The sequence below is a fragment of the Chelmon rostratus genome, chromosome 1 (genome assembly GCF_017976325.1).
Source record: "Chelmon rostratus isolate fCheRos1 chromosome 1, fCheRos1.pri, whole genome shotgun sequence".
NCBI classification, from domain to species: domain Eukaryota; kingdom Metazoa; phylum Chordata; class Actinopteri; order Chaetodontiformes; family Chaetodontidae; genus Chelmon; species Chelmon rostratus.
In genome coordinates this window covers 28323232-28550097 of record NC_055658.1, presented here as the reverse complement: position 1 = coordinate 28550097, position 226866 = coordinate 28323232, and the positions used below count along the sequence as shown (strand labels likewise).

Sequence of the window (226866 nt, the reverse complement as noted above, 5' to 3'; positions counted from 1 at the left end):
GTTAGTACTGTCATTGTGAATTTGTTAGCATATAAAAAAAGCTTCGCAGAGCAGCTAGCATGGCTGTAGGTTGTTTTTCTCGTCAGATATGAACCCAAAAATGTGATGATCATCAAATTTAATCAGGGAGATGGAAATGATATGATGTTCACTGAGGGGTTTCTGCATTCCTATGAGCAGAAATGTTCTTAAAGGTAGACTTCCATTGTTCTCCATTCTTTTTAATATGCTGTTTGTCTGTAAGTCTTCTAATATTCCTCTATTAGAAAAACAAGCAAGCCGCAGGTGCTAATTTTTTTCCTACAAAGCATTGTGTGAAGCTGACTGCGAGAGGACGATGATATGTGGAGCTTTATATTCAGTGTGAAGTATTGTGGGCTGATTATATACAGCTCACCCAGGAAGTTTATATTAGTTGTTAGAGGCTGTTTTTGTTGGTTTGTTTTTGTCCCCCCTCCCCCCTTAGTGGAATTACCTGACAAGGACAAGAAACCAAAGCAACTGGACTGTTTTTTAAATGAGATGATATGTTTCCAAATCAAAGTAGAAAGCTCTGAACAGGATATTTGATTGTCAATAGATTGAAATGAGCTGGAGAAGGTTATTTTATTTTGCATTGTTCATCTGTGACATTATACTGTGATTTAGATGAACTGTATGTCTATATGTTGATCTAAAACAAGAAACGTATACGGATAACACTATTAATTTTAATAAACTCTGTAATATAATTTCAAGTGATAACAGGTGTGGAGGGTAATGGGACTGATAACAGATTGAAATGTAAAGGAAATGTGGCTTCACAGCTCATTTCACCACTCAGCATGCATACAGCATGCAAATCCAGTCGTTCCCTTTGTGCAGAGTAATATTCTGCACTGTCACTGTTGAGAGGAAGATGTACTGCTATCAAAAGTACAGACCAAAGAATTTAAATTTGGGATTAAATAGAGCCAATTCAAAGCAGATAATTTTACCATTTCGTTTCTCCTACTGGAGAAATGCATAACAAGAAAGTCGCTGCTGGTGAAGACTCAACAAGGGTTCTTCAAGCGACAGAGAATATTTCAGAAGTTAATCACATTTCTGTCTGACAGTAGCAGCCGTCTCCATCAAACCCCACTCGCTGAGAAATAACTGAGGAATTTCATGGAAATTAACAGGCTCTTTTTTTAATATATAAAAAAATCCATTCAAACACTGATTAAACACATCACAGCTAAAGAGATTTATGGGTGTTTTTTGTGGCTCAAACTCTCAAAGTCTATACTTACCTCCAAGTTCAAAATGTGGACTCACTGAAGCTATTTAAAAAGAACTTCAAACAGAGGTCCCACTTTTAATACCTGTCAGAAATCATTCCAGAGGAACAGCAGCAGAAAACAGGGATTAGCAGACTTAATGCTCTGTCTTAAAAAAAATCAAATTCCCTCCTCAAAAATGCCGCACAAACTGGAGTCGGATGAACTTTTCTCGAAAACGTCCAACAACGGAGGACTGGCCAAATGCAGCATGAGTGGAAAATACAGATTCTTTGAAAAAGCTATCAAAATATAGTAAAATATTGAATGCAGTATCAGTGTGCATATGTCCTTGTTCCCCCTGTAGCCAGAGGGAGGATCTCTGAGGCCATGGTCCTCTCTCTGGGTCTTTGTAGTAGGCGCCAACTCCAATCTGACTGACCAACTGAGATAAGGCGCTCCGAATCCCTACCATTCATTTGATCTGTGGCTATTGGTATTCCAAGTCCATTTCTCATTTTAACTTTTGGAAAAGGAGAGCAGGTGTGCCACTCTAATGTGCTGCTCTCTGTATCTGACATCAACCTCAGGCACAAGAAAGAGAAATGAACTGACTGACAGCGCTATCTGGGCAGAGATAGAGGGAGCGGGGGGTGGTCTCACTGTGGAGGGAGACATTCAAAATAATCTTCTCTCTTATACCAAACTATTTAGTTTCTGAAGCCTCGGAATGCCGCTCAGTGATTTGTGTGCTTAATATTGAGGATATGTATGCAGCATCGCATTTTGCACCAGACTGCGCTTTGCTGAGTGTGATATAATTGCACTAATGAAGAGCGGTTTCACTGGCTCATAAAACCCACAAAAACCCACAGAGACCATTCACATTGATAATACTTCGTTAGTTATTTTGCTAATTTCCATTCTTAGTCCTTGAGAACAATAAAGTTGTGTTGCTAATGGAAGAAGAAGGAGAGCAAAGGGAAATAATCAAATGTTAATTTTCACACAAGGCACCCTGGGACATGACTGATACAGGCCTGGATGCAGTTGTCTTTAGAAATTAATTCCCTGCAAGCTGTCTCGTTTTATAATGTTTCTAAGTGATTCACTGAAATGGATTTATCAACAGTAAGTGAGAAAGTTGGACCGAGGGAGTTAGTTACTGTCGGAAAAGTGTGTGTGACAGTCGAGTGAGTCTTCTGTCACAAGTTCAACAAATAAAATCTGCCACAAAAAAGTTCGCTTCCTAAGACGCAGCTCAAGTTTTATATGCATTCATCTCTCAAGAAAAGCTCAGCATGAAAGATGTTTTACTCAAACGTGTAGCCCTTAAACCATCGTATACCAAGAGAGAGCAGTAAACTGAACTGTTCTACAGCTAATGCTAATGCTACCTGATGCTACAGTTGTGTACGCAGAAATCATTGACTTTCGGTCTTGTTCTGCTCCACCTGAGGTGATCCAGAACAGGCCGTCCTTACTTGAGCATCGCTAATCCAGGGGTGTTCATGTAACATGAAATCAAAACAAAAACCCTCACCCCCATTCTGATGAAGCGCTTTCAGAAACTGGTTCTATAGGCTCCAAGTTTGCATTCAGAACCACCAGATACACAGAGGATCTGCCCTCACACACCTTGAAAGTACCAACACCTGCGTCAGACTGCTGTTCGCTGATTTCAGCTCAGCATTCGACACGATTTCCCTCATGGACCTGATGATGGGCTTGAGGACCACATTCTGCTAACAGATACTGGACTTCCTCACAAACAGACCACAGACAGTTTAGATTGACGGTCAAACCTCCCCCACCCTAGTGCTGAACATTGGAGCACCCCAGGGCTGTGTGCTTAGCCTCCTCCTGTTCACCCACAACTGCAATCCCCAACATGGAGAGATCTCCGTTGTGAGTTTTTTTGGATGACAGAACCATCATAGACCAGGTTTCAAACATATCTTAGGATATCAGCAGTCTTGCAGGGCGATGCACAGCGAACAAGCTAACATGTTAAAAAGACACCTGTCTACATCGGTGGAGCTAAGGTGGAGCAGGTGAACACTTTTTGGTTCCTGAGAATCAGCTTCACAGAGAACCTGTCACAGACATCACACACCTCCGCCCTGCCAAAGAGAGCTACCCCACTCCAACCACAGCCTGTTCACTGTGCTGCCGTACCACCCGACCACAGAGCAGCTTCTTTCCTCATCCTCTGCACTCCACCATAAATAATGGTTTTGGTTTTTTGTTCTGTGTGTAACAAAAAGGGGCTACAGCTTGCATGTTGTTGTATAACCCTATGCTGGAGAATGATTAACAAATAATAATAATAATAATAATAATAACAATAAACTTTCTATACAATAAAGTTCATACAGGTTTCAGAAATTCCATGCACCAAGTGCTTCACATAAAAAAGAAAGACATGGAGAGAACATAAAAACAGGGACGGAAAATTAATGAAAAATAAGATGGAGAATAAATAAACCCACTTGATAATAATAGTAATAATAACAATGACGATGATAATTAGATAAAACTAAAGACTTTCATTCTCAGTTTTCAATTGAACCTTGAAAATGTCCCAGCTGAAGATCTTTACATATAAATGATTTCCAGACATATTAACAAGCCTGTTCTGAAGTCAAACTACGTCATGTTTATTTCTGACTTTTTGTCTACCTTCTATGTTTAAATGTCATTTGTGTTGACATTATGCTAGCTGATGGATCTGGGAATCAACACTTAATTTACACAACATCAGCAAGCAACGCTCCATGCAAGGAAGGGCCTGTTACATATAACGGTATCTCTACTCTTCTGCAAGTCAGCTAAAAGAGTTTATGATATTAGTGTGGCATTACTGGCCCTTTACCGCCGTGTAATGTAGCCGCAGCACTTAAGCACTCGATGCTCTCCTCAAAGGCACTGAGCCAGGCGCAGACGCTCAGATTAAGATTCACACAGAGATGAGTCCTCCTGCCTGACACTTGATTGATCTGAGCGTTCACTGCGAGCAGAGCCTCTTTTGTCTTTCACTTTATCGGCTCTCTCAAGGTCATAAAAGATTCATGCACCACGGCTTCCGGTGTTTTTTAATTTACTTTAAGTAGAGCATTGCAGAGAGACGCCGAGAGAGAACAACGGCGTGTTGATTTTCTGGTTGTTTTTTGTAGTTCAGTTTAACCAGTGAACAAAGTGAAAGATGGCTGATTAGTGAGGAAAACAAGCTCTTTTAAACCAAAGTATCCAAGGAGCCATCTGTTTTTTTTTCTATCTTTAAATGCAAATCTACTCCCACGCCTTCTGCTCTTCCTTTAAACTGATGCAAACAAGCTCACTAGTTGTGAAGTCGACCGCAGCGTCGCATCCACAGTGCAGATAAACATACTGCAGACTCAAAGAGTAGAGATTTAAACACACATTTACATCTGAAATTAAATGTGATGACACATCGTGCAACAATAAATATTGGTAAACTCGTATAGTAAGGAGAATATCAATAGAAAGCAGCTGACGGAGGGAATATTTTACCATACGTTTTTGTCTAAACACCATCACAATCACAGCTCAATATTAAGGCAAAATTCAACACTAATGTGACAAAGCTGTCAATCCAACTAACACGAATATGGCTTCTTGCTTTTGTTAAAATACTTAAAAAGCCCCCCCCCCCCCCCCAAAAAAAAGTCACTTGGTATTCATTACTGTAATACTTCTGCAGCAATTACCATAAAGCTGCTCCTTTTTAAAGAGGTTATGGAAGTGCTGAAGCAGGCAGCTCCTCCTGACAGCCGTATGAAAGCTCAGCTTTTTCACTTGCAATCCATCACTGAGCTAAAGCGTGCTTTGACAAATTTGAGTCTGTGCACTTTTTCAGGGGATGCATGTGTTTTATCATCCCCAGTTCCACCCAAAGGAAACCTGTTGTGAACGGGCTTTGAAGTCACCTGTTTTGTTTGGAGGCCGACCACTCCGCTCACCATGTGTCATCTTGCTTCAGCGCTAATATATATATATAATTACAATATATAATAAGCCGACAGAGAAGCGAGGAGGGGTTTTGCACATTAAAACAGTAATCTGAAGGCAGTTGGTTGGCGGGCGGATAACTGCAGCCCGTGGCTCGTTGTCACCAGGCCCCGCCCTCCCTCACAGACCAGTCGACACAGGCCAGCGACCTGGACGATGAAGTGCCAAACACGCAGAATAACTCATGTATATACGTAAAACTTTTTTCCTCCAGCGCTTCTTGTTTGCAGCAGCGGGGGAACGATAGTTGTTCATGGATGAGCTTTTGGTTCACTCCCAGTTTAAAGGAGAACTCCACCGATTATAAACAGCAAAGCCTGTTTGCAGGGCTTGAGGAGTGTTGCAGCATATGTGAAAAAGGCTGCATGAAGCCTTTTGTTGCTCCAGAGAGAGCTGCACAAAATCTGATAAATTGCATTAAGTGATCTCTGACAGAGCTGTTGGGGGTTGAGTTGCATCGTGGGTAATGTAGCCGCAGAAGGCGTGGGATAAAATATAAGATATCTGCTTCTGATGGATCAATTTTGATCTTTTTTTAAACTGTCCATTGTGAGTCTGACAACGTTGTAGCAGTGCAATGTTAAATCGGCAGAGTGCTCTTTTAATACATGCATGAAAGGAATATTAGCAGACCTTGGGTCAGCAAAATGAATAGTTCAACACTTATTTGCACTTATTTTATACTTATCATATCAGGCTTTTTCTCTTGCCCTGTTAAAGATGGAAATGTGGAGCATGTTGTTCTGCCTTCAAGGCGTCAAGGAAGGAAGTAACAGTCGAATTAACATCTGTGTAAAAAGGGTGAACTGCAGGACGGGACAGGGGATGATGCTTTGATGACGAGTTATGTGTGCAACCCACCACCGAGGGATCCAACACGCAGCTAGCAGCAGCTAGCAGCTAACCTACAGCAGCCGAGAATGTTGTTTGCTCAGATATGTTTGGAAAGCAAGACCCTAAAGCTGTTGTGTTACACGTGACGCCTCCTCTTCATCACTGCGTAAAAGGAGCTAAAGGCTACAGCCAGCAGCTGGCAAGCTTAGCTTAGCATAGAAACTGGAAGCAGGGGGAAACAGCTAGCCTGGTGTGTAAAAAAGTTGAGGTTTCCCAGTGGGTCATTATTTAGCTTTCAAGGTGCCAGGCCAGTTGTTTCCCCCTGCTTCTAGCCTCTATGCTAAGCTAAGATAATCCGCTGCCAGTTTTAGCATCACATTTAACTAACAAATACAAGAGTGGTATTGATTTTCTAATCAATTTCTCACAGTACCAAGAAAGCAAATACACTTTCCCAAAAATGTCAAACTATTCCTTTTAGACAGACTGACTCGATGTCTGCTAATTGTTCAAATTTGTTCAGGGCTCAAACAATAAGGACATTTGATGAATGCAAAAGAGGCTTTGTTTTCTGGCAGGAGGCACCATTTTTCCAGCAGTGAGAAACCCATCAGCGCTCACGTATTTCTTTACCTCCTGCAGGCGAGAAGTCAAAAGACAGAAAGACGTGTGGAGGAGTCGAAGCTCGCCGTGGAAGAATAGGAGAGTACAGCTGCACTGTGCAGGCAAGCCAGCGCTGCCATTGTTACGGCCATGCAGACGCTGAGTTTTAGATTAAATAGAAAAGGTTTCAGCTTTTCAGACAGCTGAAAATGTAATCTGCTGTTTCTATAGTCTGCCCATCATCAGCGTACTGTAGCTCTCCTGTGACTCAATACATTGCAATTGTTTACAGTTAAAGTCCTGGAAATGTGAGGGGTTTTTTTTTAGGACTACGATCCCCACAAAGATGGTTGTAAAAATTGCAGCAACAGCTTCGCTCTGTAAATCACGGGCTGTTAAATTTTGAACAAATGGATTTTCCCCCCTCATAAACAGTACAACTGCATCTTTCCTCGGAAACAATTTTCCTGCGAGAGGCGAGTAGGAAGCGATGAGTGCAGGAGGAAAAAAAGAGAGCCGCTTTATGAAGCTGGTACCACTTCATATGGGATAATGGGAATTATGCAAATGAGGACCGGCCTTTAAAACATTAACACAGGGAGAAGTCATGCAAATTACAAAAGTTCTTGATACCAGATAAATTATAATTTCATTTATCTCCACAGTTTCTCTCTTATGCTGTGATTTTTCGGAGTAGTTCACAGAATGTTTTTTATTCTCAGGAGACGGAGGACACAATGCTTCTTTCTGAGAGGAACAACAAGTTGCCTTCATGAATGTCAATCATGTTACTGAGGCTGCTGCATTGGCAAGACTGGGACAAAACATTTCCAGAAAGAAGAAAGAGTTAGTGAAGCTATTATAATGGAAGATAAAGATGTCTACAGCCATGCTGGTGTGCGAGGACATTTATTCTAGTGAAGAATAAATGCATAATTGAATTCATGGTAACTTTATAGCATATATGTATAGACACAGTATACATAAGGCATTCCATTACCTGAGTCTGCAGAATTTACTCGCCGTACGAAAGTATGCCTCATCTGAGCCTCTTTGCCTCATTCCAGCATACTGTACAGATTATCTGTGTCAAATGCACCTCCACCTCATAATAAACACGAGGGCACTGCTGCGGATTAGCACTCTGCAAATATGTAATTATGCATCATCCACCATACTGAAATGTGATTAGGCAGAGGCAGGGATGTTTTGCGTGAATGTGTGTGTGAGGCAGAGATAGACAGGGAGATGGATGTAGCGGCAGAGTGAACATTTTAGGTATTTACATGCAGGTTTAAAGAAGCAAATGTATGAAGGATGTTCTTTCCCTGATCAGTGCTCATAACTTCCTCATGTCTCAGCTACAGTAAACCAAAGAGAAGTCGATGTACAGTCTTCCCATGATGTGAACAAGATCTCACACTGATAATCCTCATCCCACGAGCACCATCTCTGCACATCAAGATCAGAGCAGCGATTCCTTTCAAAGACGCCTGAAAATTATTTTGCTTGGAAATTGCATGCGAGTGGAAAAAAAAAAGCCAGCAGGTGACGGGAAAGGAGAGGCTGAAGAGCAGCGAGTCTGCACAGTAACATCTGACTGCTCTAGTTGAGCAGAATGGAAAGGCCTCATTAAATTTTAATTGCGGCACGATGCTGAGTGCATTGCCATTTACATCAAGATGCATGTGACCTTCCTTTTTTTTCTCATTTCGCTTCCACCAAATGAGCGTCTCATCTGTTCCCTTGTCATCTTAGCAGCCTTGCGATTAAATAAAAGGATGTCGGCGAAAACAAGGACTCAGTTAATTTTTGCGCTTTAGATTTTTACAATAATAAACAGAAAAACACTGACAGCTGTTCAGTATCCCACAGGAGTAATCTGCATTTCATTTGACTCTATGTTTGTGGATATGGGCATCTTTTTGCAAGTGTTGCGCTTGTGTTAAGAATGAGAAATTCTGCTTGTAGCACTGCTAAGTTATGAAAATAAACACATATAGGACCAGTCTGCTTGTGATATGAAAACAAACTGCAACCAAATCTCCCATTAAAGACTGCTGTGTATACACAATTAGCACCATGATGCTCTGACAGAAGAAATCACACTCCAGCATCAAGAATAAAACCTGAGTCCCACGGCTCCTTGCTGTTCCAGGTTGACGTGAGAAGGAGTCACACAAGCAGGAAGCAGCGTGTTCAGTATTCATGCTGCAGGAGATTGCTGCGTGTTTATTGTCTTCCTGTCCTGCATGGGTGTTGCATTACAAGGTATTGTCTCCAAATTGCCAGAATCAATTAATATGAATAATGAATGCAACTGACGCTGTTGGTTGTGAGAGCTCATTTTGTTCCAGCTCTCGCACATGCAGGGTGGTTTAATTTTGCAGGAGGTACAAGAAGCTAATTCCTTTATAGATAAAAGCAAGGCCTGGGATATTCCTCATCAGGTAAAAGGCACCAAAAGGTCCTCAATAATCCTCACACCACAAACTCTGTGCTGTCCAGCACCACAATGGCTAAACATGGCTGTTAAAATGGATCAAATTCACAGGGAGAAGGAGGGCGATCTCATCTCATGCTTGCACTGACACCACACGGTTAAAGCGAGAGAAATCAATGGTATTACTAACCCCACGATCACCACACACACTCCAGCCACCACAGCTGGAAAGCTCACACATATTAGCCAGGTCAGCAGGCACTGAGCAGTGGTCACCGAGCACCAGCAGACATTTTACAGCTCTTTGCGGCTCAGCGTACAGTAAGAGCACACACAATGTGCTCATCCAATCCATTACTGACAGGGATCCAGTAAGTGATTAAAGTAAGTGAATGAAAGTAGTTTAATACGGCAAATGGAAAAATAACTGCGTCCAAGAATTTCAGAGCAAATTATTTTGTGTAATGATCTGAGGGACAAATCAAAGACTGAAGAGAAAAGAAGCATCAGATCAGGACTAAGAGAGACGACAGCCAGGCTCGTGGCTTTGTGTGGCTCCGCTGAGGCACAGCAGCGCTTTCAGCTAAATGCTAATATCAGAATGCTAACATGCTGAGCAAGCACTAAACACAAGTGAATGTCATCAGATTTGCAGGTATTTGGTCTCAAACTGCAGCATCACACACATTTTGACCTCACGGTGGCGCTAAATGAAAAGTCAAACCAACAACATGTTGTGCTAATTCATCTCATACATGTTGAGATGTTTCACTGGGTAAGTGAAAGCTTTGACCTGCCGGTGGCACTTAAGGAAAGGCCAAAGGATTACAAAAGCCCAGAGGCTTCATCCTCTGGGGGCCATGAGTGTCATGTCCATCCATCTTATCGTTGTAGAGACATTTCAGACCAAAGTGGTGGACTGCTGGACAAAACTTGGATGAGAGATCAGATGAGATCATGCTAAACCAGTATCCATCTTGCCAGGCTTTAAGCTACGTGCTTAAGGCTGAACCGTGGCTTGGACCAATCAGCATCCCCTGAGGAACTACTGGTGTACAGCTACAGGTGTGGTTTAGGTGTGTCAACAAGAGAGCTGGTGTCCGTTTGAAAACAAAAATGGCGGCTCCTTAACAGTAAGCGTACATGCTGCTTTAGCATCACTTAAATCAGAACTGGAGAGTATTTCATCTCTGAAGGAGGAGCAAAGAATGACACTGACTGCTTTCACTCTTCCCCTGACTGGCCCTGGCAAGAGTTTCACCCTCTGTTAAGTCATGTGGTTTGTTGATCTGATTGGTTGAAGTAGCCCGTGATAGACAGTGATAGACAGACGGTTCATCCAACCACCTGACTGTCAAGTATTATTTGACAGCGCCTGCTATTAACAAACAGTTTCCACGGACGACTCCTGGGATGGCTCTGTGTGACAAACCATGTGGTGCGTCAGGTTAGGACAGACCATCATTACTAAAGTCACGCCGCTGACATGGCGACAATAAAAAGTAGATGCTTCATGTTTCCTGTAAGCATCAGTCCCACCTGACACTGATCTCTCTGTCTGTGTTCGTATCAGCCGAGCTTCGCTTTACAAACAAAACAAGCCATCAAGCTTGGCTGACAACCTTCATGGAGGGTTGCTATGGCGATCGTCCCAGCACATCAGTGCATCAATTTTGCATGTGTTGTGCTCTCATGCACAGCAGCAGAAGAGGTTATAAAGAATTCATCTCAACTGATATTAATTTTCCAGTGTCATGTTATTGGTTATCACTCTGCCGTAAGTGATTGACATTATAAATAAAGTTAGAGGCCTGGTTTGATTTGAACAAAAGCTAAGCTAAGCTAACAGCTCCATCCAGTTTAGGGTTTTCATTGCTCTTTCACCTGCGTTTCTTAGCGATTATGATGCTGTTCAGTCATTTACATCAAACCTCACAGATTAAACTCTTTACTTAGATTACTGGTTTGTATTGAGCTGTCATACTGGATGCACAGATTGGTCATTGACTGAAAGGGCCGATATGCAATTTTACCAGCATTAGTCCACGTTTGTACCGGCAGTTATAGCAATATACTGCTTTGTGTTTGCAGCTCTGCAGGTTATAGCTCAATCGATCTATTAGCATTTACATTATCGACTTTTATGTCAATGAGCAATTAACAAGGGGGTGATTAATTGTGTCCAACAGCAGGCTAAACCGAGAGCTACGATTAGTATGAGGTGTATTAGGGTGAATTATAATCTTTTAGAACTGAGGTGCTCTCAGAATATTTATGCAGTATTTCAAGATGAGCCTGTGGCCAAATCCAAATCCAGAATCCCTAAAAACTCTCCTCTTATCTGATGAAAACATCTCAGTAAAAAGCTTATTAACGTAATAACTCACTGGTTCACGTTCAGAATGTAGATCTTTCTCACCCACAGATGTAGGCCATCATTTTTCACCCGTCATTTTACAACATCAGTTCATTATTTTCCCGTTTCTTCTGTTCTCACTCTGGAAAGATTTCTCGTGCTCGATGTAAGTCTTTAAAATGATGTCTAGACAGTACAGCTGCTGTTTTGCACAGTGTATTAGAACACCTGCCTGAATTCTGCATCTAAAAACCTGCTTACCGCCCAGGAAAGCTGCCAAATTATTCCAAACTCCAGCAGAGGAAAAACTTCCCTCTAATCAAGTCTGCTCAGGTTTATTTTGTTAAATTTGCGGCAAGCTGCTGGTGGGAGAGGAGTTAATTAGACCCGACAACTAAGTAACATTATGAGAAAGATTTAATACAAAAAACTGCAGTGTGGGAGCACTTAAGTCGGGGGTTAGCACAGGCATTAAGTGCTACCATGTGGAGAAAAGTGGAAGAGCTTGATTATTTCAGCAGCGACTGATTCCTTCCTGTCGTCCCCCAGAGAACAACTCGTTCACCTTTAACTTGATAAATCATATTTTGAATATGTATTTAACAGAAGGTGTTGAATTGCTCTCAACAGTGAAATCAAAATAGAACTTACGATTTGATTATTTATCTTCACACATGTGCTTTAGTTGTTAGAATGAGGCCTTTTGTCAGAAGTTTCTACTGTAGTTTTTTTATTTCAGTACACAATGTTAAACTTATTAAGACATGATTTTCAAAAAGTGCCCGGCAGGGACTGTTGATGGTCTCACTTCTTAACAAATAACGCCCTCTTGTGGTGCGTGAACTCCTTTACAAGCACACTTTCAACAAGCCTTCAGTGCTGTTTTTAAGGAGGAAGCTGGACGTGTCCTTGAAGGAAAGCTTCTTTACAATCATCCCTTATCTCTGCCACATACAGAAGCCCCGTTACACCTGTTGGCTTTATTATATTTTTGTGTGGAAAACCAAACACTTCTCATCAACATGCACAATAATTAAATTGAGTAAAACTATAGTGTATACATATATTATTTATACTGCATATTTATACTGCAGTATTATTATTATTATTATTATTATTATAGCAGTACTTGTTACTTGATGTGGAATATTGTACAACAGATGTAATTCTGTATAGAAGGCTGGAGAATTGTAGTATAATGTAAACATTTCTACATATTCTCAAAGATATTTCTTATTTCTTTCTTCTGTTTTATTACTGTTATCCAATCGGAGCAACTGAGCCAATTTCCCCTCTGGAATAATAAAGTATTCTGATCATGATTCTGATACCAATATGATGAACCATGGTGGATTCTCAGAGCCTGAAGATTGACTGAAAAGGATAAGTTATGCATGCATTCTGTAAACTCCCGGTAAGTCACATAACCTTTATTTAATCAGGTCATCTAACTGAGATCAGCGCAGCAGACAGAAATAAAAACACAAATAAACTGTAACGAGACAAAAGCGCACACACAAAGAGCATGGACATAATGAAAGCACGTACAGCTCGGAGACCATCACAGACATAATACATTCAAGTTATGACAACACGATAGCGCGTGCACGATACCAGGACCCTGCAGCCGCTGAAAGGAATCCAGCCATCACTGTTATTATTTACACCTGCGCCATCACAGGCCATCGCATGAAACATAACAACAAGAATAAAAAAAATCCTAACAGGTGCAGCAGGAGAGAGGTTGCAATCCAACATTCAATGCACACACGCTCAGGAAACACCTGTTGAGGTGCACCACCGCTGTGCAGGGCCTTTAAATGAAAGCTAAACACAGAGCACACATCCATACACTTTAATGACTGCAGGGCCTCATATTAAATTTGCGTATGTTGGGGCATAACGCTCTGGAGGCAGCTCTGCATCTGGTGCAAACCTTAATCGACAGCAGAGTGCACCTGTGAATTCAAGGCTCGTCTTGCAAACCGGAATTGAAAACACAATGAGCCGCGACAGTGAGAGTTTTAGCATGCTAACAGTCGCTAATTAGATCAAAGTCATTACGACTGATCGTCTGGAAACCACCAAAGGTTTGTGCTAATGCATCTAATACACCTTGAGATATTTCACGAGTGAAAACTTTGCAGTTTAACGCAGTTTAAACATCAACAAATATGTAAACACAGAACGACTTTCGAATGGATTCACTCACACACACACACACACTCTCACACTGACTGTTTAATACACACACACAGAAACAAATGCACACAGTCTGTTTCATCTGCTCTGTTGTTTCTGTGCTGAATCTGTTATATCCACTTATTTATTCAGTTGTTTTATCCCGAGCCAAGCCTGCTTTTTAAACCCTGTGCATATTACATCTGCTGTCTCTCTCTGCTCATCTGTACTGTCCCTGTTTAATGCTCGAACAAATAAAAATAAGCATTACCTAGAGCATCCACACAGGAGACACGTGCCCGACCTAAACAGATATATATATATATATATATATATATATATATATATATATATATATATATATATATATATATATATATATATATGCAGGCAAGTGTACAGTGTAAAACATCAATCCTTAGGGAATTGCAACTTATATTGTTCTAAATCAGTTATGTATTTCCAACATAAAAATAATAACAGGAGCAGCAGTGGCTGTTTGAAAAACACATGATTTGATGAAGTGGTTGCTGATGCTTCAGATTTGCTTCGAAAGATTCTTCAAAATTCGCCGCCCTGCCGACATTTCCTGAAAATAAAAGCCTCCGGATTCTGCCTTGAACGAGCTGTTGCGACAGATGAAGATCTCAATTCAAAGTCCGGCAGCAGAGAGTCTTCAAAGGAGGACGACTGCATAGAGAATCAGAAGATTTTTCTCAAACAGAATTACAGAAACGTGTCTGCATGAGGAGTGTGTGTGCAGGCGCTACTTCGAGCGACTGTGCTCTCCAGCAGCAGCGACTCCAGTTAAATACATTTGGGATTATTTGGGTTTGGATGAGCCACATATTTTGCCGACAGTCTAAACAAGAATTACTCCCCTGCGATGACGAACGGCCTCGGGCATCTGAAACCACTTTTAAGATGATTTCACAGATGCAGCTTCTGACATGATAAGACACCAGCGGTAGTGGTGAGGCAACTAATATTACAGACAAAGCAATCAGATGTCAGTGGGTTTCTGTGATGTGTCCACGAGTAATAAGGTTAAAGAAGCATTTCTAGTGTTCCAGTATTCGAGATAAGTTACTTAGTTTAAGCCAGAGCACTCTAATATGTGTCCTAACGTGATTCCTGGCAGAATGATGAGGCTGGCAGTCTGGCAAATACGCATAAAAGATATATCGTGTTTGTCTTTCTGGCAAGTTAACCAAGATTTATATGAACAATCCTGTGTTTGTCATCCAGGGAAGTGTGCAAACCGCAGCCAGAAAACTCTGCAGCTCTCTGCCAAGTGGGAACAAGCAACTGATCTCAAGCATCTGTCAGACAAGTTATTTAAACCGTCTCCTCAAAGAAAGACCAGCCGTCCCATCTCGCTGCACGTGCGTGTTTTCTTCCAGGTGCACACTAACACGCTGCAGACCTCCGCACACATCCTGTTTACATCACTGCATGACCCAAGATGGCCGCTGCAGTTTAAACGTACTGGATCAGTCAGTCTGTCTGACAGTGTGGTACACGCCGCATCAACACACGTCAGTGGACAACGAGTTCACGCGACGCTTTATTCTTTGTTTCTCACGCGAAGTGGTGGCCCGTCACCCTGACGTCCACACACAAACAACAACGACAAACAATTTCAAATCCCACAGAATCTGTAAATCAAGAAAAATGCAAAACAAGCCGCTTATAAAGATCAGAAATAAGAGAAATGATTGGAAAAAAAAAACTGTCACAAACACAAAGCGCCAAAACAACACAAACAAATCAAAAAGGCCCCAGAACAGCAACAACAGTGTAACGTGTGTGAGAGACTTTGTTAACTCTTAAACTGGTGTTCATGTGTTTAGACCTGCATGGACATGCATTCATTTGGAATCAGTACTGCAATACAAAATAATCCACGACAAGTAAAAGTTCTGCAATTAAAGTAAGTATTATTAAAAGTAAAAGTACTCACTATTCAGAAACAAAGGCCTCTGTATACTGTTGTATTTGTATCACTGGTCTGTGGAGCTAATTTGAACTCTTTTAGATCGTACTGGACAGTTATATATATAAGTGGAGACATGCAACAGTACCTAAAATTAAAGAACTTGACTTCATGCCAGACTTCAGAGGTGGAACATAACATTTAAAATAACACAGTAAAACATCTTTAATCTCGTGTGAGGGGAGATGAACCTGTTCCTCCTCCTGAGGGACCTCAGAGGGTTCACTGTTGTCTCAGATCTTCCTCTTTTAAATGACAACATGGAAAACATCAGTGGTGGAGTCAGACTATGCTCCAGTGGAGGCGGGCACGAGGACACGCTGCTGCCTAACGACGGCCGGTCGCCGTCAGAGGAGGATCTGGCAGCAAGTCAAAGGTTGCCAATCAATATATGTTGTTTCATCTTAATTCTTTAAAATGGAAAAGAATGTTGAAGACATCTTTTTACATTTTCAAATGACATTTACCAACTGATGTTAATTAAAGTAAATCAGATTTTAATGAAGCTCTAATTCAGTGACCGTTATTGGTTTCACTGTGTGAACCCTTTCAAAAGAAAAGCATTGATGTGCAGCGGATGGCACAATCAAAGAGAAGGATTACTCCAAAATAAAAGCTTTACCTGCACTTAACATTTCACAAGGAGGCTCCTCGGGAACTGAGTTACAGAAACACTAGATTTGAAAGTTTCTACACTGGTCTGTCAATGTGAGACACGATAAATAAAACAACACGATGCCTTCACTGTACAGCTTCACTCATGACGGTCAGGTAATCAACATGAAGCCCTCCCACGCCTGCCCTCCTCGTCTTGGTGGTTGTTCTGCAAAAATTGTGATGTTTTTCCGAATTTATCCATTGACATTGGTTTCTGAGAAAAAAATCTCGGGCTAAAAATGCATCCTGCAGCCGCACTGTACGGCTCAGTCTGCACGGACAGCACCTTCACTTTGAATAGTTATTTCTAGAGGCTCACAGTCATGCTGGGCTCAATCAATTCTCACTGGGTGTTTGCCACAGTGAGCTCACGTGGTGGAAACAGGACAGAGTCGCCCTCTGCTGGTCGAGGTCCCACCTCAACCTCTTCATCCCACTGCAAACTGATGCTCACTTGGCTGAAACCAACTGAGATTTACTTCAAATTCTTGCAAAGATCTCCAATAAGTCGGGCTTAATGTTGTGGAGGCGAATACAGAGTGCTGCACGAGACAACCACAAAATTTCAGTCTGATGGAACAGCGCAGCCATTAAAAAAGCATTGTGTCCTGGCGTGGAATATTTCACTCTGTGTTAATGAAGAGCTGATACACAATTTATAAACAGTGTCAGGAGGTTAAACAGAAATAGATCTATATCTGTCTGCATTCAGTGTTTAGCACTTGTACTGGATCTCCGAGTCAATCTTTAATTGTTCTGCTTTTATTGTAAAACACTTTGTAACTGTGTTCTGAAAGGTGCTGTATAAATAAAGCTGATTATTATTATTAATAGATTGTCTGGGTGAAGCAGACAAAGCCATATTTAGCAGCTACTCTGCACTGCGTTCATTATCAACAATGCTTCATAGCAGATTAATAATACATGCAGAAGTTAAATCGCTGGTGTTCCCCTTCGTTAAGATCAGCCTCATTAACCATGATGCATGTGTGCTGCCATCAAACTGCAGCTTGTTTGACACTAATGGAGTAAAGCTGGGAGTTAATGTGCAGTTTAGGCCGGTGAGTCAAACAGAAAGACGGCTGAGGGACGGATTGCTTCTGAGGACGGTGCAAAACAACAGCGTCGTTATTGGCAGTTACTCGGGTCCGCTTATCATGAACATGCACGTTATTTATCTCTTGATTAGAGTTACATGGACAGACGAGAGACACGGTGCTCCCTCTTGATATCCATTGGCATGCATTTCTATTTGGCAGTCACTCAACTCAATATTTTCTCTTCATATTAGGCCTTAAACACAACATGTGGCTGCATCGGGGCAGTTATGATCATCATAAAGTGGGCTGTGGTAGGAGTGTGGTTACAGACCCTCCCCATCAACCTTTATTTATATTTTTCTTAAAACTCGTACCAGGAGTTCAGCTGAAAACGGTCACTTCTACATCCTGCTATGGTCACTGGCTCCAGGCCAGAGGCTTTGCTTCCCCCTTGTGGATGAACCGTTCACAGCCTCAGACTGAGCTCTCCCGCCGGTCAATACTGGAGGGAGGAACACTCAGAGCTGCACCCAGTGGACGACAGACCGCCCACATGAACGATCAATGCTTCTCGTTTGTGTCTCGAGTCATGGCAAAAAGTTAGTTTACTGAGTGTCTGGACTGTTTGATTGTGACATCTTGAGAAGCCACACATCAAATATTCTAAATAATCAAAATGCAATAATATTTTATAAGCTTTACAAAATAATCACTTAAGTTTGAACATGAAACTGCTGTTTTATTCTCTAATTTCTTTTACTTTATTCCTGCCGGTCCTCCCAGTCATTAGCTGATCCTTCTGGTGGAGATCCCACCATGGATTACAAATCAATAACATTTAAATTCTGTTGTACATGTTTGTAACGTCCTCACATCTTAATGGTGTATTCTTTCATTTAAGTCTGCAATGAAGCTGAAGGTATTAAAGAAAAACTTCACGCTAAATTACCTCAGATATACAGACACTTTTTAAAAACATTATTTATAATAAAGCACAAATATAATTGCTTTTGATTCTATTCCAGTGTTAATGCTGCACGTTTTTCCAGAAAAAATAATAAATGTGCATGTTGTGTAGTGTTTGTTTCCTTTATTGCAGTTTATATTTAATTTAATTTTCTCTTCTTTGCATGTCCATGTGGGATTGAATTAGTGATTTTTTTCTGTTAGGGAACACTGGGACAAATTCATCATGTTGTTGTTTGGCAGAAGAATAAAATCAGGAGCTCTGCATGAACACCGCCTTTAAATAAAGCTTCGGCTAAGGTGGAGATGTGCTAGTGACAATCACACACTGGCAAACATGTGGCATCCTCGGAGTCGGCGTCAAACATTAAAGCGTTACATTAACCCATGTAAACTTAAGTTAACAAAACAACCAAACTTCGACAACAAAACCCCACCCAGTTGCAAGAGGGCGGCTTCATTGGCCCGCGTGTCTGTAAATCCGTTCCCTCTTTATTCGGCGCCTGCCATTGGTCGGCGGTGACGACAATCCCGAGGCGTGCTCCCGCCCACCGAGCGGATCAAGTTTGAATGAACAACAGCAGTCTGCTCCAGAGCTGCTAGTTGCATTTGCAGTAATTATTAAAAGTGTGTATCATATCGCGGGTGCGCTGATCCAGGATGGACATGAAGAAAAGAATTCACCTGGAGTTGCGGAACCGCACTCCGTCAGACGTAAGTTGGCCTCACGTCTCGCTCGGTTCATGTTTCTCACTCAGCTAATGGAGAGCCTTTCGTGTGATGGTCTTGGCGTGGAGACGCAAAGTTTCCTACAAGTTAAAAGATGATGGGGGCGTCGGGTCACATTGTTGCGAACACGCTCGCGGTTGGCAGGTGCCGCAGGTACGCTGCTTCAACTTTTGTGCGGCTCCAGCATCACGTTTTTCCTGTGCGGGTTGAGAATGCAGCACGGCTTTTTACGCCAGCGGTATAAACAAGGCAAGCGGTGCGAGGAGCCATATTTGTAACTTTTGATCTCGGAACGCAGCCCCTCTCGTTTAAAAGCCGAGTTATTGTTATTTACTCGCTGCTTGGTGCGCTATCTGCACGCGCTGGCCGGGAAATGCGTCCACCTGAACATTTTAAGCCGTGCGCTTGGCGCGTTCAGGATGCGGATACTCAAAGTCATGACATTATCAATGATGCATAAAGATCACAGCCTCGAATTGTCGCCTCGCGGTTGCATCCTGCGCCTCCGGCTGCTCCGACTGTCCGGTTTAAGTCGTTTATTTCTGCAGGACGTGCATTGAGACGCGGAGCAGCGCGCACCGGCGAGCCCGCAGCCCGTGCAGCCGACGACCGGAGCCTCGGTGCGCACAGATGGCCGAGAGAAAGCGGCGCTAGCATGGACCGTCACCAGGCAGCAGCCTGGGCGAACACACCGAGACACAGACACAAAAAAACCCGCCCGCATCGTTTACAACCGCTGGGCGTTCAATCAGCGGTCTCATCGAGGCTGGTTTTGGACGAGAGGGCGAGAAACACGATGAGACGCCGCGTTGTTGCTCCAGTTCTCCAGAACTAGGACAAGCCGCCATTTTACTGAGAAACAAAGGCAACTGGAAACACACCGAATATCCCGTCGATGCGACACAAATGACGAGCGGTTCATCATACCTTCGCGTTAACAGAAGTCTAAACGCGCCATCAATCCAATCGGCGACTGTTTAGCGCAAGCAACAATGAAACGTTTGCCTGGCAGCGATCTAATCTGCCTCAGCCGCCCCTCCTACTCACAAATGACCCTGTGCACGACTCGTAGGTCTGCTTCACTCCGACTTGTTTGGACTAGTGTGCCTCTGCGCCGCTCTCAGCCCTTCACACACACCTCTCACCGTTTTTAACTCGGTCACCGGCGGAGATAAACGCCCGCAAACCGCCGCGCTACGTCTGTTTCGACTGGAAAAGCTAATGTGATGTTAAGTAATGGATGCATCGCGATACTTACAGCGCTGAACTGTGCGCTGGACACGGATTATTGATGTACAGTGTTTTTTTATAGTTCCGGTCCTGAGTGCTGATTGGCTGAGTCACGTTCACGCCGCGCTAAAATATCCGATAACAGCGCACCTGTGACCGCATTTCAGACTATTTAAATATCAATGCGCCGACCCAAAATACGCTCATCGTACAGCAACGTGGCTAAAATATAAATCAATTTATTACCTATTCGATTCGGGTTACTTTTTTATAATTAAAAGTGGAGTTAAATCAGTTTTATGACTCTATAAAAACTGGTGGGAGAAGTATAGATCCTTTAGTTACGTAAAATAAGAAATACACGATAAAAAACTCCCTTACTTATTACAGAAGTATTATTGATTAAAAAACAAAACTACTCATGCAACATAATGTTTTATACACATTATTGGATTATTAATCCAATGCAAGCAGCATTTTAATGATATTTCTGGTCAACGTGGAGCCAAATTTAACTACTATATATACTGCCGGGCTGTATTTAATATATATATATATAGATTATGTTTTAAAAGCTGATTATTTATTTTGTATAGGTGGAGTAGAAGTACAAAGTACTTGAGTAAATGTACTGTAAGCCGCTTTGACTGCAGATAAGATTTCAAGGTTGAATTAGTGTGAATCATTTGTTACCTTGCTCCTTAAATTAACACTTAATTTGCATTAAATTATGAAGCCTAGTCAGGAAAAGTGCTTGAAGTGAGCAGTAGCTTCGCAAAAACAAATAAACCTATTTAATGTGACAAATATGGCATTTTTAGTCTGTTTACTTGGCAGACCGGTTTGTCCAAAGTGACTTGTAATAAGTCACATTCAGCCTCAGTCGGAATAAGAGCTAGACGTCATTTGAACTGGAAGAGCACCATCCTGAAATGAACATACTTTGTGTTCTGTGTATGTTGAGCTGTTTTTAAATGTGTCCGTTTGTTCTACAGGTCAAAGAACTTGTGCTAGACAACTGTCGCTCAAATGAAGGCAAGATCGAGGGTCTAACAGACGAATTTGAGGAGCTGGAGTTTCTAAGCACAATCAACGTTGGACTGACGACAGTTGCCCACTTGCCGAAGCTAAATAAACTCAAAAAGGTGAGTGTTTACCTACATAAAACCAGTCGTCGACTTTGAGGTTTTGCATATTTTGATTGTTTAATTGGTCAACAGCTTGAACTCAGCGATAACAGGATCTCAGGAGGGTTGGAAGTTCTGGCAGAGAAATGCCCCAACCTCACACATCTCAACCTCAGTGGCAACAAGATTAAAGACCTCAGCACAATAGAACCATTGGTGAGTGAAAATACTCGGGTAAAAAAAAGCACAGTGTACAAAGCAGCTGGCTGTATTATTCATCACGCTGGACTTTTCTTTTGACAGAAAGAATTGGGGACCCTGAAAAGTCTAGATCTGTTCAACTGTGAAGTGACAAACCTGAACGAATACAGAGACAACGTGTTCAAGCTACTACCCCAGCTCACGTACCTGGACGGGTACGACAAAGACGACAAAGAGGCACCAGATTCAGACGCCGAGGTTTACGCAGAGGGCCTGGATGATGATGAGGAAGATGAAGATGGTAAGTTTGAGGCGGTGGCCAGAGAGCTGTGTCCTTCCTAGCCTCTCTTAAAGGAGGCGTTTGGACATTTGGCTAATAAATAACCACCAACTGCTTTCACCCAGATGTAGATGAGGAGGAGTATGATGAAGACGCAGCACCAGGAGACGAGGAGGAGGAAGAGGGAGAGGAGGATGAAGAGGAGAATGAAGAAGAGGAAGAGGAGGACCTCAGTGGAGAGGTGGGAGGAGGATAAATACATTTTTCATTCAGTAATTGTAAAAAAATGTTCAGTCTGAAATATGCACACCAACTTTGTGTCGTCTTTTCAAAAAAGGAGGAAGAGGAGGAAGATTTGAATGACAGAGAGGTTGACGATGAGGACGATGAGGGTGAGTGGCTGACTTTAACTCAGGAGCTGTCTCCCAATTTCATACAACATGCTCCGTGTATGCAGGAATCAACATACGTAAAGGTGCCCTGTGGAGTTTCCTTGGAAACAAACTTGTGTTTTGCACATTACTTGTTAGTCATCATAACACACAGTGTGTGTTTTTGAGGCCTCACAAACACACTGAATGCAGAGTTTTTAAAATATTTTCAGTTGCATATTTCTTACATCCAAGTTTGTGAACTAACATGCTGCTTCTTTGCATGTCGCCACCAACCGCTGAGCATCATCAGCAGAACAGTCACATTAAACTCATTTGGAAGGATTTTCTCTTCCCAACTGAAGGGGGGGGGATTTGTTAGTGTTTTTCTACAAACAGGAAATAATTCGATAAAATGTGCCGTACAAAAGCTATCAAATAGAATGATGCTGCCAATTAAACGTAACAAAGAGACAGAAAAGTGGTTTTCCAAAATGACTTTTGTCTTCTGAAGCGTTCCTGAAGCGGCTTCACCACCGTCCACCGTTCGTATTAATATTTCCAGCTGCGGGAAGCTCCATCCATTTCATTTGTGCATTGTGGTAGAATAGTGTTATTGTTTTGTTTTTGTTTTTTAAGTGTTGAGATTACTTTTCCAGTATAAAAACACAACCCTGATTACACAGAAGTTGAAGATGGTGCGTAAAACATAAATAAAACAGAATGTGGCAATTTGCTAATCCTTATTGAGCTGATCTACTCAATTGAAAACAGCACAAAGACAAAATATTTAATGATTGACCTCATTAGCTTCATTGGTTTTTGTGAATATCTGATTATTCCGAATTTGATGCAGCAACACGTTTCAAACCAGTCTGGACAGGAGCAACTAAAGACTGGGAAAGATGTGGAACGCTCCAAAAACACCTGTTTGGAACATTCCACAGGTAAACGGGTTGATTGGTAACAGGTGAGAGAATCATGATTGGGTATGAAAGGAGCATCCTGGAAAGACTCAGTGGTTCACAGCGGGGATGGAGCGAGGTTCAACACTTTGAACACATGATTGGATAAAGAATGTTACTGCACGGGCTCAGGAACACTTATTGACTTTTTCCACCAACTTTTCTGGAATCGGGGTTGTAGCACATAGTACAGATTTGGGACTCAGCTGATTCAGAAAATCTTTATTGTCCATCACAAAGCGATGCAAATTCGTCTTGTAACGTGAAACCCGCGAACAGTTTGAGCCAGCGTTGCTGCCGTCGTGACGCAAGAAACCTGAAAGAGAAGTTTTACACACTATTTGCTAGATTCTGGCGTTCGTGTCTCTAAATGTGACTCTTATTTTCTAGAAGAAGAGCGAGGTCAGAAGAGAAAAAGGGAACTGGATGAAGAGGGGGAGGAGGATGAAGATGATTGAGAGTCCTCTTGAAGCTAAGTTGTGAACTGTTTTAAACTTGTATCTCCCAGTCACTTCCCAACAGCCCCATGTACTTTTCCCCCAGTTTCATATTGCAGTAGGAGTGGTTTTTGTTATTGGCCAGTCAGGTAGACGGGGTTGTCTGGACAAATAAGTTAAATTTCTGTACCTTTGATGGTCCCGTGTTCCAGTCTACGGTCCACTTTTAACTGCTTTGTGGACACCGATTTTGTAATATCAGATAATAGCAAAGAAAAACCTTTTTAAGAAATGTTTTTGTTTTCTCACCGTTTGTGTAAGACCAGTTTCTGATGACTCATGTATTTTAAGACCCCCCCCCCCTTCAAAAGAAAAAACAAAATGAAACAAAAAAAGAGTGCATGTCTAATACATTTTAAAGTCAAATACTGGATTTCATGTATGGCTGTCCTCTCCTCGTCTTAAACTTATTTTTGCATTGTACTTTTGTTTGTTTTGTTTTTTTAAATGTAAGTTATGTATTTGTAGTGTCACCAGTATGCCAATACTCTCTGCTGTCCTGGTGTGAAACTTCTGTCTGAACATGCACAGTGTGACCCTCACAGGGCATATTTTTAAATCATAGCAAAAAAATGTCTGCCCTTGTCAAAGCCGCTCCTCCTCCTTAAACCCTCAGCTTTGATAGTTCGGAAATTACGTGTTCTTGTAAATAATGACCAAATCTATTTTTTTGTATTCTCTTTGATGACGGCAGACATTGAACAGACAACTGAGGTGAAACTATGAATTGTAATAAGATATTAAATATGTATGCTGCTTTATCTAAAATACGCAGTGTGAAATTTCTTGAATTTGAACATAACTTTGTATGCATAATCTTTCCATAAATAGAAACGTTCAACATCAGAGCTCATCATTGCTTTTTCCATGTTCTTTTCTGTGGCACACAGGTGGCAATGTTTGAATTTGTGGTGGTAGTGTAGAGAAGTACTTGATATAAATGGAGGTTACAACCGCAACTTATGTGCATTGAAAATTTATTGTTTCAAAGTGTGAACTCTGGAAAACGGTCAGTTATTTGGACTTTGTTTTCATTATTATACGTAATGGTCAAATTGGCCTACCTCAGTGATTTTTCACTCTATGTTAAATCCACTGTCATCAGCCAAATTTGTTTCTTTTTCCCTCCCATTCACTTCAATAAATCCCTTTTATATACGTTTTGAATTGTTGTGGTCCTTGTACAACATCAAGTCAAATGGAAAAGTGTGTACAGAATTCCGGTTTTGGGCCATCAGGTTGGGTGATTTTTTTTTTTCCCAGCACGTGGAAAACTGATCATTTTTCAGATGAGATACTGTCAACTCTATCTTGAAGACTTACAGTACTACCATAGACCAAACTAAGCTAATCTAAGATAAGATGGGGTTTACTCGTGTCCCAAAAAGAAAATCAAGTTTAGTGTACAAACAGAGTTTCAGTCAATTTAAAAGCATAAAAGTCCTGTTACTGTCCTGTTAAATGGTTGATTTTAGTCCTCGGCACACCTACTGTACACGAGAGGCCCTGACAGCATCACTCCAGCTGCAGCTTCACCTGTCTCTCCACTGTAGCTCATCCCTCTGAGGTGGATCCTTTCCCCACTGTCTACTTTCACTGTAGCCTTTTATTTTTCCTGCAAAAAGCATTAACCATTAATGTGACAGTGGTTCAAGTCTACATTAAACAGGTTCTGATGCTCTGGACCCTTTAAGTTCCCACTATGATGTGATCAGGGAAGACTTGTGACCTTCAGTCCTTAACTTACTTTTTACTTTCTGCGGGTACAAAATCCATCCTTGCTATGCATGCAGCCAATTCATCTTTTTCCTTTTCTTAGTCCACCGAGAGCAGGATCATTAATGAAACAAAGCTGGGTGTGATTTGGGCAGAATGAAAAGACACATGGCATGTTAAACAGGACCTTTTTGGTAACTGCTTGAACCTGGCTGGCATAAAGAACCAATCAAATATTATTCCAGTGCCCATTTCTCTTAGATTTCAGCCTGCAGGCAAGAAAACAGTTCAATGGTAAAACAGAGGCATCTGAACTCAGTCTGCTCATGGTTCAAGTGCAGAAGGAGAGGCAGATGACCTGGAGTCTCTGGAGCAGAACTACACATCTACAGGTAAACACAATTCAGTAATAGTGACATAGTTTAAATGTAAAAGGATGATTATTATTACAGTTTTCTGCACTGTTAGGAAGATGCAAGAATACATTTTTATACCTTATCTGAAGTTATGTTATTGGAGTCAAAGAACTAATACCGTTTCGGGTACAGGTTCACACAAATCTTGCACCATTTCAACCAGAAACATTCAGCAAAATCTATCAAGCATCACAATCATTACTTGCGCAGCCGCATCATACAAAAACAATGGGATTAACAAATATACCTGTTATTAGCTAAAAAGGTAAAATGTGACAAATAAATAGAAGCAAATATACATTAACCCCCATCCTCAAAATTAGCCCTAAAAACCAATAACAGCCAGCAAAGCTTCCCATGAGACTACACTCGAGTGGATACGCAAGTCCACCTCTTCTGGATCCACGTCTCCCCTGCTGCTTTCCCACTATTCAAATGAAAATACTGTGAGTGAGTGAACTATCCAGTTTCCTCGGGAAGAAAAAATGCATTTATGCAGCTATTGGTCAGTATTGTGAAGTAAATTTACAGCCAACAACATCTGCGGGTGAAAGAAGTTACGGGAAAGCAGCCCTGTGGAAAAACACGATCCACGTCTGCAACAGCGCGTCTCGTCTGTCGGGTGCAAAACCACTTCACGTCGGCCATTTTGAGAGGAGGCTGCAGCTCGCTGCAATCTGTGTGTGCAGCAGGGTCTAAGGCCTTGGGGAAGAAAAACAGGAGCCAGTGACAGTCTTTTGATCCTCTAGTTTTGCCTCAGCAAAAAATGAAAACTAGGCGATGGTTTGGTCAGTACAGGAGGATGAGTGTAGGGGCTCCTCTGCGTGGTGATCAATGTACCGCCATGAGCATGACGAGGAAGAGTGAGACAAACACACACAGGAAGTCTGGCAGCAAAAACTGATCACAACACCTGAGAGTGCGCTAGATCAAGAATATTAAGTTGTAAAAACATAGATAATACCTCAACTGATGGATCTCAACCCTTCCCTATTGATTTCACTTTAAGGTGGCAATCCATGAACACACTGCCTCGCCTCCATTGCTTATCACATTTTGCCATTATTACAATAAGTCCACTAATTGCACCAGTTACGACATTATCCAACAGTTATCATGTTATTGTGTGCGCTATGCAGGGCTGAAGGAATGATGTTATGATATAATGTGATATATCAAAAAAGAGGGGTGGGAGGGCTAAGAAGCTTATTGGAGGTCAGAACTGGGGGCAAAGGAAGCAGCTTTGCCAGTTCAGGAGGCTGAGAGGTCACACGTTGTTGGGGCTAACGTTCTTCAGGTTGTTGAGCTCCAGTTCCAGCTGGCGTATTCGCACGTCCTTGGTGGTCAGCTCCTCCTTCAGCCGCCGCAACTCGTCCTGCTGCCGGAAGAACATCCGCAGGAGCTACGTGCAGAAAAACAAAAACTCATGCATGGAACAAGCACACGTCAACTTACAGTTCAAAACATCAATATGTCGGAGTTTGTTGTGAATTTTGATTTCCTGGGTGGGATGCGACGGATGTGTGGTGGCAAGAGATGGACAGGATAGAAAAGGAAGGAAATTGGATATGCTGGAAAAGAGCTGGAAAAGTCAAGAAAGAAAGCCAGGACAGACTTTGTGATCCGTTCACTGTTTCCAGACCTGGTGGGCTGAGAAAGATCTGATTTTAAATCAACAAAATGCAGCCAAACCAGGCTCTCCATCACATTTATGCTACTGTGAAAAACACGGAAGGTGGAGCCAGTGGTTTACTTAATGCAATGAGAGGAGACATCCTTGCTCCTGGCCTTGCAGTTAAAATGCACCTGTCCAGAGTCAAACACACCTGTACCAGCAAAGAGGAGCGCTAACATGACTGAACACTACTTCAACAACCGCACACTTCATGTCACTATCCAGATGAACGTTAATAATCACCTTAATCCCTTAACATGCCTTCCACTGCGTCTGTGTTGCTCGGCAACCATTCTGCTGAATGTCGCTGAAGAACTACATTACTTTGTGGAATAAGGATTATTAGTTTTTTTGTTGCTCTGTGTGTATTTTATACCAAGAAATAAGCCACATGAGGCTCTGTGTGGTGCCTAACAACACTCCTTAGCTGTTCTATAATCACTGTAAACCACGGCCTCTTGGGGCTCATTGCTTTATTTTGTCACTGATGAATTATATTTAACAACATACTTACAAAAGCTCTAGAACAGCTACAGAAATTGACTTTGGGGTGAGATTCTTTCGTCACCTGCTGTTTCCAAGGGATTTAAGTCAATTAGTCTGTTAGTTTAGCAAAAGAATTCAGTAATTCAAAGTCACTGGCTGTTTACAGGGCTGCTTTTATCTTTTCACTTTTACTAAATCAATTTCTCCACCCAATCTGGACCAATCAGCTCAGCTCATGTGGAGTTTGGAAAAAGCAGAAAGCTGTAAGAGCCCCTCTTTGTTGGGTCCACAGGTGAAAACAGTCCGAGAAACAGGACATAATGTGGACAAAACAAATACTGTTCCTTACTGTCGATACCACGACCCCATCATTTATGCATTATTAGCTGTAATGCTCTGACTCCTGAAAAGCCTTTTCTCCAACTCGTTTTATTAGATCCTTCTATAATATTGGAAAAGCAGTGATTCCCAGCATCAGTTCCTCACGTACCTCGTTCTCTGTCCTGGGTGGTACATTCTCCAGAAGGTCGATGCCATTCACGACCACGCTCTTCTTCTCCTTCACCGGGGCTTTGAACACTAACTGGTTTGGCCGGTGGTAACCGTCCTTCAGGGACATCAGGACTGGGTCTGTTTGCACAAAGGAGCAAAAACACTCCTGAGCATGTGAAAACCAACATAAAGCACAAAGTGCCTTAAGTCCTTCACAGATCGCCACAGGGACTCTACTACTGCTCCACATGGTCTTCTACTTGGTGTGACCAACTACTAGAATTGTGACAGCCTTTCAGCATGTGGACATCCATATGAGCAAGTCTTTTCGTCATCTACAAACTGGTCCTCACACTAAAATCTGGAGTTTTTCTCATTAAATGCCTTCATGGGATTCTAAAGGTTGACAAGCATTAAATGATGTAACTTAACTGGAGAAGATAATGCTCACTTTTATGAGGAATACTGTTGTTAGGAGAAGACAGACCATGAAGAACGGAGGTTATGAAAAGACAAAAAATACACTTCCTACCTCCCACTTACCTTCCTCCTGGATTTAATGTTCAACTGGCTGATGTTGTAATTCAAAGAACCAGTAAAAATGCAAATCAGAGGCTGGTTCAAGTTGTGTGATCTTGATTAAAAGGAAATATCTGTGGGAGTTTGCACCATGGTGGTGACAATACAAACCATATGTTCAGTGTGAGAGAGTTGGCAACGAAGAACAAACTGAAATAAAGGCACAGCTTTACTGTAGCTAACATAGTCTGTGTCTACTGAGGTGTTTAAAAAGTGGCCTCTGTTACAGTGTTGTTTTGTAAACCACCAAAGGAGCATCATTACCTCTATTAATGCCGCTCAGCCACTCGCTGGCCGACAACGCGGGCTCTGTCCCTGCTGTCATGGGGTAGATGTCCTCCTGGTACGTGTCTGACTGCAAACCAGGAAACACCACATACATTCTCATTTTACTGATTAGATTTGGCAATGCAGATAGGGAGAAAAGGGGTCGTATTACAGAGACAAGATTTCTTTGTCTGAAAGCATAAAATGTAATCTCTCTGTGTGGGTTTGAAAAGATTCTTTACACACATCAATGAGAGAACCCAGCAGAACCAGTTAATTACGTTATTTCATTCCCTCACTCACCCTTCTTGGCACAATCATTGAAATGGGCTCAATCAAACCCTTCAGGGTGACGAGCTTGTAGAAGCGGTACACCTCACAAGCTCCCACATCCAGCCCGTGCTTTGGCATCACACCTGCAGACAAGAGCAGAGGCGTGTGGTGACACATGAAATGAAATGGCTTCCCAGAATTCATAGCTAATTGGAGTCACATCAATCTGCTACAATATACAAAAATAAGTAAAATTTGGTAAATCTGAGAATTAAAAGTCATACATGTAGTCATAATAACAATAATTTCCTTGCTGCGACCCAGTAAGGGTCAGCACTGATGACAAACTGGAGTCTCATCAACCGCTGCAATATGGCAGCACTGGACAAGTTTGTGAAGCTCATAAAACTACACAGAGGGAATATTTCAATCCATCTGCCTTTTTGTCTTAAATGAATTTGATCCTCTCAGCCATGCAGCACCACTTTTAGAGCAGAATTGAGGCCGAGCCCATCGCCACTGTGATCTATCCTATCGTCCCATCTCTAAAGACTGATAATGAAGTGGCTAGGATCTCTCCTTCTGCTCTCATATATCGCTGATCAACAAATGACTTACCCAGTCCTTTCTGTGGGGCCGGGGACCGGAACTCCATTAGATATTGTAAGTACGGCTTCTCTGTGGTAATCTCAAAGTAACGGATATTGCCGTCCCCCTGTCAGGGCACCAGAATGTGGACGTCACATTACAGTCGAACAATTCAACCATGTCTCATTTTAATGCTTGTTGGTTCTAAAATACTTTAACAATAACTTTCATAGCGTGAATGTCATTCTGCAGTCTGTTCTGATTTACAGAAACCATGAACATTGATACACTGTCGCGTTCTAGCATTCAGGCATCTGACGTGGACGTGACTCACGGCCAGTGAACGATAGCCTGGCGTCAAATATAAAGCATAAAATAATTATATATATATTTGACACTGATACATCAAACTTAGCTAAGCTAATCTATTTTTTTTCATTGTACATAGGATACCTTATTTTTTTATTTTTAAATTCTTTTTATTGTTACCTATTTGCACAATTATATTGTTCTTATTTGCACGTTCCACACTATTTGTAACCCCCCCCCCCCCCACCCCCCCCCCCCTTGTGTGTTCTAAAGAGCTTCTGTAATGGTGAATTTCTCCATTGTAAGATTAATAAATTCTTATCTATCTATCTAAATGTATCTCATACTGTTTTGACTCTGACCCATTTGTTTTATTTATTTATGAGGCACTTCCTGTTTCTCGATAATCAAATTAATGGCATGCAAATATTTAATTATGTTTTCAATCATTGTTCAGTTCTCTTGATTATTGATTTATTACTGCAAAATTGTGTCTGTTTGTAGAGAATATATGTCTGTACAGTATGCATGTATGTACTATATGTACAGTATGTGTGTATGCATGCAACCTCAAAGAGGGCATCACTGACCTTCGTAGCTCATTAATCTGTTAGATCTTTCTACGTACCTGTTACCATCAGTGTACAAACATCTTTTCATTACGCTACATAAAAATGAAAATCTCAATGTACTGTACATTTTTGTTCATTCTGTAGACTTCATAGGTGAAATATGTGCCTAAATGAGTTAAATTTGTATCTGAATTTAGTAACTCTGGGAATTATAAGTCATACATACAATCATAATAACAATAATTTGTGTTGTGACCCAGTAAAGGTCAGTGCTGACCTTGCCTGCCAGGTACAACATGTGTGTGTCAGCATCATAGAAGGGAAACAACAGTCCTGAGAGGCCGTCTATGTCCTCCTCCTTAATTGGCATGGACAAATCCTCCTAGCAAGAGCAACACACACAGGGAATTAAACACACACACTTGCTCCGCCCTCTCTGGCATTACAGGCAAGAGCCATATGGAGGTGTCGTCTAACCTGATCCCAGAGAGCGATCTGCCGGGTGTTCCAGCGAGAGACCCCTGTGGTGAGCAGTCGCTTCATGTTGCCCAGGAACACTACTCGGTTTACACGGTGATTCTTACAACTGGCTTGCTGGTGGACACAAACACAGAGCGAGGCTTTATTCTTGTGACTATTACATGGTTGTGACAATACAAAGAAAGGTTGTGACAACTCAAACTGAGCTACATTAGAACATTTTTAAGATTATTTAAAGCAGGGGACCACCCAGGTGGCATATCCTCTATAATGGAGATCCCTTCAATATATTCCAAAGGAAATTTGTATTTCAGGTGCAAAACATTTTAATGATTTTTCTCTTCCTGCCTACTCTCTTCATTCTGCTTCCTGGTCTTGATCACCTCCGCTTGGTGCAGCAGGGGTGCATCACATGGGTCTAATCAGAAACCATTTCATGGTGAAAAGGCAGTAAGATCATCACAGAGGTGTGAACCACATTCGGCATTATGCGGTTTTATTTAACAGCAATAAGTATATGTTTTAAATATTAAGTAAACTGCAGTCTGTGAATGCAAATGTATTCAATAAAAATGTTGGCTTTGAAAGTAGAATCCCATGGAGCTGTAATGGTCCCAACGGGCTCAAGACCTGCTGAAGAACTAAACAGAGACAGTACGACCAAAACACATTATGTGATTATTAAACATTTCATTTCAAAACCATGAACATTAATACGCTGCCACACACTTCTCCTCTGAAGTTTTTGGAAGCCAACTGCAGGATTTTCTCCCATTCAGCACAAAAGCATTACTGAGATCAAACATATTCGATATGGATATTGGGCGATAAGGCCTGGCTTGTTGGAGATCCAGCTCATCCCAAATGTGTGATGAGACTGAGGTCAGGGTTCTGTGCAGGCCTGTCAAGCTCTTCTGCACCAAAGTGGAAAAATAACTTCTGTATGGACCTCACTTTGTGCGGAGGGGCATTGTTGTGTTGAAATGGGATTCTGCCGTCGTCAGACTTTTCTCAAAAAGTTGGTAATTAAAATATCAGTATGTGCAGTGCCATTAAGATTTCCTAAATTTGAACTAAGGAGCCTAGCCCAAACCATTAAGAACAGCTGCAGACCAAAGTGTCCACATACTTCTGGCCATACAATGGACTTGTCAGACACTAATATGTGGATACTAGAAATTTTAATTCATGGAGTAAATGAGAGGCTCAGCAGAGGTGAATCATATCATTATCATGATTATTATTATTAGCATTCAGATCTGAAATAGTGTACGGCCAAAAAGTGCAACTTCCTCAGTTGCTCCCTCAAAGCACCCGCCTCCACCCTCTCACCTGAAGGACTACCCCGGAGCGTGGCTCGATGACACGCAGCTTCTTGTCTTTGCAGCTGGTGGCCAGCAGGCTGCCGTCTGTGTTGAAGGACATGCTGAGGATGACGTCAGTGTGGCAGTCGATCATTTTCACTGGCTCGCCGATCTCCAGGTTCCAGATCAGGATCTGACACAGTAAGGAAGGATTGTTAGGGTGGGGTTGTTAGATGGCGGCAGTGCGTGAATGGATGATGTGATTATATTGGGAGCATGTGAATGGAAATTGAAACACCACCTAACCAAATTGTGTGCAGTAGATCACTTGATGGATTAGCATCTCAAAAAAGTACTTTAACCATCTAACAGTACACCTAAATGACACAAATCAACAAAATCTAAATCTAAGAGGGACTATTTTTCTTTAACCTGCATTTAATAGTAGTTAAATCATTAGTGCTCATCATGCTGACACTAAACACTGTGTTGATTCCATCTTGTTGTGTTTGGAGGTACTGATGTGGCACCTTGTAGTCGTAGCCAGCGCTGAAGAGGATGCCGCTGCTGGTGGGGTGCCACTCGATCAGACCCACCCGTCTGCTGTGGCCGTACAGCTCCAGCACTGCCTCCGTCATGTTGCGCCTCAGACCGTCCTCTGGGATCTCCCATACTCGCACCTGCCGCGTTCACACACACAGAAAATACAAGTGAACAGACAATCAAGGCTGCAGACGGTCAGAGCCCACTTCATGTTCTTCATCATTCGTTGAAGCCATACTCTGCAGGATTTTCCTAAAAAAAACAATGTACAGACTCATACAACAGTAATCCTTCTCTCGTCATGTATGACCCACTAGAAGTGAGTGGTGGTGTACGTATCTGTGGTCTGCCATCTGCCTGTATTTTCTTCTTATTTTGCTGTGATCAGGGTGTTTCTGGGCTGCAACCTTTGGCCAGTGGGTGTGAAGCCCCAGTGGATAAGAGCAGCTGAGGTCAGCACTATATAAACAGGTAGTGACCAGGTGCCAGACTATTAGCGGCATGTTAGCAGCACGCTCCCAAGAGGAAGCTGTGAAAATGCCTAGCACTGTGCAGATAAAATGCAAATCCAGCGAGGTGAAGTGCCAAACGGACAAAGCTCATCCCAAAACGAAAGCGAAACCTGGGGCTGGCTTTCACCCACTGGCGAACACTGACGGGAGAGGATGGGGATGAAGACTGATGCAGAGCTGGCCTATTTTTTGTTGGACAGGTAGGTGCCGCCAGTTAGTTTTGTTAGCTTGCTAAAGTATCAGCTTTTCTATGATAGCGCATGCAACGTTCCTACAATGGTAGCTTACAGTGTACGTACAAGCAGTGTGCTCCTGGTGGCACTGTGGCAGGGAGGAGGGCCCAAGTGTGAATATTGTGTTTACTAACACTAACTGACATTTCCTGCATGGTATACCTTTAATATGAGCTGCAAACCGCAGTCAGTATGAGACAGTTTGAGATCCCTCTGATCAAAAATAGCACATGGTATCAATGTAGCCCATCGCATTAGGATTATACTGGATTACAGCTATGGTTTGAGGCTCTGTGCTGGACCAGAGGAGATTATCCTTCAACAAGTGAAAGTACTATACAGGACACAGCGCTACCATGGCTTTACTACACACAGTAGAGTACTGTAACAGGTGCATTTAATGGAAAAAATGGCCCACAGGGTTTTAGTGCATGTCAGGCAACATTTGAGATTAAGAGTAATAGTGATTGAGATTTGATAATGTTTATTCAGTCAGTTGCTGAACTGCTAGCAGATTTGTACCTTGCTCAAAGGCATTTCACATCTGTCAGTGGCTGTTTTCAGGTCCACAACAACAGCTACCAGAGCAGCAACAAACCAAAATCCAATCCCAGGCTTGTGTCCAGTACGAACTCTCTGAATCAGTCACCCTCTGGCCATAATGAATCGGTAAGATCTTTACCTTCTGGACCAGTGGCCGTCAACCTCAGCATCTAACAAACTCATGATTTCAGGGATACCCTATGTTTTTCAACCATTATCTTCTATAATTATCCAGCACCATATAAACCAAACAAGCATTAAAAAGAAACGTGGGTCACTTACCGAGGTGTCCTCAGAGCAGGATGCTATGATGTTTTCAAAGAAGGGATTCCACTTGATATCCAGCACATTGCCTTGGTGGCCACACACTTTTGGGTAATGAGAGTCCAGACGGCCAGACTGCGAGGGAATGAGAGAAGTAGATTGTTTTACATTTACTTTTTCTGTTTTAGGATAGCCAGCATGCAGGTGAAAGGAATGAAAATATCAGCATATATTAAGATCTATTGTGCTGTGTGCTGTAAGTAAGAGTTCATTAAATAATGCTGGTAGGAGATACATTTTGTATCTTGCACACATGGATGCATAAGAGAACAAAAGAATAGAATATAATTTGTCCATGACCTAATAAGCAGTGATAAAAATGATAAGAGAAACTAATGTGTTCAATTATATTTGCTGCTGGATGCAAGTGATGTATTCATCTGTGAAGAACATTACTGAACTATTCTTAGCTTTTACTGACGTGAACATGAAAGACTAATATAACATAATAAAAGTTCAATCACATCAGTGAGCTGATTCGATAAATCCTGAGCAGAACAACACAGACCTGGATATTGTAAAGGGACATCTGAGGCAGCATTATTGTTATTGCAATAACCCACAGAGTCCACAGGGGGGCAGTGGCTCATAACAACAGATGAGAGAAACCTCCTAATGTCAGTCATGATGTCATGAATGTTTGATGTCACTTCAATCCACTGACCTCTTTTTTATTTCCTCAGAGATTTGTTTAAGAGCGTCAGGTCATGCCTCACTGAAATCCTGTGTGTGTGTGTGTGTGTGTTTACATGCACTGTCCTCACTGAACCCTGAGGATTCACTCCAGATGCCTTATCAAGCCACAGCAAACTCTACTTTGGAATGATAAAGTGCATACTACTGTCAGTGAGGTCTTGACAATGTATTAGCGGCATCTCTGCACCTTAACCCTCAAAGACAGAATGACATAATGGATATTTAACTGTCTTCTGCCACACTGCAGGAGGCAAAACAGTGAAATACAATCACACAGCCCCAGTAAGGCTCGGAGTTTAAAGAATTCTGTGAATGCATATGAGTGTTAAATTCAGTTATCAGATAGTGTTTATCCATATTGACCAATATTAGTTGGTTACTGACACCTAGCTGACAGATAAGACAACCAGCACTAAGGGGAAACACAGTTGGTTTCAAAATGTGAACCACAATTCATATCGATATAATCCAAGAGACAAGCATACAACATAGCAGAAAAATGACAGTATATATACAAATATAATTATAAAAAGAAAGCACATCAATAAATACTTTACTTGCAGTTAAACAACTAAGAAAGCAGCAAGCAGGAAGTCTGTTTAAGTTTCAAGTTAACACATTGATAAAAACACTGAAGGCCTGAAGGGACAAATTCCAAAACCACTTGAAACCAGTGTCTGCCAAGACTTGACAACAGTGAAGTGGGACATCAATTCAGTCAATACGAAAGGAAAGTGTGTAACTAAGCAAGAGACAGAATGATTCATAAGCATAATCCACTCAGACACATTGTACGAGTTAGCATTAAAGGCTCTTTGACAACTTTTCAAATAACTTTGGACCACGATGGGGTCTCACTGCACTCACACAGAATCTCAGACCTGCTCGTACATGTATGGATGTAAAGCTCGAGAAAGTAAGAAAAAAAAAAAAACCACCCTCTTCAATGTCAGATGTAAAAAAATCATAATTTTGATGACACGTTTGGTTTCTCTATAATTGTTACAGTGACAAGGAGGTTTCAACATGGCCTCAAAACATTAATGACACAGGATCTAAGGGACTCTTTATTTAGGTGGAACTAATTACCTGCACAGATAAAATGTCTGCTGGGAGCCGCAGGGTTCAGGGGTTCCATGGGGTATTACGAGGAAATCACAAGTGCTGCATTTAGAGCTTAAATTTCAAACGTTTTGGCTTCACAGCTATCTCTCTACCACAATCAAAAGAAAAAGAAAAGGATGTAAGTAGCGCTGCCGTTTATCTGGACGACTGGCAGGAAAGAGGCACAGACCTACGTTTGGCCTCATTTCCTGAAGCTGTGGCTCAGATGAGCACTCATGGTGATGCACATTTGCAGGATAGGTACCAACAGCTCCAATACGCCAGAGGCACCACAGTCTGATTGCTACCAACTCCTTATTGATCTGTAATTCCCAATAAATCCTCATTAACGAGGCCTTACCGCTGCTGTTCTGTGGTTACAGTATTAATGCGGTACATCCTTGTCTCACAGCAGCCTTTCAGGAGATTAATGTTATGAAAATACAATATGACTCCTCTGGCAATAAAATGCAATAATGTGAATGAATTACAGAACAGGAGGAAATGAACAACTAATGTGGATTACACATTACAAGAGCAATATTTGCAACTGTCTTCCCTCTCCTGCTGTCTTCGTCCATTTCTTCTCTAAACAGTTCAGTGTTGTTGCAGCTCAGTGTGGCCGCACGCTGATTCAAAAGACTATAAATCTTAGCAGAGGAAGTTATAAATATTCTGCGGCACATCGTCCCATATGGCCGGCCACTCGTTAACCTAAAAAGAATATGCCGAGTCATGCCTATTAAGTTTAACTGATATTCTGCTGCTGCGAATCATCACATGGTAGTGGTGCTTTCACACGTAAGCACCGGCAGCGGGGTCTACAGTGGTCTGGTCACTGTCATTGGCTCACTGGTGCCATGTGTTTCACTCTGCAGTAGAGCCTTGTTTATAATGAGCTCACAGTAAAAGTTTAATTTAGTGGTCATTATATACTGTAGCAAAAGAACATCCTTATTCATGAATATGAGCATTGTGCACAATATATTGTGCCTAATACAATGTACACTGTAAATTGCTTTCAGTTTGGATCTATGCATGTATCACACATAACATATTACATTAAGTACTGCTGGTGAACCAAAAACTAAGCAAAACCAGCGATTATATAATAAACTGCAGTGGGTTTATTTAAGGTAGGAGATGCTAGCTGGCAGCAGAATTGGGCTGCAACTACAAATTACTGTCATTTTTGATTAATCTGCTGATTATCTTCTCCAATAAAGGTCTATAAAATATCAGAAAACAGTGAAAAATGGCCATCACAATATCATAGAGCCCAAGATGACATGTACAATCTGGAACAGAAGATTTTACTTGAAAATGACTTTAATGGCTATCAATTATCAAAATTGCTGCGGATAAATAATCTGTTGATCGACTAATTGACTAAATTGTACACAGTAATAGTGGTAACAGTATAGTATAGAGGTGGCAGTAGTACTACTAGTAGCAGTAGTGGTAGAGACCATACCACACCACGCCCACTGCACTCTCTTTGTTTGTCTGAGGTGATGAGGAGGTGCTTGTGACCTGAAGTGTCAGTTTCCGGGCCGGTCTGTGTGCCAGGTGGTGCCAGCGGTAGTCCCTCCACTTGCTAGCGGCGCTGTCTTGGGAAAACCATATGGCCGTCTCGCCGGCTGTCATTGTAATACGTCTGCCATGTTCACACCTCGCCATTCGCCAAAGCCACCACAGATTAGAATGTATTTTTAATTGGGCAGGAGAAGCTCAATGAGGAAGTTCAAAAGTGTAAGGTTTGCCTTCTTTAAAGATGGGATAACTGCAAGGAGATGATTTCCTTGATGTCCTTCAGTGCTCTTATCAGTCCAAAGTTTATACTGCCTTTTTGTCATTTTTCTACCTGTTCTGAGTGATCCCATGCAAACGACACTCCATAGACTGCTTCTGATGATGACATCCACTAAACAGCCATTGATTTTGGTTAAAGAGTGACTGGTGACATCACTCTGCATACCACCATTCCTTCTAACTAAGACTGAACCCCATTCATTGATTTGCCAGTTCAACTTACTTACAAATACTTGCAATTGTAGCCTAAAGGTCACACATTCTTCCTTTAGCTGAATGTGCATTGTATAATTTACTGTAACTGTAATACCTCGCTATAAATGTGTTTGAAGCTGATTCTTCGAAGCCTCCTACGGTTCACCTAATAAAATAAAACACAACCAAAAACTTATACAAGGGTTGGCTTCAGTCTGCTGATTGTTGTTTTGACCAGAGCATGAAACAGCAGCCACCGTCCCACAGAAAGTGTCATCTGTGCTGCTGCTGAATATGATAAATGCCATTTCTGCACTTGTCAACTCAGCAGAAACCAGAGGAAATGCTTGAGGTGCAATACTCTGACAAGGAGGAAATCAATCCAGTGATGGGCATGGGTACAGTCATTACACAGCATGAAAAGCAAAATATGAACTTCAGTTCAAGAGCTATTAGTTACTGTAGATGATAATGTGCAATAGGTTGAGAATATGGTATTACACATGAGTGAACTTTCTGACTCATAAGACTTTCCTCATAATGCCTGGACTGACTGAAAAAAACTCATCTCATTTCCTCACTACAATTTTAATTGACACATATCTATCAATTTCTTCCTCAGTGAATCTTCTAGTATCAAATTATACTATACTATCATACACGATTTATTACTGGAGTTACAAGTGAGCCACCTTGTAGCCACATGTGACACCAGCCAACACCATACCAACCAATTCCTAAAGGCACAGTGAAGCAGTGTAGGTAGACAGAATGAAAAACATCTTTTCTTAAATGAACTTATAAAAGACTGTATGAAGTGACGTCGTGAGCCCACATTTTGTACTTTGTTGACGTAAAATGATAAAAGGTCGCAACTGTGGACTGATATTGGCTGATATGACAGTGAGAAGCACTGTTAGAGCTAAAGGGAATATAGTTATATTAACTATAACCGAAAAGGCAGAGGCTGCACACACACACACACACACACACACACACACGCAGCCAGTCTTTTTCCATGAACACCATTGGTCATGATGATGTGAAGTAAAATGTAGCAGAGGTCTCCCTGCTTCGGACAGCAGAACTGCTCAGCTGACTGAATGCATCTTCTGCCCGATAACAGCTTGACTCCACTCTGCTTGGCAGCCAAGAGCTTTTCAAGCACATTGGCAGAGTCTCTCTTAAAGAGGCAAAACACTTGATTGGTTTCACAGACCTACACTGTCATCTACAGAGTGAGGTGAGATGCAGACTACACTACAGCCTTATAGGAAGATAACACTCATATCTGTACTGCTTAGAAGACAGTGATGCACAAAAAACACACAATCAACATGACGTAGGAAACGCTTGTGTTGCTGAATACACCAGCAGCCAAATTCATTGTCACACTGTCAGTTAAATGCAGTTCTTGGAAAAATGACTCTCTACATTAGTTGATTGGCCACTTTACAATATGTACAATGTCTCTAAAAGGTGCAACTTTAAAGATGATCTTCCATATTAAAATCTGCAACAGTGTTGTGAATAATCCAGCAACACATTGCCTTTTCCTATAATAACTAAAAGAATTTCACACTTTCCAATGCAACAGTGCCCTTTTGTCTTGTTTATGGGCAATACCAGCATGCCTTTATGTGGTCCTATTGGCAGTTGCACCCTGTTACAACTCTGGCTTTAAATTCTGGCTTGAGGCTTTGAGGCTGGAATGCTCTGCAGTAGCGGGCAGGGTCTGTGCTGAATTTGTGCAAAGACAGTTTTCAAACTTCAGATCTTACTGTGCTGTGAAGGAGCTGAAACCACAATAATCTGGTGTAAACCCTAAACAAATGTACAGTATAATTCATGTCTACATCCTAAATGCTTTGACTCACAGTGAGTCACTCTAGCTATGACTGTTAACATAAAGTAAATTTTGAGTAATGTACCAATTCCCAAATTACTCTCTGACAAACTTGATGTATTATTTTGAGAACCAACATCAACTGAGCATTTTAAGACACAATAAGAAAACATAATTTATCTCCTCTGACAATGAAGTGTTCATTAAAGTGGAAAAATAACCTTCAGCGAATCGTTGTTTCTCACATTGTTTGCCATAACAACAACAGCAAATCAAGTGTAACAGCGCCAGTTACCTGGGATACAGGTATAACAATGAACGAGCCCCCGCCGGCACTCTCGGTGACCACTGCGATGAACTTGGAGTTGACGGCACAGAAGTGGTTGTCGTGGACGTTCTTGGTGATGGGGACGCCGTCGAAGCAGTGCTCCCGGTTGGCCACTTTTCCGTAGACATTTCGAAACTTGGAGCTTCGGTAGGTCGGGCGCCATGACATCTAAAGGAAAATAAGCAAATAAGTTTGAGAGATTATTATCAGTGAATGTGAATGTAAAAAAATATCTTTTGAGATAATGCCCATCACAATTTCCCCCAGGCGAGGCGGGTGTATTGCTTGTTTTGTCCGACCAGCAGCCCCAAAACCAAAGTCATTCCTTTACAATCTACTCCTTTAAAACATAAACAGCATATAGTATTACTTTGCAAAATCAATAAAGGATAACCAGAAAAAAATATCTGCACATTCAATTTATTGTGGTTAAATTATATGCTTTAGACGACAACCTCGCTTTTGTTCCATCTGGTGTGTCCACTGTAGCAAACTGCGTTTTGAAGAGCCATGCTGTGATGAAACAGCCTAGGTAGCACTGTAATATCATTAAACAATTACATTACACTGATTATACAGGAAGAATCAGCGAAGCATAATCGAATTCTCATCTACCAAACCCACAGTTGCAGGGTGGGCTGTCCCATCTGTGCAGACATGATAACAGTCACACATGCAGTTGTAGGAAATGGTCCAAATTGGTCATGGGTGTGAGACTTTCGAAGGGTGAAAGCTGGGTGAAAATGGTTTTGACACTATTTCACGTTGCCTTAGAGCCAGTGATTAATGTGTCAAGAAGGAAAAGACATTTCCTTCAAACAACTTCATCACTAACACCACAGCTGTAAAAACCAAAATGATCCATCTCTGTCGTACACGACCGATTACAGCGTGTCCTGTTGTTTGTCACCGTATTTTGGTTCACATGGATCTTATAGAACAGAGAAGCAGCCTTTGTTTGCAGCCACTACACACAACAAAAGAGAAGCGGTTACATTCAACTCAAGACACTTCTTTTGTTTGTCTCTCCATCACAAGAACGCACTGACGGAGCTCTTGAATTTTTGGCATGAGGACTCAAAAGCTGACCCAGACTCAGGAAGTGGATGTCAAATGACCTTTGTCCCATAACGAGAGAGGTTTCTTGTCAACGAATATAGCTACATTTTGAGAAATTCTTTGAAACCGGATCTGTTTATGACTATAAATTTCAGTGTCGCTATTGATGGATCATATCAGTTCACAACAGGAACTGAGGGGGGAGGATTTATGACTGTTCTCAGAACAGTAGCAGCAATGCCGGATGACATCAGGCAATCCTCTATTCAGCATTGTTCTTGGGATGTGGAGGGGAACTGGTGGGAGTGGTGCACACATGCAAACAGAAACATCCTCAGACCATGCTGCTGCCATTGTCTCTCGCTGTCCCTTTCCGTCTCAAACCAGACTGGAGAAATGGAATCCAGTAGGCCGCAATAATGTGGGTGATCACTTTGCCCTCACTTCAGGCGTAGTGACCCTGCAGCAGTATTACAGCACCACTGCTATTAAACTGCATTGAGCATAGTGTCATAGCACTTACAAGAAGTTACAATCAGGTCCATCTCGACAGCAACCGAACGCTGCTTACATGCTGATGCATCAGTTATCATAAAATGATTATATAACATAAATAAGATAACACTCTGAAAATAACCATTCTCTGTAACAATTTCTTCAAATTTTGATACTTTAAGTATTTTTTTTCCCGTAATAAAGTATTTTTAGGTGAGGTATTGCTACTTTTTCTTAAGTAAATGATCAGAGTACTTCCTCCACCACTGCTTCTCTCTGTTTCATATCATTTTTAAACTGAATAACTTTAGATTTTAGCCTTCTGGTCAGACAAAGAAGAAATATGAAAACGTCACTCCAGGCTATGAGTTGATGAAAATAACTATTTTTGCGGCCCTGCAGACATGATTCTGCTGTGAGCTGGTTATATGCAGCATACAAATGTCTCGCCCTCACGCCACTCAAACCCAGATCGACTGCCCTGATCTCATGTCTGCATGAGCAGCATAATGGCAGCTTGTTAAAGAATTAATGCAGAACAGAAGAGCAGCAGAGAGCGGCCTGAGGGACGATTAGAGGAGACTCGCCTGCTTTGAGCTCTCTTCACAAGGATGCTCATTCATTGGTCACTGGGGTTTGGCACAGAGAGGATGTTTGTGTGTGTTTGTGTCTTTCTTATCTCACGAGGGTTAGCAGCATGAGAACACATGCACACACACACACACACACACACACACACACACACATAGAGAACATGAGCAGTGGCGTGCACGTACACAAAAAGACGAGAAAAGAAATGACTTTGTATCCATCAACAGATCACAAGACTTGTGTGTTGTGAGGATTCCCTCCGGGGTCAAACAGCGTGAGGCCTCCTTAACTTTGCAGATTTCTTTTCTTTTCTTTTCTTTTCTTTTTTTTTTGCATATTTTCACCACAAAATTGTTTTATGCCAAGTTGGATTCAAGAAAAATTCCCCTTCATATTTAACAGAATTACTTATCTGGATACCACACTAATCACCTTATTCAAAATGCCACCTTACCTTACCAGTGTCCTTACAGCAGCACTATAGTCACAGTGTTGCTGCACCTCCTCAGACCGCAAACATCCACCCTCCTTTCTAAGCGAGCCGCCAGGATCCCCTGTCTTCCTTCCTTCCCCTTCAAATCCAGGCAGGCAGCCTGTGTCTGTTATGCCTCCTTCTCTCTCATGTTTTTCTCCCCCGTCCCCTTTAAACTCACACTTCTCCTCCTACTGGTACTGATAGCTGGAGGGCTGGCACTCCCCCTTCCTCCTCTTACCGTCTTCTCTCCCATCCTGCCACTCAGGCAGCCCTCAGTCTCGACCACAGTTAATTCTCCGGCCCAGGCAGAGCAGCAGCGTGAGAGTAGTGGCCATTCATCCTCTTTCCTCTCCCACACACTGATTGTTTCACAAGGCCATTCTGGCTGATTCCCAGCACCACCACAGCTCTTCCCTCCCTCCATCCTCCCCTCTTTTACTCTAATCCATCACTCCACAGGTATGAAACCTACCTAAATTCTGACCCCAGAAAGCCAAAGAAAAATAAAATAACTATACATATACTGTATATATGACATTATATCTCTTCTTAGTGCCAGTTTTCATTTTTGGTGTCAAGTCATGAGAAGATAAAAACTGTTCATGGAAAAAACGAATTATGCCATCCTTTGAACAACCATAACGGCATGAAAGCAGGAAGGTAAAAAGTTTTTCCTTACATTAAATGGTTCAAGTTTTGCTGCGAATCAACTGAAACCATCATAAAATGTTAGTACTCATGCATTTATAGGGGAGGTAAAGCTTTCACATTTTGTAGTTTGTTTTCACATTTTTCACTTTTTGCAGATAGTTTAATCTGCAAAAAGTGAATAATCTACTTACCAATAAAACATTACCAGCAATGCATGAACATGTTATTGTTGTAGTTAGTGTAACACTCTAACTAGATGACTTCACTAGATTTAACTAGATGCCTCCATCAGGAGCAATAAAAATGTATAAACATAAACACTGACTGAGCCATTTTTTCAATTCACAAAATAATATTAGGGAACCTGCAAATCCTAAAAATGTCTTTTGCATCCTATTCTAATGCAAATCTTAGGATTTAATTGAACTGGAGATGCTTGTGTGATTGATTCCGGCTCCTGAATCATGGCCTGTGCCTCGCTGAGGAACCCTGAAGTCTCTTTCACTATAAACAGTCTGTGAAACGACCCCCGGTCAGTTCAATAGACTGACGCAGGTGTTATAGTGAAAATTGCATCCCCTGATGATTGCCTGTGTGTTTGAAATGTGGGTGGAGCCCTGCAGGTTTCACTGTGAAGGAGGTCTGCCTTGGCCTCTTGGCTTAATGTGTGTGTGTGTTTGTGTGTAGTTTACTGTACTTCTGTCTTTATTAGGTTTCCATGCCTACGTCCATATCTGACCATGTGTTGTCTGTTTGCACCGGTATACATTTACTGTAGTGTTCATAGCTGTAAGGCAGAGCACTCCAGAGAGCAGAGTGTGTTTATTGATTTTTTTTTAACGTCTTGCTTCAAGGCACTGCTGCTGCTCTGTGCACACTCAGCCTTTCTCTGTCCTCCTCTCTCTTTGAGTTCTTAACCCCCTTTCCGATATCCCAAAAGCAGCAAATCTTTGTTTTTCAGTTAAAAACCATCCCCAAAATCTAAAACTAGTTGTCAAACTGCCTGAAAATCCACGTTTAAATAGTTATTACTAACATTACTCGGCTATACTCGTCCATCATCCCTGCTGCAGCCAAAACGCCCACGCTGTTCTTGAACTATACACAGTCAATGGCAGCATAGACTCATTATGAGCCACAAAGGGCCATTCAAACACCAGCAAATCAAATCAATGGGTTAAACTATTCCAATCAAGATTTCCTCAATGTTGGTGCCAAGTAAGGAAGTAGGGCCATCTGAGCTCACATTCAGTAGATATAAAAAGGAAATCCACAGGGCGACTGCATGTCTTGTCACTCAGACATAGTGAAGCCCTGTCAAGCCTTCTGTCATGTTCCGTCTCCTCCTCCTGACACAAGGGAGGCAGTGACACTGTACAGCCATTTATGATGACTTCCCATCTCTGCGAGGAGTAAATATCACAAAAAGAGCTTTTTTTTTGGCCAACTTTCCACTCAGCGTGAAGTGGGATCTCTATTTCTCATTCGCACAGGAAGTGAGAAGCTTGGCAGAAAGTGCTGGAATAGTTTTCCACACAGCTATGGCAATGCCTGATGGGACAGTTGTGGTTATAAAAGGCCGTTGTCTACTGCGAAGTTGGGGATTATTAGAGCAAAGTATTTGCATTTTACAAGCTATTAGCTGTCAGTCTGCATCACTGGTTGGTGTCAATCCTCTTCAGAGCTGCGTTGTTGAACATAACCTCACTACATAGAGATAAATCAAATTTTCTTACACGTTTACAATTGAAGTTTATTTCATTATCAAATGTTCTCTTCTGATTGTAGTATTCCAGTGTATTTATATATACATCACCAAACATCACCAAAAGAGTGGATTCCACAGGCCAGTCGAGTGGTCATGGTTAGCTCTAACGTGTCTGTAATAACAGCAGGATGATGATGATTGACAGGATGAGAGATGTGGTCCCATGGTGTAATGGTTAGCACTCTGGACTTTGAATCCAGCGATCCGAGTTCAAATCTCGGTGGGACCTCACCCTCCTGAATGGGGATTAATAAGGTCTTATCTTATCTTCAAAGTTACAAAGACATAACCTGTGTTGCAGTACTTGGATATTTTCGTGGGAGTGCGCTCACAAGGTCATTGTCAACTTTGTTGGAATCATAGCGGTTTTTAATAGGATCTGCTGCAGTGGATTCTGATCTGTCTTAGAATACAAACAGCAAACCCCAAGAGCATGCTTTATTCAGAAAGACCAATGGAAGAAATGAGTTGAGAAACTGAGTTATAACTTCAGCCATAACTTCAGCTCTCTATAAGCAAAGCATTAAGAAAATCAAGTTAAAGCCTACAGTTGGCACCAATGAATGGCAGCTGTTCGAAAGTCATAACAAAAATATGAGCAGTCAATAAAGGAGAAGCTGGCACCTCATTGCAAGGTCCACTTACACGTTTCCATTAGACGGTAGACTTTAAGAATACTTACATACCAAGTCTTACTTCAGATAAAATAAGCTGAAACTGCCGCAGAGTTGTGAAACAATGAGCTCCTCCTCACCAGAAAAGTAGGCGACTCATATTTTTGATTTTTGTAGGCGGCGACCTCTAGTGGCTGTAGTAATTATGACATGAGCAACAGAGGAAGTCAGGTGACATAAGAGCAGGAATGTGCACATGTGGAAGAGGGTGGGGTGGATCGACGGGTCAAACAAACAGGTATTTTACCCAGGAGGCTGCTGTCAACACTGACCCATTTTAAGTTACATTACATCACATACATAACAGTAATGCAGTAATTTTAACCCATGATTTTTTCCTAAACTTAACCTAGTAGTTCTGATGCCTAAACCTAAGCGAAGTGCAACCATTTCACAACGTTAACAACATGTTGCTGGTGCTCTCCAACAGTGACATATGTCGTTTTGAGAGTCATTGGCAATCGAGCTATTCAGTCATTTAGAAAAGACGATGTGTTGGAAGCAACAGGATGCAATGTTTACTGACAGAAACAAACAAACAAACCCAAAAGTAAAAAGTAAGGCACAGCCAACACTGCAGGTGATAGCAACTGTGAGCAAGTGGCCAAAAGGAATAAAATAAAACAGAGCAGAATAGATTTAACACACCTGCTCCAGCAGCCCAAAGCGAATCAGCCCATCTGGATTTTCATGGGATTTTCCAGATGGCCAGTTCAGGAATGTTGGAAAGGTAATCTTTTATTTGAGCCTGCATTAATTTCAATCAGTTGAAAAGAGAGGTCACAGGAGCTTATAGAACTCACTCAGTCCTCATTATCTGGCCCGTTAATGTCTATTACAGTATTTCTGGAGTTTCTCAAACAATTAAAAATACACAGAAACAAGACTTAAAGTGAGGGCGGGTGGTGGAGGTGCTGCGTGATCTCCACGTCTGCACAGCTATAGGATACCCCTGCAGTGCAAGTGTTTAAACTGGACATATACATCACAGCGGGGTACTGCAGGTGCAACTGTTTTACTGTGTGCTGCATAGGACATTATGCAGGTTAGAGGTTTCAGTGAATGAAGCACCATATTACTGGTTCCATTGAAACGACTGACGGCACAGAGAATGGCTGCAGAGGTTTGTTTTATTATTGACAGCATGAATGGAGAGGCAGACATGTTAAGGTGCTTCATTTAGTGACTGAAATAATAAAAAATGCATGTATTTGCTGTATTGACGAAAGGTGCTTTTGGCTCGTTTTGTGACCCCTGCACTCCTAATGTTATGATGGTGAGTCTGTCACTCAGACATTCATGGTCCCCAGAGGATGAATCCCATGGACTTTGGTGACCCTCTTCCTTTGACATTTGTGGATCAGAGTGAATTTTTTGACGATAGGATGGGTTGGCAGGACACTTGCAACAGACAATCAAGGTTTCTAGAGGATGAATTTTAATGACTTTGACAAGGTCACAGTTTATTCAGTGAAATATCTCAACATTTATGAACACTGGCACCAAATTGCGTGCAGCAGCCAGTTTTGCAGTGTGTGTTCATGATGATGCGTATTACTTGGCGATAATGACAGGAGATGCACAAGCTCAGCTAATGGCAGCTCTTGGGCCTTAAGCGAGCCCCATTAAGCAGCGGTAATGGTGCAAAGAGCGCACTAGCCAAGGACAGGAAACCCGGAAACCCAGCTGAAGGGTACTTATCAGAGCACAAGTACATGGATGAGTGGGTGTCCCGGAATCCATCCATCCCCTCGTAGGGTAAAAGGAGTTTGTTGACAGCAGTGCTACCATCCAGGTATTATACTTGCTGTGCATATATAATGTAGTATACTTTGTCATTTCCTGGACATTCTGATATGCTCAAAAATAATAGTTTTGAGTCTTTTTCTCCATACTCCACTCCAACACATCCAGCAATATTTTATATTCAAAGACAAATCAGACGCATTTTTCTCAATTCCACTTAAAAAGTCAGTCATTGGAAACCAAAAGAAACATCTAAATTAATCATCTCCCCTGCCCTTGCCTTTCCTTTTCCCCCAGGAGTTGCTGCCACATGCTTTTTGGAGCATAATGATGCGAGCTGGGCCTCACACCCCGGATGACAGAGGGGGGTTGCAGACTCAAGGTGGAGGAAACGTCCAGAGGAAAGGCAGAGAAACAAAAGAGGACATGTGAATAAAGACAAACAGGGGTAAAGGGAGGCAGACACTGACTAAAAGAGAGAATAAAGCAGTCAAGGTGAAAGAGGAAAAGAAAGGAGAGGAAGAAAAGACAGGGGCGGACCAACAAAGAATGATGAAATATTTAAAGAAACGAAAACGCAGACAGAAAGGAGGAGCAGAGGAGGCTCTAACCAGACAGAGATTAACTCCCCCTGTCAGACCACCTGCCTGCTCGGCAGCACACACACGCAGGCACACACACGCGCAGGCACACATGCGCATGCGCATTCGCACACACACACACACACACACACACACACACACACGCAGGCACACACACACGCACACCCGTGCATACACACGCAGGTGCAGGCGCAGGCACACACACACACACGCACACCCGCGCACACCCACGCGTGTGCACACACACACACACAGGCACACACATGCACACGCATGCACACACACACACACACACACGTGCAGCCATGTATTGCTCATGTTGTGAGGACATAAATCTGTTTACACAGTCACATTGTGGGGACTCTCCTTACCCCATCAAATAAATCATTAAAGTTTAGGATGACGACTTGGGTTAAGGTTCGGGTAAGGTTAGGTTTAGGTTAAGGTGTTATGGTTAGGCTAGTAGTGGTTATGGTTAGGGTAAGTCTCCAGGAAATGAATGTAAGTCACACACACACACACACACACACACACACAGCCAATATTGATATTTTCAGCATCTAAAAACTCACAACTGTAGCATCAAAATGATTAAAAACGTTCAAGAAGCAGTCAATTTATGAACAATATCCAGACAAATGGCCTTGGATGACACATTTCTTTGATGCCAGTGAACTGTCACACACTGCATCCTTACACCTGTAGATAAAAAATTCTCAACACAAAGGGAGAAAACTTTTTTATTTTTGTAAAATAGTTTAAGTTTAAGACAGTAGCAAAAGCCGATGTAATCACTTGATGTTGTCGCAGTTTGAAGAGACAACTTGAATACACAGTTTGCATTCTTTATGTGGTGGAGGAAAGATAATACATAATTGATAGTGTGTTTTAGGAGAAAGCTTACAATTTTTCTTTATACGCAACACTAAAGAAAGTTTATTTATGTAATAGTGCGTCAATCTCATCCGGGTTAAAAATGAAATCCCTGTGGCAGTGGTACAAAGCGAGGGGGCCAAATGACACTGAGCCGAAAATGCAGGAACAGAAGATGAAGGAGCACTCTCCTCAGATTATTGAGATCCATCACTGAAGAAACGAGCTCTATGGAATGATTAATGATTAGTGAGTTATGATTTCAGATCTGTTAAGATATTGCGTTTCAAAGCTTCAAGGTGATTGCTGATGGAGCTTGTAAATCCAGCGCCCAGAAACTGCTCGGAGACTGGCTTCAAAATCACCTTGTGTGAGTCAAGTCCAGACAGTAGCTCTGCCTGATGTGCATAATAACACGTTAGCCTAAGGAATATTAACAAATTGCAGGTGGCTGAGCTGATGCACACAGATCTACAGTGTCTTCTAAAGACACAAAGAGATGCTCTTGGTGCTTTCCCTCTCATCAGTTATAGTTTAATTAAGAGCGACAAAAGTTAACCAATGCAAAAACAGTGAAGTATCCTGGTGCATTATCAGTCTTTGTTTTGACATTTTGACATGTGACAGTGCAAAAAGCACAGGTGTAAATAATAAAAATGAATGATGGCTGAATTCCATTCAGCTGCTTCAGTTAGAGGATCCTGGTATTGTGCATCCTGGCTCACCATCATGCTGTCTTGGCTCGCTGGGACACTTGGACACAACAGGACCATGATTAATATTGTTTGTGACACCTGTGCTTTTTTTACCAAGACAAATCAAAATGTCTGCTGTGAAAGAGGCCAAACCTGATTGATAATTACATCCTAATTGCATCCTAACAGTGTTATAGCAAACAAAACGCTAAACTAAAAAGAAACGCTAACAACAGGCTACGACACAGAAAGACAGAAAAGACTGACCAGCGACCAGTTTCTCTTCTACATAAAACCACCAGTCAAACCATTTACTGGTTCAAACACTGAGTCATCACTATCTCATTCTCACACAAAGGGTACAGTATATTTATTGCTCAGTTTAGAAGCTACTTGTTCATCCAAACTGGATGAGACACAGAGCTTTGAACTTCAGAACCGCAGAGACTCAATATGCCAGGAAATCCTGCTCGACTGTGTCATCGACCAGATGAACACCCTATTGGTGTCTCTACCTCCTCAATCTACGACTGTCTGTCTTGCTCTCTCCTTTCTCTTTCTCACTATCTCTCACTCACACTCTGTCTCTCTTCGCAGGATTAGATGGATGGAGAGCGTGAAAAAGCGAACCTAGACAGAGAACGTGGCCAAACCTTGATGCCAGACCATCTGCCTGGCCAAGGACTTCTCCATTCCAGACAGTGACCATCTGAACCTTGGCAACAAGGATTTGTGCTGCTTGAATACTGATCTTCCATCATTTAAGTGATACTGCTTGGACAGACATAGAAGAATATAATAATTAATCCAAAAAGGAGCCGCAGCAGAAAGATCTAATCTTCTTCAACCCAATTTACTGTAGTCATCTTGGCGCCAAAAACAATACTATATTTTCATTTTCACACAATATTCCAATAGGGCTGGGCGATAAATTGATTTTATCGATTAATTCGAATTTGATCTCAGATCTCACCCCGAAGAAAGGAAAGATAACTTTTATGATTTGGAATTGGTTCGGCTTTGTGGCGTCAGACACTGAACAAACAGCACCTCGCTGCAAAGTCTGTTTAAAGGCTGTCGCTACAAAAGGTAGCAGTACGACCACTTTACTGCAGCACCACAAACAGAAGCATGCTGCCGAGTGGGAGAGGTGTTGCTCCATACGAATGGATCAAGACCGCGGCAGCCCAAGCACCGTCACCAAAATAACAAACTACCGTATTGGAAACATTGACAAACTGTATCCCGTATGATAAGAAAGGAGCCCGGTGGAAAGCTGTCACGGATGCAGTCGCGATGTATATTACGAGAGATATGGTGCCCATATACACCGTGGAAAAGCCGCGATTTATTCACCTGCTGAAAGTTTTGGACCCCAGGTACGTGCTACCAGGACGCAAACATTTTTCTGAAGTTGCCTTGCCTCAGCTGTATAACAGTACACGCCAAAGGATCGCTACGGAGCTGGAAGAAGTTCCGTTCTACTCCGCGACAACCGATCTGCAGTCCAGCAGAGTGATGCAGTTTAACGGTGCACTTCATAAGCTGAGAGTTTTGTTTGCACTTTATTTTATGTTTTATTTTTTCAAGTTGGTTTTAGAGTGCATTGTGTCATTTTGAAACTAGATAAAGCTCACTGAAAAGTTACATTGTCACTGTTTACGATGGTAGGAGGGCTTGCCATCTCTTTATTGTGGCTTGTTTATGTAACTTAAACCATAGAAGGGAGACTTTAAACAAAACTAGAAAATTCCCCCTGGGAAATTTTGAAAGGGACACGGGGTGTGTTCGAGCCGAAAAAATTATCTACGTTTTAAAGTTTGAATGAAGTCTCTAGGACAAAGTATGGCCGAGCAGCGGACAATTGAAAAAGGCTGAAATTTGAGGAAATTTCCCCATTCATTTCTTATGGGAAATTTATCGCAGTTGTTCGCGTCTTACGTCGGCCTTCGATGGTCATAGCTCGAAAACCGTAAGAGATATCAAAATGTGCCGAGGGTCATTTGGAGCCGACAAAATTATCTACGTTTTAAAGTTTGAATGAAGTCTCTAGGAGAAACTATGGCGAAGCAGCGGACAATTGAAAAAGGCTGCAATGTGAGAAAACGGCAGATATCAGAGGCAGTCAGTCCCTGATTAATGAATTGCTCTCAGCTGTGTTTCTGTGGCTTTCTCCTTGTCTGTCTCTGTTGATCACCTCAGCTGTCTGTGTCTGCTTCTCTCCTCTGCTTCATGTCTCTGTTAACATGAATTAATGAACTGAATCAATAAACATGAATGGAGCTAATGCTAACGGAGCTAACAGAGCTAACACTAATGGAGCGAACAGCTAACGGTGCGAATAGAGCTAACGGCGCTAACGCAACCAGAGCTAACTGTGCTAACAGAGCTAATAGAGCTAGCGGCGTTAACAAGGGGGCGGGGGGATGGGGTTTTCATTATGCATTTGTCTGTGTGTGTGTGTTTATGTATCTGTCGTTGTGTGTGACTGCGTATGTGTGTGTCTTCGTCTGTTTCTGTGGCTTTCTCCTTGTCTGTCTCTGTTGATCACCTCAGCTGTCTGTGTCTGCTTCTCTCCTCTGCTTCATGTCTCTGTTAACATGAATTAATGAACTGAATCAATAAGCATGAATGGAGTTAATGCTAACAGAGCTAACAGAGCTAACACTAACGGAGCTAACACTAACGGAGCTAACAGCTAACGGCGCGAATAGAGCTAACGGCGCTAACGCTAACAGAGCTAACTGTGCTAACAGAGCTAATAGAGCTAACGGTGTTAACAAGGGGGCGGGGGGATGGGGTTTTCATTATGCATTTGTCTGTGTATGTGTGTTTATGTATCTGTCATTGTGTGTGACTGCGTATGTGTGTGTCTTCGTCTGTTTGTGTGTGTGTGTGTCTGCTTGAACTACACAAGCAGCCCAACCAGCTCCTACATGGAGATGTGTATGGTATATATGTGTCTGAATGTGTGTGTGTGTGTGCGTGTGTGCCTGTGTAACTTCTGCCCCACCTGCTGATAATTACCTCTCTACCTCTCCCACTTTTTACCTGTTCCTGTTCAGCTTTGACGTGCTGTTTTTAATCACTTTTTAGCTGTTGGTTAGCCCTTTTTGTGTGTGCATTTGTGTGACTACTGTCTCAACCTCTTTGGCAAAGAGCTTTCTGAAGCTGAGTTTAACTGTTTGTTGCACGGAGATTGTTTTCAAACAATGCCCTTGTTTTGACTGAGCTCGTTAAGATAATCATCTCAGGCTTGTTGTCCTGCAGATGTGTGTGCGTGGGTTATTGACCGGTGTGTGTGTAAATGACAGTTGCACCTGTTAAACTCTTCCCTTGAAAAGCGGCTTTTTCGCTGTCGGTTTCTTCCGAACAACTTGCGATTGTGTCAAAACCGTAGCTGCTATCAAAAAACCGATTACACTGTGAGATGCGGACAAGTCTGGGCCAGATGTACGTGTGTTTTATGTCCAGATATTCTTTAGAAAAATGACAAAATGGTCGACTTAAAAAGACTCTGCGACTCAGAGAACAGGAGTTTGTATTGTATGCAGTGAGATTTGGGTTCGGCGAACCTCCCGAACTAAATCCTCTGGTGAGAGAACCGTACCTCGTATCAGAGTGTACTATAGATCATCGGACTCCCGAGAACTTCCTGAGTCCGACCATCTCCTCGTTTTATTCCTGACACAACAACTTTTCGTTTTATGGCGATCTAAAGACAGGAGGCATTTCTGCTTTGCTCACAAAACAGCTCTGAATTTTAACATGTGACTTAATGGGAGAGCAGGAGGGAGCTGGCTGCACAAAAAGTCTCACTATTTAAATTCAGTAAGTCTCTCAGCTTTTTCGAAGACCTCACATGAAAGAGGACAAGTTTGTCTACAAAATGAGCCCAAATTTATGCGTGTAGAGTGTAATTTGTGGCCGTAGCGACGAGAAAAAGGAGATTTTCGGATCATTTTTAGACTCTGTGCCACTCTGTCCCCCACTCTAGCACGAACATTCCGCGCAATACACACCCATTATAATCTCAAAATTTCCCTCCAAATGATCACTGTCATTGAACAGTGACTGAACAAAAACTATACGACCCGAGTCACTGGCTCCTGCAGCTATGAAATAGCTGTAGGAGCCAGTGACTCGGGACGTTGCCCCGTGTCCCTAATAAAATTGAAACTTGTTTTGAACTATTTCTTTGTCATCTGCAAATTGATTTTAGGTAGGGGGTGAAAAAAAAATAGATTTAAATCGTGAATCGGGATTTTTTGTGAAAAAATCGGAGATTTTTTTTTTAGGCCATATCGCCCAGCCCTATATTCCAATTTTTAATAGATAAACGCCTGTATACAATGTAGGTCGAAAAAACAGAATCATTTTTAAGCCCAGAAAGTTTGTACATATAATGAATTTGAAATAGTAACTTACAATCACAGGTTATATAAAATATGAAAGAAACTACTTGACATCACACAAAAACAAAGGAGCATAATAATGCAAGAATAAGTCTAAAGTCTCGCTAGTGGTCTCTAGTGGCTGAAAAGTTCCTTACATCCTACAATATGAAAATGTTGGAGCAACTATACATTTTCTGTCAATTTTCTATTGTTAGGTCCTTACCAATGAGATTCAAACAACTCCAATAACAGATAAAGTTATACATATATTTATCAGATATTCTATCTATTTCAGTATCCAGCATTGAAAGGATTTATCCTCTTGGGAGCATGAATGAAACTGGAGGAATCATTGTAGGGTGACCTTGAATTTTCACAGCAAATTTCTTGCCAGTCTGTCCAGTGGTTGTTGAGATGTTTTGCTCAGGACCGAAGTATTGGAGAAACTGACAAGCAGTAGCTGTAGATGCTGGATACCAGTAGTGAAAAGCTATTATAGAGCTATTAGTCTGATACGCTTACCCAGGGCAATGAGATAATTAATGTCTTTGTACATGAACCTCACATACTTTAATATCATATTAGTCCACCAGGTCAGTTTTCTATAATCTCTTTATGGTTATTCACAGTTTAATGGAGTGGTTGATTAATATTGTTTGCGGGTTCAAAGAATGACCACTGGTTCTATGAAATGATATGTTCAGTCAATGAAAATAAGTGACATATTAAGTACACTCCATATCATAAAGTGATTAATAACTTTGAAAAGGGAAGTTGTGTGATGTTGATGCTGAAGGAGAAATCACACCAGTGGTGAGCAGAGGAAGCACAGGAGCAAAATGAAATAAAATTAAACATAGCATACAAAGATTGAGCTCCTTTATGAGGCTACTAAGAGGGCTAATTAGGCCAGAATGTTTTTCTCCCATTGGTGGTTCTTCAACAGAAATGATAGATAGGCTTGTCAGAGCCTATTAACATGGGCAGGATACAAAGAAGGTCCAATCTGTGAGAGACAAACTGAAAGCAGCAATTTTGGCACCTTTGTCAGCTTTAAGCTGGGGGCAGGGAAACTCCAGATGTTCCTATTTATTCTGAGCAGCGGCCGTGTGGAAAGACTTCTAATTGGTTTTTCTACCAAAGTAAGCAGGTCAAACCACAACTGTAGTAATGGCCCTTGGTTGTTTCTACAGGCAATAAAGGGTAGGTTAGATATCAAGGTGGTGTGAGTGGAGATATGCACAGCTACATGCACTCCTACACATTTGGGATAACTTCTCATTTGTCTCTTCAATATTATCTTTTAGCGCTTTCTGTTTCAATTAAGAAAAAAGCAACCCATGAAACTATCTTCTTATCACACACACACATCTGAAACAGACAACAATAAATGCTTTTGCATCCATGTGTGAGCTTGTTAAGCAACATTTGAAATGACAGTTTTCCCATATGTGGGTGAAGGTTAATGTGTTGTGAATTTGACCTATTTCAGCGGAGCCACTCTGTTGATGACATCACCCAGAGACAACTAACAACAGGAGCACAATACTAACGCTGTCGTCATTCTTCATTCATGTGCTTCCATTTATTTATTCTAATTTTTCCATTTTAGGAGAGGTTTATTATTTTAAGTTCATACACGAGCACGCCACTCATATGGTAGGACAGCGTTTGGCCTGCTAGCAATATGCGGGATATCTATTATATGGTCACTCATGCACATCTTTCCAGTCTGTTGCACTGATCACTTTATAGCCAGCCTGTCAATTGGACCTCTACAGTATAGTAGACCTATGTGTCCCAGTTTAAAAGCCAGTTGTAAAACACAGACCTCATTTCGCTATCCTCTGTGGGGACAAATATTTAATTTTGGCTGCTTTCCATAGGGGATTCTTTATTGGCACCATCTACTCCCTACTGGATCTGCTCATTTCCAGAGTCATCCTTTAGCTCATTGTATGATCTGCTCTAGTCTTATTTCTGTGTGTACCATTTTTGTGGATTACAGTATTTTAGATGGATTGGGCATTAATCTTGTCAGACAGATCAATAGTCTTATAAAAGCACAGCACATGTGGCTAATAGCATTAGCAGTTGTGGAAAATTGCTAACTCTCTTGGTTAGTTCATTTGGATGACCCTGCTATCTCCCTGTGGTTTCATTGGTGAGAAGCCACAGTTTGACATTTTCCAGTCCAGACCATTTACAGTTTTACAGTGACATAAGGTGACTAATAAAGGGATACCAACTCCATCTAGTAAATTCACTGCTGGTGCAGCAGAAAAATAAGGGTGGTGTTGTACGGGGGGGTTGTAAATTTTTATCTTAAAACTTAACATAAAGATTAGCATTACAGTTTCTCTTTTATCGCTCCATGGCACAAGGACCTGGTTAATTTTTGCATGCCTTTCTTTGCTGACAAAATCAGCACGTTTCCACTCCAAACCGCAACAGCTTTTTTCCTCTTACGTTATGGAATAATGTCGTTTAGCCTTTATTACCCTCAGCTCAGGAATTCACAGCTTCCATTCTTCATTGTCAGCAGCACTGCCAGGCGACGGTCCTTACCTTGTGTGCCCGAGACGAGGAATACAGATAATCTTACGGAAAGTGACTAAAAGACCTTGCTAACAGTTTGTTAAATGAGTCTACATGATTCTGGCGGAGCACTGGTCCACGTAACTGATTATTTTTTAGGTAAACTGTATTAAATTGATGTAAGTGGAAGATATTCCAAGTTCATTTTAGGTTATCTTTGGTCTTCTAATAGTTGAGAGCCTGGTCTCTTGAAATGTTGGGAATTAAGTGTTATTTCCTAAATGGTACATGCATCACCTGTGCACAGAAAAAACGAGGCATGACTATAATGGCAAACAGCATGGTGGGAAGTATGGGTGTAGGGTGGTGGATAGGTGGTCATGATTGCCTGCAACACTGGTTTTAATCCCTAAAATCAGACTAAACACATTTCTACTGCACAAAAAATTAACAAAAAACTAGGTTTGCAATTAAGTACTTCTTCTTGTTATAAGGATGATGTTTTTGCAAACAAATGCACACTCACACATCCAGCAGAAACAGAACAACAGGGGCATCCCTTTGGAATCTACTTTCTCATTAGCTGTCAAATGATGTGTCATCCCTGATTCAGTCAGACAGTCTGTGATTTTCTTCACCAGCCACTCGTCAAGGCAAAACAACAAGTTAAAAGCTGCAAAGAGCCCAGGATGGGGTGTTAAATTTCTGTGGGATAGGCAGTACTAATAACCCCTTTACTCGACAGGGAATCGTTCCATTCTACTTTAATGACAAAAATACTGTATAATGGTGCTTTATTTTATTTCTTATTATTTTTTTTAAGTTCTTCTTATTTAACCATGACCATAGTATTTCCTGAACTTTAGCTTTCTTTTAGTTGCATAATCGCACAAGTTTTTCATGTGTGAATTTAAGGAAATGGAGCTTCCAAATGTTGCTGTTGTCACATTATTCATCTCGTTGTGGAGGAATGCAAGAAAACACCTCAGAAGACACAATTTTATAAGCAATGCTTTGATCTGAGCTGTATTTTAATCAGATCTCTGCATGTTTTCCTCACCCCGTCTTTGCCGCTGTGTTATACGGCATCCTCCTCTCTACTTCATCTCTTTCCACAAACCATTTACAGAAATAAATGACCTGGCACATCACCATAGACCCAGCAAACCCTCTCAGCTGCTGTCAGCACCCACGGTGAAGACGCAAGGGGCTGGAATGCAGAGACAGATGGCTCTCAGCTGGTGAATCCGTCCAGTAAACAATAACACAGAGAAAATGCATACAGTAGGTCTATACACAGCAATGTGGCGTCCACAGGATTTCCCTGAGCAACTGACTTTGTCGTCTAATCCAAAGTGTATTCAGCTTGCTATCACTAAATCAACACAGCATTATTAGGGTTAGGGTAAAAGTCCACTTTGAGTATTTTTTTTGTTTTAAGAGGACGCTTCATCAAACTGGAGAAAGGAATGTACAGGACACTGTCCTTGGAAAGTTCAAGCCCAAAGCATGTTTCTGGTTTAGAATTCTGCATGAATGGGCAATTTTTAGTGTTCAATATATTTTATTAATGTCAAAAAACAATGTATTAAAAGTAGCAGAGAATACAGTTTGTGTTTGACATGACTGGAGGAGCATGAATTCTAATGTCCAATAATTTCTAAAGGCTCTTTGTTTTCACGCCTCTCTTGTTAGACTGTTGTTTTTTAGACAGACAGGCATACCCACTGTGTTTCCATAGAGACAGCAATGGAAATCCAGACAGCTGAAAGTACTGTACGAACAAATTCTCCAAAAATAAAGACCGATAGACATTTGTACTGATGTTTCTCTGTCGTAATGAAGAATATCTGAAGGAAGAATCAGACAATAGTTCTGTGAAATTAATTCCAGTTTAAATCTAACCTAGTGATGCAGTGTCATGTTGCTGCCTACACACACACACACACACACACACACACACACACACACACACACACACATATAAACTTCAAATTATACAGAATGGGTTTTTAAAATTACTACATCATCTAAAATTAGTTTCTTATCTTGTCCTTTTTTTTCTTTCTTAACCTCTCGCTGTTGGTCTGAGGAGGGTGAAGATAGCCAAATGATTCCTGTGATCAACCAGGTGTTTCTTTTCACCTGTAAGCTCACCACAGCTGTTCTACGTGCGCTACCTGCTCCAGATCCCGTTCTTTCCGCAGGACACCCTGACAACCACTAGGAGTCACTAGTGCAGCAAGAACACTCTCTTCTACCAACTACTACCAACTTCCCACCTATGAACACAAACAAAAACAGTAAGAGCCAGCTCTGAAGGACCTCTGAACTGAACCCAGTTTTCTGCAGCACCAATAGCTCTCTGTGCCACCTGCTGCCTGATCTCTCTTACAGTCAATTCACGTCAAACAAGCCTCGCTTTGGCCAAACTCATCTAACAAACTGCTGACATACCAGGCTTTATCTGTGGCTCAGAGCTGACACTTTCACCATATACTGTAGCCTTTATAAGAGGATTACGTGCTTATGGTTCATGTGATCTCCTCACGAGCTCTTCAGTTTGTTCATAACAGATAACCACCATGACCAACTACCCTCAAAATATCGTTTTTAATAGTTTTTGTGCATCTCATTCGAAGCAGTTGAAGAGATTATAGCATATATGGTAGCAAGGTTACCAAAAATATATTCAATATAGAGGATAGTAGACATGTGCAGTAAGACAGAAGGCATATGAGGGATGGAAATGAAAAACATGAAGTGTTTTGTGCTGCAGAGAGAGTATTATCTATATTTACACTGCTATCAGTGCCCATAGGCGAAAAACAGAGCTGAATATGACCCTAATGAACTCCAACGTGGATGTCTGTGTGTGCTTGTGTGTGTGTGAGAGAGAGAGAGTGTGGGTGGTGGTATCATCCACCATGGATGTGCTCTCACTCGTTGCCCCACTCCCCGCTCATTGCTCTCTTATGTTCACTCAACTCTTCAGCACTGTCAGTGTAGCACACAGTTCTACAGTATCCTACAGTATAATGCACACAAAGGTGCATTCATGATCTGTATGTTCATATGTTCACATTTATCACCGGCACAAGACATCACAGCACATTGTACCTGACCCCCCACGCCACGTGAAACACACAAATCACAGGGCGTCTGCACCGATGACAGAACGTGCCTCAAATGTGAGTTGACGTTGCTTAAGCATGCAAGAAATGAACTGATGAACTGAAATGCACTGCCACTGTCAGCCTCATGACTGGGCGTGTGATGTGGGATAAAATTATGTAAGTAGATTCCATGACACTTCATCAGGCCTCCCAACCAGGCAGCTATTGTTCAGTGAAAATACGGACCACCCGGACTCTCACTGCAGTGGCATTGCGACGGGCTGCATTTTTGACCGCCACAGTGTCACCAGTGCAGCTGTAGTGATACTCAAACAGTGCATTCCTTTCTCAGTGCCTCTGTTCACTAAACAGAACAGTTCTAGCTAGGAAAGCTCTGTAAATTGAGTCATTTCACATCCACTGTGACTGTTAAAGCGACAGATTGCTTCCTGGGGATGATTCCACCTTGATGCATTGTGGGTCATATGGCCATTACTCTTAGCGATTATGATCAATTTGTACTCAAGAAATTTCTGCAACAAGGCCTGACATCTTCTGGTCAGGTGGTTGATAAGTTGATCGATATGCTCTTATCCAACCAAATTCTCACTGGTTGGACAATCACTGGTGTTATATCCATCAGGAGAAAGTGCTTCTTAATCCTTCAGCTTTGCTCCTGGCAGAGCAAAGTCCGTTTAATGTCTGGTCCAGCTGATTCAGACACTGTCTCACATACAGCTCTTCTGGGTAATGTCTACACAAGTTCAGGGTTGCAGTGTATGTGTGAATGAGAGAGAGATTTTCCCCCATCAACCAATCGACCGATTGAAGAGTAGGCAGAATTTCAGTCAATAATTTCTTTGGTTGACTACAGCCCTCCCACAGCAACATGACCACACCAGTTGGATGGAAAAAGAAATGAGCAGTCGGACAATGAAACAAAGAAGCGGAGATTTTTGTAATGATTACCGACATCTTGTGCGATCCTGGATAATCAATGATTGCACGAGAAAACAATGAGTGTACCAAAGGACAGCAAGTACAGTTGGCACCCGTAAAAGTGTAATAATCACCTCTGGGACTAAAGACTGATGAAAGTATTATAATATTCAATGGCCATTACTTTTTTCTATTGAGTTTTATGATACATAAATACCACCCGTACAGCTGCTGCAAGCTATTCAATTTGTTTTAATGTGCCAAAGCCAGATACTGTCTGAAAAGAGAGCCTCTTGTGTCACTATAACTCTGCTGTAATGGCCACAGAGGCCACAGAGTTTTAGGACCCTCTTAACGAGTCAGAGACTTAGAGAAAGAAAAAAAGAAAGACAGAGACAAAGACAGCTAAATATAAAAAGAAAGCAGGTAGCTGCAGCTTTAACGTACAAAACAGACTGAAGGCCTAAAGGACATTTACAAGAGGAGACAAGAGACAGGATCAAATTGGAGATTTTGTAGTGATATGTAAAACATTAGTGGAGTGAAGGGAAAAAAAGAAAGGTTGAATACGTGAAAGGAGGATTGCTCGGAGGAGGAGGGCTGACACAGGGTTTGAATCCACCTAGGAGAATGAGTAACCGCAAAAAATCTAAATCTAAAACTAGTATTGAGCCTTACTACCACTTTCTTCATACATGGGCTGTAAAAAATGTATGAACACTGTGAGATAAACACATTTTCTTGAATGCAAACAAATTTTCTACAAAATTCTTCTTTGGAATTAAGTAACTATCTCACCTTGCTCACACTTCAGTGTTGGATACCAGACTATGGGAATTTTACAGTGCACAAAATACTTTTCACCCTCCGTCCACCCCTTGCACACCATCACACACACTTGCGCACACAAAGTAAAACCCCCATCTGTTTCAATGCACTTATTGCCTTGACCCCAGCCCCACAAACAGGAAGCACATCCTATGTCCTGATTGTACAGACTGCACACATGCACAGAGACGCACACACAGATTCCATGGGATGTGCACCTAATCTCGGCCGGAGGGGAAAGGGGGTGGCGTTAATGGTCACTCTCTCCTGTGTCTTTATTTCCTCTGGAGAACGTTCACAAATAATTTCACATGATTCCATCCTCTTCTATTCCAGCGACCTCCCAAAGGGGAACCCAAAAATGAACACTTTCATCCAACAAAAGCCGCAACAAAGCTTTCCTCTGTGCAGTTTCGCAATGAATTCAAGTCATACTTTGGAGAGAAAGTCACCTACTATGTGAGCGTCTGGGTTGTGTGAATGCATTTGCAGCGGAGGAATGATTCATGCAGCGACACGAGGAAAGAAGGGCTTCCCAACGCTTTTGGAAATACACTACAGGCTTTTCGCACAGATTTGAAAAGTACAGTTTTTACAGACAGACACACACACACACACACACACACACACACACACACACACACACACACACACACACACACACACACACACAAAGACAGACAGACACATTGAGCAGGGTAAGGAAGCTTTCTGACAGGCAATGAGCTCATGAGATCTGAATGTCTTCCTGCGGTGAATGCTTTTCTGTGGCTTTCTCACAACTATTTCCCTTTTTTTCTCACACTTTTTGTCTGTCCCCCTTTTCACACGCACACACACACAACTTGCTCTCCCCTTGTTAATTCTTTCATTGGCTCCATTTAGAGTGAATATGAGAAACAAAAAGATTAATTCTGGATTTAGTATTCTTAATCTGCTAACATGTGTAGATTTTCTACTGCAGGAATAGCAAGTTTTGGGTTGCTAGGGTGGCGATTTAGCCCTCAGTTTAATGTGTCTGCCTGTGTGCCTGAGTGTGAGAGAGAGTGTGCGGGTAAACATTAAGCTTGACAAATGGCCGGTGGTCTAAATCAGACTCAATTAAGATTTATGGTGGGCGAGGTGCCCTGAGTAAAGAATTTAGACTGTTAAAGTGTGGATGTGCTTGGATTTGTGTGTGTAAATGTGTGCAGCAGTAAATGTTTATTTTCTATTTTGATCAGACATATAGAAGTGAAACAAAATAGTCACTACGATTTGTCAGAGCATTCATATCTTAAAACATATCTTGAATCGTTTAATACTATGAGAGTCTTGACAGCCTTACAGTTAACAGCAGAAGCTGCACCATAAACACTGAAAATGGCTTTCAGACGTCTTTCCAACCACACATGTGCGCCTTACATCAGAGCAGCGTGGGCCTCCTTCATAATTGGGGTGTTTGCAGATATATAATTGAAAACACACTTAACACAGCTGGAAGGCTACTTTGAATTATATAGTATTCACGTCAGTATGGTTAAATATAAAGCTTCTGCTAGAGAGACGCAAGCATGTACATGCGTGTGTGTTCTTGTAGTTTTATCTTCACGAGGGCGGACGTTGAGACCGGCAGAACCAAGACGTTTTGGCAAAGTGAGTGCATTTGCAGTGCTGCTCATCAAATCTTCGAAATCTTCAAATTTGCATAAGAACAAATTTTAGGCACTCATGTTTTGAGTAGCAGAATGTTTTTAGCTAGATGGTTTGTTCTTGAAACAACTGAAATAAACCAACCAGTTTTGATCTTAGCAGGTCTTCATCAGGGTTCAAATTAAAAAAAACAATGCCTGAGTCTGACTTTTTTTATGCATTCATTCTGGAGTGTGTTCTGGTTGGGCAAAAGCAATTGCAAAACCTTATTTGAGGGCTTGGCTTTTAGTTTAAGGGTTAAAATTGAAATAGGATTAGAGTGAGGTTAAGGGTGCAGCGCAGATGCTTACGGTTAGAGTTATGAGACAGATAAGGAAGGAAGCCATAACGGGTCCTCTCATGTATAGTAATACATGCATAAATATGTGTGTGTGTGTGTGTGTGTATGTGTGTGTCCGCCCTCTGGGAATAGACAATCATTTATCACCACCCGGACTCCCTTTAGTGTTAGCTGGGGAGCATTTTTGCTGGTGTCTAAAGGAACAAAAAGGGGTACTCCGAAGGCCAGTCCTCCCCCTCCTCATCTTAGTCACTCTTCTCCTCCCTCAGTGTCCCTCTGTCCGTCTCCCCAGCCCCCTTCCCAGCCCTGGCACACTGCTCTTTCTGTGGTATCCAACCAAAAACAACTGGACCATTTTAAGGGGTTGCCGTGCAAATCACAGCTTTCTAATCAAAGGGGTATTCTAAAGAACAGTCCAAGTGCTCTGAACAACTCTTCCCATGCCAGCAGCTTGCTGTTATACTTTATGGGACAGCTGAATAGTTTGTTAAATGGTTGAAAATTGCTTTGAATATGAAACAGAATTCAGTCCTTCCGTGCTTTTATTTCCCAACGACTCTGGCTGGAGGTCATTTGGCAGACGGAGGGCTGGTTGACCTCAGCCTCCTGGAGAGGTCAGTCTCTTGCACAGAGAAATCCCACTGTGGCCATTATGCCTCTCCCTTGAGCCGTGTGGAGTGAAAGCAAAACTAAAACTGACAGGAAGGTAGCTCAGGGCAACGATCAATGCTAGAGCTAGCCTCTGTTGCCCCCTGTGTTGTTGGAGGACACTGAAGCGGTCTTTTATTGAACAAACCAAAAACTGAGCAGTTTTACTGTATGGGTTTGTTCTTCCTTCTTATATCTTATGGAAGGGAGCAGCTGTGAGCTGCAGGGTTTCATGAGCCTTCTTTGAGATTAAGTCAAGCAGTCTTGAGGATGTAAGACACACATTCAGATGAGCTGAGTTTTAGGTCAAAAGACAGCAGCCAAACAGTTCTGCTCTTTTGCCGATATCGCAAGACCTCTAACACTCTGTACAGATTTAGTAGTAGTGATGGAAGTTATCCACCCACCTACACATACTAATAATGTGTCTGCCAACTCACATTTGTGCCCTCCCACCCACGTCTGCACACTCATACACACACAGACATACATGCAATCACAAAGCAAATGAGAACAGAGTGTCCAGATATAGAATAATAATAATGATCCTCATGTGTTAGCTGTGATGGCAGTTTTCTTCTACACCAGTAGAGGTGTAAAGTAAGTACAACATATTCTTTTCATTATAATTTTCATATTTAGTTCATCATAATAATTTACCCATTTTCACATCACAAGAGTGGATTATGAACATTGTGCACATAAGTCACAGTAAAGCTCAAACGCATTTGAAAAGGCATTTCCACACAATGATGATAGGTTACCTGACAGACTCAGACGCTTCAGGTACTGCATCCGCCCAGACTATTTGCAAAGGAAATTAATGGAAGCAAATGTTGACAATACACATACTGTCAAAATCAAAAAGCAATTTGCAAACAATGTAATTTTTAGCGGTAAAACCTGCATAAAACACCAGCCTGATCTATTTTAGATATTTCTAAAACATAATTTGTATTTTGCAGTATTTTGTATTGAGATTCATGAAAACTCCAGTGAGCGGTGCCATCTCCTTAGCAACTCCTCAGCAGTGTTAAAACTGGTTGCAGCATTTGGCATGGTTATACATATAACCCTGCAGTATAATAACATCATCCAGCAATTTAAGGAATGCATTACCCAAAAGTATTTTACAAATCATATTATGATGCTCAATTTGAGGTATTATGATATTTGGTAGCAATACGGGATAAACCTCCAGGTTCAAAGAAATTACTGCCAGTAGACTAAACTGTCGGCGTTAAAAAGCTAAAGAGCTTATGGTTCCATCTCACAGACGACTCGGTCCAGTAAGGCCATGTTTGAAAGCAAACGCCATGGATTTAAACATGCAATGACCTATTTTCAATGAGGAGTGAATGGTAGCTTCTCTCTCTGTCACAGTGAGAGACATACATAGATTTGACATTTTCACATTTTCATTGCTTTCTGGTCAGCAGGATTCCTTTATGTTATACAGTAGACAAACGCATGCACGCACGCACGCACGCACGCACGCACGCACGCACGCACGCACGCACGCACACACACACACACACACACACACACACACACACACACACACACACACACACACACACACACACACACACACACACACACACACACACACACACACACACACACACACACGGGGTTGGGGGGGTCACTGAACCTTTGCATATATGAATGCAGATACTTATGGGTTTTAACAATTTTAGTTTTGTATTATATTATATTATTTGATTATACAAATGATTCAGGCCTATTCCAACAGGTGCTATGCAGATTTATAGATAAATAAACAATAAATAAAATGAAATATGCAAAAATAATAATTGACATTGGAATTGGAATTTCTTTTATTTCATCTGAGTTTAGCTTTACTTTAAGGCGGTCGAGGACAAACAAACAAAACAAAACCAAAGAGGATTGCAAGCATTTTAATGGGCATGTGAGCCTGCTGGTGATGTGGGGAGACAGCTCAAACCACAGGTCTGACTCCACTTGGCAGCCTGTTTCTTGTCCTGTTTTCATGAGTACCAGATATAAGAGAACCAGATTGCTCATGTGTGATGTTGGCAATGTCCTGTTGGGCAGCGTTGGATATCCGTCTTCCACAAGCAGTCAAACCCTCTACGTTAGCCGAATAGTGTTAAGCCTGATTTTAGCGTTGTTAGTCAGCTCAGATTCAGTCCTGTCAGACTGTGTTGAGGGCTGAGATGTATCAGCATTTCTTTGAGCTTTGGTCACTGTGTCAAATATTTCCAAATCTTGCGGTGGTGGTCCCTAGTTTTCTGACTGGTGACTTCCTGAAAACTCCCATGCCGGAAAGGGTGAAAACGCAGTTAATGTACATGTCACAGATTTTTTTTAAGTTTTGAAAAGTCATTAAACAAGCACAATAAGACAACAATGATAGGCTTAATCTTGCTGAACCCCTGGCCAATCATTAAGGCACCCCAGGGTGCCATGGCACCCACTATCCCACCCAATTTCTGAGATAACCAGTACTGGCTACTGCAATCTGCATATGCTCATCAGGTTTACATTTAGCTAGCTAGTTATATTTTAATCAGTACTTCTGCTTTAGGAAAACCCTGCTGGATGTACTTGTTTAGGGATGAACAATAACCATTACACGTTGCCTAGCTGCAGTATCCTGATACATGTATAAATACGCAATACACATTTATCATGTTAGAAGGTAGAGAAAGAAAACGTGTGATAATAAAGAAAAAGTGTGTTAATACTTTGATTTTAAGAAACCTTCTAGTGTAAAAATGCAGATTCTGGTTCTAAGTGTTTTAAAGGAGTAACATGCAAAGTCAGGAATACAACAGAATCAACAAACATACCCAAGACCACCACTAATGTGAACTCTTATCATCATTATCATTATTAGATTATTTTGGCATGAAAATGTCACATAAGCACACGGCTATACGTGCCTAAATCTTGTTGAATCTCTCGAAAAAATTTAAACGAGTGACCTGATATTTAAAATCTGTTGATGCATCAATATTCTATTTGTACTTTTGTCCCACTTAAAGGGTTGTTGATGCTAAATGTTTAACAGCAAAAAAACAGCTTGTAACTTAATAAATACGGGCACAGAAACTTCACTTAAAGCCTTATCTGAGCTTTTAAATTAGTTTTTGATTAATCAGGTATGCAGGCGTGCTAATGAGTGTAAGCAGATAATCCAAGTGACAATACCAACGTGCTAACGAGCCAACATAATATAAACAGTACATAAACACAATGGCTAATTTAAAAAAGATGATATTGCTGTCATGCTTATGCTACATGTGTAAATGTCCCCATTGCAAATCATTGTAAATCTTTACTGTAATGTCAAGAGGTCAGGCCAAACCATGCAAATATTGGTCTGATACTAAGCAGGCATTTCAGGAACTGTCTCTCCAGAATACTGTCAGTCCATATCTGTGTGCTGTGGGGTAGAAGGCTGTTCAGCCCCGTCAGCATAGAAGCTCTTGTCCTGTATCCCTCCCAAGGTGACTTCTCTGCTGTTGGCAGGCATAGCCATGAAAACAGCTCCCTAGACTCTCTCTGCTTCTCCCACACACTCATCATCTTTTAGATACCACTGGGTAATGTGCTTTCATACCTTTTGCACAGAGATGTAGAAGCATGTTTCAGTCTTTCCTTTTGTTTTCCGTCACTCCTTCCTCCTCAGCTCATTCTCACAATTGCAGGTAGGAATCAAAATGAAAGCAAAGACAAAAACAATCATGGGTGTATTCATTAAAATTTGCTTCGATGCCTTTGCCCTTGTCTACAGTCAGATTTAGGATTTGGCTCAGTGCCAACACATGAGCGCCTGACCTTTTTTCTCTTTCAGTTTTCATTGTGGAGAGCATCCACCTACGTAGCAGCACACACACCTCCCACACAATCTCTCTCACACACAGGAGGAAAAAAATGTACTTTGAGAGCAGTCGTCTGTGAATTTGCGTGGTTTTGTGTTAAGAGACTGCAGGGCAGAGTACAATAACTACACCATTCTGTATTAACACAAGTTTTGTGTGGAAATTGTAGGTATGTGACAATAAGTGTGAGTAAATAGGCCATTGTCCTGTGTCTACAGTAGGTCATCTATTTTGGTCCAGGTTAATTCTCTACATGGGAGTAGGCGTGCTAATTTCCTCTCTGTGTGTGTCTCCTCCTGTTTCTCTCCCTCTGTCTCTCTGTTAATTGATTAAGAGGATTCAACCGACTGCTGCAGACTACGACCACCAATATGCACTTGGGTGCACATAAACAGTCAACTGGGCTAAGACTACAACTTTAGGATCATCTTGAGACTGATAAAACACATACACACACACACAAACCCATGTTTGTAGTTTTATCGTTGTGACAACACCAATGGACCTAATGCATTTCCTAGCCCCTTAGACTAACCTTAACCATCACAATTAAATGCTTAACCCCAACCCTGAACCTAATTCTAGTCTAACCCTTAAAACCAAGTCTGAACCCTCTAACAGCCCTTTAAAGGTCTGTCCGAAAGAGAGGAACAGCCAAAATGCCCTCACTGTCCAAAAAAGTCCTCACTCCAAACATCTAAAAATCAAATTGGAAGATAGCTGTAGAAGTACACACACACACACACACACACACATACATATTTGTTGCTGTAACTTGAGAGGACACTGCATTGTCTTATATCCATTCCCAGAAGAATTACAGTACCATTATCTTAACCATCTTGTACTATCTGAACCCTAACATTAACCAAAAACCATATCTTAACCCTAAAATTTAGTGGTTTGCCTTGTGGGAACCAGCTGCTCATCCCTTGATTGGGGCTGAGTTCCCATCATGTGACAGTTTTTTTATTCAGTTTATTTACACACACACACACACATATACATATATATATATATATATATATATATATATATACACACACTAATCTTGAGGTGCTTTGCTGTGTCAGTATTGTGTCAGTCAATATTACCAAGTGGTTTATGTTAAAGGAATACACACACACACACACACACACACACACACACACACACACAAATATATATTTGTGTGTGTGTGTGTGTGTTATATATACATAACGCATATGTCTAAAGTAACAAATGAGGTACAAGCCATCTGAAGTACATTATGTCTAAAATATACTGATGCTTCCAAAATAAAAAATACTCTCATGTTTTCATGTAAGGTGTTCACAAATCTGCTGTAAACCAGAATTTGCATATTGTAATGGCAATCTTTCTGTTAATTAGTATTATAAATCACTATTTGGCAAAGCCACAGTGGGGCTGTAGGGGATGCGCTTTATTCCCCCGAAGCTGCTAGCAAACAAAACACCAAATCAATGGGGACCTGCTTACCAGTTCTCATATTCTTAATGATACAAATGAACAAAACCTTTAACAACCAAACCTGCCAAACACTATCACTAACACTACATATCTGTCCTGTACAAGCAGTATGAGTTTGAAAGGTAATCATATATAAAATTACATCACCTAAAAGAGACAGTTAAGTCTTCAAATGCCAGGCCTGACATTCAATTTCTGCTCTGAGTCTCATCTAAATAAAGTTTATATCTCCTACACAGATAAAAACAATGACTTTCTCATACCCAGAATGAATTGTTGCCTGTAATACGCTGCAGATTACAGAATGCAATCACAGAATTTGATTTTGGTCTTATCATAACCGGACTGCATTTCTAATGGGAGCACAGTCATACACATTAACACATATCCTCAGGCAGCAGCGGCATCCTGATAACCTTGCGCTTCCCGGCAACTCCAACACTACTCAAAAACTCATCTTCACTCCTCCGCAGACAAACACACACAAACACACGAGAATAACAATTGAAATAACCCTCACATTCCAATCTAACCCCAAGCCCAGAACACTGGTGACATGCTGAAAGTTGTTCCCCATCCAAAGCAGTCTTACCTTTGTGACAGTCATGCAGAATCAGTGGGTGAGGAGCAGGCCAGTGTCCCCTTCAAGCAGAGAGCAACGCCGCAGGAGTGGCAGAGTGATGAGAAGGAGAGGAGGGCAGCTCTGCTGAATATGCAGAGAGAGGGAGAAAGGAGGAGGGACAGACAGGTTAGTGTGTCTGGTTCACTAAGTACGGAGGGGCTGATTGCTGCTGCAGTGAAGTAATGGCTGGCAGTCGGCGTGTGGTTGGTTACTACAACAGGGAAAAGCTCCTCGCTAGGATACACCCCTCCCTCCTCCCTCGCCAACTGCACACACGCAAACACACACACTGATGATGCACACAAAGTCTGGCTGCCCTACTCTCTCACTCTCTGTCGCTCGCAATATGATTAGTGATGGGCTAATACAGCTTATTGATGAGCAGTCAGGCAGGGCTGCAGGGGGAGGCGGGAGCAATGCTGCCTGGGACAGGAGAGGAGAGGACTGCAGAAACAGGGAGAGGAAGGGAGGGAGGGAGCTGGACGCTGTGTCGCAGTCTGCTACTCGGGCATGGAGCTAGCTGCACGTCATCTGGTGTGGATAAGTGTGTGTGTGTGTGTGTGTGTGGGAGTGAGTGACATAGGCATTGATGGGAGGAGACAAGAACATCTTTGATTTTTGCACCAAGTCAAATCCAAAAAACACTGAATCTCGTTATTTCTAAACAATATAGAGGCAGAGGCACGTGCACATGGACACACACAAGATTACACGTATACACAAGCTAAAAGTTGTAAAGCTGTACTTATGAGGACACTCTTTGACTATGTTTATCTCCTTGTCCTTCACCCAATCCCTACACGCATCCTTTAACCTGACCCTAACTTTCTGTGGAATCAAACTGTGATGATATTATCATATTGTGTTATTACTTTGCCAAAATCTGTTGTATAAATCAATGAAATTGGACACAAATACCAGCAAAATCAGTTATTAGAGCTTTTGTTTTACACGCATGATAAGTTTTGTCTGAGTGGAACACAATTAATGATAATGATCAATTTTACTTCACTTTGGATATATTTGTTATATTGTGACATATATCATTGTCAAAAATTATTCTTTTTAGTGTCATGATATGGATGCTAATGCAAACTGTAATTTAAATCCAGATTGATTTCTCGAAGAAATCAGAATCTGTATGTTATCTTCATATCTCCATATTTGAGTACTTTCTTTGTCAAGTATAGGAGCACAAAGGAACCCATACTCACAGAGCAACACATCTTTGTCATACTAATTGTGTCAGCACATGCTGGAGTAAAGGCCACTAAGACATACAAAGACAGCAGTCCACCCCAAGTGACATGATAGAAATCATCCATCGCAAGCAGGTCACTTTGGTTTTCTGATTTAACTGTGGTTTAGACTCACCCATATTGTCATTCAGTGGTCAATTTGCTCCTCAATCTCAGTCTTTGGGAGTATCATCCGAGGCCCAGCTTTCAGCATTTCCTGTCTGGAACAATAGTATTTCCTGTGTCTGTGTGCATGTTGGGATGGGAGGAGGGGTCAGGGGTGGTCTTCAAAACTATATGAGAAAATATGTGATCTGTCACTTAAGATGGGCTACAATAGTACTTAGTTTTGCACAGTGAGCATGTATTATTGTAATATGACAGGTTGTACTTCCTTACAAGAAACACATTATAGTATTTCAGCCAATTTAATTCATCATTTCTAAAACCTGCATGAGTGTGAGCTAGTGTGAAAACCTACATGTGGTGCCACAGCACTGACCCATTGAAGTTTAATTCTTCAGGATGTTGAAAGTACGTATTCTTACCAAATTACATTATGAAAAAGGTGTGGGAGGAACAGACATCATCGACTGGGTGGAGGTGGCAAATACAGGAATCTGCAGACCAGGAAGAGCCACCATGTCTCACATGTTCCACCAGACATCTGCATGCTCCTATTAAAAGAAAATGGAGGAGGGAGGAGAAACTTAAAATCTTTCATAGCGAAAGTCAACATGTATGGATGTAAACAACATTCATTTTGATAAACATAATAGTTAACAATAGTGGCCATTGTCTGCCTTAGCAGCATGCTATAAATTCATCATTCCCTTCTGCTCCAGTGAATTATGGCAGGTCTGTTTTGTATTAGGAATTTCATTTCCTTGTTGTTTACTCTTCTGACTCTCTGACAGCTGTGTAACCTGGGGGAACACACCATATGTAACAGTTTGCTGCCATCTTGTGGTAAAATCATATTATTACCGCCAGGTCTTTTGGCTGAGATATTGCCAATGTATTTGAAATGTCCTCATTTTTCAACACTTCTGGAAGGTGCATTTTCAAGAAGACTTGTAAACTAAAGTGCTTCAAATGCATGAGTCATATAATTTTCAATGTTTGTGTTTTATTTTTAAGGGGAACATTTTTCAGTGGCAAAACTTGTTTCAGTGCCAATACCACTTTTTCCAATACAAGAGTTTCAATGACAATGTTTCCTTTTTCGATTGCCAAATTTTATTTTCGATGCCAAAATTTAAAGTCACTGTTCGAGCCCCATAAAATGTTCTCCTGTTTTGGAGTTTCATACTATTTATTTATTCATGAGTTGTACGTCTCTATTCCGCATGAAAAAGAGATCAAACAAAAACAAAACCATCATCATGGGCATTCCGATAAAGAAGCAATTCAAATGTGATTTGAATACAAATGTTAAAATTATGATATGAAATACTGATTTCATGAAAACCAAAACTGTGAGGACAGTCAATGAAAGATTTAAAGTTAATCAGACTTTTGAGGTTTTCTGAGATAATGGCTTCTGTGTACTTAAATTGTACCAGATTTGCTGACAGGAAAATAAGCTTTGTAACATGTTATGTGTATTGGGGGATGTGTCCTGAGGGATAAAGAATCATGAGCAGTAAAATGCACCATTAACGTTCTTTTGGATATACATTTTTGCTTAGGTCCACTAATTTACAATACACAAATTATGTAGTCATTTAATAAGAATCATACTTAATGATCAGCAGGAATGTAACATGTAAGTTACAAGCTATTTTAGCTAGTATTATTATTTTATTGTAGCCACATTTTTAAAGACAAAAACGTACACTGGAGAGATGAAACTATTTAAGGATCTTGTTGTGAAAGATCAGCACAAGCACAATGTACCTTAGAAATCCCTATCTGTTTTACAGACATCTCATAGCTTGGCGTGTCTCAGGTGAGTTTTATGATGCTCTGGCAGTCATTTCAACCTAGTGATAAATCCGCGTAATGTTAACTGTTAATTCGATGTAAGCCCTGCAGTTAGCTACATGTGGCAGTGTTCATTTTTTGCTCGGTATTAAGGTGAATTTACAATGTTGTCATTAGATAGTAACGTAACGTAAAAGTAAAGCATAGCGTGGTATAGATAGTTACTCCGCCACAAGCACCTTATCTATCAATGCAGCCATTGTTAAGATGGCTAACTAGCAAATGCTTATTATTAGGACTGGCAGCTGCTGGGGCTGATTATGACATGCTTTAGCTTTAGCTGTGACACGCCACGACTACTACTGTTATCATGGCTGTTTTTTTAACGTGTATCACTAACTAACCTGTGACATGGCTGTCTGAGTGCCCTGGTGAAGACAATCCTGAACTGCTGGTGGAAGTTTCTGGCTTTCCAACTATGTTGACCGATGTGCGGTGTAACCAACGTTAGCTAGCCAGTCAAGTCTCGCGCACAGTCGAAGCAGCACTCTCCTAGCAACCAGTGGTCAGCATCTATAAAGAAAGATGGCGACCGGAAATGACATTTTCCTGGCTATACATCCGTGGAAAGAAAATAGTTTTAAGTTGAAAATTATTCTATTGACCAACCAGAATACACTATATATTTGTTCCAGTTGGATAGAAGAGTCTTAAAAAAATCGAGAAAAGTGTTGCCTTCCTGAGTCTTGTTTATTTGTTTATCCTAGCTTAGTGCTGACTTGATCATTAATGTTAACCATCAAAAAGTCTCAAACATTTAAAAAATAATAATTACAAGAGAAGCATAAACTAGGGCTAAGTGGCGAAATATAATGTTTTTCCCTCTGCTATTGTGTAACATTTACTTAACTGGTGTTTTGCTTATTAAGCTAGCTAGCTAACAAGCTAAGCCACACAAGCTTCAGGATGACTAAATGATCAACCTAGTAAGCTTATATGAATTATTCTACATATTATGCCAAAACCAGTGTTACACTGAGATGGTGCCTCTTCAGATGTCACATCAATCAGAAATTAGCTGCTTATAGTCAATATATACATGCAACAGGATCTTATATATCAGGATACATACAGTATTTTTTTTATTAGAGCAAATTGGTTCCCCATATAAACTGTTTGTATATAATTGCACTGCATCTGGTTTCTTAAAGGCAAATGTTAGGCTACCAAACTCGCCAGAAGCTTTTCTGAAGCGGCTTTCAAATTAATAGTAATCTGGCCAATCAATATATAATATAATTGTCAGTGTATAGCTGTCAAAACATTGCTGATTTTGTTTACATGATGATTTAATGTTTTAACATAACTGTAAGATGTAAAAAATCACTTCACTTCACTTCATCGTTGACTGCATTTTCACATTTTTTTATGTTGTATAGCAAATGGAAGCCACTTCACATCCACCCCTCACAATGTGCTCGTACACATCTAGGGAAATTTCTACAAAAAGTAATTCAAATTAGATTGAATGAACTGGTCATGAGGCTTTGCAAGCTTTTAAAACTGATCGATCATGCTCTTTAAATGGTTGAGAAATTCTTCTTTTAATTCCTGTCCCACTAGTAGGTTGCAGGTTGTAGAAGGCCAGCATGTGAACTCTCCACAGGTGATAAATCTGATAATTGCAGCACTTCAGATAACAATTGGCAGTGGTGAGATGTGTAGTTAGTTTCCCAGAAACCTGAATCTCCGCCAGCAGGCCTCACATTTCCTTAAATATTTGTACATGGATTCCCTTCATTGTTTCATTAATCCTGTCGATGTACATCAATGCACAGTGGAATCCCTCATGATTCATTCTCACTCTTAAAAAAGTGTGAGATAGCATTATTTTGTAAGTTATTATTTAATCTGCACGCACAGCAGATGACTGTTACAAAAGAAATAGAGAAAGAAATGTTAAACTGATGGAGCCAACCACTGTGTCACTGTCTCAAACTGACAACCTCTGATAGAAAACTGGCAGGCCTGTGTAAACCACTAGAAAAATCTAAAAGTTCACCGAGGGACCCCTGTGCTTTGGCCCCTCAGCTGACTCACCATTTAGAAACCACATTATACTAACAGTCATTTGGATGACTAATCTTGCAGAAAAGGCTGCAAAGGCATCTTAAAAACTGCAATGTAAAAAACTATTTTATGCTTGAGGTAAAGCTGACATACCTTGTTTGAACATCCCATCCAGCATCTCAGGGACTTTCTATTTTTCTGTAAGCCTTAATGGCTACAAATGTCGTAATTTAAATACCATAAACCAACACAAAAAAAGCATTACTACATGTAGCTTCAGTTATAGCCATAATTTGACAGTTTCGGTTCGTAATGTCTTAAACAGAAGATTGGTATTTTTACATGTGGTGCTATATGTTCTTTTAATCTTTTAATCTCTTCAGCTGTTCTTAGAGCTGCCTTTATGGGTTGAGGTAAACCTTGAACAGCTATTTTACAACATTGCAATGGATTAAAGTTTGACACAACAAAATATGTCCTGGACTGAAGCCTGTCCACAGGTGGCGCTGTGTTTCTGTGTCCTGAGACACTCACACACATGCTGTACAATTTGCTCTGCAACTAATTTCTGCTATTTTTCTGCTTTGGTGGCCAGCTGACAGCAGAGGGAGGAAGAGAGAAAGATAACAGTGATGGAGGAGAAAGAACTCACATATACAACAAAGGTATGTGGTCAGATTTTAATCCCGATCTACAGTATATGGCATGCACCAAAACCAACTCAACCACCAGAATGGCCAAGTTCTTATTTAGAGACATGAACTGTTCCCCCCCGTTACTACACCCAGCTCCTCCTCTCTTTCTCTCTCTCTCTCCTTCCTACCCTGACTGAGCCCCCCCCCCCCCCCTCCTTTTCAGATCCTTTAACACTGGCCCACCGCATGATTTCCCCTCACAGAAATTGTTGCTCTAGTGGAACATTTAATGCACAGGGGCTCAAATTTCGGCTTCCCCAGTGCACAGCACAGTGTTCCAGCCAGCCACAGTCTGCACACAAACCACTTCCTCTATCTGAAGCAAAGTGAAGAAGATGAGGAAGAGGGGAGGGGGGGGGGGGGCAAGTAGTTCCCGTGAAGAAATGGATAGAGGCAGGCAAAGCAGCTGGTAGAGGTCAACAGAAATCGGAAGTACGAGAGCAAGTGGAAGTGAGTGATTGAGGTTCTAATCAATCAGTTGTGTGTATTTCATTTAAGCACACACTGCAGGGTCTTGATGACTGTGTGCCTCTCTGTCTAGGTGATGCATAGCTCAACCATGAGCAGACAATTCCACAGTTTTTTCACTCACAAATGTATCGCTGCCTCCTCTTTTCCACCGCTTTAAGTCCAAGTCATCCAAGTCTCCTCTCCAGCTACGTTTCCCCTCCCAGAGCCTCTCATTTGCTCTATTTTTTCACCTGCCGGTCATTGGGGCAGATTTACGGAGTCGTCTGATGGAAAAAAAGCCCCCATGCCTCTCAGCCCTCACCAGACCGTGATTCATGTCAGTGTCAAGATGCTTCTGAACTTAATGCTGCATAATCTAATTTTTAAAACATTGCATAACCTCCCTTGCTTCCCTGGTAACTCAGTTGTTGAGTTATAAATAGTTAGATTTATAAAGGTAATACCGGTAGATACTGCAATTAAAGAAGGAGATATACTCCATCGATCATTCTGGGTTTAGTGTTGCTCCCATTTGCAAAAAGCACCAAGCTTAGCAACCAGACACACATATAGCTTCTTTCATTACTTCTCTCTCTCTTTGTGACTGTGTATCTGTCTGTTTTCTTTGCTCTCATACACATTCACCACACACAGAGCCTGGAAAACAACACGCTCACATTAAGTCAATGACAGCAGTACAAAGACTTAACATGTGGTAACAGTTAAGCAGACCTTTGCAATTCAATAGAACCTAAAATAAAGAAGAAATTACCGGAAACATAGCAAGCAGCTTCTCATCAAATACATATAGGACAGGAGAAAGACACAAATATTGCCCCATATGCTTCATCAAGGTCTGATAAAAATGTTCTTCCATTTTATAGCATTAGTAGAGACAGAACTGCTACCCTGCTCTATTTCACTTATTTTCTCTTTACACAAGCCCAACACTATATAATTGGCTCTTATAAAAGTCAGTAAGTAAGGGAAAAACACATTCAAAACTTATAATTCCCAGGGGATCAGTCATTGAACTGACTGAGTGAGTCAGTTTGGCAGACACAGTACATTTAATATTCCTTTGGTCAGCTCTGTCCCCACCAATGAATATGAAGGGCCTTTCATGTTCATTTGGTTTCCATTTGGGGCCAAGTTGAAGGGTACTGCACTGGCACATGACACATTTCCGACTTGTTTCTTTCATGGGTCTGCTGTGCCATAAAGGTGCTGAGGCAGGTACTATGTACTCAGTTTTACAGATGATTCAGATATTAAACAAATCCTATGGTAAAGACATAGAACACAGACACAAATATTTATCTTTTAATAATCACCCATGATTAGTGAGTCAGTGACAATGTCAATCATCCCTTCCCAGGCTTGAAAATACCCTTAGGGATTCAATTATTACCAAGCTTTTTGTCACAGTCACATATAAATCAACCCTTTCAGACCCAGTCAGTACAGTAAAATGAACTCCTTGATGCCTGAATTTATTTAGAATTATATTTAAAAAAATAATTCTTTGTGTTTTTGCTTTCAAATTGATCCTAAATTAAGAGGAGTTTGTTTTCTGTAGCAAATAAACAGAATATGTCCACTTTTTTCAATGCTTAAATGCAGTAAAAACATATTTTTGTGTATTCAAAATTCATTTATTTCATCAAAACAGCAACAAAATTGAATTAAAACCATTACATTGTAACCACAACACAATGGATGTGGTTTTCACGTCCGACGAGAAACCAGTGCTTGCAAAAGGTTCCTAGGTGTGTGTTGAATATGCACAAACCGGCATTAGAGGAATGCATGCGCGATTGGGCTGCAATGTGGATTAAAGCGGTGTGATGCGAATTCGCGACAATCTGCGTTAAGGAGCATTTTTTTGGTCTTTTTCTTTGTTTCATTTGGCTAAAGTCATCTTGGTAAGGTGCTTCAATCCTCTGTTAAGATGATATTGTAAGAAAAACAAGTGGTGTGGATGTAGTTGTGTGGTCTCCCTATCTCAAACGTGGCAAGGGCAGACAGGCTAGGTCTTAGTCCAGCGCTAAGTCCAATGCTCTTTCTTCAATTAGTGAAGCTCCCGACATTGCTTACACAGCTCTTTGGCCAGCCTGAAGTTTTCACTCGCAGGCTTAGCACTAACAGGCTACAGCTTATCATAAAAGCAGTGGAATGCTCTTGAACCCTCTGCAGAAGTCTGCATCCCCTCCAGTGCACTGCCAAAAGTGAAAACAAAGAATCACGTTGGCCTACACTTGAGGGTCAGAAAGTCTGGTCAGTTACTTGAAAAGCTCAGAAATGTCCAAAGAAAATGTATTATCTTCTAATATCTGACAGAGTAAGCTCTGGGTGGTTCAGGAATCAGAGATCTCATGAGGGATTGGTTACAATTTTGTAAATTCGTGTCTCTTATGCTCTTTGACTCCTGTATTCTGGTCTGTTATTGTATTGTTTATATCTGACAAATGGCTTGAATCCGAACTTGATTGCGTTCCAACTTTCCTCTTGATTGTGTTTGATTGAGCTGGAAATCAAACTTGGAATGCGTGCTAAGTCTGATTAGTGCCAGCCGCCTGAAACCGGTGGCATATTTCTACCACATGGAACAAGTGACAGAGTGTTGTTCAATGCGGGCCTCAAAAGTAATTAGGTGCAATTTCCTACAAAAGAAGTATTTGATCATGTTGTGACTCTGGGGAAGACTCAAAGATATCAAAAAGATATTACACAATCAAAGTCTTGCTCCAGATAGAATCATCCTTAAATGCATTTTCACGTGTATTTTTGTTACATATTCCTTCTCACTTTATATTTTCAGGAGAACATGGGCATGCTTTCAAAATTCTGTGAGTTGATGACTAAAATAAACATTTAAAATAGTTGAAACTTGCTTGCTCCTCGCTCTGGACTGACAAATGAGAAACTGCTGCTCAGTGGTTCGGAGAGTCTGTTGTTGTTCAATAACCATGAGGCATTTTTACAAAAAGATGAAAAGAGAGTGTTTTTTTATTGTGACTCAAACAGTCCATCTGCAGTCTGCTTTGCCTTACAGGGGTGTAGACATCCCTCTCTAATGCTTCATCATGTAGCAGCTAATAGCTCGTCTTCACAGACACATCTGTGAGGAAACAGCTGGTGTTGGGAACAAGTGTTTGAAGCTGCGAGAGAGAATATAACCACAATAACTGGGTGAGAGGCCGGCATTTCTTTCTGGTTTGAAGACCAAAAACAATACTTTAGCTGTCTAAATCTATGCATTCCTGGTGGCTTTGAAGCAGGCTGACTCATTCTGCATCCGAGTTCCGTTTCTCTAATCAGAAAAAAAGACGCTGATAAACTGTAAATGTTGAGAAAAGTGATGTTCATGTGACTAAAGACATGTAACCAGTGACATAAAGGCGCAGTTCATGAACACACGTTTGTAACTACTAGTCTTCAGGTGGAGAATTGCCTCTGTGCTCATTAAAGTTGTAATTGAATGAGGGGGAGTTCCATCTGTCGACATCCGCAGGAGGTATATTTACCTGCGCCTGGCGGGGGAAGGACGCTCAGCATGCAGGGACCCTGTGCAGCTCTGGACCCTGCTCCTGGCGGCGTGCCATCCTCTTACTGTAAATCACAGAGCAGTTGGGGTCGTTGAAAAAGTTTAAAAGTTTGAGTTGGTATTTCCAACTAAACATCTTATTCCTGGACGCCAGCTGTTTGGCAGAGTAGAAATGGGGCTCTGGTCAGCTATATATCTTGGTGGTTTTTGGTAAAGGTTGCTGTGCATATTTTTTTCCTTGGCTCCCTTTCAGACTTTGCTGTGGATGGTATGTGATATTCATTATATGTTTGATGTAGTGTGCCTGGCTATGGTGTGTGTGTATGTGTATGGAGCCCACTAAATGTTATGTAGTCCTAGTACTGCCCAGGACATCTTCTCTAATCATATAATGTAATCTAAGACTATTCACATGTTCAAATTATTACTTACAATACAGTCAGCTGTATTTGTAATACTACTACTACTACTGATAGATTGGAAAACAAAACCACTGAATAAAAAAATAAAATATAGACAAAAATAGTTTGCTGATTGTAAGTAAGCCTATTGTCTATTATTGTCCCATACATGTTAAGGTGCAGTAATAAATTTTATGTGACATTTGCAAGACATGCACAAGGACTTTGGAACCCCTCTGGAACATGCTCAAACATTAGCAGCTTGAAACCAAACCAAATCTGCCCAGTGTCATTTTAATTCAACACATAAGCCGTTGACCATAATTAACTACAGCCAAGACTGTGTGATTTGTTACACATCAGTATTTCCTCATCTGGGACAGCACGCAACAATACATTAAAGTCTGTAATCAATGTACAGTCATCACACTGTCATGTTTGTTTACATGTGATCTATCTTTTTTCTTTTTTTCTGTACAAAACTACTCTAACTTTCAACTGGTATGTAGCCTGCTTTTGATTCAATCAGGCCTTTGCGCACATGTAATAGTTTAATATAGTTGATAGTTTGAGTTTGTTCTCTAGAGCATGTGTTGACCAGAGACACCAATAATTTTATCGGACTTTTCTCTTATTGTGCTATTATGTATTCCAAAGAAACGCTTTTGTAAACACACAGCACAACTACAGCAGCTGAAGCTGCACTCAGTGGTAGTAATAAGGGAGGGGCAAACCCAGATTTACTGTGCCAGCCTCTAACCTTTAGGCCATTACTTCTCCCATTCAGACATTCATATTTACTTCTCAAATTTTACCCAGGGGCCTCTGACTATCGAGGCCTTGGCTGACGTAAGGGCAAGGCCCCTGGTGGTGAGAGGCCTCTTGAACCAGACCTATAGGCTCGGTCAGTTATCCACCCCCAATGACACATGACACAAATAGTAACCACACATTATATGTAACAAACTAATTGCACATGACGTGGTTTTTGTATCCATGATATACTGAAGCTGACCATGTTACCTGCTAACTTGGACAAATATATTTGTCCAGAAGATACACTGCCATGCATGGAGAACAGTTTAAATTGTGCTGAGGTAATCACATAATCACTCAGCCTAACTAGTGAAAACAGGTTGTGCTCCCTGAGAGGCCTCCACTGTAATCTTGGCAGATGCTTTTAAACACAATGTACAGCACAAACTATAGCTGGCTTAGAACCCATTTAGGGCAGACACCTTGTGCTTGCCAAATTCAATAGTTCTTTGAAAATACAAACATAGTTAGGGAAACTGAATCTGTCTTCTCCTGAGCAAATGAACTGCCAAGCCTGATCTGAAAATAAACAGAAGGTTTAAATTCTCATTGGAACAGTAGCTGCCAGGGTGCAGAACAACATAAAACACCATCACACATAGACTTTCCCTTTGGAAACATCACACCACAAGATGTGTTGCATTAACCGTTGATGTGTTGTCATAAGGATTGCATTTAGAAAAGTCTGTGCGAGGGACTTAACTTGGTGTTTGAGTGGTCAACCTGCAACAGACAACTGCATATAAGCTTTGTGAAACCTAATAATTACAAGCAGAAAATTGTAGACAGTTTGGTTTTCCACTGAGATCCAAGAGGAGGAAAAAAAGCCTAGTACAATTTTTCCATCTGTCTCACAATGAATGTAAATGCAAATGCAATGAAACAGGAGTGTGTGTTCTCCCATGATGAAGACATGACGGAGGCAGGCATTTATTTTAGACCACAGGACGGTATGACCGACAGTAAGTCTCTGTGTGATGACTTTTGAGTTGTGAGTGACTTGATTTGATATAGGCATGTGGTGAGTGACTTTAATTCATTTTTGACATTGTGTGTGTGTGTGTTTGGGTGTGTGTGTGTCGTCGAAAGTCACGCAGCTGCAAGAATGTGGCTTGTGTAAGAGCTGATTATATATGATATTTCTTTGACTGTCTCACATTCAATACCAGCATCGGAAATGGGGCAGTGGTGACCTAAAGCTTTGATCTTGATGGTCATCAGTTCAATCCCTCGAACTGGCAGAATAAATCTGGGTGGATAGAGTGAAAAATTAGCACTTGCCCCTCCCTCATTAATTCAATTTCAGTTCAATTTTATTTATATTGCGCCAAATCACAACCAAAGCTGTCTCAGGAAGCATTCTCTATAAAGGAGGTACAAACCAAACTCTTCATTACCACCGCTGAGTATCCCTTGAGCAAAGTCCTTAACCCCAACCGCTCCCGTGGAGCTGCTCAGTGGCTGTAAAACTGTGGTCGTACTGGGCAACTTCTAGGTGTGAATGTGTGTAACTGTGAGAAAGTGATCAAGATATTTCCTCTCTTTTATTCCCTGAATCAATATAGGTTAAAACAATTAATTACCATTAAATTAATTGAATTTCCACTTCACATTGCCTTCCCAGGCAATCCTGCACCTGCAGTGAATTTAGCTGCAAAAAAAAAAAAAAAGCTGCATTTGTTACAGAAGGGAGCAAATGAAATCCTGGACCGTCACCAGTGCCACCCCTGGCAAATAAGACGCCATTGAAAGTTGCCGCTTCTACAACTAAAAATGGCTTTGTTGTAAATCATGCAGAGCACACCCAACCAAACATAGCCTCGGAAGCTAAAAGCTAACTCAACCATGACGTTGTTAAAGGAAGCAAACATGTAAAAAAGCTTTCAGCTCAAACATGCAAGCATAATCAGTTTGCTTATGGTAAGAAACATTAAAGGGCTTTGGTCTGGTGCATTAGCTAACAGTGTTAGCAAGTTTGTAGTAAATGTTAGCTAGCGAACAATAATGTTACAGCCTACATGTAGTCTTGCAGACTGGTGGCTGAGTGCAATGATCCGTAGGGTGATCTGTGCCGTTAACTAATGTAACTGAGCTCAATGCGTCAAGTGAAGTAAGACGTAGAAGAAGTAAGTCTGCTAACCGATAATGCTGTGCTGGATAGTTGAGTCTATGCTGTTTTATCCCTGCTCAAAATGTCAGCAGGGCTAACTTGGGAGATGACATAAAGCATGGTAAAATTTCAAACTGCAGATATATCCAGATCTACATCAGCAAAGAAGGAATTTTACACTCTTTTTGGCTCTTTACACAGTACTTTTACCTACTAGTCTGTAATTTTGTGGAACACCTGAGGGTGTGGCATGCAGTGCTACTATGATGAAGTCATCAAAGTTAAACTGTTTCTGATTTGTAGGATATCTGACTATGACATCATCCCCCCACAACCACAACTTTTGGTAAAGCTGATTAGATCAAGCCCATTAAATATTGCCATGTTCTCATGACCGTTATATTATACTGCCATCTTATACTGAGTGTTCTTCCTTTATAAAATCTTAGTAGTTGAAAGGGCTCATTTCATATGAAAAACAGCAACTGTATGAACTAATTACTATTTTGTGCCCCCAAAATTTTGTAAAGGCCCCAATTTTTGAGACTCTTGAAAGTTGCCCCCCCCAAATTTATTTAATTTCCTACACTGTTCACCACTCTATCGTATCCAGTTGTAGGAACTTGACTGGAAAAAATCCCTGCTGACATATAGCACATTACTACACCCATCGAAGTAATTTCATACGGGCAGCGAGGCTTTGTGTTTAAGCTGGGTGTCGAGAGACATGGCTTTGCCCTGAATCTGGATGTGTGAGCTTTGCGGCGTTCCATTGTCGTCCATCTTGTGGCGTGTGGCTTTAGTTTCCACATTAGTCTATTTCCCACTATTGCTACTGGCACATCTCAACCTGCACAATGCTCTGCCAGAGATCTGGAAAAGTTAGAATGACTCACTCGAGCTCAGACAGAAACATTTACTTCTCTCATTCTCTGTGTGTGACTCTTTAATATGTTCATTTTTAATACACAGTATATTGAGATTTTCCATGGCATTAAGCTAGTAATGAGTGTATCAGTTGCTAAGTAATTGTTTTATTCTTTGGGAAATTCATGCAGTGGATGTGCGGTACACCAGAGACACCAGAGACCTGAATAGGAGGAGGCAAGTTAAGATGATTATTAGTGAAAAACCACTTCTCAGAATCTCTGGTTATCCTGTGATAATTGTGTGCAGTTTGATTACCTTTCATCAGTAGATGACTGAGGTCAAGTAACATGACAAATCTAAGAAATGCCGAGCACAGTGACACAGTGCTGTAGATACTTCAACCAAGGTCTTTGTTCTTCAGCTGGATGATGTTTGCGTTTCGGTCACCGATGGACTTTTAATGTCAAATTCAGAAGAAAAATTAAGTCCTATCCAACAGGTCCGGATTCATTTCTTTAAGTCCCTGAAGAGGACTGTGTAGTATGTCTACCACCATATAAAACTGATGTACAAAATATCAATTAGTGGAATTGAAACTAACTTATTCAATGTTTGACTATGTTACTAATAGCCCTCCAGTAACTTTTGCTGCTTACAGGGAGAGGAGAGGGCCTTTGTGTCATGACCCGTGCCATGCACGGCGGTTTAGTTTAGTTTTTCTCTTGTTGATCTTTCGCCTTGTTCCTTGTAAGTGTTCATTGTAGTGTCTTCTTTGTTCAGGTTCGTTTCTCTGTTCTACTGTGTATTCCTAATGTCCTCATAGTCATGCCATGTTTTATGTTAGAGTTCTGTATTGTCTTAGTCTGTACCCTTGCCCTGTCTTGTTCGTATTTTGTTAAGTTCCCCATTGTGTCTTGTCTTTGCCTGGTTTTGGTTACCTCCTGTTTTATTTTGAAGGTTCATGTTATGTGTCTTTTGTTACTTTACTTCCTGTGTTTCCCTCCCGTGTGATTGTCTGATCGTTCCCACCTGTGCGTCATTAGTGTTTGCCCCTAGTGTATTTAAGTCCGTGTCTTCCCTTTGTCCTTGTCGGGTCATTGTCTGTGTAACCTTGCTGCCACCCATCTTCACCATAGTCATAGTTCTACCCTAGTTCCTTAGTTCCAAGAGTGTTGTCTTGTTTCATGTAAGTGTTTCATGTTGCGTTTCCTTTGTTCCTGTCCGCGTTTCTGTTCAGGTTTGAGTTGTTCCTTGTTTCGACTTTGTCTTTACTTGCCACAGTTCTGGTTTGTTTATCGCCGTGTTCTTGTCTTTGTTCATGTCTTGTCGTATGTAGAGTCCGCGTCCTTATTGTTGTCTGCGTTTCCCTCGTTAGTTATCGTTCCCTGCCATGTTCTTTTCATAGTGTTATTTGTTTGTTACATTATAATCTAGTTTCTGTGTTCTTGTTAAGTTACTTAAGTTATAGTTTAGCCGATTTATTCTCCTCGTTTAAGAGCGATTTTCTGTTTATTTACTTTTGTTATTCAGATTCTTGTTCCTCAATTTGCTAGGAGTGCATTTTGAGTTGTTAGTTTCTCTTACCAAGTTCTTCAGTTGGTCAGTCCGTTTCATAGCCTTTTGTGTTTTCCTCCTTAAGGAGCGTTTTTGGTTTTCTAGTTTTGTAGCCATAGTGTTTTAGTTTTGTCATGCTCTATGTTACCTCCTGTTGCTAGTCTTGGTGTCTTTAGTAGTCTTGTTCTAAGTTAGTTAGTTCTTGTGCTGTCCCTGTTCCATCCATGCCCCGTTGCGTTTATTGAGTGTGTTAATTAGTTTCCTTAGTTGTAGGTTTTCGTTGTCTCAATAAATTTATTAATTACAATCTAGCCTGTCCCTTGGTTTGTCTGTGTTCATGTCCTGATTGAGTTTTCCTTTTATTGTATTATCCATAGTCTTGCCCTGTGTGTTAGTGAGTTCCTTGTGTTGTCCTAGTCTTGTCTCGTTGTGTTGCGTGTTGTTAATCCATGCTTCCCGTTGTGTCTGCACCTGGGTTCAACCCTTAAATTCACCCCTAGTTCCCCTCATAGTCTCCCTTAAGTCCCCACCTTCCTGACAGAATGACCCGACCAAGTATGAACCCAGCGGACATAAGTTTCTCGTCCGACTCGGAGATAGACTTAGATGACCTCCTGGATGTTCCATACTGGGGACCACCAGTGGTTTTCAAAAGATCCTCCTCGGGGGAGAACCGCCCGCCTCAGGTCTTGTACAGAGCCGATCCACTATACAGCTCTGATGAGGACTATATTCCGGGTGCCCGGTTCTGGGGATTTCTGCCGGTTCCCGATCCTCCTGCGAGGAGGAAGCGGAGATCCCGACGACGGAAGGTGTCGGCTAGCCAGCCTGCCATTCCCCCGTCGTCTCCAGTGTCCGAGTGGCCCTCACCCCCCGCAACTCAGCCAGCACCTTCAAGGAGGAAGCGGAGATCCCGACGACCGAAGGGGTCGGTTAGCCGTCAGTCTGCTAGCCCCCTGTCGTCTCCAGAGCCGCCGTCGCAGCTGTTGCCAGAGCTGCTGCTGTTCCCGCCGCCGCCAGTTCCAGAGCCGCCAGAGCCGTTGCTGCTGTCGCCGCCGTCTGAGCTGGTGCTGCCGCCGGAGCCGCTGCTGCCGCCAGAGCCGCCGTCGCGGCTGCTGCCAGAGCTGCTGCTGTTCCCGCCGCCGCCAGTTCCAGAGCCGCCAGAGCCGTTGCTGCTGTCGCCGCCGTCTGAGCTGGTGCTGCCGCCGGAGCCGCTGCTGCCGCCAGAGCCGCCGTCGCCGCTGCTGCCAGAGCTGCTGCTGTTGCCGCCGCCGCCAGTTCCAGAGCCGTTGCTGCCGCTGCCGTCTGAGCTGGTGCTGCCGCCAGAGCAGCTGCTGCCGCTGCTGTCGCCTCCTGGGTTGCCGCCGCCGCCGCCTCCTGGCCTCGAGCTGCCGCTGCCGCCGCCTCCTGACCTCGAGCTGCCGCTGCCGCCGCCTCCTGACCTCGAGCAGCTGATGCTGCCGTCTCCTGAACCTGAGCTGCCGCCCCCTGACCTCGAGCTGCTGGTGCTGCCGCTGCTTCCTGTCCTCAAGCTGCTGCTGCTGCTGTTGCCGCCGCCGCCCGAGCTGGTGCGGCCGCCGCCGCCGCTGCTGCTGCCGCCGCCACCTTCTGACCTCGAGTTGCTGCCGCCGCCGCAGCCTTCTGAACCGGAGCTGCAGCGACCACCTCGACCAGGATTACAGTCCTCCTTGCTGCCGGCCCCCTGTCTGGCTGCCATGTTGCCGGCCCTCTGTCCTGATTCCATGTTGCCGGCTCCCTGTCCTGATTCCATGTTGCCGGCTCCCTGTCCTGTTGCCATGTTGCCGGCTCCCTGTCCTGTTGCCATGTTGCCGGCTCCCTGTCCTGTTGCCATGTTGCCGGCCCTCTGTCCAGCCCCCTGTCCTGTTGCCATGTTGCCGGTCCTCTGTCCGGCTCCCTGTCCTGTAGCCATGTTGCCGGTCCTCTGTCCTGTTGCCACGTTGCCGGCACCCTGTCCTGTTGCCATGTTGCCGGTCCTCTGTCCGGCTCCCTGTCCTGTAGCCATGTTGCCGGTCCTCTGTCCTGCTGCCACGTTGCCGGCACCCTGTCCTGTTGCCACGTTGCCGGCACCCTGTCCTGTTGCCACGTCGCCGGCCCCCTGTCCGGCTGCCACGTCGCCGGCCTCCTGTCCGGCTGCCCCGCTGCCGGCCTCCTGTCCTGCGGCCTCATCACCAGCTTCCAACCTTGTTGGTCGTCGCCGGCCTCCAGAGGGGATCCGCCCTCGCCGCCGGCCTCCAGAGGGGTTCCGCCCTCGCAGCTGGACTCAATGGAGGTTCCGCCCTCGCCGCCGGCCTCCAGAGGGGTTCCGCCCTCGCCGCCGGCCTCCAGAGGAGTTCCGCCCTCGCAGCTGGACTCAATGGAGGTTCCGCCCTCGCAGCTGGACTCAATGGCGGTTCCGCCCTCGCCGCCGGCCTCCAGAGGGGTTCCGCCCTCGCCGCCGGCCTCCAGAGGAGTTCCGCCCTCGCAGCTGGACTCAATGGAGGTTCCGCCCTCGCCGCCGGCCTCCAGAGGGGTTCCGCCCTCGCTGCCGGCCTCCAGAGGGGTTCCGCCCTCACTGCTGGCCTCAACGGAGGTGTCGCCCTCGCCACTGGCCTCAATGGAGGTTCTGCCTTCGCCGCAGGCCTCCAGACAGATTATGCCTTGGTCTTTGGCCACTGGCCAGACCACCGGAGAAACTTTTGCCTCAGTGTGACTTTAAGTTCCCCCTCCAGATCCCCTCCACGCACCCTGTTGGATTTGGACTCTTGAACCTTTTGGACTTTGTGTTAACCTGAACTCTGAGTTCCCCTCCCCCCACCCTGTTGGACTTTTGAACTCTTTGGACTATGCCTTAGCCTGGACTTTGAGTCCCTCCTCCAGATCCCCCTCCACCCACCCTGCTTGACTTGAACTGTTGGACTCCTTTTGTTTCATGTAGGGACATCTGGGATCTGTCCCTTAAGGGGGGGGTTCTGTCATGACCCGTGCCATGCACGGCGGTTTAGTTTAGTTTTTCTCTTGTTGATCTTTCGCCTTGTTCCTTGTAAGTGTTCATTGTAGTGTCTTCTTTGTTCAGGTTCGTTTCTCTGTTCTACTGTGTATTCCTAATGTCCTCATAGTCATGCCATGTTTTATGTTAGAGTTCTGTATTGTCTTAGTCTGTACCCTTGCCCTGTCTTGTTCGTATTTTGTTAAGTTCCCCATTGTGTCTTGTCTTTGCCTGGTTTTGGTTACCTCCTGTTTTATTTTGAAGGTTCATGTTATGTGTCTTTTGTTACTTTACTTCCTGTGTTTTCCCTCCCGTGTGATTGTCTGATCGTTCCCACCTGTGCGTCATTAGTGTTTGCCCCTAGTGTATTTAAGTCCGTGTCTTCCCTTTGTCCTTGTCGGGTCATTGTCTGTGTAACCTTGCTGCCACCCATCTTCACCATAGTCATAGTTCTACCCTAGTTCCTTAGTTCCAAGAGTGTTGTCTTGTTTCATGTAAGTGTTTCATGTTGCGTTTCCTTTGTTCCTGTCCGCGTTTCTGTTCAGGTTTGAGTTGTTCCTTGTTTCGACTTTGTCTTTACTTGCCACAGTTCTGGTTTGTTTATCGCCGTGTTCTTGTCTTTGTTCATGTCTTGTCGTATGTAGAGTCCGCGTCCTTATTGTTGTCTGCGTTTCCCTCGTTAGTTATCGTTCCCTGCCATGTTCTTTTCATAGTGTTATTTGTTTGTTACATTATAATCTAGTTTCTGTGTTCTTGTTAAGTTACTTAAGTTATAGTTTAGCCGATTTATTCTCCTCGTTTAAGAGCGATTTTCTGTTTATTTACTTTTGTTATTCAGATTCTTGTTCCTCAATTTGCTAGGAGTGCATTTTGAGTTGTTAGTTTCTCTTACCAAGTTCTTCAGTTGGTCAGTCCGTTTCATAGCCTTTTGTGTTTTCCTCCTTAAGGAGCGTTTTTGGTTTTCTAGTTTTGTAGCCATAGTGTTTTAGTTTTGTCATGCTCTATGTTACCTCCTGTTGCTAGTCTTGGTGTCTTTAGTAGTCTTGTTCTAAGTTAGTTAGTTCTTGTGCTGTCCCTGTTCCATCCATGCCCCGTTGCGTTTATTGAGTGTGTTAATTAGTTTCCTTAGTTGTAGGTTTTCGTTGTCTCAATAAATTTATTAATTACAATCTAGCCTGCCCCTTGGTTTGTCTGTGTTCATGTCCTGATTGAGTTTTCCTTTTATTGTATTATCCATAGTCTTGCCCTGTGTGTTAGTGAGTTCCTTGTGTTGTCCTAGTCTTGTCTCGTTGTGTTGCGTGTTGTTAATCCATGCTTCCCGTTGTGTCTGCACCTGGGTTCAACCCTTAAATTCACCCCTAGTTCCCCTCATAGTCTCCCTTAAGTCCCCACCTTCCTGACACTTTGACTCATTCTGTAAATCTGTGTGTTGTAAAACAAGCAATAAAAGCCTTAAAAGAGGTTAAAAAACTGTGTAAAGCTGCAGATTTGGATGTTAATTTTTCATATATATTTTTTCCTCTTTCATATGTGGTGGCTAAGGCTCAGAAGGTAGAGTTGTTGTTTAACATGCAGGTTCTCTAATGGCTAATAATAATGGCCAATTGCTTGGAGACATTGCCCACAAATTGCAGTTTGCCTCAAGGAGCTTCACAGTCTGTACAGCAGAAAAAGCACAGGAAAAACTCCCCCCCAAAAAACCCTTTTTAAGGCAGATGGATTTTCCTAAAAAAAAAAACTATGTCTGGACTCACATAATAATATTTGTCAGTCGTCACTTATGTCCTCTGCTTATATTTTCTTATTTTGCAATGTTCGGGATGTTTCTGGGCGTCAACCTTTGCTCAGTGGGTATGTTGACCCCAGCCAATAACAGTGCAGAGGGCGTGCAAAATGCAGACCAGATCCCATCATGATCACGCTTCCAAGAGGAAGCAGCAATTTGGAGAGAAGGGGCCAAGTTTGAACGTCATGTGAACAAAGTGCAACCGGCAAATTGTGCTCATTCTGCCTTTAACAGGAAATAAATGAAGAAAACTCAGCAAGAGCAACAGAGAAGGGAATCTTCTCCCGGGATGGATGTGCAATAGATGTTGTGTGTACAGAATAGATTCACAACAGAAAACCATGGTATATACAGTTACGACAGCAAAATGTAGATTGGAAAATATAAGTGAAGACGATGCAATTGAGCAGCTTCAGGTGTCCTCTTCCCAGAGTATAATGTCCTCTTCCCAGAGTCCTGGGAAGAGGACAGGCCACACAGGAAGAGGACAAGATCATTTACACAAACAGGAGCAACAAACACACTAGTAGCCATGTGTCCCAGCTGTGTGTCTGTGCCAGGCCTGCTGGACTTGTTAATGGTAACTTCCTGCCTTCTGTCTAATGCATCTTGGGACAGTCTTCAGCTCTCATTGACCCTGAAAGGAATAATTAGGCAAAGCAAATGAATGATGGAAGTGCAGAATAGTTGGTCAGGTGTCTATTTTTCACCCAGTGCTGTATATTTACCCCCAAATTAACAGAAGCTCAGCATATAACTTTGCCTTTCCGATTTGCAGTTCCCAAAAGTACCACAGTGACCTGAACATAATGATACGTGGGATGTGTTACGTAGTTTTACTTCATCTTAGCTGTGGGTGGACAGTCTTTGAATCCTAAAACCATAGATCTCAGGTTGGGTTCACGTCTATGATAGACTGTTTACTCTAAATGCCATCTTTATAAAACATCTGCAAAGGAAACAAAGAACAACCGAAGCAAAGACTTTCAGTTTAACACACACACACACACACACACACACACACACACACACACACACACAGAAAAAGATCCTTGCTATGTTTATTTACTCATCACAGTATAATTTTGCTTATAGGTGGAATATACACATCACTTTCTTACAACAGAGGAATCCTAAACCACATGCATACTCACATCATACAGTACAACGGCAAGAAAGACTTCAAGACACACAGTAACCACAAAAAATAATGTAAAAAAGACGGTCCGCATTCTGTAGAGTTACAGGGTTTCTGCACGGCAGCCTAAAAACCACTGAATTCCTTCCGGCCTGCGTTCTGTCACTCAAGTTCTCCTCATGCAAATCCGCTCGCATTGCCTTAATTTTACTGCTTCTCCATTGGTTGACCATGCCTTCTCATTCCTGAAAGATGTTTTAATACATTTGGTGAAACAAAAGCCTTGGTTTTAAATCAAGAATACAGTCTGACACTGTGTATTTTTTTGTATTGTAAGACTGTATGTTTATGTGACAGCAGTGGAAATTAACAATGTAGATCTACTCAAAAATGTAATCTAAGTAAAAATTTGAATTACTGGAGTATCTCCTTTTTGTGCTACTTTATGTTTTTCCCGAACAACACTGTTGAAAACTGTTCACATCTGAAAACTGTCGGAACTCGTCTGCATACAAAAATATTATGTAAAAAAGTTGAATTGTTGATACTGACTGAATACTTAAACATGTGTGAAGTTGTTAAAAGTTCCTCCACTTGTGACATCTCCAACCTTAAAGTGGTGCTTGCTCATTAATGGATTAATAATTTACAGTAACACTCTGGAGGGTCTCCTTCAGTATATGGTTATTTGTAGTAAAAGGGTATTATTATTCTTTGTGATAGGACATTTTGTTGGTTTTGCTCAAATCGCAGATCTGGCTACCTCTTCCACTGCCGAACATTTGTCCAGTTAGCCTATTTTCAAACTGAAATGAGTGAAAATGTATGTGCATCAGATATACAGTTACACCAGAATGCAGAACTGCTAACCTGTGATTTTGAACTGACAATTGGATCGTTTTTTCTACATCGATAATAGATGCCATTTTGTTTGGTTCATGTATTCTGCAGCACATGATGCTTCCTGCAGATGACCTCCCAACACGTCCTCCAGGTTAATGCTTTATGCAGGGCTACTTGTTGGAACTGTGTAGTAATCGCTCCCTGCCGTCCTCACAGCAGATGATACAGGGCCAAAAAAACGAGCTGCTGGAACGGCAACGTGTTTCAAAAAGCTCCTTGGAGAACTTTGAGTGTGTGCTCTGTTGCTCTAAAAACCATTCATTGTTTCACGCTGCCCCTGCCTTACTTGGCTGTGATTTGTGGAAAGTAACATCTCCACGGGCAATAAGCTCCAACATGTACAGCTGAATGTTTGAAGAACAATTTCCAAGAAAAATCTTAGTCAGTAACAGAGACCTGGAGATGACTTCTGACAACAGGATTTGGGACTCTGGGCAAAAAACCCCCCCTGCATATTAAACTTCAAGCGAGGGCTTCACACCCAGATCTGAGCTTCTGAACCTGTCCTCCCAGTTGGTTCATCTTTTTGAGTCAAACGGCGAACGGAGAGATATATAGAGAGTTTTTTCAGTCCACAACATAACTGAAAAGCCTTTGTGCCGTCTTCCCTTTAATATCAAAATCCTGCTTTAGAACATTGACTATTGGCAGGTTTAGGGTTAGAAATGTTTCTTTAACTCTAAGTTGTGTTCATGGACGTTATTATACGTATTTGTATCTGTTCAAAAATAAAAACTTGAGGTTTTTATTTTTATTTTTTTAATTTTTTGCTTTGCCATGCGATTGCATTTGTGTTGTTGGCATTGTTTGGATAATAATACAAACTTACATTCACCAAGGGGCAGCGACTCCATTTAGATCACCTCTGGTCCCCCTAACCTGGCATGGCAGTTTTGGTCAGCAATAAAGCATTGGGGAGAAGTGTTTATTAGCTATGTCTTTGTCAGCTTGGTTTGATGATTTTCCAGCGCCCTATATGGTCATTAATCAATTCATGCTTTTCCAAGGAGCTTCTTAAAAATGTTTAGTGCTTGGTTTCAGTGAAAAATGTCATGTCCACAGCTGTCAAACTGCAAAGTCAGACGCCACTTATCATAAGTAAATCTGCAGAAACACCATATCAAATTGGAAAACGTTGGTGAAAACAGTCAGATTTAAATATAGCACTCAAAATTGGCCCTTAAAAAACCAGCACCGTTCAACTCTTACCTGAGCTAATGCTTAAGTATTGATGCCTCAGAAAGAAGCAATTCAGAAGCAGTTAAAGAAAAGCCCCAGAGACCAGGCTTGGAGGTCTTGGAGGAACTTGACAACATTATGATATGTGATAGATGCTCGGTCTCAACATGAGTCACGCACCCAGCCTGAACTCTGATGGGGGTTGGCTGTTTGCTTCTTTATGTCTGATCCCAGAGGACTTGTCTTGTGTCTGGCCAAAGTTCCCGTTGTAGCCTGAGGAGACAGCCGTATATCGCACACAAACAGATAATCCTGGGGTGATTGAGGTAATTGCTTGCAGTTGTGGTATGGTGTTAGAGAGGGCCCTCAAAAGGTGAGGTAAGTGCAGCTCCTGTTCAGCATTGATTTCTGGCTGCAACTCACAGTGGGACTCTCTATGGTTAAAATGGTCTGGAGGAGGGAAAAAGACTAGGATTTCAAAACCCAATTTTTCACACTCCGTTTCGATCTGGTCCCCCTAACCCCAGTCCCCCTTTACTGACAGTAAGCTAAATATCTACATGGCAATTTAGGTTAGCAGCCAAGCACTGGGGAGGATTGCCCACCACCTCCCTCTGGTCTTGAAAAGCTGACAAAAAGAGCCCAGCTCTAACTGCCATCATTCAGAGCACCAGACCTTAATCTTAATTGTAGGTTCCTCTCCGATCTACCATTTGTCTTACAGCTGACAGTGGGGGATTCTTGAGCTATGAGTTTGTACCCACAATACTGGATGAAACAATTATTGTTATGAAACTTTGCATGTTCATGGAGAACTTTTTTTTTATGTTGTAATGACTGCCAAACCCCTAGAACTTCTTGATTTCCCCTCCAATTTGGGAATGTTTTTTTTCCGATGGAGCTAGATGGGCTAGGAATGCTGCCTTTTAAAACGTTTCCTTGTCGTATTGTCTTGTTAGTCTGCCTGAGGAAATTACACTCGTGATGTGAAGTGGTATACCCTGTAGACTTGCTTTTGCTTTAAAACAATACAGTGTCCACAGGAAGCACAACATGTCAGAGTCATGTTGATGTTTTTATAGTTTAAGACAGAGGAAAAATCCCAACGTCAAAGGCAGATGTACTGCGTCCAACCGCGGAGTATCACTTACTTTCACTCCCTGAATGTAGTTACTCATTTCATGAACCCTGCCCATTGATATTTACATCTGCAGTGCTGTGAACACTTTCAGACACCAGCAGTATGCACAGGGTTTAATTTCCTGCCTTGATAGAAACAAGAGGGGCAGCAGTCTACTGAGGAGAAGTGATGAAGGAGGGAAAAAAAATCCAATGAGCTTTTAAGCACTTTTAATGAAAGCATGTCTTGATCCTTTCTTGTTTTTGAAGGCTCGGTTATCCTAAGTCATTTAAGCACAAACACCAGCTTGATTTGTGTGATCTGTGGTTGCTCTATGTTGAAAAGAAAAAGGGATTGTGATTGCGAACCAAGCGGAAGCGTCTGTTAGAGCCAGAGATGTATATTTGCCAGATTGACAGATTTTCACACAGACAGCTGCTCACAGGACGGATATCAGATCTGGATATGTGATAAACTCGTTATGGATAACCTCCATGATGGGTTTCACAGACACCTTGCAGTCTCACATGGGCTGTTTGACCGCCTGTCTGCTCAGGTACTCATGGAAAGATGTACAATACACTTTTTTTTAAAGGCTACTTACTCCAAAACTCTTCTTTCATCACTCCCTGAAAGTCTCACCTCTTGGCTCCTACTAAAATTTAGTATCCTGTCATTTGGACTTTTGAAAATCAAAGACAAAACACCAACACAATCTGTTATTTCAGCAGTCATTTACACTGTATCTAGCATAGTTCCACCCAGTTGAAATTCTGTTTAACTTGTATTTTATTCATATAGCACCTTAAAGCTGATTTTTTTTTTGGCCACTTGGGGGCAGCAGCACAAGCTGCGATCCTAACACTGGCATGTAATCACCTTTTGAGTTGATATGACAAAATTAGTTGCAAATATCTGCTTATTTACACATCCAGCAGTTACAAAGAGACACTATTATTCAAAAAAGCATGGCTTTGATAGATAGATAGATAGATAGATAGATAGATAGATAGATAGATAGATAGATACTTTATTCATCTCCAAAGAGAAATTTGCACCAGTGTCCTCAAATATGTCAGATTTTTACATACATTAGAAAACTGCATCAAATGTTGACATACCATTCACACATTTCTGTGCAAAACTACAATGTAAGTGGTCTCTTAAGCCAGAGTTTATTTGAACTTGGTCTCCGTCATTGTCAATGTGAAAATTATTTTCCAAGGAGTAGTGAAAAAGAGGCCTAAGCAAAGAAAAGATGTGCATTTATGTGACACACAGTGGTTAAGCAGTGAATTGGAGATCTACAGTACTAGGTGACCACAAATGGATTTCAGGAGAGCTTATGTACACAAACTATGTCTTATTACGTAAGTGGGATCATTATAAGTTATGTAGCTGGGACTAGATGGTTCAACTGCAAGGGTATGAGGTAACATACAAACCCCACATTTGCGTTCCACTGTTAATATACTGGTTAGTTTGTGGTTGTGCCATGATGATAGCATTTGTGGTGCATAGCTTGAGTCTGACAGAAGACGTTTTAGGCGTGTAATGAGAAAAGTTTTGGCGGGGGTACTGATCGACTCTATGTTACTTTAGATTCACTTGTTGAATTATCTTTGGAAATGTATGTGATCATGGTACGGTCGTGTGCCCCTCCATGACTCATTATCAAATGCCATTCTCTATGAAGAGACTCTTCCAAGCTTTAGTGAAGTGAATATCAGACTTTTCCATTAAATTAAATGAGCGTCCAACTTGGCTTTGATCCACCAATTTTTTATTTAATTTGTTCCACCTTAAGAACATCTTAAACTTTAGTGAAAAGATTAGCTTTTAATTCCTTTACACCAGAACAGCTCAATCTCATTCCCTTAAAATGCATGTCGTCATAAAAATCCACCACAGAAGCCTCCAGTACAAAATATTTTGCCTAATGATGAGCAATTTCAGAGTATCCATCCACTCAAACTGAGTTCAGTGAGTGTGTGAGCGACAGTGTTCCTGCCTGCTGTGTCAGAGTGAACCTCCTCCTTCTTCTGCAGTCCCCTCCTACTACCCCAAGATATAGGCAGCGCTTTAACTTAGACTTAGAGTCAATCCGAGTGGAACTTTAACTGTGCCTGCTGCCACTGGGTCTCTTTGCCCTGCCCCGCCACATACACACTCACAGCAGGCATCACCCACACACACACACACACATAAACAAACGCATGCACGCTTGCACCGGCAAACATATGGAGTACTACTGCTTCATCCTGCTCTGGATCTGCAGCCAGCAGTTAGGTGAGTGAAAGGTGTTTACATGTTTAAGTGTGTGTTTGTGTGTGTGCGTGTGTGTTGTATGCATCCTTGCATGCTTGTGCTGTGCTTATCTATGAATCTGACCATCTTTCTTCATGTAACTTTGTCGGTATAATAATGGCACTCTAATTGTTAGTTGTACTTCGACCCGTTCCAACAACAACTGGAAACTTTTAGACTGATGCTCTTAAAAGTTTTTTTTTAAAAGCTGCAACTTTTATGAGTATTTTAAGATTTAATTTCCAACCTGATTGTAAACCAAACGTGCACAAACATTCTGTATTTGAAGGAACAGTAATATCTGAGCATCTTAAGTGAATGAATGGCTGTCTGTGTGAATGACATCATAACCTGACATCTTGACCCACTATCATGGTAAGAGACAGGAAGGCTGAGCTCAGTGGCTTTACTGAAGGATATATTGTCTGTATGTATATGGTCTGTAGAGGTGCTGTGTCTCATTGGAAGCAGGCATTTTCTCACAAATGAAAGTTGATTCTATCTTTTCACAGTCAAGTTTCCAGCGAGGGGTTTTTGGCGCTTAGCCAGAACTGTGGTCAATTACCAGTGAAATCACTGTAGCGGTAACACATCTAGACAGGACGAAAGGGAGAGAAAGAGGGAAAAAAGGCACCAGAGGCATGTATGTGGTTGTTTTCTTTTTTCAAAGCCAAACATTTAACTTGAGTCACATAAATTAATATGCAATTGCCACAAAAGCAAGTAAAGCTAATCAAACTTACTGCACCCACTGAAGACAGTGCACAGCAGAGCTTTGTGCTCAGTAACCACATTGCTTAAACACACTGTGTGCCGGCCAATGTTTCCATAAAATACTGTGAATGTTGTCACTAAGGCTCGACAAGAATATTATGTTTTTGTTTGCAACAATGAATTCTCTCCTTTTCCGTTATGCTGCATCACATAAAGGTTAGTACTGACAAAGAAACTTTGTTGATGTTCAGGAGAAGAAATGAATAAATCTTTGATCTAACATGTTCTGTAAATAAGATAAAAGTAAGGAGTGTAGGAAAGGAAATCTCCATTCTAAATATTTGGTTTGATTTTGGAATTTGTTGGAAGCAAGTTTTGGCCTGATGCCACAGTGAGGGAGACGCTGACCTTGTAGCTGGAGTCTGCGGAGAAAGATTTGATGCTGGCTGTGGTGTGGGATGTTTTGGCAGACACACAAGAAGGAGGCAGCATTTTAATCTGCTGTTTGTGGAATCCTGGGACTTTGAGTAAGGCCATCTCATATAGAAGCCTAGTCTACGTGAAGTGGAAACAGTGGGTGCCATTTGCATCAAGAAACTACCATTTTACATAAATACACTTGAAAATCAAGCCAACATTAGTTTCAGCCCTAATAGAACATCATCCTTGCTGCACATCTATTGTGCATATCACATATGTCAACTCATGTGTGAAGATGTTAAATGTGGCCACTCCATGCAGGGGTGATCAAGCTGTCCCAAAGAAGTCCCACTATGAATTTTATTTGATGTAGAAAGTGAAAAGTGCACTGAAAGTTACAATTATAAATCAGTAACTGACAAACTCACAAAAAGAGCTATTCCTAAGGGTCCTCCATAAAACAAAATGTATGTTTCATTAAGGCAAAAGTTCCAGTCTCCCAGATTCTGACTACATGAATAATGTAGAGTAGTGTAAAGAGTAATGCCGTGTGAGGTGCACTGGTAATAATGAAGTAGAAACCAAGTCCATTATTTTCTTAATGAGTAAACCTCAAGGGCCTGGTAGCAATTGTATCATGACCACTTCCTAAAGGAAAGGAGGTTGTGTTTGCATCAACATTAACATTTTTTTCGTCAGCGTAGTATAATGTTTCGCTGTTTTATCACTGAATTAGCGACTTCTGTGGCAAGAAGTTTTACAGATTCTGCCACAGTATAGCTATCTGCCTTATAGTCACCTATCTGACATGTACCTGCACCTTAACATTACTTGAGTTAATGGTAATTAAAGCTGCATTTACAGTTTTTAGCCACTAGAGGCCAGAAGATCTCCAGTCCTTATGTAATGTCAAGTTATACAGTGGCTAACATGGGGCAGCATTGGCATTAAAGGAACTATTCTGCCCCCTGATGAATGTAAGTCCAATATTCACTTTCCTTTCAGGTCTGTCTTGGTTTCGACCAATTCCCGAGAAAAACACGTGGCTCTTAAGCTGCTTGTCTTCACCACCGTACATCCGCCTTCACCGTACATTTGTTTGTATGTCATTTCAGCGCAGTCTCGCAGCAGTTTGTGAAATAGTCAAAATCTTAATCTACAGAATGTGTGTACCGCACATAGACATGAGTTTCCCACGTTTTTCGTGACACACAGCTTGAGTTTTGACATGTTGATGCGTTGCATGCGTGCATGAGGCTCTAAGAAGAGCGGTACTCGATATCTTAAGTGTTTGAAGGGTGGTGTTTTTTTGTAGTGTTTCAAAAGCAAGTATGTGAGGAATTAATTAAACTTTGCCTTCGCCTCATCTAACTTAAGATGCAAGAGTTAGCATGTCTGGCTAACCAGTTAAAGGCAATGGGCATGTTATTAGCTGTCAGCATTATTTTGTGGGGTCACAGATTCCATTTAAAAAATACTTGTTCAGGACCAGCACGTGTGTTGTTTCACTAAGTAAAATGTTTACAAGTCACTTCTAAAAAATGAATCTGTTTTATGATGTAACAACACAAGGTTTGGTTGGGTTAAGGCACAGAAACTATTTGGTTAGGATTAGGGAAAGATCAGAGTTTGCGTTAAAGTAAGTGATTCGTTGAGATCACTAAGTCATCATTGGTTTGGGTTCTGTTGGTGATCGTGGTTACAAGAAACCAAAGTGCCAGTAGGAAACAGGAAACAGCAGTCTCTCAATTTAGAGACCAAAGTTTGCTAACACCTTGAACCCAACCTTTTGCCTATGCAGACTTTTTGGTGTAAATGTGAATGTGAATCTATGTTGTTTTGGTGAAACAACGGATGCTGTTGCCTTTCTTGGGAGGACAGTCTCTTTGCTGAAGAAGACTGTCTGCTGCTGCTAATACTGTGATGAGAGCAGTGAGACTGAACCAAGCTGTAAATTTGCATAAAATAAATCACTTGAGTTAAATGATCATTTTTGATACCTACCATAACTCATGCTACCCTAAGCATCTGTCTGTGTCCAGATCCTAAAATTAAAAGTGAGTCCTGTCTGTTGGCATTCATTGAGACTAAATATGTTGGTCGCAACATAAGACATCTTATCAAGTGATTAAAGAGATTTATAGTTTGAATTAATTACTTACAAAAGTACCCGTTCATAAATGAAGAGTGGTTTCAGTTCACAGCATTTATATTTATAAGATGCTGAAGATTTTGTATTGCAGTTAGTTAATGTGACACTGGCCAAAAACAATTAATGCTTTACCTCTGAATAAATCCTCATCACGTTTTTTCTTTTATAACAAACTTAACACTTGCTAACTACATGCAGATGTCTTGACTGTGTCATGTAGTTGTGTGTCGTAGCTGGTGGTACACATCCTTTATTACGCGGCCCATAGCCCTCCTTTGAATCCCTAGAAGACCTTTAGTTGGCTCAGAGGGTACGCAGCTTGTTAAGCAGTGCCCAGTTGGCTGTTGTGCATCAGGGACATCTGGTTTTAGATACCCTGTGCCTCCCAGAGTATTTTTTTTGGCGTGGGGTAATTGCGATATGGGGTGCCAAAATGTTTGAAAGTACAGTATATTGTAAAGCATGAAGTATCTTTCCAGAGAAAACCATTGTAATGGAAGCCCAGAATGAACCAATGGAAAAACACTACATTCTGTGGCGACTCTGTTCTCATATTTGTTAAATAGCTACTGACCCCATAACACCAGTGAGATGCAGTGATAAGGTAGTGTCTATGAACTCACATGCACCAAAACTTCTTGTCAATATAGACTTAATGCAGACAATGAAGCTAGGATGTTTCCATAAATCCTGAACCATATTACGCTGTATCATCTTATGAAAGAAGTGCATCATGCATGTCTGATATGAAGATGTCTCCACGCCAGGGGTTTGCACAACGCATGACTGCCCTATGTCAGTGGCTCTGTGGTGGAGCTCCTGCAGCTTGGTGTTGGGCCAACAGCAGCAGCGGACTGATGTGGGTCGCACCGGCAGCCACTGGCCTGAGGTTTATTTATCTGGGCATGGAAGCCGGTACACAGGAAACCCAGCAAGACTCCAAACTTGCACTAGAAGCTGCTGATATTACTGGGAATATTAAATTGCTCTGCCGCATTAGGAGCTTGAAATGGAAACTGGATCACCTCCATTCTCATGCTTTCACCCTGACACTTTTCCCTGTCCCAGTCTTAGCTTTTGCTCATTTCTTGGTCAGACTTCAGCCTATCCGTGATTACGTCTTGGGGAATTTATTTTCACTACTAAAAAGTAATCCTAGCGTTAAATCAGCTACCAGAACTGCTAACATGTACGTGCTCCAGTTGAACAATGATGGAGAGACGTCAAAGTGATGCAGCCCACTGCCCTTCATTTGTCAAATGATTTATGCTGCACCACACTGCCAAGAGTTACCTACTGATTTGTATTTATTTTTCATACACCTTTCTGTTCCCAACAATCTATTTTCAGTCACCCCTTTAATGTTTCTAGATAAACAGAAACTTTGGGAGGATGTTTGGGGTTAGGATCAAACACCAGCTGAACATGTGAACCATTCATTTGACAGGAAATGAGCAATGTGGAGAATGTGTCAATATTTACATGAAGAGTCTGCATGGCAGAGATCTCCATTTATTTTAATGGAGTTTTTCATGGAAAAGAACAAGTGGTCTATAGTTGTGCCAATCAAGGTGTGATAAACTCCTGGTCCCCCGACAGATGTGAAAAGTGAATGACTTATTCACTCTGGCTGTCACACCACTCACATAATGCCCTGTGGTAAAGTTGTAGTGGTGATGGTTTTGACGCTGCCTGCAGTCGTCAAACCCTCAGTTTCAATCGCAGGTTTACAGATACTTGCAGAGGACCAGTGGGAGTAGATATTTGGTTTTGTGTTTGTTTAAACAATCTATTAACACTCCCCAGATATTTAGTATCTAAGGAATGCAGACAACTTCACATATCTGTTAAAGGACCATTTTGTCTCAAGGAAAACAGCTGCTCAGAATGTAACCTCCCCTCTGCATTTCAAAGTACAAACAGCTGCACAGCCAAACAAATAAATCCTGTCTGCTGTATAACAAACAAAAAGATGAGTTGAGTAGCAGATGTGCTGTGTATTACGACAGGATTTTTTTATTCCAAACTTAGACTAAAAGGTGATCATTTTCTACAAGATAGAAAGAACTACTGATGGAATAATACAAGATTTAACCACTATTGTAGTGCCAAATTGCAACCTCAGTACTCAGTAGTGAAAAGTCCTTTCAGCCTATATTGTGTCATATTTCTGTAGTCACAAAAACTGTCCTTTATCTGGAGGTGGAGCACCTGATGCTTGATTTCCAAGGTAAAGTGCAGGTGAGGCCCATCAGGTCTAACATGCTATTGTAGTGATACAGTAAGTCCCACAACTCTCTCAGAAAACTGTGCAACATTAGTTATTTGTGTAATATTATCAACTGTGTGTTCAGACTCCACACGAAGCGAATAAGAGGCAGCACAATTACTTAACATGTCAGTATAAAGATTGGGATTAGAGGCAGCTTCACCTGGGTGGCACAAATTGATGCAAAGAACTGAGTTAAAAATGTTTCAGCTTAAAATATTAGCACTTATGCAAGTCATTATCAATCTGCCTCATAAAGGTACGGAGATGAGAGGAAAAAATAGAGAATACTGAAAAGGACCGGAATTTCTAGTGAGTTCTCTGCTCAGTCAGAGGTTAGACTAAGTAAATACACACAGGCACAAACTACACTACGCTACACTAGAAAAGAACTAGTCCGTAGGATGGGTTGATGTCCAGAACCCAAAATATTTATAGCTGTTCCAAACGGCCACAGTCGAAGGCAGGACGAAAAGCAGGGCATCACAGAGACGATGATGCAAAGATGGTTCAAAGATGGAGATATCGTTACAGTCAGACAGCCTCTCCTGGAAGAGATTCCTTGTGTTTTATTTGTTTGTACAGAATAGTTTTGTAATGAATTATAAAAGAGAGCATTCTTTAAGGGACCGCCAAGCAAAATCCCACTTGGGACCGTCTTTAGAACCAAACCACAAACTGCTCTACAACAACAAGCTTTTGTATGACACAGCTCCAAACCAACACATTGACATTGAAATAGCAATCAACTAAAAAGAAATATATGATTTCTTAAAGCATAACTTAGAATCACAAGTAAACTCTGACTTCACACATCCCTAACCTCATGAAAATACTGACAAACATTCCTCCTTTTTTTTTGCATACTTCATCTATAAAAATGTTGGTGTGGTGCAAAGATTTTGTCTCCATCTAGCTGACAGTGGCAAACTTTGAAAGTTATTGTTTTCCATGGGTGGCCAAGAAAAGTAAGCAGCTCCTGTGAGGCGTGTTTGAAAGACTCAGCTGTAGTTTTCCTAATAGCATACTGGTGCATATTGTTACGTCTGGGACGTTTTGGGACGCACAGTCCTTGACATCGACCAGACAGTTATGTAATGTGGGCAACTTGGACTTTTTGGTTGATGTTGGCATGCAGATGAGTATCATTGGGATAAAAGTGAAAACAGATGCTATAATCACAATTAATAGGGTTTCTGAATAACATAGCAACAGTATCAGGTCGACAGCAATAATATTAAGACACTCAAAATGTTTTCTCTGCATAACAGTTTGTAGTCAGGTGTAAATCTCAATATTCTGTTTATTGATAAATATTTTATGTAATATTCTAACGTGCACAATCACATAATTTTGTTCAGATATATACTAGTCAGTTTAATAACTGCCAGTTGAAAGCAATGAAAAGTCATAAAGCTTCACTTGTGCTTCACATCATTACAAGGGAACACTGTACAAATGTCTTGAATTTGTCCTCAGCTGTCATTCATTGTGGGTTAATTTGAATTTTACATGTTTTCCAGCTTTGTTGAGCATTCCTCCACCTTGCTGTTTACATTTAACCGAATTTCCTCTTGCAGGGACTCGTTTAACTTGACGTGACCCCACAGCCTCACAGATGGGGAGTGAGCTGTGAGTGGGGTCATTTAGCGTGAGGGCGAGGGATTGAATGAGCCCGAGAGTGTGTGAACAAGAGCCACAGGGATGTAAGAAGTGGGGAAAGCTGTGGTGGTGAAAAGCAGAGGCATTTGTGCCTCTCAGCTCAGCTGTGCAGCTCAAACTGTGAGAAAACACTTTATTTTTGAGCAATAATTTTCAGCTACAAAACAAACCTCTGCATCTCATTAAGCATAAAGTCTGCTTAACTTTCCTCCGACGTTCCTTACTTTATGCATTTTTGTGGCTCTGAAATGTAGTAGCATCCAATCTAAGTCGGTACATTTTGAAAGTCAGAGTATCAGTGAACTGTAAAGCTCACCATGATCCTTGACAGCACAGTGGCTGAAACGTCAGTGGAATAATACCAATCAACAGATACACCTGTGATTGGTCTGGCAACTGTTGAAACTGAGAGCAGGAGATTAAGTAGAAGATAGATGGGCGGAGAGATTGATCAAGAGGAAGTCAGAGTGGTAGACGGCTACATTTTTCCCCCCTCTCGTCTGGCAGAAGGAAAACCTCATCACCTCCATGTCCTCACACAGAGTCCTCCTCTTTTCATGGAAATTTAAAAGCCAAATGAGGCTGTCACCATTAATTAGCCATAATGGGTAACTTGGTGACATACAAAATCTGAGAAATACCTTCCCTGCCTGGTATTTTAATTGAAAACAGACATGCAGCGCTCTGTTGTACCACCTGGTAAGCTGTCTAAAGATGTGAGAGAAATTTAAGTACCCAGTTGAGAAAGCAGGTTTGCTTTGATCAAGTCCCACAGCAGCTTTTTCTTCTTACCTTTTTACTACTTGTCAGGTTATGCTTCACCAACTATTCACTGCAAAATCAAAACAAAACTCCTTCTTGAGTCTCTTTACCAGTCTTAGAATCGCAGTTGCAAGATATTAGATACTGCAGTTTTTTTGTAATTTTGTCATATGGAAGGAAATTTCTTCTCCCTCACCACTGAGACGTTAACCACGTATTTTACATATTTGACTCAGGCTTCTTATATGATGTAATGACGAATGCCGGATTGGTGCCTGTCAGAGAGTAAAACGCTGGTCATGTTGATGCTATTGTATGTTGCTTAACCAACACTCCTCTCGTCTGCAAATGTCTGATAGCGGGATGTCAGTCAAATGTGGCAGACATCACAGCTGCTTTGCAACACTAATACAATTTTGTTTCCTTAAGAGCGAAGTCTGTGTTTAGACTGATGCAAGGGAGAAGCAGACTTGAGACAGGGTAGGGATTACTTTAAGGATGCGTAAGGACAGTTTGCAACTGTTTGTGACACTTAGACCAGATGCTGAGATCTAGTCAATGCCAATGTTTCTTTCAGTGTAGGCGTCCATAAAACTGCTAACACGTGGGACTGAAAACAAGATGTTCTGTATAGGTTATCCTGTACTAAAGCTATAGTCCTCTCTGCCATTAATAAGCACTGACCTTCAGCTTATTAATGGCAGAAATTCAACGCTCTCCTCTAGCCGATGCTGATGAAAATTGTCTTTTATTTTTCAAGGATTCCACGACTGCTTCAATATCGACACAAAGAGACACAGGATCATCAAAGGCCCTAAACAAGCCCAGTTTGGATACACTGTTCAGCAACACGTGGCTGCTGGAGGAGAAAAGTGGTAAGGGACTTATATGATTTACACACTGCTGCTATCCAAATTTATTCTGGCTTGTTCGTGTTTCGCACCAGTAAAGTACTACAGTGATCTGATGTCACATTCTGCTGATCAGTGTCTGTATTAACATGGCAAACATTGTGTCCTTTTTAAATCAATGTTGTTGTTGAATCATTTTGAACATCAGTCATGGTCAGCAAGCTCACCACTCACTGTGGATCAAATAAGTAAAACGTTCATTTCTGTCTTATTTGCAAACTATCATGCACCTTCAAGTTCTAATTTCCAATACCACAATAACCACTTGAATAACAGTTTCACTTATTATACATATTTTATGGCATATAATATGAGTATCTCTTATTGTGATGTGTATTTTTAGGTTATGTAAAACTTCCAGAATTTACCTTATTGATCTGTGGGTAAGATGAATAGGTCTAGTACAACTGTAAAACACACAGCGCTGACAGACTGACTGACTTGGCAGTGAGACATTTTTTCCCCGGAAAGATAGTGATCTACTGTACCTCTCCTCTGGTGTGCAAAGTTTCCTCCCATTAATCTGTGCTTGCAAAACAAACTGTAGTTCTGAGCTGGATACCTCACATTCATCATATTACCTCATAGCCCAAACTGACTCCTGATGCACACTATTATTAGGCCAACTGGCACCGTGTGGTGGCCAAAATTAGTTTCTGGCATCCCCAAACCATGTGGTTGCAAGCACCATGCAGAGTTCTAGTTGTGCTTCTGTGCGCGTGTGTGCGTGTGTGTGTAAATCATTAGTTCTGTTTATTTCTATTCTAATTATATGTCTATTTTTTCTCTGACATCAATCACTTCCAGACCAGCCTCACCAGGAAAATGATAGCATTGGTCGTATGTTTAAATGCAACAACCTTTGTTTACAATTTCCTGATGAGCGACCTCTTGCAGCTGTCTTCATTTGATAAGGTAGATAGTTTGGTTTACGATGCACGTGACATCGACTCCTGGCCGTGCTTCACATCCCATCTCCTTCCAACAATCGACCTGTTTTATGCACGAAAGTTGCATTAAAATGCAGCCCCCTCATTAATTTCAATGGGACCACTGCACAGATGCTGTCTGGCAAAAAAGTCGAACCTGGATCAACTTTCACAACAACACAGTGCAGCATCATCAGGAAAAGTGCTGCATTGGCCATTCAAGCATACAGTGAATGCTGCTGGTGCTTTGTAACGTGAACAGTGTATTTTTACTGTTTGCCTCATGGAGAAATGTACTGTACGGACTCATCTATGCTAACTCTCCAGAGCACTAAAATGCTTCCTCACAATATCTCATAAACTGCATCACAAATACATGGACTGACTCTGATTGTGGAAGCACAAGTGTATAACATAAATGCTGTTAATTGTATGTAAGCTAATAATTTTTGCAACAACACTGTAGAACTGTACAACTAGTTTATTGCTAATTGAGAATTTATCGGTCACTATGTCCTTCAGAGAACAGCCCAATGGTATAATTTAAATTGTCCCACTAAGTGCTGCTCTGCAAACATAATGGGACCATTTAAATGCAGTAAATACCATATGGGCTTATTGTCCCATGCTGATTGTTTTTACAGTTCCTCTTGGCAAGTTATCCATCCTCTGTCACCCTTGGGCAGCCTTAGGCCTACGGTGCTATATGTGTCTGTGAAAAGAGAGCGAGTATTGTATAATATAAAGAAGCTTTAGAATATTGCACTTGGCAACGATATCACTATATTCTGCTGGCTGACAAAATCACGGATCAGTGTCTAGGCAAAAAAAGCTCAAATGCAATTTAGAGCCCTCCACTGCGTGTGTGTGATACCATTCAATCTGGTTCACACCACCTTATAGGGTTAAGACTTGGTTTTAGGGTTAAGGTTAGAATCAGGCACAGGTTCAGGTCAGGCTAAATATTAGGCTTGTGATGGTTACAGGATGCCTGGTGATTTTCTTTTTTTTTTTTCTTCTATTGTCAGTAAATCCCATGAAAAGAAAAACCAACAATGAATTAATCCCACTAATGGTGTTTGTGTAGCCAAAGTCTGACATGGCTTATTGCTCTGAGCCAAACACCTCCATAGTTGTCCAAAAGCGATTAAAAACACATCAGTGAGCCATGCGGTTTCATTGGGTGATATGTTCCTTCTTTATAATAAAAATGGGCACTGTAGTTAATGAGTGAGCCGATCCAAGATAAACAGTCCTGCGGCCATAAATATTCAACAACACACACCAAATATTAACAAAAAAAGTGTATGTTCATGACCTGTTTTTAAAGATTTAAGTCTTCAGTGGAAACCACACATGGGGTTGGGAAATCAGAAAGCTCATTGTTGGCTTTGGCTTTTTCAAGGGTTTATTTGACAATAATAATGTTGGCAAGCAAAAATCGAGAATATCCCCGGCCCTATCCTTTAAGGTTTTAGTTTAAAGGGAGTGCAAATGTGTGTTCTTAGTGAACACAAAGGGACAGTGACACACTTGGAGAGTGAAGTGACAAACTAGCGAAAGTTGCCAGCTCACAGAAGTCTTCCTTTGCCACAGGACGCACATGTCAGCAGCGCTGTCTATTTCCCTGTAAAATCTAACCTCTTTACCATTCTGAGCCACTGTGAGTCAGCCATGTCTACCAGAATGGAAAAGGTCTGATGAGGCTGATTTGTGTGGAATAAAGGTCACCAGAGACACCGCCTCGGCTGAGGTAAATGTCTGAGAACGAGGTGAAAACATTCTCAGTGGAAGAATAGTGCAGCACAGGCTGCAAACAGCGTCCAGCCAAATGGAGCTATTGGGATCAGGATTTTGGCGTCTTTATTTTGTGCTCATAGATCTTGTATAGAAGTGCTTTTATTCATAAGCAATGAAGTAGTCATAGTGTGGAAGAGGAGTAATGTTGTGGAAAGTCTTCTACTTGATGCAAAAAAGGAAAACATTTATTTAATGTCTCCTGTTTTTATATACTTCAACAATGTTATAAGCATGGTTTAAGTATTGTGGCTACTCAGTATACTGTTTATACTGTCCACAGTGCCGAGTATCACATTTGATTCACACCTCGGTTATGACTCGTCGGTCTCCCCGGCAGACAAGTTAGTCATCCAGTGGAGTTTAGTTTTAAAAAGACTGTTTAGTCAGTGCAGCAGTGTGCGTAGGTGTGGGTATGTGAACACAGCTGCATGCACAAGCAGGACTGTCTGTATATTTGTGTGTGTGTGTGTGTGTGTGTGTGTGTGTGTGTGTGTGTGTGTGTGTGTGTGTGTGATACACAGTCTGACAGTTCTCAGCTGGACTGAAGAATGCTGCTGAATCTGAGGGAGATGTGAAAACATGGTATTATTGAGTGTGAAAGGATCATTAAAATGATTAACAATAATGTTCTTCAGTCTTCAGTTGCGATAACACCTGAATTGTTTCATCCACATCCACCAAAGACAGTGCTGTCAGGATATTTGTGTTATTTTCACCGGTGGTATTGTAGCTTAGCTAAAGGATGTGAGAACCCCTTGATTTGGAAAAACACTCCATAACATAAAAATACTCCAATTAATTAACAGAGATTATTTAAACATGGTAACTATTATCATCACAATGCATTTAAGTATCAAAAGTACTGTTATGCAGAATGCACTTTTTACAGTGTGATTTAAAATGTGATGATGCATTGGATCTTATTGTGACTGCTTTATACTGTATACTGTTTGGTAGAGTGAGTTGTATGATTGTAATTCGTTCATATGTTATGGCTGACAAATACATTTGTGGAGTAAAAAGTACAGGAATTCACTTTGAAGTAGAAGTATAAAGTAGTACAACGGAAAAACTCAAAATTGTCCTAAACTGCAATATTTAAGTGCTTCATTTAGTTGTTTTCCATCACTGGTACCAGCTCAGTGGCTCTTTCTTGAGTCTTAAGAGCAATGAACACCACATGTCTTTAACTGTGTCAACTAAAAGGTTTCTCCTTAAACGGTTTGTTGATGAGCGAATGATCTCTGCAGATTAGGACAGAATCTGCTTTTTTTATTTCAAGCAACTGAAAAGGCATCTTGGAAGTTTCAGGCAGCAGTTCTGCAGCAGAGCACGTGCCCACCGAGTGTCAGCGCTTCAGGGGGTCATATCTGCTGATTCTGTGTTCATCGGATGGCCTGTGAGACCGTTTATATTCACTGTATTTACAAATGTGACTTCACACTTAGATTAGTCAGATAGAAATCTTTTTTGAGTGATACGCTCATACAATAAATTGCAGTGGACAGTCAATGCCGTCCCTGGCCGTTTATGCCTTTTAACATTCTAACATCCACTTTCCCCTCAAGTGGTTTCACCTCAACTTAGCATTCAGGAGACTTCAAATTGTTACAATTACTGATGTTGCATGTGAGCATCTGTATTAGACTGCAGCGCTGTCAACTTTTCCAGACTGTGATTCCTGAAAACCCTCAGCTCTGTGTTTGGATAGGAACAGGATCACAGCTGGAAAGTGACTCTGTAAGAAAAGCTTTTTATGACCCGAAGCTGAAGTAAGGCAGGCATGCAGCTAAATTCAGAAGGCTTTCTTTCAGCACCAAATTAAGAAAGTAGTGTTTGTTGATTCAAGGCTGCTTGGAAGTTATTCACAAGAGCTTTCATATATTGGACCTATTAACAGTATATGTAAAATAAGACTTATCTGAGAAAGTCTTTCATAAAATTTTTTTTCTGGGGCATGTTGTGCAAACAACAGTATTTTGGCAAAGAAAAACTGTAAGTGAGAAGGAAAAAAAAATACTATTTTCACCATTTTTGACTTCAGACACATCCAGATGTTGAGACATCTTTGTCAGGTCTGATGACAGCTTCTGTCCACGACTGCTGATGGAGCTCCTAAGTTGAGGAAAGGTCACCATGTCACGAATGTGTCACTTCCTCACGTGTCTACTGAGCATTATGTTGCTCTAAACACTCTTCCAGAGCACCCACCCTTTGGGGAGCATAGAAGAGGCCACATCACCTCCAATTTGCAGGGAGCTTGGGTCTTTAAACCGGATGGTATACGCTGCCTGCATACTTGAGCCATGCACCACAGAAGCCTCCCACTTTCTATTTCCACTGTTTATTTTTCTGCAGTTGTACCAGGTCTCCTCAATGGAGACCTGACCTTTACTCCTTAGCTCAGTTACGAGTTGCACACCACAAAGAACTACAGGGAGTCTGTGAAGTCTTTCACCACCGACCCTAAATAGTGTTCCCTTTATTTAGCCTGTTTGAAAAGCTGCAAAGAAAAGTGTTTTTATGCCTCCTGAGCTAGGCGGGAAAACAGAAATTGATCTATTCATTTTAGACACAACACTCACAGTCGTGTGATTGTAATGGCTGTTATCGGCTTAAAGTATTTTCCACAGTTTTACTCAGAAGTTAGATACCTTTTGTAGAGCTGAAAACACAAAATGCAAAATTAGACTCTGCAGAAGAGCTAGCAGGTCTGTGAAGTGGTATCACACACTGCAGTACTTTGAGTTAAAAGGTAATGTCTGCATGCTACCAAGCTCACAATGACAATGTCAACAGGCTGATTTTTAATCTGTAACGTTTACTGTGTTCAAATGTTTAGCATGATAGCATGCTAACACTAGCTATTTAATCATTAATCACCAGGTTCAACTGTGTCTAATGGGAATGCCTTTAGTTTTCCCAGGTATAAGTACAATGAGAGAAATGTTGACCTGATTAAGTTAAGGGATTACTAAAGTTATTGTCAGGCCGATACTGGAGTGAGGACTCAGATGCAGAGATTGCAAGTTCCACAGGTTTATTTCACACGGTTCAGAGATCTCTTCACAGAGTGAAATCAGAGAGGCTATGAAACTTATTCTAGAACTATATTAACAAGATATATCATAAAAGCAATAAAGTAACAAAAATCGCTCCACACGGAGGACAAGAAAATAAGGACGATGAAGTATGATATAAAGAATAAAAAACGCTCCCGAAGGAGGAAGAAACAAACAACTAAGACAGACCTATGAACTACACTAACAAAATAACAGAAACAAAAGATCACTCCTGAAAACACACAGAGGAAAACTAACACTATGCTAGATAACAAATGAAACAAAGGATACTACTACAAAAACAGAAAATCGGCTAGAACTATTGATAACAATATAACAAAACTAGACTATAGAAATTTCAACAAAAAACACTCACGAAGAGGATCAATAAACATGAAGGCAATGATACTGTGGCTGTGGCAATGCAAGGACAAGGTAAGCACGGGTGAATCGACCATAGGACAAAGACACACTGGCACAAGACAAGGGAGATGCCGACAATTAAACACGTGGAGGGTAATCAGGAACAGGTGGAGACAATAGGTGATAGGGGCGGACACACAGGTGACACATGAGGAAGGGCAAGTGCTCTGAAACGAGAGGAGAGTTAGACCTTCAAAATAAAACAGGAAACAACAGACAACCTCACCACGGTGTGACAGTTATGATGGTTCATCCTGAGAGTGGCACAAACGTTTGTACCGAATTTTGGGACGATGCATCTGATCGTTGTTGAGTGAAATGTCAACCCCATGGTGATGCTAGAAGAAAAGTCAGGAAGGGAAATCACCAAAGTCGTTATGATAAATCCTCTGGAAACCATAAATATCTGTACAAAAATGTATGGCAATCCATACATATGTTGAGATACGGGATATACATTTTTAAGGGTATGAGAAATACAAGGTCAAAAGGACGTTGCAGTTCATGGTCAGCATCTGAATCCCTAAGCTATGAGGGCATCCTGTACATGTTGTGATAAGTGAAACCTTTGATTTGCTGATGGCGATTGAGGAAAAGTCAGGGGATAATCAAAATCAGCAGGATTCACCCTGTTGAGACCACGAATGTCTGTATAAATTTCATCCAATACAGTCTAATAGTTGTTGAGATATTTCAGTCTGGGGCACCCAGTGCTGGACCAACCAACCAGCATTTCCTTTCCGAGAGCCACACCACTAGCATGGCTAAAATTGTATCTTGAATGAAATAAATACAGTTCAGCGTTCGAGCTGAAAAAGGCCTTTTCGGGACACTGAATTAAAGCAACTAGCATGTGCTTACAAGTTTCTCATAAGTCATCTGCTCACTCTGTCACAGTCTGGTCAATTCTCTCAAGTGAAGTAGACACGCTAAATGAATGCCTTTGGAAAATGATTATGTGACCATTACAATTCCTCCGATTTATGAGGCGGCATTAGCAAGAGAACACATATCCTGTTAATGCAGACAAATGGAATGTGATGAGCAAGCGTGACATTGGAGTAGCACACTCATGTTTGGGGCAGGGATGTGGTTTCACAGCGTATACATCTCTTCCTTCCAAATATGAAAAACATTACCACATTAATGACAGCCTGGGCTTGGGGATGGCGCTTCCTCAAACCCCAAAATCCTGTATTCCCTGGTAACCATGGTAGAAAATGTCCACGCATTCATTTTGGGTCAAGTTATTTCTTTCAGTGCTGTAACCATTCCTGCAGTGATGATGCACCGAGGCTAGCATTCGATCCTAATGAGCTCTGGAACATGATTGTTTGAACAGCTTCTGGTGAAATTCAGGAGGTCCCGAGGCAGGCGTCCAACTCAAAGGCAACAATGGTCCCTTTTCATCAAGGTAGCTGTAGCCTGACCTGAACGTGTGCTCCAGTGTCTCCTCTTGCCAAGGGATAGCAATAACTGAAGTAATAATCCTGTTATTAATAGCTATGAAAATATGAGCACTGTTGGAGCCACTGTGGTGAAAATGACTTACAGAGTCTGTGAGACGTTAAATGCTGGCTTCAGGAGCAACAACACTGAAGCTTACTTCCATATGAGTTGGTCTTTGATGTGCAGCGATGGACTGTTTGACCAACATTTCCCCTTGTCCTCAGCTGCTGCTGTTAAATGTCAAATCATAATTGGTGCTAAATTTTCTGTGCATGCGCCCATAATATACCACGAATCACACTTAGAGCTGCCCTAGAAGAAAGTCGCTAATAAAGAAGAAATGCCACATGACAACATAAAATATACTCAAGAAAACTGAAAAGGTCACTTGACCTTCGAAATAAACAAACAATCTCACCACAAGGTCCACTCCTGTTCTGAAGCTTTACTGTATCACACTGCAAGGCCACAGTCAGGCTGGTGGGGCATTATAAACAGCAGCTTTCCACAGGTTTAACAAATACAAGCACAATTGATACCAAAAAAAGGAAAAGGAAAGAAGCACATAAATTTCCATTTTGTGGAACACTTAAGGTACTTGTCTTTTTTATATTGTTTTTATATGTTTCATATACAGCAGTGGACTTAATGCATGAAATTCTTATGATACATTGGAAAGTGTCTGAAGTTAAGTTATATAAGTTAAATAATAAAAAAGGCAAAGGATGGAGCAATGACAAACCTTATACCCGCTGTGCTTCTCAGGCTTTGCTCATGAGACTTATGTGCAGAAAGAAACAAAACATTTTTTGTACCAGATGTGACTGGTCTGGAGAAAAAAAATGAGCCCTGCCTTCTGACTGTCAACCCTCATCTGTATTCGTATGCCCTAATAAATTAAATGGTGATTGTAAGTGTGGCGATGAATATAGGCTTTGTATTTAGCTTCAGATTTATAAATTCTATCAATTGCAAAATGCTACAGAAGTGTTGTTACAATCTCCAGGATACCTTTGATTTCCACTGAAATCATGGATATCATGTTATGTCAGGCAGTTATAAGGGAGTTTCCAAGTACACGCCTTTCCTACTAAAGGGGGTTTTGAAACTCTGGGGATCACGAGCCTGACCTAGAAATTCTTATGTTGAAGATCAGTCTTCTTTAATTGGTAGACTTTGACCCAGAAGTCCATGCGGGAGGTTGGCCATGGTCTGCTTCTGCTATAAAGTGGTGTCGAGTGTCTTTCCTCAGGGGCACCAGTGAACTGGGAGCTGCTCCTTTGCCCGCTGCTTTCCCCGTGATTTTCACTTGGACTGCACAGTTGTTTAAATTCCTAGTTGGTCTGCTGTATTTATTGAAGCTCTTCCAAGAATGTGATTGGTTTAGGATACAACTCGCCAATGAATGCTTGAATTAGGCGAGCTTTGGTAAAATTTGGAGAAAAAAAGTCAAAACAAAAACCAACAGGATTTTTAAAATGAAAACATACTGGAGAGACTGTTTCAATTTGGGATGCCATGCTTCAATTATGGATTTAGGATTCCTAGTGAACAAGTCCAATTAAAAAAAAGATTATGAAAGAATTATAAGGAAAAGTTTACTCTTGCTGATATTTCTTCAATTCACTATTTTAGGTCTTTAAGATTAAACAATACAGCTGCAGATAATCCACTGTTTTTTTGCTGCACTGTTGTTCTCTCTCTATCTTTTTTATTTGTTTATTTGTTTTTTTGACTGCTGATGATGCAACAATGCAGGTTTAATACTGTATATATAAAAGTTGCACTATTTGTACTGGAGATGAAAATTCACCATGGAGAGATGGAGCTGAGGACAGTCTGTCTTTGTCATATTATCTATTAAAACATGTCAAAACCTGAGTTGAACCTTGTGACATCACGTGATCAACAGAAACGGATCACAAGATTTATCATGAAATCCTGAGGAACTTTCATGAGCTTTATAAATGTTGACTAAAACAGCCGTTTTGTTTCCCTTTAAGAACACAAAGAGTTCTTATCTCTGACATACATTTGAATTATAGCTCCCCTTTAAGGCCTTTATGCCCTCCATCAGTCCTGAAGTAAACACACTAGACGATTTTATATTCTCCATCACATCAAGTCATCTAAAACCTTTTAGTGACATTTATGAGACCACACTGACCCCGGGCAGGAAGCCCACTGTGAAGTCAAGTGCAGGACTGACTCCTTACAAACACTACGTCATGTGAGCGGAATGTCCAGCACTCCGCACTTTGGGGAAATGGAAATCCCATGGTGCTCTGTGATGATAAAATCCATCTGATTTAATTTAATGAACCGGACAGCCCTCATGAAATTAAATAGTTATTTCCCAATGAGAGCATCATGTAGCCGTGATTGGTGGGACCTTCGAGTTTAGATAACTAATCCCAATCCTTCCACTACTACTGTAATGGTATGCTTCAGTGTGGTAGTAAATCCAGCTGTCCAGCAGTAAACACTTTGCACCAACAATTGACATTCACATACAACTATCCTACATTATCAGTGATTTACATTCATTGACCTGTGTCAGTACAGACTGAGTTACATTTATTCGCATTAGAGCAGTAAAGAGTAAGGATGTGGAAGTAGGGATAGTGAATGGGCGTATAAACATTTGCTTTCAACACTTTCTATCTCATACTTAATTATTAAGCGTCGACAAATTTGCAAATGCTTAATTATTTTCATGGGAATGTTCAGTTGAGATGTGGCTGTATTTTGAGGATATGACTCGCAGGAGATGGCTGGTGGTTGTACCATCCAGCCACTGGGTTTTACTGTGCGGAACTGTTTATGAAAGTGAAGTCCATGACATGATTAAACATGCTTAGCTAACCTCCCTGGACAAATAAAGGTTTAAAGTCTTCTAGGTGAATCCATGTGTTTTGTGTGGGTCACTGATGTTAACAGTCACACTCATATTGCCTCAAAGGATTAGACACCAGATAAAGACTGATGCCCAGTCCACACATACACAGGTATTTTACAAAACGCAGCTGTTTACATGCGTTTAGCCTTTTGTTCACACACAAATAAAGTTTCAGGACACTGAAAACAGAGCTTTTGGAAAACTCCTTCAGAAACCCTCTATAGTGTTGACAGTAGAGAGGGAAAAGTTTTTGGCTTGTGACAACACTGTGCACCATTATCTCCTTTGTTCTTTGTGTTGCTGGCAGCCTACCAATAGTAGCTGTTTTTTTCAGGTTTCTGATTGGCCAACATAGCTTTTTTTTAGACAGTGCTTCTGTGGATGGGATTTGAGAATGAAGGAGGAAATACTGTTTTAAAAAATGCCTGCCTACGTGTGGACTAAATAAATACAACAAAATTGTCCTCTGTCTTGCTCTACCATGACCAGCAAACTGTTCACAGACAATAAATAACAACAGAAACCTTGTGTAAAGCACACTTAAATACTGATGTACATTTTAAGTGATTTTAACTTTTGGATTTGTGGTTTTTGCAGGTTATTAGTTGGTGCCCCGTATGAAATGAATGGCCCTTACCAGACGGGGGATGTTTATAAGTGTTCACTAAGCAGACGAACCAATGGCAATGGTTGCTCCAAGCTCAACTTAGGTATAGTATCACAAAACACCACTCAATTTTTACCAGAGAATCACAAGATACACTACGCACAGCGACAGTGGCATGAATGTACAACATCTGGATGAATGTGTATGCATGTGTTGTATAGGTGTTTATATGTCTGCGTGCTTTCTGCATGTGTGTCAGTAAACATCATGGTGGCATGTGCGAGACAGGAGTGTGGGTACCATACCAATCATTCCACATTCTACTGTTTTTTCAAATGGTTTATATACATTTCCACATGTGTGTTATACCGCACATCACGCCGCATGCTCCTTCATACGGGTTGCACATGTGTTGTGCTGGTTAGGGAGGCACATGAGATTTTGTCAAGTGAACGTTTAAATCTGAGGATGTAGACGCTGTTTTGGCTGCCCAGACAGCAATAACAAACCAAAGTTCCAGATGGTGGAACTTCTGTTTGGTTTCTTGAAGGATAGTGCGCATATTTATGTATATATACTGTATGAGTCTGTGCATCCAAGATTCTCTGAGTGAGATTCATTTTCCCTCAAGGAAGGATATCTCTGACCAACGTATCAGAGCGAAAGGACAAGATGAGGCTGGGTATGACGCTCACATCTAACCCTAAAGACAACAGCTTTGTGGTGAGGATGAGTTTGAAATTCATTGGATTAATCTTCTTGAGATATCACATGCAGAAATGGTCTGTTGCAGCAGAACTTTTGGAGTAAGTAGGAACACATTTAATAAAAAAGCAATGGTCAAAATGGAAAAAAAGGACAATCCCACAAGATTGTCTTTTGATTACACGGTTGCCATACTGCAGCGCTCTCTGTGCAAGTCCTCTGAGAGCATGAATCAAACTTTTTGTAATATGCTGAGGTCGTTAATGTTGCTTGTATAAATGCTTTCTTTTATGTTTCAGGCCTGTGGGCCGCTATGGTCCTACGAGTGTGGCAGCTCTTACTACAGCACTGGCATATGCTCCAGAGTCAATGCGAGCTTCAAGTTCTCCAGAACAATTGCGCCTGCCTTTCAGAGTAAGCCCTCAAGACAAACATTCGTGGACAGTTCTTAGTCAGAGCAGGGGATTATTTCCTCATTTATGAACATCTGTTTTCTCCATGATTAGCTCTCATCTTTAAATGTTTTTCAGGATGTGAGACCTATATGGACATTGTGATCGTTCTGGATGGCTCAAACTCCATCTACCCCTGGTATGAAGTGCAGGCTTTTCTCATCAACATTCTTCAGAAGTTCTATATTGGACCAGGTCAAATACAGGTGTGTAAGAAAGGAAGGACTACCAAAAGAAGCTAAGAAATATTGTTGTTGTTGTTGTTTTTTTTTTACTCAGAAAATTATCTTTCTGCTTGATTGTACCTGTGATATGTTCATGAAGGTTTGGTTTTTGTATGCTACTATGCTGGGAGAATTTTACATTTAATTATTACTGTAGTTAACTGTAAAAAGATGGAACTTGCCTGATTTGTGGTGCATCATTGGCATTGTGTTTCTACAGGTTGGAGTGGTTCAGTATGGTGAGAAGGTGGTCCACGAATTCAAACTCAGCGACTACAAATCTGTTGAGGAAGTGGTGAAAAGAGCGCGCAGTATCAACCAGCGGGGTGGAGAGGAGACCAACACAGCTCTTGGCATCAACGTAGCACGGTACAGTATCTCCATTTGTACAAGTGAGCAGCACAAATGCATTATTTATTTTACCGGACATATCAAACATGTTCTCACAGCTCACAAGCTTTCAAACAAGGAGGTCGGCGCGGTGCCAAGAAGGTGATGATAGTGATAACTGATGGAGAGTCTCATGACAGCGCGGATCTCCAGCAAGCCATCGAGGACAGTGAGAAGGACGGCATCACCCGTTACGCCATTGCTGTGAGTCTGCTAGACCTGTTATTCGCCTGGGTTAGATGGCTTACACTTTATGAGTGTTAACTTTCTTTTTCTGATAAACCCATTTCCAGTGGAGCATGACAACACCATAAATATCAATAAGGTGACCCAGTAGAGTTGAGCCTCTCAGGAGCTGAGTTAAGAATGGAGTGAAGTCATTTGGAGCACTTTGAGAGCTCTAAACGGCTCAGTGGAAGTGCAGTTAAAAAGGTGTGAATGATCTCCTCCAAACAGCATGGTTCTTTGGTGTGTGCCGCTGTTGGTATAGTTAGTGGCATGCTTGATTACATGCAGTGGCTGAGATGATCATAGACATCTGAGCAAAAACTCTGAAGTCATTTGATTGAAGAGCAGCTGGAATGGGTGACAAATCCTCTCAAAGAGTGCTAATCTTCACCTGTTTAAGATTAATTAAATTGGTCGACACTCATGTAGTTCATTCATGCAGTAACAGATTGTTTGATCCTGTCTTCACAGGTCCTCGGCTACTACAATCGTCGAGGAATCAACCCTGAGGCCTTCCTCAATGAAATCAAGTACATCGCCAGCGACCCGGATGACAAACACTTCTTTAACGTGACAGATGAGTCAGCACTGAAGGACATTGTGGATGCACTTGGGGAACGCATCTTCAGTTTAGAAGGTTTTGCAAAGACTTCTTTTGAACTACTTTACGCTGCTTTCATTTGGCAGACACATCTGTCCAAAGCAATTCATGCATTCAAATGTTGAAAATCGTCCAACTTACATACACAAGACTTAGATAATCCCTTAGATAAAGTAAAAAATGTTTAGTTAGTTATTTATCCAGCTTTTCAAATGTGATTTTCTCTTTTTCTCTTTTTGCTATCATCTAAATTGAATAATTCCAGTTTTGCACTGTTAGTTGGATAAATTAAGCAATTTGAATATGTCATCTCAGCCTATTGGAAATTGTGACGGCAAAGTTTGAAGCAAAAATAATTCCCTGATATTTGATAGTAAATGATTAATAGGATTAAGAGTAATCAACCATAAAAGTAATCATCTATTGCAGCAGAAATACTCTAATACTGTTTAAATCAGTCCCTGAAATAACTTAAATCTCTTATATGCCAAACGTCCACATGGAAACTCCAGTACTATGACTCTTCGTACCTAGGTTTGATTGTGGCAGCTTTAATTTCTTTCCTGCTGCAGTGGTTCAAATCTGAAAAAGACTGACTTGTTTACGCAGGAACCAGTAAGAATGGGACAGCGTTTGGCCTCCAGATGTCTCAGGCTGGATTTTCCTCGCACAACGTCGAGGTGAGTCTGACTTCTGCTACCACGTCGACTCCTCTGTCAGCATGTACAACACACACTGTCTCAATTTCTGGCGCATCATAACTCCTCCCCACAGCCTGCCATTTATCACTTTCCAGTCCCCCCTGAGGTGCCGGCTGTGTGGCCCCAGAGGTTTAGGTCATCCTGATTTAGGAGCCCCTGACAAAAGAGACAGGGCTTTTTCCACTCCAACCATGCAGTGATGGGTAATAAGACACCATTTGCTCCCCAGGGAAACATTAGTGAGAAGCTGAGACAAGATTGAGACAGTTCTGCTGCACAATGGGTTGTTTTTCCTTTTCTTTCCTCAAAGTTTTTGATTGTATCTGAGAGCAGATAGTTGCAGGTGTGCTGGCTTTGATGGTGACACAGCTGGAAGTGGGAGATAAGATTCACGTTCTCTCTCTACTGTACCTGCTGGTCATACCGATTAATTGATTTTCATTCCTCTTTCTGGCTTTGTCCAGACGTTTGCTGATGCAACTGCTTTGATTTTCCAGTTCCCCTTCACAGTGTGATTTGTCATGGGGGAAATAAATATATCCCATTTATACTGAAAAATAAATATATAGCAGAATCTGCAGCTGGGTGGCAGCAATGGCTGGAAACTCTGTCCACAAGGCTGGATTCCAGAGATGCTCGACAACACCAACCTGAGTGTTGAGAGTAGGATAGCTTCTTGGAAAGAATGTCGGGGCTTTAAAGCAGAAAAACAGTCCTGATAGCCCAGATGGTTTTGCTGAATGTGGTATGTGCCATCCCTGAAGGCTGCTTATGTCATATTCTATACAGACGTTTCATGCATCTGTGTACAAAGCAATTTCTCCATCCGCAGTTTGTTTGGTCAACTGTCACGAAACGATGCTGAAAAATATTCTCAAGGCTCCCTATTTGTCAGCTTGTGCAGCTTATAGCTCACTTGCAAAATGGATTTCTGTTAACCATCATGCAGAATATATAGCACTTTTTTTGAGCTGGTATAAAGTGTATATATCCTCTATCCACTTTTGTACATTTATGTAAAACCACAATTCTGGCCTCCTCCGGGACAATATAGAGTCGACATCCTAACCAAAGCAAAGTTCATGTCCGTACATGCAACTGCAGTAGAAATAGGTCACTGCCTTGTAAGGTTGAACTGTTTTGGGGTTTCATTCCTTTACCATGGAGACCATTTTGACCAAAACAGATAACCACATTGGCATAACGCTGCTGTCAGGGAGTGACGTAGTGCAAGCGTGGTGAGCACACAATTCCATCTTTCAGGAAGGAATCGCAAGCCTTCCAGCATAGGCTCAAACGCTGGAAAATGTGTTGTCTGCATATTGCGTACGGCCAGAAAAAAAAACCTGAGCTCATTAAGCATAGGAAACCTATAATTACAGTGTCAGTGATACAAAGTATGGTGAACCATAGAAGATAGAAAGTCCTTCCTCTATCCCTCCTCGTGTCTAAAGCTAATTGCACTTTCTGGCTTGTTTCCTTTGTTGAATGGCAGGTTAAAGATACACACTAATCAGGATTCAGCAATGGTTCTTTCTTTGCACACTGTGATTTGCGATTGTGTTAAAATGTTCTTCTATAGCTTTGTGACTATTGATGAAGTAGCTCTTAATTTGTTAATTCAATCTTAAAGAGAAGAAGTCTTAAATACAGTTAAATATGGTTCCCATCCTCTCCGCTTTCATGTATTATTTGGTGGTTTTAATCATTATTAAGGCAAAAGAACATTAAACATTAGCATGAACATAATATAAACTTTGCATGCAGCTTGAACTTCATTCTGCGAGGAATATGAAATGAAAAGTTCACTGCCTGTGGTCTGTCTGCTGAGACCAGCATCATGACGGTGATATTTGACATTTCTTCTTTGTATAAACAAGCAAAATTAGTTAGAGCAAGTAATTTGGCGTTTTCACTCATTTTGTTAAGCTGAGATAGATTCAGAGGCTGCGGGTGCCAGCCCTCTGTAATAGCCAAGCACAGTTAAAATAGCAAGAAAGTCAATGATCGCTCAAAGTTAAAAAGCAAAACTGTCAAAAAGCTCTCAGTCACTTTTTCAGTTTGATTCTTCTGGAGATTACGGCCATCTTTCTTCAGTGCTGCTGTAAAATGGGAGCATTTCACCATACTGTTGAATGTGTTTATTAATTACAATCAGATTTCAGTGTGTTTAAGCAGCGCACACACACAGCTACAAACGTTTTAAGAAGGTAAACAGTAGGATTAAATATTTTCCAAAGATATTTTAATATGTTTAAATGCTTTCTCGTTATTATATTTGTGCCTTGGAATATGTTAATCAATATGGACAATCATAGAAAAGCCAAAAGAATAAACAACTAAATGGCCCCTGGATGAGGAACTTGTACAATATCTGTGTGGGTTTGAAGATCATTTTATAGGTTGGGGAAGACTGCTTGTTTGTTACATGGGGAAAAGAATTCACAATGTCATTTTTTGCACAGGTTAGTGCTGGTGCACTGCTTCCTCATACTGAAATGTGTTGGTACGCTAAAGAAGAAAGTCAGATCTGCTCAGTGTGTGACAGAAAATCAGTATCATTTTGTTTTATACTGCCCAATTTCATGATCTTTGTAAGATCATGATCAGGAGAATTCAGATCTTTTCTTTCACTCACCTGAAGATGGACCACTGAATTCTACATACCTCAGTGCGATCTTGTTGTTGCAAGATCCGAATGAAAGTGATCAGTTGTATTGTGGGAGAGCAAAAGAAGAATACATTTAATTCGATTTTCCTCGTATGCTTTTGAAGCAATCCAGTAAATGTAGTGAGAATGTTTCGTATTTATCACTGTTACCACGAGTACATTTCACCACAAGTGTTAAGCCATCATTAATCTGGCTGCAACTAACATGAGCCAAACACACAGACTCGGCTCCAAAACGGTGGTCACATTTTGTTACGTTCCATGAGTGTAACTATGCAGTAATTACCATGTTGTGTGCATGTGCAGCACAGGCAGTACAACCAGATCATTTTCTATTACTCTGCTGTTTAATGAGTAAGAACTAACTACGCTGCACCTCCCCTACAGGACGGCATTCTGGTGGGGGCTGTCGGGGCCTACGACTGGAACGGAGCGGTGCTGAAGGAAACACGACAGGGGAAGGTGGTCCCTCCCAAGTCTTCCTACACACAGGAGTTCCCAGAAGAGCTCAAAAACCATGGTGCCTACTTAGGTAAGTAACACCTGAAGAACTGGAGTACAGAAAAATCGGAACTAGACTGTGATAGACATGTTTATGATGGGAAAAGTAATGTAGAGAAACTACAATGATGTTATTTTAATAATGAAGGCTACGCTTGAACACAGTTTATTGCATTTGCTCCCATGGCCACCAGGCTTTAATTTGAGTTTACACCCTCTTGTCCTATTAGAAGTTCTGTGGTTTAACACCAGCTATCCTAGCTGCAACACATCTCTATAAACTGTACCCATTGCTCCAGTGCTTCCCATCACATCCAACCCAATCTCACTCCACCACCACAGACCTCTGCTTTTACCATCAGTGGTTTGTCTCTGAGCTTATCCACCAGGCTGCCAATGGAAGCCATGCTAGACTCAATAGTAATATGAGGTGGAAGCATAATTTTGGACAGGCAGGGAGAAAGTTAAAGCCGGGAAAAGAGGGTATGAAGATGAAGGTGGAAAAGTATACGAGGAGTAAGTGGAATTTTTAGTGGGGAAAAGTGAAATAGAAGAAATAGAAGTAGAAATTTGAGAAACCTGAGAAATCAGAACACCCAGTTCTGCGTAACTGAATGCAGCTCACTGGGTTTCTCACACCTCCTCAAATTGCAACTTCTACAATTTTCCCTTGAGTCATGCAGATCACTGCTGTGAATTTCAACCTAGAGGTCAAACAGTTGAACAAAACGAAGTGCCTGCGGTTGTTATTACGGTTTGATCACCAAGCAATAATTTACTTAATTTACAGATCCATAGACGAAGAAGAAGTATGAGTTGATGGCCAATCTCTAAATTTACTAGTTTCAGAGGGTTGTTGTCTGTGAGTACAAGCAGAATTCATGCATGTGTTTGTTTTACTAGGTTACACTGTGACGTCTGTGGTGTCAGCCAGAAACGGTCGTCTTCTCGTAGCAGGAGCTCCACGATTTAACCACACCGGCAAAGTCATCATCTTCACTCTGAAGAACTCGGGCAACCTCACTATCCTGCACGCCCTGAAAGGCCAGCAGGTACTGTAGTGTGCAGGACTTGAAAAGAAGTCCATCAGCTGTGGGCCAGTTACACATTGATGCAGTCCTCATATCTGCTTTGGCTGAACGCCGCAGTCCAAAAAGGAATGTCATTAAACATTGTTAGAAATCATTGCTTGTACAGCCAGTGATGAAGAGAAGCAAACTTATTAATGAGTCTTTAAAGCTCACTTGTGTAGATCTTTGTGTGATAATACAGTAACATCTTACAAATTCGTTTTCGTAGCAAAATTAGAAATGGTGGTGTAGTCTACAGCTCATTAGCAACACACATTGCTGTTTGCCACAGTGCTGTTTTTGATGCTACCACAGGGGGCACCAAAGTGCAGTGGCCTGAAATCGACAAGTAAATCCTGTAGCTCATTTACATTTGCTCAGCCACAGGTTTAACTTTTCTGAACTTTAACACATAAATTTGCATCATTGATTAAGAGCAGGCTGTCTTGTCACTACAGACCTTTCAGGAAAGAGAGACCTGAAGAATACAAAATAGAGGACGCTATTGTAGCTTTTTAGCTGTGTTACACCAACCACTTTTATTCAACCTCCTCTGTCTGTCAGAGAATAAACTGCTTCACAAAACGGGCGCAGTTTGTAGAAAATCCTGAAAACAAAACTTTGGAGGGAAGTGAACGCCCCAGTTCGAAGAAAATAGACAGAGGCTCGGAGAATAGCTATTGTGACCGTCACTAGCATCTTCCCAGCTGCGTGTTAGCAGTTAGCGTGACAGCTACAGTTGTTTTACCGACTAGCTTCTAGGACCACAAACACACAGACGAATTTGTGCCACTTCCTGCTGTGATCTTTATGCTAAAAATTGTTGGCTAGGTACTTAAGTTACATGTTGGACAGAAGAACATCCTCAAGGGGCATCTTTTTATGATAATGAAAAAAAAAACAGGATAACAACTGGTGGTGTCGGGCCCTACTTTGGCCAGATGTGGGGATAGAACTCCTCTTTCTCTCTGTTTTTGACATTTTGCTACCCAGTATATCCCATATATTTGAGTCTGGAAACCATTAGGATTATTCCAATTCAACATATAAAATAAGACAAAATGGGTGGAAAACTATTATGAAATGCAGTAAGGGCTTTCATTTTGAAATTTAATCTCAATAAAATGACTGCGCTCCACTACTGCAGTCCAGATGACATAAACATAACATACTGCGCTGATGGCGCAAGTTGACACAAGCACAAATTCACTATGCGAAGGCTTCTCATGTTTGATTTAGTGCTATAAATTCTTATTGTTTTTGTTGTAGGATTTTAATTGAGTGTACATCAGATCATCTGCTGGGGTTTAATCCCACTGTCTGAATCACATTAATTTAAAAATAGTCATCACTTTAAGGGGATGTGGCACTATGTGTTAATGACCACTACATTCATAACTGGCAACTCTTCACAGGCTGCAGGCCTGAAGTGATCCTGCAGCAGCTTACATTGTACCTTGTCAGCAACAGCTCATCCAGAACAGCAGATGTTTTTTTGCAGCAAACTTTCTTGATCTCACGATTCTTTTTTTTTTATAGGCAGATGTTTCTAATCTGAAAACCAATAGATGATGTTCCGTCCATTCCAGTGACTGATCCTTTCTCCCTAAAGCTCTCACAGTCTGTGCATTTACAACAGCGACTGTGACCACTTGCTTTGACACAACACAGGCCCCCATTTGCTTACAATATTCAAGTTTATTAGCCATTCCGGATCATCAGTAAATCAGCAAACCCAAACAACATGCAGTTCAACAAACAGTGGAGAAGAGGTCAAGAGCTTAAGGACATAAATGGATGTTTCTTTTAAGGGTTCAAACTGATGACAAAACTCTTATTTTTTATTGACATTCATATATGCATCTCTTTCAGATTGGCTCCTACTACGGTAGTGAGATTGCACCTGTGGATATTGATGGAGACGGTATTACTGACAACCTTTTGGTGGCAGCACCCATGTTCTTCAGTGGAGGCTTGGAGAAGGGAAAGGTCTACATCTACAGAGTGACAGAGCTGGTGGGTATAAACTCTAAAAACAAACAGAGAGGTAGGACACAAACAGGGATTAATCAGTTTTGGATCAAGCAACCCACGGCACAGAATTGGGTCAACACCTGTTCAAACTCCAGACATTCCCACTAATTTCTAACACGCCTCACCAGAAGTGTCCGGTGACACACGCCAAACCAGACTCGGTTACATTCCAGCTCTGACATGCTGCAGGCAGACGTTTGACACATAGCCTCGTCCAGATTGAATGTGGAGATCAAATGAGAGAATTTTGCCATGCCAGTGTGCAGACTTTATTAGATGTGTAGACTTAACTCAAGAGGAAAGTATTCTGCCCCCTTCTAAACCCATTTCCAGCAAACCATTTGGAGGCGAGAACTTTCTTTAATAGAAGGAAATTTACCAGAGTTCCAGGTCTGTCTTGCTCATTGGAATAATAAATGTCTTCAGCTGTTTTGAATCCATTGCACAGGCATAGAGGAGGTATTTAAATATCTGGTGTGGCCCAAACCACATCACAGGTGGAAGGCCAAGTTTAATAGTCAAAAAGAAAACACAAACAGAGAAAAATCACTCTTTAAAAGTGTCTGTCATCATCGGGACAGCACTGCCACATGTTCAGGGCAATTAATAATCATGATGTGGTTGATTCAGGTGTTACTGTAGATGCTTCACATTAATATTGTTCTGGAAAACTATTTAAGGTTGGACAACCTGGTTCAAAAATGTGTCACTGTGGTCACGGTAAGTATTCCACATCCACAGTATGATTCTGCAGACTTTACCCAAAAAAGGTGGACAAATGCATTTTCATTGGGGCTGCGCAGATATGGATTTTTAGCCATGCTGGCTTTAGCAGAGGCAATGCTGGTCAGTCGGTCCAGACTAAAATATCTCAGCAAAAAAAAAGGAGTGTTTTTTATGTCTGTGTGCGAGGCAGCACCTCACTAGAATAATGATCATTTTCTCTCTGCTTTTGTTTACTGAAGAATCTCTGCAGTTATTTTATGGATTGCCATAGGATTTTGTATGTTTTGCATGTAAAAGAAGCTATAATCAATCACTTTATATCAACGTGATTCTTGTATGTCAAACGTGTTGCTCATAATGACAAACCCACAGAGAATTTTCACCAAAGTCTGCAGTTCCCCTCAGCTCTATGGATCACATAGTGTCTTTTAGCTCACTGTTGCACAACTTAATTGTTTTGTTTGTCGCAGCAGCTGCTGTCTTCATTGAAAAGGTTCCAAAAACCCACTGAACACTACAGTACCTGCTCAGCACCAGCAGACATACACAGTTAGCATCTAGCTGGTGATTGCAATGCAAATTTCATTGACATGTCATGCTCAATGACAATAAAGAAATCTGAATCTTGAATACAGTGGAGCATTTATCAGCAAAACAGCCAAATGTCACCCTCTGCAGTTGGTAGAGAACAAAACAGAGCAAAAATGAGAGTGACTATTAGACTGCTGCTCTCTATCAGCTGTTTAACGGTAACTACTTCTTAACAAGTTCACCACATTAAATGATGTCAATGTCAAGATTCACATCTTGCTTCCTCTGCCCCCAAGTGGCCAAAAAATTTGATTGATTTGCTGCAGGTTTGCAAGTATGCTAACATTAGCATTTAGCTCAACGCACTGATGAGCCTACAGCCTCACACCAGCATGGCTGTAGACTCTTGACGTGTTTACTGTATCAACAATAGATATATTTCGTGTTTCTTATTCATTTTAACACTATATCAGAAAGATGTCTGGCCTTACCAGAGATGTATCGGTGATATAGCTGGATTGTGCTCAGAACAAATTCTGAAAATTATAATAAGAACAGGATAAGTATAGATAATCAATAACAAGCTGATACTGAGCTGCCTTTGCAACCAAAATCTCTGACTAAAGTTAGAGATTATAACTATGAGCCCAAAGTCTGGCAGCTTGTCAAATATATAATTCTAACACACAGAGAGGAGAGGTTGCACTTTTAACTCACTCCTGGGCCACTGCAGAGTGGCTGTGATCCTCTATGGCCTCCTTACAAACCATATGTTTCAGATTTAAACAGCCCTAAATATATTTTCCCCCATTTCTCCATCAATCTCCCCACTTTGTCACACATGCACACATCAGGTAGCCGAGGAGTAAAAGGTGTCTTCCTAAATCAACTCCCTTCGCATTTGTTCAACTGAAAAAACAAGTGATCTCATGTTCCGTCTGCCGACCCTAAATTATATTATGAGCTGGGATGCCAAGTGGAGCAATGATATGCATGACTAGTGATGGACTTAAGTATTTGGGTCCATTTTGCCATTATGCTTCTTTTGAAAAATTTTCCAGCCGGGTAGTGGCTTTCAAAGACATGGATATTTTCCAACTGGCTTTACACTCGCTAAGAATAGAACTTCAAATAAATATACTAAAGCTACAGAGCATTCTTTAGTTCTTTTATGACTGAGAGGTAAAATTCCCCACTTTTTTGTTGCCAGATGTTTAAGATACTTGAGTTCAAAAAAGAAGAATTAAAGGATTATGTGGAACACACAGAAGCCGATCCAAACTTTATCTTATGTTTGATTAGGGGAAATATGAAAGATCTTGTTTGTTTCTGCTCCCTGAAAAATAAATTGCATGATTAGTTGACTAAACAATAACAAACCCAGCTGGGTGGAGAGCAACAATCTCTTCCTTGGTCTTGTTATGAGATGTCTGAGTAAATGGATGACAGATCATTTGAAGGACAGATCAGCCCTTTGACTGGAAAACTGGAAGGCATGCGTTTGTTCACTGGACAGGACATCCAGTAGGCATATGCTTCTGTGTCCAATAAAGCTTTTTATCCTGCACTGCTTTCTGCTTTCATAGCATTCTGTCTCTGTAACATTAACCCCTTAATGGACAATTCAGTATTTTTGGCATAAGATGTTGTGAGTTATTTGCTGGCATTAGCATCAGGCACCATTGTCGATCTGGCAGAAGTAAATCTAAGATCTGGAACATGGGGGTCTTAACAGAATTTGGTATCTACGTCAACAAAAGTAAGTTCTTTGTTTGGGCTGCAAATTTCTGGAGTGATTAAATTTACAATGTGGTTGACTTTTGGCCAAAACAGTGGCCTATGCTTAAAATATAATATATATTATACAATAGATAAATATTAAATATTACGCTGTCAAGATAGCCGACACAAATACTACAACTATACGCTACAACAGAGACTAATGACACCAAAGAGATATGAGCCTCAGCCTAATCTGAGCCCTATTTGTGAGGGCCAAACAAAGGTGAACTTTACACGTTATGACCCAAATGCACCTGACTGGAGCGTGAAGTGATGAACTGAACAAAATGAGCAGTTTTGTCTAAATGTCTAAATACAACACAGGAACTGTTTTGGTGCTGAAGGTGCAGTTTTACTGATCATGTTTCCTATTTTTATGTATTTTTTATAGGTCTGTCTATTTGAGCACTGCTGTGAGTACAAAGCCATGATGACATATTGGTATATAACAATAAAACCCAGAAACTAAAATACTAACTTGTAGTTCTCATGATGCAACATTTAATCCCTGGCTGCATATACTTTTTTTTTTTATCCACAAATCTGCGAGGGGATCTTGAAGAAAGCCTGAAACGTTGTGTGCAACACTTCTTTTCTACTCTCAGGTTTGCTTCCTAGTGATCAGTACCTCAAACAACCCATGGTGTTCGTTACATCTCGGCTAAATGCAACATTTAGTCCAGTCGTACTTAGACGTAGTGATGTCTGGGAGGAGAATCGAGCTTTGGAAACACATGAAAGGTTTTGGTCATCTTGTGTTGTGGCTTGTTTTCTGTTCATATTTTTATAGCAGCAAGACTAAGATGCTTTATATAACTTGTATCAAGTATGTTTAATATATATGCCCCAAATGATAATAAATTATGAAAAAAAAATAAGACAACACAAACATTAGCATCATTATGTTTTCCTTCATCCCTCAGAATCGTTTCGTCCTTGAAGGGGCTTTGGAAATCCATAATGGTGGCCAGAACGCTCGCTTTGGCTCGTCGCTGGCTCCTGTCCCTGATCTCAACGGTGATGGCTTCAATGACTTGGTGGTGGGAGCTCCACTGGAGGATGACCACAAAGGAGCCGTTTATGTTTTCTTTAGCCAGCACAACAGAATACTACGCAAATACAAACAGGTAGGAGCTATGCTTCAAGCACGGTTAAAATATGGTGTCAGTTTGTATGTTTTTGCCTACCGAGTGTAATCAGAACAAAAAAGAAATCAAAACAAAATGTTTTTCATTTGATTTACCACCTTCCAGGTAGCTATTGGTTTATATCCTTATCAGTACATGAAAAAAAATCGTCTTGCAGAGACTTGAAATGTGCTAGTAAGTGTCATTCTACACTTGAAACAGTTCAGTACCCACATTTTTGAGGCGTTTATTTCTTCTTAACTACTTAATCAAGGTCAGTCTGTCAGCAAGGGCAAACAAAACCGGACAAGGAGTGAGAGGACAGCAAAAACAGGCCACAGATAGTCATGAGCAGACAGACAAGTGACCAGAACAAAGGACAGGCACACCAAGGCAAAGAGGCTGGCATATATACTGAATGACTAATGAGCGAATTAGGGGCAGGTGTGCAGATGATGAAACATACTGAGAAGCTACTGTCAGGCACGAGAAACTGACAGAATGTGCAGATTTAGTTCATCCGAGGTTGACTGGTGTGACAGTGCTGATTTAAACAGAAGCAGGTAGTTGCAGTGAACAATTGAAATCAATGGTATGCTTCAGAGAAAAGTACAGTAAATACAGTATTTGTAGTAAATGGGCTAAAACATGCAAAAACCAAAGACTACAGAAATCCTTGAAAAGGCACAAAACCTTTTGGTTGAAATAATGTCATATGTAGCACCTCAAAAATGATATTTTTGGCTCTTTGGCAATGATAAGTGAGATGAGCTCACAGTACCACAAAGAGAATAGCAGCATGACTTAAGAAATGCTATTTTCTAGTGATAAAAGAAACTTTTTTTTATTCTTGAGTAAACTCTTTCAAACGTACGGCTTCTACTTACTAGCATGGCTTTAGAGTCACATAAATTGCACATGACTGCTCTATTAATAACTTTAATCATTTAGTTGTAAGCTGCGGTTGCCGTCATTATGACTCAGATTTCTGTTTCTCAGAGGATAGCAGCAGCAGATTTGGCTCCTGGTCTGCAGTACTTTGGCCGCAGTATCCATGGCACAATGGACATGAACAATGATGGCTCAGTGGACTTGGCAGTGGGTTCTCTTGGTGCTGCTGTTCTCCTTTGGTTAGTATTTCGCCCACTAAATAATACTGTTGTCGAAAAATATAAAAGACAGTTATTTCCTTTGGCTTCATCTGGAACACCTTTGCGCCCTCACAGGTCGAGGAGCGTTGTCCGGATATATACGACCGTCAGGTTTGAGCCCAGTAAGATCAACATTTTTGTGAAGGACTGTCAGAGAGGTGGCAAAGACGTGACCTGTATGTCAGCCATTGTATGTTTCAACATCACTGCCAGGACAGCCATTCCTCCCACACAGGAAATTGGTAAGCCAGTAAAAATAATCCACTGCTGTGGAAGCATCTCAGTGAAGTTTCCTAGTTCCTCTCCTTGTCTTTGCCTGATGTATGGCATCTTCCCAAGGTTAATAAAACCCCATTTCATCAATTAGTAAAGTAAATCTTTCACTTATTAAACTTTCTATCAAATCTATAGATAACAGAAGGAAATAAAAAGTTTTTCTTAAAATAACACTAAATCATATTTGAAAGACAAAAAGGTGCGCATGCTGCCAGCTGTATTGTCAAACCCCTGGATATTCTCAAACCTTTAACAGATCATTTTTACTGATACGCTTGAGCAGAGGAATTTTTATTTTGGATCCGGAGTTGCAGTATAGTTCAGCTGTTTGGACTGCGGGACACGACAGGATGAAACACGGCCGATTTCAAGCGAGGAAAGGCATTCAGCCGTCTGAATGTATATCCTCTTTGTCCTGGCTCCAGTAGATTTTTCAGCATGCGGCCTCCCGTAAAAACTGTGATGGCTCCTTCCATTCAGAGTGGCGCCGAAGTAAAATGTTTCTTTACCAGCAGTAAGAGATTCTGATCTCACTGCTGTTTCTCAGCCAAAGCTAATGCTGGTACATCTGAACCAAACTATCAGATGTTCCTTTTAGTGTGTGAACGCTGGTCTTTGTTTTATTTGACTTAAAAAAGAGATTTTGTTTCAGTCTTTGGTGGACAGCTCATAGACAACTGCAGATGGGTGTTGTGTCACCAATTGCAGCCCACCTGCATATAAGCGCAGGGTTTTCTCTGCTCATAATTTGTTTTGAGAGACGTGATTGTGGGATCCAGTTTCACTGTGGATCGGGGGGAGGAAGCGGAGGTGCGGGGGAGCGTGTTCTGAGTTAACCTCTTCACCCTCCAACATCTTTATCAAATATATCAGATGTGCCAAAACAGAGAAGAGGAAGAGCAGAGGAGGGGCTTATCTTGTCTTCCGTGGTTGCATACAGTGGAACACGTTCGTTTAATTTCCCTCTCCTTGTCGTGTCTGGCTGGTAATGCCTCGCAGATGTGCTGGTGTTTGTGATCTCGCTGTGGTCTTTTGCAAGAAATGCAACTTTTTTCTTTGTGCTATCCCAGTCAAGTTAGTCTCATTTACGTAAATATCTATTTATAGTATTCGAGAAGCAAAGACTCAACTACTTTTTAGATGTACTTTGTAGGCGTTTGAGGTAATACACTATATAGGTGTCTGTAGATTTCAGTTTTGCTCATAAAAAGTGAAAAGCGGAGAAAAAGCTTCCAATTTAGTATCCATTATCTGCCCAGATCTATTTGCGTAAGGCATTGCAGATTTCTCCCGCTCTCTAATTCTCTCGTTGACCCCGAACACAACGCATGCACGAGTTCAGCCTTAGTAGATTTTTCCTCATGCCATGAAAACACAGAGCAATAAATGGAAAGCCTCTTAAACAATGTGGCTTGGAAATGACTCAGTACTGAAGACAGAGGGTTTGGATTCTTGTATATGTTGGTCACACATTCATCATATGTGCAGAGCTAATATTGGATTGCGCCACAGTGATGTCATTTACCATAGCCGGTTGCCACCATTTGCCAATAAGTCTGCACCAACCGAGTGGTCTGCACCAAGCACAATTTCACATCAAAGTATAATTTCTTAACTCTTCTTTTGACCCACCAGGAATTAAATATAACGTCTCCATTGCGGAGAGACGTTTCAATCCTCGGGCCATTATGGACAACCTGAACAAGCTGCAGCCTCAAAATCTGACGCTCCTTCCTGGAGAGGAGATCTGCGAACACATCTACTTCCACGTCATGGTGAGGTCCAGGATGAGGGTTGCGGTAGTCACATACAGGGGCAGTTACTTGCAGTGTTTCATTTATTTTGTTTGCTTGTTTGTTAATATTTGCCTTTAAATGAGTTATTCATCCCATCATTGAATCAATGAGATGGCTGAAAGATGTATTGAAAGCAGGACTCTGAAAACTTGAAGTATCACGTGGTGCTTAAAATGTTGTTTCAGCTGCTTTTCTGCTTTGGCAAGAATTTAATAATGATTTCATTATTTTTTTTGTTTAATAAAAAGAGCAGAGTTCTAACATTAACATAACACAATTTCAGCAAAACATACTCAGCTACCTCAATCTTAAAATACTCTATCATTATTGATTATCGGTCTCCCACATTGGTCAGAACCGACACACGCTGCACATTAAAATGAGATTCTAATCTTATATTTTGAGCGTTTCTGCAGCTTGTACGTTTGTGTAAACCTTTTTAAAGCAAAAAATATTTGGGTGCCATAGATAAAGTGCCATGATAGGGTGAATCCACATGCTAATTGTTGAACATAATGTCTTATATTAGGAGACCACAGACTATGCAAGGCCCATAGTGTTTGCTGTACAAGTGGGGCTACAGGATCCAGACCTCGGGCCAGTTCTGGATGACAGCTGGCCTACTGTTGTGAGGACAGAGGTGAGGTCCATAAGTGATCATCTGATTCCATCCACGTGCATGTGGAAAGGAAAGGACGTGTAGTTTCTTTGAGTTACAAAAGCTCGTCTCTTTGTCTAGCTGCCCTTTTGGAACGGCTGCGACGAGGATGACCGCTGCATACCCAACCTGGCACTGCAGAGTATGACTGACCTGATGACTCGAAAGTAAGTGCACACGTTCATCACAACACACACTGTAGCACATGCAGAAGCACACACAGACATGCTGCATCAACACACCGAAGTTTAAAATGAAGATGATCCTCTGCTGCTCTGTTATGTCCTTATGATTTCACTTTTCCTTCCCTCTCTGCCTCCCAGTCAGTTCTGTGCACAGCCTGTGCAGTCTCGTGGTGCTTTCTGCCGCCATCTAAGTGAAGGAGGGACAGTGGGATCTCTGCGGGTTATAGAGGGAAACAGGAGGAGGATGGTGGTGGATGTCCGATTGGAGAACAAAGGAGAGAACGCCTACAATGCTCGCCTAAACATCACCTACACTTCCAATCTACGCTTCTCTAGCCTCATCGTCAAGGTGCATTATCATCTCCCAAACTCATGTGGTTTGTGATGAGAACTGTATAAAATGATTCTTATATTTAACCAGAAGATGAGAGTCCTGCCGCATTTAAGCCATGGTACTCATAGCTTAAATCTAAACTGTTATTATTTTTGATCCAGGACAACTCTGATATCAAAATAGAATGTTACATGGAGGATAAACTGAGGAATGAGAAGATCTGCAATGTCAGCGCTCCGTTCATGAGGGCCAAAACTCAGGTGAGATATCACACGTGAATCAATTCAATTTTAAAACAAAACCTTTAAAAACACACTAACATACTTTAAAATGCCAAAAATGTGACCGTCACTGTGGAGTTGTGACTTTGTTGATTATTTGCCATTAGATAATCTACTAACAAAACATTTAAATTTAATTAAGTTTATGTTTCACTGTTGTATTCATTTGAAAACAATGAAATCAGAATGATGGATTGGCAGATTTGCGAGTTTTGCACTAATTCTGGTGCATTTTTCTATATTCAATCTGACTTTTTGTTCCTGGGTGTAGAAGCCCATATGTTCCAGGTCAATACAGATCATTTCTGTATTTATATGACTGAATGGAAAGCAGGTTTAAAAGTTGATCATTCCAACCATAAAAAAAAAAAAAAATCATATTGGAGTTTTTCATACTGATTCCCATATATGATAAAAATCAGTTTAGATGCTTGCACTTCTGACCGAAATAAAAATCTGGACACATGTGTGCAGACTGTCAGAGCAATCGCACAAGCCCACATCGTGCCGCAACTCCAGGGCTGAAAAACATTGACGTGGGCCATATTAGACCACAGGGGCCCAAAACACATGCAGCGGGCTTTAGACGACCATGACAGACCACACTGGTTATTGTAAGACCCACAAGGCAACCAGAGGAGCCCAGTTTAGTTCTGGTTTGTGAGATCCCTCTCCCTATAGCCTGACATCAAAGTCTACAGCGTCGACGCTAAAACGTGCCTGTATTTAACTTTCTAGCAAACATAAGTATGAAGCATCTGGAACGTAACATCTTTATCCTAATTTATATCCGTCAAGTTTTTAGCTGTGACTCAACATTATTTACAGTTCTATGCATAATGGATGGCCCCTACACAGCACATAATGATGGTGGTACACAACAACACAACACCTTAAAATGTAAATTACGTTCAGTCAAAGCTTTCATCAGCCACAGAAATGAAGAAGGCTGCACATTCACATTTTGCTAATCACTACACACACCTATTATGATTAATTAGAGATTGTATGCAATCAGTGATGAGCAATCAGGCACTATATGTGGTCTGGAAAGAGCTTCCAGATCGTGTACAGACTGTAAAAGACTGAGCTCTTGGTAAAGTGTCATGTTTTCTCCAGCGTGACACAGTTCAGTGCCTCCTTGATCCAACCTCCAAAATGTAGGGGTTGCAACGTGCTTCCATTTCAGTACAAAAACCAGCAAAGCAGTGGAAGCCAAGACCTTTAGCAGTGTGCCAGAGAGAGTAAACTGGTCGAGCGCTGGTATTTATGTCTGATGAGTTATTTGAATGACATTCTTCCACACTGGGAATGTGTTGTGTGCCGTTTTTTATTCTAGGTTTTTTCTCTGTGTAAAAGTCAAGGGTCACTTACTAGCTTTCAACCGTATCCTGCGGCCTTTTTTAGCGAATGAAACTTGCTCAGGTGTCGTCCCGTGACCAAACTTTGATCCCTTGATATTTGACCATAAAGTCTATATGATAACTAGTTAGAAAGTTCCTAAGTTACTTGGGTCACATCATATTTTATGTGTTCTCATGGTCAAGAAGCTCCACATTTTTCATATGTTTAACATTCTGTCACTGGCACAGAAACATATTGGTGTAACTGAAAACCTACAGTATGGAGTTTGCAGAATTTCTGGGACACAAGCCATAACATATGTGAGGCCTGTTGCCGTCACTCACACAGTTGTCTGAAAGTGACTTTGCATGTTTTGAAAGCAATTTTTTAAACGTTAAAGTCTCTTACTCAGACATAAAAATCAGTCAGGCAATGCCTTCTTCCCCTGTACACTATAAAACTTTAAATTATCATCCCATTTGCTTGTCATTACGTTATTATGAAGATACATCTTAGCAACAGGGTAAATAGAACAGAAGAACCCTCTTCCTCAGCCATTAGGAGCCTTTTCTCTTTGCTTCAGCCAGGTGAGACTGAGTGAAAGATGCTTTTTACTCATCTGTTGCTGATTCTCACATAGAATTCTGCTGTTTCCAAGCCTTTCCACTGGCTTGTAATGTCAGCGATATTTATGAGACTCTGAGCTCTCCAGTGTTTTTAACAGCAGGGCATCGGGTTTTATTTTTAAGAGGGTGATGTTTGAATTACCTTTGATAGGGATGACACTGGTGATACATCGCTCAGTGAAATTAAAAGCTGTTAAACAGCGGGCAGATTATACATAAGCCATCTTTTCCATTGATGTCGGAACAGTATTCTTTTATACGTTTCTCAACAGATACAAAGTCTGCTGACAAATACTGAAGGGATGAAGTAATGAAGGTGATTGTAAGAGTTTGTGAAATGCCCTGACCACGTCATTATCACAAACAGTAGTCATCTCCTGGGCAACGTAAAAATCACTGCCTTTCTCTGCAGCGCTGCCCAACAACTGAACCAAGAGGACTCCGGTCACCGTTTAAAATTCACTGAGTGATTCATACCCAGTCATTCAGCCTGAACAGCGTCCAGAGCCACAACGTTGATCTGCTCTGGTCGAGAGCCTTTTCAAAATGTGGCACAGAGTTAAACAAGGCTGATTGAACACTGGTGCTGCAGCCAAGCCTTCCCAAACCACTGTTTAGCCGAAGGAAAGTCGGAACCCAAGGGCAACCTTTTTAAAATAGCCTTTTTTGCCTTTTCCGGTTGCTTTTGACCTGTGTAAAACTAGCATGTAGTGCAAACTTTACTACTGCTGCAACAAAGTGAGGTCGAAAAATTATACCCTGTGTACACGCTGGTGGTGACAGATGTGTTTTTGTGTCTCATGGGTGTACGCAGGGACAAGGAGCATTTGTTATTGCAATCAATGCTTTGATAATTGACAGTGAATGTGCCCGATAGCATCGACCCAGAGGAGGAAGGGGACCTCCATGCTCTGTCTGAATTTCCATGTTCAGCTATGCTGGCACATGAAAGTCCTCTAGCCACGGACGGTCCTGTCTTCCAAACCCATACCACTTGTGTGCGTGTGTATGTGTGTGTCTGTGCATTCTTGTGTGTGTGTGTTTTCATTCAACGTTGTTTTAAATAACCGTCACATAGATTCGTCCAATTATCCTGAAAACGGGCTCGACAAAAAGGAACAAGGCTTTCTTTTCTAGGGCAGTCATAACGAAGGACAGGGGTCATTTTACATAAGTAGGGCAAGATGATATGAGGACGGGTAATCACGTTGTATGTATGTACTGTATCTGTGGTCTGTCAAGGATGAGTCAGTCTACATGGGAGAGGGAAGCTACAGTAAACCTTGTTATTCATTCCTCTCTGGTCAGATGGCATCAGTCAGGATTTCATTACAGCATAGAGGACTGTAAACAATGCTCGGCTCGGCTCAGTTTGATCTCTCCAATCAATCTTCCTCTCCTCTCCTCTTCTCTCCAGACTTGGGTTGTCCCTCTGTTTTTGTGTAGGACTCCTCTACAGTTTTCTAATTTCTCACACACCCGTTCTGTTCTGTTCCTCTGTCTCGTTCCTTCTCTTTTCTGCCACCGTGATTTTATTTTGCCTTGAATCTGACTCGAACGAGTAGTTTTGTGTGTGTGTGTGTGTGTGTGTGTGTGTGTGTGTGTGTGTGTCGTCATGTTGATTTTTATTTATGGTATTGTCGTCAACTGAGGGGAAATTCCCTGGCTCTCTTTAAGTAGTATCAACTGTGCAGCCTGCTGCCTGGGGTCAAAGCCTGGGACTTACAGCAGGTTATTGCAGGCTTCACTTCTTAATCCTTAATGCAGGGTCTTTACTCTTGGGCAGGATATATAAATACAGTAGCATATATATCTTTTGATACACTGGTAAAACACTGGAGGAACGCTGGTAAAAAAAAAAATGCCAGAAGATTATGCAATAAACGAGTGACTTATTCTTCTAAACTTTATTTTTCTCCTCTGTGTAGGTAACATTTCGTCTGGAGTTTGAGTTCAGTCGCACTGTCTTCCTGGAGCACGTCAGGGTTATTCTGGAGGCCAGGAGGTGTGAACATGAATTTAAGATTTACATTTTAAAATCTAAACACATCTAAAAATATTTCCTTTTTCCATTGAGAGATGTCTGTCCATAACTATCCTTTGTGTCGTAACTGATGCTAACATCCCAACAATAACAACCATGCATTACTTGTTCCAAACAAACCAGCTCAAGCTAAGACAGAAAGCTGCAGCTGCAACTAGCTACCTGGCGTGTCTCACTGTGCACTGACAGACGTTGAATGTTTTTGTCTCATTATCTCAACAGCGATGGCGAGGAAAAGAGCACTGCTGATAATTTCAATGATATCTACTACTCACTGAAATACGAAGCAGACCTTCTCTTCACAAGGTTTGTCAGTTTCTCAATGTCTTATCAATTACCAAACGACGCATGCTGCAGTGATTTTGGAAACAATTAACTTAGAAGTGCAAGTGACCAGAACAAAGTGATTTCATGGCATCTGGAAAATGCTGAATAATACCAGTGCGGGGAAAATAAGTTGCAGATACTGTTGTTCGGAATTTTGTTATCACATATTCAACATCACAACACATGCTTTAAAGCCCAGATCAATGGAAGATAATTGCCTCTCATGTACTGTTTGTTCATGTTTATTCTTTACTTCAAAAGGGATTCAAATCCCACTCGGTATGAGATCAAATCAGAGCTGTCTCTGGAGGAGCCTGGAGTCATCGGTCCTCCTTTCAACTTCACATTCCAGGTGAGAGCCCAGAGCATCATCATCATTACTTTTAATTTACCGTAAAGGAGAATGCTGGTCGGAAGTAATTTGCTAAATTTGCTCCTTGCCGTCTCTCAGATCCAGAACCTTGGCTACTTTCCAGTGAAGGATCTGCAGCTGAATATTGAAATCCCAGAAATGACAAAAAATGGGAACCAGCTCCTTCAGATATCTGACTTCTATATTGACCAGGTCAGTCTCTGTGTTTTAAAGTGAGAATATGTAACTTTTGAAAGAAGGATAGTACATTCAGAAAGGATATAAGACGCTCCCGCTCAGTTAAATACACTCAGGGTCTTTGCTGCTACAGCATGGTAACAGTAGCTCATGGTGGCTAATGGAAGCAGACTTGGAATATAATCCACATTAGAGTTACTTTACTTTTAATTGAGATTGTTTTGCAAACTGCCCAAAGGTCAAGAATGAACTGTTAAGCTTCACCGACCGTTAGCTAAACCCTGTGTCTCTGAGTTAGTACCAGAGGAGCTTTCTGTCCTTGTGCAGCGCATAATGTAGGTTAAAATGATAATGAAACAATGGCTTCCTGATTTCAGACAAAGGTAAACAGAAGCAGGCTTCTTTTTTCTAGCTGGTTGAGTTTGCTGGCTGAAATGACAAGTCTTACTAGCTCTTGTGAGCTAGCTAAAGTTAGCTACTTAAGCTAATGCTAGCTCAGTGAATTAGTAAATGTCTGGTCGACAAATGTTATCAGAGGTAGCTAGCTAACTAATAAGCTAATGTTTGTTCAGTGAATTAGAAAATGTCTGGTCAACAAATGTTATCAGAGGTAGCAGGCTAACTAATATGCTAATGTTAGCTCAGTGAATGAGAAAACGTCTGGTCGACAAATGTTGTCAGAAGTAGCTAGCTAACTAATAAGCTAATGATAGCTCAGTGAATTAGAAAACGTCTGGTCAACAAATGTTATCAGAGGTAGCTAGCTAACTAATAAGCTAATGTTAGCTCAGTGAATAAGAAAACATCTGTACAACAAATGTTATCAGAGGTAGCTAGCTAACTAATAAGCTAATGTTAGCTTCATGAGTCAATTGAAAAGGCACCTCCATCTGATTTTTTTATTTAATGTTTTCAGATGACTCATTTTCAAACAAGAACCCTAAAACGGGTCTTAAATATGCACTTGATGGCTGCATACAAAATATCATGCAAAAAGGCTAAAACTGCATGTCTCTGGCAAAGGTTTATCATCCAGAACACATGGAAATAAACACTCTGCATTGTTCCTGTATTGCAGTATAAAGCTAGTCTGAGTATTTTCATCAAGATTAGGAAATCCCTTTAGCGTTGACCATGACCTGGATGATTGAGTCTTCATTGACATCTATGATAAGGAAAATTTAAGCTTAAACTGTAACGTTGCTTGGCTGCTTGGCTTACCTGGGCAAACAAGACAGGAAAGACAGATGATTTATTGTTTGTATTTTCACATAGAGGGCTTGTATGTCTGTTAGCTGCAGACATGAGGTTGTACCATACTAACAAGTATTTAACGGGTATTTTTCCTTGACTATGTCGCTCCTCAGAGAGATGGTACGCGCTGTTTACCGCCTCAGCATGTGGCGCAGAGCAGGTCGTCACCTGAAGACCTTTCACGGTTTTTCCGCTTGGTAAAGTACAAACCAGCCAAATTCATTCCCAAATAGAGTTTTTATTTTCAACTTTGTCTTTGGTAACTCTTTTTCCTTAAGGCCGATGTCTGGTTTCTTCACACAGAATCAATCCAACACCCTGACTCTGCCAATCCAGTGCACTGTCAATGTGGCCTCCTACAGAGAAATTGCAGTTAGAATCACAGGAGCGCTACGGATAGATACCTTACACGCAGTGAGTATAAAACCCCAAACATGCAAGCATAAAGTTGGAGATCTCCAGCTTTATAATAGCGTCATTGTTCATCTCGCTGTTATTCCGCTTTGAGTCTGTAGCAATGACAGTTTTCTAGTCTTTCAGCTGTGTGGTGTGTTTGTGAAAACTGGCAGCGTGTTTTGATTTTCTCTCCAGCTGAAGTTTAAAATCTTGGAACTGGTCACCAGCGCATCAGTGGAGCTCCCCTCCTCCAGTCCCATGTTTTCACATGAAGAGAGGCCTGTCAGACATGTGAGTCAACAACAACTAGTGCTATAAACTGCCTCTGTCCTGGATTTGACCTCATTCACATCTGGGCTCATAACAGCATCCTCATTTGATCAGACCCAGCCTCCCTCTGATTTTTTTATCCTCTCCATGTGTGAATGTAGTGTTTTGTGCTTTAGGAGATCAGAACAGTGTTTAAAACTTATTTGAATGAGCTGTAAGAATTAAAATAATGTATTTCCGTACGGCTAAACAGGAGATATTTTACTGCAGTGACTGCTTTATAAAAAGATATCATTGGGCTCTGCTACAGTTAAGCAGTGTAGGAACCAGACAGTAAAGGTTGGTATCGGAGCACACGTGCTGTGTGGTGCTGAGGGACCGAAAGGACCCGTGGCACAACATGTACAAGTCTGGACTCATACACTAATCTTTGCTGCCATCTATTGGTCAGCACAAACAGGCGTGCAGTACCTCTTTATTAAGCTTTTATGAGCTTTTACTGATTTCTTTTCAATGATGTAGGCTCTAAGTGTATCATTGGTGTAAAAAGGATTTTGTGGTAATCATGAGTCTTTTTTAGAACATATATGTTAAGAAAGCATAAATACATAATCACTCACAATAAAATGATAATCTTTCTAAATATACCATGTTTGGCCTGTGAGTGTCCATGTGCTGAATATAACTGCAGTAGCAAATGTCTCGATTGATAATCCAGTATAATCATCACTATCTCTGTGCAGAGTGCATCATTGCTGCCTATGGGTGTCACAGCTGCTTCATCTTTTGTGTTTGCTGTCATTATTGACTGTCGTACATTTACATTAGCATACTGTACTGTATGTACATTATATTTTCATTTTTGCACAATGAGGACAAATAAACTATCTTTCTGTACAATAGATGACTGAGTTTAGTGTGCAGGTAAAAAGATTTTCTAATCTAATAATTCAAATATCTGATTTTGTCCACAGATAATATTGGAGATCAGGAAGGAGGGAGATTACAGAGTCCCTACCTGGATAATCATTGGAAGCACACTGGGAGGACTCTTATTGTTAGCCCTGCTCAGTCTTGCTCTATGGAAGGTAAGTCACAATTACTCAATAATCAAATAAAATATATTGAATTATTAGAGGTAATTACATTAAGACCTTCTGTATATCCTTGTTAAGACTGCCTAATTTTTTCTTATTTTCAATAATTGCATATTGTGCTATTACCTAACTTCACTCTCCTGAAGTTATTTGTCCTCATGGGACCAATTTTAGCCTCAATAGTCACAGCAGGACTCATGTGTGGAATTATGCTGCCACCCACTGGTAGAGAATAAAATAACATCCAATCAGACAGTCATATTATGAACTAGTAGTAGTAGTATAACTTTATTTTGATCACGTAAACAACAATAAAAATAAAATAAAAGCACACATGTATACATGCATACATACATAGCTATACATACATATTACCTATATAAATAATAATAATCATAAGGAATCATAAGGAAATAAGTGCACATTAAAAAATAAAAATAAAAAAAAACAACCCACGAAACAGTAACATCTCATAAGCAACGTAGTTTACATGAGCGAAAGGGAGTAGGAAGAAGTATAAACTTATCTAATCCTACCCCTATATGGTAGGATTAGGTACCCCTATCTGGCAGACTATCACAGCATGTCAGTATCATAAGGTATAATATGACACATTTTGTAAGTGTTAGTCAAAGTGGTTATTACATATGAATATATATTACATAGAAATAAAGCATATACTTGGTATTGCAGTTTTTTTTCTTTTCTTCTCCTCCCTTAACTTAATGTATGTGGTTTAACAGTATCATCACATTTATAGTTTTTTTCTGGTTTCTTTTCTGTGAGCTGTTTGTTTGATGGGTCTACACCTTGTTTGTACATGTAAACCCTGGTTTCGTTTTTACCCTGGTGAACTGTCTGCTCAGGTCACACAAAAACAAAAATGAAGTAAAAAATCTCTGCAGTACCTCTCGTCTGATTCCTCTCTGTGTCCCACCGCTCGCCCTCCCAGCTCGGCTTCTTCCGGAGGCAGAAGCGGAGAGACGAGGACGAGCAGGAGGCGAACGGGAAAGTGGCCGAAGAACGGTAACGCAGGCTGAGGGCCCCCAGCAGACACCTTTTCCACAGGGGACCCGACACTCAGGGACCAACCCACCTCCCCCTGCTCCCCAACACCACAGTGGCACCGCATAGACCGCTCCGCATGACCGCTGAAGCAAGGCTCGTTCAGTGCACTGGATCTGTCCCACGCCACCACCCCTGACCCCCAAGAGTTAGCACTGTCACACTCACTTAGCATTCCTGCACTGTTGCGACATTAGGGCCTTCTTTGTCTATGTATTCCGCTGCCCGCCGTGTCGCGAGTTCACAGATCTTTGAGCTCTCGTTTTCTCGGCTTCAGGCTGGAGCTCTGGTGCTTTTTCTGGCCATTTGAAAAGAAGAATAGAGCGGCCTCTGATCAATCTGTTCTAAGAATTTCAGGCCACAATTTGCCCTCGAGGCAAGCGTTAGCCAATCACTCTATTGTCTCTTCCTGATGTATATTTATTTAACTCTTATCGTAAATTTTGAAATACATGAAAAACCTCAAGGGTGACTTGCCACCCAAAAGCTACCGCAAATGTAAAGTTACTATACTGTATATTGAATTCGATGTTTAAAAGATTTTATCTGCAACATGTTCAGCTCACTCGCATAATAATTTATGAAGACACGAAACTGAACTAAAGTCGCCAGAGAACAAAGAAGATTCACGATGTTTCACTTACAGACTTTTCTTAATCTTTTACTACAGAGAAGAATCTTCTAAACCTTCATCCTCTTTTAAGAGTTCACTCCTTTTCCTCTTAATATTTTCATCCTGGAAAACATGCAGGATGATCTTTAAACATTTGATGCACTTTTACTTTGTACAAAATTAACTTGAATTTTGTAAATAGTCAAGTACCTTTTTATACCCTTTCAAGTATTCGAATGGTTTCCAGTATTTTCCACATGGTTTGTGGCATTACTTTGTAACTTAAGCAACAAGGCAAATGAAGCAAGTCGGCTTTGTGTTGCTGAACTTGTCATGAGACGTTGCATGCCTTTTAACATGCACTGCATCAGAGCAAAAGGATGTGCATAAAATACTGCGGGCAACATGGATTTCAGCAGAGTGATCCTCAAGAAGAACTGTATCTGAATGATCATCAGATGCCACAAAGAGTCCAGTAAATGCACACTGCTTACAGCAGGTCAGCACCCTCCTGGTGTTACCAACGAATGTCAGTTTGTCCTGTTTGAGGTGTGAAGAGCTGTTAATACGTCTACAAATAAAACATTGTATATGTCTATGAGTGTCTCTTTAATGAACACCTTCACTGAAGAACAAGAGTGTTGTTTGTTTAAACCTTATCAATTCCTTTAAAACAGAGGCAGAGATGAGGAGTGTTGGTACGGGTTTCTAGTCAGTACCGACTCTGTTTCCTTTCCAGGAAGCCAACGGGCTGCCATCTTTGTTTTGATTCGGAAACAGAGGTCCAATTTGAGAAAATGGTTTAAAAAACTGTTGGTGGTGGATTTGTTTTTTCATCCTGTTGGTTGGAGGAGTCTCGGGGGGCTCCTCCAACCAACAGGATGAAAAAGTGTTTTTTAAGTTGATTTTCAAGCATCGCTGGTTAATTATCTTCCAGAGAAACCAGTGGTTAATGTGATAAAACATGAGAGCCACACTGGGCATAGCTGGGAACCGTGAAATTAGTGTTAACTTTAATTAAACTCACCCTGTCGCTCCCCTAAGTCCTCACCTAACCTAGTGCCAAAAATACAACCTCTCTTAAATAAAATCTGGCTGCAAATGTTCGACTTTCTTCCCGGGATATCGGTCGATGCTGCTCTTTACCACATGTGGCATCGATTTTCTTATCTCTGCCACAAATTGAATAAGTGCACTATTTCACAAAGTGTCTAACTATTCTTTTAATAGTCTGTTTTGATGGGTACTCCAACATTTCTGTACATCACAAGAGATATTAACACTGCACTGGCATTGGAGCCTACATTTTCCATAACATCAGCAACCAGGTTGTGTCTCTGCTTGGTGTTTTCTCAGGTCTTTGAAGCTCCAGTTTGTAACGCAGGGCTGTTTTCTCAGAAAGTTCATCCAGAGCCACAGGAGATGTCCTGTTTTTCAGACTGATGCTGCTGCACAGGTTGATTAAACTGACCTTTATGAGTGAAATCTGTAGCGTGCCTCTTTAATAAGAGAACGTTCAAGAATATTACCCTCTGTACCCACAAGTTCATCTTATATCTCTGGAACTGCAGCACGGCAATAGAGAGCTCATCAAACTGTTTGATTAGACTAATTATCCACTCTTTAATTACTGTATATTCAAAGTGGATGACAAATGCGATTTTGAGGGCACACCATGGATTTACAGGTGCATGCATCCTGTCCTTATGTTCAGCATCACAAAGAACAATTTGCCTTCACACACAGACGTGACTGTGCAGCCACAATCTGGCTTTTTAAAACCGACAGGGTTTGTTTGGGCTGCAGTGCTGTCCAGTGACATCTGAAAATCCGAGCTGAAGGCAGACTCATTGTAAGGGGTTGCTGGTGTTCTCTGAGTGTTTGCTGTGCTTTAGGGAAGCTGTCATTTGCATGGAGGCAAACAGGTTTAATTCAGTCAGCTGACACATGCTAAGCATCCGCCACTGACAATGCTACAGTAAACACATACTGATCCTGGAGGGGGAAATAAATAGCCTACAACTGTTGCAGCTGCAAATGTAATAAGATTCAGCGAGGAAAAGATGAGCGACAAATCCAAGCATGCAAAACACAGTCAGAGAGGTTATGTTATATAACATCCTGGAGAACATGTTTTAGCAAATACACTCCAAGAATTTTAAAGAAGAAATGTTACTTATACAATCTGCATGATTACTAGCTGCACTAAAAGGTGGATCAGACATGCAGTATGTGCTGTCATCAAAGTTGTATGAATTTTAAACTGAAAATAATTGTTGTATCAAAGTCAAACCTGATTGCTGTCATAGAAAGCACACGTCTCATTTGTCTGCTCAGTGACGACTGCTGAACCAAATGAAGCTACTGGATTTAATCAAAGGAGCTGCTCAGGATCCAAGCCTGCTGTGCGCTGATTGATAAAGCTCGTCTGCATGATTACTCGCTCATTAGCGGGAACAATTTGTTGAAATGCAGCGACGAAAATGCAAAATTCTTGACAGCAAGCCTTTCTAAGCTGATTTCCGCGGGGGTTGGTTGTACAGTATGTGCATATATGACTGACGTCATATGTGAGAACACTCTCTAAAGCCTTCAACTGCTGAGACGACACCTGTAATCTGCCTGTTTAAACTGTCCTACATGTTAACACCTCACAGCTGAAGTCAGTATTTTCAAAAATACGGCACACCATTGAGTCTATGTGCAGGAGTGCATCAGACATGTTGTTAATTATAACATTTGATATCATTAGAGCAACTTAAAGGTGCAGCCAATGTTTTAAAACTGGCAGTATCCCTACATAACAACTAAATCTTTGATATTAAGCTGTGTAATTTGGTCAGACCTTCATTTACTCTGTGATTTTTATGAAAAATAAATGCATATGCATATTTGTGAATATATAACTCACTGTTGTGGTCAAAAAATGCAATTGGACCTTTAAGCCAGCAGAACACTGAATTTTAAATGGTGAACCATAATGATTTGTGCAGCCACTTGTATCTCAGTATGTGTTGAGTTGTCAAAGCAATTTATCTTTATTGAAATAATATGTACAAAGAAACATTTAATGTTGAGTATTTTCTAATTTCTATCCTAGAAGAAAACTAATTAATTTTGGGTTTTCTAAATAAAATTGACTTGACTGAAGAGACCAACGCAGGCCAACAGTACGAACTGATGATCGTTCACACAGATTCTCAGCACTTGTTGCTTCATTTCTGTTGTTTGGACACTTTGTGATCATCATCCCTGCAATAGGCCGCACAAACCAAAGAGGCCTCAGGGCACAAGGAGGAGAGAAGAGAGACAGAAACAAACACTCATTAACACACAAACCTGGCAGCAGCCAAAGCCGGTGGCAGGCAGCTGCCCAGACTCCCTCATCTTGGGGGTCTCGTGCATTGTGTTTGAGGGGGATCTGCACCGCTGCCGGATTCCAAGTGACAGCTGCAATCTCTGCGGCCATTATTAACCTTTCCCCTGGGCTACCTGAGACAGCCCGTCATTTGTTTGGCTGAATCTGAAATCAGCATCGAACATGAAGAAAACCAATCTGGAGCTGCAGTTTATGTCCAACGCTGCAACACAGAATTTATGATCTGAATCACCTCTGCGCTGCTCAGACTAAACAACGCATGCATGAAAGAGAAAGGGTTTATTTTTCGTGGTCGAAAGCCAAAAGAAAGAATCTGCCTTTAGAGTTGCACCTGCTCTATTTGACTGCATGAAAAATTGTCCACCTTTAATGATGTGAGCAGCCTTCAATGTAAAAACAGTGCACATGAGAAAATACAATAAATATTCTTATTTTTTAAAAAACAAAACAAAACACAGAACACCTTAGACCATTTATGGATGACATGTTTATGTACACCACTCAGAATACAGGCTGAACTTTACATTCCTCTACTAACAGAAGTAACCTCATAGTCAATATGTGACATCAGGGAATCATCAATAAATAAAAAATAAAATCAACCACTTACCATTTACAGATTTACAGACAGGCTGTACAGTGTGTACATAGTTAGAAAACATGGCAACCTTGAAATTATTTTCTTTTTTTATCTCCATCCCGATGATAAGTCCTTTTACATTATCCAGTCACACTGCCTGCTGGGAGTCCTCTCTCTTAAACGCCGCCCTGTCCCCTCAATGTCTCCATCTCACTGTCAAGTAAAGGCAAAAATATCCCAAAAGGAATCTCACGAAGAGACAGAGGAGGGAGAAGCGTCGGCTTGTTCATCGGTGGAATCAACAAGCGACCTCGTGGCAGTTTGGGGAATTAAATGAAAGTCACATACACTTGTCACACATTGTCGAAATCATGATGACACACACATGATAAAGTGCACCTTAACAGTATTTCGTTAAAAATGTTCAGACACGGGACTCTAGCAAAAGCATTACGCACGAGAAATACCATCCACAGGTGGACAACCAGAGCGACAAAAAGCAGCTGCATGGGACCTGTTCTTATGTCTCCCAATCTCAACCGGTGTATGGGCTCATTTTGGAGTTCGACGTGCCCTTCCGATCTATGATGGACAGCGTGCACTCTCCGTCGTCCATAATCCGGAGAGGCACGACGCCCTGGGTTTCTCCGTGCGTAAAAGAGCGCGTCGGACAGTCCCTCTTGGAGGACGGAGTGGAGACCTTCCAGAACAGAGCGCTGAGCATCTTCCTGATCTCCGGCCTCATCAGGCAGTAAAGCACCGGGTTCAAGCAGCTGTTCGCGTGCGCCAAGCACACGGTGACTGGGAACACGTACGTGTGCACCATGTAATAGGATTTATCCCAGTTGACGGCGTTAAATTTGACTAAGACGCCCCAGAAGGTGATGGCGTGATTTGGCATCCAGCAGCAGAAGAAAGACAAGACCACTATAGCGACAGATTTGGTGACTCGAGATCTTCGTTTCGGGATGCTGCTGTCCATGCTCTTCCGTCTTAAGAAGCGCAGCAGCATCAGATAGTTACCAGAGACTATGAGCATGGGGATGATGAAGGCTATCAGTATTTTCTGGATGTGGTAGAGGGCGAGCCAGTCGTGCCCTTCAGGAAACTTGAGGAGGCAGAGTTTTTCTCCCGCCACCACGGTCACGGTGGAGAAGACGGCTGTCGGCGCGGTGGCCACCGTCGCCGCCACCCACAGCACCGCGCACACCCACTTCACGCAGCACGACCTCCTGCAAGCTCTTTTCTTCAGGGCCGAGGCGACGGACAGGTAGCGGGTCACGCTCATGGCGGTGAGGAAGAACACGCTGGCGTACATGTTCATCACGGTGACCGACAGGACGATTTTGCACATAGCGTCTCCGAACGGCCAGCTGAAGTCCAGCGCGGTGTCCACGGCCCAGAAGGGCAGCGTGAGCACGAACTGGAAGTCCGTCACTGCCAGGTTAATGATGAAAAAATTGATGGTGGACTTCTTCCGACCTTGCCTTAACCTCATGAGGAAAAAGACCAGCAGGTTGCCCACCAAACCCACTGCGCAAACTACAGAGTACACCACGGAGATGAGTATCCTCAGGACCAGGGCGCCGTCCGCGCTGATGTCGATGTCTTCCACACTGAATTTATCATCGTCAGAGCAACTTCGATTCACTGCTCCGCTCTGGTTAAATATTTCATCCATCGTTGAAGTGAACGACCTGTAGGCGACTCACGCCAGGCTACTACTGCGCGCACAGACTACACGTAAACGCAACACAGACGCGCCATGCGAAAGTGTCCCCCTTTCTGCCTCCATACAGTGCATCGGAGTCAGCTTTTATACAGGTGTGACGCTCCTCTGCTGGGCCACGATTGGTCGAATGAGACGTGACAGAAGAGTGAAGCAGCCTCCACGAATTTGTGGAATCACCGGACCCGTGACAGATTGCGCCTCGCACACGGATCGTGCGTAAACGCGCGGAGTGTTTTCTGAAAACAACTTTTCATCGAGAAGATTTAAGCTAAGCACAGGAATTAAAACAGCGGAGTGAGAAAAAGTGAAAAGGCTCAGAATTAAAACGATTCAAAGTTGAATTATTTCAAAGATGTTTACAAGTTAAGACCAAGACAGAGACAGTAAGGCACGTTTCCAGGTTTTATTCAACAGTAAAATAAAATTAAACTCACCCTCCATCTCTGTAAACATCCTCACCAACATCCTTACCATTTAACAGGAGTAGTCAAGCTTATCAGAACTGATGCACAGCGTTTGAAACGCACGCTGTGTCCCCACATCAGTGGTCCTCAGACCGCACAGTCCCCCGTTCTTCCGCTAGAGGGGGCGCTAAGCTCAGGCAGTGATGTGACACCGCCTTTAGAATCAGATGTGGGTGAAGCCAGTTTGATGAAGAGAACAAAGAAAGATGTAGTTTTAATGAAAAGAAGAAGTAAAAAACCCACTCCTGATACACACCTGAAGCCTTTGCCTGCTTCACTGTATTTTCAATCTGTTTTCTTTTATCTCTATTTCATCATGTTCATTCAGTGGGTTTTATTTATCCTCTTATGCATTATCTTAACTCTATTTTCGTTCTTTTTAAATCTTATTTTTACTATTATTATCGAGTGGGTTTAATTCTCTGTCTTATTTTCCGTTCATTTTCCATCCCTGTTTCTCTGTTCAGTCTTTTGTATATGAAGTATGTGATTTCTGTGTTGTAAAGCACTTTGAGCTGCATTTCATTTATGAACAGTGCAACACAAATAAACTTTCTTGTTATTATAATGAAGACTGATCAAGTGAACCACTGATGTAGAGGTTAGTGACCATATGAATTAAACCCACATAGACTTTATTCAGCGCGTTTCAGTTTGATGGACAGAATGAAAACCTCTTCATGAGATGTTACCTAACAGCATCTTCTGTTTAATTATTGTGTTCACATGGCTGCATGCAGGTCCAGGGTTTCCAAAGGGTTTCCGGACCACCAGGCTCACTGAGCTGCTCGCAGCTACAGCTTCCTTCACCACTACATGGAGCTTCCTCTGATGCAGACTGGTCCGGTTCTTCTTTGCGCACACGGCCAGCTAAGATTGTACAGACTGCCCCCCGATCTGTAATCACTTCTCTGACTGCTAGTGAATGCAGCAATACCGAACCCGGTCCTCATGTGACCCACTGCAAACCGAAGGACCTCAGTTTCGGGAGCTGCTGCCAGTTGGACTGAGGCTCTGTATCCAATTTCTTGGAGTAGCATTCCCCTTTAAGCCTCCAGTCCCACTGCAAGATAGCCCATTGTCTTAAGTCCACCCATCTGTGGGGGTGGCTCTCCGAAAGTTTGCAGAAGAAATTTTTCAGCTGTCACTGACTGGCTGCGGGTCGGAGACTGATGGAGGACAGAGGGGACAGTTAGTCGTGACTTTGCACCGACTTACAGACAAGTGAAAAAGATCGAGAATGGAACAAAAACGCCCCGTGGAGGCAGACGATGTTCAGGCCTGAATTGGAGAAGTTTGCAGGGACTGTCACACTTTGAGTGCAGGGTCGCCACAAAGCGAAAGGCGCATTCAGCCCAGATGGAAATCAATTGAATTGACAAGCGACGCGGTGTTAAAAAGGCATTAAATGCTTCTCAAAAACCGGCTGCCGTCCTGACAAAATGACCCGTTTGGACTGCGGGCTTCACGCCTTCGGACGAGGAGTCTCAGCCAGTCACCTCCTCATCGCACTGCTGATGGTCCTGGAAAACTGCAAAGCGCTGGGATTGTCACATGGAGCAGGTTAGTGGACACTGAAGGCAGAAACATTCATGCATTCATGGCATGGCCACGTCATCCGGTATTGTGGCTGCTCTTGTTGTGCACATTTGTTTCAGAGCGCGTCTAATTCAGCGCAGTAACACGCAGAGTCAGGCCAGCAGTCCTCGCCGCGCAGCGGAGGCCAGCTGTGGCTTGTGTTTACAAAGTTCTGGCCTGACTGTAGCAATTAAGCCCAAGGCTTTGCAGCTGAGTGTGGTAGCTGGAGAGACCTTCTTTCCACTGAATCATCAGAGGTGGCACATCATACTTTGCAGCAGACCCTGACCTCTGACCTCACCGGTCAGGAACCAGAGCCTCTCTTTGGAAAGATACAGGATGCCTTGTCTTGTTTCTCATAAGCGAGCTGGTTTCCACTCAACTCTGCCGTGTTTGAGTGTAAAAAACTGTCAGGCCCGGTGGATATCATCACATCAGAGAATCAATCCTCTCTCGTCTTGTAGGGATCACCACGCTGCCTCCACCCGGAGCACCTCCATCCCCTCGGTCCTCCCTGTAGTTCATGGTTTGAGCGTTAAAATCAGAGCGGTCTCCTGCGATTCCAGATGCAATCAGAACGAGGAGTTTGGATGCACCCTGTCTCATCCTGTATAAATCAGCTGTGAGCCCTTGAGAGAAAACTAAGTGCTGTCAGGCAACACAGACCAGGATGTGTCACTGCGGGGGGACACCTCCCCGGCAGGAATGATTCAGGTGATAAATGTTGGCTCAGGAGTCCTGAACGTTTATCTGAGAACCCAAAATAGAACAGCACTGGGACGAGGCTTCCTCTTTTTCTTCTCACTTAGTACGGAAGTACATAATTGCATCCTAATGACAGTTTAATTAGGTTTGATTTAGGTTTGCATCAATAGGAAACTAATGAAACTGATAAAAGACCCCTGATGCTCATAGACCCCGCACTGAGAACTACCTCCCCAGCCTGGCTGCTAATGCAACTACACTTTCTTCACAGCGTCATATTGTTGCAAGCATGATGGTTTCTGGCCACCATGGATAGTTATAAACCATTTTAAATTGAGTTTCACATTCCTTTTCTTTCCCCATGGGGAATAATTGCTGGTAGACCTTCAGGAGAGGGCGCAGCTGCTTGATTAAAAGCGGTAATGAAGTCTCTTGACTTTAAAATGACTGTCCTCTGTGTGCTTTGTTAATTAAGATGATACATGGAATTATTACGCTTAGAGAAAATCCTTCATGTGTTCTGAAATACCTCCCACGAACAGAATCATTGCACATAGAACTAGAAAGCATTTATCAATGCTGCGTAGCCTACACACACAAAAGGTTTCAAACAACTAAAACTGATTGTGACCACTTGCTGATCCTTGCTGACATCTACTCGCTGAAAGCAGCACAAAGACAATGTATTTAATGTTTGACCTCATTAACTTCATTGATTTTTGTAAATGCAGCAACATGTTTCAAACAAGTTAGAATAGGAGTAACAAAAGACTGGGAAAGATGTGGAACGCTCCAAAAACACCTGTTTGGAACATTCCACAGGTAAACAGGTTGATTGGTAACAGGTGATGGAAAGGCTCAGTCGATCACAAGCGAGGATGGAGCGACGTTCACCACTTTGTGAACACATGATTGGATAAGGGATGTTACTACATAAGCTCTGGAACACTTGGTTAGAAAATGATTGCTTTTTCTGAAGTTTTTATTAACGTTTGACAAAGCATCCCAAATGTTTTGCAATCAGGGTCTTATTTACTTAATTCGTAAATGTTCAGAAAGCCTGAATCTGATTTTCATCAAAATACACATAATGAAAGACAGTTGTGCTGATTGATTGATGGCAGTGTTGGTTTCTGCAGTAAATCAAGTTGTTTCCAGGATTGTTCTGCTCAGTTGAAGGTTGAATTGTGCAAAACTGAATGTGATTCAGACTCACGACCGCGGACTTATTGGCATGTATTTAGTTCTCGCCGTGGCCTCAACTGTATGTGGAATCTGTTTTCCCTGAGCTGCAGCCGATATACTGAAAGCATTCAGGAACAAAAGTGAATACACGTTTCGCGGCCTTACAAGAGGTAAAAAAAAAAATCTAAAACGTGTGTTTTCCTGGCTCCTCGTTCAATGAGGCATTCCAAGCCGCCGCCTGCCAAACACTTCTTCCTCAGGTCTGACTGCACTGATGTATTCTTGGAAATATTTGTGCAGATAACGGTGTGCCGTGCTGAATAGACACAGACCTTGTCTTGCCTTTCCACGAAGCTGCATGAAATCACTTTCTCCATTCAGCTCATTTCTCTCAAAAGATATTTAGCTCACAGTGGAATTCTGAAGGTTTAGGTGGGCGGAATAACTTTGTGTCGTCTGCTTTTGCTGCTGTCTTGAAATCATGATGTGACTCATTCTTATCACATTAGAAGGTAAACTGATGATGTGACACCTCCCTCATGAAAACATCTGAAAATCCACATAGAAAACAGATGACAGAATGACAGATTCAACACGATGGAGATGTTTTCAAAATGCAAAAGTCTTCATGATAGATGGAGTGAAATCTCGCTGCCTCGGCTGTGACACCAGCCTTTCTTCTTTTCGGGCATTTGGGTTCATACGTAGCATCAGCGTGGTGCAGCTCCAGGATGTGGCTTGAATGCAGTTCTTGTTATCCTTTCAACACATCTGACATGTTTTAAATTCCAGTTTCGTACGTCGATTCTTTGCCACTTCATTTACAAGCCACACTTTTCCTGTTTGTGGATGTACTGAAAGTGCATACTAAACACAAACATTGATTATTCAGTGTGATGAAGTAGATTAAAAAGGAATGCAATGTTGACTTAATCTCCCCTGAGCAGCAAACTGGAGCTGTACAGATATTAATATTGATCCCATCAGCAGGCCGCAGCGAGGCTGCTTGTATAGAAAGAGGAGCAGACTGCTGCTAATCCCAATTCTTAAGGCACAGTTTCTCTCTCACACTTCCTCTCATGCTGCTGACTCAGCTGTTCCCAGTCGCAGGAAATAAAGGAGTAATTTTTTTCATCAGAGGAATGATGAATATCAAACCTGCTGCACACGAGAGTCAAAAAGTAAAAGGATGTAACTGGCGCTGCATACACTGCAGCTGTATCCAAACATAAAAATGACAAATTAGACGCCCAGATGTGTTCGTTTAGAGCATCTGCGGTTTTATTTACAGCTTTGCCGCCACATAATTATTTAATTACCCTCCCCTTTCCCATGATTTATTAACCCGCCTTCTCTCGCATCTTCTCTTCCCACCACGGCTCTGACAGAGAGATTTCTGCAGGATCTGCCTCAGTATGAAGTGGTTCGCCCCACAAGAGTGGATGCCAGAGGTCACTTCCTGTCCAACTTCCTGTCTCACCACGCTCGCCGCGTGCAGCGCCGGGAAGCCTCAGACGGACCAGCGGACTCCGATCGAGTCTTCTACCAGTTGCGGCACGGCGGCCACAGTTTGCACTTTAACCTCACCCTCAACCCACACCTGCTGGCTCCGGGCTTCCTGACGGAGAGACGGTACGGCGGCCTGGATGGGGCCCAGATCCATCCGCCTGGATCCTCCCAGTGCCATTTCTTGGGTGAGGTGTGGGCTGAGACCGCTGTTAAAGGAAGTGCAGCCATAAGCACCTGTGACGGACTGGTGAGTAACACTTAAAAGCTTCAAGCCCAGTTGAAGTCATGTTAAATGGGGTGTCCGCTGCAGCAGTGGGCTGTATTCAGAGATGAAGTGAGTCTAATATCAGAGCTGTGCAAATGGATGTTCACACCTCAGACTTATCTGACAGCTTAGGGGTCATTTAGACAGCGTGCTTTACTCCAGCCGGAGGAGCCACACAGTCACACAATTTGTTGAAACCGCAACATTTCCCCCCTAAACATCATGTTTGCAAGCAGTGGAGCATGTACTGTACATACACACACATGCAAAACCACCTTTAGGCTTGGCAGTAGACGTTTATCGCACTTCCATGTTTAGGCCTCGAATGCTCACTTGGACTCAAGGATGAGCTCATTATAATGGTGGTCAAAGGTCACTGTGACTTCACAGCGCCCGGTTTTGGCCATAACTCAAGATTTCATGCCAATTATGACAAAATTTCACACAAATGTCTGTAGAATGATGAAGTGATGACCTTTTATATCCAAAACGTGAAAGGTCAGCTTCACTGTGACGTCATAATGTTCTGTAAAAACACTTTTCTGGCCGTTATTCAACACCATAACTCAGGAACAGAAGGGGAGATTGTGACCATATTTCACATTTGGTCAGACGCTTACTTGGTGACACTAATCTTGGGCTTCCACCTTGAAATTGTGCTGATTGTAGAGATCTTCCGTGCTGCCGGGTTGAAGATGTGTGTGAAGCATCCACGCTCTTTGCAGCAACATCCATATTGGAGGCATTGTAGTCCACCACAGGCTGATTGGTTCTGCTGATATTGAGCTTCAGGTGATTGTTGTTGCACCATGTGATGAAGCTCTCTATTAGCCCTCTGTGCTGCTCTGTAGCAATAGTCTCTTATGTGGAGACAGCATGTTTCTCACTGGAAATGATTCCCTGAAATCATACATGTTCATATTATAACTTCCATTACACCAAAAAATACACTTAATGATTTTTTTTAATTCCACTAGAGTCTTCACTGTATATTTTATATAACTCCGGACAGACGTGGATGGTTGAGGCATACAACTGCAAGGTGTTATTTCTAGCTCTATAAATGTACTCACCGTTTTACCGTTGAGAACAAAGCAACACCCCCCTCGGTGCATTTGTAAGATCACAGCAGGTATATAACTGCACGCCACAGTCTGCTCAGTCGTATTCAAAGACTCAAAATGGAAAGAATCTTTAAACCGCTGAAGGATATGTTCCCATCATCAGAGATTTTCCAGGCTAGTATTGAATCTCTGACACAGTATCACAATGCTGCAGTAATATTGCACCACATTTTTATTTAATCTATCTATCTATTGAAGGCAAAATACCTAAAAATACTAAAAATAAAAGAGGGAGAGAAAGATGTTTGGCCACCTCGGAGATGGTGGTTGATGTTGAGTTGAGGAGCTCTATGGAGGAGCTCTCAACCTCTGCCACCTTGCGGTCGCCATCATTGTTATTCCTCCTCCTTGGATCCAGCGCACAGCTTGACAACTCCAGTCAACATTCATGGCGCTGATTAGCCAGTCGTTACTCCCCCACAGCGCTCAGTGAATCAACCCTTATCTGCACAGAAGTGAACAAGACCGATGTTATTAACTCACACTTAGAGTGCACCCGAGGATGCTCCTTTGTGGAACGGAAAAACATCGTCACGTATGCACAACCAGGATTGTTCCAGGTATAGTTCCAGTGAGACACCGGAAACAGGACTTTGGCTGATGCTGCCACAAGAACATTGTGAACTTCCCGCAGATTTTTAGCCTCAAATCCATCCAGCAAAAGATCAGAGTGGTCACTTTCATATTGAAGCGCCCATCTTAAAATGATGAAGGTGAATTGGATGGGTGTCTTGTTGATGATTCTCTGATGGAAACAGGTACAGGGATGCACCCGTTCAGCAGCACAGCACACCACCTTTGACACCATCCATGGATTTGTGTTGTTTAAGGCTTATGTTAATCCTTCACACTCCACATCATAAGAGGCCTGCCGACCCACGGCCAGGACAGTGGCAGTTATTTCCTCATTCTTCATCCATTTCAGCTTTGGCGATCCGTTGCCCACTGTCATGTTTTTCATCTAAGCTGACGGGAGTGACACCTGGCACAGTCTCCTGCCGCTGAATCCCTGATGCGTCACGGTTTTACATTTGCAACAGACTCGTGTTCCTCCTGGTAGCTCACGGGTGTCTGGCCTTGGTTTCTGAACTCCTCACAAATCATTTCCACCAACAGTCCCTGCTTCTGAGAGGCTGGAATGCCCACATCATGTGCAGATTTCGAGTCTTATCGATCACACGTCTTATCAGCTGTAATGTTTAGCTGAATAGTGAATGAATATCTTGACCCTTATGCTGCAGCTGCATGAATCAGTGGAGAAGCTGGCTGTTATCGGGAGCCTGTATGCTTAAAGGTGCCTTGTGGGGTTTTCTTGTAAACAAACAGTTCTGTTAAGATTCAGCATTATTCAAATAAACTCATAGTGTGTATCCTTGAGGTCTAATGATACATTTCCTTCCTCATAAAACACTCACAAAAGAGTTTTTTTTGGTAATTTAAACCCAGAACTGTTTATAGCCATGTGTACTTGCTCGCCGTCTTTTTTCCTGCCTTTTCTGCTGCATTCGGCACATTACTGCCACCTGTGGATCAATGGAATAGCATGAAACCACCGACAGAACAGTGTATCTTGTCACCTGTGTGCATGTGTGTCCTTGTGCATGAGACAAAGAAGTCATAAAGAAAGCAGCGCTAACAGAGGGAGAACCTTTTAATCAACAAAAATAAACTTTAAAGGCATTTCATTTAACAATTAGTCGCTAATCCTTTGCAGATATTCGCTTTCTGAATTCTACATCTCGCACGCACATCAGCAGACACATGGTATCCACATTGATGGTGCGCTGCCAGGCCTGCACAGCGGCCAGCTTCAGGCCTTGCTTGCTTTGGAGCTTTTTGCCTGAAGTCTGGTCTAGAGCGAGAAAAACACAAGATCAGCTGGACTGAGGTGACGTGGCCAGTTACGACCATCCGTCCTTCTGGCCCTACAAGACACACTATGGATGTTACTGAAACATTTTTAAAGTCCTTCTGACATTAAATTGCATGTTCTCTTTCTGTTACAGCATAAATGTTGAAAAACAATAAGAAACTAAAAGATTAAGAAATCAAATCATCCAACCCAGATTAATTTTCCTGCTAAAATCTCGTTTAATATAAAAACCTTCCTGTAGCTCGTCGAAACGAGCCACCAAACAAACATTCACCAGGGAAAACTGCACGAGTCAGTTTGTTGGCTCGATGGCGAGTTATCGCCATCGCAGGACGTCAAACAGCATCAAACGGCCTGTTTGTATTCTGGTGTTGTCCTCAGTCTTCAGTACCTTCAGCCTGCCAGCTGCTGTCAGTAAAACACACCTGACATCCTCCTCCCCCCTTTTCTGCGTTTTACTGATAAAAGCTTTAGAAAACAAATTTTAAAAGCGCTACTTGTGGCTGCAAGACGGGATGACTAAATACGTGTTCAGTTAAAAGCTGGAGAGCCTCCACTTTATCCTCGTCACTGTTCTTTCATTCACTTCATTGCTGCAGACCAGGGCCAAACTTATGAAAAATATGCTACTGTCAAAGTGCTCAGAGACTGCACTTTAGAACATTTGCCAGTATTCCTGAAGATTATGCAAATCTTTTTTGGCAAACCTGAGATGATGAATGTTTCTCTAGACTGTGATTAATCGCATTTTTACTACACTTGTGTCTTTGTGATGGAGGAGTAATGAATACCAACGACAGCTGAAGAGAGAGAGGCCTGCAGATTCTTCTCGTAGTGTTTGTGGTTTCTTGATGGATGATTTTATGTTCTGCTGTTGGAGGCATTTTTGAAAGAGTGACATGTCCCAGATTCGCTGTTTGAACAATATTTCTTTGACTGTCACTTCTGTCTGCGCCACTTATGTACGGAGCTGAGGAAATGCAGCTTTCTGTTCGGAGGAGCTGGCTGTTGAACGAGCAGGTGAGCCTCATATAGTGGCCAGTGTGTGTGCATTAATGTTCTAAAGCATGAGTGCTTCTTTTGATGTCATGAGTTTAAAAAAGTGTCACTGAGGCTCTTTGTTGTATTAGGACAAGATGTACATACGCTGTATATATGTATATGTAAGTGCGTGTTTCAGGCGTTAGACCTGCCCAGTATAACATGCAAATGAAATGTCCCACAAATATGATTATTGCATGTCGCGGGGCTGTGGCAGGATGTGAATAAACCATAGTGCACAGTGTGCTGCTGCAGGGCCAATCAATATTTTGTGGAAGCTATAATTGAAAAATGAATCAACCCCTCAGATGTTTTCATGGCCACACAAGAAATATATTTTTCATCTGGCATAGAATTTAATTTTTAAATAAAATAAGTAGTTGGTTGTTGTTAAAATCCTCCTTTTACGTTGTCTTGGATTGTCGGGTAAAACGTCTAGCTGGAATTTGTTCCATTGCTCTAATGTTAAATAATGTAGATTATTGTGTTTAATGGAATATATAGTTGTTATGAGTCAGACTGTTTCTACTATTTCTTTTCCAGGCCAAGAAATTGTTTGGCACATGAACGTTTGAACAAAATTGTTGCCGTTGATTGAACGCGAGCCGGACGCTGTCAGTGAGAAGTTTTACTCGGACAGCAGGATCCACAATATCTGACAACTGTGTCAACAGAGCAACTCCGTCCAGTGGCATTGTGCCACCGCAGACCAGAATCCAACAGACCAGAATCCAGTAGACCGATTTCAACGAGTCTCAGAGAGCAGACTAACTGCTTCAGATGTCCTGAATTCCTCAAAAGGCTCGGAGCAGCAGAGCTCGTGTCTGAAAAGGAATAAAAGCTCTGAGGTGGTGGAGGTAGTAACGATGCACATGTATGAACATGAAGTTGTTGCCTTTGGAACAAAAGACCAAAAGGAGAAAATCTCAGAGATAACAAGGCTCATCAGCCTTCCCAGGACCTGCAGCTGCAGTTATTTAAGGTCCGGTGTGTAATATTTCAGGGGATCTCTTGGTAGAATATGGCAGTAATGGAATGTGAAATTCATAGTTATGTTTTCATTAGTGCATAATCACCTGAAAATAAGAATTGTTCGTCTCGGTCAGGAAGTGATGAATGTGTCATAAATTCTGGGGAATATTGGAAGAAGAAAAAATGGAGGATTTGCCCGCTAACTAATCATGGAGTGACTCGTCACCTGCGCTGGAGTGGACGTTTTTGGACCCTGGAGCATCACTTCTCATCACACCAGAGGAGGTGTTGTGGAAATCACCGGGCGGTTTGTCAAATAGAGCTGTTCCCAGAGAGCAAAGAGAGTCCATTTCAGCCTCAGGCTTAATTAACGCTCCGAGGAGACGTTTCGCTCTTTGAAGTCCATCCTGGCCACTCAGGTGTGAGAGTGGGATGAATTTTTATCGGTGCAGGCAAGTAATTAGAGATCAAACCTGATAACTGTGAGGTCAAATGAAGGATGCCCTTGAACCATCAATCAACCATCCATGCTTTGAATGCAGAAAGTGGATGCAGCATCACCCCCTGAAGAGGACTTTGATCCTCGAGACCTTTACAAAAGACACTTTCTACAGCTGTAGCCTTGCACGTAATGTGCTGTGGAGGAACACAGTTAAGTCAGAGATGTTGTGTTGTTAAACGGCAACAAAGACGCAATAAGTGGCCCCTTGTTCTCATTGTGAGGAGCTTCCTAGCACAGGCGGCAAAGTGAGGAAGGTGGAGGTCAAAGTGATGAAACATTTATTGTTTAGAGAAGTTTGAATGCTCACCAGCACGCAGTATCATTTATTGTATATCTACTACAATCACCTGAAAATCACGAGGTCACAATCTCTGCAAGAGATGAAGTGAAAGAAAAACAAACACAACCATATATGAGGCGATAACAGAACAGCCACCTGCAAACGCAATATGCTCAGAACCACGAGTGACCAGGCAGTACACTGTTAATGACAGTACGCAACTACACTGACATTCAGTGGCGGCTGGTGGTGAAATATGGTGGGTGGGCTATCAAATGCGTAATACTGATAAAATAGTGAACATAGCTGCAAAAGCAACATCACCTATGATACACACAGTTCCATCAATTACAGGTACACTATACTTTTTATTGCTCTACATCAACTCTTTCACTTTCTCTCTCTCTCTCTCTCTCTCTCTCTCTCTCTCTCACACACACACACACACACACACACACACACACACACACACATATACGCACTACAAGACGTGTTTCAACTGCACCGACTGCCCACAGATAGTTTGCTGCAGCTGTTTTATTACAGCTGTTTGGTGACATGTAGAGTCAAACATGCCTTCAGTACAACAGATAACCTCAGCAAAAACAACGTGTCACAGTCCTTCAACAGGTCTACATGGGCCTACCTTATTTGAAAAGAAGCTCACATCGACGGGCTTTCTGGGACGCAAACAAGTTAATCACCATGTCTGGTAATTTTTGGATGAAGTCCCTCTCGACAGAGAGCATGGCAAGTGCATTCAATCTGTCCTGCCCCATCGTACTTCAGAGAAACGCTTTAATCCTCTGCAGCGTACTGAAACACCTCTCTGACTCTGCCGATGTCATCAGAGTTGTGATGGCTATTTCTGTTAATTTTTGAGTGCTCTAAAGGTTGTTCTCCGTCAGCATCCTCAAAAGTGACAAAGCCGACTTTAACCCCTGAGCTCCGCGTTACTGTACATCACAATCAGCTCACCTTTCAGTTTCTCTTCACATCGTTTGTGATCCCAGTCTCTTAACTTCCAGCTTTTCCTCCAAAGACATTGAGGAAAATGGACAAGAAAGCAAATAATCCACCTCGTTCATGCCAACGCCTGCCATAGCTGAACTTTTTCTCCCTCCTTCCCAACTCTGGCACAGAAAGCAGTAGCAATGCGTTAACTCGCCGCTATTGGTCAAAAGTCAGCGGCCTGCGGGCTGACTGAAGTTAGCCCAGATGATCAGTAAATCACGGGGGCGTGACATGACACCTGTCAATCACTTACAAGAACGAAAGGAATGAAAGCGGACTGTACCTGCTGGGGCTGTAAAAAATAAGCCCATTTAGAGATATTCTTTGTTTTTCTTTTGACTGATTGGTGCTGTTGCTACCTTTGGTTTCACCTGAACTCAAAACAATCTGTTCTAAATTATTTAAAAAAAATATTTTCTCATTTTCTGTGTGCTAACTTGGGAGGGCTTAGCCCTGTTAGCCCATTTATACCAGCCGTCCCTGCTGACATTATAAAGCAAAGCTGCCTCATTTTCACAAGTTACAGCATGTTCAAGCATCGACATCTAGTATTGTCTTTCCATTTCAAGTGTCCTCAGCAGTAAAGAAAAGTGTCATGTTATTATCATTGTACAGTACAAATCTGTGGTCATGCATCAGAGATTTAAAGTCTGAAATCCTCAAACAGGCACATGCACGCATATGTAATGGTGTATAAAAGCAGTCTTCATTTTATTCTTTATGGCATCAACGTGTCAACCAAAGCTTGTGCAGTTTGTACATCCAGAACACATGGGCAGTAAAATTGAAGTTACGTAACACTCAGTAAATCAGTGTGCCTCCCATTTTTACTGGAAGGATTGTTCGTATGTATAAAAATGCTTTTGTCTTGTGAGTTTTCTCCGAAACAAAGTTTTTGTGTAACACTAACACGATCATGCTAAAGTGTAATGTGACGAGCCGGATGAAAGAATGAGCGTCAGACTAAAGGTTTTATTGTGGTGTCGCGTTCCTGAAGTTTTTTTTTTTGTTGTTGAATCTTTTGTTTAGAAGCAAACCGGATTGTATTTACTCCTGCTTATAAATATGTGTATTTCCTCCTTGGGAGAGGTGGGATACCACACTCTTGCAAGGTTTGGGCCAGGCCAAAATTACAATGACAAAAGAACTCTGTGCAGAGTCGCTGGTGAAATAAACGCTGGAGAGGTTTGGGGTTTGGGTTGGTGTCTGTGACGCAGAGACAAGTTGACATTTACAGAGATTCAGAGCGCACACAAACAAACAGACTGCGAGGAAAAGATTTACAGAGCAGAGGGGCACATAATGGAAAGCAGTCTAAATACTTTAAACTCATTACAGCAGCCAGTATTCCCTGGTGCAGTGTTGTTATAACAGCGGTGAATGTCATGTTTGCATTTTCCCTGTGTATTCATGCTAAACGCTAATCTCTAATGAAAGCTGAGTAAGTGGACATCAGATATTGTTAAAGCGTGCACACTTACAGATACCATATGCACAAAGGAAATGGAATAGAAAGACTGGAGATGTTGCCGCTTTGAGCTGCTCTGCTGCATTATTACACAGAGGCTCAGTCCTCATGGGTCGGACCACGCCCGTCTCCTTCATGTTGATCTCAGCTGCACTCCTGTGATGTTTCACGACGGCGTCTTGCACAGTCGTGCCGCCGTCGTGTCCACAGGCAGACAGAGATTCATGTTCTTCTTCTGACACGTCCTTCATTAAGGTTTAGCCGTGCTGTGCGTTCCATGTGTCAAACGAGGGAGCGTCAGTACTAGCGTGGCCTAAAGGTTGACCAGGTGAGGATGGTTGGACATATTAAATGAATGTGGCACAGACTCACTTCTCTCATGTCATCCATCCTTCCTTAGCGCCGCACACAGCGATTTTGCATCGCGGCTGGTGTGATGCCGGTGAGCGCTGATGTTCACACAGTCATGGGGTCATTTTCTAAGACCCCAAATGAAAACTATTAAAAACATCAAATGATGGGAAAACATATGCTCGAGATGTCACAAGGGGATTGGAAGTCAACTTTGTAAAAAGAATTTGACTGGAAGGTCAAAACAAGATTCTTTAGGACACCCTTAAAAACTTTTGTCTCCAAAACCAATACCAGCAATAAATGCTGGAGGAACTGTGGTATGGTTGGTGACCACACTCATATATTTTGGGTCTGCCCAAAAATACAGACATTTTGGAAAAACATCAAAGAAGAACTGAAGAAGATTTTGAAAATGGACTTCCCCCTGGACCCACTTATATTTTTATTGGATGTATTTCCTTACCACCTTTTCACTATCAAACAATGTTACATAATGCATGTTTTGTTGATGATTGCAAGAAAAATGATTACTATCAATTGGATGAAAGCAAGCCCTCCCATGATTTCACAATGGCTACAAAAAGTAAGGCATGTCTCCATGATGGAGTCTACGACTGCTCAGTTACAGTTAAAAATGCCTACTTTTTTACGGTGATGGGCACCAGTCATTGACTATCTTGGTTAGGACACCTATACCAATATTTTTGTTTTTTGTCATTTATTTTATTTTTATTTTTTTGTACCATTTTTGTATTGAAATAACTAATTGTGTGCTCTTCTTGTATTGTTATTTTTATATGACAAATGAAGCCAAATCTCAAGATGAATTTTGTTTTCATGATGTTAATTGCCTGTTTTTTTGCATTGAGGCAATAAAGTTCAAAAAAAAAAAAAAAAAAAACATCAAATGAAATGGTTTGAGTCTGAACAATGTCAGTGTCCAGCCTGGTTTACATTTAAAGGCTCCATGGTTCAGCTGCACACTGTACGTCCGCAGAGGTCTGTCCTTCAACACACAGCCTGTCACGCGACGTGCAGCAGCTGACAACGAATGGTTGACGCCGCTCTTGCTTTGTGGCTGTTTCTGTACGAGATGGGAGTAAAACCCGTCTGCTTGACTTTCTCCATGTGGTACTGTTCATATTCTGTAGCCGTGGCCCTCCTGTCTGAGCCTCAGTGGGGCCCTGTGGCTCTGTGACAGCTGAGGGAGGTAATGGGAGCAGAAGGTGGACATGAATTAAATATAGGGCAAGGATAGTCTACAGAAAAAGGAGAGGGCTACTGGAATTTGGTTTTGGCCCTGGGCCAACATGGTTTCGAGTGCAGTAACTTATGTTACATCTGATCTTTCCTGTGTCTCAGTAGCGCCCTGGCTGTCTACAGCAAACTGAAAACTTCAGGCTGTTTCAACTATTTCTCTGGAAACTCACTGGGTTTTATTTTTTTGCTGAGGACAAGCAGAGCTGCACCGTGTTTGTTATTTACAAGCAGCTTCTGTAGACAAAATACATCTAAGACTATATATTGCATCAAAAATGTAAAGATGGAAAAATGTGTGCTTTTTATATTTTTTGTATTGAAATTATATATTTTACATTAATAAATGCTTCTCCAAGGACCACAGATTACGAACAGCAGGAGGCTAAGGCAGCTACAGAACAGTAAAGACCGCTGCCTGTCTTACTAACGTGTGATTAGCAATTAGTGATTACTAGATTAGCCTGCACTGCTATAATTAGAAAGAGTGTAAATCTACTTCACCAAAAACAGCCAAATATGGCCAAATACAACGTCCTACCTTCATACAAGCCGGAGCTTCACTACCCCCCACTAACAGGAACTCAACACAACCTGCAGCTGCTTCACAGTACAAAACACTTGAAGCACTGTGAGGCACCTGCAGGATGTGATGAGTTTGTATAACAGCGTGATCACATTAAACACTGTTAATATGAAACTCGTCAGCCAAAACCCAAAAATATGAGAGAAGCAGCAAATTCTCACATTTAACCCCTTGACGCCTGAATTTATTTAGAATTATATTAAAAAATTAATTCTTGTGTTTTTTGCTTTCAAATTGATGCTAAACTAAGAGGAGTTTGTTAATTTTTCTGTAGCACGTACAATAGATATACATTTAGGTATGATGCAAATTAGCAACAACAGGCGTTAATGCTTAAATGCATTAAGAATACTTTTTTTTCCCAAATTCATTAATGTGCATCCTCATTTATTTCATAAAAACAGCCACAAAATTGGCTTACAACCATTACATTGTAACAACAACACTTTGACCGGTCCGACGAGAAACCGGTGCTTGCAAAAGGTTTCCAGGTGTGTGTTGAATATGCACAAACCGGCATCAGAGGAATGCATGCGCGATTCGGCTGCAATGTGGATTAAAGCGGTATGATGTGAATTCCCAACAATCGGCATTAAGGGGTTAAGAATCTGGAGCCACTAAACGTTTGGTATGATTTTTAACAACCTATTAAGAATAGTTTAGTGGTTCATTATTTAGTGGTTGCTTCATTCAGCTATTTAATTAATCAGCTGTTTGTTGCAGCTTTACAGTAAAAGATATGTGACACCTAATGCACATCTATGGCGGCAGAAGATCAAATGCTCAAAGTACATTATTTTGCTTCAAAGTGCTTTTGAAATAGTTGGCGATAACTGACTGGCCACCCTTCTTTTCTTCAGACAGGACTGTTCAAGCTGTACGACGAAGAGTTTTTTATCCAACCCCTGGAGAAGACGAGCGATGAGACGTCAGCGCCGCAAGCTCACGCCATCTACAAACGCCACGTGTCCCCTCCCGCCTGGAGTCCGGTCGTACAGCCCGTCTCAGAGAAACAAGCTCTCAACGGCACCTGTGGAGTTAAGGGTAAATCACTGCTCACACACACACACACACACACACACATCACATGTAAAGCGGCACTTGAAAATCATGACTTAAAACTTCTTGTTATCAGTTCTTTGAAACTGTGTAATAAGATGCAGTCAGATAGCACGTGCGGATCATTCAGCATAAGTAGCCAACATCATGCCAAGTCTTATCCACTAATTACACATAAGACACTGAGCGCAGACTGGGGAGGATGACTGGTCAAATATTTTGTCTCTCTCATGAGCCTGTCTGCAGCTAATAATCTGCAGAGGTCGGAAGAATAAAAACTTTGAGGTGAAGAAGCTCATAAATTAGCTGCTTAAAATTCTGAGGGTGTTTAATTGACCCTGAAAGAAAATTGAACATCCTAGAAAGATCAAAAAAGATGGGCTTTGAGCTTGTGAATAAATTATCAGGAATTTGCACATAAAAAAAAAAAAAAGCTCTTCCTGACATCAGTGCAGTGGTGTGCCAGGACCAATCAGGCTCAGCCATGTGTGGGCTGCTGAGGAGAATGAAATGGATTTGATGCAGTAACACGTTTCAAACAAGTTGGGACAGGAGCAACTAAAGACTGGGAAAGTTGTGGAACGCTCTAAAAACACCTGTTTGGATCATTCCCCAGGTAAACAGGTTGATTGGTAACAGGTGATTGTATCATGATTGGGTATGAAAGGGGCATCCTGGAAAGGCTCAGTCGCTCACAAGCGAGGATGGAGGGAGGTTCACCACTTTGTGAACACATGATTGGATAAAGGAGATTAATACATGGACTCAGGAACAAAAAGAAATGGACAATCAACACTGTCTAGAAGAAAAACAGACAGTGTGCCCCAAATTGTATTTATTTTACAGGTTAGGGGTGGCCGAGCAGAAGAGTGCGTCATATAGATAAAATCACACATATGTAATTGTATATGGGAAGGTCAGTTCTATAAGATCTATGAGATAAACTGCAGTAAATGAGCAAATGGGACAAAAATACCCTGAAAAAATTTATCCAATTTCACCCTGAGATCAATTAAATATTTCTGGATCGGAAGTCTTATCATTTAATTAGGGAATATTGTACTGAAATCCATTATTGCCCACAGTGGTTGGTAAAATTGCTTGGACCGGCCTGATATAACCAGTCTCCCCCTCTTTCACAGCAAAGCACTTTACCCAATAACATGAAATCATCATTGTCGTTGTTAATAGAAAAGAATAACAGACAATTAAGAATGTATGGCATCAATTAGCGCATTCACCAGCAGGTAGACGGGGGCCATTAAAGCTACAGACGGGCGTTCGTGTTTTGATGTTTAGGTGAAAATGCAGATTATTCCATGAGGCAGTGACGAAGGCTGTCATTTCTGAGTGTGTTATTCCCTCAAAAAACAACACCGGTGATCCATTGTGTTACTCAAAGTGGGTAAACATCGAGGTTGCCTACCTTATCACTTAAATTCATTCCTATTTATCATTTGTTATTCAAGCACCTACTGTATCAGCCTGATATTTGATAAGGAGAGGAAGAAGAGGCTCCGTGCGGGTTGAGGCCTCGAGCCAAGAAAAACGGGTGTATACACTGGAGAGAGTGTGAAAAGTGAAAAGTCATCCCTCGTGTGCTTTGCTTGACACACTCTGCCTCGGTAAGAAAGTTTTAAACGTCTATTTCCATCTCCCGTCTCCAGATTCCCATCAAAGTTTTGCAGACATGGAGAGACAGCGGGAGCGATGGGAGCACCGCCAGCAGAGGAGACGGAGGAGGATTCATCAGCGCTCAGTCAGCAAAGAAAAGTGGGTGGAAACGCTGGTGGTGGCTGACCCGAAGATGGTGGAGTATCATGGGAGCAAAGCTGTGGAGAGCTACATCCTGGCTGTCATGAACATTGTAAGCATTTGACATTTACCGTAGCGTGAACAGAACATCTGAATCCACCGTGTTTGAACCACAGTTCAAACCATTTGTTGGATATTTTGACGCTTTGGAAGAAGAAAAAAAAACACTTTCTTGCTGAGTTGAATGAGAAGACTGATACAGCTCTCATGTCTGAATGCTACATATGAATGCTGAGCTTAGCTTAGCTTAGCATAAAGCCTGAGAGCAGGAGGAAGCAGCTACAGGAAGCCTGGCTCTGTCCACAGTTAAAGAAAAATGCCTCTAAAACTTCTGCACACAGACCAAAATGCAAAAACAAATGTTTCTCCTTGTTCTCCGTCTTTATGCTAAGCTAAGCTAACTCCTGGTTGTATCTTCATATTCAGCATGGTATCGACCTTCTGGTGTGGAATTCCGTTAAAGTTGCACCCCTGTAGTTTAGCGGATGAACAAAAGGCCTGTCTCTGTACGGTGGCCAAGAGAGCTCAATGCAAGTCACCAGCAAATGACGAAAACATCTTCATCACTTTGTCAATACGTATATAAAAAACTGCAAATAAATAAAACACAAGCCAAATTAGAAATGCATAAACACAGTGGAAATGAGATCAAATGCAACAGTTTTTGGGTGAACGCTAAAAACTGACGCACATGTCTGAATGCATGATTTGCTAAAGTGTGATAAAAATTAGCAAATGATGTTGCTTTTCATGTGATGAAACCTGAGCCGGCTCCAGTCACTGAAATTCATCGTGGATCGACTCTACGCTTCACTGATCATTCATGTTCAGCGTTCTCACTGTTGTCCATCTTATATAAAAATAATCCTGCAATAACCTGTAAAAATCTGCTATTAGAAGAGAAGCAGTATGTTTGAGCATCATCCCACATGTTTTGAAGGTTTCTGCTGCTTGAGACCAGATTCTATCTCACTTCTTCCATCCTGGCGTAAGGTAACACACGGATGAATTCAGCTTTTCTCCTCGATCTTTTCCCCCCTCGCCGTTCACAATTAATGTTCCCTCTACCTCCGAGTGAGGGGTTAAGTAAACTGACTCCCTGTCTGTTATTGACTAGCACATAAGAGCTTTTATTCCCAAAATACACTGATGGCTGCTCTGACCGCAGCTACTGAAAGTGCTACCAGAGGACAGAAAATCAGGAAAGGGAATTCACTGACAGAGAAGCCCGCGGATTAACCGACTTAACAGACAATAATACACAGAGGAAGCGGCCATTATTCCCCACATCCTCTCATGGTTCTTTTTTGGAGTCCTCTCCACTCCGGCTTTGAACTTTAAGGCCCCAAACGATTCAGTTTCGTGAAAACAATCTTGCACAGCATCACGGGAAACAACCTCTTACCCGTGTCCAAACAATAAGTAATGGCATCATCTTCCTCAGCCGCCAGCTGCTCCATTGTCTCATCACAGACGCTGTCTTGAAGTCTTCAGCCTCACGAGAGGTTCATGTTTTTACATTCTGCCGCACTGTTTGAACCCAGTGGTTTGATTCACGGCCAGGGAAGTGGAGTGGAGTGGAAGCTTTCTTTTACACGATGATCTTATGGCTAATTATTGTATTTTCTTTGGAATAGTTATTATAACTACATGTCAGCAGCAGACAAACAGATACATAAAGAAATACAGATACACACAGACAGAAAGAAAGATGCAGCAGAGATCTAAAAAGCGCCACTTACCCTGTAAATGAACAGCATGTGTGGGCATGAGAGGAAACTAAAATCAGCAGCACATTGTTGCGGGGAAAAAAACAAAATCTTTAAATAGCTGCAGCTTTATTTTTACTCGTTGAAGTTGAAACAGACAGACTGAGTGTCTACTGTTGCCGATAAGCTTTTAAAAACTGTTGCAAAGTTGGTTCAGCAGCAAGATGTGCGCCGCAAACATCTGAGAATGAGCCCGTGAGAGGCCGCAAACAGCGTTTCCGTGAATTCGGTCCTTTGTGTGTGTCGAAGCCGCTCAGCCTCGGTTACACAAGTCGTACAGAAGCTTTAGTGTGTCCACGTTTGGGCCGACAGCGGGGAAAATGAAACCCGTGTTACACGAGTGTTGCTTCTAAAACTCTAGTAACTGAACTGTCATCAGACTCGAGTGGTTATTTATCGGTGCAGTTATTCTTAGCGCAGAATCAGGTTCCCTCTCTCTGGCTCTTTGGCATCGATCTGCTGCAGCTACGGTGTGTTTGAGTTCATCAAGCTGTCGCTGATGAAGTCTTACAGCCTGTGTTGAAATGTCGATGGAGAGCTGGAGCCTCATGACCTGTGAAGCACCTGCAATGAATGAAGGGATTGCGTGAATTATAGTGTAGAATGGTGCTATTTAAAATAAATCTAGTGTTTTGCACACTCGTTGCCGGAGATGAGCCTGTCACATTGGAAAGTGTCTGACTCCGGCCCCTCAGTGACATCAGACAGGTGTGCAGGGTGGAGATTCAGATGGCGTCCAACAAGCTGACATGCGTTTTTTTTTTTTTTGAGGATCACTGACGCCTTTACGGTCTTCCCTTTTCAAGCATCTTTATGTTTGTAGTAGATGCATTTATGGTCATTTATCTGTGCAGTTTTTTGTTCCAGCTTCATCTATGTCTTTAATTTCAGCTTCCCTTTTCTTGACTTTGTTAAACACATCAGTTTTAGTCAAAGGTTTGTGTTTTCTCTGTCCATAAGATAGATAGATAGATACTTTATTCATCTCCAAAGAGAACTTTGCATAAAGCCTAAACTGTCAACAGCTGAAAAAAACAATTTCTGCCTTGTTTTTAGGAATAAAATGTTATATAAATTAGGCTGTGAATGATGTCAACAAAGCAAAACCTTTTAGAGCACACATGCGAATGAAAGCGTAACGGTGCCAGTGCTGCAGAAGTGGAGTACAAGAACAAACTCATCCATTATTTTAAAATTTCCTACATTTTTAGACAGACTGCACGATAGATATCACCGTTAAACTTCCCTGTTTGATTATTACATGAAGACAGTTATTTTGTAGTTTGATGTTTAAATATGCAAATGAGACGTTATCTGTTAAGTATGTGCTGATTTGCATAAATGTTCAGAAAATCAGAACTAAAATAAACAATTATATTTGTATTTTTGTCTCCCCGTTCATCTGAAAGGCGACATGTTATGGAAGCAAAATAGCCACAAAATTGACAATGATGCAGTTCCTCAAATGACCACTTGAGGCCGGCTCCCCATAGACCTCCATATTAAGAAGCCCAACTTCACAGCAGAAATTATATTAAGGCTTAAAGTTATGCATAATTCTGGGCATGGCTGCTTTAAGCCGCTTGGTTTCAGCAACCAGGCTTTAGCTCCACCGGCGCTCCACCTCCTCTGCCAAGATGGCGACAGCCAGCGTCGCTGTCACTGAGCTTCGCGGTGCCTCTTCAGAAACCCGTGGGTGACGTTGTGGAGACTTCCACCATGTTTCATACAGTCTTTGCTCCGGAGTCAAAGCCAATTATGTTTTTTCTAGGGTGACCGACATTCACGTGACAGAAATACAGTGTTTCATGTTATTATCTGTGGCAGTGGGTGATGAAGCTCACAGGCTCACAAGCTTTTCCCAGAGAATTTAATGAGACCTTTATTATAACAGATCAACAGTGCAGGTCCGGTGTTGCACCGTGTGGAAGCCTCTGCTGAGCCAGTTTCAGCTCACAGATCTTTTCACCTCTGACCTTTGTTTCACGGTTCTCGCTTCTCGTTTCGCCGTGCGCTGACCTTGATCCTTTGCTGCTCTCTGGTAATCGACCCCATAGTGCTTCCTGTCCGTCCTGTCCTTTATAAAGCAAAAAAGAAATATCCAAACAGAGAAGACGACACTCTGAAAGAAGAGATGAGAGAGAAGGAGAAAAGAAGAGTTTCTGTAAAGGAAACTGTTTCATTCTTTGTTTCTGTTCACATTTATGCATGCTGTTCGGCCTTGAAATGGAAATAAGTCCCAAAGTTAGACGGTGGAGCGATGGCGCTGACTTATCACTTACATTCACGTTCTTCTTTGTAGATGTATTTTTTGATCTGCGGCAGCGGTGGTTTCTCTTGCATCTCTGTCGTGGTTACACCATGTTAAAGTGCTGGTTATGTGGGGGGACGCTATATTTTGAAATACCAACATTTTCCCATTAGGATTATTTTTATCCACCCAGTGTCATCGTAGGTCGTAATCATGTGACGTCCAAACATCTAATGGATTTTTTTTCTTTTTCCAGGTGGCTGGTCTGTTCCGAGATGCCAGCATTGGAAACGCCATCAACATTGTGGTCGTTCGACTCATCCTACTGGAGCAGGATGAGGTAAAAACGTGTTTATGTTGATGAAATGTGTTTAGTTGGAGAACCTGTCCGGTAACTTTATATTAAAGTACACACATCCACCATTAACTAGTTTCTAATTTGCATGCATATTGGCTCTTTGTCAGTCTTTATAAAGCACTTATGAATGCCTTATTCTGGGTTTAGGGCATTAGGGGTCATGCAAAATGATAAATATATATTAAACATTATTCTTTTACACTAATATATATTATATATGTACGGTATTGCTGTGTAGCCCTTTATGATACCTGATCCACGAGCGGCTTATCCATTAGCGGAAATGGCAGTTCATTTATTTTGTGACACATACATGGTGAACTGAAACTATGCATTTGAAGAGTGACACCAACTTGTTTTAATCCAGTATTTCAGTATTTCATTATCAGTTTTTGTCACTTTCGATATTTAATAATCTAAACACAAGATAGGATAAGCAAAATCCAGTGAATTGTGTTCCCCACAGGGGTTAATTGGTGTCATTTTAGGGTTAATGGTGCTAATTAACACATCGTAAATACATTTATGCTTTGTACATAAAACAATTGCGAATGTGGAACTTCTTCTGAAAGTAAAACAAACCTGAATGTCACCATATTAGTGTGACAGGCAGGTATTTTAAGGCTGACAACCTTCACACATAGAGCTGCTGTTAATCCCATTCATAATGACTCAGATTCAGACTCAGGTTATTGCAGTTCAAGATCATTTCTGCTTCTGTGTTGTTGGCAGCAGTCAACACAGATTATTATTTATAAGTTATAAGAGGTGAACAGAGCAAGTCAGCTAAAACTAATATAAGTGTAACAAATGAGTAAACTGAGAATGTGACAAATCAGGATGAGGAAGGATAAGCTCATGTGCATGACTGGCTATTCTGGTGACCATGCGTACAAGCTGAAAAGCATATACAAAGAAATATGTCCTGGAACATGTCCAGCTGACAGGGCTGATGTGAGAGGGGCAGCGTGGCCAAAGGTTGACGCATGCAGCACAGTGACAAAGTGATTACCTCACTTTCGTCTGAATGACTGTTATTAGGACCCTCTAAAAGGCTGCGCCGAATGCAGCGAGCAGAGATGCCACAGTTTCGCCAATCCTAGAGCAGTCATCTTCTCTTCCCATCAAATACAACCTGTATTTTTCTTCAGTGACGTGCGTTAGCTGCTAATTTCGACTTGTTCCTTCTCTTCCCTCCGTCTCGATGTGGCGTGTGGAGAACAGGATGACTTAAAGATTACACACCACGCCGACAACAGCTTGAACAGCTTCTGCAAGTGGCAAAAGAAACTCAACATGAAAGGAGATGAACACCCGCTGCACCATGACGTGTCAGTTCTGCTCACCAGGTAAACAACAGCTCACCGTGTATTGATTAAGACTTCCAGGAGAGAAAGCTCACTTCGTTTTTATTGACTGACCCATTTGGATGGTTGCAGATGGACTAATCAACACTGCACTCACCTGTATCACAAATGTTCTTCGTGCTTTGAGATCTGACCGTCGAACACTATCCAGCAAGTTATTGCCCAGAATGCAAACCTTTCAGTGAAAATCTCCTGTTATTGCTGAAGTTGGAGCATATTTATGAAGTGAAAGGAAATATCTGATGGTCCAGTTGTGACTATTTTCACTTCCGAAGCTCCACGACCCCAAACTCAAACTGTGCAACCAGGAAGTGGACACAAACCTGGTTTAAGTCGGTTTAACATAATGGAGCAGATCTTTACAGTAATACTGAAACTTTATATGCACTCATGAATGAATTTGTTTGTTCTTTTATGTCTGTTTTTGTTTAGTTTAGCGTTTATTGAGGTAAACCCCCCTGAGGCTAACACATTATTCCCATTATTTGCATGAGAGAAAGTGGCTTCATTTTGTGAGTGAATGAGGAACAAACACATTTACAGGACGAGGTTGTTGGTACAGCAGAAACCTAAATCTTGGACTGAATGGAGATATTTTTGATGCTTTGGCTCTGTAAATGAGGGTTCGTGTGTTCACATCAAGTCAAACTGAAGTTATACAACTTCTTACCTGCAGGAAGACATCTTCTCTGTTTCACAAGAATAGAGTGGAGGTGGAAAAATGTTCCTTTCAGAGTGTTGTATGTCTCCATCACTTCACTGTTGTCCTTGATAGTCATCAGCCACAGATAGTATCTTCTACACGATGTCCGTACAGGAGGCAGTGCACCTGCAGTTGTAGTGCAGTTGGAAACAGGTTCACTCAAAGTGCAGCAGTGCAAAGTGAGTTGTTGGTATTTGTGACAATAGACAAGGCAAATTCAACACTTGGAGCAAACGCAAAGCAATGACAGAATAATGCTCAGAATATAAATGAACTATTTAATCACACAATCTCCAACGAGCGGATTAATTTAAATCGACATTAAAAAATAAATATTGCATTTGTTTGCAAATCTGCAATCTGGTCCTGACGGTATCTGTTATCCACCGCTGCTCTATGCCGTGTGAAAAGCTTTTCCTTCAGCTCATTAAATCTCTGCAGCCTTCTGAAGTCAGCAGGACAGATATGCTGATAAACCCGCAACCTCTGATTAGAGATGTGCTGCAGCAGAGCGCAGTGCCGTTCTGCACGTTTGCCCATTGTATTTACCTACATTATAGGCTGCTGCAGCACGCACGCATACATATACCTGTACATATACATGCATATTTATAAAATGCATATATGAAAGTACAATTCATTAAAATATGTCTTTAAGGTATAAGACAGCACATATGAAATGATAATTTTTTTATGTTTGTGAAAGATATGCTGGTATAACATTTACTGTACATATATGAAATTTTTCCCAGCGTCAGCAGGGTTGCTGCTCTGCAAGTTAATTACATTGCAAATGGAGTGTGACAGTTTGTTTTCCTAAAGCCTGAAAGTATGGACTCTATGCATTTTCAGAACTTTACTTCTCTGGAGCATGCAGTCGGTGGTTTGATTTAAATACAGAATACAGGAATTTAATACATGTATAAAAAGCGAACAATGGCTGAATGATCAGTGAGACAGTTTGTGGCAGATGTGATGTTTTTTGAAGCAGACCCCTTTTTCCTTTCCCGCCGCCTATTCTTTCACCTCCCACCGCTTTTATCTGTTCTTCATCACCTCATAATTCAGATGTGTAATTCCTTGTTGCCCTCCGTGTCAGCCGACATCTGACCGGCTCTCTTCCGTCACTTGTCACAGGAAGGACATCTGTGCAGCCATCAACATGCCTTGTGAGACTCTGGGTCTGTCGCACGTGGCGGGGATGTGTCAGCCGCATCGCAGTTGCAGCATCAATGAGGACACGGGCCTCCCATTGGCCTTCACTGTGGCTCATGAGCTGGGACACAAGTAAGGGATCACAACACACACACACACACACACACACGACTGTATAGCATTCTGAATTATGTTCACAAATAATCAGCAGAAAAAAAAAGCACTTGAACTTGAACACTTGAGTTTTCTGTCGTTATTTCAACATCACCATTGAACTCAGATTAATTAACCTAAATGCAGTTGACTGTCTCACACAGCACATACGAGGTTTACAATCCGTGCGTCTTTCAGGCTGACTTCAACGTCGCCAGCAGACTTCATCAACTTAACAAAGCTAGCTGATTACCCCGACACTCGGTTGCACATTATTTTATCATATTTCAGCTTCTTAATTACCTCTTTTGAAATGCGTGAGGATCTATTTTTCCTCAAGTGACCTCACAATAAACGTGGCAATAAAAGGAAATAAATGGCGATTAAACAAAGAAAACCACACAAGCTTTCTCAGAAAGAAACAAGCATGATGTTGACGCTTCATGAAAAGTTGACCAAGAGATCATTAAAGGTACATGAACATAATCTTAATGTCACGTTAACCTTCTTCGTGCTCAAATCCACCAGAGAGCGTATAGCGCTTTTTTTTCCAATAAAAAAATTAAAATCACACTTTCTGTGCAAACCCCCTTTTTTAAAAAAAATCACCAGAAAGACACATTTAAGAACTGAATTTATCAGTTGAAACTCTAATTTCTTCAAGTTTCTCTCTTTAAAAGTTAAATAAAGATGACAAAGAAGAGGAATTGTGGGTTTTTCATGTTCACTTATTTTCCACCGGCCATTAGTAGAAATGCTTCCACAAAGTCGGCTGCTGCATTCTCGCTGCCGTCGTTCTTGTTGCTGAGCTTCCTGCCTTGAAAAGACACGAGCATCCATTAAGCCGCCGCAGCCTTTTTAAGAGGCAGAGATGAGTCAGAACAAACGCAACATGCAGTTAACAGATGTACAAAAATGTCAAGGACAGCTTGTTTTACCTTTGTTTCCTTAATCACTGCTGCGCACACGTTGCTTTGTTGCACTGATTTTGTGGCTGCACCCACAGAAAAATGGCTGAAATGTTTAATGTTTAAGCATTTACCAGTGCAGCCACAGGCAGACACATGTATTTTTTGTTGCAAATTGTTGCTTTGCCTTGATGTATGCTTCCATTTTGTGCCCACTCACTTTAATTTGACTTGTGTGGGATGTGCTTTTATGTCACAGCTTTGGGATTCAGCATGATGGCAACGGTAATGACTGTGAACCCATTGGGAAACGACCTTTCGTCATGTCTCCACAGCTCCTGTACGGCACCTCCCTGCCCAGGTGGTCACGCTGCAGTCGCCAGTATATCACCCGCTTCCTCGAGTGAGTGCCAGAAATGACGTGTGACTGAGTGTGTGTGTGTTTTAAAGTCGGGGTGCTGTGAACAACAGTGAACATACTGTACCGTACCTCTGCTGCACTGCTGTGTTGCTCCTCTGCAGTGTTTTTGCCTACATTGATCTTTGTTGGACAGATGACAACACTTATTTTGTCCAAACTGGCCATTCAAAGAGCAGCAGATACAGTTTTTAATTCTTATGTTTTGGTGCAATGATAGCAAAGAACAACTGATTAAAGAAATTCCTAATTTTGGTAATAATTTTATTGAAGGTTTGTCCATTTAAAAGGAGCTTAAGGACTCTAAATGCCCGCTTTTTCTCAAGCTGACACTACAGCTAGATAAAAATACATGCTTGTACATTATACATGCTATATCTGTGTATAGTACAGTGTGTGTCAGTCAACCGTACAGTCAGCTGCTCCTGTCAAAGACTGGCGCTGGCTTCAACAGGACATGTGTTGAGTGTCTGAAATAGTTCACTATAGTTGCCCCAGTTTCTCCGCTCCAAGCATCTGGAATTCATTCAGTGGGTGTTCAGATTCTTGACAGCGCTGTAGCTTCTTGAGTCCTCTGTGGAACAAAAGGGCCGCGGGGTGATATTTACACTCGTGGGAGTTTGTTCCACAAAGGCTACTGCTTTGTGTGTTTGTGTCTGCGTGTCCGAGCCGTCGTAATTAAAACGAAGCCAGGCAGAGCAGCCCCAGTCCGTAAGAAAGCACCGCTTTTCCACGCATTTTTAGATGAAAGTTTAACAGTGGCCTGCCTGTGTTGTGTAAGACTGTGTGCTGGTGTTGAACTCCTGCAGGACAGTCAGTCAGCAGAAATGTCTAAACTACTGGATGCACTGCCGTGACATTTTGTACAGATGGTGGGGCCCAGAGGATGAACCATAATGACTTTCGTGATCCACTGATTTTCATCTAGAGCCACCAGCAGGTCAAAACTTTCACTTAATACAGTGCAGTATCTTAACATCTACTAGAATTGGAAGGGCAGGACATTTTAAACAGACATTAATGATCCCTGGATGATGAATTGTAAAGATTTTGGTCATTCTCTTGACTTCTACTCTAACCTGGATTTTCATATTTATGGTTTCAAGTGAAATGTGTCTACCACTATTGGATGAATTTCCATTAAATTGGGACAGTTACTGCTGTTCTCTGCGGATGATCCTCTGAGATTCATCCAGCGGCATGTCTGAATTGTACTTTTCTCCAGTACTTTATTTCCATACCTGCAAAACAGTCCCATCAGCCTCAGCTGCTGTTCGCTGCTAATTCGCAGATGTTGCATGCAAGCATTATGCATGCTAAGTATTAGCATGTTAGCATTTTCATTGTGAACATCCTCACAAAGCAGCTAGTGTGGCTGTAGACTCTCAGTCTTACTTCCTGAAGTAGGAGCAGTGTTGGGAAGCAAGTTTAAGTAAACTTCTCTGCAGCGTGATTGCGCCGTGGCTGTTTTCTGAAGCAGACAGCTTTTCAGCAGCTCAGGTCTTTTATTGATAAAGCAGCGCAGTAGCATCGACGCAAGCTGCATTTTCAAACGCAGCGGAGCCTCCTGCTGGTGTCTGAAATTAAACTGCTCTGCTCGTCAGGATGTGACGCGTGCACATGATCCAGAACAAATCATCCTGCATTACGATAAAGATGGATTCGGAAAGGTCTAAATGGAAACAGAAATTGACCGTTGAAAGGAAAAGAGATCAAGAAAACATGACGCCTTCCTCCCACCACCTCCCCGCTGGCGTGTCCCTGTTCACGTCTTATCTCTCACTGCCCTGTCTTTTGACCTCCACATCCAGCCGGCCAATCCAAAACCACTAAATCTGCATTGATCATTTTCTTCACACGAGACTTGACTATTGATATTTATCTTCTCATCTCCTTCTTCTAAATGCCAGCTGGTTTATCTCGTTCACTGGCTGCGGGACAAGGCTTCTATTGTAAACGGCTTCAGTTGTCCTCTTCGGCCTGTGCAGCTTCAGAGGTTTGCTCCGTAGGTGTTATTTTACGTGGAATGTGGAAGGTCACCCTGAGCTGAGTGGTTTAGATATTATCACAAAGACGGGCTGCTCAAAAACAGAGCCACCCTTTAATGTGATTTAAATTCCTGAAAGGCTATAGCAACAAAGTGGAGGATCCTCGGTAGTTGAAACAAACAGTTAAACCCCGGAGATATCTCACACACTGCATCGCATATATGATCCCAGCTCATGTATTGATTGGAAATTAATTTTGGGGTGAATGGATTCGGAAAGCAGTTCATTAATTGGCATAAACATTTCCAGGAAAGCCGGCTTCCACAAAGACTGCAGTCGAACCTAATTTACCCTCTGAGCTGCCTTTCAGTCCGGAAGCACTCATGGAGAACATTTTAATTACTGCTGTTCAATAGTCAGTGTGAGGTCATCTCAAATTAATGATTTTGTTGTGCTAAATAATCGGCCTTCGCATCTTTAAATGTGATGTGTTCATCTTTTTAATCTTTATGTTAATCATGGGGATAAAACAATGATGTGTGTCACTCAAAAAAAGTGAAAATGTAGTATTTTATGTAGCGGCTTGGACTCAGTTCAGCATTTGAAAACATATTAATCATACAGCGTTCGCTGGAGTCATATTTTTCGATTAACAATGGATGAAATGACTATGTAACGTGATGTAATGTGAAACAGTTCACTTGCAGTGACAAACCAACAGAAAATCATCATGCAGCACAGACGATGAGGGAAAACATCCTGTGCAGTTATTTACATCTCATCAGCAGCAGTTTGGACTGAACAAAGCAAATAAGATGCAGCTTGGACGTCGTCCCTCGCGAGTGTGCTCACACTTGGCTTTGACAGTGCAGCCTGATAGCAGTTTGGCCATTTAAGGTCACGAATGCAGTCTTATCACAAAGTTCCCATTTATTTAATGACCACACAGCTCATCATTATTAGCCCTCGTTATGGAGATTTGGGTGCAGGCTAATATTCCTGTGACAGCCCCAAAGAGTCAGATGATTCATGTTCACATCAAAGATGACAATGAACCCAGCTGGAAAAATATTCTAAATTATACTTTTTGAAGGATGTACTAAGTACACTTTGTGCTGTTTTTGTCACCTTCAGGTATGCTTGAATACCACTTGAGTGTTACCTGAGTATCGTGAATAGTACGATTAATTGGCACAGCTTTTTTTCTTGAAGTGTACTGAAGTACACCAGTGAAAATCAGGATTCATGAGCATTAGTGCAGTTGTATTATAGCATCACTGTGTTGGAAGTATACCTAAATAAACTTAAAATGAAGTACACTTTAATTAAAAGTGCTAATACTGTATAACGTTTATAAAGGTCTTAAACATGCGTATTCTATTCATAGGTGCACTTTACCATTAAAAGTTTATTTGTAATTCATATCACTTTTACACTAAAGTACTTTCAAATACCACCTTAAGTGATGCAGAATTAGTGTATTCGTGTTTAATACATGTAAGCAGAACTTGTACACTTTAAAAAGTTAAGCACAAAAATTATACGACTTTTCTGTACATCAGTTATATTTCTAATAAACTAAAGTGTACGACTTTTTTACGACCTGGGCAGTTATTCCACATTGTGAGGGATTTAATGCCTTTAGGTTCATGTTTTAAAGTGTAATTTGGTATTTATTGATTTATTGATTAACAGCTTGTAGATATGTATGTTTGAGGTTTGCGTGCTGTGAAGACCTGATTATCTTCCACCTTGTCATCTCTACTGTGACGAGGCTAGGGAGCAGGGCCCGAAATGCAGACAAACAGACGTGGGAAAGGTGGCTAGGTGAAAGTTTATTTAGGCAGCGGTAAGGGGGGAAGCGTAGGTTGAGGTGGTGTCTCCAGACACAGGGAAGGCAGGGGAGGCAAGCAAGCAGGCGGCGAGGAAGGTAGGCCGTGTGGCACAGCGGTGGCTCGAGCTGACTGGTACAGGTGCTGGGTGGCTTGAGGGTAACAAGTTGGATCCTGAATATAGAAAACACAGGTAAGTACAAGAAATCACTAGCAAGGCACTAGCATACAATCTACCACAAGCCGTGACAATCTGGCAGCGAGAACACCGGCGGGCCCGCCTTAAATTAGCTCCTGATGAAGATCAGACACAGGTGTGTGCAGCCAGCTCCTCCTCCACCCCGCAAGCCACACCGAGACTGTCAGAGAGTCTGTGGCACCTAACTTTGCGCTGCTTTCACAATTATTACAGCATTTAGTTAAATTGGCTGTGGTAATGAAAAGCTATAATGAGACAATTAACTTATAATTTAGCCGTGGCCTTTTCCATCCTCTGTAAGTTGCTCTCCAAAGCGAATGTCATGACCAGTTTCAGACTTCATCCGTCCTCGTTTCTCTCAGTGCAACTGTGCTCATCATGTCATCTAATACTAATATAAGTAATGACTGAGATGTAGAAAGTTAGTCAGTATGCAACTATAGGTGTGGACTAAATGTTCCTGTTTGTGCTGGTAATAGCTTAGAATCTAAAAATATATCCAAGGTGTGTTCATAAGTCACAGAGAACATTACAGCTACATATGTAGGGGATGGTTAAGCGATCAGTGACGGGTCAGAAATTAAACTTGCCATGTCAATTTACGTTTTAATTTTGTGAGCGCGTCCTTCCGCCTGACGTGTCCGTGCTGCTTTCTCTTGGGGAAGAAAATGAAATAGCTTTTAATCAAATTCCTTTTGAATGAGAGACTTCATTGAGCCTGCAGGTTTTAATTAGACGCATACTCTTAATGTTTTTTTGACTGAACTTGCTGAAGTTGTCAACGAACACTGGAGGAATGTCACTGCCATTTACATTACGGAGTGGAAAATTAATTACAGTGCATCCTAACAAAGCAGAATCAAAGCAGCGGGCTATAATGTTGAAGCAACCCTTTCACTTAGAAATTCATTTTACATACGGCTCATTTGCATTCACGATTACGCTGCGGTGGCTGCCTGGATGATGTTCGCAGTCAGTTTGTTTTTCTGCACCGTGCTGTGTCACAGGGAGGCGGTCGAGGTGGATGGCGGGTGCAGGACTGTGACACCGGAATCCAGAGTGTGGTCACGTTTAGGCAACATAAGCACTTTGGTTAAAGTTCGGTTAAGATCGTGATTGCTGCTGATTTTTTCTGTATTAAAACAGACCCTGATTTTTCCCGAACGTCAACCAAGTGCTGCCAGTGTCTAAGCATAAATATAGAACAGTTACATAACGCTGCCGTCGCTATAATTGGATAGCGCGTTGCAAGATTGCAGAGTACATTAGATAGAAAATATAATTCAGTCGGCATCACTTTTCCTTCAGAACGAATTTGCTGTTGCTGATTACTTGCATGTAAACATAAGTAAGAGGAGACGGAGCTCTCAGGAAGATATAAATCTCATCAGTAAAAAAAAAAGGTTTTTAGCCACGATAGCGGCTGAATATTTCTCCATAACTATTGAATGGGTTGGCGTTAAAGTTTTGAGCATATTCAGGATCCCCAGAGGATGAATCGTTGCAACTTTAGGGCCGCTTGAGCTTCACGTTGGCTGTTTTGTGGAATATCTCGACAAATATTTGACACGTTTTCCTTGAAATTTGGTTCAGACCTGATCAGACCCTTCAGGATGAATTGTAATAACTTGCCCAAATGTTCGCTGCCGGTTTCGTTGACTTTGCGACCACAACCTGTCTGTGTTCAGCTCATTTATATGTGACTATGCAGAGAAAATAAACCATAATGCAGTGAGCTTGATTACATAATATACACAATATACTCCACCTGAGAAAAAACTTACTATTCTCAAAGTAGTACTCATAAAATTGTGACATTATAATTTTTGCCCTGTATGTCACATATATAAATCTAATCAGTAAAACTGCAGCGTCCGTCAGTGACAAGGCCTCAAGACGTTACCCACACGGGCTCCCTTGAAGCTCATCACTTTTGCTGTATTGTTGTCTTTTCTCTTTTGATTTTTGCACATTTTGTGCTCATGATTAATTCTAGGGATGTCTGACAGAAGGATTACTGCACTAATCTGGATTCTTGACATTACTCTTGTTTATTTTGGCGTTAAGAGGTCATTGCTTGCGTGCTGGTCCGCTGCAGTTCCCAGAGATCATTTTGTAGTCAAGCAGTGAAGCAACATGGTCAGCGGTTCTCAGATTGTCTGTTGATTCCTGTTTATTTATTTTAAGTAAATTTTGCTGCCACCTACGAGTGCATTACATATGATATTTTCTGGGAAAGTCCTGCCCATCTGTAACTGTTTATGACTAACTGCAGAAACAGAGAAAAACATATTTATACTGATAAAAATCTACTCTTTTTTAACCATCCACCCCCTCCTCCATCCCCTCACAGTCGCGGTTGGGGCTGGTGCCTTGATGATGCCCCGGTGAAGGAGAAGCTGTCTCTGCAGTCGGTGCTCCCTGGGGTTTTGTACAGCGCTGCCCATCAGTGTCGGCTTCAGTACGGATCTGGGTCCCTGCTCTGTGACGACATGGATGTAAGACGCTCTGTAACAGCATACACATACCAATAAATCCGTACACAGCTGTGTGCGGTTGTAAAGAACGTGAGTCTCTTCTTTCCTCAACTGTCCTCAGCTCTCTTCTCCACGGTTCATTGGATTTGACCTGAATACTCCTTCTACTCCTGCCTCCTGTCACAACATGTTTCTTTGTTTCCCCACAACCTCCTCCACTGTTCCCTGATCCCATTGTGTCTTCTGTGCAGCGTGCAGGAGCAAACTTTTCCATTCAATTATCGCACCACATTGTCAGAAATAGAAAAGCTTCCTTTTAAGACTCTGCATTATTGATGCACGACACTTGCAATATTCACCGCATGCAGCCCGAGTAACCTTCACCACAGAAGTAGGGCAGCAGGGATGCAACCTTAGAGACAAAACTCAAGGCAGAAAAGCTCCCAAAGCACTCTCCTCCCTGCACCTCCTGCTGCTGCTTTTCAAGCTTATTGCTACGATCAAGCAGTAACAACTGAAAGTGACATTTTTATCAGCTCTAATCTTTGCTCTTCTGGACTGTGCTGGCAGTAAGACAAGCGATTTTACAGTAGAGATAAAAGGGTGCCCTCCTTCTTCTCCAGGGGAAATGACATCCTCACAAAAACCAGCATGTTGGTCACAATTCAGTCATTTCACATAATAAGAAAATTAAACCATTTTGATGAGCTGCAACAAGTGTTTGAAGATCCTGATCTGCAGCCTAGCCCCTACTGTTAACTGCAGCAAAGGTTAAATGTGTCTTTATAGATGGTTTCTTCAATCTGTGGTGTCCACAACATGCACCATATGGATTATTTAATTACGAGTACTTTGAGTTTAATTTTTTCTGATACACTAAATGATTAAGTGTTGACAGGAACTATTTTCTGCATAATGGTTTCTTTTTGTACTTAAAATTTAGCTGATAAGCATACTTTTACTCTAGTAATGCATACATACATACATATACATCTTCCACTCACTTTATTGTGCGGCGATTGTCCAAAAGGCTTTAAATCCAGACTGGGACCAGTCAATGTCATGGAGTTGACATTAGTGCACTCTGTGCTAATCTGCCATTAGCAATTCATAAGAATGTAAATTCATATCCCACTTTAACAGTCTGACCTTTCAAATGTTAAATCTTTGAGAGAAAGTCTGAGTAATGAGCTCATTGTAACTTATCCTATTTCTATTAACTCAGACAGACTGGATGTGGAGTAGAACCGTAACACTGTGTCTTAGACCACATCCAGACTGACAGCAGCATTGTGTTAAAAGACATGTTGCTTTGGATGCATGTATACAGTCACCTGTAAAATAAATGATTAAAATGCCATTGAAGAAGCCCAGTTTGAGCCGTATATCAATTAATTTAATGATTATTACAGGATAATGGTAAGTGCTAACATGGAGCCTTTGCTTGATAAATAATCAAAATAACAAGACATACGGCTTATTATAACACATTTTGTTCAGCAGAGGGATAATGCAGTTGATAGACAGTATCGTATTTGCTTTAGTCTGTTTTTCTGTCTTGTTTTTCCAACTCAGTTATAAAAAGCACCTCTCAGCCGCTACCTGTTGGATCTGTAACATTACTGAATAAAGATTACAGATTGCTTCATGACTTCAGAAAGTGAAATATGATGTTTTAGCAACACGGTCAGTAAATGAAGCAGAACTCTGCTTTTTCCAGTGATCCTGGTTGTGCTTGAAAAGGACGAGTCCTTACGACAATATGTTATAATGGCGGTGATAACAGGGCGCATTTTCTCCTGCAGAAGGACATTCATGTTGTTGTACTCGGCTGCATGAAGAGTGACATAAATTGTCTCGAAGAAGAAACCAAGAGAGATTTTGCCAAGATTTTGGCTGGGAGCAGATATACAGTCCATCAGACCACAGCGGCGAGAGTGGCAAAAGATTCGACAGGCGGAGACCACACACACGTTCATTTTCCAAGCATAGCGTCCCAGCATGCACAGGTTTTACGAGCAGCCCCCGGGATAGAAAAAAACAGTGGGATACTCACAGCACCTTCAGTCTGCGGCTTTAAAAATCCACAAAAACCAGTCAAGTCTCGTGGTGTCTTACGTTGAAAATGCTGGCTGGCTGTTAGTTTAAAGGTACCTTGTAGAGTTTTCATGTAAACGAACATGCAGTAGCTACGTTAGCGTGCTCACCAAACTGTGTGGTGCATCATGGTGGTTCGTCCTTGAGGCCTAATTGACATACTGAAAGCATTTTCTTCCTCATAAACGGCTGTTTGCTGCTTGATATCAGTGTTTCTCCTTAAAAGCGTGGTGGAAAAGTGGAAAGCCGCTCGAAGGCAAAAGAAATCAACTCTAAAAGCACGTTTCCTGCAGGAACTCTGCCTCGTTCTTTACTATTTCCAACTCTGAGTCCGCAGAAGAAGAAGAAGAAGCTTTGGCTACTATGATCTTTTGTGTAACCCCAGAAATAATACTTGAGCTGAAATGACTATAAACATGTGTCCCTTTAGTCAGGCAGCACACGCTTGTATACTGTTCAATGTCAATAACTCCAGTTGTGAACGACCTTCCATCCAAGTGCTGCTGTGACGCCAGCTCTCACAAAGGGCTTTAAGTGTGAAGTTACATAGACGAGAGCTTTGTACAGGCACAGCCGTCAGAATGAACTGCAGAGAGAGACTCAATGGCACATCCCATAGTTTTGTGTCCTTGGTTAGAGGGATTACGTAAACCGCTCAATGCTCTGTCGGTTTGGGGACTTGGGAAAGTTTCCCTATTGATTTGTGTGTTTTTGCGTGACACACAGCGTGAGGAGGATGTCGGGGAAAGTCCAGATGAGTCTCATGAGAGGGGTGGCTCAGACTGATGTTCAGAAGCAGCAGTCTCCTCTGTGCCGTGTGAACGGCCACCGAAGCCTTTCCGCTTCTTTCGCAAGTTTATCTCGACATTGAGAGTCAACACTGGACGTGTGTTTCCACGTGTTATCATATTATATGGAAAATAAGTTAAACATTGCTCACAGTTCGTTGCTGTCTGAAAGTTCAAACGCTGAAATTGTTTGCAATTCAAAAAATCATTCTAATCTACAGAATGGTGATTTTCGCAGAAATGCAGAATTTACCTCCATCACAAATGTCACAAACAAGATTGGGCCGAGACTGTCGGACCACTCAGCCAGGAAACTCCTTTACAAGCTCAACATTTGACCTTTATGTGTTATCAGTCGTTACCCCTGTGGGAAATAAACATCTCCTTATTGGTCTTTTGATTTGTTATTGCTGCAAATACAGCCAGACTGATGTCTGTAAAAGTTCCTTTTACTTCCTCAGTGAGATATAAAATGTTAATTAGTGAGCCGTAGAGGTTCTGGTAAGCTTTTTGTTTTCACTCTCTCGCAGAGCCAGGCCAGCTGTTTCCTCATGTTTCCACACCAAGATAATTGGCTTCTGGCTGGAGCTTCATATTTATTGTATAAATCGTATTAATCTTCACATTTAACTCTCAGCCAGAAAATGTTGAACTTCTGATTTTAAGTGCAGATCTTACAAGGAAATATCCGACAGCCAACACTGTTGTTCTATAGTGCACAGAAATAATGACTGCTGGATAGCAGTCCTCGCTCCATCCTCGCTTGTGAACGACTGAGCCTTTCCAGGACGCTCCTTTCATACCCAATCATGATGCTATCACCTGTTACCAACCAACCTGTTTACCTGTGGAATGATCCAAACAGGTGTTTTTGGAGCGTTCCACATCTTTCCCAGTCTTTTGCTGCTCCTGTCACAACATGTTTGAAACGTGTTGCTGCATCAAATTCAGAATAAGCAGATATTTACAACAATCAATGATGAGCTCAAACATTAAATATATCATCTTTGTGCTGTTTTCAGTTGATTGTAGCAAATTATCCCGTTGTGTGTTATTAATGTTTCACAAAGCGATTTATTTGGAATCTGGGTTGTGTAACATTCATGCAGTGATGGTTTTCTGGGAGGTGGGAATGTGAACAATGAATGTGAACAATCCTTGCTGCTGCCTGTAATTCTTATCTGATCTGCAGTATCTGATGAGGTGACGCGTCTTATCACGCAAACACTCGGCTTTGTGAGTGCTTCACCCATTAATATTAATGACATCCTTTTCTACTTGAACTCCAGCGTAACTGTTGAATTCAGGAAATAAACCCGTGGAGAAAAAGCCTGTTTTGACAGATTAGACAAATACAGCCTGTACGGAGTGGATCCATAAACTGTGTTTGCTGTAAGATAAGTGATAGAAGAGCACTAAACAGTGGTATTTTTATTTTTAAAGCAAAATGCAAAAACAAGCTCTGTATACCTGCTGTCAGTTTAATCTCAGGTGAAATGCAGAGCTTCAGCCTCTCTGCTGTCTATTCGAGTGGGAACACTTCTGCTTGTACACTTAGAAAACCTTGAGCCGTGAAAACAAATGCATGTTGTGGAAATAAGACATAAATCTTGCTCTGCTTTCCCAGAATGTATGCAGCACTCTGTGGTGCACCGTGGGAACAACCTGCCACTCAAAGCTGGACGGGGCCGTGGACGGGACCAGCTGTGGAGAGGACAAGGTGAGTTATATTACATGAGCATGACAGGTATGATTTAGTCCTTGAGTGTTTGATTGCAAAAGGGAAAGAGAGTCCTGGGAGTTTTTTCATTTAGCAGTATTGATCTTTGCAAGTCACCATATGGACAGACATACACGGACAGTATTTTTGGTTAAGAAGGTTCTAAACTGAGTTAAATGACCCAGAAGCATCTCAGCAGCAGCCATGAAAAGAGCTGGACGCATTCCCTAAATGCTAAGGAAAGGTGCTTCAGTGCTTCCTTTCTTATCTTTATCTAAGTGTAGCAGACACTGGAGCATCCTGTAAGATAAGATAAGATAAAATAAGATAAACTTTATTTATCCCCAGCCGGGGAAATTTGGGCATTACAGCAGCATGTGAAAGCAGTGGGAAGAAAGAAAGCAGCAGAGGTAGAGAACATACAAAAAAAACAAAACAAAACTATATATGTGTACATATTATACAAGCAAAATGAAATTTGACTATATAAAAGAAAAATAAAAAATAAAAAATAATTAAAAAAATATGTATATACGTAAAATGTGTGTATTGCACCAGTAGCTGTGGAAAAAAACACTGTAAGGTGCCTTAAATGAATAGCAATAAATAGTGTTACTACTATTGCACAGAAGAATAAAATATACAAAACAGTAAATGATATGTAGCATTGCACAAAATGTAACAGGAAATATGTAATATTGCACAAAATGTATGGATATGAGCGTAGTTTGTCAAACAGCATCAACACAGTGTTATGTTATGTGATGCTGAAGTTGAATAATCTGATGGAATGAAGGACCTGCAGTAGCGTTCCTTCTTAAGTCCTTGAGAATCCTCACTCACATCCTTCCTTGACCTCATGACATTTTCCATTCAGGTCCAGGAAAAGCGTTTACAGCAAGACATAAGACGTAATTGTTTTGAGTAATCGGCCGCACCCCGACACACTTTTATTACCCGCAGATGTGTTACTTTCAGGCTGATGTGTGACCATGCTGCTCAGTTCAAAAGAGTGAAGGAAGGAAATGGTTCAATCAACACCCTGTAATAGCGTAATCGGTAAAAGTGGTAATGATGGGAGCATTAGGATGGTGTACGGAAACCTACACCATCACACACGGGTGCAGGATTCATGCCACATTGCACCAGTTGCTTCTGTGCTACTGTAACACCTTAAACCACCAGCGTTTAAGCTAAAAGATATAATCTGCAGGAGCCCTCTGTTACTGTTCAGAAGCAAACAGCGCTGTCCACCGTTTTCATAGCTTCCTCTTTAATGCGTGCCACTTATGCTCTGACACCTGCTCGCCACCTGTTTATAAAGTCCAGACCTCACCTGTGTGCTGTTACTGGCTGGGGTCTGCATACAACTTCCCAAAGGTTGCAGCCCGGAAATGTCCCGACCACAGCAAAATAGGAAGAAAACATGCAGAGAGTCTGAATACAGCGGCACACACTTCCAGTAGCAAGTGATGATTGAAAGGGAGACGTTTGTATGAGTCTATACATGTTTTTTAGCACAAAGAACAAACACACATGCAGCGATAGTGAAGTGAATCAGAATCCACAGACTGCAAACTGTTCTGTTGGTATTTCACATAATATGCTACATGCAAACCTTTAAGTGGTTTTGAGCCACAAGAAAGAACAAGAAGACAAATCTTACAGTGCTCATTTATTCAATGATGTGAGCTTTGCTGTTTTTCCTCAGTGGTGCTTCAGAGGGGAGTGTGTGGCAGTTGGATATCAGCCCCAGAGCGTGAACGGCGGCTGGGCGTCGTGGAGCCAGTGGTCGGCCTGCTCGAGGACGTGTGGCGCCGGAGTCCAGAGTGCCCATAGAGAGTGTGACAACCCAGTGTGAGCTTTGCCTCTCAGCCGTACTTCAAAATGCTGACAAGTTGTCTTATTTCCAGCCAATTTTAATCCTTAATCTGGGAAGAATACGTCTTAATTATGAGCTGATAAAATGAGCCAAGTACACACAGAAGATCACTGACCCTGAATATGAAATTTACCATATCTGACCTTGTTAACAGTTATTAATTAAAATGTACGTAGACATATTTGAGTGAAAAAGACTTTGAGCTCAGCCTTGGCAACAAAATCTTTTCAAATGTTTCAGCTGGAGTATAATATGGAAAGCAATTGCATTTAGAGATTTTTACCACAGAAAGATTCAGTAGTGTTACAGTAGTTTGGGAATGATTAGCATATTAGATTAGATTAGATTATTAGATTAGATTATATTAGATTAGATTAGAAGATTTTATTGTCCCGGACAGATGGGAGGAATTCCGGTCAAATATTATCCATGTTTATGGACCTTATTTTCCCATGTTTTTGTGTCCAAGGGACTAATGGAGACAAAACTTTAGAAACTGGTCCAGCATTGAGCTGCCTTATCCCTCCGGGCCTTTGCGCACTAACAATGTATGTAAACTAAAAGTGTTTTGCTACCAACCGGCTCAGATTGTTGTTCTCAGAGTCTCACAACATTATGGAAATGATAACCACAGAGAAATTTTTGTTAAAGAGTAAAATCCTTCTTGTTTAACCAGAAACAGCTGTTACATCGCTGCCACCAAAGCACCAGACTCCATTTACAAAAACAGTCATTTTATCATCGAAAAACACTTCAAACTCAGTGAGAAACAAAAAAAAAACTCACCAAAAGCATCTCGGTTCGTCTTTCCGCTGTCCCAGCAATCATCATGAACAGACAAGTCAGTAAGTGGCCTTGACGTGACTTCTTCTATCCCACAGTCCTCAGTACAGAGGGAAGTATTGTCTGGGAGAGCGACGGAGGTACAAGACCTGTAACATCGCACCGTGTCCTCGTGACCTGCCCACCTTCAGAGACATGCAGTGCAGTCACTTCAACACCATGCCCTACAAAGGCACGTTCTACAGGTGGGAAGCTGTCATCAACAGAGGTGAGCAGGGTGCACTGATTCAGGCTGCATTCGTGCAGCTTAAAAAAGATCCTCCTTTGGTTTCACTGTTCATAACACAATGCGAATCTGCTCTCTGGGGGCTTCCTCTTTCAGTCAGCCCTTGCGAGCTGCACTGCCGTCCACTGAATGAACACTTTTCTGAAAAGATGCGGGATGCTGTCACCGACGGGACGGCGTGCTACCAAGGCAACAAAAGCAGAGATATGTGCATCAATGGCATCTGCAAGGTATCAGAACTTTTCTTACTTTTCCTCCCGTTTATAAATAATCGATATGTTTTGTCGTCTCCTCTTCAGTTCTTGCTTCCTCTTTCAAAACTGGATCGATTATTCCATCCGCGTGTTTCTGTTTCATTGCATTGCTGCTTTGTTAGTCATGCCGTGCGTTTCGCGCTACCTCACTTTGTTTTCTCTGCAGGTGAGTCTTGTACTGTTGACATTCTGCATGAAAATGAGCTTGTTGATAGAGCACCACGGTGGCTGTTATCTCTCTGCTCTTGCCTATCACCGGGGCCAAAATGCCAGTCACTGATACAGACGCTGTTCGGGTGCTGAGTGGACAGCAATCTCAGACTCTGCGCTCTGGTTTCATGACATTTTGTGACATTTTTGTCATTTTGCCCCTTCGAAGCCTCAGCTGGTGTTTTGAAGGGTCGCTTTAACATTAAAGGCCAAATCAGAACTGTTTGTTTTTCTTTCTTGTTTGACTCACATGTAATCGACTATAAACTTTTTCTGTTTCTCAGTTGATCTTAAAATGTAGGCAAGTCTTATTCCTAGCAATTATTTTGACAGATATTGGTGTGGAAAGTAACTTATTACATTTACTCAATTATTTAACTGTGCATTTTGAGTTACTTGTATTTTACTTAAGTATTCCTATTTTCGGCTACTTTCTACTTCTACTCCAGTCAGTTACTTTGTAGATTCATATTAATAATACAGAATATAATTACAAATAAACATGATATATTATTAAAGGTTAAGATAAGATAAAACTTTATTGATCCTCAGGGGCAAATTCACAAGCTACCCTGCAGTTTAACTGAAATTAGCCTCATCTATACACATAAATGCATCAATAATCCTAATCCAATAATATGAAATCAATTATTCTGCACAGTGAGTACTTTAACTTTTGGTTCATTAAGAATATTTTGATGCTCATTAACTGAAGTAAAACTTTGAATGCAGGACTTCTACTTCTAACACTGTTGTTACTTGACTTGAGTAAAAGATGTGAGTACTTCTTCCACCGCTGCCTTTTGTTGATTTGGATTACTTTAACTGCACCAGCTGGGAGCCGTGGTGCGGTTTTTTGGTGGAACAACAGCGATGAAGCAGCAGAGGAGAATATGAAGGTTTGCGGGGGTTTTCACTTGCATCACCTGCATTATCTGAATAAGTGAAAGACACCTGAGGCATGTTGTGGTGGAGTCGGGCTCTGTGCTGTGCACGTACTGTATGCATGAACAGATCCCGTTCAAAGGCTGATCGAGTCTTTATGTGGATGATCGGTTTGGCTTGAGGAAGGAAATGATAACCGCTGTGTCTTGTGGAATTTATTGTGTTGCGTGTGTGTTTCAGGCCGTAGGCTGTGATTATGTGATCGAGTCCGGCGCCGTGGAGGACCGCTGTGGGGTTTGTCAGGGGAACGGCTCCACCTGCACAACTGTGAGGAAAACGTTCGAGGAGAGTGAAGGACTTGGTATGTTTCTCATAAACATTGATGTGAATGTAAAATGTTTATCTGTATATCAGGATGCCTTGAGCTTCATTTCTAGAAAACCTAATGTCCCCCAGGCTACGTAGACATCGGACTGATCCCAGAGGGAGCCTGGGACATCCGTATTGAGGAGATGGCCGAAGCCGGGAATTTCTTGGCGCTGCGAAGTGACAACCCCAGCGAGTATTTCCTGAACGGCGGCTGGACGATCCAGTGGAACGGAGAGTACAAGGCAGCCGGGACGGTGTTCACCTATGAGAGGACAGGACACCTGGAGAACCTGACGTCTCCTGGGCCCACCACAGAACCACTGTGGATTCAGGTAGGATGAACAACTGAACGCATGAGCGTATATTGCCCCTTTTGTGATGGTAATCAATTCAGAAGCTGCCTGTAGACGCAAGTCAAGGTTAATTTCTCTCAACATATGACAGCGCATGCGGTGGCCACGCAGAGCGGAGAACGAAACCTTGGGCATTTTGATTGTAAAATGTGCTGCTCAATGGAGGAAATTACATGTATTCAAAATACAAATTGTGAGTGTTTCTTTTTTTGCATGCCTTGATTAATTAAGCACACAACAAGATCAGATGAACTTTTTCAGGAATGCAGGAACTTCATCAGGATGTTTATTTGCATTAGAGGGAGAAACAAAACTTTATTTCTTCGGAAAGCACATCATCACCACTTTGGAGACTCTGTGTTTCGACCTCTGCATGTTCCACCTTCACAACAACCTTTCAAGAATCACATCACCTTGTGTGTGTGTATAGGAACGTGCTGTTTCACATGAAGCCGTCCCTTCTTAACCCTTTCTTCATGGTTGTGGGAGGTGTGCAGTCGTACTCTGCCAGGAAGAGCAGGTAGTTTTCTGCATGTATTCCAGACTTTGTTAGACATTGTCTTGTGTGTTCCAGCTTCTCTTTCAGGAGACCAATCCAGGAGTGCGGTACGAGTACACAATCAGTCGAAACGTCTCAGAGGACAACGACGCCCCCGCGTCAGTTTTCTTTTGGAAATATGGCTCATGGACTGAGTGCAGCGTCACCTGTGGCACAGGTAAGAGAAACGACTTCAGGCTTTGCTATAGATGGGTCGCTACTAATGTGGACGACGAGAAGACGAAACGTGTGTTTGCTGTTTTGGTGGAAAGTGTTTGACATCGTGCTGACACTAAACATGTGAGGACGAGCTGTGGTCTCGGTGCCACATCCTGCCAGGAAGTGAAGTGTGGAAAAGAGATTTCATAATAATATAATAAGCTGTTAAATAAGCTGTTAAACTTTCTCCGACTAGAAAGGTCAAACCTCGACTGTTCTAAATCTAAATCAGTAGGATGACGCTTGAAAGGCAGAATTATTAAGCAGCATTTTTCTTTTTTTTTAATACATTTCTACAGTACAGACAAAAAGCAACTTTTATATTGAAGACGTTTTAAGAGAAGACGTGAATTACAGCTGACCTGAACAACAGCAGGTGGCTTTTTCACCTGTTTTTGTGTGATCAGCTTTATATGCAACTGCAGCATCGCACAAACCCACACATTCACGATTCATTCATATGTAGGTTTGAATAACGCGGAAAGAAAAAAGGAACACCTTCAGACATCCACTCACATTCAAGCCCTCTTGTCTGTTCTAAAAAATTCTCCTTCACGTTCGCCAGAATAAAACTTTTCAACATGAAGGAAAACGAATAGTTCTTCAGAGTGGTTTTTCAAATAAATGAGCAATAAAATGAGTGATCAGTATGAACATGATTTAAACAGCTGCACGTTTTATCAGGTGTCTACACAAAAGCCTGCCCTGTGCAGCACATGCAGCACAATGTTCAGCCCTCAGATGTTTGTGACCACAGGTTGTTATATACACAAAGAAGCAGAGGTTTTATAATGGAGCTGCTCATGCAAAGTACAGAACAAACAGTCCTGAGCAGAAAGAAGGATGCATCAGTAATTAAGAATTAGCTTCACAAGTCAACACTGGACAGACATTGTTTACACTATCCACAAATCGGCACTGAGCTATTTATCAAGTTGACAGTCCTCCAGGAGTCCCTCAGTGTGTGCTTTGTTCTCTCTCATTTGGATTATGGTCACTTTTGACCTGGGTGACGGACCTTGAAGATTAGTCAGCGGCTGCACAGCGCGCATGAAAGGAAAACACTGAAACTGTTGCTCTGTCCTTCGGGACCAGTGCAGGATTTGAAAGCACGTCCCACGTGGCCGAACATTTATTCCGTCTTCATTTAATCAGGTAAATCCCATTGAGATCAATATCTCATTTTCAAGAGAGAACAACAAGCTTGAAACAAACAATATAAGATGTAGAATATTAATTTGTGAATGATTAAAATCAAGACATATTTGGCCCCATTCCAAGTAAAAACTGCTCCACTCTGTCCTTCAAAATAGAAAATATCAAGACTGATGCCTCAGATTACTCCAAAAACATACTGAGAACATACTACAGTACATATAAACCACTTGTATAAAAACCATGATGTGGTTCTCAGGTAAGTTTAATTTTTTGTTGATCATGTTTTGTTGATCAGGCATGTGATGGTCACCGTGCAGGTCCTCCAGTTTACCGCTGAATAGGCAATGTTTCCACACCCTGAAATAGTTTGGAGTCTTGATTTCATCGGCCTCTTGGTATTTGGTTTCATTTGATTGTTCCTTTTCTTTCTTATTGTTGCCTAATTGTTTTCTGATACAGTCGCTGTGTGCTGTGTGCAGCTCTGTTTGCAGGGTTTATGGTCCTCGTCGTCCTCGCCTCTTCATCCTCCATCTTCAGCACGCTCTTCCTCCATTTCTTTGCTTCCACATTAGCACTGCAAACGGTTTTGTTCTGTCCTCCTCTGTGTTCACTCAGAAGTCAAAATGCAATTCTGTCTGACCACCAAGGCTCAAGCGTCTTGTGTATGTTGGTGGGAACTGCTGGGCTGTCTTGCCTTTGTGGACTTCAAAAACTTTAAAATGTGTTCTGAGCCTTGGAGCCTGCAGAGTTGGCTGCCGGTTCGGAGGTGAAGCGCATTACTTTAAATGCCCTGAGAGCAACATTTGTAGTTTTCACAGCAGGGTTGTTTGTCAAAAGGGAACAATGCAGCATTGGCAGCGTGAGAAGCCTCAAATAGACCTGCCTTTTTGTCCATACTGCTCTGAGTACTGCGTGTTTGAGGAGTTCTGCTCGAGCAAAATACATATTTTAACCTTTATTATGCATCTTTGCTGATACAAACTCATTCCATAAAGGGCCGTGTGGCTGCAGGTTTTTGTTCCAACCAAGGAGGAGCACACCAGGCCAACCAATCAACATCAAGGGATCACTTAGTTATCAGCTGAAGACTGAGATCAGCTGATTAATTGATCCAGCCAGGTGTGCTCCTCCTTGGTTGGAAAGAAAACCTATATGGAATGAGTTTGACATGCCTGCAATAGAGGAAATAGCTTGGCCCCGCTCCTCCTGAGGTGATGTGAGATTCTTATTTCCCTATAAGAGGAAAATACCAGAAACAGGATTTTACCCACATTCAAAATGCATTACATAAAAGATGTCTGCCAGTGTCTTTGTCTCCCTTGTTTCTTTTTTTTCATTGTCTCCGTCTGGCTTTCAATCTAACATATCTGGCTGGTCCTGTAAGAGCTGTCTTTGAAGGTGCAAATTATCTGCCAGAGAAGCACTGAGGCCCTCAGCAGGCCCTGAGCAGAGGGCACGGAGAGACAGGCGTCTCCTGCTCTGATCGGGTGGAAATAACCTCAGGAGGGCCAAAGTAATGATGGCGAGAGGTATCACAGGAGGAGATAAATCTGTCAGAGCCTTAGGGGACCAGCCCTTTTATGTACTGCTTTATGTAATGCTGCCTGAAAGCTGGATGTTTGACACTTCTCAATGGGGTTGATACAGAAATGTATTTCTGACCCGCTGGTCTCATTGTAATCGGGAGTTTTGACACTTTGCTGAGGCAGAAAGGAGGGAAATTGATTTGTGATGTTGTGCTTGTGTTGCATACGTAGTATGTTGAAATGGTTGTGTGTGATGGTGGATCCTGGTTTTATAGCACATAGATATGCTGTGCTGTATTTAGTAATGTTATAGTAGTGGTCTACCAGATGCCCTCCAGGCACAAGTCTGTTATTATTATTATTATTATTATTATTATTAAGATGCAGCTAGGAGCCATGTTTGTGTGTGTGTGTGTATGTGTGTGTGTGTGCTGAGTCACAACAGCTTGTCCCTCTCCTCTCGCTGGTATCCCAGGTGTTCAGAGGCAGATTGTTCACTGTGTGGAAAAGACAACTGGGATAGTGGAGGAGCACCTCTGCGACCCCGTAACCCGACCTGACGATAACCAAACCAGCTGTAACAAGGATCCGTGTCCAGCCATGTGAGTTAACCTCCCAGACATCATTCACGAAATGACAGCAGCAGCGTTCACAGACACACGCTCAGAGATAAAGACACGTTACAGCTGCTGGAGTCACAGGTTCAGTGTTGTTGGGCAGCAGAAAAATGCCTTTGATATGTGAAAAGAAGCTTTATTTCCAATAATCTTTGCAGTCTGCAAACTGAATAAGTGTCCATGTTATGGCTGTTTTTCTCTCCCAACTTGTACTTCACGTGAACAGTTTACAAATTCACCTGTCTGCAAATGTCAGATACATTATTCCACCTGTAAATGCAAAGCCAGGTGCCATTCTGCTCCTTTTATCATATCTCAAGACAGCCGACAGCCAATACGGTGCTAAAGTTACATTTTCAAAAGTGGTTTATCATTGAAGATGATGGTAATTTTACATCTGCACTTAAACTACTTAAAGAAGCATATCATTTCTAATATTATTCCTGCTGTCTGTAACAACTAAATTGCCCTGGCTTGGGATCAATGAAGTTTTATCTTATCTTATCTTACCTTATCTTATCATATCTTATCTTAAAGAGCTGCTGAAACATTGCTCTCAAAACTGTTTTCCGCCCTGAATCATGTCTTGCAGGTGCCATTTTCTCACCTGCTGTTGATTAAGCATTACTGGTAGCATTTTGTGTGGAACTCTAAGAAGGAGCTCTCGAGGACAAGTGGGGCATTTTGGAGAATAAAACTTGTTTTCTGCCCTAAAAATCCTCAGTTACACCATCACTCCTTGATTTTCAAAGTCTCCTACAAGTGAAGACAAAATTCTGGTTATTTTGAAAGCAACGCCTTGATATCAGACGTCGCATGAGACATCTGAAATGAAGACATCAGGTGAAAGGACAAGATTTGTGTTGCTTTGCATGATGTAGGGCATCAGTCTTGACCACTGCCAACAAAATGGTTTTAAGGACAACTTATCTTTATGTACACGGCTTCTCATTCCACTTATCTGTTCCTCTGTGACGCTTAAGAATTCAAAATATTGATCATTCTTATTTTCGTTGTTGCAGTTCAAGCTCTGGCTTCCTCCCACAGTAGAGTGCAGGTTAGGTTTAGCTGACTGAACTGCCCATTTATGTGAATGTGAGCGTGTATGGTTGGTTGTCTTTATGTGTCAGCCCTGTGATGAACTGCCGCCCTGTCCCGGCCTGTAGCCCACGGCTCAAGCCACTACGACCCTGCATAGGTTAAGCGGTTATAGATGATGGATGGATGGATGGATGGATTTTGCAGGACAGCACTCACAGGAACTCTGAGGAAACGCTGCATGGACACATTGCTTTGTGCATGTTGCAAGAGAACAGCAGCAGCAATGTGTTTCCATTGGAGGATCAAATGCATTCCTGCTGTTGGAAGGATATAAGGATATGATCCATCTCTGGGTGGCTTTTTTGAGCTTTGAAAAACAGAAACATCACAGTTTTAGTGCAACAAATCTTGAGACATTGTTACTGACCAGGAAGCTATTAAGACCCTGAAGAGACAATATAGATATTGTGTGCTGGGGGATGATAAAATCCTATTCTCTGAATCTTTGTAGTCATCATCTAAATATGTATGTTTGAGTCTGCACAGCAGTAAAATATTGTCATTTTCCATCTCAAGTGGAGCATTGAATTGGAAACATTTGCATCTTTTGTACCTGTGTGCAGATGGTGGGTCGGAGACTGGCAGAAATGCTCAGTGAGCTGCGGGAGCTCGGGCCAGATGAGAAGGACGGTGCTCTGCATCCAGGCAGTAAGTGTTGAGGAGCAGAAAGCCCTGCAGCCCGGCGAATGTGAACACATACCAAGACCTGAGTCGCTAACCTCCTGCAACACACACATCCCCTGCCCCGCTGACTGGACCACCGGCAGCTGGTCGAAGGTTAGTCTCCGCTGGAATGTGATGTGCAAATTGTTCTTCATGGCAGAAGAAATTCTTGCAACTACTGTCACATTTTCTGAAAAGAGCTCCCCGTGACAGATGGCGTAAAATAATGAAGCAATCATGCAGAAAGTCATTCATGCTCTTTCTTCTAGTTCTTATTTCTTCACTTTGGCAGCATGTGTCACAAGATTTTTTCACATCTCAAGTTTTTTCAGGAGACAAAGGCAGGAGATTGGCTTTTTTGAAGTGGGTTTGTAAGAGGTACTTGCCCACAGTCGGTGTATTACCTACAGTAGATGACGGTTGGCATGGCAGTTTAGAGAGGCAGACCGGGAGTGCCACCACAGAGGCTATCAATGTACTGCTGGGGGTGGGGACAGCAGCAAAATGTGTTCTAGCCACCCAAAATCAATATCAATTTAAGTGTACGATACTTAGTACGTTTTATATTCTATTTATATTTTGAGTATTGTCATGGCTGTCAGACAACCCTTTCTGATGGTGAACTGAAGCAGTTCTATCACTTTCTTCAAAGACACCAGACTCCTTTGATAAAAGCAGAAATTTTATCTCTTTTTGTGAGTTGCTGGTCGACCACGGCCTTGATCGCTTACTTTGTTAGTGCTGTTGTGTGAAACACTGTACCTGCTTACCATCAGCTCCTGAGCGCTTTCATGTTGCATGCTAGCGCGCTGATGTTTCTGTCCTGGTGCCTTTGGTTGTGACTCTGAGGAGACTCATGGCCCGGGCGACGATCAGGCTCTTTAATTCACAGCTGTTAGGCCTTAGATTGACATGCACAAGGCGCCTGGACAACCAGCCTGACGATTGCATTTTGCTAACTTTTTAATAATAATAGTTATACCCTCAGCGTTAAAGGAAATTCTTAAAGTATGTTTTACCTGCTCATGATCTGATGTCTGTTCTTCTATGCAGTGTTCTCTGACTTGTGGAAGTGGGGTACGTCGCCGTAACGTAACCTGTTCGAGAAACACAGGTGTTGACTGTGACCCCCAGAAGAAGCCCCTTGGTATCACTACCTGCTACATCCAGGACTGCCCACAAGTCGTGGATAACTTCGGCATCGACTGGTCTGGAAGTGGCTGGTCGAGCAAAGAAGTGCTCAATGAAATAAACTCCATACCTGAAGTCAAACCGCCTCCCAAGTACAGCACCACCAGGGCCCAGCCGAGAAATCACAATAACCTCAATAACGTCGTCGAGGGAGATTTCCACTACCACAATAACATCGAAGATATCGGTCGCCCTGCGGAAAACAGCGTTCAAGTCGATGATTTTTACTACGACTACAACTTCATCAACTTCCATGAAGACCTGTCGGATGATTTTGAGAGCGACGGACAAGATTCAGGGGACAGTCACAGATTCAGCGCTGCAGAGGAGGTGAAGCCGACCCACAGCGGGAGAGAAAACGCACACATGGAAACTACGACAGCTCCAGCAGCCATTTCTACGAATTCAAAGGTAACTGCCGACACAAATCTGGACAGCGTGGAGGAGAATGGAAATGCAGCAACGAACGACTCTAAGCAGACCAGTTCTGAAAATATGGATGACTTTCTCTCTGAGGATTATCTTCTGCCTGTGTCTACCACTCGCTCACCAAAGATGTCTACAACTCAGCACTCACAAACACCGAAAGAGACACATGACCATCTGTGGTGGCCTGAAACCATTAGCACAGTGCCTAGTCTGGCCTTCAGCACAAAGCAGCCTACACAGGATGTGAAACATGGGGAGGAGGCTGAAAATAGCTACGAGACTTTCACTGAGGAGGACAATCTCACTGAGAATGTCTCTGTGACTCCGAAACATCCTGATCCTGGATATCAAACCACTATTAATGCTGTTGTCGCGACAACAGCGAGTGCTCAGGAGACGCAGGAACATGGGGATTATGATTATAGTTACGATGGGAAAACAACAGTAGTTTTGGATATCTCTGCAAACAAAGAAGATGTAGAGAGTCCAGAACACACGCCAGAAACTATAATTCAGGTTCAGACTGAAGTCCAGCTGGACGAGAGTGCTTCAGAAATACCTCAAACGAACGATTCGTCACCGTTATTCCCACCTGCCTTCACATTGGAGGATTTGGATCAGACTGATTTTGATACAGTTTATGCCACTAGTCACTATTCATGGGATACTGACCTCGACCTCAGTACAACCTTACTTCCTGCCTCTGAGAAATCCACTACTCTTCCTGTTCCCTTCCTTCTAATCTCAGGTAACCAAGAGGCCTCTGATGACTCCGCATCATTAACTGGAACAGAAATCGTACCTCCTACGAACCCGGGAGGAGCCACGCAGCCTCCTCCCGCTACAGTGAAACAGATCCCGACAGAGCCCGCCTTCACTGAAAGAACTGGAACGGATTCCACATCCCGAGCTCCATCGTTCGACTCAGCTGAGTTTGACTACAATGAAATAGTCGTTCCCATGGCGAGGAGCAGCAGTAACAGCGATCCTGGCTCTTCGTACCAGCTTCCAGCGAAGACAGCAGCCACTCCTCATAGCACAACACCAGCGCAGCATGTGGAACCACCGACACCTGCTGCACCCACTTTGCCAACCCATCCACCCATTCTGTGGCCGCCTCCAGTACCAACATTTGTCCAAACATCAGCCTCCACACAAGCCACCACTGCTGCCTACTGGGTCACCGGCAACTGGAGCACTGTGAGTCTGCATCAGCCCACATATTCTGGTGTTGTTCCTCTATTGTCGGCCCAAGCACAAGTGTGTCTTATTATTTATGGTTTTGTCTGCTTGTACTGTCCAGCTTTGGTCCCTGCATGTATTTAACTGATTTCTTTGCCATTTGACCGAAAGAATGTCAACTTACGTACATAGAGCATTTTTATGGCACAGATTTAAGCAATTTGCATGACCAAAATGTTCACAAAATCTCAGACTTGCACATGATTCCTCATGCATGCTGAAGCTATTTGTGCATCCAGTCCTCAAATTACAAATTGTTAGTAGTGTTCTCATGTGATACTACATCTGTGGGCAGTGCTCCACCAGCTGTGGTCTGGGTGCCATCTGGAGGACTTTAGCTTGCAGCACCGGCACAGACTCTGACTGTGATCCGGCAAAGAGACCCGCGCCAGCCCAGCGATGTTACCTGCGGCCCTGCTCCACATGGAAGGTTGAGGAATGGAGCAAGGTGAGACTACCTGTTATATTATGCTACCATAATGAATTTAGGATATGGTCACTGACTTAATATTGAATTTAGATTTTTACCCTGTCAAAAAGTTGGATTTTGTGTGTATATACACTGCAAAAGGTATTTTTTTAAATCCTCTCATTATATGTTTTTTGTATTTATTTGCTAGCGATGCAGCTGTAGGGATGGTAGCGTCGGTCAGTCCACCGCTTTGGTCCAGACTGAAATATCTCAACACTTATGAAATGGATTGCTGTTAAATTTGGCACCGACATTCATCCACAGAGGATAAATACTCATGACTTTGTTGTTCCCCTGACTTTATCCAGCGCCACCATGAGGTTGATACATGCACTCCAGTGCAATGTCTTGACAACTATTGGATATATTGCCATTAAAATGTGGTTTCCCTCAGGATGAACTAACGTTGATGATCCTTTAACTTTTACTCTAGCGCCACCATGAGGTCAACATTTCACTTTAGACACTTTCGATCACATACCTGCAAAAATAATGACATCAGCCTCAACTCTACTCTATTTTTAAGATAAAACTTTATTGATCCCACACCAGGGAAATTAAGTTAGTGTTAATGAGTAATTTTCAGCATGTTATTTAGGTTAGGGTTAGGATGGGCCGCTGTGTTTACTGTACATACAGCCTTATAGAGGCTCTAGAGTAGCTGAAGACACTTGGTAAATATTCAAATAAACACTGGTGAGATATTTGTAAAAAGCTGAAAATTATGCCCCCCTAAATAAGATTAAGATACATTGTCCTGGATTAGTTAGGTGGTCAGGTAGATGAGCATGAAAGTTGTCCTGAAAGGATTTTCTTCTTAGAAATATTACTCCATGAAGGTTTTAGGTTATCCAGATGCAGTAGCTGAAAGTGCCGTTTGTTCTTGAAGACATTTCGCTAGATGAGTGATGAGGCCCATTAAAACCACACACAGCAAAACCAGTTGCCTTAGAATCACCACTACTGGTTAAAAATAGCAGCTCGTGCTGTTTGAATAACATTCATGCCGTGTCTTCTCCCAGTGCTCTAAGAATTGCGAAGGCGGCGTTAAATCACGAGAGGTCCAGTGTTTTGACATGCGGGATCAAAGGCCCCTGCGACCTTTCCACTGCCGGGCCATGTCCTCCAGGCCTCAGACCCAAACGCCCTGTAACCTTCAGTCATGTCTCGACTGGTACACCTCCTCCTGGGGTCAGGTGAGTAAAAAGCAAAGTAATGAGAGAGTTTAGAAAAAATGCACTGGTGTTTTCTCTGGGTTCTGAGTAGGACAGGGAGGAAATATGGCATTGAAGTGTGTACCTGGCTACATGCTGCACGCAAAAACCCCAATTTTTAGATCAATTTTCGCTGTTTGTTCATTTGTGTCTCTTCATGAACCAATGCAGTATCAAATTAAATGGTGGCAAGAGTGATGCATTTAAACACTGCACACATTTTTCAGAGCAAACCATCCCGTGTATTGTGTAATTTTAATAGACTTATATTTGCATTTATTCCTGTTTTCCTGGTAGTTATTGTTACTGTTCATTTCAGTGCAGAATGAAAATCAGAATGATTCCAGAAGAATGAAAGTAACTTGGTCTTTTTTTTTAATTAAATATTATTGTTTGGTTTTGTGTTGCTCTTCTGGATGTATTCCTCCAAGTAGGTGGGAGGTTATGGTACTGAATTGTGAGCAATTTATCAGCATTGCATTCACAACTGATTGTGCATTCCTTTGACTGGGTACAGAATAAATAACACCAGCATCTGAGTACGCAGGGTTTCCTCCACTGTACAACTGTCATAGATTTCATGTGTCTGTCATTGTGTGTGTGTGTGTGTGTGTGTGCCTTTCAGTGCTCAGAGGTTTGTGGAGGAGGTCAGCAGCAGCGTATGGTCACCTGTCCAGAGGAGGATCGATGCGACAGGGACCTTCAACCCAGCAACATCCAGTCGTGTAATACTCAGCCTTGTGCTCAGTGGCTTACTGGATCTTGGGGCGAGGTACACTGCATGTGTGCGCGCACACACACACACACACACACACACACACACAGACAGTTCAACAGTTGAAAACAACAGAGAACAATCCAGCATGATCTATTATTCAAAAAACAATTTCATGCAGACTGCAATTTTATTTAAACTTGATGTGGAATTATGAGCAGAGGAACAAACGATCCTTATTACATTTTATATAACGTGCACGCGAATGAATAAATAACTCTTAATATCCATCCCAATAGTCATTCTCTATATCTCCTCTTAATTTGTTCGGGGTGACAGCATTAATACGATCTATATGAAGAATCAATGCACTTAAATCTAAAACCTGAAAGAAAAATTGAAAAGAAATCCTGTAATGTGGTTCATGACACGCTGTACAGAATGTGCCATCAGTTTAACCAGGGGAGACCAGCATGATAATCAACTAATGAATTACTTTATTTTAGTAATTACTTTTCTCTAACACAGGGTAGTTTGGTGTAAACGCCAGTACTGGCTCAGAAACTTTACATTGTATGGTAGAGAGTGAAGGAGCAGGTGTGGTTGTGCAGGTGAGATAATGGCTGTGAAGATAAGCCGTGACCTCTCAGGTCCTGGTGACTGAATGTGGGTACGGAGCTAAAGGAGGAGGAGGAGCATCGCAGCAGGTGCACTGAAGGATAATGACACAGCATCATGATGAGCTTAATACTGCAGCTTATGTACTTTCCATTTGAATGGGGAAGCTGATGAAGAAGAGGGAGACGTACAGAGCCTGGTCAAAGGATGACTCTTAGGGAACGGGTATGTGTGACAGGCCATTCAGCCTCACATGTTGTGTCAGTGCGACACCTTCATTATTTGCCTTTTGTGTCTAGAATCAGCATTGACTTCTCTCATTGATTGGCCGAAGAATTAATCTGAGACACCGTTTTGACCTCTGTGACGTGGAGCGAGCGGCAGCAGTATTTTTAAAATGCACAATCGATAGCATGTTACTGAACTGCGGGCCTTTCGGTCTCCCTACATCCAAATGGTCACGCTTGATCCATGTGGTTCATACAGAGTCAAACAGCTGCAAACAGCAGCATAATAACCTGACCCACACTGAGGATTATGATTGTCATTTCCTCCTGTCGTCTCTTACACATGACTCCTGTCCACAAAGACGGATCTTAATAGAATCTTTTAATCCCTGAACCACATCAGCAGTGGCTTTCATCTGCACACAGTCAATCCAAAAAACATGTGCGCAGCATCATTTATATTATGATTATCACTGAACACGTGCAAACACAAGCACAGTGTAATGCTTACACAGGAGGTTGCTGTCAGACTGTCTTCTTGCTGCTTGAGATCTGTCAAAATATGTATGAATATTGAGAAAAATATCCAGTGCTGCCAGACGACACAACGTATCCCAGTCGGGAGTCTCGAATCTGTGGACAATTGTCAAAAAAGTCGTCCTATATTTAATTTCTATTAAGGAATTTAGCTCCTCAGATCCTCCTTATGTTCGCTGAGGTTCCCAAAACTTAAGTGCAACAGGTTCAGGCCTTCTGCCTCCTGCCTCAACAACTATTGGATGGATATATTGCCTCTTGCTTCCCCGCACAGCTTAATAAACTGACATGACATTTTGTTTTGGCCATCAGTTGTTGGTCACTGCATGATGTTCCCTGTCAGACTCAATCATAATAACTGGAGAAGAGAAGAGATAAGAAGGGTCCGACAACACATGATAAGAAAGCTCCAAAATAAATGATCACATGAGACACCACTGCATAAAAGGCGTTTTTGCAGCAAAAGGTCCCAGTTACCCATTAAAATGTTTTTTTCTGTGCAAAACAACAAAACATCTTTCAAACGTCTCCGCAGTGTTCGGCTTCCTGCGGCGGCGGAGTGCAGCGTCGCCTCATCAAATGCGTCAACACAAAGGCTGAGACAGATGAAGAAGTGGATCAAGCTCAATGTGACCACGAGCTGCAGCCGGAGAGCACCCAGAAGTGTAACTCACAGGAGTGCGAGAGCACCCCCTCTGGTGAGTAACTCAAAAACAAGCCATCACTATTGCTGGCGGGCAGTTTTCTTCAGTTTCACGTCATTTTGAGTGGATTGAACTGTTATGATTATATAGGATTACTCAGATAATCCTCCTTTCTTCTTTTAAGCATATAACTAATAGACTGAAGTAATAACTGTGCATTTTTTTATTAATGTGATTATCATGGCTGCAGAGAGCGCTTGAGGACAGTGTGCCTCTCGCTGTGGGTTCAGTTCAAAGCATTCCTGTTGTGGAGCTGCAGAGATCTGGATTTTGCAGCTGGCAGCATCAGCTCTCTTTGAGCTGGCTGGCCAACATGCACCGTCCACGCTGCCAGAAGAACAGTTTAACTTGACTCAAAACACATTCCAACATCACCTTGCAGTCACGTGTTCTGAAGTGCCAGTGGATTTACTGTGAGAAGCTTTGATTGCAGGGCAGAATCAACTTTTGGTTGACGTAAACGGCGACACAGTGGCTCCTTTGTTGGCACTGTTGCCTCGCAGGGAGAAAAAGTTTGTTCTCATAGTGTTTGCTCCAGTTTCATCCCAGAATCCTCAACCATGCAGGTCAGGTGAATTGCAGCCTCTGGACTGTTTGGAGGAGTGATCGACTTCAGCAGGTGTAGAAAATGGTTGAATGGACATATACGTTTGGTTAAATTGAAGGAAATATATGCTTGAGATTCAGTGTTGGCTCATAAATTGTGTCTGGTTTTGTCAAAAATGGTCAAAAATCAGATAAAATAGCACAAAAAAAGTCAGAGAATAATTAGCCTGCTGTGTACATAAATACAGAAATAACATGCATTACAGCAGTATTAGATAGAAATGTACATTTTCTATCTAAAACAGTTTTTAATAAAAAAAACATAATGATGGGAAAACGAAAACAGTTCTAAATGTTCAAATGAAAATAAGAAAACAAATTATAGCCTCTAACAAATTATTATCTGTTTTTACTTTCTGTTTATATTAAATAAACACGGTTCTTTGAGATACTGGAAATAAAGTGTGACTTTAATTAATTTCCTGACCTTTAAAAGCACATTTAGTCCTGATTGGATGCTTCAGCTATACATCTTTCACTTCAGCTTGGCTTCATTGGTCACTGCCTTAAGCAACTCAAGCATTTCCTCATTTCATTTGTAAACAGACCTTCAAATGGAAAATACAGCCCCAGAAAAACAGGCCCAAAGGTCATTTTAGAAGATTATGCACATACCTATACCTTAGATTTACCAGTCACCTTGGGGTTTTAAAGTGTGGGATTGAAAGCAGTCAACACGATAGTTTATGCTGATCAAGGTTTTGGTCCAGGTTGTGACCTGATTTTATTTCTCTACTGTGCTTTGAACAGCAGAGTAGAAATGTCTGCAGAAATCCCTCAACTGAACCTGTGCAACCCTTCTCATTCAATTTACAGTCATGAAGTGTTGACTTGGGGAATTGATGTCATACAGGCATGACCAGTGTCACGCATTACCGACAGACACACAGTAAATGGACCGTGGCACAACTCAAAGCTCTTAACAGCACAAGCCAGCATTCATACACTGCTGGCAGAGGCCGCCATGCAAGGCGCCGCCTGCTCATCGGGAGTGATAATCACTTACACACACAGCCGCCCCAAAGGGACAGTAAGGATATCAACAATATGAACTCAAGAAGGAGCCAATAAGTTGCTAAAGAACAATATATTTTGGATGGTCAACCAACATGCTTAAAGAATATTTGGAAAATGTTCTGTGTGCAATTAACAAGTGAACACATAACAAATAAATTTTGACCTACTAAGCCAAAAAGGCTGCACACTGTTATCCTGTTTGTTAGCATGCTAACAGTACAGTATATTCTCTATGCCTTCATACATGACATGCATCAGCTATCCTTAGGTGTCCTCACCCCTACATCCTGCAAAACCACATCCATCCTGGTGAAGCTTTTAGGGAATCCACATGGTAAACATTATACCTGCAATATTGGCATGTTATCACTGTCATTGTGAGCATGTTAGCATGCTGACGTTAGCATTGAGCTGTGTTTTTCACTTCAGCCTCACAGAGCTGCTAGCATGGCCGTAGCTTTGTTTGTGGACCGCTGTGGTATATTTTGACTCCACATGCAGGCGTCTGTTGTATAATGGGCCGGCTGTGTCGTCAACATGATGATGATGATGACATGTGGTGTCAAACCTCCTGCATGTGGATGCGTTTAAAAGGGGATAAACTGTGGGTGGTTCGTCCATAGTTTGTTTATACGTGGTGAGGAAGGACTCTGCCCGGAACGTCTGCGCTTTGACTTTATTGCACCTTAGTCATAGAGTGCAGCTCTTTCATTTCATACTTTATTATTGCCAAACCCCAGGAAGCCTCGGAGATGATGTTTGGATCTTACTTCCTCTTGTCAGATCCATCGAATCCACTGACGTGAGTTACGGGTTTGAGGAGAGAGGATGGACCCAGATGTCAAGTGACTGCTTTGAGCACAGGGCATCTGAAAATGCACTTAACACTTAACACACAAGAGAAAATGGCCTTAAAGTTATAAGTTAAGGGTAAATTTGACCTTTGGCTGATGCTGGCTGCTGTCAGGGCGGGTGTCGGCTGCACAGTGACTGTTTATGCATGTCAAAGAAAGTTGACTCAAATGTCAAACTAGAGCAGGCATGTCAAAGTGATTCCATAAAGGGCCGTGTGGCTGCAGGTTTTCGTTCCAACCAAGGAGGAGCACACCTGGCTGAAATCAATTAATCAGTTGATCTCAGTCTTCAGCTGATAATTAAGTGATCCCTTGTTGTTGATTGGTTGGCCTGGTGTGCTTCTCCTTGGTTGGAACAAAAACCTGCAGCCCTTTATGGATGAGTTTGACATGCCTGAACTAGAGGAATTACGAAGGCCGTCAACATGAATTTGGGTTGTGCTCCTTGAGAACTCTAACAAAAGGTATCCCAAAAAAAAAAAAAAAAAATACACAGAGGTGCTGGTACAAAATGAGGCCTCAATTTCTGATTGATTTTCTTAAAAAGAATAAAAAAATAAAACATGTAGTCACAAAGGAGAAGTGGTAAACAAAGAGAAATTGCCTTGAATGCTTTCTATTCATTTCAGAGGTATCCAATATTAAGCTTTTTACCAGCTTTTTTGACCGTATGAAGCCCTTTGCCGTACTCGGCCGTCAACGGCAGCATTGATACCAGCGGGAATCCAGCAGCTCTTCCTCCGATGACGCCACATCACAAGACCAGTGGAAAGGCTGACTGCAGTGGCCTCAAAGGTCCTCTTTGTTCACCAGGCACGCAGAAGATGAGCTGCAACTTTTTTTTCTTCAAACTTTGATAGCGCAGAAGAAGGCATTTGCAATCAAGGCATTCAGAGCAGGGAAATTATCGTCCGCCGGTCTTCTTCTGCTTGAAACACACGCGTGGCCTGACATTTCCATCTTCTGCTTTTTGTGGGGCTTTTTTTGTTTGATTCTGTACAACTGAATACCAATACTTTTCCCCCTCGGCAGATTGAAGTTTATATCTGGCTTTTGATGCGTGTCTAGAAAAGACCTTTTTCAGCATAAATTGGTCCTCACAGTTTACTGTTCAACAAAGCAACATGGAGCATTTTTAGCTTCATCTAGATACAAAAATACAAAATACAAATGCAAAAATATTGATCACTTCTGCAGCTCCTTTTTATACCTGTGCCCACTTTAATTAAACAAACATCATTTGTACTTTTTCGCTCAGCTTTCTCAACAGCTCAGTGGCATTTCTGTTTTATATCTGTTAAGAAATCACAGTGTTCCTCAGAGGGCAGCATGTTAGAGTGTGAACGCCAGCTTTGCTGACATTTTGAAGGCACGGGGGTCTGAAAGTGTAAATATCTGAGCTGTGTGATACCGCGGCAGCAAACGGCTGGCAGAGTTAGCACTGTGTGACCCTCCATCTCATTTAACGATTTGTGCTTCGTTCAGCGAGGCAGTCCGATGGTTGCAAGTGTCATTTTTTCCTCCCTGCGGTCGCAGAACGCCAGTGAAGCTTTCGGTCATAACACATGCAGACAGTAGCTGGTGTGATCAGCCTTACAAACAGAGCGCACGTCAAATTCATGTTTTCATGAGGGAGACATTACACTCCACATGCATAACACGTCCAAAATGTACTGCCAAATACAGAGAATCTCTCTCTCTCTCTCTCTCTCCCCACACACATGCTTACATATGTCTACACACGCATATATATATATACACACACACACACAACCCTGTTTCCAGAAAAACTGGGTCACTGTAAAATGTAAAATTTGATCATTTTCATATTTAAAAGACAACATATCAAATGTTGGAACTGAGAAATTTCATTGCTTTTGAAAATTATATCCTCCTTTACAATTGGATGCCAGCAACATGTTTCTAAAAAGTTGCTTCTTAAACAACACTCTGTCAGCGTTTGGGAACTGAGGAGAGCGGTTGCTGTCATTTTGACTCCTCAGACCGCCGCCGAAATGAAATCCCCTTTTTCTTTTTTTTGCAATTATACATTGAGAAACTTTATTCTTAAATTGTGAACCCCTCTCCAGCTTTACTTCAGACAGACTCAGCCTCTCTGAGATGCTCTTTTCACACCCAGTCGTGTTACTCACCTGTTGCCTGTTAACTTAATTACTGGTGAGATGCTCCACCAGGTGTTTTCTTTAAGCAGTTCACAGCTCCTCCAGTCTTCTGTTGCGTCTGTCACAACTGTTTTGAAACGTGTTGCTCGCATCAAATTCGAACTGAGAATATAATTTAACAATTTCTCAGTTCCAACATTTGATGTTGACTTTGTGCTATTTTCCATTAAATATGGTTTGCAAATCATCACATTCTGTTTCTATTTAGGTTTTACAGTGTCCCAACGTTTCTGGAAACAGGGTTGTGATACGCACGCACACACACCTTGCCTTGTGGCTTTGTGTGTCAGGTGGAACAAGGAACTGAGTGTTATGCCCGACTGTGACTTTTGCCTTATTCGTACTCTGATTACATAAATGCATGCATTCGATTGATTGCCTGTTTCTTCCTATATGCATCAGCACTCCTGTCAAACGCTGCTGTACAGTCTGACTCCACATCACAGCTTGAAGGCAGATATTAATTCAGGGCCATTCTGATGCTGCATTAAGCCAAGACAGCGCGACTGTAACTGTTTGCATATCAGAAACATCTCTTTAGAGTTATTGGAGATCAGCAGTCATCAGTGTGAAGTGATGGAGCAGAAAGTCAGTTTATCCATCGCGTAGAGAATATACTTAAATATGATCCAAACATTTTCTTAATAGACAACCATAAATGTCAGTAATCGAACTCTAAATCAATCGTACTACAAACTCAAAGGTCTTTCAACATGGACAATGATCAGGAAGGCTGTTCAGATCTGACTTTGGCAACATTTCATCTGACATTAACAAAAGCCTGACCATGTCCTGTTGTGATGTATTGACCAACACAATACAGCAGTCTATAGGATGTCCAAAAATAGAACTGCTCTTTACTGTATATTCATGCTTTTCTCAGAGCCTGTGAATTGAAAGCTTCTTAGCGGTTTGCACTGTCACCCCACAGCTAGAAGGTCCTCTCCTGTGGGTGCTCCAGCTTCCCACGCTGTCACAAACATGTACGTTAGGTTAATTTTAGTGTCAGTGCCCTTGACCAAGCCACTGTCTTAATAATAATCTTAATTCATACAGCACTCTGTCACAAAGCGCTTCACTCAAACCAACAACTCCAAATCAAGCAATTTCCAATAGAGTAGCAAGAAAATAAAACCAGCAACAAGTAAAATCAGGAAAAGCTCTCTCATAAAAGTATGTGTCAAGAAGAAATTTGAGAAAGGTCACTGATTCTTCTCACTTAATTTCCTCGGGCAGTTTGGGGGAACAGATTAAAGACCTCTGCTCGAGGATCGCGGGCTCTCAAGAGGTTTTTACAGAGCATGAAGGGAGGCCATGAAGAGCCTTTAAAGTTAATTCTAAATCCTGAAAATCAATTTGAAAACATACTGGGAGCCAGTGCGAGGAGGCTAAAGCTGATGTGGTCACCTCTCTTGGATCTCGTTAAAAGCCTGGCAGCTGAGTTCTGTACAATCTGGAGCCAATTAATAGATTTTTGGTGGAGGCAGGTGAGGATGCTGTTGGATTAGTCGCGGCGTGAGGAGATGAAGTCTTTAAAAATGCTCTCCGTGTCTTTGAAAGATCCCCGGGCGCTGCACGGTGGCCCCACACTGCTCCCATTACTTAGGATGGGTTAAATGCTGAGAACTAATTTCTTTTACTTTATTTAAATATCGTCCTGCTGGAGGTGGCCGCACACAGAAGCCGCTTCTTTTCAGCGTGAAACGAATGCGGCGACACGAGCCGTGTGTGAGAGCACGTGTGCAGCTGTGTGAGCCCCGGACACATTTCCATTTTTGTGCGCCTGACAATAAATGTGGGCTGCGGGTCGTTAGAATCCCACCAGGAGGACAAGGTTGGTTAGCGGTAGGAGGATAATATGAAGATGATGGAGTTCATCCTTCACGTGGGCTCCGCACGAGCTTCTGAATCATGGGATGCGTTTATCAGGAAAAAAAGCAATGTGGCACATTTCATTATACAGGAAGTCACATTTCCTGCTCCTCAGCGTATGTGAGCGCAGCCTCGAGACAATTTCACCTTCAGTCTCAGTGTTTATTTGTTCTGATTGGTCGGTGGCACTAATCTCACCTGTGCATCTCAAGCCTTTCGGTGAAGTTAGGTTTAATTTTTCTCCACCTGCTGTCTGAAGTAGCTTCAAATAAACCACAATTCACCAATCCAAAAAAAAAAAAACACACTACTGCTTCCAGTTGTTATGTGTGGTGTGCTTTCCCAGGAAAAAAATCTTTTTCACAGCGCACACAAAATGTGGAAACTGGTATTTGGATATTAGTTACATTGTGCACACTTTATGTCTTGCTTTATAAAACATGTGATTGGTTGTTTTCTTCCTAAAGCTGAAATCCTGATTTCAACTATGAGACACCACATAAAGCACCCCACCTTAACTTAGATAAAAATATAGATAGATAGATAGATAGATAGATAGATAGATAGATAGATAGATAGATAGATAGATAGATAGATAGATAGATAGATAGATAGATAGATAGATATACTTTATTTATCCCAAGTTGGGAAATTGCAGTGCAGCAGCAGCATTACACACAGTGAAATAAGTGAAAATAAGACTATAAAGAACAAACTATACATAATAAAAATATAAAAATAGCGAGCAGTAAAAAGATTATATACATAACAAAATAATAAAATAGCCAAATAGTAAACAGTAGTAAAAAGTATTGCACAAAAGGAATATCAAATGCAAATGAATATCAAAATAAGAATATCAAAAGCAAATGGCAGTGAAAATAAAGTGTACCGTGACTGTAAGAACAAACTATATATAATAAAATATTGAAATAGCAGCAGTAAAAAATTATATACATAATAATAAAATATCAAAAGCAAACAGTCGTGGTAAGAAGTATTGTATTATTATTATTATCTTCAGCTGTTATTGTACAGTGTAACAGTGTAACAGTGTAATATAATTCTGCTCAGTTTCTCATGAGAGAATGTTGTATTTTTCACATTATAAAATGTCATTGCATCGAAGCGATGCAAAATTCAAAGTGCTATAGCTCTAAAGGAAATGCAGTTGTAGTGTATAAGAGGCTCTTATACATGCTGCTTCTGAACAGTCGTGTGCTGCCTTAACGTAACGTCTAACACACAGTCTGTGGTCTGCATTCAGCCTGCATGTTGCCTGGGAAAAGCAGAAGTGAGAATGGAGGGAGGTCAAGTGGACGGGTGACCTGCATTCAGTCTGAACGTCAGTGCTCATCCACAGATTCCCACAGCACTGAGTTACCGACAGAAGCCACATTGTGTGGTTGTTGTGTGTGTTTGAAGGTCTGCAGCATTCTGATGGAAAGTGCTTAAAACTGTCTGTTGTGTGCTGCATATGCGCTGAACACATAGAAGCACTCAGTCCACGTGGACTTACAGAAATACTGCTGCAGCCGTGAAACATTTGTCAGCCGTTAACATCACTTCTTACATTTCAAAGAGAGAACTTGAACTGTAAGAGTTCATTTAAAGGCAGTTTTGTGTTCCAGAGCTCTCCTACACAAAGAAAAGCAGCAATTCAGAACTCATAACTCTAACAGCAACATGCCAGTGAATTAAAGAAAGGTTCAAAAGTCAGGAAAGTGAGTCTAGGTTAAGTCCATCTGCAGATTACCAGTGGAGGGCCATATTTTCTGTAATGATGCACCATTCACTTACAGAGGAGGTTAGGATAAGCTCTTATCCAGCGAATATGACACTTCATAGGCAGTGATAGAGCAGCAGCATTTCCACCGCCTCCACTGGACTTTAGAGATTCAGGCCTGACATTTTAAAGCAGCTGTAATCGATATTTGTATCATAACACCAGTGTGGAAAGAGTGTGAAAGGTGTTTCTTATGAGGATGGAACAACAGAGAATTATCAAATCTGTCAAGTTTCAGCTCTTTGTTTGGCTGTCTGGCATCAACTTTACAGTTTTGGATCACTGTCACTGCCCTCATAGTGTCGTTTCCGGCCACTTTTCAGTTACATTCATCAGGTGGCCAGAAACACGATTCCAAATGAATGATCATGTTGATCTGTAACTGCTTAATTTATCAGAAAAACAGCTGTTTGCCAGTGTTTTGCTCACAGTGTGTTTCTGCAGAAAACTCAAGTAACTAGAACACATATTTATATTCATCAGTATGTGGCAGAGAACAAGTTTCTTATTTACCTTTCAGTTTTGCTGTTGTTGTGCAGCAACAATATGTTCCTCTACGGATCTTGTCATGTGTTTATTTACCTTCAGATTAAGAGAGACGTGTCATATAAAAGTCATGCTCGATAGTTTTGTAGACTGGTCTGTCTTCAGGTCCTGGTAGGCAGGAGTTTGCATTAGTGCAACTGGGTGCACCTGGCCAGTCCATCCAGAGTGCATTTAGTATCAGCTGGCCATCTTTCTTTTCTCTCACTCCATCGCTGCCTCTCCCCCTGACGCCACATGTTCTCTGTGGTTTCTCTTTATTTTACATTTCTGTGAATAAAACTAATGGTCTGTTCTTCCCAGCACAAACATGTGCATCTCCTCCAGGTTCTGTTTTCTCAAAGAGTGGAAGAAAAGCATAATCCTGCGGAAGTCCCACGTCCCACTGCTCCCCTTTGTTGTTTACTGTGCTATATGGGGCATGCTGGTAAGTGGGTCAAAGATAGCAAATGGGGGTGTATAGAAGATGAAGAGCACACAGGAAATGCTGTGTGTTGAGTTGCAGCTGTGACCTTTGTACCCCGCTGATGTCATGGAGTTTCTCTGATGTGGGTGACATTGGAAATCCTGCACCCTGGAGTTTTTGAGAATTGCTTGATACAAGAGCAGAGGGCTCAGTGGTGCAGCATGTGTAGACCTTTTGAATGCCGCAGCCATGGTTGGATTCAAAGTGCTTCCTTACACCTCCAAAATCCAAGTGCTCATGCAGGTCTAACCCGTTTTGGTTCAACTCCATCCTCCTTCAGTCCCTCATCTTCCTCACTGGATTGGATGCATTAAACTTGGTTTGGACATTTGTCGTCCACAGAATGCGATCTCAGGTAGTTTTGAGGACAGATAGACTTTGTCTCTCCACCTTTCCACTTGTCGAAGACTTTAGTTCCTGAGAAGATCATTTCATTAGATTTTTATTAAATGTGCAGTGCATAATCTCGGTCCTAACAGGACGAATCCCAGTGATTTAGATGACGCTCTTGCATTTCCTCTACCACCACCCTCTCCTCCACCACTCAAAGCACTTTACAGCACCAGCCTGCATTCACCCATTCACATGGTAGCTAGGCCACCTGCTCATCTCACACTCACACACACACAGCATCGGGAGCACGTTGGAGTTCAGTATCTTGCCCAAGGACACTTTGACTTCTGATTGAACCACCGACCCTCCCTTAAGTGGACGAGCGCTCTACCTCCTGAGCCACAATCGCCCCGCAAATTCATGAAATGTAATTGAACTGACTTTTGTTGTGTGCCGATTTATGTGCTCCAGAGCCAGCCTCTGAGGTGTTCTACTGTATTAAAGTGCGAGAGGGTTGACGTGGAACAAATGTAGTGCCAGGACTTGTTGTTTCCCTCATCTTAAAGGCACATTTGAACAAGATAAAGTGTTTTGTTGATTTAGAGTCATAGCAGGGCAGCAACAGAAAGCTGAAATGAACATTATGTTATGATCCGTGCTTTGCACGCCTGTTTATTGTTGAAGAATCTGCTTTTGTGTTGTCATAGGCTGTTTCTGTCACACAAGGTTCATGTTATGTTTCTTCTTTTGCTTCACTTCCTGTGTTTTCCCACCTTTGTGATTGTCTGATTTGTTTCACCTGTGTGTCATTAGTTGTCCCCTCTTGCGTATTTAAGTCTGCGTCTTCCCCTCAGTCTTTGTCATTGCCCTATTCCAATAATGAGTGTTTTCCTTTGTGTTGTCTTTGTTTATGTCCAGGCCACGTTCATGTAAGTGTTCTTCAGTGTTGTCTGTGATTCCTTGCCGTGCCATGTATCTTGTGAGTGTTTTTTCTGGTGCTGTCTTTGTTCATGTCCATGTAACTGTTCTCTTGTCCAGCGTCTTCCAGTGTCTATGTTTGTTGTCTATGTTTGTTTACCATGTCATGCCCCATGTAAGTGTTTTCTAGCTTTGTCTTTGTCCATCAGCCGTGCCACGTTCTTTGTAGTGTTTCCCTGTGATGTCTTCCTTCCCTGTCTTATGCCCAGTGAGTGTTCATTATAGTTCCCTGTGTTTTGGATTTTGGTTTCCTTTAGTTTAATAAATTTGTTAAATCGATCCAGCGCCCCCTCGTGTCAGCATTTGGGTTCAACCCTTGTTTCCCTGAGACCCTACATTTCATGACACATTAAAGCTAAAGAAAGTCTTTACTTTAAATTTCATGAATATACCTGTTACACTTTTCTTTTTAGTGTCCCTTCTCAAACAGTCACCAGTTTGCCTTCAGCATCAGCCATCTGCTGTCTGCAGTCACACGCAGCTTTATGACTCCTGATTTACATACAAAAGCTTTCACGTCATCTAATCTGATAATCATAATGTCACACTTCGTATGCGGACTGTGAAGACCCCGATGAGCAAAGATTCAACTTGAGCTCTGAGCGGAGAATTTGCAGGTCTCAGAGAAATAAATGACGAGCCATCGTTGGCACTGCAGGTTGCAATTTGCTGGAGGTTTATAGCTGACCTATAATACTAAAGCTGTCTGTTAAAGCCATCAGCCGTTGCCTCCGCTCCCCCAGAAATATTGAAATTAATCACCTTAACCGAGATTCCAGCAGGAAACTGTGGGTTGTTTTTTTTGCAGTTACTCCAGAGCAGTGCTTGTGGGGAAGGAACGGACAGGTGGTAAAACTGCCTTAATTCCTGAAAGAGCTCCTTCCCACTTAGCTGCTCTTAAATGAAATGACAGTGTGCTAAGTGTAAGAGCAGTGTCAGGCTCTGAAACACAGAGTGTCTGATGAAGGGTAATAAATCAGTAACAGCCCACACTGAAATCACCGTCTGACCTGGTTTTCCAGTTTCATTCTCCTGCTGTAACTGCTGTGATTTAAAACACCAGGCAGCAGGTATCAAAACGTTTGCTCTGGTCGATGGAACGCACAAATGCCTTTGTGTCGCCTTCTAACGTTTCACGAGTCGTCTTCTGTCCTCATCCATTCGCTGCGCATTTGTGCCAAAGTATCTGTTCTTGTTATTGATCATCTGCCTCTGAGCAGACGTGTTCCTGAAAGCCCAGCAACTGAAGAATAGAACAGGATGGGAACTCTATACTTTCTGTATGCCAGGTGTGTTCTATAGAGAGACACAAGAGTTGGAATTTAGTGCTGATTGCAGTTTAAAGGATAGTTTTTGGCTTCTAAGAGATCCCTTTGGGGGGGGGGGTGGATCTACAGTCCTTGTTCTGTGCACGAAAGCTAATATGAGGTTTCTGCAGTCGGAGTTAGACAACTTGGAGTCAGATATCTTCCAAAGTTTGTCTTTTTAGCAGTGACGGAGTGTGAGAGGAAACAAAAAGGGAATTTCACGTTGAGCTGCAGTGGAGGGACAATAACACAGTAACACAAATGAAAGGAAGTCGGGATACACCAATCCTGCTTTGTCTCGCAAAACAAAGCACTCCTGCTCAGGTAAATGTACTGTAGCGGATGCCTTTGTCAGAACTGGAGCCAACGCAGCCTGCTTCTGTCCTTCTTAATGGTTTTAATGTGGCTCCAGCATGAAAAGCTTCCTTTTTACCTGATGGCATCAACACATGATATTCACAGCATTTCTATCTAATGCTTAATACACCTATGGTGATCGTTTTGCCACCAAGGCAACAAAGTGAACTTAAATTCCCATCTGTAAACTGTCATTCATCGGGGCAGCCAGTGATCAGATTTTCACTGAGCAGCCACAGCAAAGTACAGCAAATACACGTCATAAGCCTTCCAGGAGCCAATCTCGTCTCCCACTCCAGGAAAAGCGTTCACGGTAGCAGGATCGCATGTACTCGTAGCTGCTGCTTTCATCGATTTTTCCGTGTCACAAATCTCATGTTTTCAAGGCGAGTGCGGAACACGCTCACAGTGCTGCTCATCCTCACAACTGTGTCCGGTTTCTTGCAATTTGTGGCTTCTGTGCAGCAACATCCAAATCTGAGGACGTTGTTGTCCGCCACGAGCTCGTCAGTTTGGTGATACTGAAGTTCAGGCGGTTGTTGCTGCACCATCTGATGAAGCTCTCCGTCCTCTGTACTCCGCAGTAAAAATAGTCTCTAAGTGAAGACGGCATGTTGGAGTCATGCATATCAATACAGTGATAACTTCCATTTCACCAAAACATACACTTAATACCATTTATTAAATTCTTCACTGCATATATTATATGAGTCTGGACAGACCTGGATGTAAACTTGACTGGTTGGTGGGGGCAGACAAGCTATATATATATACATAAACTATATTTTGCAGCACTAATCAGCAAATTAAAGAAAAATCCAGTGCAACAAGTCATAACTTTTAATCAGTGTGTTGGCTGATTTGATCTTTTGGGAGTTTTTTTTCCCCTCTGAGCAGTCTCAAGGTGTCTGGTTTTATCTTCAGCAAGTCTCTGAACATTACCTGTGTTGAACCAAGGACAAAAGAGCAGCATGTGAGGCCTGACTCACCTGTGTCGCTGTTCAACTGAAGGGCATGTGCTCTGATGTTAAGCGGCTTACAGCCCTCACATAGTGCCTTTCATTCATACTCTAATGATGTAACAGAGTGGAGTCTATCTAACTTCTCCGTGTCACCTCCCCCCCTCCCCTCTCTCTCACCCACACAGGAGCAGCTTGTGTTCGTGATCGGCTAACGTTTCGCTTCTGTCAGACTCTCCGCTGGCTCGGCCGCTGCCAGTTGCCCAATGTGCGAGCGCAGTGCTGCAAAACCTGCAGCCAGCGTTCCCGCTCCAGCAGTGCGTCTCGCCGCTGAAGTGCGGCACTCACAGGCCTCATCAGCAGGAACACCACTGACTGATGAAGCATGAATCATTATTTAAAGTCAACAATCTGAGCCCTTTTCTGATTTCTTCGCCACTACTGACTAATTCTGACTGAATTAGTCCCACTCCAAAACTCTGCAGGTTTGTGCTGGTGAAGTTCTTTATAGGGCTGAAATGAATTGGAAGTGTAATTAAGGATAGCCTCTCCCTCTCAGCATAACAATGAGAATGTAAATATTTGTTTGCACTTTTTATTATGCAGTTTGACCAGGATGACATTTTAAGAATCAGGATTTCTTTGTAACAGACACGGCGCTACAAAAGGGGTCTCTTGTCAGTGTATCCAGCTTAGTAATGCATTATTACACATGTAGATAAACCACTCATTAACCTCCATGGTTGGTACAATGCTTTCATGTTATTGACAGCAGCAAAGTAAGTAAGCAAGTCACAATGTGTTTTTATATATGTTATGAAGCAAGGAATAAGTGGTGCATAAATGCTTCATGTGGCATTTAGAAATAATTGAGCGTTAGCTAAGACCCCCAGATTTACTGTTGATGTGCTCAGTAATTTAAACCTTTCATTTCATTTTAGACAGAAGTAGACAAAGGCTAGCAGCAGTATACAGTACAGTATAGTTTGAAAAAATGTAAGATCTAACCATATTTTTCATTCAGTAGTTTGAATGCTTAGCTTACACGCAAGCAGTTAAGATTCAAGCGAAACTTGGGTATTTTTCTACCTGGACCCTATTTTCCCATGTTTTTGTGTCCATGTGACTAATTGGGACAGCAGTTTTTTTTATAAATTCTCCGGTTTTGAGTGCGAGCACTGTCATGTCATCCTGGGCTGTTGTGCGCTGTAATTCTTCGTCCATTAAAAGTTTGTTTTTGCCACTGACAGGCTCAGGTTGCTGGATTAAGTGTCTGGCAAATGTTTTCTGTACAATTTGCTTGATCTTACTTGTTGTGCCTAACCAAGTCTCGCGAGAGTTGAGTTGTTGCAGGAAGACATCGGTGTAAAACATGAGTGACGAGAGGAGTGTAGACTGTGTAGCTTGGTGTTGTCTAAAATATTTTCAGCGTCACGGCTGAATATTTAGCTGACTTTCACAATACAAGAAAGCACCAAGTCACACCGAACGCTGGTTAGACAACAGACTGGATCAAGCGAAACGTTAAGTTTTATCTGTAAGGTGTTTTCCATAACGTTGTCAGACACATATGACAACCATCTGAGCCTGACAGGAGCAAAACCAAACACTTTTTAATGGATGTACATTGATGGCGTGCAACTGCCCGAAGGGATTACATGGCAGCCTTAATATCGGCTGACACGCTCTCACTCAATAGTGGACCAATTTCAACAATTGTTGTCCCCATTAGTCACTTACACGTAAAAACATGGAAATTCAAACTGAGAAATACCCAAGTTTCCCTTTAATATTTATATTCTCCAACACTATGTTTTTACTTTCAATGCTAAAAGAGAACAGCCTTTACAGACGTTGACAAACCGTTGTGTTTGTAGTCAGCTAGCGATATGCTAACTCTTGGCCTTGGACGTAATGCTGGGTTCCTATAGATAGCTGTCATTAGCCAGACATGCTAACGTCTGCAGCAGAGAGCACACTGTGTAATTCATTCCCCACAGCTCGTTATTGTGTTTTTGGTGTTGCAACGGGTATAAAGACACCACCTTACAAACCTTCTACAATCCAGAGTGTCGTTATAATCTCAGCCCCACACACAGGGCTTCAACATACAGAGCAATCCAATCCAGCGCCTAGTTACAGTTGCTATGCTATGATTGGCCAGTGGCTGTTTAGAGGCGGGCTTTGGCAAACGGTTCACCACACACATTTTTAAAAGTCACAGCGTAAAATGTAAATGTGAAAAGTGGAGTTGCAGGAAATATTGGTGCTAGAGGCCACACAGGCTCCAAACATTTCGGGTCAGGTATTGGCAGGCCCAGTGCCTTATCTACTTGAACAGTGGATAATTTGATGTGAATTTGATTGAAATGAGTCAAATTCAGCGTTGCAGGATGCAGTGTGTTTTTTTTTAAACTCTGGAGGTGATTATTAGAATAACATCAGTGTCATATCATGTTAGGTGTAGTATGTTGTATTAGAGAATTAGGTAGATGTTGTACTTTATAGTTCTTCTTGTTTTGGAGGACCTGAACTCCTCTTCACTATTTCTGCTTGTTCTTGCTCTCGGAATTGTTGTTAGCACTGACACATAAGAGTCTTTTCAGCAGGAATTGAAAAGCAGCTCAGACTTATCAGTACAGTCCGTTCCAGGCAGCTGCAGCGCCATCATATCCTTCTGTATTTCTTTCTGCAGTTTCCTGTTTAATTTTAAGAAAACAGAATCTCTGTTGAAAAGCTCTTTTGTTTGATACTGAACAAAACTAAATTCAATAAGGAGAAAAAGAGGGAAAAGAAATCAATGTCATGCTTTTGTCGACCGTCCTGTGAATAGGGCTGCGGAGGCGGCGTTGTAGCTTTTACCAGTCGTTTCCTCGCAGGAGGAGTGGCGTGTTCACGTGCCTCTGCAGTTGTGGTTATGTAAAGAAAAGGCATTGGTTGAAGGTAATTTAATCTCACATGTTGCAAACCGTTAACTAATGCACATGCCTTCCTCAGACAACTGTATGCACGAGCAACACAGGAACCGAGCCACAGCTGGAGTGTAGCTACATATCACACAGAGGTCTTAAGTGATCAGTGTCGTTCCCTGACCTACGTTATATGTACATGTGAAAGACTATTGTTTGGCCGGAAAAGGTGTTGTGTTTTGTTTTGTTTTTTTACTTTAATGTGTGTTTAGAGTGAAAGTCTCTTTGAAGTTTTCAGCTGGATGCTGAGAACAAGCAATTAAAGCAACGTTCAGATGCTACCTTGTTGGGTTTGATATCTCAAAATTATAGCCATACACCTTTGGAATTGTCCTTCGGGTTGAACGAATCATAGGATAAACTGAGGAGGACGGCTCCACGGTGGTCTGGCCAATCAAAATAAGAATCTAAATGCATTTCTCCAACAATGGGTCCTTGATAGCAGTCAGAAGGCGAAAGCAGGCTTCTCATTTGCAATCGGTGTCCATTGATTTTCCAAATGAAACGGCCATGGTCACTGGCAGATTTGATTTGAGTAATAAGTGGTTCAAACTCTGTGACCACTTCACTTTTTGATGTTTCCGCCGACCCTGAAAGTAGGCCTTTAATATGCATTTAATAGCTACAAACTAGCCCTGTTTGTGCCATCACAACTCCACTCGCTACTTTTTGATCCAGTCACATAGCGCTCTATAAAGTCAAAACTTCATCTGTTTTCCAGCAGTTGTTCTTATCTTCGGTATCTCAAAAGAAATGTTGTGATCCCACACGTCTACTGTCTGTCCAGAAAGATAAATGTGTGTTCAGAAGCATAACTAACACTTAAATCCAATATTTCCACACACTGAGCCTACCAGGAGACTGCTGCAGACTTAATGTGTGATTCAGCAGAGAGGAGGGATAAAGAGGAGCAGAGCAGGCTGTGGAAATACTGGGTTTTAACATTGGTTTTGCCCTGGACTAACATTTTTTCATTACAGGCAAAATGTAGAACAGCAACACCACGGAAATACCTTTGAAGGTGCTGCTGGATAACAGGTCCAAAAAAACATTACATTGTTTTTCCCCTCAAGGTTGAGCGGGGGATGTTAGGCGATGGAGTAGTGTCTGGAGTGTTTGAGGTCATGCATGCAGAAAAGTTGGGATGCTGTGTAAAACATACATAGAATAAAGAATGGGATAATTTGCTAATCCTTTTTGACACATACTCAATTAACAGCACAAAGATTCTATGTTAAGTTTGAGCTCATCAGCTTTATTGATTTTTGTAAATATCTGCT

At 41.8% G+C, this 226866-nt stretch overlaps 5 protein-coding genes and 1 non-coding gene across 9 annotated transcripts; 4 read left to right on the top strand and 2 right to left on the bottom strand.

The window, feature by feature from the left end:
• The first annotated feature begins 18909 nt into the window (after nucleotides 1–18909).
• Nucleotides 18910–24910, top strand: anp32a (acidic (leucine-rich) nuclear phosphoprotein 32 family, member A). Of its 2 annotated transcripts, none has more exons than XM_041937616.1 (7): nucleotides 18910–19063; nucleotides 21304–21453; nucleotides 21529–21651; nucleotides 21739–21937; nucleotides 22042–22157; nucleotides 22254–22308; nucleotides 23646–24910. In XM_041937616.1, exons 1-7 carry the CDS (start codon nucleotides 19010–19012, stop codon nucleotides 23708–23710), a joined length of 762 nt encoding a protein of 253 aa, XP_041793550.1. In that variant the 5' UTR covers nucleotides 18910–19009; the 3' UTR covers nucleotides 23711–24910. The 2 variants fall into 2 exon arrangements, with proteins under 2 accessions (XP_041793550.1, XP_041793541.1); XM_041937607.1 differs by having other exon boundaries at nucleotides 23643–24910.
• On the bottom strand, nucleotides 23479–71206 carry coro2ba (coronin, actin binding protein, 2Ba). Of its 3 annotated transcripts, XR_006006853.1 has the most exons (13): nucleotides 71044–71206; nucleotides 41010–41210; nucleotides 35020–35136; nucleotides 33437–33586; nucleotides 32935–33099; nucleotides 31600–31716; nucleotides 31400–31504; nucleotides 30272–30368; nucleotides 29684–29796; nucleotides 29378–29468; nucleotides 28533–28672; nucleotides 25497–27283; nucleotides 23479–25364 (listed from the first exon to the last, which is right to left on the bottom strand). XR_006006853.1 is itself a non-coding variant. In XM_041937504.1 (12 exons), the coding sequence occupies exons 1-12, from the start codon at nucleotides 71056–71058 to the stop codon at nucleotides 27149–27151; spliced, it is 1446 nt and encodes a 481-aa protein (XP_041793438.1). In that variant the 5' UTR covers nucleotides 71059–71206; the 3' UTR covers nucleotides 23479–27148. The 3 variants fall into 3 exon arrangements, 2 of the variants coding, with proteins under 2 accessions (XP_041793438.1, XP_041793450.1); XM_041937504.1 differs by having other exon boundaries at nucleotides 23479–27283; XM_041937516.1 differs by lacking the exon at nucleotides 71044–71206 and adding an exon at nucleotides 43642–43772 and having other exon boundaries at nucleotides 23479–27283.
• On the top strand, nucleotides 46239–46310 carry trnaq-uug. Its single transcript has one exon. It is a non-coding gene; the product is annotated as a tRNA-Gln (tRNA).
• Nucleotides 71207–97997: 26791 nt separating the features above from the next.
• On the top strand, nucleotides 97998–146812 carry itga11a (integrin, alpha 11a). The gene is made up of 30 exons (XM_041933535.1): nucleotides 97998–98151; nucleotides 106909–107023; nucleotides 118219–118331; nucleotides 118860–118951; nucleotides 119233–119347; nucleotides 119464–119591; nucleotides 119830–119978; nucleotides 120059–120203; nucleotides 120699–120864; nucleotides 121438–121508; nucleotides 124588–124732; nucleotides 125605–125753; nucleotides 127644–127787; nucleotides 131768–131971; nucleotides 132971–133101; nucleotides 133198–133364; nucleotides 135034–135173; nucleotides 135724–135834; nucleotides 135934–136019; nucleotides 136176–136386; nucleotides 136533–136631; nucleotides 140551–140627; nucleotides 140889–140972; nucleotides 141255–141345; nucleotides 141445–141558; nucleotides 142911–142994; nucleotides 143101–143211; nucleotides 143389–143484; nucleotides 144438–144551; nucleotides 145513–146812. The coding sequence occupies exons 1-30, from the start codon at nucleotides 98079–98081 to the stop codon at nucleotides 145588–145590; spliced, it is 3603 nt and encodes a 1200-aa protein (XP_041789469.1). The 5' UTR covers nucleotides 97998–98078; the 3' UTR covers nucleotides 145591–146812.
• Nucleotides 146813–150732: 3920 nt separating this feature from the next.
• On the bottom strand, nucleotides 150733–151878 carry rxfp3.3a2 (relaxin family peptide receptor 3.3a2). Its single transcript, XM_041940255.1, has one exon. It carries the CDS (start codon nucleotides 151876–151878, stop codon nucleotides 150733–150735), a length of 1146 nt encoding a protein of 381 aa, XP_041796189.1.
• Nucleotides 151879–153835: 1957 nt separating this feature from the next.
• Nucleotides 153836–222951, top strand: LOC121607835 (A disintegrin and metalloproteinase with thrombospondin motifs 7). Its single transcript, XM_041938837.1, has 24 exons — nucleotides 153836–153956; nucleotides 157250–157617; nucleotides 168967–169150; nucleotides 170833–171032; nucleotides 175257–175340; nucleotides 176583–176707; nucleotides 178566–178715; nucleotides 179904–180047; nucleotides 186435–186579; nucleotides 191071–191163; nucleotides 192875–193020; nucleotides 193927–194096; nucleotides 194211–194344; nucleotides 195704–195824; nucleotides 195920–196164; nucleotides 196760–196901; nucleotides 200102–200228; nucleotides 201908–202121; nucleotides 203061–204827; nucleotides 205165–205317; nucleotides 206364–206537; nucleotides 207181–207327; nucleotides 209188–209350; nucleotides 222806–222951. Exons 1-24 carry the CDS (start codon nucleotides 153836–153838, stop codon nucleotides 222949–222951), a joined length of 5463 nt encoding a protein of 1820 aa, XP_041794771.1.
• The last annotated feature ends 3915 nt before the right edge of the window (nucleotides 222952–226866 follow it).

Bases quoted from the DNA above. Each gene is read 5' to 3' on its own strand.
- rxfp3.3a2 (XM_041940255.1), bottom strand. From the start codon at position 151,878: ATGGATGAAATATTTAACCAGAGCGGAGCAGTGAATCGAAGTTGCTCT.
- itga11a (XM_041933535.1), top strand. From the start codon at position 98,079: ATGCACGCTTGCACCGGCAAACATATGGAGTACTACTGCTTCATCCTG. The intron at 118,332-118,859 runs GTATAGTATCAC...TTTTCCCTCAAG, and splicing joins TTGCTCCAAGCTCAACTTAG to GAAGGATATCTCTGACCAAC. The intron at 135,835-135,933 runs GTGAGGTCCATA...CTCTTTGTCTAG, and splicing joins CTACTGTTGTGAGGACAGAG to CTGCCCTTTTGGAACGGCTG.
- coro2ba (XM_041937504.1), bottom strand. The intron at 28,673-29,377 runs GTAATGATGCTC...TTGTGCAAACAG, and splicing joins GCTGAGCGGCATTAATAGAG to ACCCAGTCCTGATGTCCCTG. The intron at 27,284-28,532 runs GTACGTGAGGAA...TTCTGCACGTAG, and splicing joins CACCCAGGACAGAGAACGAG to CTCCTGCGGATGTTCTTCCG.
- LOC121607835 (XM_041938837.1), top strand. From the start codon at position 153,836: ATGACCCGTTTGGACTGCGGGCTTCACGCCTTCGGACGAGGAGTCTCA. The intron at 157,618-168,966 runs GTGAGTAACACT...TCTTTTCTTCAG, and splicing joins TAAGCACCTGTGACGGACTG to ACAGGACTGTTCAAGCTGTA. The intron at 175,341-176,582 runs GTAAAAACGTGT...TGTGGAGAACAG, and splicing joins TCCTACTGGAGCAGGATGAG to GATGACTTAAAGATTACACA.
- anp32a (XM_041937607.1), top strand. From the start codon at position 19,010: ATGGACATGAAGAAAAGAATTCACCTGGAGTTGCGGAACCGCACTCCG. The intron at 21,652-21,738 runs GTGAGTGAAAAT...TTCTTTTGACAG, and splicing joins TCAGCACAATAGAACCATTG to AAAGAATTGGGGACCCTGAA. The intron at 22,158-22,253 runs GTGGGAGGAGGA...TTTTCAAAAAAG, and splicing joins AGGAGGACCTCAGTGGAGAG to GAGGAAGAGGAGGAAGATTT.